Source organism: Balaenoptera musculus, chromosome 3 (genome assembly GCF_009873245.2).
Source record: "Balaenoptera musculus isolate JJ_BM4_2016_0621 chromosome 3, mBalMus1.pri.v3, whole genome shotgun sequence".
Classification (NCBI taxonomy): Eukaryota; Metazoa; Chordata; class Mammalia; order Artiodactyla; family Balaenopteridae; genus Balaenoptera; species Balaenoptera musculus.
This window is the reverse complement of record NC_045787.1, coordinates 34,693,494-34,981,851: the sequence shown is the minus strand read 5'-3', so window position 1 is coordinate 34,981,851 and position 288,358 is coordinate 34,693,494. Positions and strand designations below refer to the sequence as shown.

The following is a 288,358-nucleotide window of genomic DNA, read 5'->3' as shown; positions in this document are numbered from 1 at the left end:
GCCAGCTTTGGAACAACCAGGTCAGACCAGTTCCTTGGGGGGTACCGGAAGTAAAAGCCGGAGAGGGGCGGACCAGCTTCCGGACTGGGAGCCCCGCCTCCCCTACTTCCGGTCCCGCCCCCCCCCCCGATGCGAGCGGGGGGCGCGGTCAGGTCGGGACTTCCGGTCTTCATTTGTAAAGTGGGGCGGCTTTCCTAGGGTGCGGGAAGGTTTGAATCGCAGCTGTTTGCCTTCGCTTCTTCTCCGGGGTCAGAGCTGTCGTTGCTGCTGCCGCTGCCCCTCCGCCACTCGGACTCGACGAAAGACCGCCAAACACTCTCCCTGTGGCCTTACTCCTCTCGGTTATGATTGTTTTCTTTCATCGAGAAACATAACTTGCTGGTAATTTGTTAAACTCAAGACAAATTCCTCGAGAAGCAGTCGTGGGCAGGCGCAGACGTTTCTTACTCCGACCATTTTGGCAAATTAAAAGCACAAGGGCCGTTGATTGTCCTCATTTCCACGACTTTTCAGCTCAGAACTGCTTGCTGTGTGAGTTTAAGACGTTGGTTGTTGTTTTGATGAGGCTTTTTCTGTAACTAGATAGCGCATTTTAAAAAATGAGGTTCCCGTTTATGTCAAGAACAAACTTGAGGCTTTTTGATCGTTAAATATACTCGGACGTAATGTGCTGGGTGGTGAAAACACAAACAGGAATAAGACAGTAGAGATGAGGCTGGAAATTTAGGTTGGAGCTGGATTATTTTTTTATGATGCCAGGAACTTTAGACATTCTACTGTTTCCTGTGTATGCTTGATTATTTAAATAATCTAAACAACAATTATACCCCAATAAGCTGATAAAAAAAAAAAAAGAAAACTTGGCTAAAGATAAAGACCTTTTTCCAATTGTTATCAGAAAATATGTTTTCCAACTGTGTATCTGCACCTTTTTTTTCAGAAATAGCAGGTTGATATCATACATATATATGATACGTATAGCTGCAATATAAATATATTTATTGCTATGAATATTTATTGCCGTTTAACAAGTATGTAAACAAGTGATGTAAAGTGGTTGGTATGGTCGGGTTGTGGAAAGTTACTTGTGAGGGCATTACTGGAAATGGATTAGAGAGGGGAAAAATTGGAAAAAGTTCCCAGACAGTTTACAGGAATGGAGGGGCAAGTTGTCGGCCTGAAACAGAAAAGGAGGAGCCAAATTTATGGGAGAGACTGACAAAATCAACAGGACTTGTTACAAGGATGTAAAGGGAAACACTGAGAAATCAAATATTGCCAACATTGAGATGCCATTAACTCAAATTGCAAATTCAGGAGGAGCAAGAATTTTAAAATTCACATATATATTCTTATATATTACTTATATATTTATCATTAAAAAAAAAAATTTATTGCACCCTTATTATTGGCCAAGTATTGTTTTAGATGCCAGGGATAGAACTGTGAATAAGACAGATGAGGGCCCTGCTCTGAATGAGTTTATGTGCTAGTGGGAAAAGACTAAAAGCAAGTAAATAAATAGAACAGTTTTGATAGCAATAGATATTTTGAAGAAAAACGATGAAATGGATAAAAAGTGATTGGGAGATGGTTGGGAACAACTTTAACTGGTCAAGTTAGGCCTTTGAGGAAGTTAGATATTTGTACTGAGATATTAATGGTGCCAAAGAACCAGCCATGTGATGAGCCAGGGAAAGGACATGCTAGGCGGAAGGAACAGTGCAAAGGTTCTGACATGCGATACAGCTTCCTTAAAAAAACATTAAAAAGGCCAACGTAGCTAAGTTGTCCTGAACAAGAAGGAGAGAGTTAGGAGATGACATTGGAGAGGTAGATGGGGGCAGGTTGTATGGCTTTTATAAGCTGTGGTTAAGAATTTGAGTTTTGGGCTTCCCTGGTGGTGCAGTGGTTAAGAATCCACCTGCCAATGCAGGGGACACGGGTTCGAGCCCTGGTCTGGGAAGATCCCACATGCCTAGGAACAACTAAGCCCATGCACCGCAACTACTGAGCCTGCGCTCTAGAGCCCGCGAGCCTCAATTACTGAGCCGGCGTGCCACAACTACTGAAGCCCGTGCGCCTAGAGCCTGTGCTCCGCAACAAGAGAAGCCACCGCAATGAGAAGCCTGTGCACCACAACGAAGAGTAACCCCCGCTCGCTGCAACTAGAGAAAGCCCCTGCACAACAATGAAGACCCAATAAAGCCAAAAATAAATAAATAAAATAAATTAATTTTAAAAAAAAAGAATTTGGGTTTTATCTAAGTGCAAATGTTGGGTTGTAAGTCAAGAAGGGTTAGATCTCATTTTTATTTTAAAAGGTCCCTCTAGCTACTGTTTGTAGACTGGCCTCCAGGGAGTTAAGAGTGAAAGTGAATTAGGGGGTATTACAGAAGTCTGCTTTTGGTGGGAGTGATTAAGTTCCATTTTAGTCATGTGGAGTTTTATGTATCTGTGGAACAGGGACATGAAGAGAGGTCCTGCAGGCAACTGGAAGCTCTGGAGAGAGGTCAGGTAGATTTGGAAGTTCTCTAAAGAAAGAAAATGATTAAAGTGTGAATTTCCTCAGGAGAGATCATTTAATATTGGTTTAATATTTACTTATATCCTGACATATTCTGCAAAAGATTATAGGCTATATCATACGTAGCTAATTACATACATTGAAGAGGGGTAAGATTTTTTTTTTAATAAATTTATTTATTTTATTTATTTTTGGCTGCGTTGGGTCTTCGTTGCTGCATGTGGGCTTTCTCTAGTTGCGGAGAGCAGGGGCTTCTCTTCGTTGCGGTGCGCAGGCTTCTCATTGTGGTGGCTTCTCTTGTTGCGGAGCATGGACTCTAGGCACGCAGGCTTCAGTAGTTGTGGCTCGCAGGCTCTAGAGCGCAGGCTCAGTATTTGTGGCGCACGGGCTTAGTTGCTCCACAGCATGTGGGATCTTCCTGGACCAGGGCTTGAACCCGTGTCCCCTGCATTGGCAGGCGGATTCTCAACCACTGCACCACCAGGGAAGCCCGGTAAGATTTTTTTTTAAAAAGCAAGGGTGGGCATAAAAGCAACATGAGTGTATCTAGTAAGAAGAGATGAAATGGGGACTAACTAAGGTCAGGTGTTGATGAATCCTTGATTTGAGAGAATGGTGAAGAAAAGGAATGATTAAAAAGAGCAGTAGATATAGAGGGGGTGGTGGAGGAGGGACCATGGTGCACCCACCCCCCCCTTTTTTTAAAATAAAAGGCAGAGGAAGAGGAAGTTTGGTGCAAGGGAAGATAGACAACATTGTCACACGTTGACCAGTTTAGCAGGGTGAAGACTGAAGTCATTGGGTATAGGAAGATACTGGTGACCGTTGTGAAACAATTTCAGTAGAGAGGTGGAGGAGAAAGCTGGATTGCAATTCATCGAAGATTGTTGGGAGAGAAAGCTGACACTGAGTGGATACTATACCTGAGAAGTTTATTGGTAGGCAGTAGAGGTAAACTGGGGAAGGTGGTATCTATGGAAAGTTTTTTTTTTCTGACAGGTGAAACTTTTTATCACCTGAGTAACAGAAGGAGATGATGTCCTAGAAGGGGATGGAGTTAGTTTTAGAAAGAATCATAAAATTTACTGAGCTCCTACAAGGCAACATTCACACTACTGGCGCTGTCATACGTGTTGTCTCATTTAATCCTCACAATGATCCTGTTACCCCCATTTTACAAATAAGGAAACAACCAACCCAACCAACCTGTGGTTTATAGCTATGAGCTGGTGGAGTTGGAACCCAGCCCTCCATTCCCCTTCCGTCATACCTATATGGAAAGCGTAAGTGAAAATACAGAGACATTTAGAGGTGAAGAAGAGGAAATTGAATTCAATGAAATAAGGATGAATCTAAGACACTAGGTGGTTACTTAGCTTTCTGAGTCGTGACATGGATCTACTTCCTTAATGCCAGGCTAGGGGCAGGAATCCAGGTGTTCTTTTCCCTTAGGCCTAATAGTTACTTTTGGCCTGCCTTTTACATGTCCTACAAATGATTTGCTGTATTCTTTTTGCAAAGATGGAATTTGCTTGTTATTTGAAATGAGACACTGAGCATACAATTTTCAGAAGTTAAACTTCAGAAGTAAAGCTACTAAAATGATAAGGGCATTTATAACTTGGTGGGCCATCTCCCTCTCAGTTATCTTCCCACACTGAAGTAGAGCCCTTGGGGTTAATGAAGGCATTCAGATCACATAAGCGTGTATAGCAAGATAATCACTTTTCATTCAACAAAAGTAAATGCAATGGCAATTTTGTGTTTTGCTTATGTTCATCCACTTATTTTGATAGAACTTTTGTACATGAAGAGAACTATTTGGAGCTACTGTATTTCTTATTTCCTCAGCCTTTGCCTTGGAAGGACATTTTATCCATAGTCACAATAATGGCGGCTGAAGTGCAAATAGTACTTTATGAAGATGACTCAGTGCAAGTACAATATGTTGATGGTTCCAGATTGCAGCTTTCTCCCTGTGGCTCTGAATTTTTATTTGAAAAAGCACCTCCTATTTCAGCACATCCTTTACAACAACCAGAAAGAATTCGCCAAAGGACACACTTTGTTATTAGCACGTACCGAGTAAGTAAAGATGACACAAAAACTACTCTTTTTAATACTAAAATATTGTTGAGGTGGCCAGAATATGGAAAGTAGTTAGTGTTCCAGATTACTGTCATTCTAAATTGATTTTCAAATCATTTTTTTAAATTACTTTGTATTTCTTTTTGTAGGAGCAGCTACAGCGAGCCCTAGATTTCCGTAACTCTTTTGCTACTTGCCCTTTTTTATCTGAAAGCATCATACCTTCTGAAAGGAAAAAGGTAATATTTTTTAAACTTCATTTTAAAAACAAATATTTGAGGACAAGTAATTACAAACAGGTAGTTTAATATTTAGTCTTTTTCTTCATGACACTTTGAGCATAGGCATGTTGCTATAGAACACATAGACCTATATATTTCCACAGACTAGGGTGTTTTGATATTTTGTACATTGAGACACAGAAGTTATATAGTTTATCTCTCTGCCTTTTTTTTCCTTTAACATCTTTATTGGATTATAATTGCTTTACAATGTTGTGTAAGTTTCTGCTGTATAACAAAGTGAATAAGCTATATGCATACATATATCCGCATATCCCCTCCCTCTTGCCGTCTCCCTCCCACCCTCCCTATCCCACCCCTCTAGGTGGTCGCAAAGCACCGAGCTGATCTCCCTGTGCTATGCGGCTGCTTCCCACTAGCTATCTATTTTACATTTGGTAGTGTATATATGTCAATGTTACTCTCTCACTTCGTCCCAGCTTACCCTTCCCCCTCCCTGAGTCCTCAAGTCCATTCTCTATGTCTGCGTCTTTATTCCTGTCCTGCCCCTAGGTTCTTCAGAACCATTTATATGTGTTAGCATATATATGTATTAGATTCCATATATATTCCATATATATGTGTTAGCATACGGTATTTGTTTCTCTCTTTCTGACTTACTTCACTCTGTATGACCGACTCTAGGTCCACCCACCCCACTACAAATAACTCAATTTCGTTTCTTTTTATGGCTGACTAATATTCCATTGTATATATGTGCCACATCTTCTTTATCCAGTCATCTGTCAATGGACACCTAGGTTGCTTCCATGTCCTGGCTATTGTAGATAGTGCTGCAATGAACATTGTGGTACATGACTCTTTTTGAATTATGGTTTTCTCAGGGTATCTGCCCAGTAGTGGGATTGCTGGGTCATATGGTAGTTGTATTTTTAGTTTTTTGTGGAACCTCCATACTGTTCTCCATAGTGGCTGTATCAATTTACATTCCCACCAACAGTGCAAGAGGGTTCCCTTTTCTCCACACCCTCTCCAGCATTTATTGTTTGTAGATTTTTTGATGATTCTCTGCCTTTTTTTTTGTAGCAGAGGATTATACTCAGAGCTTTACAGGTTGGTGACTTTTTGATTCTCAGAGGTGTCCATATTAACAAACTTTGCGGCCATTTTAAGTAGCTTATGTGTAGTTATTTGTTAATGTGTAGTAGAGATGTGTAATTACTTATGGGTATACACATTTTATTCTTTTATTCTATTTTGAACTTTTAGGAGTAATAATAACCATCATTTCTTGAGGGTTTACTATGTGCCAAGAACTAGGAATAGTATTAAAAATATTTAATAACACCAGTATGGCATGGGTACCTGCTGATCAAAATGGATGTCCAAACAATCAAAATCAGGTGTATTGGTTACCTACCAAACCCCTTTTTACAGGTGAGGGAGCTAAATCTCAGAGAGTTTACCTAATTTGTCCATGAAAATTTTCTAAGTGGCAAAGTCAGGATCTGAACCCAGTCTATCTGACTCTGAAGACTGTGTCTCTTAATCACTTTCTGCTACAGTCCTGATGCTTGCCTGCTTACTGAGTAATTTTCTGTTGTGTTGTCTCATGGCAAAGGAGTCAAGAAAAATTGTAAGCTAATGACTTAGTTTACAAGGCCATTTTTCCATTGTATCTTTTTTTTTTTTTTCTGTCTGCATTGGGTCTTTGTTGCTGCACGCAGGCTTTCTCTAGTTGCGGTGAGCGGGGGCTACTGTTCGTTGCGGTGCGCAGGCTTCTCATTGCGGTGGCTTCTCTTGTTGGGGAGCACGGGCTCTAGGTGCGTGGGCTTCAGTAGTTGCAGCGTGTGGCCTCAGTATTTGCAGTGCATGGTCTCTAAGGCATGTGGGCTTCAGTAGTGGTGGTGCACAGTAGTTGTGGTGCATGGGCTTAGTTGCTCCATGGCATGTGGGATCTTCCCAGACCAGGGATCAAACCTGTGTCCCCTGCATTGGCAGGTGGATTCTTAACCACTGCGCCACCAAGGAAGTCCATCCACTGTATCTTTTGAGTAACTATTCATTGAAACTATGTAACTTGCTGCTGATGCTGCAGTAGGATCATTAGGTAGTCTAAGTCTAGAAAAAAGAATTGTCTGAACTGACCATCCTTATAAAGCAGGTTTGCCATCAATGAATACTGCCCTTTGTTTATAATTTTTTTTTAAAATTTTTTTTATTTATTATTTATTTATTATTTTTATTTTTGGCTGTGTTGGGTCTTCGTTTCTGTGTGAGGGCTTTCTCCAGTTGCGGCGAGTGGGGGCCGCTCTTCATCGCGGTGCGCGGGCCTCTCACTATCGCGGCCTCTCTTGTTGCGGAGCAGAGGCTCCAGACGCTCAGGCTCAGTAGTTGTGGCTCACGGGCCCAGTTGCTCCGCGGCGTGTGGGATCTTCCCAGACCAGGGCTCGAACCCGTGTCCCCTGCATTGGCAGGCAGATTCTCAACCACTGCGCCACCAGGGAAGCCCTATAATTTTTTTAATTGAAGTATAGTTGATTTACAATGTCGTGCCAATCTGCTCTACAGCAAAGTGACTCAGTTATACACATATAGACATTCTTTTTTTTAATATTCTTTTCCATTATGGTTTATCCCAAAAGACTAGATATAGTTCCCTGTGCTATACAGTAGACCTTGTTGTTTATCCATTTTAAATGTAATAGTTTGCATCTACCAACCCCAAATTCCCAGTCCATCCCTCTCCCTTCCCCGCCCCACCCCCTTGGCAAACAAAAGTCTGATCTCTATGTCTGTGAGTCTGTTTCTGTTTTGTAGATAGGTTCATTTGTGCCACATTTTATTTATTTATGTTTATTTATTTATTTGTTTTATTTTTGGCTGCGTTGGGTCTTCGTTGCTGCGTGTGGGCTTTCTCTAGTTACGGTGAGCAGGGGCTACTCTTCGTTGTGGTGCACGGGCTTCTCATTGCGGTGGCTTCTCTTGTTGCGGAGCACGGGCCCTAGGCGCACAGGCTACAGTAGTTGTGGCGCATGGGCTTGGTTGCTCCGTGGCATGTGGGATCTTTCCAGATCAGGGCTCGAACCTGTGTCCCCTGCATTGGCAGGCAGATTCTCAACCACTGCACCACCAGGGAAGCCCTGTGCCACATTTTAGATTCCACATATATGTGATAGCATATGGTATTTGTCTTTCCCTTTCTGACTTACTTCATTTAGTGCAGTAATCTCTAGTTGTATCCATGTTGCTGCAAATGGCATGAATACTGCCCTTAATTTTAGCACACTAGTATCTGTACACATAGATAGCACTGTAAATTTACAAGGCTTTCTTGACAGTAGTTTTTGTAAATCTATGGTTTTATATAAATGGAAGGTGAAATGTGTAATTTGGCAAGCTTAACTGATTAAAAGACTGTTATGTGACACTTACCGTTTTTATCTTATATGAAAAGATGCAACAGGCACTTTTACCTGTTATGAATCTGTTTGCTGTTGGTCCAGATCAGTTTACCTTTGAGTAATTCGATTTTTTTAAATGTTACCCTTTAAGGCACCCGGAATTTATTTTAGTGTGTGCTGTACCTGGTGCTATGTAGGACGAGTACCTTATACATGTTATCCTATTTAGTCCATGTGATAATCCTTTGAGATAGCATTTCCCAAATGCTGTTCAATAATTTCAGTACCATTTACTAAATATGTAATCTCCCTTCCCCCCCTTGTTTTGAAAAACTTATGTTATCATATGTAACATTTTGAGATATGGTTGAGTCTGTTTCTGTGTTCTCTAAATTGTTCTGTCAGTGATTTTTATGCTGGTTCCACACCATTTAAGTTATGATTGCTTTTCATACAGCAGTGCTGGTCTTCCCTCATTTATGTTCTTTTTCAGAATAGACTTTTTGGGAGGGGCTGCAAATCTATTTATCTCTGATTCATTGTACACTTTAAATCAAAATACGTTTAACATTAAATATAACCAAGATGATTTTTCTTTTTCTTCTTTTCTGTCCTTTTTGTCAGAGTGTGTGTGTGTGTGTGTGTGTTTTATGTCTACTTTTCTAAGAAATAATCTTAACAATATCAAATGTTCTCTGGAAAACCATATATAGGCTGACATTTTTCATTCTTTCTAGGTAGTAGAACACAAAACTTTAAGAGCTTTCTTACATAATATGTAAGTATCAAATGTATGGAAAAATTGGACTGTTAACAGAAAATACCATCCCTTTTTCTCTCCTCAACTCAGCGTATCTTCACTGACATCTCAGAAGTGAGATGGCCCAGTCTTGATACTGATGATGGCATGGTACGTATGCAGAGTGGCACCGTGAAGATATCATCTTTAGATGGTCATGCATACCTTTGCCTGCCCAAATCTCAGAATGAATTTACAGTACATTTTTTGTGTAAAGTAAGCCAGAAGCCAGACTCATCTATAGTACTGTCAGAAAAAAATAATAAAGCCAAAAAGGACAAACTAGTTGAAAAAGCTGGCAAAATCTGTACATATGGAAGTTTATCAGGACAGAGACTGAAGAATAAAGAAAATGAACTTTATTATCAGATCACGAAATCCAAAGAACGTTTAGAGAAGAGTTGTGTAAATGGAACTGAAGGGAGGGAGGCGCTGTCTTCACCTGGGACAAAAGACACGTGTGTATACACGTGGGTAAAGCAGTGCTGGTCTGTGGCCTCCTGTCCGGAGGAATGGAAATATCCTTTGTCTTTAGCACTTCGTTTTCATAATAAAATCAGCAATATGTCTGGAACTGATGCAGATATCACCCAGAAGAGAATTTTAACTTCTGACGTTTCTGAGGAAAGAGGAAAAGAAGTTTCTGTTCTTCCCAGGGCCCTGTTACTAAGCTGTCCTGTCCCACACCTGCACAGGTAATGGAAGAATGACTTATTTGTCCTAATGCTTTTGTCAGAACCAGACCTTACCTAAGGATCATTTTTCTTTCTGAATCATCTGATACCATTCATAAGGAAAGTTCAGTTGATCTAAAACTTTGCTTGTAACGGATAGTAAATAATGTCCCTGGCTAATGTGTTGCTTATATTTCTTACTTTACATCCATGCATTGGATGTTGGTGGAAGGCTGACTACACTAGGTACTTTGTTAAGCATGGAGACTGTAGAGATGATTAAGAGTCCCTGCTTTCTAGGAGCTTAGAGTCTAGTAAGGGTCACTATCACTGAAAAGATTATTGAAGTGTGGTAAGTGATGGCACAGAGCTCGGTGGGAGCGAGCCCTGGGAAGCATCCGCTGCTGCTCAGTGGAACCTGCTAGTTCTGTTGCTGGATCATGGACCTGACAAGTGTGTGATCATGGGTTCTTTCTTTCATACATAGCCTCAGAGGACACCCTTGTCTTTGGTTAACTGACTGTAAATATGTCCATCTTCAAAAGGGCTAAACATGGAGAGGCTTCTGGATGGCTAGGTACAAACCTTTTACCTTCACTAAGAAATGAATAGCCTAATGGTTATAGATTTGTAACATGAACTCTGTATAAGTAGTGTAGTAATAATGATAATAGCTAACACAGAGCACTTTGTGCCAGTCATGGTTATACTTACCTATTTTGTCCTCATAGTAACCCCATGAGGTAAGTACTATTATCAACCCCATTTGGTAGAGGAACTTGAGACACAGAAATGTTAAATAACCCAAGCACAGTCTCACACCTAGTGCTTGTAGAATTGGGATATGATCCCAGGTAGTCTTCTGAGTACATATTTGTTATTGGAAACAAAAAATGGGAATGATTTTTAGCCTTGTCATGATTATGTAGTTAGAATTGGGAATTCCAGTATTATAAGTACACATCAAAAGAGATTTATGCTTCTAAATTAACAGTTTTTCAATAACTTGCCACTGGCCTTGATTGAAATCCATTATCCTCAGGCATGGCTTAACAGGCCTTCTGTATCTGGTCTCTTCGTGGGTCTGTAATCCTCACCACTCTTGCCCTTGCTTTCTCTACTCTTGCTAAACTGGACTTCTTGCGGTCCCTAGAATTCTTGCCCAAGCTTTCTTTTACCACGGCACCTACTCTTTCCATGCCAGGAACACTCCCTTTATCTCTCTCAGCTCGCTAACTTATGCTCATTTCCAGGTCTTAGCATAAATAAGCCTTTCTTCCTTAGGGTCATTATTCTGAAGTCCCTAGATTGGACTAGGCTCTATACAATCCCATCACATACAGTAATTCTCTTTTCTTTATGTTCAGTATCTACTACTTTATGTCCCTGCTAGATAGAATCTCCATTGAGGGCAGGGACCATGTCTGCTTTCTTGGGTGTCATATCCATAGTGTGTATTGCACAGTGCCTGGCTCACCATAGATATTTCAGTAAATATTTATTGTTTGAATCCTAAATTTTAAAGGTTAGTGAAACTTAATTTATATATTTATGCTGAGGTTCAATAATGAGATTATTAAAAATACATGGAAAAATAAGATTACAGTTGACTCTTGGACAACACGAATTTGAACTGTGTGGGTCCACTTATACACAGGTTTTTTTCAATAAATATAGTGCCTGTATTTTTACTTTTCAGATCTTTAAATGAACTAAGTGTGGGGGGAAAGTTTGTGTTCGATTAGAGATCACAATTTGGGGCATCAACAGAACTAGGGTTTGAGTCCTGATTTTATCCAAACTGTTTCAGCTTCCTGCCCTTGGGTGAGTCATTTATAAACTCCTTTGTTTTTGAGGCAGAGATAACAGTACTCGGTTTTCTACTGCACTGGGGTTAGTGCCCCTAACCCCCATGTTGTTCAAGGGTCAAATGTAGTTTTAAATTTCATTAATGCACTTTCATATTAATTTCTACTTTTCTTTGATCTAATACTTAAGCAAGAAATAAATCTTACTACAGTAGCACTGTTATGTTAGGCAACCAGAATTAATAGCTTGTATTTTGTCCTTCACAGGTGGAATTATTGTGATTCACTTTCACAGTTCGGTGAAGAAGAATATTCCTATCCTGAACTAGTGAAAGTGGTTTGGTACAAGGGTATTACCTATAGGTAAGGCACTTGTGTTGCATTTGGAGCTATTTAGCAATGTCACGGAGGGTATAGGACTAGCCTTGTGGATAGACTCCCCCGTGAGGACAGTTTTGCCGCGGCCACCATTCTCCTATGTTTGGCCTTGAGTTTTACAGATCTTTATGTGTACTAATAAAATTTAATTTAAATTAAATTTAAATTTAATTAAAACTAAATAAAATTTAATTAATAATTTTATTAGTGCACATAGATGTCTTGTGACTAATTCACATTAACCATATTCACAAGATTTTTGTGACAACTCCAAAGCCAATGAGGGATTAGTTTTGCTTGTGAATGAAATATTTTGCCAGTTATTTAGGATACCGCTTCCAAGCAATAGGGGATCTAGTCATCTGAATCAGTCACATCAGAAGGATGCCTGTTGAGCATGGAATTAGAGGAGAAGTTAGCTAGCCTAGGAGAGATTTCAGCCACCATTCATGCCACAGATATTCACTGAATGTCTCCTCTGTGTCTGAACTATTCTATTGAATTATCCCTCTTCTACCACGAAGTACACCTCTCTAGTGACTGGAATACTAGTGTTGGCTAGATTCAGAGTTTCACTTCTGTAAATAATGCTAGAAGAAATTTGTGAAATTTTTGTTCTTTGGGGTCTCCTTTTCCTGCATGAAAACCACCCCTTTCTCTTTTTTGTTGTTTGTTTTTATTTTTTACTTTTATTAAAAAAATTTTTTTATTGAAGTATAGTTGATTTACAATGTTGCGTTAGTTTCAGGTGTACAGCAAAGTGATTCAGTTATACATATGTATGTGTGTGTGTATATATATGTATGTGTGTGTGTGTATATATACATATATTCGTTTTCAGATTCTTTTCCCTTAGAGATTATTATAAAATATTGAGTATAGTTCTCTGTGCTATACAGTAGGTCCCTATTGGTTATCTATTTTATATATAGTAGTGTGTATATGTTAATCCCAAACTCCCAATTTATCCCTCCTGCCCTTTCCCCTTTGGTAACCACAAGTTTGTTTTCTATGTCTGTGGGTCTATTTCTGTTTTACAAATAAGTTCATTTGTATCTTTTTTTTTTTTTTAAGATTCCACATGTAAGTGATATCATATGATACTTGTCTTTCTCTGTCTGGCTTACTTCACTTAGTATGATAATCTCTGGGTCCATCCATGTTGCTGCAAATGGCATTATTTCATTCTTTTTTAAGGCCAAGTGGTATTCCATTGTATATTATACCACATCTTCTTTATCCATTCATCTGTCAATGGACATTTAGGTTGCTTCTGTGTCTTGGCTATTGTAAATAGTGCTGCTATGAACATTGGGGTGCATGTATCTTTTCAAATTAGAGTTTTCGTCTTTTCTGGATATGTACCCAGTAGTGGGATTGCTGGATCACATGGTAACTCTATTTTTAGTTTTTTAAGGAACCTCCATACTCTTCTCCATAGTGGCTACACCAATTTACATTCCCACCAACAGTGTAGGAGGGTTCCCTTTTCTCCGCATCCTCACCAACATTTGTTATTTGTGATCTTTTTGATGATGGCCATTCTGACTGGTGTGAGGTGATACCTCATTGTAGTTTTGATTTGCATTTCTCTAATAATTAGCAATGTTGAGCATTTTTTCATGTGCCTGTTGGCCATCTGTGTGCCTTCTTTGGAGAAATGTCTATTTAGATCTTCTGCCCATTTTTTAATTGGGTTGTTTGTTTTTTTGATATTGAGCTGTGTGAGCTGTTTATATATTTTGGAAATTAATCCCTGGTCGGTAGCATCGTTTGCAGATATATTCTCCCAGTCCATAGGTTGCCTTTTCGTTTTGTTTATGGTTTCCTTTGCTGTGCAAAAGCTTTTAAGTTTAATTAGGTTTAGAGAAATTAAAGAAACAATTCCATTTGCCATCACATCAAAAAGAATAAAATACCTAGGAATAAACCTACCTAAGGAGACAAAAGACCTGTACTCCGAAAACTGTAAGACACTGATGAAAGAAATTGAAGACGACACAAACAGATGGAAAGATATACTGTGTTCTTGGACTGGAAACATCAACATTGTTAAAATGACTATACTACCCAAGGCAATCTACAGATTCAGTGCAATCCCTATCAAATTACCAATGGCATTTTTCACAGAACTTGAACAAAAAAATCTTAAAATTTGTATGGAGACACAAAAGACCCAAAATAGCCAAAGTAATCTTGAGAAAGAAAAATGGAGCTGGAAGAATCAGGCTTCCTGACTTCAGACTATACTACAAAGCTACAGTAATCAAAGCAGTATGGTACTGGCACAAAAACAGACATATAGATCATTGGAACAGGATAGAAAGCCCAGAAATAAATCCACGCACCTCTGGTCAATTAATCTATGACAAAGGAGGCAAGACTATACAATGGAGAAAAGACAGTCTCTTCAATAAGTGGTGCTGGGAAAACTGGACAGCTACATGTAAAAGAATGAAATTAGAACATTCTCTAACACCATATACAAAAATAAACTCAAAATGGATTAAAGACTTAAATGTAAGACTGGAAACCACAAAACTCCTAGAGGAAAATATAGGCAGAACACTCCAAAGAGTGTTCAAAAGATAAGTTGCAGCAATATCTTTTTGGATCCTAGAGTAATGGAAATAAAAACAAAAATAAACAAATGAGACCTAAACCCACCCCCTTCTGACAATATGTTCTTCATATATGTTTCAATAAAATTGACTTGGCTTAAGTTTTTATAAATTATATACCCAATACCTTGATTGTACCTGGCTGCTCCAGGTACAGTCACCTTCTCTTAGGGGTGGCTCCTTTTACACATGGCTAACCTCATCCATCAGGTATTGATTCTACTAGTTTCATTTTTACAGAATAATATTATTTTTAGGTTCTGGAGTTGTCATATTTAACTCCTATGCAGTGGGCATTGCTTTGATGACTATAATGTACCAGCCACTGTGTGTGGCAGTGGGATACCAGGATGATAAGACAAGATGCCTGACTTCTAGAAGTTGAGCTTAGTTGAAATAGATACATTAACCAATTCTGGGTGTTCTGTTTATTTTTTGCAAAAAAATTAATTTAGCTGGCTGATGTGCAGAGTATGAAATTATCCATTTTTTTTAGATAGGCAAGAAAACCCCTCATACTACCTTTTTTTAAAATATGATTGCCGTCATCTATATGTTAATCTCAATGAGAAAAATATTTTTTTAATGATTATTTCTTTTCCTTAGACTTACCCACAAAAATATGAACTCAATAGAGGTTTATCCTGGAGATGGATCTGTTTTCAAATCAGAAGGAGCTTATTTGGGAAACTATTTTATATATTATTCCATTCAAGAAGGATCAGAAAAGGTAAGTTGACAATGAGGTCTCAGCTCAAGAAGATTTTTGGTACATAGCTGTTTCTAAATAATTCTGATTTTATATATATATATATATATATATATATATGGGAAATTTGATCTTTTATAAAATTTCTTGCTACTACTTCTTAGTCTAGAGAATTAATATAATCTTACTGCCAGCATTGGCACAGTAATTACTAACCGCCTTATTTTTGCTGTATTCTCATCCAGTATTCTGTCATCCATTTGCCTAAGCAGTTTGTGTTTAAATCAGAAATTAAATTTCTTCTGTCATAGAATTTATCAATAGGAAACACTGAAACCAGTAATATAATTTTGAATCAGTATACTTCTTCGAATTAATATTTGCATATTAAAAAGCACATTCTGTTCTCCCCACATACAATTGCTTGCATATTTAAAATACCTTTTAACTTAACTCCTAAATCTTCATATACAATTAGAACATTGAACAGGATCGTTCTGTTGTTGAAAACAGTGAAACATAACATGATCTATTTAATATATCAGACCAAAATGTAATCATGTGGAAATTTTGTTAATAGTCCAAATTCGCTTGTTCCCAGTCTGACACTTGAAATCCACCCTTTTATAGGGATTACTATAGTATCACACAGCTTTGCTTCGCAGGATGGAACATAATATGTTTTCTTTCTCTATTACAGAGTATTTGAGTGATAAGATTATCAGGGTGGCTAGGGAGAAGACTTAAAACTAGAGCAGATTTTTTTTCACTAGGGAAAATTTCAAACATATGCAAAAGCAGAAAGACAAGCGTAACAGACCTTCATGTACCCATTACCCAGCTTGTTCCATCTATACTTCCCACTGCCCCCTCCACTCCCTATTTATTTTTAAGTAAATCCCAAGTATCATTTTATTCATAAATATTTTAGTATATATTAGAGCAGATTCCCTGCTGAAGTCTATTTGTAGGAAAGTATTTATTCAATAAATATTAATTGAACATTCGTAGGCAGGCACTCTATTAAGCACTGGGTAAAGATGAAGTGTTCTTGCAGTCAAGAGTTCACAGTCTAGTAGTCAGTCAGTCAGGCAAACAGGCAAATGAGATGAAAGCATGACCAGTAGTGTGTGTGTGTATGTGTGTGTGTGTGTGTGTGTGTGTGTGTGTGTGTGCACGCACACGTGTAGTGCATGAGATGATTCAGTAAACAGGCAAATAGAGTGGGTATGCATATACATCCACACTACTGACTGCTATGTATCGAGAGTTCAAAAAACTACAAGGCAAATACAGAACATCTTCCTGGAGCTTCAGTTTTACTCAAAGGTGTCGTGGGGAGGGGGTGATAATTTTTATACTGAAGCAAACATATCACATGTGCTTTGGAGATAATACAAAACTTCCAGACAAGTTAGTTGTGCCTTTGTGGTGGACTGCCTTGGGCTTTACACACTCAGACCCCAGTGAGCAACACATTCATTCTCCTCTGTCTACTTGAGTGAAAAGATTTAGAAACATTTGGCTTTTTTGGGGAGTAAAATTGTTTGCTCCTTACTTTAACCCATATTCCAAAATAAATTCCAGGTGGATTAAAGAGCTAAATGTAAGAAACCAAACTTTATATTTATTAAAAGAAAATAGAAGGACAGTGTTTATAATCTTGTGATAGGGAAGGCCTTCTTAAGTACAATACAAAAAACCAGAAGGCATAAAGAAAAGTTTGATCAGCTTGAAATTTTTAAATGTATGTTAAATTTTAAATATTTAACTTTAGTTAAATTAGATAAAGTAAAAAAGACAAAGGCCTGGAAGAAAATATTGTACACTATAAATCATTAATAAAAAGACCAAAAAAATACCTAATAGAAAAATGAGCAAAGGATAAGAATGATTATGCCATGTAACCCATAGTATTTGAAAACATGTTCAACTTTACTACCTGCATCAAAGAAATGCAAATTAAAATAACAGTGATATAATATTTTTCACTCATCAAATTGTCAAAAGGTTGATAATATCTACTGCCAGCAAGGGTATGGGGAAAAGGGGTGCTTTCATAGTGTTGATTGGAGTGTAAATTGATTCAGCCTTCATGAAGGCCAACTTGACAATATCAAGTAAAATTGGCTAGAAATTCTGCTTCTAAGGTATCTATCCTAGAAAAATATGAGCACATATATACAAAGAAGCATGGCCAAGGATGTGGACTGTGGTCTTGTTTGTAGTAGCGAAAAACTGGAAGCAATCTAAACGTTCATCAGTAGAAAATGGTGAAATAAGCTATGGTGATCAGGTCGTGGGAATGCTGGAAGCAGTTTAAAAGAATGAGGAAGATGTAGACGCATAGAAAGACAGATATTGAAAGATCTCCAAAATGCTGTTGAGTGAAAAAAAAGTTGCATGAGAAGATGTACAGTGATATCTTCTGTGTAAAGAACAAAAAACAAACCCCAAACCCAATTATATTACTGTATATAATACATGTGTAAATGCACAGGGAAAGATCTGGGCAGATAAAAACTAAACTGAAGTGGTTACTTTTGGGGAGGAATCTGGGATTTTGTGAGGGAGGAAGAGTCGGGAGGGACTGAAATCTTATATTTTTGAACTCTTCCCCCCCCCTGCCAAAATGTAGTAATGTATCGTTGCTTGTATAGTTAAAAATAAGATTGACAGGGACCGACAGTGTAAGTGCTTCCATAGAGATAAACGCTTGGTGCTTTGGGTCCACATAAGGAAGGGTACCTGACCCTGTTTGGGAGGCTCCAGGAAAGCCTTCTGGAGGAAGACATGGCAGGAGGAGTTATGCAAAAGAGGGATGGATGTTAGAGGAGCATATAGCTAAGGGAACACTGTTCTTGCTCAACTCTTTGCATGGCTGGCCTCTTGTCATTAGAATTTCTATTTAAATGTCACCTCCTCAAGGAAGCTTTTCCTGACTGTCCGCATTAAAGAAGCTACCCATGACACTCCCTATCAAGGTACCCTCCTCTTTTTTTCTTCTTGGCATTTAGTACTTTGTGACATTTTCATATTGATCAATGTTTGTTTACTAACTAACCCACCTAGAGGTAAGCCTTGTCTTGTTCAACACACTATTTTGCTAGTGCATAGAACAGTAGATAAATGTCATCTAACTGGAGGCAAGAGTCTGGGGCCAGTATGGAATGTTGAAGGAAATGAAAATGCTGTGGTAGGCTGTAGTAGACTAAAACAGAGGTAGAATGGTGGGGGAAGTGTCCAGAGAAGAGATTAGACCACCAAGTTGAGCCAGTTCATTAATGGAGCATGAGAAACCCTATTGCTTTTGGAGAGCCACTGAAGGATTTAAGTAGGGAAGTGACATCATATTTTTGTTAAGTCTTTTCAGAGGAAGATGAACTGAGATGGGGAAGCAGTGGCACTTCAAGCTATAGAACCAGTTAGAAGACATGTATAGTAGTGCAGAGAAGGAAGTATGAGGGCCAGGCAGTGGTAATGAGAATGGAAAGATAAGAATGGACCCAAGAAATATTAAGGAGACAGAACTAATGACTGATGGGATATTGGGGATGAGGAAGGAGTTGAAAATGATGCCAAGTTATTGAATTAATCAATGAGTGGTGGTACCAGGCACTGGATTAAACCAAAAATTTTTTAAACCTGAAGTGTATTGATGATGGCGTTTTTTAATCTTACCAAGAGATTTCCATAAAAGATTTAAATTCTATTATAGTTCCGTCCTATCTGCCTGATAGTAATTGAAAGAAACTCTTAATTGTAAGATGCATCTTTATTTCAGAGAGGTTAAATTGTGAAAAATAAGCATTTTAGAATTGATGAAATTAGGGCAGTGGAAAAAGACAAGAACCTTCGAGGGACTCAGTATCCAATAGAGAAAGGCATAAATAATTAAGGTGCGATATTTTGAGTGCCTACCATGTGACTTAGCCCACTGTGCTAATAAATGCTGAGGATACAGAGGTCAGCAAAACAGATTCAGCCCCTACCTTCACGAAGCTCCATTCTAGTAGAGAAGACCAACATTAAGTATAAAACATTAAATTGAAATTGTAATGGAAACCGAGAAGCAGGAATAGAGGTTTTCTGTACTTGTAGACATAACTAGGGGATTTCACCTAGCGTATGGGACCTCCTTAATGGCTTCCCTGATGCTGAAGGAAAAGTAGGAGTTAGCCAGACAAAGGGAGGTGATGGAGGGAGGGAGCTGAGTTCTAGGAAGAGGGAATAACATGTAAGGATTGACATATCAGAGGTAAATATGAAGTAGGAGAGAGGGGAAAAAAAATGCAGACTTTGAAGGGAAGGTAATTTCATTTTGACATTGTTGAAGTTGAAATGTCTTTGTGATACCCGGTAGAGATTTAGATATTCAAGTCTACGGTCCAGGATAAAAGAGGAGAGACTATTTTTTGAGTACCATACTATAGACTAAGTTCTGTCCCAGTTGCTTTATATATGTATTATTTCATTAATCCTCGGGACAATCTGGATGGTAGGTAGTATCCCCATTTCATAGGTTGTAGGCACTGAGACTTAACACAAGTTTGTATAACCTGCCCATCATTATAGTAGTAAGAGGCACACCTGTGATTTGAATCCAGCTCCGACTTTGAAGCTTATCTTCTCTCACTGATGGTAGAGTATGGGCAACACTCTCCTGTGGTTCAATTCAGACCTCTACTACTACTTAGCCCTCAAGCCTCAGTTTCCTTATCTAAAAAATAGACATTAATAGTTCATATCTCTCAGGATTATTTTGAGGAGTAAATGAGATAATCCTTTGTAAACTACATAGCGTAGCACCTAGCACATAGTATCATCTGTTTAATAAATGTTAGTTGTTGCTGTTGTGATATTTATTATGAACACAGTTTTGGACCCTCCTGGGATTACCCAAGAAGAAACCGGGAAATCAGAAGAGAAGGCTGGAGACAGAGTCCTGGTAAACACTAGCATGAAAGAGTCTGAGAAGGAGGAAATTCAGAGGGAATAACAAAACAACATTTTTTTCTAATTCAAGAAGTTGAGCTTGTAAATAATAATATTGTCTTACACAAACTAGCAATTGTTCTTCCATTAATAAAATATAACAAAATGATATAGTCATTCAATTAAAATAGTAATTAAAACAGTTTTTTAAGCCTATTTAGCCGCCGCCGCCTTCTTCTTTTTTTTTTTCTGTCTAAAGGGAAAAAGGGGCTTATGGTAGGTTTCCTGTTAATGCACAGGGAAATTAGTTTGTTAATTTGAATACAGGCAAGATTTAAATTGAGCAGTAAGTTATAGGCTATTAGAATGTAATTTTTGAGTAGGATAACTTTTGATAGGAGGAATTCTAGACTTTAAAAAAAAAAGGGAAAATGGAAAAGCATCATAAGATACCTTTTAAAGTTACCTTTTATGGGCTGTTGATTAACTTAAAATAACTGCTTGCCTTTTCACTGTATAAATACATATTTTAAGGAAAAAAATAGCTAAGTAATAATGGCCAAAATTTATTATTGAATCTTTTTTAAAATTTTAAACTAATTTTCAGAGAGAAGACAAAACTTATTCAGTAAATAACCTTCCTCCAGATAGACCAGGAAGTCCATTTTCTGTTTGTTCTCTAATTAAACAGGCAACCAGGTAAGTGCTTCACGTTCAACTGAATCAAGTGTTATGTGTCTGAGAAACTTGATACATTTTCTAGTGGTTAGGATAAGATTAAGAATTGGTAGGTACAGTGGAAATGTCTTTAGTAAAATCTGTCAACTTTTCTGGTCTCATCATTTATAAAATAAAGTGATCACAATGTCATTATAAGAGTACTTCTTGGCACTTCCCTGGTGGTCCAGTGGCTACCATGCTCCCAATGCAGGGGGGCCCAGGTTCGATCCCTGGTCAGGGAACTAGATCCCACGTGTTGCAACTAAGAGTTCGCATGCCACAACTAAAAGATCCTGCATGCCGCAGCTAAAGATCCCACATACCACAACGAAAATCCCGTGTGCCACAACTAAGACCCGGCACAGCCAAATAAATAAATAAAGATTAAAACAACAACAACAGCAACAACAAAACACCCAATTATTATAAAAAAAAAAGTACTTCTGGCTTTGAAATTTGAAGTTAAATATGGAGAAACATCCGCATATGGCAAGCAACTGCTGGAAGGAAATAAGTGCCTTTTCTCTAGGTAAGTGTGGCATCATTATTGTTCCTTGGAATCAAGTTGAAGATGTGATGATACATTTGAATTTTCATACTTCTTTATTATCCTAGGAGTAATAACGATTTCTGAGAATGAACAGAAGGTGAACTGTAGTTTGGTTCTTTGGTTCCTATGTTTTTTAATTCATTAATCAGTCTGTGGCACTGAGAGGAATGAAAGTGGATTGTTGAATTAAATTATTTGTTTTATAAACTTATGTTTAAGCAACTTCTAAAGTAGATTTGAAGGAGCAGAACTGGTTATTTGATTTTCTAGGGACAGTTGATTCACATCCCCACCACTCTTAGACTATGCTAAACCTTTCAGGTGCTGTGAATCTGTCACTTCTTAAAAAGGAGCAAATTCTGAAAATCCTCTCCATTTCATTGCTAAAAATTAGAGGAATAACCTTAACTATGTAAGATTAGCACAAAGGGAAGCAACAGTAGTAGTTCCCTTCTAGGGGCTTAAGGAAGAAAGAGGTCCAAACATATTTTTGTGGAAATGAGTTACTTGCCTAAAATGTTGTATAGCGGTGAGAATGGGTTGCTAGAATTGGAAAATGACATTATTTGCAAATGTTTAAGTAGTATTTTTCTTGTTCACAGAATTCTTCAGCATTGTGCCAAGATGAAGCTTTCTTTAAGCCATAACTATCATATATGCTGCTGGAAAATGGTATCTTAAATTATTTTAAAAGCAAGATATTTTTAATTGCTTTATTATTTGTATACATACGCATAAGTTCAGATTACTTTCATCTAAGTCATGTGAGAAAGTCTTTGTAATATTAATACTGGTTTATTTAAAAAATCCATTTAATAGATAAACACTGCAAAATTGGGCTTTTATGTTATACTTTTACTGTATATAGTTTGTTGTTTCTTTTTTCTTAGAGGGGGAGGGCAGGGGAATTTATTGGATTTGAAGTATGTGAAAACATAGTTATTTTGAAACATATTACAGTATTCATTCTATTTCCATAACTGTAAAAGTAAATTTTTTTTAATGCTGACTTGGAGGAAGTGATTCTCAGACCTTGATTTCTTATCTATACTGCTTTGATTATAAACCTATATGTTGCTGTAGTTCCTAATCTTTGTCTATTTTCTATGTAAAGTTCAGCAGAATGGTGACTTTCCAAAGGTATTAGTACTTAATCTGCTTACAATAGACTCTTTTGGGTAGCCACTTCTGGAAAAGTCAAAACATCCATAAGGATTCTACAATATTCAGCTTCTGAATGAGAATCTGAAGTTGCCTCAGTGTTCATTAATCATTTCAATCTTATTAGTGGATAACTCTCTTTCCTGCTATTTTTGTTTTCTGGTTTTAGGTACCTGGGATAAATGATAGCAATATACTGCCTTTGCTTTTGAGGGAATCGTTCATACCCAACGTGGGAAGATTTCTTGCATACTCTGATGACAAAGTACATGCTGTCTTTTTAGATGGCATTACTCTAACCATGAATTGGAATTTCAGTTCTCTTATTGAAAAGAGACAGGTAATTATACTTCAGACTGAAATCTATTTTTTATTTATTTATTTTTAATCTGTGGAAATAGTACAAAGAAAATGAAGTACCACAGTATCTCTATTTTTTAAAGTATAAAATCTGTCAAGAGGCTTTACTGATCTCATTGGATTTCCTAGCAGAAATCAGAAAGGTGTGACAAATCGTCATTTTTATAAAGGTAACTCATTATAGAGAGAGGGACTAGTATTTTTGTTCTTTTGATAATTATCTATATAAGGGTGGTGGTTAAATAATACCCATATCCCATGTAAAATAAAACTTTTAAGTTAGTCAAAATAAAGTCTTAATGATTCATCTACTTCTTATTTTTTTTTTTTTTTACTGAAAATTAATTAAAAAGAAGGTTTTGTTTTCCAGTTCTAGAATACTAAAACTTACCTTTCCTCCTTGCTTCTTAAGGTAAATCGAGGTCTCAATTTAGGTTGGTGTAAGTTAACTTTTCCTGATGGACAAAATCAGTTAATTCAGATTCAACACGCTGGACCATATGAAAGGTACTGGAAAGCAGTTAAAAAAATAATTTCATGTTAGTAAACAACTTCCTTTTAGACAGAGAGGGAGCATAAAAACATTATTTAAATGTTGTATATATTTTTAGTTTTTCCATGTGGAAAATGTGCATAAAGTCATTTCAGCGGGTTTCAGTAGCTGCATTGTTTTTGTTTTTGTTTTTTTGGCCACACCACGTGGCTTGTGGGATCTTAGTTCCTGACTGGGGATCGAACTCGCGCCCCCTGTAGTGGAAGCGCGGAGTCTTAACCACTGGACCTCCAGGGAATTCCTCAGCAGGTTTCAGGGTTTACAGTTATATTGGTCTCTAGCATAACTAAATAGATCAGGTCAGCTTTAATCATTTCCATTTGTATTCTAGTGATTTTTCAAAATAAATGTGTTATAACTGGCTTGCTGTGGAGGTTGGACTGTGGTCAGCTGTGTTAACCAGTTAACTAATTAATCCCCTAACCAATTTAAACTAAGGCTTACAGCCACAAATAACTACTTATGTATATTTCTGTAAAGTGAAATAAAACAAACTAGCTAATGATTATTCTTAAAATGGAGAAGATTCTTGAAATCAGCTTTTTATGAATATGCTTTTTCTCTTTTGGCTTATGTAATTTGTTATAATAATCATTCTCCTTGTGATGTTCTTGACATGTTAGTGATTTTACTTGAGGATGGTCACAAAACAATTGCTTTTTTTACCTCTTGAATTTATTTTTCTGTTGGGATTTATTGCATTTTGGTTTAAATGCTCCAACATTCATTGCTAGTTTGAATAATTTGCCTCAAAAGATAGTGTCTATTTAGCAAACATTAACTATTTATTTCAGCCAGTCACTCCAAATCATTCATTTTATTGAACTTGATACTTGTTTTGTGTGTTTGATGAGTTATACGTAATTCTGGATGTGTGTGTGTGCATTAATAGGTGTGTTCTGGTTTAAATTTTAGAAAGCAAATGCTCACTTAGTCTTGTGTGTAAAGACATTTTCATGATAAAATTTAATGAAATTCATTTTACTTTGAAAAACTAAAAGGAGAATTTAGACATTTGAACTTTGAATGAAATCCAAGTGTTAACCTATGTTCTGATTCTTATATCTCATCTTTATTAATCATGAATGTGAGTAAATCATTTTATTCCTGATGAGTGAGAAAAACTTGCTTTTCTTTTTCCAATGAAAACGATTTAAAAAATTGCCCTACTTTAGAATTTTTTCTTTATTCTTTTTTCCCAAACCGTCTTAATGATTTTTCCAATTTTTAAATACTTTTATAAATATTCTACAAGTTCGTTTTTCAAATATCTGTCTTAATGTATTCAATCTAGATATGTGACAACAGTAATATCATGGTGCAAAAGACTGACCCAGGCTAGCCAGAAAGAAATGCCTACACATCCTTCATCTTCTGTTCCAGAAGAAAACTGGTATTTGTATTTATTTTAAACTTAATCTGTGTAGAAGAGCCAAGTAATCCTCAAAAATTAAAATGTTAAAAGGTAAACTGACTCTTTTTCCCAAAAAAACGTTCTCTTAGTTAAATATATTTAACTCCTATGATGTTTTGATAGCTTAAATCTTGAAAATAATTTATCTTTAATTGGATATTTCATTTATTACAATTCATCATAGTATATTTCATCTGAAGATTTGAAAACTTCATATCAAAATGGGTGACTCTTTTAGTGTAATAAATTCATCCTGAAAACTTTATGGAAAAATTTAGAGGATATATATTTTTTTATCTTAGTAATATTAAAGGATATAAAATGTTGACTAACATAACAAGCTTTCAGAAAAAGTTGATTTTTAAATAATTTCTATTATATTAATTACCTCCCCTAAATTAATTGATAAATCAACAAATAAAGCAAGATTTCAGTCCCTCCTGTGTGCCCTTCAGTGTGTCGGGGACTAGAACTGGGCTTCGAAGGAATATTTAGGGAAATTATGACATTTTAGGGAGGAAGCAAGGGCAGAGGTAAAAAAGGGTATTTTGGCTTGTGGAGATAGTAAGAAGTTAGTTTTTTTTTTTTTTTAAATAATTTTTTTTAAATTAATTAATTAATTTATTTATTTTTTGGCTGCGTTGGGTCTTCGTTGCTGTGCGTGGGCTTTCTATAGTTGCATTGAGCGGGGGCTACTCTTTGTTGCAGTGTGCTGGCTTCTCATTGCAGTGGCTTCTCTTGTGGAGCACAGGCTCTAGGCATGCGGGCTTCAGTAGTTGTGGCACGTGGGCTCAGTAGTTGTGGCTCGCAGGCTCTAGAGCGCAGGCTCAATAGTTGTGGCACACGGGCTTAGTTGCCCCGCGGCATGTGGGATCTTCCCGGACCAGGGGTCGAACCCGTGTCCCCTGCATTGGCAGGCGGATTCTCAACCACTGCGCCACCAGGGAAGTCCAAGAAGTTAGTTTTTATGGAGCAGACACTTATCTGCTTGGGTGTAGTGTGACTTTGATGGACAGGAATAGACCTTGTCATCAATAGAGGAATTCAGACTTCATGGAATTACAAGTTCCTATATGGAAAAATGACAGGAAGAAAGAGCCTTAGGAAGGTTAGTGTCACTGCAAGAGTATAATCTGATTATATTGGAAAAGAAGGACATCAGGAACAATTTAGGAAGCTTTAAATTAAAGTAAGTTGTAAGAGGACTTACCTGGTGGTCCAGCTGTTAAGACGCCGAACTCTCAATGCAGGGGGCCCAGATTGGATCCCTGGTCAGGGAACTAGATCCCACATGTTGTAACTAAGAGCCCACATGCTGCAGCTAAAGATCCTGCGTGCTGCAACTAAGACCTGGCACAGCCAAATAAATAAATAAACAGAATAAAGTAAGCTGTAAGGTGTCTTAGTGCATGGTGCATGGTGAAAAAAATATAGAAACAATAAGCTTGATTCTTATCCCCTTTTCCTAAGTTACTTAGAGAAAGAGGTACAATCAAATCAGTAGATGTTATTTGAATATCCAGATATCTTAAGGATTCAGCTTTCCAGGTCCCTCTCTTCAGCTAGTTTGGGAGCAGAAAAGTTGCCTTAATAGCTAGCAAAAAACATATTTGGGAAGAAAGGGAAATTGTACATGGCTATAAAACTGGTTACTTCATCATTGCTCAGCTGGCAAAGTTTGTAAAATGCCAGCCTTTTTATATGAGAGCTTAGAAGAGGATAACTGTCAAGACAAACTGAGAAGCAAGGGGGTAAGAGAAGTACAGATTGGTGAAAGCAGCTATGGGTGGAAGCAATGCAGAGCAGAGGGGAGGCAAAGGAATTGAGGAGTGGGGAGGGGAGATACAGCACTTGAACAGCTCCATTCCCCTCCCGAAGCCTAAGACATCTCCACTGTGATTCTTGTTTTCTTGTCAAAGTGGATAGGTTGAAGGGAGAGAAGAGATCACATAATAAACAGCTACCTAAATTGTATTTCAATATTTTATTTCCAACTCACCTTATATTATTAGCTTACTCGTTCAACTTTTTAATAGGGATGCTTGTCAAAAAATAGTACAGGAGATATTTCATAAGACGTTGGTTTATCATATGAGTGACAGCATTAAAGGTAGTTTGTATGATTCTGGGTGTACCCAGAAAATGTGTCTCATGTTTAAAAAAGGCAGGGGGAGTGTGTTTTGCAATGACGAAGAGTCAGCGGGTTTTGGAATAAGTCACATCCAGGTTTTTACTACAGATGCTTAAAATGATGAAAGATCTCTTTTATTCTCCGTTCATAGGCTGGAGTACAAGGAAAGAGTGCAGGCTGATGAGGTGCATGTGGTCCATTGCGTGTGGTCCATTGTCTGCCAGTAAAGCAGACAAGTTGTATACCCTATTGTGAGCTGTGAAAAGACTATTCTAGTGACTTGAATAAAGAGATGTTTGCATGAATGTCCTCATTAATTTTGCAGAGCTAGTCCAGTTACACTATTTTCTAGTTGTGTGCCACTGCTCATACTTCATCTAGTGATGAGGAAAAACACAAAGAACACACACATAAGAGGTTCTGCTGGATTTGTGTACATTTAGCCTTCTATCCCATACCAGTTGCCCCAATATCTGTTTCTATGGAACATGGTAAGGGCTAATGTTCATATATTAACCCTTCAAGTCAAGAAGAGAATGTTTAGTATACTGTGCTTAAGAAAACAATTAAATGATTAGGTAGTCTATTCCAGAAGAAATTTAATAGAAAATAGTTATTATGCTTTCACACCTAATTCAATCGTGTAAAAAGTTGGCCCTGGAGACCATCCATTCCCTAAGAGTTCCATATAAATGAGGTCTTACTATATATGTAAGATCCCTTCTCCTCCAAAGAAACTATCTAGGTATGAGGATCAGAAAATTAAATAGTTCAAGAGAAAGCATTACAAAGAAGTTTATGATTAATTAACATACTGCTGTAGGAATTCTAAGGAGAGAGTATTTCTTTCATAGAAGTGATGAGATTTTAGTAGGTTTTTAAAGTTTTGTAAACCTTGAGGAGGAAAGTAGAAGATATGCCACGTCAGTACTGAGTTGTAGCAGGAAGGCCCATTACCTTCAAACCTCAATACTTAATTCAAAAGTCCTGGAGGTGGAGGACTTTAATTCACTTGCCTTACTCATGAAAGGCACTCAGTAAGTATCAGTTGAGTCAAGGTGATTTGTTGCTAAATAAAGCCAATATAAAGAGAATTCTTAACTTCTAGGTTCTTATGTCAAAAATTCTAACCTTTATGAAAAAAAAAATTAAGTATGCTTATTTGAAATATTGTGGATATAAAAGAATGAGACAACTAGCATGAGTTTTTTTTTTGCACAGGTCTGTGGCTTCTGAACTTGAAAAGATACAGAAGTTTAACTGTATCCTTTAAACAGAATGTATTGTCCTGCATAATTTCTCCCTTTCCATTGTAGGCTTAATTCATGACTCTGTACTTTATATTAATCCATACTTATATATTACAGAGCTTTATTGAATAATATTTAAGATTGTAATTTAAGATGTATCTTGTCTGTAGGAGGTACATCATGTTAGCATTTGTACTCTTCATTGGGTTTAACTCAGCAAAGGACAGTGAACTAGGGTTAAGATATCCTATGGAGACTTTCACACTTACATAATTATATTCTAAATTATAACTGGGAACTATCTCTGACTTCTTTCTTTTTTAAAATTTGTAGGATTTTTATATACTATTATTTGTAAAAAATTTCAGCTTTATTGAGGTATAATTGAAAAAATTATAAGATACTTAAATAGTACATCATAGTGACCTGACACACATACACATTGTGAAAGGATCACCCTATCTTGTTAATTAACACATATATCACTTCACATATCTATCTTCCTCCTCTCCTCTATCTCACCACCCCTCCCGGGGGAGGGGGGTGGTGAGAACATCTGATTTCCACCCTCCCAACAAACCTCAGTCATACAACACAGTATTATCAACTACAGTCACCATGTTATACATTAGATCCTCAGACCTTATTCATCTTAAAGCTGAAAGTTCATATGCTTTTACCAACCTCTCCTTCTTTCCCCACCCCCAGCCCCTGGCAACCACCAGTCTACATTCTGTTTCCATGAGTTTGACTTTTTAAAAAATTCCACATATGAGTGACACCATGTAGTATTTGTCTTTCTCTGTCCAGCTTAGTTCACTAAGCAAAATGCCCTCAAGGTCCATCCGTGTTGTTGCAAATGGCAGGATTTCCTTCTTTCTCATGGCTGAGTAGTATTCCATTGTGTGTATGTATATGTACCACATCTTCTTATCTGTTCATCCAACAATGGACACTTAGGTTGTCTCCATATCTTGGCTATCGTGAATAATGCTGCAGTGAACATAAGAGTACAGCTATCGCTTCAATAGACTGTTTTCATTTCTTTTGAATATATACCCAGAAGTAAGATTGCTGGATCATATGGTAGTTCTATTTGTAATTTTTTGAGGAAACTTCCATACTGTTTTCCACAGTGGCTGTACTAATTTATATTTCTACCGAGGTACACAAGGGTTCTCTTTTCTCCACATCCTTACCAACACTTGTTATGTCTTATCTTTTTGATGATAGCCATTCTAACAGGTGTGAGGTGATATCTCATTGGTTTTGATTTGCATTTCCCATGATGATTAGTGATGTTGAGCACCTTTTCATGTACCTGTTGGCCATCTGTATGTCTTTGGAAAAATACCTATTCAGTTCCTTTGCTCATTTTTTAATCAAATTGTTTTTTGTTTTTTGTTTTTTTGCTATTGAGTTGTATGAGTTGTTTGATTATCTTGGATATTAACCTCTTATCAGATATATAATTTGCAAATATTTTCTTCCATTCCATAGGTTGCCTTTTCATTTTGTTGAAGGTGTTCTTTGCTGTGCAAAAGCTTTTTAGTTTGACAAGTACTGCTTGTTTATTTTTGCTTTTGTTTTCTTTGCTTTTGGTGTCAAAAAGTCATTGCCAAGACTGATGTCGAGGAGTTTATTACACCCTATGTTTTCTTCTAGGGGTTTTATGGTCTCAGGTCTTACATTCAAGTCTTTAATCCATTTTGAGTTGATTTTTGTGTATGGTGTAAGGTAGAGGTCCAGTTTTCCCAACATCATTTATTGAAGAGTCTATCCTTTCTCCATTGTATATTTTTGACTGTTTGTTGTAAATTAATTGACCATTACATACATACATGACTTTATTTCTGGACTCTTTATTCTGTTCCATTGATCTATATTTCTGGTTTTTGCTAATGTCATACTGCTTTGATTACTATAGTTTGAAATCAGAAAACTTCCAGCGTTGTTTTTCTTTCTCAAGTTTGCTTTGGCTATTTGAGGTCTTTTTTGGTTCCATACAAATTTCAGTACTGTTTGTTCTATTTCTGTGAAAAATGCCATTGGAATTTTGTATTGTTCAATACCTTGAATATTGTATTGAATCTGTAGATTGCTTTGCGTAGTATGGACATTTTAACAATATTAATTCTTCCAATTCATGAGTACAGAATACCTTTCCATTTATTTGTGTCTTCTTCTGTTTCATCTAATGTCTTATAGTTTTCAATGTACAGATCTTTCACCTTTTTGCTTAAATTTATTCCTAGGTATTTTATTCTTTTTGATGTAATTGTAAATGGAATTGTTTTCCTAATTTATTTTTCTGATAATTCATTATTTATTTGTTTTTATAAATTTATTTATTTTATTTATTTAGTTTTGGCTGTGTTGGGTCTTTGTTGCTGCGCACGGACTTTCTCTAGTTGCGTCAAGCGGGGGCTGCTCTCTGTTGCGGTGTGTGGGCTTCTTGCTGCAGTGGCTTCTCTTGTTGCAGAGCGTGGGCTCTAGGAGCGCAGGCTTCAGTAGTTGTGGCACGTGCGCTCAGTAGTTGTGGCTCTTGGGCTCTAGAGCGCAGGCTCAGTAGTTGTGGTACATGGGCTTAGTTGCTCCACGGCATGTGGGATCTTCCCAAACCAGGGCTCGAACCCGTGTACCCTGCATTGGCAGGCGGATTCTTAACCACTGCGCCACCAGGGAAGCCCAGATAATTCATTATTAATGTATAGAAATGCAGCTTATTTTTTTATATTGATTTTGTATCCTGCAACTTTACTAAATTTATTAGCTCTACCAGGTTTTTGGTGGAGACTTTAGCAGAGTCTATATATAATATCATATCATCTGCAAATAGAGACAGCTTTACTTCTTCCCTTCTGATTTGTATGCCTTTTATTTCTTCTTTTTTGTCTAATTGCTCTGGCTGGGACTTCCAGTACTATATTGAATAAAAGGGGTTGAGAGTGAGCATTACTGTCTTGTTTCTTATTTTAGAAGAAAAGCTTTCAGCTTTTCACTGTTGAATATGATATTAGCTGTGGGCTAATCATATATGGCCTTTATTATGTTGAGGTATGTTCCCTCTATACCCAGTTTGTTGAGTGTTTTTCTGCATCTATTGACATATGATTTCTATCCTTCATTTTGTTAATGTGGTGTACCACATTAATTTTCATATGTTTAACCATCCTTGTATCCCTGGAATAAATCCCGCTTGATCATGGTGTATGACCATTTTAATATATTGTTGAATTTGGTTTGCTAATGCTTTGTTGAGTACTTTTGCATCTATGTTCATCAGAGATATTGGCCTGTAATTTTCTTTCCTTGTAGTGTCCTTATCTGGTTCTGGTTGTCAGGGTAACCCTGGCCTCATAAAATTAGTTTTGAAGTATTCTCTCCTCTTCCATTTTTTGGAAGAGTTTGAGAAGGATCGGTATTAATTCTTGTTTAAATATTTAGTAGAATTCACCAATGAAACCATTTGTGTTGGGAGGTATTTGATTACTGATTCAATTTCCTTACTAGTAATCAGTCTGGATTCAGTATGTTTCCAGGAATCTATCCATTTCTTTTAGGTTGTCCAATATGTTGGCCTATAATTGTTCATAGTAGTCTCTTACGATCCTTTGTATTGTGTGGTATTGGTTGTGATTTCTCCTCTTTCATTTCTAATTTTATTTGTTTGAGTTCTCTTTTTTTCTTGATAAGTCTAGCTAAAGGTTTGTCTATTTTATCTTTGTAAAAAAAACCCAGCTCTTTGTTTCATTGATATTTTCTTTTGTGTATAAGCTCCTTCCAGGGAGATAGCAGCAACCTTGAGTAGGCCAGAGAAAGAATGTGGAGATATCATCTGCCAGCCTCCTGAGTCTCCAGGGAGGATCACATTCAGCCCCTAGGCATGTGCTAAATTGGAAGCTTTTAAAGTATGCAAATAGCCCTCTTTGAGGGAAAGACTGGGAGATGGGTGTTTCTGTGTGCTCAGAGCTAGGAGTTTTAGGGGCCTGTCCCACACTTGGAAGTCTTAAAAGTTGGAGCATTAGATCTTGGGTCAAACCCTTTACTCCTCAGGGAGAAGCTGGGAATTGTGAGTTCCCCCCTGTTGTGCTAAGGGTGGGGTTTATAGTGAAAGTGTGTCTCAACCTTTCTTACCCATTTAATTGTGGATGTTTTCTTATTCACTCAGTGTATAGGAGTCACTCGGGTAGTTCCTGGATTTCTGACAGGGAGAATTTCTCCGTGTGTAGCTGCAGATTCAGTGTCACATTTGTGGGAGGAGGTGAGTTCAGGAACCTCCTACATCTCCAGCTTGGACTGGACTCTTACTTCTTTTTCTTATTAAACCTTTTGTTCTGTACATTCCTATCCCACTCATCTAAATTTCTTTTATCCTGTTATTTTTCCATAATCCTATTCAAATAATAAAGTAGCTCTGTAACAGAGGACAGATTCTTTTCACTCTAGATGTTTTAAGTTAAAAATAGCCTACACAGATTGTTTATATTCCTCTCACCCCTACTTTGGTTCCCTTTTATTCCCATATCACTTCTTCATTTAAAGAAATGTTACTGAGGTTTTAATTCTTTTATTTCCTCCCTGTCACCAGACTTCCATCCAAATACAGACATACATACTCTCTTTTCCTTTCCCTCTTATAGTCTTAACTAGTTTCTTCATCTATAAGGGATAGACTTGATAAATTCTGAAGTCCCAACTCTATTATGAATCCAAGAGATCTTCCTCCCAATGGAGAAATAATATTTTAATATGAAGGCTAGGCTTTCTGAATTAAAAACAATTATAATGAAAAATATAGGGAAAAAGCTCCTTAACTAAGCAACTTAGTATTATTGGAGAACAGTGGTGTCCTAAGCCAGATTTCTAACAAGAAAAATGAACAGTCTTTGGATCATTGTAAACCAGAATCTTCAGAAACCTTGCTAAAAGAAGTTAATGAAAAGAGTGTATCAGTGGCATTGAAAAAAACCTCTGAAATCCTTCAGGATATTGACTGTCTTCTATCAAACTCTAAAAGGTGAAATATGGAAGTATTACAATATATTATTAAACCTTGAGGATGTTATTTCAAGTGACTGCTAAAAAATTACTAGAAAGCCAAGAAATTATATATATGACTTCTGTACAATGATTATATGAGAAATGACATTTAACTTTGGAGGTATTTTACCTAACTTGTAAATTTTAAAATATGTATTTTATTAATAAAGAACTATTTAAAAAATTTGAACAATTTCTTATCTCAGATTTGAGAAAAAATTTTATAAAACTGTAGTTGTTGCTGTTTTGTCTTGTGGAGCATTCACTATTAATCAAGTTTTTTCATTTTACTTAATGCAGAATTGTGTACATTGATCATTTGCTATGTAGTCTCTCTACTCCAAGTATTTTTCAGTAGAACCATGAAAAGAGAATTAGGTCTTAAAAAAACAAAACAAAAAACCTTAATGTGGGCAATATTGCTTCAAGCTAAGAATCGAGCACTTTAGCTAAGACTAAATTTTATCTGGACTATCTCATGTACCAGATATTTTCATTTGTTTTGAACATCTCCAAAGATTTATGCTACAACGTGTATGAAACCAAAAGAGGAATGAGCTCACCAAAAGTGCTATGTATTACACCTGTCTCTTGGGAAAGAACAAAGCCATACATCTAAAAAGACTTCAAGATTATACCAGATATAATCAGAAATGTTCAAATTAACTTATGATTTCTTGAAAAGACCAGTCTCTTCACATAAAAGAGAAGAAGCAACAGAGGAAACAACGAGAAAAATAGAGCAAAGCAAGCAGAGTGTAGTTAGGAGAGGTAATGTAAGCAATTTGAATGGGCACAATGCTCTCTTTAGCTCCTCTCACAATGGGCTCCCTGCCACCTTCAGGTCTCAGCACAAATATCCCTTCCTCAGAGGGGCCTCACCCAGTTACTATTACATCACCATGTTTACTTCCTTTACAGCACATATTTCAATCATCCAACTTCCTTGTGGTCTATATCCTCCACTAGAACTTGAGCTCCATAAAGTTATTTTATAGTCTTATTACCAAGCATAGTGCCTGGCATATTGAGAGCACTCAGTATGTATTGTGTAATGAACAGTCCCTTTGGGCAGTAGACTGTCCACAGAGAAAATAACCAAGTTCTGTTTTGGTTGCAGGAAACCACCTATGTTGTCCCTAAATAACTCTAGAAAGCCTAGACTATAAGAAATGCACCCATGCTGCCATAAGGGTAATGCCAAACTGTTACTGCATTCAGACAGAAAAAATTTGTTCTCAACATGACTAAAAGCACCCAATATTGTGGTTAATGTGCTCAGTAATATTTTTAATAAGCTTTTAAGCTGTGCAGGTAAAATATGTATAATTTCCTCCCTCAGTTGAGTCTTTCCCGTTGGCTAAGAACCAAGAGTGTGACAAGCAATGAAAAGTTCTGTAACAGAAACTAAGCCACACTTTAAGGTTCCGTGAAAGACCTAGAAGTTTGCTTGAGATTGAAGATTCGGATTTTCTGTGGTCTCCTTCAACTATGTACTTACTATAATCCCATTGCCGGCCCTGCATTACATCCAACACTTGTTTTGAGAAACCAGGTAGGAAGGAGAAAGAAATTTTCCTCTTTGAGCCCCCGCTTTTCGCCCAGTGCTTACTAGAGCCACATGCCAAGCTCGATGTCTCCTTGGTGCTCGCAGAGCAGCCAGCACTCCGAGGCAGGGAGTCGGGATGGGAACTGGCCACAGACCCACTAAACAAGCTGCACCTTGTCAGTCCAGTTAGAGTCAAGCTGCCCTTTATGTTGTCTCTTTTCTCGACTCTTGGCCATTCAGTAGTCATGATTAAGCGTTCTAGCCTTCTCACCGCTGTCCACAAGAAAAAGCTGCCCCCAATGCCCACCGCACAGCGGCAAAGAGTAATTATCAAGAGCTCCCCAAGGGGGCGGCGGAGCGCCACAGCGGAGCGTCAGGTCAGCCAAGCCGCCCGGTCTTGCGGAGTGAAAAACTCTCCTACGCCCACCCTAAAGGATCCCGCGCAGGAAGTCGGAAACATCTCTACATCTCCGGGACAGCCGGCGGCACCGCTGGGCAGAAGCCCGCGCGTCCCATATTCGGTGAGGTTAATTCGCGTCCCCGGCTTCCCGCCGCCGCGTGGGTGCGCTGTGGACGGCGCCGGCTAAGCCGAGAATGAATCCTCAGGGTCGAGAGAGGGGAACCAACAAGGCACTTTTCACTTCCCACCCGTCGTCCCAAATGTGTCCTTTTGGGGAGCACGACGGTAGGGGAACTCGAGGTACCCAACCCCTCGGCCTAAGAGCCCTCAACCCGCGTTCCTGGCCGCTCAGAGTAGGACCAGTATCCCGGCGTCCTCTCGGCCGGCGTCGCGGGCTGGAGCCGCTCAGGCCCGCGGCCGGCGTCTCTATGGTACCGACAGAAGAGGGTGTAGAGGGGCGGGGCCGCCGTTCGCGCGGCTGGCTTGCTTCAGCTGGGGGAGCAGACGGTGGGTGCGGCTGATCCTCAGCGAGGGACCGGGCGGGAGGGGGACTGTATGGACGCCGCGAAACTGCGTCCTGAGGTGGCAGGCCGGAGGCGGGGACCACCTGAACCTGAAGTCTAGAAGATCCAGGTTCCCGATGGGGAAGGCGTGGAGGGGCGGCAGTCGCGTGGGACCCGAGAGCAGGCGGGGTGTGCTCGACAGACACTGGCCGGTGTCTCCGGGATCTGCGCGATCCCTGCACGGCCCTCCTGCTTCGTCGCGCCTTATAGATCCCATGGGCGTCAAGCCCTCGCCTAGGCTTCGCGCCCCTGGCGTTTCCCTGGCTCTGGGCGGGGTGCCGGGGATCTTGCCAGAGTTGCCCGTTGCCACCTTACCAGCCACGAGGGCCCTTAAGGCGCCCAGGCTCCCGGGAGGCGTGATTGTGGAGATTGTAACTTGTTCCCTTCCCTGCAGACGCCAGGGCTTTCCACCTATTTTCTTAATCGACATTTTAAAAATCATTGAATCATGCCAACCTTAGGAAAGAATGACTTTGGGAATTTGCTAAGACTTGAAACATGTTGAAATTCAGAATCGTATGTATTTGTAATGGTCATAGGAAAGAAACGTTTTATATGCAGGTTACGAAAAGTATCCGTGAAAGTGAGCAAGATTTGTGTTTCCTTTCTTTGCAAATTAGCTGAATTAAGATTTGGCGTCTGCTTTGAGTACCATAGCATTAAAGAAAGTAAATATATATTAAGTTTCACAGCAACTACAGTTCATTGAAGAGGACTTATTTGTAAAGCATAATAAAGGCAGTTTTCGGATTTTAGACGGTGCTTTTTCCTCAGGTTTTTGTAAATATGTGTGATGGGGTTTGGCGGGGAGAAGGGGGTGAAGCAGAAAAGGACATTTCTGTTGGGAATTTGCTACCTCTTATTTTTTTGGTAGAAATAACGTCAGAGATTATTAACAAACAATGCACAACAGTGTGTAAAGTAACTGGCTAAGTATGTGTTTGTCGAGTTAAGGAAAGGGAGGATTACTACTAGGTATACTTTGAAGACCCCATAGTTGATGGCATAGTACTCTTATGGGAATGGCGCGTGGCAGAGTTTGGCCATTGCCGAAAATGGCTCCCGCAAGTCCTAGAGACACATTTATGATCTGGGTAACTGGCTGTTATGGCAGAAATCATTCCAAATAATATCTTCAGTTCACAGGCTGAGGATTGCTAACCTGCTTACCCCCTGTATTAGTATAATGGAATATTAAACACCTTGAGCACATTAACTTCATGCATGACAAGTTTAAGAAAATTATAATTACTGCTCTTAATGAACTTGCCCAACAAAAGTGAATATGTAAAATAAAGGTATTTTACAGTTTAAGAGGTTCTGGAGTCCATTCTATTTATGCGGGAGGAGCAGGAAGTGGAAAAAGGAAGCAGAGAGAAGAAAAATGGGACACTTAGGTGTTCTAGTCAGAGACAATAAATAAGAGGAAGTACACCTATTAAATTACTTTCTCATACTCAGAATCTACTCTAAATATCTACACCAGTAGTTGCAGTGGAATAGATGTCAGAACTGTGTGTTTCTGGGACCATAATTATACCTTTCTTGAAAAGAGAAACTACTGTTTTAGCTATCCATGCTGCATAACAAATTACTGTACCCCAAAACTTAGAGGCTTAAAACAGTAAACAGTTATTATCTCACTGTACCTTTGGGCCAGAACTTTTGGAAGAGGCTTAGCTGGATAGTTCTGCTCAGGGTCTCATGAAGCTGTAGTCCAGATGTTGGCAGTGCTGCAGACATCTGCAGGCTTGACTAGGGCTGAAAGGATCTGCTTCTGGGTTCGCTCAGGTGAGCTTTTTGTTCCTCTCTCATCAAGCAAGCTGTTTAAACTTTCCATTTAAAATGCATTTTGTGCTGCCCCATTATGTGTATCTGTTCCTATTCATAAACTACTACAGTATACAGACATTTGGAAAACAGTAAGTTTTTCTTTTTCACGTCGCTTTAAATTTGGATCATCATTTAAATACTTTAAGTGATCTTTTCATGTTTCACTTTGCTCATGACACTTCACTAGCTACTCGACTCTTTTTGTATCTGAACTCATCGAGTAAAACATAAGGTGAGTACATTTAAATATATTTAGTGATGACAAAAATTGTTTAGTGAGTAAAAGAAGATGGATGTAATGAAATGGCTTTATAGAGACATCATGCAATTTGCAATTAGGTGGATAATGACCTTTTGTCTGCTTTCTAGGATGAAGCTTGACAATAAATTTGCAATTAAATGCATATAGAAGCATAGTTTGAGCGGCAGAAGAGCTTTTCTGTTAGGCCTCTGTGTATACTGTGTCCAGCCTACGTTCTCCTCACACTCATCCACCTGACTGGCCTTCTTTCTTCTTAGGGCTAATTTACAGGCCACGGCTTACCGAAGGAGGGGGATATTGCTCTGCGGCTGTACCTCTCTGGCTTGGTCATTAATTCAAGCTTTCTGTGTCCCAGTTCCCATCCAGCTAAGTGGATAATGATATTATCTTTGGTTCAAGGGAATATTTTATAAACTTAAAATTATATGCCCTGAGCCTTTAAACACATTGACTTCTTTATCCATTCAGGTGTCAGATGTTTACTTTGCAGAGCAGAGACCTGATTCATGATGTGTGGAACTATAAATCCTAAGGTATATGGAGAGGATTCATGACCTTGGAGGTTTCTTTTGCATTTTGGTCATATCTCTTGGTTGAAAGTATCTTGAAATCATTATTTCCTAATCCTGGAAGAATCTGTAGACTATAACTCAATCTTAGTGCTTTAGAGAACAATTTTCATTTTTCCAAATGACTAAGAATTTGAGGATGGTTTTAGATTCCATTGTCATTAACAAAATAGTTGTTCTCTGCAAAGCAAGTATTCTTCACACTAATAAAAAAACTTAAAGGAACCTGCATAAGTTTATTTCATCTGGAGATACAGAAATATTTCATACAGGCTTTTCATGTACCAACTAATACATAAATGTAAATACATTATTTTTATATTATACTATAAATTTGACTTGTGAGATTTGCATACAATTTTATTAATGTTTATTAATGTTATATATTCTAATATTTTATTAATATTTATAATGTTATAAATATGTTTCTACATTTTAAAAAATTATACTTTTAAGAAGCTGAGTTTAGCATCATGGTCTGAGTTATTAATTACTTCTAACTTTTCAAAGGAGCTTTATTAGTTTTGTTTTCATGATAGTAAGACATTAAAAATTTTTATGAAATCAAAGAAAAGGAAAAAAAAGTAATGATCACATGTAAGCCCACCAGTGAGAGACAAGCGAAATGAACAGCCTTCCAGATTTTTTATGCATATGTACATATTTTTAACAAAAATGTAATATTTTACATATTATTTTTTAGGCTACCTTTTAAATTTTAATATCTATTGAGCATTTCCTATGTCAACAAATATGGGAATAAGTATTTTTTTAATGACTGCATAATTGTATGGAATTTATTTCACTAGTCCTGTATTTTGGACACATAGTTTCTAATTTTTCCTTATTATAAACAATGCTGTGCTGAACATCCATGTGTAACTCTTTGTATTTATCTAATTAGTTTCTTAGGATAATTTCCTAGAATTGGAAATGCTGAGTCAAAAGTATTTGCTCATTTATTAATCATTTTTGATACATATTGTCAAATTGTCTGCTAGAAGAGTTATACCAATTTATATAACTGCTAATACTCTGAGTGATCGTTTCCCCACCACAAACAAATCATTAGCAATCTTTTGTCGATCTTACATAGAAATCTCATTGTTTTAAATTAAATTCAATTGATTACCAATAAAGTTGAAATCTTTTAATAGTTTTCTTTGACCATTTGTATTTCTTCCTTTTCCAAATTGCCTTTTCATAGACGTTGCCATGTTATTATTGGGATACGTATTTTTTCTTCTTGTTAGTTTTAAAAGCCCTTAGTAAAGTAGGGCTTCTAATCTTTCTCCATCATAAATGTTCAAAATTTCCTCCATTTATTAGTCTTTAATTTTGACATGCAGAAGTCTACATTTTTATATAGTCATGTCTATCAGTATTTTTAAAATAATTTTGAGCTCCTCTCTAAAAGTCTAGCTAGCTGGACTATGTAGAAGTCTGTTTACAAATTCATATAAATATCCCAAATTTGATAACCAAACTGATTACAAAAACTATCTGACCATGGAAAATTTTCAGGCATCTAGTCAATGAAACTGATTCCCTTTCTTAATTTAACCAGAGAAATGGTCTGCATTACAAAACTAATCCATGGGATTGTGACATTTTGAAATCTAAAATTGTTTGATTTAACAACTCTACCATATAAAACTGAGCATTGCACAGATGATCCAATCTCAGGTTTCTTCTGATGATTAACTCTCCAGTAATACTTAGCAATTAAACCCTTTTGTAACAGACCGATTACCATTGTGGACTGGTCGTCCTGCTCAGTATAGTATATTTGCGAGATTCCTCATCTAATGCATCTAGAAGGAGAAAGGAGCCCACCTTCTACTATATAGGCTGAAAAGGCCAAATACTGTCTATCTTTTCCAACCTCCCTTGCAACTAGGGAACGGGCATGTGACCTAGGCCCAGCCAATGCCCAACTCCAAATTTTGAGAGCAAAGAAACAAATATGCCAAGAATCTTTTATGACAGCAGCAGATAGGGCAGTACTAGCAGCAATGGCAATGATAATGTCTGGTGATGGGTCAGGCAGTGTAAGCTGGGCTCGGGGGCAGAGAGGTCTTCACCACAGGTGTCTGGTGTCATTTTCACTGAGGTGCTTGAGGCAGAGTTTGAAGCCTGGTTCTTGAAACCTGGCAAGTCTGTGATTTCCCAATATCCTTTGAATGGTTTTTGCTTTTACTTAGAGTGCTTTCTGTTCCGTGCACTTAAGAACCCTAACTGACACAGGATCTGAGTGAAATCATTGTTCCTTACCAATTTGGAATTATACATGCATTTACCCCTTCCCCAAACACACACTTGACCTGTCTCAGACTTTGCATTTACCTTTCAGTATTCATATTACTCTGCTTCTGCAAGTTTATTGGCATTTACTCTTTCGAATGCCAATCTGAAAATGTTTTGTGAAGTTGCTAAAAGAAAATCCCTTTTATGATTTTGATGAGAGTTACATTAAATTTATAGATTAATTTGAGGAGGAGAACACCATCCATGTCGTCTTCTTCCTCAGTAAAATGGTCTGGCTCTTGTATCAGTAAAGTTCCATCAAAGGAGCAGAACTGCTTTGCGTGCTAAGGAATAAGAAGTTTAGACCTGCTGTAATCCTGGGGCTCGGAGGGCAGGCGCTGCAGGCCGTTGCCTATGAGTCTGTTTTTGAACCTGAAGCTGCAGCAAGTCGGGAGGGGAAGGTGGATGTGGATGAGAACAAGGACAGAATGGAACCTGCACTGGCCTCTCACCAACTCCAGTTTTGATGCCGCGGGTGACCTGCGGGAGAGGCTGGCACCCTTGACCCAGGGGCTGCACATGCAGGCCCAGGATTTGGAGAAGCTGAAGGAAGATATGGTGAAGGCTGAAGGAGCTGCAGGCCTAGCTGCTTGCCCATGCCAGCAAGGTGAGCTGACAGATCAGCAGCAAGACGTGCGAGCTCCACGGCGCGTCCGGCGCCAACCTTTAGAGTTAAAAAATGTGGCTGCTGCTTCACTTCTGCCTTCCGAGTCCCATGTACAGTGTCTCCTGTAGCCAGCACTACAAAGAACTATAAAAGGAAGGGGATTCTGGGAAATGTCCTTCCAACTTAGCTGCGTTAACATAGCACAAAGCCACCAGAGCTCTAAATAGCTGATTGATCAAGTACAGTTTTGTCATTTTCTTCACATGCATTACCTGTTTAGTTTATTCCTTGATATTTGAATTTTTATTGCTGTTGTGAACGTTCATTTTCCTGTATTTTCCCCTTATGATTATTGCTGGTACATTAATAATTTATCTTGAATTAGCCGCCTTTTGCAACTTAAATTCTAACAATTTTCAATTTATTCTCTTGGATAGGCAGTCATTTCACTTACAAACTAATGTAATTGTTTTCTTCCTGATAAAGTAATGATACATTTTCTCTCTCCCTCCCTCTATCCCTTCCTTGCCTCATTACATTGATTAAAACTGCCAGAACAATATTATAATAGCTGTACTGTTTTTGACTTTAAAGATAATGTTTCTTGGTTTTCATTCATTCTGGTTTCTTATAACCTAGCAGTTCTTAATGTTTAGTGAACGTAAGAATTACCTGGTATTCGCACTTGCTAAAAATGGAGATTTCCAGGAACACATGCTACATTTTACTAAATGCCGTTTAATCATTTAATAGACAATACCTGGTGGATAACAGATACAGTGTATGATGATTTTTATTTAATTCATTCAATAAATACTTGTTGAGCATCCACTGTGTGCTAAAAGATAGTGGTGAATAAATAGACCAAGTCTGCTCTCTGAGCTTTTGTTTTCTTTCCTGAAATGTTTACAGAGCATAAACACTTGAAAAGTAGGCAAGTCTTCTGGCTCTAACGGAATTACTTGCACCACCATTTAAGCTTAGTTTCTTTGAGCTAATTAGGTCACTTTATTTTTCTTTTAAGCAGTTTAAAAGTGATGAATTATATATTGCATTGTGGTCAGAGAATTTGGCCTGAACATTTCCACTTTTTAGATTTTGTTGAAGTTTTTCTTGTGGATGAGTAAATGTGTAATTAAATTTTATAAATGAGCCAGAGACATTTGGAAATAATGTGTATTCTATGTAATATACACAGTTTTAGACCTGTATATGAAATAAAATTTGTAATTAAAGTATTCAGACTATATCTTTTTTTTTTGCTACTTGACCTAATTCATGTAAGCACGATTTGACATGTAAGCATCTTCTTATATAACTTTACTATGACTTGAATATTTTATCCCTTTTGATCCCACTAAGTCTTTTGCCATAAATTGTGTTTGATGGTAGTATTACCACAGCTGCTTAATTTTGTTTGTGTTTTCTAGATATGTATTTTCTCATCTCTTTATTTTCTATATTGCTGAGACTTTTTGTTTGAGATGTTTTCTTATGAACAGTAACTTGGGAGATGTTTACTTCTGTTCCAATCTGTCTCTTTATAGAGAAATTTAATACATTCGCATATATTATAGTATTTGTGTTTGATGTGTTTGTTTCCTTTTTTATTTTTTTGGTGGGTGGGGGTGGGAGTAAAATTTCCTTCTTCATTTTTTTCCTTTTCTGTTTTGCTATATTGAGCAAGTTTTCTGTATTCCTCTCTTCTTCCCCTAGAAATTTAGAAGTGCTGCTCCTTATTTTTTCCCCAGAAATCATATGTAAATGTGTTATAATTTCTAAGGCAAGAATCTTAAAATTTGCAGTTGTCACATAGAGGCCATAATTTAGTTGTTTAGAACCCTATTGTCAGAATCCTGTTCTCCCAGAGCTCTGTAATTGCTGTCCCACAATATTTGGTGTTGGTGTTAATCACATTCTCTTTGTTTTGCAGATAATCATTGTTGTTGATGATGGTGTTGTTTTTGGACTTGGAAACTCTTAAGGATTTTCTCTTTATTTTTTGAATTTGTTTTTTCTTTCAATGCCCAACTCTTTGTCCTTTTTTTCTCCCTCAAGCTTTGGGAAAATTCTTTGAAAGTAATTTTACTCACTAATTGTGTTTTTTGAAGCATTCATTTTACTATGCATTGCTTCTATTGACTTTTTTTTGGGCCATCAGGTTTTTTATCCCCATAATCTCTTTCTTATTTTCAGATTGCTCCTTTTACATGAAAGGCTGCTACTGTTACTGACAATAAAATATTTTCCCTAACTTTTTAACATCTTTATTAGAGTATAATTGACATGTAATAAACTGTACATATTTAAAATGTGCGATTTGATTTTTTTTTAATTTTTATTTAATTAATTAATTTATTTTTGGCTGTGTTTGGTCTTTGTTGCTGCATGCGGGCTTTCTCTAGTTGCGGCGAGTGGGGGCTACTCTTTGTTGCGGTGCGTGGGCTTCTTATTGCAGTGGTTTCTCTTGTTGTGGAGCACGGGCTCTAGGCGCACAGGCTTCAGTAGCTGTGGCTCGCGGGCTCTAGAGCGCAGGCTCAGTAGTTGTGGCGCGTGGGCTTAGTTGCTCCGCGGCATGTGGGATCTTCCTGGACCAGGGCTCGAACCCGTGTTCCCTGCATTGGCAGGCGGATTCTTAACCACTGCGCCACCAGGGAAGCCCCCGATTTGATATGTTTTGATGTGGGTATGAGACTATGAACCGTGAAACTGTTACCACAATCAAGATAATGAACGTATCTGTCCCTCCAGTGTCCTTATGCTCCTTTTTAATCCTTCCTGCCCCTCCGGTCTCCATGCAACCACTGATCTGCTTTCTGTCACTTAGATTAGTTTGTATTTTCTAGAATTTTATATAAATGGACTCATACTATGTACTCTTTTAAAAAAAATATTTCTAAATGAAAATTTCAAACATAAAAGGAGTATAATGAACTAAAGTATATCCATTACCTAAATTTAACAATTATAACATTTTCACATACTTGCTTCAATTATTTACTTTTTAAAAATAGACTTTTTTTTTTTAATATAGCAGTTTTAGGTTTATGGAAAAATGAAGCAGAGTAGAGAGTGTTCCCATATATTCCTTCTACCTCTGCACACATTTCTCCCTATTAACTTTTTGCATGAGTGTGGCACATTTGTTACAATTAATGAACCAATATTGATACATTATTATTGACTAAAGTCCAGAGTTTACATTAGGGTTCATTCTTTGTGTTATACAGTTCTATGGGTTTTGACTATGTAATCTTTTTTTTTTCGGTCTGGTTTAGTGTTATTTTAAGGTTCATTCATGTTTTTGTATGATTCACGTTTTGGTTTCTTTTTATTTCTTTTTTCCACATTTTGTTTATCCAGTTGGGTTGTTTCCAGTTTGGAGCTAATGTAAAGAAAGCTGCTATGAGCATTGATGTGCAAGTCTTTGATGTGCAACTCTTTGTGCAGATGTTTGCTCTCATTTCTCATAGGTAAATACCTAGGAATGGAATGACTGAGTCATATGGTAGGAGTATGTTCAACTTTTTCAGAAACTGGAAAGTTGTTGTATCATTTTACATTTCCACCAGCAGTGTATGAGAGTTCTGGTTGCTCCACATCTTGTCAACATTTGGAATGGTCAGTCTTAAATTTTAGCAGGTCTAATAGTTATGTTTGGAATCTCATTGTGGTTTTAGTTTCCATTTCCCTAATAATGAATGATGTTGAATCTATTTCATGTGCTTCTTGACCACCTGTATATCATCTTTGTAAAGTACCTTTTCAGATCTTTCACCCATCTTTGTATCAGTCTGTTTTTCTGTTATCATGTTTTGAGAATTCTTTGTTCTGTGTACAAATCCTTTACCAAATATGAGATATGCAAAAACGTTCTCTCAGTCTGTGTCTTGTCTTTTCATTCTCTTAACGTCTTTCAAAGAGCAGAAGTTCTTAACTTTGATGAAGTTCAATATATCAACTTTTTAAAACAGGTGGAGCTTTTGATACTGACACTAAGAACTCTTTGTATAACCCAAGGACAAAAATATTCTCCTGTGTTTTCTTCCAGAAGTTTTACAGTTTTGTTTTACTTTTAGGTCTGTGATCCATTTTGAGTTAATTTTTGTATAGGGAGGAAGGTATGGATTGAGGTTCATTACTTTTGCATATGGCTATCCAATTGTTCCAGCACCATTTGTTGAAAGGAATATCTTTTCTCCATTGACTCTCCTCTGCATGTTTGTCAAATAATCAGTTGACCATTATGTGTGGATCTATTTGTGATCCCACTCTCTGTTCTGTTGCATTGGTATATTTGTCCATCTTCATAACGATACCACATTCTTCATTACTGTAGCTTTATAATAAGACTTGAAATCAGATGGTGTAAGTCCTTCAACTTAGTTCTTTTTTAAAGGTGTTTTCCTATTCTAGGTCTTTTGCATTTCCCTATAAATTTTAGAATATATACAATGAGCTATGTATAGTTTTTATAACAGAATGGAGGTTTAATCATTCTCAATAAATCATTTAGTTATTCTTTAAGTCTCAGAACTAAAACAAAACAATACAAAAACTTCAGGTATCACACAATGTTGATAACTTTAACTAGATAAGTGATTTCAATATTCTATGCCAGGTAAGCACTCAGAATTATGATTACCTTTTTATGTCAGTTAAGGTTCTTTGGTTAGAGGTAACAGAAAGGAAAAGGGGACTTATTGGGAAAATCCTGAGGTAGCTCATAGAAGGTGAAAGATGAGCTGCAGGAACCAGGGCAGCTCTGAGAACCTTAGAGATTGGACCTGAGGACTTGAGGTCCTTATGATTCTTTTTTCCTAGGCTGTTCCATGTAGTGGAGTCCATGGTCTGTAAGAAGAAAAAGAACTTTCCCGATCAGCTCCACTAGGAAAAATTCTGGAAAGGAGTCTGATTGGCCCAGCTGGGGTCACCTTCATAAGCAGAGTAATCACTACTAATCACTACTATAGAATTATTACTTATTAGTAATTGCTTGTTAATCACTACTATTAGAAAGGGAGACAGGGAATTCTAATTGGTCAGCTCCAGAGTTTGGGTATTTTTTTTTTTTTAATAAATTTATTTATTTATTTATTTTAGCTGTGTTGGGTCTTCATTTCTGTGCGAGGGCTTTCTCTAGTTGCGGCAAGCGGGGGTCACTCTTCATTGCGGTGCGCGGGCCTCTCACTATCGCAGCCTCTCCTGTTGCGGAGCACAGGCTCCAGACGCGCAGGCTCAGTAGTTGTGGCTCACGGGCCCAGTTGCTCCCCAGCATGTGGGATCTTCCCAGACCAGGGCTCGAACCCGTGTCCCCTGCATTGGCAGGCAGATTCTCAACCACTGCGCCACCAGGGAAGCCCGAGTTTGGGTATTTTGATGAGCAGTTTTCCCAAAGGAAGTGGATGCTGTTATCAGAAAAAGTATGGAAAGCAGTTTCTGGGTACACAGACACAATGGATCCCCACTACTGTGTAGTACACATTGCTGAAAGAAAGAACTATTTGATGACCTCAAAGTAGTAGATTAGTCAGTGGGCTTTCTTAAATTTCCCTTGATACATGCTACCATCTAAACTGTTGTTCCTACAAAGCTAATCTGTTCTCTTTGGGCCACATGGCATATTATATATAAATGTAAGAAATACCATTTCTTTTAATACTTGAAAGTTGCTAAGAGAGTATATCGTAAATGTTCTCATCACACTCACACAAAGGTAACCATGTAAAGTCATGACTGTGTTAACTAACCTTATTGTGGTGATCATTTCACAATACATACGTATATCAAATCATCATGTTGTGTAACATAAACTTACACAGTGCTATGTACCAGTTATATCTCCATAAAGCTGGAAAAAGTAAAATGAAATTACTGATAACAGTTAAAGAAAAAAAGAAATACCAGTTTTTACAACTTGGTTTTATACTTGTAAAATTATTCTCAATATTGTTTTGTTTATATATTATATGGCAGCCCATAATCTTCATTTTCTCTGCTTTCTATTTTAGGGTGACTGGGAATGTAAACAAGAATAAGCTGTTTGTTTCCTGATGGCTTTTAGCATATACTGACATACTGTTTGTGATGGCATCTGAGACTGAGAAGACCCATGCTTTACTCCAGTCTTGTAGCACCGAATCTCTTATTTCCAGCCTTGGTCTGGGCATTTTCTGCCTAGTAGCTGACAGACTTCTTCAGTTTTCCATAATTCAACAAAATGACTGGCTTCGTGCACTCTCAGATAATTCAGTACATTGCGTGATTGGCATGTGGTCATGGGCAATAGTCATTGGAATCAAGAAGAAGACTGACATTGGAGAAATCATTTTAGCTGGATTTTTAGCCTCTGTTATTGATATAGACCACTTTTTTCTAGCTGGATCCCTATCTTTAAAGGTAAGAAATGTATATGTGTAATTTTTCTGGTCTTTCATTTTTTTAACATCATTTTATTTATCTTCACAGCATCATTCTACTTAGAGCTAGAGAAGATTAGCCTTATTTTAAAACAGGAAAGCCCATTCTTCCAACTTTTTTGAGCACCGAGTACTTCCCTAGAGCACAGACATGTTGCTGACCACATCATATGGCATCACAAAGTGCCGTGGATGCACCCAGAGCAAGGGCTCACTAATTGTACCTAAGGAGTTCCATTCTGGCTTTACAGAGGATGTGTTTAGCCAAGTCTTTTTTTTTTTTTTAATTGAAGTATAGTTAATTTACAATGTTGTGTTAATTTCTGCTGTACAGCAAAGTGGTTCAGTTATATGTATATATACATTCTTTTTTTTAATATTTTTTTCCATTATGGTTTATCATAGGATATTGAATAGAGTTCCCTGTGCTATATAGTAGGATATTGTTGTTTATCCATTACCCAAGTCTTGAAGGAAAGATTAGCTAACTGCTTTAAAGTAATGGGGGTCATTCTCAAGGCCATCCTAGTCCTTTTTGTATCAGGGTTCTTTCTTTAGGACCACACTTAAAATTTTCCCCTATTCTTCATATTTTACAGTTAACATGAAGCTCCTAAGTGCTCCATAACAGCTGAATAGCTTTAAGATGATTCCTAGGCCTGGGGAATGACTGTAATGGATTCATTCATTCCTCAAGGCCCTCTTGAGGCCAAGCTGTGCATTTCAGCAGGCTGATGAGGACACAGTCCCTGGTGTAGAAATTGAGGAATTTCATTGAGGCTTTAGGGGTATAGCTTATACAGTGACCTATTAGTATTGAAAATGCACTAAGCCTAAAATGGCAGTTCAGATAATATTTTCTAAGTGTCAACAGATTTACCTACTGTTTGTGTAGTTATGATCTATAAACACTTCAGGAAAGAAATACAAACTTGTAGAGCAAGGACTTAGCTTTGTTCACCACTGGCTAGAACACTGTCTGGCTTACCTAGTAGGTGTTCAGTAAACATGTGTTGAATGAATAAGAAATGATCTTCTGTTCTTCCTAGTATGTGTCAAGTCCCGTACCAGGTACTTCTCAGAGGTTGTCTCACTTATTTAGAAATTTAATCAGTAAGGAATCAGTAATTCCTGATTAAAGACAAATTTTAACTATTTTTTTTCTTTTTTGCTCTAAGTGAAGGCAGCATAACATTGCTGTTTAAGATTGGAATCAGAAGACCAGAGTTTAAATCCTAGTATATGGTCTCATCAGAGCACTTTTCTTCCTTAAGTCTCAATTTTGTCATCTCTAAAATGTGGATCATAACGTTACTTCCCTCATAGAGTTGTTGTGAGGATTAAATGAGTATGTTAAGTGACACACCCTGGCAAATAGTTAACAATAAATGTTAGTAGAGATGGTAAAAAGTGTGATTTAGGAGAGCTGCCAAGATGGTGGAGTAGAAAGGCCCTGAGCTCACCTCCTCTCACGAGCACACCAAAATCACAACTATCTGCAGAACAACCATCAGTGAAAAAGACTGGAACTTACCAGAAAATATCTTCTACAGCTAAAGACATACAGAAGGAACCACAACGAGATAGGCAGGAGGGGCAGACTCGTGATACAATCAAATCCTATACCCCCTGGGTGGGTGACCCACAAACTGGAGACAGTTATACTGCAGAGGTTCTCCCACAGGAGTAAGAGTTCTGAACCCCACGGCAGGCTTCCCAGCCTGGAGGTCTGGCACCGGGAAGACAAGCCCCCAGAGCATTTGGCTTTGATGCCAGCAGGGTTTAATTGCAGGAGCCTCACAAGACTGGGGGAAAGAGACTTCACGCTTAAAGGGCGCACACAAAATCCCATGTGCACTGGGACCCAGAGCAAAAACGTTAATTTGATAGGAGCCTGGGCCAGACCTACTTGCTGGTCTTGGAGAGTCTCCTGGAGAGACAGGGCAGCTATGGCTCAACCTGGGGACATAGACATTGGTGGCAGAGATTTTGGGAAATATCCAAATGTGTAAATACTGCTGCTGGGGGCTGCCATCTTAGCTCATTAGTGCCAAAACCTGGCCCCACCCAACAGCCTGTAGGCGCCAATGATGCCTCAGGCCAAACAACTAACTGGGTGGGGAATAGCCCCACCCACTAGCAGAAAGTCTGCCTAAATACTTCTGAGCCCAGACACACCCCTAGACATGGCCCTTCCCACCAGAGGGCCAAGACCCACCTCTACCCACCAGTGGGCAGGCACCAGCCCTTCCCACCAGGAAGCCTATACTAGTCTCTAGACTAGCCTCACCCACCAGGGGGCAGATGCCAGTAGCAGAAAAATACAGTCCTGCAGCCTGCGGACCAAGCCTGCCAACAGCAAGCCAGACCTGACCCTGGGAAAAGCTGGGCCCTGGCCCTGCCCACTAGCACAACAATGCAATCTTTGGGACAATCCACACACTATACCCAACTGTGTCAGGAACTGCCCCCCACCCCCCCGCCAGTCAATGATATGAAACGAGCTTTGGGATCCCTGGGCCCTGCAGTCAGACCAGGAATGAGCTCTGCCTGCCAGTAGTCCAGCACTAACCCCAGGATCTAGCTTCACCTGCCAGTGGGTAGGCAATAGCCCCAGAGTCTTCGGGACCCTGACTCTGCTCACCAGTAAGCCAACACTAGCCGTGGGGCCCCATAGAGTTCTGCAACCAGCTGCCTCACGACCAGGCCCCGCTAAACAGGAACCAGCAGCATCCACACAAGGCAGGGCCTGGCAACCAACTGGACTAAGAGCCAACCAAGCCTACCAGGCCACCCACATAGTCAGCCCAACACAAAAGAAGCACCCACACAGCCCTCTTAGGGGGACCCCTAGACCATATAGCTTGGGTGATGAGAGGGGAGTGCACTGCTGGGATGCATAGGATGTCTCCTACAAAAGGCTACTTCTCCAAAGTTAAGAAATGTAACTAACCTACCACATATACAAAAATACAAATAGCAACCTATGACAGAATGAAGCAGCAGAGGAATATGTTTCAGACGAAGGAACAAGATAAAAACCCAGAAGAACTAAGTGAAGTGGAGTAGGCTATGTACCTGAGAAAGTTCAGAGTAATGATCGTAAAGATGATCAAAGAACTCAGGAGGAGAATGGATGCACAGAGTGAAAAGTACAGTTAGTTAGAAAATATAAAGAAAAACCAAACAGAAATGAAGAATGCAATAACTGAAATGAAAAATGCGCTAGAAGGGATCAATAGTAGACTAAACGATACAGAAGAATGGATCAGTGAGCTGAAAGACAGAGTAGTGGAAATCACTGCTGCTGAACAGAAAAAAAGAATGAAAAGAAATAAGGACAGTTTAAGAGACCTCTGGGACAACATCAAATGCACTAATATTCACATTGTAGTGGTCCCAGAAGGGGAAGAGAGAGACAAAGGGCCTGAGAAAATACTGAAGAGATAACAGCTGAAAACTTCCCTCATGTGGGAAAAGAAATAGTTACCCAAGTCCAGGAATTGCAGAGTCCCATGCAGGATTAACCCAAAGAGGAAGACACCAAGACACACTGTAATCAAAATGACAAAAGTTAAAGATAAAGAGAGAATATTAAAAGTAGCAAGGGAAAAGCAACAAATAACATACGCGGGAACTCCCATAAGGCTATCAGCTGATTTTTTCAGCAGAAACTCTGCAGGCCAGAAGGGAGTGGCAGGATATATTTAAAGTGATGAAAGGGGAAAACCTACAACCAAGAACACTCCACCCAGCAAGGTTCTTGTTCAGATTTCAGAGGGAAAGCAAAAGCTTATAGACAAGCAAAAGCTAAAAGAATTCAGCACCACCAACCCAGCTTTACAACAAATGTTAAAGGAAATTCTCTAGGCCAAAAAGAAAAGTTTGCAACTAGCAACAAGAAAATTATGAAAGGAAAAACTAATGGTAAAGGCAAACCTGCAGTAAAGGTAGGAAATCATCCAAACAGAAAGCTAGTAGGGACGTTAAAAGACAAAAGTAGTAAAAATCATCTGTATCCACAATAAGCGGTTAAGAGATACACAGAACAATTAGATGTAAAATATGACATCAAAAACAGTAATCGTGAGGGCAGGAGAGTACAAATTCAGGGTATCTAAAATGCATTTGAAATTAAGAGATCAACAACTTAAAACAATTATATATATACATATATATATATATAGAGAGAGAGAGACACTCTGTTACAAAAACCTCATGGTAATTGCAAACCAAAAATCTCTAATAGATATACACACAAAAAGAAAAAGGAATCCAAACATAACACCAAAGATAGTCATCAAATCACAAGAGAACAAAAGAGGAAAGGGGGGAAAACACATACAAAAAAAATCCAAAACAATTAACAAAATGAGAAAAAGAACATACATATGGATAATTACCTTAAATGTAAATGGACTAAATGCTCCAAACAAAAGACATAGAGTGAAGAAAAAAAAAAAAAAAAAAAGACATAGAGTGGCTGAATGGATACAAAAATAAGACCCGTATACATTCTGCCTACAAGTGACTCACTTCAGATCCAGAGACACATACAGACTGAAAGCAAGAGTATAGAAAAGGGTATTCCATGCAAATAGAAATCAAAAGAAAACCAGAATAGCAATACTTATATCAAACAAAATAGACGTTAAAATAAAGACTGTTACCAGAGACGAAGAAGGACACTACACAATGATCAAGGGATAAATCCAAGAAGAAGATATAACAATTGTAAATATATGCACCCAACTTAGAAGCACCTCAATATACAAGGCAAATATTAACAGCAACAAAAGGAGAAATCAACAATCACACAATAATAGTAGGGGACTTTAACACCCCACTTACATCAATGGACAAATCATCCAGACAGAAATCAATAAGGAAACACAAGCCTTAAATAACACGTTAGACCAAATGAACTTAATTGATATATAGAGAGCATTCCATCCGAAAGCAGCAGAATACACATTCTTTTCAAGTTGGAACATTCTCCAGGACAGATCACATGCTAGGCTACAAAACAAGCCTCGGTAAATTTAAGAAAACTGAAATCATATCAAGCATCTTTTCCAACCACAACACTGTGAGACTAGAAATCAACTACAAGGAAAAAAACTGCAAGAAACACAAACATGTGGAGGCTAAACAGTATGCTACTAAACAACCAATGAACCACTGAAGAAATCAGAGGAAATCAAAAAATACCTAGAAACAAATGATAACAAAAACATGATGAGCCAAAACTTATGGGATGCAGTAAAAGCAGTTCTAAGAGGGATGTTTATAGCGATATAAGCTTACCTTCGGGAACAAGAAAAATCTCAAATAATTAACCTAACTTTACACCTAAAGGAACTAGAGAAAGAAGAAAAAACAAAACCCAAAGTTAGTAGAAGGAAAGAAATAAAGATCAGAGCAGAAATCAGTGAAATAGACATGAAGAAAACAATAGAAATGATCAATGAAACCAAAAGCTGGTTCTTTGAAAACGTAAACAAAATTGATAAACCTTTAGCCAGACTCATCAAGAAAAAAAGAGAGAGGACCCAAATCAATAAAATTAGAAATGAAAAATGAGAAGTTACAACCGACACCACAGAAATACAAAGGATCATAAGAGACTACTATGAGGAACTATAAGCAAATAAAATGTACAACCTCTAAGAGATGGACAAATTCTTGGAAAGGTACAGTCTCCCAAAACTGAACCAGGAAGAAATAGAAAATACGAACAGACCAATTACCAGTACTGAAACTGAATCAGTAATTAAAAAACTCCCAACAAGGGACTTCCCTGGTGGTCCAGTGCGTAAGTCTCCACACTCCCAATGCAGGGGGCCCAGGTTCGATCCCTAGTTGGGGAACTAGATCCCACATGCATGCCACAACTAAAAGTTCACATGCTGCAACTAAGTCTGCATGCCGCAACTAAGAAGCCCAAGCCTGCATGCCACAACTAAAAGATCCCACATGCCGCAACTAAAGATCCCGCATGCTGCAGTGAAGATCCCGTGTGCCACAACTATGAGCTGGCGCAGCCAAAATAAATAAATTAATTAAATTAAAAAAAAACTCCCAACAAACAAAAGTCCAGGATTAGTTGGCTTCACAGGTTAATTCTACCAAACAATTAGAGAAAAGTTAACACCTATCCTTCTGAAACTGTTCCAAAAAATTGCAGAGGAAAGAATACTTTCAAACTCATTCTATGAGGCCACCATCACCCTGATACCAAAACCAGACAAAGATACCACAAAAAAAGAAAATTACAGGCCAGTATCACTGATGAACATAGATGCAAAAATCCTCAACAAAATACTAGCAAACTGACTCCAACAATACATTAGAAGAACCATACACCATGATCAAGTGGATGTATCCTAGGGATGCAATGATTTTTCAATATCCACAAATCAATCAGTGTGACACACCACATTAACAAGCCGAAAAATAAAAACCATATGATCATCTCAATAGATGCAGAATAAGATTTTGATAAAATTCTATATCTATATATTATAAAAAAATTCTCCAGAAAGTGGGCATAGAGGGAACATACCTCAACATAATAAAGACCATCTAGGACAAACCCACAGCTAACATCATAGTCAATGCTAAAAAGCTGAAAGCATTTCCTTTAAGATCAGGAACAAGACAAGGATGTCCACTCTTGCTACTTTTATTCAACATAGTTTTGGAAATCCTAACCACAGCAATCAGAGAAGAAAAGGAAATTAAAGGAATCCAAATTGGAAAGAAGTAAAACTGTCAGTGTTTGCAGATGACATGATACTATACATAGAAATTCCTAAACATGCCACCAGAAAACTACTAAAGCTCGTCAATGAATTCAGTAAAGTTGCAGGATACAAAATTAATATACAGAAATCTGTTGCATTTCTATACACTAACAATGAAATATAAAAAAGAGAAATAAAAGAAACAATTCCATTTACCATCACATCAAAAAGAATAAAATACCTAGGAATAAACCTATCTAAAGAGGCAAAAGACCTGTACTCAGAAAATTATAAGACCCTGATGAAATAAGTTGAAGATGACACAAACAGATGGAAAGATATGCCATGTTCTTGGATTACAAAATCAATATTGTTAAAATGACCATACTATCCAAGGCAATCTACAGATTCAATGCAATCCCTATAAAATACCAATGGCATTTTTCACATAACTAGAACAAATAATCTTAAAATTTGTCTGGAAACACAAAAGACCCCGATTAGCCAAGACAGTCTTGAGAAAGAAGAACAGAGCTGGAGGCATCAGGCTCCATGACTTTGGCCTATACTACAAAGCTACAGTAATCAAAACAGTATGGTACTGACACAAAAACAGACACATAGATCAATGGAACAGGATAGCAAGCCCAGAAATAAACCCATGCACTTATGGTCAATTAATCTACCACAAAGGAGGCAAGAATATACAATGGAGAAAAGGCAGTCTTTTCAGTAAGTGGTGCTGGGAAAACTTGACAGCTACATGTGAAAGAATGAAATTAGAACATTTTCTAACACCATATATAAAAATAAACCCAAAATGGATTAAAGACCTAAATATAAGACCAAATACTATAAAACTCCTAGAGGAAAACATAGGCAGAACACTCTTTGATATTAAATCACACCAATATTTTTTTGGATCTGTCTCCTAGAGTAGTGGAAATAAAAGCAAAAATAAAAAAATTGGACCTAATTAAACTTAAAAACTTTCACACAGCAAAGGAAATTGTAAACAAAATGAAAAAACAACCTATGGAATAAGAGAAAATATTTGCAAATGATGCAACTGACAAGGGATTAATTTCCAAAGTATACAAATAGCTCATATAGCTCAATATCAAAAAACCAAACAACCCAATCAAAAAATAAGCAGAAGAACTGAATAGACACTTTTCCAAAGAGGAAATGCAGATGGCCAACAGGCACACGAAAATATGCTCAACATTGCTAACCATCAGGGAAATGCAAATCAAAACCACAGTGAGATATCACCTCACACCTGTTAGAATAAATATCATGAAAAACATTACAAATAACAAATGTTGGCAATGATGTGGAGAAAAGGGAACCCTCATACACTGTTGGTGAGAATGTAAATTGTGTAGCCACTATGGAGAACAGTATGAAGATTCCCTTAAAAACTAAAAATAGAGTTACCACATGATCCTGCAATCCCACTCCTGGGCAGATATCCGGAAAAGATGAAAACTCTAATTTGAAAAGATATATGCACCTCAATGTTCATAGTAGCGGTATTTACAATAGCCAAGACATGGAAGCAACCTGAATGTCCATCGACAGAAGAATGGGTAAAGAAGATGTGGTGTATATATATATGTGTATATATATATATACAATGGAATATGTCATTTTCAGCAGCATGGATGGACCTAGAGATTATCATACTAAGTGAAGTCATACAGAGAAAGACATATATGATATCACTTATATGTGGAATCTTAAAAAAATGATATGATCTTATTTACAAAACAGAAATAGACTCACAGACATAGAAAACCAACTTATGGTTATCAAAGGGGAAAGGTGGGGGAGGAAGGGATAAATTAGGAGTTTGGGATTAACAGATACACACTACTATATAGAAAATATTGAATAGATAGACAACAAAGACCTACTGTATAGCACAGGGAACTATATTCAATATCTTGTAATAACCTATAATGGAAAATAATCTGAAAATGAATAAATATATGTGTATAACTGAATCACTTTCCTGTATACCTGAAGCTAACACAACATTGTAAATCAACTGTATTTCAATTAGAAACAAAAGCAAAAAAGAAAAAGTGTAATTTATAAATGCATTCATCTAGAATTTAAGTATTTCTATTGTAATTCTTAAAAACATTTAGGCTGTATACTGTATTTATTCCCTGATTCATTGATAAGCAGTAGTGTTAAGAATATGAGCCATAGAGTCAGGCAGATCCAGTATTAGATTCCAACTCTGCCCCTTGACAACTGCACACTGTGGGGAAGTTACTTAGTCTCTCTCTTATTCGTTTTGTTGCAGTGGTGAATGGGAGTGTTTCCTTAATTTCTCTTTCAGATTTTTCATCATTAGTGTATAGGAATGAAAGAGATTTCTGTGCATTAATTTTGTATCCTGCTACTTTACTAAATTCACTGATTAGCTCTAGTAGTTTTCTGGTGGCATTTTTAGGATTCTCTATGTATAGTATCATGTCATCTGCAGTGACAGTTTTACTTCTTCTTTTCCAATTTGTATTTCTTTTATTTCTTTTTCTTCTCTGATTGCCATGGCTAGGACTTCCAAAAGTATGTTGAATAATAGTGGCAAGAGTGGACATCCTTGTCTTGTTCCTGATATTAGAGGAAATGCTTTCAGTTTTTCACCATTGAGAATGATGTTTGCTGTGCGTTTGTCATATATGGCCTTTATTATGTTGAGGTAGGTTCCCTCTATGCCCACTTTCTGGAGGGTTTTTATCATAAATTGGTATTGAATTTTGTCAGAAGCTTTTTCTGCATCTATTGAGATGATCATATGGTTTTTATCCTTCAGTTTGTTAATATGGTGTATCACATTGATTGATTTGCTTATGTTAAAGAATCCTTGCATTCCTGGGATAAACCCTACTTGGTCATGGTGTATGATCCTTTTAATGTGTTGTTGGATTCTGCTTGCTAGTATTCTGTTGAGGATTTTTGCATCTATATTCATCAGTGATATTGGTCTGTAATTTTCTTTTCTTGTAGTATCTTTGTCTGGTTTTGGTATCAGGGTGATGGTGGCCTCATAGAATGAGTTTGGGAGTGTTCCTTCCTCTGCAATTTTTTGGAAGGTTTGAGAAGGACGGGTGTTAGCTCTTCTCTAACTCTAATAATAGTCCCCCACTATTATTGTGTTACTGTCGATTTCCTCTTTTATAGCTGTTAGTAGTTGCCTTATGTATTGAGGTGCTCCTATGTTGGGTGCATATATATTTATAATTGTTATATCTTCCTCTTGGATTGATCCCTTGATCATTATGTAGTGTACTTCCTTGTCTCTTGTAACATTCTTTATTTTAAAGTCTATTTTATCTGATATGAGTATCGCTACTCCAGCTTTCTTTTGATTTCCATTTGCATGGAATATCTTTTTCCATCCCCTCACTTTCAGTCTGAATGTGTCCCTAGGTCTGAAGTGGGTCTCTTGTAGACAGCATATATATGGGTCTTGTTTTTGTATCCATTCAGCAAACCTGTGTCTTTTGGTTGGAGCATTTAATCCATTTACGTTTAAGGTAATTATTGATATGTATGTTCCTATTACCATTTTCTTAATTGTCATGGGCTTGTTTTTGTAGGTCCTTTTCTTCTCTTGTGTTTCCCACTTAGAGAAGTTCCTTTAGCATTTGTTGTAGAGCTGGTTTGGTGGTGCTGAATTCTCTTAGCTTTTGCTTGTCTGTAAAGCTTTTGATTTCTTTGTCAAATCTGAATGAGATCCTTGCCGGTTAGAGTAATCTTGGTTGTAGGTTCTTCCCTTTCATCACTTTAAATATATTGTGCCACTCCCTTCTGGCTTGTAGAGTTTCTGCTGAGAAATCAGCTGTTAACCTTATGGGAGTTCCCTTGTACGTTATTTGTCGTTTTTCCCTTGTTGCTTTTAATAATTTTTCTTTAATTTTTGTCAATTTGATTACTATGTGTCTCGGCATGTTTCTCCTTGGGTTTATCCTGCCTGGAACTCTCTGCGCTTCCTGGACTTGGGTGGCTATTTCCTTTCCCATGTTAGGGAAGTTTTCGACAATAATCTCTTCAAATATTTTCTCAGTTCCTTTCTCTCTCTCTTCTCCTTCTGGGACCCCTATATTGTGAATGTTGTTGCGTTTAATGTTGTCCCAGAGGTCTCTTAGGCTGTCTTCATTTCTTTTCATTCTTATTTTCTTTATTCTGTTCCACGGCAGTGAATTCCACCATTCTGTCTTCCAGGTCACTTATCCATTCTTCTGCCTCAGTTATGCTTCTATTGATTCCTTCTAGTGTATCTTTCACTTCAGTTACTGTATTGTTCATCTCTGTTTGTTCTTTAACTCTTCTAGGTGTTTGTTCTTTAATTCTTCTAGGTCTTTGTTAAACATTTCTTGCATCCTGTCAATCTTTGCCTCCATTCTTTTTCTGAGGTCCTGGATCATCTTCAGTATCATTATTCTGAATTCTTTTTCTGGGAGGTTGCCTATCTCCACATCATTTAGTTGTTTTTCTGCAGTTTCATCTTGTTCCTTCATCTGGTACAAAGTTCTCTGCCTTTTCATTTTGTCTATCTTTCTGTGAATGTGGCTTTCTTTCCACAGTCTGCAGAATTGTAGTTCTTCTTGCTTCTGCTGTCTGCCCTCTGGTGGATGATGCTATCTAAGAGGCTTGTGCAAGCTTCCTGACAGGAGGGACTGGTGGTGTGTAGCTACTTCTATTTTTAAGATATCTGGTTTTACTTGTATAATTTTATGATATGTCTTTGTTTTATTATTTATCTATGAATGAAAAATTTGCATGAATATTTTAGAAATTAGGCAAGCAACAGAAACTTCTTGTTTCTTCCTTAGCAACTATTAATATAAATAGACTTCACAAATGAAAGTGTGAATAGTCAATATCCGTCCACACATCCAGAGCACAACTGCTAATCATCTCAACATGAGGCTATTGCTCTCCTCCAAGTACTGATTACTGTAGCCCATCCCGCCCCCCATCCCACGCTGCTATTGAGGAGCATGATATATTGTGGGTATATAACTTAAAAACAAAGGTGGAGGCTAAAATGGCATAATACAGAAATGTTATGTGTTCTGACAAAGTAAAAGTAAAACAACTAAAAATGTGGAGGAGTAGGGAGAGGGAATTAGGAATGTAGAATAAATAAACTCTTTGATGTTCAGCAGGTAGGTGGGAATTAAAGAATACTGGTTTAAGGAGTGGCTTTACAAGATACCCAGTTTAAGGTTGGTCTGATTTGACAGTGTTGCAAGGTACAGTCTCTTTAATGGGTGACTTTTTTTTTAATGTGGTGGGAAGGTTGTGTCCTCTATTTTTTTAAAAATAGGAACCTGACTTTTTGCCTTTACTACTTCTTTTTTCCCTTTACTATTTCTTTTTTCCCTTTACCACCCAGTCTCCAAAGGCTACCTCTCCCTTCCTTTGTACCATCTTCTCCTGGAAAACTAATGCCTTTCAGAGCCTTGAATCGTGCCCACTTTTAAGTCCTTTCTGTGTAGTTAGTGCTCTTATGTACCAGGACCCCTTTTCAGTATTTTCACACTTGGGTTGAACTTTCTCTTTCTAGTGGTAACTTTAGATCAATCTTAGATTTCCCCTCATCTTTCTTCAATGCAGTTTTTCCTGGCTTGAGGGGGGAGTGTGAGAGAGCGCTCACTGACTTGGTGTTTATTTTAGTACTTTAGAGTAATTGAAGTTTGGGCATTCTCTGACTTCTGGCTATGCTAAGTGGGGCTTGGTATAGTTTTATTTGTCATTGTTCTGTAGTGTTTTTGAAGATGTGTGGAGAGATTCCAAATCAGGCAACCTTCTCTATCTTCAGCTTTATTTTTATTAAAAATTATCTAGTTGGAAATTAGCCTTTAGAATGTGTGAGAATGAAACCTTACTCCTGGATCATTCAGGGGTTAAGCCTGAAATTTTCATTTGTTTAGATATTGATTACATTTTTACAGTGGTTTAGAAATACTATTGGTTTATTTAACTCAACTTTCAAATACTTGTTTAAAATAATATACTGCCTCTAAATGTTGTTATAAATAAATTCTGAAAGTATTCAAGGCTAATATAAATGGTTACAACAAAAATACTCAGCTTTTATGCATTTATTAATTGAAGAATGGGGTGGGGGGAGGGACAAGATAGGGGACAGAGATTAAGAGGTACAGACTATTAGGTATAAAATAATTAAGATACAAGGATGTAATGTACAGCACAGGGAATATCACCAGTATTTTATAATAACATTAAATGGAGTATAATCAATAAAAATATGTTGTACACCTGAAACTAATATAACATTATAAATCAACTATACTTCAATTTTAAAAAGTTTAATTGAAGAATATTTTATTCAGTTGTGAGACTTTTTCAGTGCTCTTAGAGGTCCCAGACAATTCTTTAAAACTCCAAGTTTACACTAACCATACATTTAGGATATAAATTGTTTGTATTGTGACTTTTCTACGTAAATAATAGGAAGCTTTTAAAAATTAATCACATGATCCTGAGATCGTGATTTCATTTTTAGTGCAAAGTGTTTTTGGAGGAGGTGGCCTAGAAAATGTTTCCTTTGCATTTCCAATAGCCTGCAGGAAAACAGATGGTTACAATATTAGGAAGCAGCTATAAAATTTTGTTTGCCAAGAAGGAAATGATACTAGCTACCGCTTTCCCTGTGCAGGCTGCTATTACTCTTCCACGAAGACCTTTCCTTCACTGTTCTACTGTGATACCCGCTGTGGTTCTGACCCTGAAGTTTACGATGCACCTTTTCAAGCTCAAAGATTCATGGTGCTTTCTTCCCTGGATGTTATTTATATCCTGGACCTCACACCATGTTCGAGATGGAATTCGCCATGGCTTGTGGATATGCCCATTTGGAGAAACTTCTCCTTTGCCATTTTGGCTTTATGTAATAATCACATCATCTTTACCTCACATCTGTTCATTTGTTATGTATTTCACAGGGACCAGCCAAGTGATGTCTTCAAAACATGGAATTCATATTGATGTCTGAGATAACCATATGGCAGTCTTAAAGAACCAATGGTTGAGACAATGACAGCCAACATTAAAGTGAATTTAAAAAACATGTTAGGTACTTATATTAATTATAAGATGTATAATGAATGCTAACATGTCTTTATTTCATATATTTTCATCCTGACTGAAGTTTAATTTGCCAAGTACTTTAGTGAGTTGTGATCACTGGCAGAAACTGCTTTCGTGCACTTATGTTATAATATTCTTAAAAGACAGTAACATTAGACCTAGGTTACTGTTTCAGAAATAACTTTAGGAAATAATTATTATAATATGTTGACTGTAGTAACATTCTACCAAAGTAGTATTTTTTCATTATCTTTGTCCTCAAATCTCATGTGTTGGAGTTTTAACTGTTTTGAAAAACATAACTAAATTTAACAAAATATTTGTTTAAAATTAACATTAACAAAATATTGATGCTTGACTCATAACCATAAAATTCACAAAAAAAGGACCTAACCAATAATGTCATTTCAAATGTAAACTCCTGAATGTGCCATTAAAATTGTTTTAGTTGCTGTCAATTTGTTTACATACTATTCTAAAATATTATACCAGTTAAATCATTTTTTAAAAATTTGCCTGATACTGAGACAAAACATTTTTTTTTCAAAAAAATAGTTTTAGGAAATTGGCTTTTTCCTTTGTTCTTTCAGGTTAATATTCTGTTAAAAATGATTAACCTTTATTAGAGAAGGAAAATTGAGTTGCTGTAAGTTTTACATTTGCACAGTTTAATATACTTTGATATAACAGTCAGTGCCTCAAAGGCACCTGTTTTTTTTGTAGCATTTGTACCAGTTGCTGTCTTCAGATTTTCTTGCACATTTGTGTTTGTAATGCTGGTGATTGTGTGCCTTAATCTCTGAGAAGTGATTAAACAGTGCCTTATCCAAAGCAGATTTTTCTTATTAAGTTAAACAGAGTTCTGTAAATTGTTATAAAGGGTCAGGCTCTTTACTTTTTGTTGTTTACCAGTTGGTCGCGATCTGTTATATTTTATAATGTATTAGCTCTTACAATGTGTTATTGTCTTTTGAGAGCAATTATTGTCAATTTAGTTGGTTTAATAGTAAACATTATATAGTGGGGGTAAATTTGATTAAGGTAGAGATTTTTTAAAAGCATATGATTTTAGAAATCCCTGGAAATAAAGCATATATGTTGTGTAACTCTTTCTGACTAAATCACAAAACTCTCCCTTTTTTTCTTTCTCCGTATTAAACAAATGAATATCATAAAAATATAAGGCCTTATTTAAGAATGTCACATTGACATTTTGGGGGTTGTCCTAACTTTATTAGAATGGGAACTCACTTTGACCATGAGTCCTTGCTTAAGCAATAACTGCAAATTTTAAGTGTGGGTTTATCTTTGTTTATCTTTGTTCCTACCTCATCAGAAATGTTCCTTGTCCTCTAAGTGGTCTCTGAAAGCTGTAGTTGTAACCTCTAGAGATATAGTAACCAACTTCCCATGCCGCCATTTTGTTCCTTTTCTTAGAGAAAGACTTTGCTTCAATACAACTTATGTTGAAAGTTGGATTGTATCTTCTTTGCACGTGTGTGTTTTCTCCATTCTCCAGACGTCCTCCTTTCACTTAGTGTTCTCTCTTGGCTGTTTCACTGATCTGACCTCCCAATCTACTGTTTTCTTGAGCCACGTTCATTATGCTGGCTACTCAGGAGAACTTCCACCACTGAACTATTTTCTACTCATCCCAAGCCTACTTTCTTTTAGTGGTGGGCTAAGAACCCCAGTTGTGTATGGGTTAAAACTCCCATTTATCCTCACCTCCTTTCTTTAACTTAGACCTCTCTTCTCCCAGGCAGCCACCCTCTTTCTCCCAATGAGACACATACTTCTTGGCTCCTTTCTCTTTTGGCTGGTGGAACAATTACTTGGTTTTTCCCACTTTTCCCAACTGAAGGAGAGAGGAATAGGGGCTATTCTGGTACTTGCTCACCACTGTCACAGCTAAACCATTTATCCATCACAATTCTGTCTTCTTCCTTTGATATCTCATTATTCGTTCCAAATCCTCCTCACCCTCATATACTACCCTCTAAGACTCAGTTTCACCTTCTTTGATGATATGAGCAACTGGATCACTTTTTTCCTTTTATTCTAACCCTTGATTTTATCCTCAGTCATCAGATGACTCACCTGAAATCTGGACTTCAGTATCCCCTCTTCTTCTGTACCACTAACTCTCATCACCACATCATATCAGCCATCCACCAGCACAGTAGGCCTCTGTACCTCCTTTTTAGGTGACACTGCTCATCTAGGAGAGCTCCAACTTTGTTTCCTTTTTCTAAACCAGTAGTTCTCAAACTGACATACATCAGAATCACCTCTAAGGCTTGTTAAAACAGGGATTGCTTGAGGCCCACCCCAGAATTTTGACTTGGTACGTCCTGAGAATTTGTATTTCCAACAAGTTCCCAATTGATATTGATGCTGCTCTTCAGGAACCATCCTTTAAGAGCCACTGCTCTAGACCCATCCTGTTTAACTTCATTTTTCTCCCCTCGCTTCTCTTCATTGAGCCAACTCTTTGCCTTACTGATATGTTTAATTTTTCTTAACCTTCCTTTGCCGGCAGGTCCACCAGCCCGCTGCTGGGTACATTTAATTCTGTCCTGGCTCCACATATGCAGTGCGTAAGTTACTATGTCAACACCCTAATACCCCAGACTTCCTTGTGTACTATCCAATTAGCCAACCCGGAATAATCCATAGCCTGCTTTCCCCAGTTCTCCTTTAGATCACATGTCTTTAAAGTGGTTGTGGATCCATGCTGACTTGGCCCACTACAGTTCATACTATCTAACTTCGACTGGGTACTTAATAATACTTTGCTCGCTGCCAAACAATTTTTTCCCAAATATTGTACTAGACAAGCCGAGCCTCAGAATATCTGCCCATGTTAGATCCAGCCACAAGCTGGGAAGCTCACAGCATTCCACTGATCTGAGAAACTCTTGTTAATAATCAATCTCCACAGTTACTTTGCACTTTGCATAAATCCAAAGCATTGCCACATGCGTCCCTTGGCATTTCTTTACTTCCCAGGGATCATGATAATAATCAAAGGGTTTCTGAAGCATATTACCCTTTTGACTGACCTTGCAAGGAGTTATTTGACTTATATACCCAGCAGCACTAATTACCGCTGCTTCAAGGTTTGGGCAGCCTTCCAATTCCATCGGCCCCATGATTGCCTGAACGGGAGGGGAATGTCAGATTAGGGCTCTAACACTCTGATATTCCTCAAATATCTGTGTGAGCTCGCAAAGAAAGCACCCATCTGAATTCACACATCCTTACTCATTCAATATTCATTTGACTTAATTTAAGCACTGTCCAGGTTCTCAGATTAGCAATATTGATACCACGCACATAAAGTGGAAGTCAGAGAAAATTTTCCATAAATATCTGGGTGATGTTAAATAAAGTGTAAAAATGTGGTATAGTGGTTACATAACAGACCGCATACAGGGGTGGCATATCTAAATGACAGTGGTCATACCTTGCTACCCTGAGCTACTTCACGCAATCGCAGGGAGTAATTGGAGCTTTTTAAAGCATTCATAAGAGATCCTATCAGAACCACAATGTATGCGGCAGAGGCCCAAAGCCATGTGTAAATACCATACTTCCCTCTTCCTGGAGCTCCGTGGCTGTTTGCCCAGAGTCAATAACAATAGTCTCTCAGTGTTAGGCCTGTTCCATGGCCAGCAAAGACTGTGTCGTTTCTCTAGATTCTAAACTGATTGGCACAAGGCTGCCTTTGGTCAATCTGGACTCACAAAGGGTTGCACGAGCCCCAGGCCAATCTTTCTGGAAAGGGCTCTGCCATTTCTAGGGTGTGAGACCCAGAGCAAATCACTCCGCAAGCCCTCTGCTCCCACCTCGACATATCAACCCAAGTGAGAAGGGATTAGATAACCCCAAGATCTCTAAAGGGTAAGAATACTACAGAAGAGTGAGAAGAAATTATGGACAAGAGATGGGAAGCCTGCCTATTTGGCCTGCTTATGATGTGTGTAGCCTACATTACTCTTCTCTTGATGCTGTAACAAATTACTGTAACTCAGTGGTTTGAAACAAAGGTATTATCTTACTGTTGTGTATGTCAGAAATCCCACACAGGTCTCACTGGGCTAAAATCAAGACATCAGCAGGAATGCCTTCCATCTGGAGGCTCTAGGGGAGGATCAGCTTCCTTGCCTCTTTCAGCTTCTAGTTGCCACCTGCGCTCCTTGGCTCGTGGTACCCTTATTCCACCTTCAAAGCTGGCAATGGCAGGTCAGCTTCCTTTTCACATTGCATCTCTCTGTTCCTCCATCCATAGTTACGTCTCCCTCTGACCACAGATGGGGAAGATTCTCCGCTCTAAGGGCCCATGTGATTAGATTGGGTCCATCTGAATAATATAGGATAAACTCCTCATCTCAAGGTTCTTAATCACATTTGCAAAGCCTCTTTTGCTGTGTAAGGTAACATTCACAGGTTCCGGGGATTAGGATGTAGAGATCTTTGGGGCCATTATTCTGCTTACCCTTTGATTCTAGCCCTGGTGTCGTTGAACAAGTCATTCGTCTTTTTTTAAGCCTATCAGGAATAAGCCAGGTGCTTTCCAAGACTCCCTTCCTGCTCTTTCTATAACCTTCGTCTCCTTGTCCTAGTAATGGGGATCCTCAGTTTCTGGGGAAATGACCTTCAACTTGTCAGAGTTAAGTTTAACCTTGGGATAATAAGGTCCTTTTCTCCCCTGCTAGTAACACCTTTGGTTGTTATTCCTCTTTATTTTTTCCATGTGGAACTACTGAATCTTCATACATACCCTTTCTCTATTCTCCGTGGGGGGAAAAAAAAGATTTAAATTCATAAAATTCTTAGCCCGTAAAACACTCAGCATTCCTTTGGGTGAAAATGAACACAATACCTACCCTCACATAACACCGGTTCAGTCAGCTCTGAAACAAATGTTTAATGTATTCCTGCTGTGTTGCAGGCTTTCAATTAAAAACTAATGTTCTAATGGTGAAAATGACAATCTCTATATTAAAAGAACAGCTAGAAAAAAAAAAAAAAGAACAGCTAGGCTAGTAGTGGGGACATACAAGAGACAGCACATTTCAGTACAGCGTGTAAGTGCTGCAATAAGCAAGTGCAGGGCCTCTGAGGTCCCACTAGGGAAGAAAGGGGGGTTCCCTGAAACTAAAAGAAAAGCAGGAGAGCTCCAGTGAAGGTGAGAGTGAGGTGATGGGAGGCGGGTGGGAAGATCCCCACAGGCAGAGGGAACAGTGTTTACAAAAGCCTGGAGAGACTCCAGATTGTAGGTAATTCAGCATTGCTGGAGCAGGGTGTTTGAAGTGGGAGAGTGGTGAGGGTTGATGGCAGTCAGCTGACCATGACTAGGGCCTGGAAAACCTTGTTTACTTGTTAAGGAGTTGGGAATTTATGCTGAGGGCAATGTGGAAGCATTGAAAGGTTTAAGCCTGAGGTTGGCATGATCAGGTTTGCCCTTTTTCCTGGAGACTCTAATTGGGAGCTCAGTCCAAGAGCTCCTGCATTTTAACTGCTGTCACGTAATCATGCGGCCTTCCCATGAAGAACTTTGGAGGTTAGAGGCATAAGAGCAATAAGAAGCCTATGTTCTCGGTGCCACTTGCCTCTGAATCTGGCTACTCATAATCTAAGAATAAAGCACTAGAAATACTATGTAAGCAAAATCACCCCTACCTTAAGCAAACCAGGGATGTGGTCCCTCTCCCGCTGATTGCAGCTGTTTGGTTCAGGTCTGGCCCCTTTACATGGAGCCCTGGACTCTCTGCGGTGCCTGGAACGAACCGTGCTCCGCAACACCTTTGTGCACATGCTGGAAGGAAGCCATTTCCTTCCCCACTAAGGCGTCAGGGTAGCTCTTACTCTCCCTTCGAGACTCACCACAAGTGTGTCCTGTCAGTAAATCATTTAAATCCTCTCAATTCAGCCTCCAAGGTTGAGCTAGGGCTCCACTTCAGTCAAGTGTTCTGCATCCCTCTGTTTTGTGGTTATCACAGTATGATGCAGGCTAAATGCTTTTCTTGTCCTACCCTTATTCAGCTACTCCCCCTCACCACCACCACGACAAAGTCCAGAGGAGAAGTCTTGTAATTAGAACAGATCTGGATGTGCACCCTTTGTTACCAATGCAGGATGCTTGGCAAGGGGAATGCTATCTTGGTATAGCAACCCCAGGGTATTAATTAACAAGAAACCAGTTCAGAGATATGTTAATGAAAGGGTTAGGACTTTCTCATCTCACCAGGGCTTCGCATGGGAATTAATCTTGGGGTGTTGAACCAAGCCTAACCCTGCACAACTTCTCCCCCACACTCACCTTTGCTGGGCAGTAACTGGGCAGAGGAAGAAAGGACAGGGCTGCAGAATCTGCGCGTCTCAAGGCACAGGTGAGGACAGAGACGTGATTATTTCCGCAGGGAGGTGCCAGCGCCTGTGCAGAGGGCCGTGAAACGGCAGAGCGCTGAGGGGAGAAGGCTGCTGGGAGGGAAACGGGGCCCTGAGGTGGGAAATGAGGATGCCCTCTGAAGGCCCAGGGAGAAGTCCCTGAAGGAGGCCCAGGTGATAAGCCTTGCCCCTGAGAAGGAACGGCTCAAACAACGTGTTCACTGTGGAGAAAAATATCAGGAAGTATCAGGAAAGTTGACAGATGAGGTACTCGAGGTTCCCAAACTTTCTTGGTTTACAGTTGATGTTCTTAGTGTCTCAGTAATTTTTTTCAGCATACCACTAGGCCAAAAGAAATACCAAATAGTGCCTGTTATTTGGTTGGATCCAAATGACTTAATAGTGGTAGCTGTGTGGCGTCCGACAGTTGTCCTTGTATGTCTCTCAATAATTTAGAATATCCCACAGCACCTCTAAGAGTTCGTTTCAGCACCTGGGTGGGCCTCAGCACACAGTTTGGGAACTACATTACCAATGCAATAGCAGCCTTCTTTTTGAGGACTTGGGTTCTAGGAAGCATCAATCCCAGACAAGACAAATATTCACCAAAGACCTGTAAGGGTGGTTGTTTTGATTTTCCCCACTTCAGAGTAACCTAGGGCTCACCCTGAGGAACAGAATAGGACAGAACCTATCACAGGAATTAACATTGAAAATTTTGATTTTCTTTCACTCTCCCTCCACCAGCAAGGATTCCTTGAGGGCAAAGACACTGTCTGCACCTCTTACTCTTTCCCTAGAGCTGTGCTCAACACAAGGTGGGGACTCAATACAGGCACACCTCCCTTTACTGCACTCTGCAGATGTGTACTGCATTTTTCACAGATTGAAGATTTGTGGCAACCCTGCGTTGAGCACGTCCATTGGTGCCATTTTCCCACCAGCATTTGCTCACTCTATGTGTCTCTATGTCGCACTTTGGTAATTCTCGCAATATTTCAAACTTTTTCATCATTATTATATGTTATGGTGGCCTGTGATCAGTGATCTTTGTTGTTACTATGACTCCTGAATGCTCCGATGATGGTTAGCATTTTTTAGCAATAAAGTATTTTAAAATTAAGGTATGTACATTGTTTTTTTTAGACATAATGCTATTGCACACTTAATAGACTACAGTATAGTTTAAACATAACTTTTATATGCACCGGGAAACCAAAGAATTCGCTTGACTCACCTTATTGTTGTATTTGCTCTATTGTGGAGTCTGGAACAGAACCCACAGTGTCTCCAAGGTATGCCTGTACATTTTTGTTGAATGAATGACTGAATGGTTATATCTATTTCACCCTTCCCTATTTTCTTAGAAGATAAGCGCTGACATGTCCTTGACAGTCTTAACTCAGGACTCTTTCCTGAAATGTCAGCCAAAAAAAGGAAAATATAATTATCCAGGTTCAAAGCCAGCAGCAAAGACCTGGTGGGAGGTTAAAATTTCATTTGTTCTCCACCCTAAGGGAAATGCAATGGGAAAGGTGACCTAGGAGTACAAACACAGGAAAAAGAAAGATAGACATTACTTTGATGTTTTATTATTTAAGATTGTGGGGCCTTTTTTTGATGCTTTTAAAGAATTGCTGAATTATTGGGGTGGTTTGGGTACAAGCTAGCTCTGAGATAGAGGAATACATTAATCACCCTTTTAGAGGCAGTTCACAGCAACATTTCAAGTTCTCATGCTTTTCCAGAACCTTGCCACTTTCCATCGAGAAATAAAGTCTATTTCTCCTTCCTTTCAACCTGTGTAGAATTTTGTGACTGCCCCAGCTAATCGAATGCAATAGAAATGAACCTGCATAAGTTTCCAAGACAAGTCACAGAAGGCCATATAACTTCCACCTGGCTCACTCTCTCGCTCATGGGATACTTGCCTTGGAAGCCAGCCACCAGGCTGTGAGGAAGACAAACTAGTCACATGGAGAGGCCCATGCAGAGACCAACCGAGGTCCCCAGCTGACAGCCAGCATGAACTGCCAGACATGGGAGTGAGCCCTCCAGCTGATTCAGGCTCCCAGCCTTCAAATTACTCCAGGTGATGCTGAGTGGAGCAGATGTGAGTCATCCACTGCCACAAGTGCAGATTCATGAGCAAAATAAACGCTGATTTTTTTTTCCACCCCACGTGGCATGCAGGAGATCTTAGTTTCCCGACCAGGGATCGAACCTGTGCCCCCTGCAGTGGAAGCATGGAGTCCTGACCACTGGTCCACCAGGGAATTCCCCAATGTTGTGGTTGTTTAAGCCACAGTGTTGGCATATTTGTTACGCAGCCTCAGTCAAAACAATTTTTTTACCACTGTGTTTGAAAAATGTATACATAGTGTAGTAAGGAACACAGAACTCTGAACATAGAATGCCTGGGTTCAAATGCTAGCTCCAATACTTACTAGCTTTCAACCTTGGGTAAATCACTTAACCTCATGCCTGTTTCCTTATCTATAAAATGAAGGTAATAATAGTTCCTACTTCATAGGATGGCGCTCATCATTAGGTGACTTAATATGTGCAAAGTGTTTGGAACTGTGCCCACTACGAAATAAGCTCTACATAAGGATTGGATATTGTTGTGGTGGTGATGGTGCTTTTATAGTTGGTAATCTTGGTGTGTTTTATAGTTGGTAATCTTGGCAGAATTCTAAAACCCCAGTGACTCCTGCTTCATGGAATCCTGTCACTTGCTTCTAGTCAACAGATGTAATTAAAGTCCCTAAAACTGACTTTAAGTGAATCAAAAAGGGAGATTATCCTGGGTGGACCTCACCTAATCAGGTAAGCTCTTTAAAAAGAGCTCTTTAAAAGAGGATCTAGAGGTCAGACTCTCTTGCTGGCCTGGAAGAAGCCAGCCACCAGGAGTTCAACAACTGTGAGGAAATGAAAGCTAACTACCACAGGAACTTGGAAAGGACCCCCAGCCTCAGGAGAAACTGCAACCCTGGCTGACACTTTGACTGCAGCTTGTGAGACGCTGAGCAGAGGATCCAGGTAAGAAATCATACTTGACTCCTGACCCGTGGAAACTGTGAGCCAATAAATAAAAAGATGTTGTTTTAAGTCACTAAGTTTGTGCTAATGTTATTCAGCAATAAAAACAAATATAATTAGTAAAAATTCAAACCATAAAAAAGTATATACAATGAAAAGTAGATTTTTCTACCACCCTAGACATTCACCCTCCTCAGAGGCAACCACTAGAAAAAACCTGTGCCTCATCATTCCAGAAATTTTCTATGCGTATGAAAACATTTACATGCATCTGTATTTCCTTCATACACACAAACACAGGGATATATATATAGTGCATATATATATATAAAATATGGATATATATCTTGAAACATGGGCCAAGGGCAGTGAGTGAGTGTGTTATCTCAGAAATCTGTATTCTTTAGAAACAATATAGAACATCTTCCAGCTGAAATGGCTTTTAGGGGAGACAGAATAGGTCCTCTTAAGTGATTAGGTGGTTTCATGATTTACACTCTGTAAATAAATGTGTGATGGGGTTGGGCATTAGTTTGCCAAAGTAGAGAAGAAAGACTATTTTTCCACTGCTTTCCACTTTCTTTTTTCCTTTCACTTACAGACCAGAGATCTTTTCTCACAACACCTTATCTTTCCTGCTACAGTAAAGTCCATCGTGTTGTGTGCCATGATTTATTTTTCTAGCACCCTACTGATAGGTATGCAGGTTGTCTTTAATAGTTTGCTATTAAAAAATGCTACAATAAGATTCTTATGCTTACATCTTTGCATACATGTGTCTGTAGTATAAACTCCAATAGTCAAACTCTTACGTCTTCGTTTTAAATTGATAGGTATTGCCAAACTAATGTCCTAAGACTGCACCAAATCACACTCCTTCTAACCACTTGTGATAAATAGATACTTGCTAACACACTTTGACCTTTGCCACTCTCATAGGTGAAAAATGTATCTCACTTTGTTTTCTTTTTATTTGTTTACATAGTTTTGAATGTTGAATAATGTTTATAAGCCTTATTTTTGTGAACTACATGTTCATATCCATAGCCAAATTTTCCATTAAGTCACTGGCCTCTTCCTTATTGATATACAAGATCTCTTTATACAATAGCCCTTTGTCTGTTGTCTTACCAATGTCACCCCCCTCTACATGCAACTTTATGCCATTTGTCTTTTATAGAGTTTTATTTTTCCATGACAGAATTTCACTTTTCTGTTCAGTCAAATTTTTCATTCTTTTCCTTATGACTTCTGAGTCTTGTTTTATGCTTAAAAAGTTGTTTCCTGCTCTATTTTTTTAAGTTCATATTTCCTTTGGATACCTTTATGTTTTATTTACATTAAATATGTAATACATCTGGAATTCAAAGCTTCAACTTTTTTTCCCCATGGTTAACCAGTTGTTTCAAACAATTCATTGAATAATCCAGTTTTTCCTGATGTAAAATGCTAACTTTACTATGTAGTAAATTCACACATTATATTTTCTGGATTTATGCACTGGTGTCTTGTGTCTACCGTAAGTCTTTTAATGATAGTAGATTTACAATATATTTTAACATCCAGAAAGACTAGTCATCACTCACAGCTCTTCTTTTTCAGATTTTCCTGAGGAGATTCTTTTTGTTTTTATTAGCTTGAGGTACTATTCTGCTTTGATTCCCAATTTATTGACTAATCTTAGGCAAGTCACTATATTTCTGTACCTCACCATCATAAAAAACTGATGATACTGGACTGAATCTGGATGATTTATATATATGGAAAGCATGAATGCTAAAAAAGAAAAGTTATAAATTTAAGTCTGGAACAGAAACTACAGTGTTAACCAGGAATAAGAAATCCAGTGAGAGGGAAATTCCCTACTGAGGCTCTCAGGTTATACTGTTTCCACTTAGTCCTGCATTCTTTGCTCTGTTTACTTTGGCCTACCTGATACCCAGCCCCATCAAACATTTAGTTAAGAGTATATATCAGAAACTGTGGCACTGAAAGAGACCTAGCATGGCTCTCCTAAAAGCCATCTCAGCTGAAAGATGTTCTAACCCGTTTCTAAAGAATACAAATTTCTGAAATATCACATACTCACTCTCTCACTCACTCAATCACTCACCCTTGACCCTTGTTTCAAGCCTACAAATTCCCTGGTGATATATATTTTTATAACTAACCGTCCTCCATGCTTTAAGGAAAACTCAATGCATAATTTTTTTGTTTTCTGTGTGGTATAGAAAACAACTCCTTCTGAGAAATGAACATTTGAAATATTATTACCAATTAGACTATAGACATTCAGAAGAGGCCACAAGTACCAACCGTGGACATCTGTGACCACATTGGCAAGATTTTGCCCATATAGTGAAGGCTTGTTCGAATAATCCAATTTCTTGTTCATTCAACACTAAGCCTCTAGTATTTGCTGAGCACTGAGTGAGGCACTGGGGGTATAATGATGAGTAAGATACAGGCCCTGTCCTCACTGAGCCCCACTCTATTGGAGGGCAGAGGCACACACATATATACAACAGTGTGAGATAAGTTGGCAATATACATTAAAAAGTGACTTAAATAGGCATACCCTTTGAGAAGTTCCATTCCTAAGAATTTATTTAAGAAAATTTTGAGATGACTGAACAAAGTATATAGAACTGATTATCATAGCATTTCCGTAATAGTAATAAATACCAGAAAAGGAAAAAACCAAACTACCTAAATATCCAGCAACTGAGTAGAATCTAGTAAATAAACTATGGCAAAACCATGTGATTGAATACTATTAAACCCTTGCAAGATAAAAAAAACAATACAGATGCATAGGTTTGGCTATGGGGAGCTATTCCTGATTAATATAAAGTCACAAAACAGAGGGGGGAGGGGCAAAATCGGGGTGTGGGATTAATAGATACAAACTACTATGTATAAAATAGATAAGCAACAAGGGTATATTGCATAGCACAGGGAATTATAGCCATTATCTAGTACTAACTTTTAATGGAGAGTAATCTGTAAAATGCTGAATCAATATACTGTATACCTGAAACTACTATAATATTCTAAATCAACTACACTTCAATTTTTTTAAAAAGTCACAAAACAGGAAGTGTTATATGACTCTATTTTTGTAAGAATAAACTATACTTACAGATAAAAAATCAAAAAGATAAACATCCAAATGTTAAAAGAGTTCACATTTGACTGGCTATTTGGCTATAAATTATTTTTAATTTTCATATAATATACAGTATTCTGATATATATTATTATATTTTATATTCATATAAATATTTTACAAAGAGCATGCGCTTTTTTTTTTCATTCAGAACAAAAGTTTATGAAAACATAAGAGGAGGCATTCTTTCACAAATGTGAGTGAAGCACCTTCTGTGTGTCTGGCCTGGGCTCCACTTGGGGCAGGTAAAGCTAACTAGAGGAGTTTGCTGCTCTCAAGGAGCAGCCTGGAAGGCTGTGGGTGAGGAAGCAAAGGAGGGCAGGGAGATGCAGAGTGACACTGGAGCTAGGCCTTAAAGAGGGAGTAGGAATTTTCTAGATGGCATGGGAACGGTTTGGAAGATGGTCCAGACAAGGGCAACAAGATCAGAGAAGACACAGGAAGACCAGGGCTGCTGTGGACAGTTGCACGGTTTGTGCACTGCAGAAGGCTACTTGTTGAGGAAGGAGTGGGGGCAAAAATGTAGGCTGGGCTTCACTTGCCGAGTCTTACGTACTGGTTGCATCTTCCCAGAGGAAGGGGCACCTCCTCATCCCACTTTTTTAATAGAGAAAAGGGGCCTTTTGTTTCTGTCAGCACCTTCTGCTTGTCAAGCTGTGGGTCCTGAGGCTGTGTCCACCCAGCGAGGGACAGTGTTTTCTATTCACACAAGGTACACTGAGGGCCCCGCACAAGCAAGTCTTTAAACCTGACTTGGCAAATAGATCTTCAGAGGCTGGAAGGGCCCTGCCATGTGCTCTCCAGAGCCATTTTAAAGCGTGGGATTTGCTTTATATAATTAGAGTCATCATTGTAGGACGCTAGAGAACTGCAGAGTGTTAAAGATAAAAAATGTGGGTAAATATTTCAGCTGACCAGCCTGAATATATATCAAAAGCCTTTCAAGTAACTATGCCCTTTAACTTTGCAGTTCTGCTTTTCAAGATTTATTGCAAAGAATGAGCATAAAGGTTTGCATTATATGTGATTCACTGCAGAATTATTTATAATAATGAAAAGAAATCCACAATTTAAAAGTTCAGTATTAAGAGGTGGGTTCAATAAAGTACAATACTCCTGTGTTACGAGATACTAAACCAGGCATCAGTTTAAAAGACTGGGTGAAATGCCCCTGCTACGAGTGTCCTAAGCACTGCTCTTCCCTGTCTTGGCACTTAGCGGACTGTACTATTACAGCTTGCTGAATTGTCTGTCCTCCCTGCAGTAGGGGCTATGGCCTCTTTGCTCACTGTTGGTTAACACAACATCTGGCATAGATAAGAGTAGATCCCTAATAAAGCTTTATTCAATGAATGAATATGCACAGAAATAAGACTGGAGGAATATGCACCAAAGGTTAAGAAACTTTATTTCTGGATATTTAAACATTTTCCTTCTTTATATTTTTTTACATATTCCAATTTTTTTACAGTGGACCCAATATAATTTTATAATCAGAAGAGAACAATATACTATATTCAAAAATGGTAACTCAGAGCCTACCATAAAGTATTTGAAGCTCAGTTTTGAAACAGAGACCCCTGTTTGGCCCTTCATATCACAGAGGTTAAAAGGTGATTATTCTCATCAGCAAAAGATTAATGGAGGAGACCATTAAATTGTAAATTCTTCTAGGACATTTAAAAGTTGACATGGGGACTTCTCTGCCAGTCCAGTGGTTAGAACTCCACGCTTCCACTGCAGGGGACAGGGGTTCGATCCCTGGTCGGGGAACTAAGATCCCGCATGCCGTGTGACGTGGCCAAAAAATAACAATAAAAAATAAAATAAAAATAAAAGTTGACATGATTTTCAAAATATCAATCTATATACTTATTTCAAGACAAATCTTCAAGGGAAATTAATTTTATTTTGTGAAATCTACTGTTTAGAAATCTTCTTCATCCCCCTAACCCAAACTGGCCATTTTACCTAGGGCCTGGATGGCATCAAGTATTTTTATGACAGTCAGAGGTTCACACTTTACTTCTCTTTAAAGTGAAAACGATTTGGTTTTTCCGGGTAAAGTAAAATATATGTACGTGTGTATGTGTGTGTGTGTGAGTGTGTATATATAAATTTTTTCTTTTAGGTTTGCAGTCTGGTATTCTTTGCCAAGGACAATGGAAAACAGAAAACCACACAGTTTTAGACTGTACTCAAACTGTTTCATTCTATTGCTCTCCCCTCCAACTATCTTTCCCCTAGGTCCTAAAGGCATACGTTTCCCAGGCTCTTCCTCATTTGGTTTTGTAGAAGCCCTGAGCCCAGATAACAATATTTAAATAATCAGAGTTGTTCTGATACCACTCTTGAAGCTCCTTCCCAGTTAATTCTGGTCCACATCTGCCTAGTGAACACCCTGTCACACACAAACATACACACCCCATAATTACAGCTTGTACCATGTTCTCTCCAGGCAAAGTCCCATCCCAATTTTACCCTCACCCCAGTCAAACTGATCTGCTGGTGGATGTCAGGTTTGCTTTTTAACACCAGGCTGACTTAATGCCTTGCCCCAAGGCTGCCATTCTAAAGGTGGTAATTTCACAAGTGCAAGCTTTAATGCTTTTGGTTCCATGAACCACACCAACTGCCTTCAGGTTACCACTACCCAAGCCACCATCTCAGCAGTGACCCCCAGGAAGGAGAGGGAAAGTACTAATAACCGGTGACGACCCAAGGAGGGGCGCCTGTGCTCTCCAAGTCCGGATTCTGTCCCTAGGTCTTTTTCCTGGAAGGCCCATGGTGACATTTCCTAGCAGAGGAGACAGGCACACAGTGAAAGGGAAGCTTTCCTGTTAAATAGAGAAGCAAATAAGAGTTCTCGAAAAAGTACACAGGGTCTGTCTAATCCCAGGTTCATCAGAACTGAGCCCAGCCTTCCTGTTGGATTAAAACCACTCCTATTACCCAATAGTCATCCTTCATTTCATCTGAACAGAGGCTTTTTTCTACTGCACAGAAGCCACCCTCAGGAAGGCCTCTTAGGGCAGGAACTTCAGGCACAGTGGCAGGCTGGTGACTGAATGTTTATGCACCTGTGTTGTTTCTGTAAATCAAAATAATTTCTTAACTGTGGCTGTTTCAGAACATAACTTTTGTGCAGCTTCCCTGACTCACCTTCAGAGCACTTGGTCCTCTGCTAGGTCCAGAGGCTGCGCTGTTGTGGTGGGCGCATATAGCTTCATGGGCCTTGACAGTCACCTCTGCAGGCTCTATGTGCTCTATTTCCGAGATCTTCGGCAAGAGTCTTAAGACCTTTGGTTAGTGGCAGAGTCTGGAATGGCTGCTCTGCATGACTAGGTCTTCCCATTCTTGGCCTAGCCCGGTGCCCACAAAGCTCCCATTTCCTATTTTATTATAACTCCAGTTCTTGACAGTGAAATTAGAGCTTGCTTAAGTACCACAACTTGACAGCTGGGGGACAATTCTGACCTCGAGCTCTTGACCTTATAAAGTAGCGCTGCCCAATGCAACTGTAGTGTAAGCTACATAAGTAATTTTCTGAGTAGTCACATTAAAAAAAGTAAAAACGCAGGTGAATAATTTTAATAATATAGCTTATGAAACTCAATATATCCACATATTATCATTTCAGCACATAATCAATACAAAAATTATTAACGAGATATTTCATATTTCTTTGTACCAAGTCTGGGGCTTTTTTACCAGGCACAGCCCCTCTACCTGTCTTATTACCTTTCTCCTAAATAAACTAACAGCCTCACTGGAAACACTTTGGCTGCAGACCAAGACCAGAATGGGGTTGAATTTTCCCATCTTTCCACCAGATAATGTTTTTTATGACTTGCCACCTTTGTCCCTAGAAACTCAGTTTCAATAAGCTACTAAAAAACTGATTCCTTTATGCAATGGTTCTCAATAGAGGTATCCATCAGAATCACCTACGGAGCTTTTTAAACTTCAAATTACTGGTCCTCTACTCCAAAATTCTGATTTGTAACTGTGGAGGAATTCATGTAGGTAGCTATTTTTAATGGTCCCCAAATTCTGATGCACACCTCCAAACTCACAACAATCTCACCAGAGGTCAGATCACCACAGACATCACCTGATCCCTCAGGTGGCTGAATATAGGTCTGGTCTTAAGAAAGAGCCTGGTTTCAAGGAAAGAAACATGAGAAAGAGGTACCCTAGCACCTACCAGGGTGGAGCTTTCTGGCTTGCTTTCCTCCACGCTCTTTCTCTGTACCCAAGGGCACTTTTAGCCTCATTTCCTGATCTTAACAGCCTCACCTGCGGTGCTGTCGAGCTGCTGGGGCAGGCAGGAATGCCGCGGACAGGACTCGCTCTCGTGGCCTTGGCTGCCTGGGTGGCTCTTCGCCCCTCGGAAGGTGAGCGGCGGGCTGGCTATCTAAGCCTCCAGGGGAAGGAGGGGGGCTACCTTCCAAGATGGAGCTGGAAGGAGTGAGGTACTCCAGCAATTAGGGGCCGGAATTTCCAATTATCTACATGAGAGTGGCATAGGTTTAAATTCCTCATCTCCAAGAGGCAATTTCAGGAAGGAACATCATTTGAACTGAAATATCAGTAATTTGCCACCAGTGCAACTTTGAGCAGTGCTTTCTTTTCTGATGATAGTATCTTAAGAGAATCCCTGGGTAGAGGCTGGAGGAAAGCCCCTATTATTCAACTGTCTTCCCCCTTACCCTGACCTGCTAAACTGTCTGAATACAAGTGTGCATATTCCTGGAAGAAAGATAGACTTGACCTCTGGTTTATGTTTTGGTAAGTTGCAAGCTTTCTGATCAAAGTCAGCCCTGTGGTTACTGAAAACCAAAACTTCAGTCTGATCTTTAAAAAGGGACACAGGATAAAGGAGATGATTGAACCATACAATTTATATCAAAGAGAACTTCTATTGTGATTTGCTAGCATATATGTGGAGATTATAACTGCATCTGGACTGGAGGCAATCTTTTCTACTGTATTTAGGAAACCCTAAATATAGGTATTTAATACTTGACAGATTTGACTCTTTTCCACTGTCTTCTTTTCTGAAACTTTACCCTGAATAGAGTCTCTAAATTCAGAACAGAGGTGAAATGTAAGTTTTGTTTGGTCTGCTTTTTGAAAAATTAAGCCAACACTTTTATTTTTTTTTTTTAATTTAAAAAAATTTTATTTATTTATTTTGGCCGCACCGGGCGGCCTGTGGGATCTTAGTTCCCCAACCAGGGATCGAGCGGGTGCCCCCTGCAGTGGAAGCGCGGAGTCTTAACCCCTGGACCACCAGGGAAGTCCCGAGCCAACGTTTTTAAACTGACAGATTTCAAATACACATACTCATATATACACACATACGAATTCGATTTTAGAGCTTCTCTTGAAAAATCAGATCTGGCAACAATGGTTCCACATTCCCCGGCAAGGACGAGCTAGAGCAGACCAGCCTCTGTCCTACTGTAGAGTTGGCTATCGTCCTATTAGCTGCCTGGTTCCTGGAGGCATTTGCTTAGGGACTCCCGATATAGTGCCCCAATCTACTGAGCTTTATTACTGAGCACAGTTCTTCATCTCTATCCACTTATCTTAGCAAAACAAAAAGGTTTTCAGTTTATATGTTTCTGTAAATTTTTCAGAAAATTTCGCCATTGAAATTTTAGGACTCACCCCCATTGTTAAACAGAAGTCTACCAGCTAAGGCTTTAGTCCTAGTTTTAGCAATGCAATTTTTTTTTTTTTTCTCACATAAAGATTTGAAATAAAAGTGTATACAACTCCCGCTTCAGCTTCCGGGCCTGTTTCTAGCTTCCCCCCAGCCGCAGCAGCAGAAGCAGCCCTCCTCCAGGAGAGGAGGGAGGGAGAGGCTGGCAGAGGGGGCAGGGTAATGAGGGAAGCCCTGCCAGACCCAAGGCCAAGGTCTGCATGGGACTGAGCTCTGGCAGAGAGGGCGGGACCACAAAACACAGAGGTGTTTGAAAAGGAACAGTTGGTGATGATAAGAAAGAGCTGAGGAGACCCAACAGTAACTTTCTGGGTTAGTCTTGGGGCTTTTTCCTAAGGCAGTTTGGGTCACAGGAAAATCACATTGTCTGAGAAGCTCCAGCTTTCTGCAATTTAAAAATAAGTGATGTCGGGGTTAAAATACATGAGAGTAGGCCTGAGAACAGTTGTGGAACTGAGGGGCAAGCCCACTGCTTTCTGTGCCAAACGTCCATTCACGTGTCTGTGTGTCTCAGGTGCCCTGTGGGAGGCTGTAATGAATTCAGGCTGGGAGGAAGGTCAGATAGGGAGGGAGAGAGGGAGGGAGGGAGGGAAGGAGGAAAGTGAATACTGAGCAGCGCAGGGAAGGAGGTATACGTGGCCCTGGCAATTGTCTCAGGCTGAGGGAGGGGATAGGGAAGTGGCCCGCGCCAGTGTGGGACTTTGGGAAATACATTTTGTTTTTTGAGGCATTAAATGTTCCATTATCTTAATGGTGCCTGAAGTGTCCATCTTGATGTGATGGCTCAGTAACTGGCATCCCCAAAATATTCTGCATAAATCAGGGAGCAGTTGACTTACCCATAATTAGAAGCCCTGGACCCTCCTCAAAGATAGGGCATACTCCACACCTGCTGACATGGCTGCCGGCTCCCAGAACTCAACTCCGACTCCATAAAAATGTCTATCATCCAGTGGCCAAGAGCCGGATTATTTAAAGCCACAATCTAGGGCTTTGTGGGCCTTGCTGTTTTTATTGTGTGCTAAAGACTAAGGGTCCACTTTGTCCAGCAGATGCAAGTTGGGGGATTTTGCTTGAGTCCCAAACTGGCTTTCTTCAAATTTCCTGTGACAAGCTACTTTCTCAGCGCAGGATGGCTCCTGATTAGAGACACTTGCTAGGGACTTGCTGCTTGCATCCTGAAAGAAAACTTTATCTTTTGTTTGTTTTAATCATAGAAGGCTCACTAAGGAGGGTTGGAAGAATATACATTTGTGCTTGAAAGTTGTTCTGAACAGTTGGGACTCTGTTTCACCACGAGTGGTTCCTGAGAAGCCAGACAGGACGTGCCCAGTAAATCTGCCCTTCAGTTTCTCTCCAAGTGTGCCCTTTAGTTAAAACAATAGGTCCTGATTTCCCTGAGTTCAATAACATTATTGGATTTAGCATCTAGATTTGGTTAAAAAAAACCCCATCATCATCTTTATAATGTAGTTCAGGTTTGTTTGTTTGTTTTTAATGTCCTTTTCTATATCTAGAGAAGCAGAGTGGCTTCTTATAATAGCAATCTTCTCAAATTTCAGTCATCTATGGGCCCCTTTAAAGAAAAACATTCTCTTTATTCTCAATGATGACCTTTAAATTATTTTACTACATCACTTGATGTATAAATATATAACTAGGTATAAACCCCATATATATGTGTATATATATGTATCTTCTGCAATTGTAAAACCAAAATAAATTTAAAATTTAAATAAAAACACAACTACAAAGCCAAGAATATTTAAATGTAACAATATTAATTTAATGTAATAGTTAATGTTTGGCCAAAACGAAAATCGCTATTCCAAACATGAATATAGCACTGATACTCGAGGTGCAGGTTTTGAGTTTCATGTGCATAAACTACCCTGTTCAGAATAAGAAGTGTTTTTTCCCCCACCATCTTTTTCTGTTTGAACCCTGATGGTATAATTTGCCCCTCCCTTAGCATGAACCCATTTTGAAATTCCACTCTGTTCTCTTCTTATTGGCCTGGGACAATTAAGATAGTATCTGACTTGGTAACAACACTAGCATAAACTTAAAGCAAAATTCAAATGTCCTGCAAGTGCTCCTTTAAGATGGTCTTCCAGAAGGTCCGAAACATGTCTATTTAAAGATTATCATTGAGATGAAATATTAAATTTAGGCATTGTCTGGAGAGCTCACGGACCCTGAGAACACATCCCCAGAGGTCTATGAAACCCAGTTTAAGAAATGCTGGCATACTGGGAAGAGGGTGAGCTTTGGACTCCAAAACGCCAGGTCAGAATTCTAACTACATGAACTTGGGGAATTGCTTAACCAAAGCCACACAGATTTTTAAAAACATTAAATAGGACCATGAAAACGTTCCTGTACCCAATTCCAACATGTGTGTAAGTTTCCCCACACCAACAAACAACACCGAATTCCTCTCAATTCTGACACTATTTACCCAAAGATAGAATCAGATTCCACAGGCAAAGGGGTCAGCCCCACAAGGCTGTCCTCCACTTCGGATGCCAATCGCAAGCCCACATTGTTACCTGTGCTTCTGACCAACTGGCTACAAATGGGTGGTTCCAATGATCTCCCTCCTTGGGTTTGATTAATTTGTTAGAGGGCTCATAGAACTTAGGAAAATCTGGTTACTCACGAGATTACTGATTTATTACAAAGGATATCAAAGGATACGAATCAACAGCTGGATGAAGAGATACATAGGGTGAGGTCGTGAACAAAGGAGCTTCTGTCCTTGTGGAGCTTCGGGCCCAGCATGGCGGCACATGGAAGCATTTTGGTTCCCCAACATAGAAGCTCTCCAAACCCCCTCCTTTTTTTGCTTTTATGGAGGCTTTATTACATAGGCATGATTGGTTAACCTATTGGCCATTGGTGATTTTTATTTATTTATTTATTTTTGGCCATGCTGTGCAGCTTGTGGTATCTTAGTTCCTGGACCAGGGATCGAACCGGAGCCCTCAGCAGTGAAAGCGAGGAGTCCTAACCACTGGACCGCCAGGGAATTCCCAGCCATTGGTGATTGATTCAACCTCCAGCCCCTCTCTCCTCCCTGTAAATCTGGGTGGAAGTAAAAGTTCCAACCCTAACCAGCCTGCATGCTTAGGTGCTTTGCCAAAGTTACCTTCATTAACATGAACCCAGTTGTGGTGCAAAGGGCTTATTATCAGTAATGACCAGACACTCATTTCACCTTTATGGTTTGAAGCGTTTTCAGGAACTGAGGACAAGAAAACCAAATATTTTAACAACAGATGCTCCCATTGCTCTTATTACAAGGCAATTCCAAGCGTTTTGGGAGCTGTGAGCCAGGAACTTACGTATATTTGAAGATCAAATATATCTGAGAAATATATTTACGTCATGTGAATGACCTATATTTTGGTTGTCTGAATGTCCAAATGTAAATATTTCTTATAAATCACAAAATCACAGAACACAATCTACATACTGCTCTATATTTTTTTCCCACTTAATCAAAGGTAACAGCATATCTGTACAACACTCATAGTCATTTCTTAAAAGTATGCATCATTCATTTTAACAGACAACAAATAAACTTCTTGGAACATTAAACTTTCATTCATTCATTATCAATCAAGAGTCCTATCAAGAGACAGAAACCAGACAATAATTTGTACAGCAAAAGTTTAATACAACAAATTATCAACTATAACAAGAGACAGGCTAGGAGGAGGACACTAAAGCATACAGGAATAGCAGACTTTCCCAGGACAAAATAGAGTGCTCAAGAAAGAGATCCTGCACCCCTTCCGTGCCCGGCTGAGACCAAGACCTTGTCGGAGAGCGCACAGCCATGCTCACTGAATGGCAAAAAAAAAATCACCAGGTCTGCTCCCCAGATTGCAGGGGAAAGTTCTTCACAGGGAGGTGTCTCACTGGAGGGAGAGGGGGCCAAGGATGAGGCAGTCTGGCTCCTTAGTTGTGCAGCTGACAATGTTTATTCTGTGGATACCTTTGAAATGGATGCCTTGGCAATCAAAAGCTTAATGTCAGGCACTTACATTACAATCAAAGCAGGTGACTTTCAGGCACTTACACTACAAGGGCCCATCTTAATTTCATAGAATAGGCAATTAAGGGTGACTCTGAAGCTAAGGGGCAATACATTGACAATGGACACATTCCACAAACACTCAGACACCTGGATACCTACAATAGGGCTGGCACTGTGTTGTATATTGACCTCCAGATGATGTCTTTTTTGTTTCCATTTATTGTTTACTATTTGTCACTTCTGTTCTAAGCACTTAAATGTATAAACTCATACAATCCTCACAACCCTATGAGGTAGGTGTATTACCATCTCCATATTGCAGATGAAGAAACTGAGACACAGAGTATTAAGTAACTCACCCAACATCAGCTAGTAAGTGGCAGAGCCAGGACTTGAACCTGGTAGTCTGTCTCCACACACCTAATGACTGTGCAGTAATGCCTGTCAGCATGTCTCTACGGCAAAAAATTACCTAACCCCCTTCAAGACTACCCCCTGAGCACTCCAGTGTCCATGATGTAAGACGTACTGGTGACCAAAGCTGTTCAGATTAACTAAAGAAAAACCCTCATTCACTCTCCATTACACAAACATTATCTCAGGGCTCCAAGAAGTCTCTGGGAGAACTTTATTTGGGCACAGCAGTTTCATGCATCCTATCTTCATGACTCCTTCTTGCCTATATGGTGACAGCAGTGGACACCTTTGTCTGTAGGCATCCACAGTGTGGTATGACTCCATTAAGGTGTGAAGTTCACTGGAAGGGGAAATGTGTCCCCAACCATATTTGGAACATTTATTTAACTACTATCATTCTTTTTTTAATTAAAAAAAATTTTTTTATACTGCAGTGGTAACAGGGACGAAAAGGGGGAGACAAATCTGAGAAATGTCCAGGGAGTAAAATTTACAGGTGTTTGTGACTGGCTGTGGAGTGCAGGAGGATGGAATGACACACGGGTTTCTGGCTTGGGTAACTGTAAACAATGGTTAAATGAGATGAGAAAATGAAAAGGAGTAAGTTTAAAGTGGCAGGAGATAATGTCCTCAGTTGGATACAGAGGAATGACTGCATTAGGGGAATGAGGAATTTAGTGTCTTGAAAATCAGGGATATGGAAAATTTCTAGGAAGGAAAGGGTAAAAATGTCACATGCAGCAAGGTCTTCTAAGATGTAAGGAAATTGTCTGCTGGGGTAGGGGCTCTGAGTTCAGGTACAGTGACTCACTAATTTTTGTATACTTAGTGCCTGGAACAATGACTGACACAAGGTAGGCGCTCAATAAACGCTGCTGAATTGTACTGATGTGGCAATTACCTTCATTAGTAAAATAATACTTAAACGATTCAAACTCAAAAAGATTTGTATGAGATATTGTTGCTCTTCTCCCAGGGAAGGTTTTTCTTGACCTAACGAAGCCTAAGTTTTCATTAAAAAAATTTTTTTTTTTTTAAATATTTTATTTATTTATTTATGGCTGTGTTGGGTCTTCGTTTCTGTGTGAGGGCTTTCTCCAGTTGCAGCAAGTGGGGGCCATTCTTCATCGCAGTGCACGGGCCTCTCACTATCGCGGCCTCTCTTGTTGTGGAGCACAGGCTCCAGACGCGCAGGCTCAGTAATTGTGGTTCACGGGCCCAGTCGCTCCGCGGCATGTGGGATCTTCCCAGACCAGGGCTCGAACCCGTGTCCCCTGCATTGGCAGGCAGATTCTCAACCACTGCGCCACCAGGGAAGCCCAAAAAAATTTTTTAAGGAAATGTAGAAAACTTATCAATCCAACCGAAGGGGAAAAAAGCAAAGAAAAAAGATGACTGAAAATACAAAATAAGATGGATAAATAAATTTAACCAAACGTTTAGTGTCACGCTATTAATATCAGAAAAACAGAATTTAAGCAAAAGTCTGTAATAGCACTAGAGGAATCTTAGGGAAGGATAAATACAATCAATCCACCAAGAAGGTTCACCCAAGGCTGAGAATAGGGTGAGGAAGTGATGTGACCGAGGTGCGTCGTGCAAGCGCAGGGTCGAATTTTGTTTTTATTTAAAATTGCAGTATTTCATTCATCATATACGTCTTTGTATTAATTCTTATCTTTAAAAATGCTGCATTAAAATGTGACTTGTCTTCGTTACTGAGTTTTTTGGCGCCCCTTTAAATTTGGCACCCGAGGCTAGTGCTTCTACTCGAATCCCGGCTGCATACCGGAAGGGTACTTGTACGCGTTTGAAAATATAGCCCCAAGCGATGTATTGTAAAAGCAGACAGACTGGCAAGAAAAAAAAAAAAAAAAAACTGACATAATCTCAAGAACAGTGTAAGATTTCTTACCTACGTGCATCAGAAACGGATAGATCAAGCACCCAAAGCACTAACGGAGGTAGGAAAGACGTGCCCAGAGCAACTGACTTTGCCCCACAGGTCCAGGAAGGACAGCCCGCCGTACGCCAGGCTGGCCCTGCGCGCCCCGGCCGGGCTCTCCCGCGCCGCCAGAGCGCGTCCTCAGGAGCCGCCGGGCAGAGGCTGGACTCGCGCTTCCGCTCGGGGAGGTCCGGGCGGCGGGCGCAGGTGCCTGCGGTTCCAGGGTCGCGGCAGGGGAGGCTCGCGCTGGCGGACGTCCGTGGGTGCGTGAGCAACCCGGCCACCACGCCGGTCGCGTGATGTTACCCTCCCGGAGGCGCACTCCTTATACTTGCCCGCTTCTCCGCTCCCGCGCCCTCCCTGCGCCGCACGCACCAAACACCCGTTAAGCGAAAAGCAGGCCCACCTTGCCTGTGGCGCCCAGAAGGTTGCACAGGCGCGGAGACCGGAAAAGCGGCGGGACGTGGCCCAGACAAGCGACGACAAACACCACCCGCTGCCCGCGGCTGTCGCCCCGCACTCCTCCTCCTCCTCCTCCTCCCCGTCTTTGGGCGGGGGCTTCGGCTTCAGCACCTAGTTTCCCGATCCAAGGCCGCCTTGCCTACAGATAGGTGTAGCGCGACAGCCGTAAAGCGCCGCAGCGTCGTGCTGGTGTCTTTTTCCCATCTTCGTTTTAGTTTCCTCTGATTTTCCTTTTCTAGGGTCGCGAGTTGAACCCTTTATTTTATCGTGTTTGTGTTTTAAATAAATGCACTTAGGCTAAATTTAGCTGTATCCTACCTGTTATAATAAATAGCACCTCCGCTGTTTTCCAGAATAAATGTTTCGTGATTTCACTTTTAACCAATGAGTTCAATGCATTTTTTAGTTTCTAAGCAAATGGTTTTTGTAAATTTATAAATATATTTTCTTTATTATTTAGACCCAGATTTTTAAACGGTTACTTTGCACAGGAACTGCCTCTTCAAACACTATATACTAAAAAAGAACTCAACTATAGATACGGTAAGATAGTGCTGTGATGTAGGGAAGGAAAAAAAAAATTTTTCCTTCTACCCTTCTAGGTTCTGTACTAGGACCCCTGTAACAAAAGACAGATTAACAAGAGAAAAGCATACAAATTTATTTAATGGGTGCCTTTGAGGCAGGAGATAGATGGGCCCCAAGCTAGGCATTTACAACTGGCCTCCCGTTTACATTTCTTGGGGCAGGAAAAAAGTGGGCTTCAGGCGGGACACTTACAACTAGCCTCCTGTTTGCATTTCCTGAGACAGGAGTTAGATGGGTTCCAGGTTAGATATTTAAAATCAGCCTCCAGTTTACTGTCCAAAATGGAAGCTATAACTGGGACAGGGTAAATAGCCAAGCTTTGTCTCTTGTGGATGCCTTAAGATAACAGTTATGGCAAGAACAAAGAGGGGCAAAACGTTGTTTGAGTAAAGGATTAAGGGATCTCCGTTCCCCCCCCTCCTTGGGGCAAGGGAGACACTAAACATGCACAGAAAGCCTCCTTGGGGGTCAAAAGTCAGGGAACACCGCCAGGCCATGATGAGTCTTGCGTCCCCCCCCCAATCCTTTGTGTTGAGATCCATCTTAGCTGATAAGTGCGTGCTGACCTACGGGGAGGGTCCTGAGACAAATTAGCCTAGGGGGACAAAGCAAGATGATTGGCCAGAAGGGAGACAAGGACCCAGAAAACTGCCCCCTCATAAAGGATTTAAACTTCCCGAAGGTGCGACTCTCTCGGAGTTTGCCTGTGCGTCTTTCCGCATGTACTCTGCTCTTCCAAAACACTTTTTACTTTTCTCTTTACCTTCTGCCTCCTCTCCTGAATTCTTTCCTGACAAGGCAGGCAAGAACTGGGGGTTTAGGCCCTAGCCGCTGGCCTCTGTGGTCTAGCAGTTAGGACTCCCGGTCAGGGAACTAAGATCTTGCTTTCAGCTACTGCTCGCTACTGCTTGCTACAAGCTGCCGCTTACTGCTGCGTGCGTCCGAAATCACCTTCACGAGGAAATGAAGACCTAAAGAAGCTGTCTGAGTTACTGAAATGGAGCAGGACCCTATGGTCCTTCCCCCCACCCTCCATGTCGTCAGCCTGCCTTTTATCTGTGGAAAAAATTGAGTCAAAGAATACGTTTCATCAGAGAAGTGAGAAAATGCAGAAACAGGAAAACAGTCAAAGGAGACCAAATTATAATAGTTTAGTCATTAAGCAAAGTCAAGGACTTTTAGTTTCTCCTTAAGGGCTATAGATAATATTCGGAGCCATACCCTGTGAGCTGTACATAAGCTGCCACAGTTCCAAGAATTGGCCTCGAAAGAAATGGGAACAAACCAACCCCGGAACTGAAGATTAACTGTACCTAAAACAATCGATATGACGCTGGTCAGACCACCGATGACTGTCAGAGCTGACTATTGTTTCTGCACGTAGCCCCCTCCCTCTGTCTATAAAAGCTCTTGCCCCCTGATTGTCAGAGGGGGAGTCGGCCTTTGGACAGGAGTCTGCCCTCCATACCCTGCCCCCACCCCGGTTGCCGGCATCCAAAATAAAGCAAACTTTCCTTTCCACCAACCTGGCCTCTTTGTTGGCTTTTGAGCGGCGAGCAGCTGGACCTGGGTTCAGTAACATTACGACTTATAAGTTGGACAAAGAGTGGTAATTGTGAAAACGTGAGAAGACAAAGGAACTTGGGCTAAAGCAGTTAAGCATGGAAAAGTGACTAGGAACATAAGGCTTAGTTTAACAAGGTTCGTTTGTGCAGATTTTCCTTGTCTTCAGCTTCCTGTGGGGTGGAGATACCATCTCACTTCACCCAGAAGGTGGAGTGGTACCACCCTCTGCTGCTAAAAATTTCTTTCTTCCCCAGGTGTTGGGAGAGTACCTTTAACTTGGAAGTTTTCTCTCTTGTTTTTAGGAAGGTCAGAGTACTATTTCGGCATCTGTTGGTTTTTTAAGTGGCTTTAACTTAAAATAATCAACATGCCAGAGTGGCATATTTTGGGGTGGCGTGTTCTGAGCTCTTTCGGTGACAAAACATTAGAAATTGTAGATGAAATGTACAATTTCTTAGAAGGCTAAGATATCAAAATTGACTGGAGAAGTTACAGAAAATCTAAATAAACATGTAACTATTAAGGAAGTTAAGTCAGAACTGAACATCTTTTCTTCAGACAGACAGCAGGCCTAGATGGTTTTAGAGGTTTTACCAAACATTGGAGGGACAGATAATCCTCGTCTTACACAAACTTTTTCAAATAATAGAAAAACAGAGAAAGCTACCCAATGCATTGTTGAGATTAATACAACGTTAACACTAAGAACATTCAAGGATGATATCAGGGTATAAAAGTATGGACTAATCTTTTTTATGAACATAGATGCAAAAATATAAAAATGCAAAAATAAAAACATGTTTTTATATTTATATTTATCATCGAAATCAGAGGAAGTTCCTGGTGGTTCTTTAAAAGTGGAAATATTCTGATAGGAAACTGCTCTAGAAAACCTCTAGGGGGCGATGTTATCTAAAAGAATCTTACCTTTCCCGTAGTCCAAACCACGCTGTTAAGATTCTTCATTGCTTAACTCCTTGTGCACGCTTCAGAGGATTCCATCTTTCTCGGCCTTTTACATTTCCAGCTGCCTCACTAGGGCACCAGTCACAACTGTGAACATATGATAAATGCTGGCCTGCCTCTTGCCTTTCGATAGTTAATCTGTCTTAGGTTAAGTGATCTCCAGGTGAGCCCAGCCTACCTTTATATCTGAGAAATATAATTCAGTTTATTAAGTACATATAGGTCCTGAGTGCTTTTCTGGCTTAAAACTGTGCTTTGAATTGATGTCAGCACTCCGATAACTCAAATTCTTAAGCACATAGGTTTGCCTATGATTCTTAATTCCCACAATGCTTCTGAAAGTCCATTTCATATTTTATAGTTGCCTGGGTTACAACTAATAACAGAAGTATGTGTAGTAGTAACTCTTCATCTTTCTACCCCCAGGGTCCAGCATAGTGATTCACTGTAAAAGAACTCGTAGACATAGCTATAGATAGTATTTCATTTATAAGAATTCACATAGTAATTCTTATATAGTAAGGTGGGTGAATGAATGAATGGTTACATGAATAAACCCAAAACCTTGTTTGGGATATTAAAACAGTTTGACTTGGAGAATAGGAAGCACAGCGTAGCTAAAGAAAGAAACAATTAGTTTAAGGAAATCAATGCATTAATAAATGTGAGGACAACCAGTGTCCTTCTCCCATCGTACTTTTTAAAAAATTGAAATAAGGAATTCCCTGGTTGTCCAGTGGTTAGGACTTGGCGCTTTGCTGCTGTGGGCCTGGGTTCGAAGCTCAGCACGCACCCCCCCCCCCAAAAAAAAGCATATAATTCAGGGAGTTCCCTGGTGGCCTAGTGGTTAGGATTCTGGGCTTTCACTGCCGTAGACCGGGTTCAATCCCTGGTCAGGGAACTGAGATCCTGCAAGCTGCGGAATGTGGCTAAAAAAACCCAAAAAACCAAAAACAAACAAAAAAAGGGGCACAATTCAGTGATTTTTAGTATATTCACAGAATTGTACAACCACTACCACTATCTAATTTCAGCCTGTTTCATCAACCGAAAAAGAGACCCTGTACCGATTAGCAGTCATTTCCCATTCCCTCCTACTCCTACTCCCACCCCTGGCAACCACTAATCTGCTTTCTGTCTTGATGGATTTGCCTATTCTGAACATTTCATATAAATGGGATCATACAATATGTGGCTTTTTGAATCTGGCTTCTTTCACTTATAATCTCTCCTTGTCCCAAGAGCAGGGACCTCTATGGCTTAGAGCTGACACCACTGAGGGGTTTTACTCATTTCTTTTAACCTCTAATTCAGGGGCTAACTTCTGTCTGTTATTATGAGACTGCCACCTGCAGCCACTGTTGACTATAATTTCTAATTTTTTTTTTAAAAAGTGTATTACCCACTTGGAAGAATGAGGAGCATAGAATACTGTGTGCATGTGGCATGTAGGAATTTGCAGATACACATTTTAGTAGGAGATTAGGTTTCCTTGCATATTTGTGTTGCCCTTTTCTCCTTATATCTGGGTAACATAAGCTCCTCCTAACCTGAATTCCTGCCCCGGTCACTCCTCACTTTTATCCCCACTTGCTCATCACTGCAAGACAATTTTTCCTAAAACCCTTCTCCTTTCTCAAATCTTTAATGGACTCCATTTCATAAAAGATAACCCTCCTTAGACTCCCATTGACATTCAATGGGGTGTGACCTCAGTCTATGCTTTGAACATACCTCCCATTACTCAGTTTCCCAGCCACTCAGTTCAGACCAAGTGGTCTATTTTTCTCTATTCTCTAAATGTGCCCTGGGCTTTCCTATCTCAGAACTCTTGACCATGCACTTCCTTTGGCCTGGACAAGTTTTCTCCATTTTTCTCCACCCATCCAAGTCCTTAAAGATTCAGTTAAGAACTTTCCTGGTGGGTCAATTTCAAACCTGCTCCAGGGACCCATGTGGTTGCTGCCTTCTGAGCTCACGGGACACTTTGTCAACCTCACCTCTTTAAGCAAGTACGGTTGCAACCCCAGTAACATCATCTGAAGCTATTTCTCAACTCTTGCCTTGTTTTGTGTCTTTGCTTGTGCTTAGTTTTATCTCCCCCCCCCCCCAATACAGTGTAAGTTCTGGAAGGTAGAGACGTGTCCTGCCCTGGAGTCTGCATGCACAAAACCCCCAGTAAGTGTTTGCCTCTTGCTCCAATGGGTTAACATTCTGTTTCTCTAGAGTCTTCAAGATAAGAGCCAGGCCAGTGTTGGGTAAACTGTAAGAGTTCACATTTCTTTCTTCTCCTCTTTTAGCCATACTTCCCATTGCCTCCAGCTGCTGCACTGAGGTTTCACATCATATTTCCAGAAGGCTTCTGGAAAGAGTGACTACATGTAGCATTCAGAGAGCTGACGGGGATTGTGACTTGGCTGCTGTCATGTGAGTGTTCTCGGGCAGGGAGGTCTAGACCTGCAGAGTGATCATTTCTCGTCTAGTGAACAATAGGTTGGGGAGACTTTGCCTGATACACAGCATACAAATAATTATTTGAACAAGGGAGGGGAGGGTGGCGTGAATGTGCACTCTCTCTGTGCCAGGATGTCCAGAGGCCCATGCTAACCCTCTGTTCCCTGCACTGCACTGCTGTGCTGAGAGGGAAATGCCTTTAGTCACCAGACAGTGTGCACGACTTTCCTCAGCCAAACAAGGGACATTCTGAGTGAAAACAAAACAAAAATAAAAACAGAAGGTGACTCTATTCAATTTCATGGCTCTAACTATAATTGTTCCCTGCAAGTAATGGGCTGCTATCATTTTTCCTCTCTGAATTCATCAGAAGTGTATGTAAGATTCAAACAGAAGCGTGGAGGTGTCCATACCTGTCACAAGTGCTACATGCAATCAAGTTCAAATGCCCTTCTTTGCTTTTGATTCCGGGCTATTGGCTCTTGGTGAACCCTCTCACCCCTCCTACCTCCACCCATGGCTCAGCTATTCAAAACTCTGGACTTATATATGTACTCAACGTCCCCACAGAGACTTCAGAATCGGAAATGCATTGGTACTTAGCAAATCTGGGTTCTGACAGTAATGCTGTGAGGAAGGCATAAATCATATCCATGTCACACAGGAGAACGCTGTCACTGAGCAGATGACAGAGCTCACCTGGTGACAGATAGCTAGTGAACGGCAGAAATGGGATGAGAACCCAGGTCTCTTCGTTCAGAACACTATATTCCAAGGTCTCTCAAAACAATGGTGGGACTACCCATAAAATGTTCTCCCAAACTCCAAAGCATTTGGCACCTTCAAATCATAACAAGGGCACATTAGGCATCTCCCAGGAGTGCTGGTTTTAATACCACTTGTGGCTCCAGGTGACACAAATAAGCCCTTTGGGCTACAAATAAGCCCAATGCCTGAGTTCCTGAGTCACTGGGGAACCTCTTTATTAATTGAATGAATTCAACAAATATATATTGATTAGCGATTATGTACCAAGTACCCTTCTATGTGCAAAGATACAGCAGCAACAAAACAGACTCTGCCCTCCTGCAGTCCCCAGGAGACTCTATCCAACTGGGTCCTGCAGACCATTCTCTGAGATTTAAGATACATTTTCCCCCCTTTCAAAGGAATCCATCCACTACTCATCCTTGAGAAACACTTCTCCAAGAAAAGATTCTCAGAATTTCAGAGGAAGAGTTTGTAAGCTGTCCATGGAGAGACTTTCTTCAGGTCAGGGGGCTGTGAATTCCCTGAAACTTGTGGGTATGAATGTGTGAGCATTTTCTTAGGGAGAAGGTCCATAGAACTTATAAGCTCCTCAAAAGGATCTCATATCCAACAAAGTTTAAATATCACACTTGGGGTTAGATGTACGGAGGAAGACAATTCCTGACCCAAACTTTTAATAAGCATGAGTGTCTGTGGGGGAGAAGCGAGAGGACTGGACATTCTCTCCGTGTCTCCTCAGATCACGCCCCCTCATTGGCGCCCTCAGCTCAGGAGGATTAGTCGGTGGGAACCAGTGACTCCCATAGCAATCCGGGGAGTACTAACTGACGAGCTCCCTTCTGAGGGGTTGCTTCACGTTCCCAAAGGGCTTGAAAAGCTCCCATAGTATATGCCTGGCCAAGATCCCATCAGTTTTTATTTAATCTGAATAAATGGTGCTGGTAATAGTTGGAGAGTGAAAATTCATAGGCAGTTCAGGGACAGGCAATGCTCTGGAAAATTGGAAACACCTGGGTATTTGTATCAGCCCTACCTAGCTGAAGTAAATCTGCCTGAGGCTGCTCTCAGAAATGCTAGATTCTCAGCTTTCAATTTCCTCCACCTCACTGGCATATGTCACCTCAGACTAAAAAAGCCTTCAGAACTTGTAAGGGCTCCCGTGGGACTCCCAGAAAGCCACAGAGAAAGAACCAGAGGAGGTGACTGTGCGTATATGAGTAAGAGATAGTTGCTGGGGACTCTCAGGGGACACTATTCTCAGAATTTTCAGAGAAGTTTCTTTGGGTTAAGCAGGTGTGAGATAGAGATCTAAAAGGTATAGGTACAGGGACTTCCCTGGTGGTCCAGTGGGTAAGACTCCACGCTCCCAATGCAGAGGCCCTGGGTTCGATCCCTGATTGGGGAACTACATTCCCCACGCAGGAGCTAAGAAGCCCGCATGCCGCACTAAAAAGTCCGCATGCCGCAACTAAAGATCCCACATGCTGCAACTAAGACCCAGTGCAGCCAAAATAAATAAATAAATAAATAAAATAATAAATAAATACCAAAAAATAAAAGGTATAGGTACAGAAATATTGCAAGTCCTCACTTCGATAAGGGAAAATATGATCAAAAACATGAGTCTTCATTTTAAAAAGGACTCAATTTTAATTAAAGGGAAACTCTGAAGACAATCACTTGGATCTAAAAATACTTCATCCAAGTACAAGTTTTTAAATTGGCCCCTCTGTGCTAATAAGACAGCTGAAAAATATAGAGTAGTTATGACTTGGTCTCAAATAAGATGAAATTGGACTATGTAGTATTTTGTAATCATAAATTACAGGTCATCTCTGTTGTGTTTTCTGATTCGACATAAATAAATAAATGTTCTCTTGTTTTCAAATTGTTTTACTACAGACCATGTTTTTACTTATCCAAAATGTAGTCCCTTAACCTTGACTGTGTATAAAGACGTTAAGGTTTGAGACAAGTGTTTTAGATGTAGAAACTATTGCAAGCATTGAAAATACAATTCCCAAAAAGCATGTATCAATATTATTAATCACAATTAACTAATATAAATTAACTTACATTGAACTCACTAGATTTATTTCCTTGTCCTTTCTGCCTAGAAATAGGTCCTTTGTTTCACACCCTTTAAACAATCGCTGGAATATTTGATGTCTGAGACAGCAGTTTGTTTAAAATTTCTCTACAGTGACTTCATTAAAGAGCTTCTAACTCTTTCTAAACATAAACACAAGGCAAAGTTGTATATCTTGAGCAGAGCACTGCGTTTTTTTGTTTCTGTTTTTGTTTTCATCCTTTGGCCATGCCGTGCAGCATGTGGGATCTTATTTCCCAGACCAGGGATCAAACCCTTGACCCCTGCAGTGGAAGCGCAGAGTCTTAACCACTGGACCGCCAGGGAAGTCCCTGAGTTGTCTTGAATCATATAGACATTATCCGCTGGGAAGAAAATTTAGAGTTATTGAATGATGATATTTGGGAATCTTTAGTACTTTTTCAAAAGCGGTGTTGAAGGGCTGTTGTGCTTGGAGGAATAGGTAAAGAAATAAAGTTTAGGGATCAATTATAGGTATAATCTATGGCAGGGCCACCCCTTTAAATCCTCTGGACTGTCGCTAGCTACTCTCTTATGGGTAAAAAAAAAAAAAATCAAGGGATCAGCCTAATGGTTTCTTAGAGTCAAACCTCTTCACCTAGAAGTTCACAACCGGGTGGGTCAGTGCCACCAGAATATTGTGGAGTTGGGGGGAGGGGAGGGAGTCTGAAATAGGCTACCTCCTTGCCTGACATTACCTCGTCTCTTTTCATCCTGATGGAGACACATGGGATACAAGTGGAAGTTTAAGCAGTCTTTAAATTTTAGGATTTTAAAACATCAGAGCATCTTGGATTTGGGAGCTGTGTTCTGGCAGCTGATTTTTCCCTTTGTATTACACTAAGAGGTCGAGGCCCCAATGGGTAGGCCTTTGAAAAGTGTCCCACATGGCAGGTGTTGCCTGTTTTCCTGTGGCTTTCTTCCTCCCTGGATCCTCTGTCTGTATTCCCCCATCCAGGTCTCTCCTGCAGCCCCAGAGCCAGTGCCCCTCCCTGAGGCTCCTCACTCCCCCAGGAACAGTGGTGTTGAGTCCTAGTTCTCTCCTGTGTAACCAATGGGCTTATCTGGGTGTCGGTGGAGTGGTTCTTGCTGACACCACCGGGAGAGGAGAGAATTTCGTCCTTTGGAAAGGGTAGGAGCTTTAGCTCTTTCTTTTTTTTTTTTTTTTTGCTCTTTCTTGTTTGTTGTTTTTTCCTCCACATTAATGCTATAGCCACGTTTTCTCCTATAATAGCTTAAGGCAAACCAACTGGCCATAGTGAGAAGTAGCTTCTCTTTTGAAGACCTTTCAATCTACTACACTTAGAGAATGTGTTTTCCTCCTATTAAGATGCCTCACTTCTTTCAAATTAACAATCCCACATGCTGGCTTTATTATGCCCAAGTGCATTCAAGCCTTTCCCAACTTTTCCTCCCATTTTAGGAGTCCCCACATTAGCTGATGATTCCTCTTGGGTCATCTGGAGAGATGGCAGCCTACTCTCTATCACAGTTTTTTCCCCCAGAGAAAAGGGTAGGGGGTTTCAATTTATCCAGATACAGAAATATCGTATATGTAGAGCCAGCAGGATCTGCAACATTTAATAAAAAGCTGGATGGCATCTGATGGGGTATTAAAAGTCACAATACTTTTGTAACAAGAAATTGTGAATGGTGCTCTAGGATTCTCCCACCCCAATATCAACATTTCATATAAAAAAATGAAAACGAAAACAAATTCTGAGACATGGTATAGATCTATATTATATTAAAATGTTAATAAATGTCTAGAACATTTTAGTTGATTGTTTTGTTGAAACAAAACCAGATTGTCCTTATTTTGAACAATTTTCACTTCATATCTACAACTAATTACTGGATTCCTGCTCTGAACAAGGCCTTTTCAAGACACTTCCAGACTATTCCTCCTTCGAGGCTCCACAGAAAAAGGAGAGAGTCTGAGACAAGTACTCAGATAAAAGGTGGAGTAAACTAAGTGCCAGAAGAAAGGTAACAAGCGCCACGGAGATTCAAATGAAAAAAGAGGGCATTTAGCTGAGAGGATCTAGAGAAACCTTAAGGAGGAGGATGTGTTTAAGATGGGCAGTGAGGAAGGAATTGGTTTTGTTGGGTGCTTGGGGTCAGGAAAGAGAATTGTTTTCACATGGTTTCTCTCCTTCCCTCCCCCTCCTCCTCCCCCTCCCCTCCTCCTCCCCTCCCCTTCCCCTCCCCCTCCAATTCCTTCTCCTTCTCCTTTTAGTATTTTCTGCAGGTGTCTGAGGAACCACAGGCAGCACCATAGTAAAGATTTATCCTTGTGGTCCTCAGCTTTAGGATTCAGTCTATGTCCAAAGATACACTGTCCCAAAGTGGGAACTGCCTATAAGTTCACTAAGTTTTTACTGACTTGTACTTTCTATCAGTGATTTTTTTTCTTCCCTTCTTGGCAGCCTTCACGTCAAGCGCAGAAGAATCTGTGTCAGCCCGCACAATCACGTTATTAAGCAGTGGATGAAAGAACAAGCAGCCAAGAAAGATGCTAAAGGCAACATTTGCCATAAGAAGAAACACCACGGCAGGAGGAACAGTAAAGGGGCACATCAGCGGAGGCATGAAACACATGGCCATAAAACTCCTTATTAGAGAGAGTACAGATGAAGGTACACAGATGAGTCCTGAGTGAACTTGGCCATGGCTGGCTATAAATATATCATGTGAATGTTCCAACAGGGAACAGGGCAAAGCAAAATATATTTTTTTAAAGGAACAATTATACAGATGCAAATGTAGCCAATAATATAATCAACTGAAAAATGAAATGAAGAGAGAATACTTATCTTCACATAATATTTTAAGCTCAGCATACAAATCGAATTTCTCCAGCTTTTTTATTATGATGTTTTCCAAACCTACAGAGAAGTGGAAAGAATGGTACTGCGAACATCTGTATGCCTTTACCTAGATTAATCCTTGGTAATATTCTGCCACATTTGTTTTGTTCTCTATCTTCTCTCCCTTCTCTCCTTGTACATGTATATATAAAACATTATATACATAAAGATATATTTTTTTTTGCTGAACCATTAACCATTTGAAAATAAGTTAGAAACATCATGACACTTCATTCCTAAACTTTTTTTAGTGTTAAAACTTGGCATCCCTCAAGAATAAAGACATTCTCTATATAATCGCATAATCAGCTTTATACCTAGCAACAATTTCATCATATATATGATATAATATATATGTTCATATTCCACATTCAAATTTCCCCAACTATCTCCAGAGCATAGATTTTTTTCAACCAATTAATCAAGGTTCACATACTGCAATTGTTATATTTCTTTTTTTTGGAATTTTGGAATTTTATTTTTTTATACAGCAGGTTCTTATTAGTTATCCATTTTATACATATTAGTGTATATATGTCAATCCCAATCTCCCAATTCATCACAGCACCACCACCCCAGCCGCTTTCCCCTCTTGGTGTCCATATGTTTGTTCTCTACATCTGTGTCTCAATTTCTGCCCTGCAAACCGGTTCATCTGTACCATTTTTCTAGGTTCCACATATATGCGTTAATATATGATATTTGTTTTTCTCTTTCTGACTTCACTCTGTATGACAGTCTCTAGATCCACCCACGTCTCTATATATTTCTTTAGTATCTTTTCATCTAAGAAAGTTCCCTCTGCTTTTTTTCTTTCTTTCTTCCCATGGCATGAACTTTAAAAAAAAAAGGATTGTAGGCCAGAACCTGTTCTACATTCTGGGTTTGCCTGTTTCCTCAGGATCATGTTCAGATTTAACATTTTTTGGTAAGAATGCTTCCTATGTGAATTAGTATATTTCTTATTGCACCATTTAGAGTTCGTGAACAGTGGAGTTCATTTTCTACATAGGAAACTTTTAGCTGAATATCACCTTAAAACATGTACTAGTTTGTGTATCTGCTGTTGTTTGGACTGACAGATTTGGATGCTGAAAAAAAACGCCTGCTTTGCTCTGGGGGCCATCTGCCTCCCAGGGTCAGTTCTTGGCGCTTGTAAGCGGTCCAGAGTTGGGTCCTGTGTGGGATGATTTTAGGGTTTCCTAAACAAGGAGCCTACATTCTTTCATTCCTAACCCACCTTTCCCACGCCCTGTGGGTTGATCCCCAAGGCTCTGCTGCTCTTTTGGCCTCCTTGCTCAGAGGCTTCGGGATGTAGAGTAAGAGGTAGTTTTCATAAACAGCCACCAGATGGCAGGAGCACATGGTCCACTCAGCCAGGTGTCAGGCGTCTGAGTCGCTGCCGGCCGCTCTCTGGCACCGGTGTTGCCAGCATGACTTCCAGGTGTTCATGAAGCACACGGAGGTGCTGAACCTAATGTAGGTTAAAATATCACCAAATGACCGTTTGTCTAATACTCCTCATTGACACTAATTTAGCATGTGATTTCTTTATTCTTACCATCAATCCTGCGAGTTTTGTATTGCTGTTTCTACTTTATGGATGAGGAAACCAGAAGCTCATGGGGTAAAATGACTTGCCCAAGGGCACACAGTAAGTGGCAGAGACAGCCTTGTACCCAGGTCTCCAGACGCCTCCTGTTCTCCCATCAGCCCCAGCAGTCGAGCCTAGAAGGTGTGGACATGGAAGTGGGGCAGAAGAGGAGGAATTCAGGTAACGATCTGGGCATCAGGTGCTCCACAAAGGGCCAGGGATGCCTGCTGACAGTTTTGCTTGGGTCTAGAATTAAGACATGTTGCTACTGGCATTGGTGCTAATACTGGCAAAAAACGTCTTCATAGATTAGAACAGGCCCCAACATGATTTTATTGAGTTTTGCACTCTTAGGCAGTGAAGGAAATTGCACACTATTTATGGCCTTTGTTCTGCAAAATCTCCCTCACCAGCTGCTTCTTTTCAACTTAAAGACAGATTTTGTCAGAAAATGAGGCATGCTTCCACTCAACTCCATCATGCTTTTTAATATGATAATATGATAAAGCACGTAATCCTGAGGAAAACAATTCCTAAATGTCTTAGTCCGTTCCAGCTGCAATAACAAAATCTAATACCGCAGATTGGGTGACTTATAAACAAACCTTTATTTCTCACAGTTCTGGAGGCTGGGAAGTCCAGGATCACAGTGTTAGCAGATTCGGTGTCTGGTGAGGGCTCTCTTCTGGGTTGGAGACTGCTGACTTCTCTCTGTGTCCTCACAAGGTGGAAAGGATTAGGGAGCTCTCTGGAACCTCTGTCACAGGGCACTAGTCCCATTCATGAGGGTTCTATGCTCATGACAAAAGCACCTCCCAAAGACCCCGTCTACTGATACCATCAGCTTTGGGGGTTAAGATATCAACATATGAGTTTTAGGGGGACACAAACATTCAGACCATAGCGCTAAATATTCCCTTTTGATCTTGTAGTCCTATCATCCAGTGTCATCAAATTGCAGGTTCTAAAAGCTGAAGAAAGTGACATTAAATTAAAAATAATTAATAAAATAAGGTAATAGTATGGGAGTAACTTAAAGTCAATCACAAGTTTTAAAATTAATTAATCATAACAGACAACATTAATGAAAAATTAAAATAAAAACATTGGTCTCTAATCCTCTCAACCAACAGCTTGAATTATTTTCAATTTTGTCTCCCTTCCAGTCCAGATCCAGAATTCTGCACAATTTTTTGTAGCTATAAGGACAGTAAGTTTTATGTGATATTTTAAAATATTGATTTTACTGCAATGCAAATAAATGAAGCTTTGTATAAGGACCACATGGCCTGGGAGAACAGCTTCTTAAAGAAATTCCATTTTACAGGCCATCACATGTGCTTATTAAAACATTACTGTGTCACCAATACTGCACTATGAATATATCACCCAGGTTAACCCTCTAAGTTTTTTTTTTAGATTACATTTTTTTTTAAATAATGCAAGTGTGTAGTAAAAAATAAAAGAAAAAGTGCAGCAGAATTTAGCATGAAAAACAACATCCTCTCACTCTGTCCTCCCTCTTCCCAGACCTGCTTCTTTGAGGCACCCTCTTAAGTTTTTTAAAAGTTTTCGTTCTTCTGGAGGTGTAGGGGAGGAAAAAGTTTTTCTCCACCTTCTTATTGTTGCTGGCTGGGTCTGCAAACTAAACTGACAAAGACAGATTAACAAGAGAAAACATACACATTTATTTAATATACATTTTATGTGACATGGGAGACTTCAAAGGGAAATGAAGACCCAAAGAAACAGACCTGAGTATTTTTATGCCGAGTTTGATGGTGAGTGGATAGTCATAGAGGAATGTGATAGGTCAAAGAATATGAAGGCAGTGTAGTCAACTGGGAGAAACTTAGCAAGACCTGTTTGTTGGGATTCCTTTCTATGTCCCTTTGTCCTCAGAAATAAGACTGCTCCTCTCCTCCATGTATAGGGAGAACACCTGTCACCTGAGGGTTTTATGACCTGTTTCAGGGAGGAAGGGTGGGGGAAGGTCAGAGTGACCTTCCTGCTTCTGCTGTTTTCTCAAACTCCTTCAGCTTAAAATATTCAATATTCAAGGTGCCGTATTTTGGGGTAGTGTGTGCAGAACCCCATCAGTGGTTACCTCCATAATTTCAAGTGAAATGCTGAAAATATTATTTATTTTTTAATCAATTTTAGGCAATCTCTGTTGTCTCATTACTTCCTATTTCCCTTCCCTTCTCCCTCCTCATCTTGATAGTTTTATCACTACTGTTTTTCCTTATCTTTATAACTTATAATATACCCACCTTCCATTCATTAGTCTGTTAATCCTAGAATTTCAATCTCCTCTTTATGTAAGATGTAGATAATACCCCATTCTCATTTTCTTTTCCTCCTATCCTTCCATCTTGCATCTTGTGTCATATCAGCTATATTTTTACATTTATGTAACTATAATTCTGTACTATAATAATAATCATCTTTCATGCTTTAAGCCAGGGCCTCTCAACTCTAGCACTACTGACGTCTTGGGCTGGGTAATTCTTTACTGTGGGGACTCTCCTGTACGTTATAGGTGGATTAGCAGTATCTCTGCCCCCTACCTACTACGTGACATTCAAAAATGTCTCCAGATATTGCCAAATATCTCCTAGGAGAGAGGAGTAAAATTACTCCCAACCCTAGTTGGGAATCACTAGTCTAGAATCTAAGGTAGGTTCTAAAATTGAAAACTATATTGCAGGAAATTTTCTAAAATGATCCCCAAACTTCCCTGCCCTGACACAAACCTTCTCCCAAATACTAATCTAGGTATTGCAGCAAAAGTTTTTAAGGTCACAAATCAGTTGACCTTAAGATAGGGAGGGACTTCCCTGGGGGTCCAGTGGTTAAGACTCCATGCTCCCAGTGCAGAGAGCCCGGGTTCAATCCCTGGTCAGGGAACTAGATCCCATGTGCTGTAACTAAGACCCAGCGCAGCCAAATAAATAAATATTAAAAACAAAAAAAAGATAGGGAGATTATCTGGGTGGGAATGACTTAATCACAGGAGCCCTGTATGTCTGGGTCTAGAGGTCAAAAGGGTAGTCAGAGAGTTTCAAAACATGAGAAGAATTCAACATGCCATACCTGGCTTTGAAAACAGAAGGGCCAAGTCCCAAGGAATGTAGATGGCCTATAGTTGCTGAGAGAGGCCCCAGGCTGACAGATAGCAAAGAAACAGGCACCTCAGTCCCACAACTACAAGGAACCTCATTCAGCCAGGAACAAGAATCAGCCTGCAGCAGATTCTCCTGCGGAGCCTCCAGAGGGAATGTAGTCCAGCCAATATCTTGATTTCAGCCTTCTGAAACCCTAAGCAGAGAACCCAGTCACACCACATCTGGACTTCTGGTGTACAGACAGTGAGCTAATAAATGGGTGTGGGTTTAAGTGGTTAAATTCATGGTACTTTGTTATGCAGCAATAGGAAATTAACACAACCAATAAATGGTGCTTTTATTTACCATCCTGACTATGTAAGTATTGTTCGCTGCCGGGCCAAGTAGTGTGCTAGAGTTTAATATCCTTCTCTAACAATGAACTGTGTATAATTTACTATTCAGGCAACTTGAGCCTAATGAAACATGACTACTTTCTACATTATTTGCGTGTTTTAGATATTTTACTTCTTTCTCAGGAGTAGCCAGGTCTCCCTGTGAGCTCTGGATTTTTGTATTATCCATGAACAAATGGAAATCTGACGTGTTTCACAATTTATATAACCAATTTGATGCTCTTTTGACAATTGTAGCAATTTTCATCTTATTATTTTATTTTTATAAAATCATGCTTTCCCTGTGGTAAATATAAGAGAACTCCAAGTTCATCCCATCCTACCCCCAATGCTGTGATTATGCTCTTCCTTATAATTCACTGACAGATAATTTGATCAATTGGTATATTGTAGTGTCTCCATCTTGTTGCCATTCTACCACTGCAGAAACTACTGAAAAAGTAAACATCTCCTTCTTTCATTCAGGGTTTAGCACATAGTAGGCACTCAAATATTCACTGAGAAAACATTTGTAGGCAACTGACCTCTTGCTTGGCCAATTCCAATGAAAATAAGACACCACAGAAGAGTCCTGCATTCCTGTAATGAACAGCCTCTACTGAAGAGTGAGAGGGATACTAAGGGTTAAATTCTGCAAGGTCCTGGCCTGGGAGAGTACACCAACTAAACCCAGTATGACTGGGTTCCATTGTTTTCAAGCTTTTCTTAATCTCAGAAGTTTTACGTTTTTTACCTCTTCCCTACATCTCTGACTCCAGCCTGTTCATAATACGGACTTTATCTTCATTACTGATTATCTTTCTCCCAGGGCACAATCATCTGTATCAGGGAATTACAGAACTTTCTTTGCAGAGGAGGTAGGGCAGAAGAAACAGCTTCTGGCAGATTGACTTTGCTAAACCCAGATCACAGTGAAGGCAAATTGTACAATCTGCGAGAAAACCTAGGTTTAGGAAGAAGTGGGGTGATAGGGGTCTTGGGGATTATAAAAGGGTGAAGAAAAGAGGTGACTCCCTATTTGATTCTCAACTTTCAGAGTTACCCTGGACCCACCAAAATGGCTAAAATTAAAAAGATGGAGAGGGCTTCCCTGGTAGCACAGTGATTAAGAATCCGCCTGCCAATGCAGGAGACACGGGTTCGAGCCCTGCTCCAGGAAGATCCCACATGCCGTGGAGCAACTAAGCCCGTGCGCAATGACTACTGAGCCTGTGCTCTAGAGCCCGCGAGCCACAACTACTGAGCCTGTGTGCCACAACTACTGAGGCCCACACACCTAGAGCCTGTGCTCTGCAACAAGAGAAGCTACCACAATGAGAAGACTGCGCACCGCAACCAAGAGTAACCCCCGCTCTCTGCAACTAGGGAAAGCCCGCACGCAGCAACAAAGACCCAATGCAGCCGAAAAAAAAAAGAAAAGGAGAAGATACCAAATGTTGGTGAGGATATGGGGTAATTGGGACCCTTATGTGTGCCGGTGGGGATGTAAACTAATAAAAATCACTTTGGAAAACTGTTCAGTAGTATCTACTAAAGCCAGATACCTACCTTATGACCCAGAAATTCCACACTTAAGCAATATCTGGTTAAGTAAATATGTTCACCAAAACACATGCATAAGAATGTTCATAGCACCCCCAAAAATACAACTACCTAAGTGCCCATCAGCAGTAGAATGGATAGATTTTAAATGTTACACTCATTACTGGAGAGAGTATGGAGAAAATGGAACCCTCCTACACTGTTTGTGAGAATGTAAATTGGTGCAGCCACTATGGAAAACAGTATGGACTTTTCTTTAAAAAGCTGAAAATAGAGTTACCATATGATCTAGCAATCCCACTCCTGGGCATATACCCAGACAAAACTCTAACTCGAAAAGATACATGCACCTCAATGTTCATAGCAGCACTATTTACAATAGTCAAGACACGGAAGCAACCTAAATGTCCATCGACAGAGGAATGGATAAAGAAGATGTGAGTGGAATGGAATACTACTCAGCCATAAAAAAGCATGAAATAATGCCATTTGCAGCAATATGGATGGACCTAGAAATTATCATACTAAGTGAAGTAAGTCAGAAAGAGAAAGACAAATACCATATGATATCACTTATATGTGGGAACTAAAAAATGATACAAATGAACTTATTTACAAAAGAGAAACAGACTCATAGACACAGAAAACAAACTTATTATGACCAAAGGGGAAGTGCTGGGGAGGGATAAATTAGGAGTTTGGGATTAGCAGATATGAACTACTGTATATAAAACAGATAAACAACAAGGTCCTACTGTATATAGCACAGGGAACTATATTCAATATCTTGTAATAAACTATAATGGAAAATTATCTGAAAAAGGTCTGAGTCACTTTGTTGTACACCAGAAACTAACACAACATTGTAAATCAACTATACTTCAGTAAAAAAAAAAAAGTTACATTCGTAAAATGAAACAGCATCCATCAATGAGAGATGACAATCTATAACTCATGCATCAACATGGATGTATCTCACACGTATATTGATCAGACACAAAGGAGCCAGTATTATTTATCTGTTGATATGTAACAAATTAATCCAAAACTTAATGCTTAAAGTGGCTTAGCTGGATGATTCTGGCTCAGGGTCTCTCATGAGGTTGCAGTCAAAAAGTTGGCAGGGGTTGCAGGCATCTGACGGCTTGACTGGGGCAGGAGGACCCTCTTCTAAGGTGACCTGCTCACTTGGCTGTTGGTTCCTTGCTTATCTGAGTGTTGGTAGAATGCTTTGTGATCCTCCTCTTGCTGGCACTCTCTCTTGTGTTCTTGGCTTACTTGCTCTATTATTTTCCTAGAGCTGCCTTAACAAAGTACCACAAACTGGGTGGCTTAAACAATAGAAATTTATTGTTTCACAGCTCTGGAGTCTAGAAATCAAGGTGTAGGGAGGGTTGGTTCCTTCGGAAGGCTGTGAGGAAGAATCTGTTCCATGCCTTTCCCCCAGTGGTTTGCTGGCAATTGGCATTCCTTGGCTTGTCTAAACAGGAGACTGATCCCTTCATCTTTGCAGGGTGTTCCTTCTGTGTGCATATATCTATATTCAGATTTCCCCCTTTTATAGAGACATCAGTCCATATTAGATCGGGGCCTACCTTAACGACTTCATGTTAACTGATTACATCTGTGATGATCCTATTTAGAAATAAGGTCACATTCTGACACACAGGGGGTTGGGACTTCAACATATGAATTTGTGGCACACAATTAAACCCTTAACACTTGTCTTAATGAAGCAAGTTGCCATGTGAGAAAGGCCCACTTGGCAAGGACCTGAGGGTGACCTCTAGCCAATAGCCATTGAGTATCAGAGTCCAGTGGCCTGTGAAGAACTGAATACAGCCAACAACCATGTGCGTGAGCTTGGAAGTGGATCCTTCCCCAGTTGAGGCTTGAGATGACTACAGCCCTGACCAACACCTTGATGACAGCTTGTGAGAGGCCCTGGGCTGACATCTTGATTGAGCCTTTTTTTTGGGGAGGGGGGGTGAAGTAGAAAAGAATAGCTTTATTGCTTTGCCAGGCAAAGGGGGCCACAGCGGGCTAATGCCCTCAAAACTGTGTGTCCCAACCTGGAGGGAGTAGTGAGAAGTTTTAGAGTAGTGGTTCAAAGAGGGTGTGATCAACTCGTGGACACTCTTCTGATTGGTTGGTGGTGAGATAAGTGGGAGTCAGCATCATCCACCTTCTAATTCCAACTGGTCTGGGGTCTACGTGCTGGTGGGCAGTGTACCGTTAACTTCTCCCAGCTGGTGGGGTTTTCAGTGTACTGTGTTTCCGAGCCTCTAGTACATCTCATTTTAGGGTGGTCCAGGAAACACATCTGTATGGGTGTGGATATGCACATTTGGAGGCTCTGGGCCAAAAATTAAATTGCCCTGGTCTCAGGACTTAATGAAGCTCAGGTTCTTGATGTCTCATTGCAGAAAGAATTCAGTGACAGACGAAGTGATGAAGTGGATTTATTTAGAGAGATACGCATTCCATAGACAGAATGCAGTCCGTCTCAAGAGGCTAGAGCAGCCCCAGCGCATGGGGTTGTCTCGGAAAGTGAGAGCGGCCAAGGGGGAAACTAACTCCTCAGAGTATGGGTCATCTCAGGAGGCAAGAGGCCCTGGATTGAGCCTTTTGAGAGAGTCTGAAGCAAAGCACCAAGCTAAGCTGTACCTGGATTACTGACGCACAAATATTGTAAGATGATAAAGGTGTGTTGTTTTAAGCCATAAATTTTGAGGCAATTGGTTATGCAGCAATAGATAATGAATATAAAGAGATAGTGTAGTCAAAGAAAAGCAAAAATGGCGACAAATTCTACAATTAAAGAACACACACAGACACACTGGAGATTGAGAATCAGATGAGGTAGCTTCTTTTTTCTTATTGTACTTTTAAAAATATTTATTTATTTACTTACTTATTTATTTTGGCTGCACTGGGTCTCAGTTGCGGCATGAGGACTCAGTTGCGGCAGGCATGTGGGATCTAGTTCTCTTACCAGAGATCGAACCTGGGCCCCCTGCATTGGGAGCATGGAGTCTTAACCACTGGACCACCAGGGAAGTTCTGAGTTAGCTTCTTTTAAATATATTAATAGAAAATATGGCTGACAGTGAGAGCTATAGATATAAAAGGCAAAGAGAAGCTGAGGAAAAAGGAAGAGCTTAACTTCAAACACAGATATTCGAAGGCTGGCAGTAACCTGAGTGACAGGATATCTGAAGCCAAACGGAGTGAGAATGAGAGGAATGTTTGGGTTTGAAAGACTGATATTATCATGATATGTCAGAAAAGACACTGAGGAATAAGAGGAATTGTTTCTTATTTAATAATTTGAGAAGATCCCATTTCTGACTATATAAAAGCCAAATACTAGAATCAAATATCTTTCATTGTCATTGACACGGTGCCATACATCTGAATTTTTTAAAAATTAATTAATTAATTTATTTTTGGCTTCATTTGGTCTTTGCTGCTGTGTGCGGGCTTTCTCTAGTTGCGGCGAGCGGGGGCTACTCTTTGTTGTGGTGCGTGGGCTTCTCGTTGCAGTGGCTTCTCTTGTTGCGGAGCACGGGCTCTAGGGCACATGGGCTTCAGTAGTTGTGGCACACAGACGTCAGTATATGTGGCTCACAGGCTCTAGAGTGCAGGCTCGGTAGTTGTGGCACACGGGCTTATTTGCTCCGTGGCATGTGAGATCTTCCCGGACCAGGGCTCGAACTCATGTCCCCTGCATTGGCAGGCGGATTCTTAACCACTGTGCCACCATGGAAGTCCCATACATCTGAATTTCTAAAAATCCTGATAATTATCTGATTTTGTTTTCAGTCAGACTCAGCCTAAAATCCGCTGATCAAAGAAGCCTTGTTCATTGCAGTTCCCCAGGAAGTTCAAAGCCCAAACCAGAGGGCAAAATGTTAAAAAACAATACACTTACAAGGAAGTAAATGCTCTAATGGGGAGGAGGATAATCATTAGTAGATGCAATAATAATAGTAATTAGTATAGGAACTAATTTGAGTAGCAAGAGAACCAGTTATCTGAAGAAAACTAGACAAGATCATTTTTTTCAACCACATAATGCCCTGAGAACAGTTCACTGAATTTTGACCTTGTGCCTTTGAATGGTTGTATTTCATTCACAGGAGTGAGTGTGCCCATTTTCTCCCTTCCTCCAACCCCAAATTATAAATATCTTCCACCCAAAATAGAACATTCCACTTAGCTAAGAATTACACTGAATGCTGCCTCAGACAGCCTCCTCTGGTAAACAGGCTGTTTATTAATCATCTTTGTTTTAGTTAGGACTCTGGTCCAGATTCTGAAACAAAAAGTAGTCCAAACCAGACACAAGTTTATTTCTCTCTCCTCACACAGCACTCCAAGCGTAAACAGTCCAGGGCTGAAATGGTGGCTCCGTGCTGCCTTTTGCCTTGTTTCTCTGCTGTCCTCTCGTCCACATGATCAAACACGGCTCACCACCATGTGTGCTGGGGCCACCCCAGGCTGCAGTAAGAGCGCCTTAGTCTGCTAGGGCTGTCATAACAAAGTACTATAAACGGGATGACGTAAACAACAGGAATTTATTTTCGCAATGTTCTGAAGGCTAGAAGTCTGAAATCAAGGTGTTGGTGGTCTTGGGTCTTTCTGAGTCTGTGAGGGAAGGAGCAGCTCCCGGGAGTCTCCTTGGCTTGTCCATGGTCGTCTTCTCCCTGTGTCTCTCCCCATCATCTTTTCTCTACACGTGCCTATTTCTGTGCCCAAATTTCCCCCTTGTATAAGGACACCAGTTATACTGCATTAGGGCCCACCCTAATGACCTCATTTTAACTAATTACATCTACAACAACCTTATTTCTAAACAAGTCACATCCTGGGGTACTGGGGGACTAGGACTTCAATGTAAGAATTTGGGGGCGGGGAGCACAATTCAACCCAGAAGAGGGAGGATGAGTGAGGTGGGAATGAGGGAGGAAATGCTCTTTTCTTTTAAGTGCATGACCCAGAGGTTGTATATATCACTCCCTCGAATCCTTCGGCCAGGAATTAGCCACATGAACACCCAACTGCAAAAGAAAAAGGAAATATAGTTTCTTGCTGGTGGTCACATGCTCAGCTAAAACTATTATTAGAGGAAGAATGTGAGGATGGATATCAGGGCAACAAGTAGCTTTAGACACATTACAGTTTGCAAAAATCTTAGGAAGCAGAGAGCTAACATCTTCCTCCAAAGTGCACTGATAATTACTCTTTGAGTACTACCTACCATACCAGAAATGTTATATTTAGTTCTCACAATAACTCTGAAAAGTTGATATTTTTTCCCCACGTATTTCAAAAAAGGAAACCCAGGCTCAGAGAGATTAAGCAACTTGCCCAAAGCTGAACCTATTAAAAGCTGGAGGCTGGAATCCAGCTGAGGATTTTGTCTGGTGCTGAAGCCTGATGAATGTCACCACACCCACCGCATCCTGAACACTGGCCAGCAGCTCTCAGCATGCCTGCCTCTGGTAACTGCTCAATTTCAGCTCACTTCAGCCCCAGTTCTGGTTGGTGACTTGAAGATTTGTATGGGAGACATCAGAAATGCCCATTTCTAGACTTAATGGGTTAGCAAAGTGATAGGCAACCAAAATTTCATATACAGACACACAATGGCATAAATATATAAAAGATTATATACATATAACACCCTACACAATACACATGCACGCATAGGTGCACACACATGTACCACACACACACACACATTTTGCTTTTGTGGAAAACTACTATTGAGACAGGAAGGGGGCAGGGCACAACCTTTAAAAGAATGACAGCCGTTGAGGACATGACATAAACTGGTTAGAACCAACTAGGTCCAAAATGGCGGACAACTCAACTTCCACTAGACTTTGAGCCTCAGTAAACGCTCGTTGTAACACATCAGCACGCTAAATGACACATCCACAGGTGCCATGACAGTTCCAAGTTCAACCATAAAGGTCAAAAAGTGGGCGGTGGCCCAATTCCTGGAAATTCCCACCCCTTCCCCAAAACAGCTGGAATACTCCTCCCACTCATTAGCTTGTGAAATTACCCAGCCCTATAAAAACTGACAACCCCATACCCTGGTGTCTCTCGCCTTCGAGATGGCCCACACTCTGTCTATGGAGTGTGTATCTATCTCCCTGAATAAACCTTCTTTCACTTTACTATGGCTCGCTCTTGAATTCTTTCCTGCGCAAAGCCAAGATCCCACACTTGGCCGTCCCAGGGACTCGCCTGAGATCTGGGACGTGAGCATCTTCTCATGTCCCACTTTCTTTCCTGCAACACTATCCTTTCTTTCTTGCCTCCCCACCTCCACCCCCCAAGGCATCACTTTGCTCTGTGTTGCTCTAGTTAAAAAATAATCAAATATGATCTCTCGTATGTGAAAACTAAAAAAAACCCCAAATTCGTAGAAACGGAGAACAAATTGGTGGTTGCCAGAGGCGGGGTTGAGGCAGTGGGCAAAATGTGTGAAGGTGATCAAAAGGTACAAGCTTCCAATAATAAGATAAATAAGTCCTGAGGAAGTAATATAGAGCACGGTGACTACAGTGAACAATACTTCATCGTATATTTGAAATTTGCTGAGAAAGTATATCCTGAAAGTTCTCGTCACAAGAAAAAAACTGTAACTGTGTGTGATGATGCATGTTAACTGTGTTGTGGTGATCGTTTTGCAATATATATGTAGGTCAAATCATCATCTTTGTACACCTAAAACTAATATAATATTTTATGTCGATTATATCTCAGTTAAAAAAAAAACCCACACTGTTTATTAGAAAATGAAGTCTATAAATAAGAATTCTCTGGAGTTAAGCAGAGAAACTTTCATCCCTCTCCCTCTCCCCAAAGACGGAGACAGGTAAAGCAGTACTGTTATCGTTTCAATGGTCTTAGTCTCTTTCTTTCTAGGCAGACAGAAAGTCACCTTGGGATGGTGATTTGCTAGTCTCAGTTTTTCTGTGGTGGGTTTCCTGAGGGGCTTCCTTTTGCTGCATAAATGTAAGGTCAGTGGACGTAGGCAAATGTCACAGTAAGAGCTACCTCTCCCCTTTATGGTTTAGGAGCAGTGTCTTCTAAAATTCTGGGGAATGAGTGTACGATTTGAACAAGGAGACCAGAGCATCTGGGAAAAGGGACCAACAGTCTAACTTTAACTGCTGAGATGGGAGTTAATGTCATGGTAATTTCCCAAGGTCTGCTGGCAGGCAAAGCACCAGTTGCCACTAAGGCAACCTCACCTGAATGGAAGTATTCTTCTCAGCTGATGACTCAGGCTTCACACCAGGGGCTCGGTGTTTGCGCACAAACGTATATTCTTTTTACCTCGGTGTGTGGTTGACAGTCAAAGCTCTCAGAACCTGGCCACTTGGTATATTGTCTGAGCCTGTGTGTGACCCAGGAGAGCTGCAACTGTGGAACTAAGCATGGAGCATCTCCCTAAGCTGGTCCATGTGTCTGGTCCAGTTAGGGCATCATCCTCTGGACCATGGTGTTGGGAAAGTCTTATGAGGATGGAAGCCATGTCTAGTGTGTTCTCAGCTACATCCTTGGTGTCCAGTGCAGCGACTGGTACATAGCAGATGCTCAGTGAATATCTGAGCATAAAATATCCTAATAAAGGATCCAGGATCCAAAATTCAGTAACAACACCCTATGGTAGCAACCACACCAACTGTAGACTCCAATCTCTCTACCTGGTGTTTGGAAAGCAGGCGTGCCTTGCTTTGGACTGAATTCTTAGACTATTCAGGTAGAGGAGATAGAGTGTCCTTGAGAAGGCAATACTCTAGTTCTTGTGAATAAAGGTAAATTGATTTGCAATCAATTGATTGGAAGAATAAAAGAAATGTGACTCTATTTATACATCCCAAGCCAGTGGAGCAAGTCTTATGGGTTGCATAAGATATTATTTCAGATATCTAAATCTTGTAGAACACAGGTGCCAATTGCAAGGTTCTGATTCCCCGAAAGGACAGGCCTGAACAAGGTTTATTTCAACTGGGTGTAACCCTTAATATAAATGAGACAGGAAGGGGGCAGGGCACAACATTTAAAAGAATGACAGCCGTTGAGGACACGACATAAACTGGTTAGAACCAACTAGGTCCAAGATGGTGCACAAGTCAACTTCCACTAGACCTTGAGCCTCAGTATAGCTTATTATAATTCCTCAGCATGCTAAATGACACACCCACAAGTGCCATGACAGTTCCAAGGCTGACCATAAAAGGCCAAAAAGTGGGGGGGGGGGGCCCAATTCCTGGAAATCCCCACCCCTTCCCCAAAATAGTTGGAATAATCCTCCCACTCACTAGCCTATGAAATTACCCAGCCCTATAAAGACTGACAACCCCATATCATGGGGCCTCTTGTCTCTCTCACCTTCCAAGATGGCCCACACTCTGTCTATGGAGTGTGTATCTCCCTGAATAAACCTTCTTTCTCTTTACTATGGCTCGCTCTTGAATTCTTTCCTGCGCGAAGCCAAGAACCCACACTTGGCGGCCGTCCCAGATATGCCTGAGACCTGGGATGTGACCATCCTCTACGGCCCCACTCTCTTTCCTGCAACATGAACACATCAATTTTTTTGTTAGAAATAGCTCCTTGATCCAAAATGGGCTCAAGTTACTTTCCAGCGGTAAAAGGAGAAACTTGACATTTCTAGCTTCCCCAACCAAACCTCATAATCAGGCCAATTTCCCTATATTTCAGACAGAGAAATCAGAGGCAGTGAAGATGGAGCAGATATTTTATATTATTTGGAGCTAATATACTCATAATGATAGCTATGTAAATAATTCAAATAAAATATTAGTTTTAATAATCCTACTTGAGTCTTGTGGTGTTAGCAATTGCTATTTTAAAAACACACACACAAAACTTAGAAACTATATGTGAATTTTTTTTTATAAATCAAAAATTCTCCAAAACTATGTCATTATTCAATTCATTTTTATAAATTGAACTGTATTTTAAGTGAAGTAGAACAGTTTTTTACCTAAAGAAATTTCTCCAAAAATACTTGGATAAAATGAATATAATTTTTTAAAAGCTAATGTTGACATTTGATTTTTTTTGTTTGTTTGTGTAGCATTATGTGGTAGAAAAAGCACTGGGTTGTTTTGGTCAGACAGGCCTTGATTGGAATCCTTACATAGAATGTTGGTTTGTTTATTTACAAATGGAGATAATAAAACCAGCCTCTAAAGATTGTTGGGTAGTCAGAGAAGGCGATGTGATAACAGAAGAATAATCTGTCTCTAAGAAGAATTGTATGTTGTGAGAAATTCTAAGCCACCATGGCTGCCTTAGAAGATGGAGGGAGAGGACCACAGTCCATGAATGTGAGCAGCCTCTAGAAGCTGGAAAGGCAAGGAAGGAAATGAATGTTCCCCTAGAGCCTCCAGAAAGAATGCGGCCCTGCAGACACCTTGAATTTTGCCCAGTGAGACTGACTTCAGACTTCGGACCTCCAGAACTTTAAGACAATAAATTTCTGTTGATTTAAGGCATTTAAAAAAATTGGTGTGGGGATTTAATGTAAAGCATAGTGCTGGCTACATAAGAGGTACTTAGGAACTATTTGTTCTTTTTTGAGGAAGACTGCATTCTGGTTTGTTTAAGTGAGAAAAACCTTTGAAAGTGAAGGTATTCTCTCCAACCTGACTTTCATTTTCTGATTCCTAGTACTTGAGCACCTGTTAGACATTATAACCTGGCCTCAGTCATGCCATGGAGAATTGGGGAAAGATCTGCTTTGTGCTTCAGAAAGAATAACTAAGGGGAAAGCAGTGTCCTCACAAGCCCAGAGTGGTGACACGGGAGCTGTTACTAACAGAACAGATGACGTCTGTGCCCCTAAGAGCAGCAACCTCACGTGGGTCATTGGTAGCTGAGGCAGCAACAGGGCAGCAGAAGCAAGGCCGGAGCAAAAGCACACAAATCACCTGTCGCTGAGCACAGGAGGGACAATAGCCTTTGGGCCCTGGGGGTCACACGGAAGAAAGGCAAAATCTGACCATTTCGTTGGAGGGATTACAAAATATCCTAATTGGGCATCAAAATAACATGTCCTGATCTTTTAGTCATATGTGTTATTTGTTTCACAACATGGAAATAGCTTCTGTTTCATTGATTTGGATTGGATTGGGGAGAAATCTGAGAAAATATCATAGCCTACCCTCCCTTGGCCCTTTCTTTATCTGGAACCTCTGAGACCTGGATGGGAGGGAGTTGGAGAACACAAGAGAAAAGGATAAAGTACAGCTGTCTCCTGGTATCCTCGGCGGGGGGTGGGATTGGGTCCAGGACTCCCATGATACCAAAATTCATGGATGCTCAAGTCCTTTATATAAAATGGCGCAGTATTTGCAATATGACCTACACACATCCTCCCATATACTTAAAATAATCCCTAGATCACTTATAATACAATGTAAATGCTATGTAAATAGTTGCCAGTGTGTGGCGAATTCAAGTTTTGCTCCTTAAACTTTCTGGAATTTTCTTTTTCCGAATGTTTTTGAACATCAAAATACTGGTTGAATCTTCAGATGCGGAAACTGTGGATACAGAGGGCCAACTATAGCTATAGCTCTTTGAGATAAGGGCAAGATGTGGGGAGCTTCATAGTGTTCTTGTTTTTGTTTTTGTTTTTCCTCTGTTTCTACCTGCCACCAAGACTACTTCCCCAATGCCATAGCTGAAGATCAATGACAGTAACTCTTAACCCCTTTCCTGTGTCCATATCAGGAGTGGTGTCAAAGAAGTGGTTCTTTCCTGTGCTGAAACTGGTGTGTACTATGATCATCCATGGTATATTGAATTACTGGCCCCAATTCTTATCCTTCCCTGTGGCCACACCCTTTGCAGCTCTTCCAACAAAAGCAGAGTATATTCCCCTCCCCTTGACCTTGGACTTGACCTCACGATCTACCTTGGCAGGTTAGTAAGTGTGATACAACAGGAGCTTAAAAAGTGCTTTTGGGGTAGGGCTGGCCCTCTTGCATTCTATCATTGAAGAAGAATCCTCCACTTTGGGTAGTTGTTCCCTCCATTCTGGGTCCCAGGATAAAAACACACAGAGGAGAGATATGAGCTGGCCAGACCCAGAGCTTGAACAGAGCTCTTTCTGCTGAACCCAGCCTGAATCAGCTGATCCTTGGCTAACACTCAGACATGTGAGCAAATAAATGATTGCTGTTTTAAATCACTGAGTTTTGGGGTGATTTGTTATCAGTACTAGTTGACTAATGCACCATATTTCTGTGGAAAGGAGGTAGAGAGAAAGGAATATTCTTTTCGTGGGGATTCATAGGGATCTGTCACGGGGAAATTCTGCTACATCAAGGAATGGAGGAGAAGAAAAGAGGTGATGGGGCCAGAGTGACAATGAGACTATGAGAAAAACAAGATAAATCTGATGGATAAGAGAAAATAAAATCAGAAGAGCTTTATTATAGAACCTAACTTGGATCTGCTAACCTGCAGAACAGCAAAGCCAATTTACTGACACCAAGTTGTGGTGAAGGACAGCGTTTATTGCAGGTGCCCTGCAATGAGAAAGGGCAGCTCATTCTCAAAAGACCCAAACTCCCTGATGGTTTTCAGGGAAGAGTTTTTAAAGGTAACGTTTGGGTGGTGTTTCAGGAATCTTCATAACCAACTTTCTGGATCCAACCAGTCTGGGGTCTTTGTTCTTGTGGTTAACATGTAGTCACCATCCTCCAACTGGGTAGGGGTCTTAGTTCCTGCAGAACAACTCAAGGATATGTGTCAGATTGTTATGTATATCCCTTGAGGAGGAACTAGGACTCTGTTTTATCGCTGCACTATTCTTTCTTGACTGCTTTTCCTTTGTTTCTGCATTCCCTCACTTCCCTAGTTAGTAACTACCAAATTTGCAGCTTTTCTATAGATGTAAAATTAATCTAAAATAAAAGTGTATTTTAAAAATTAGAAGAGTCGATTTTCTTAACTAAATCCTCAGTTTTCCCAAAAGGCTCTTTAGCTTGGTTTCACTCATTCATATCTCTTCCCTCTCATTCCTCAAGCCCTAGTTCACCCACCTGTCTTTGAGATAGTGCCCTCAATTTCTCTGATTACCCTTCATTTGTTCCCATGTTGCCTGCTGTCATGCTAGTACATCTGACCAGGTTTCCAGCTCCCGGATTGGTGGGTGAGGATAGGATGATGTCCCAGGCTGGATAAGACAGGGCAGGTCAGGACTGCTGACTTACTGTCATGTCAACAACTCAAACTTTGTCACCTTAAATAGCATATTTTTCTTCTCAGAGCAAAGGCTGTTTCTTTGAGGAACTGTGAAAACAAGCCAGCATTCTCCTTTTAGGCATTTAAAAAATCTTAGAATTTAAGAACACAGCAGGGACTCTGAAAATCATCTGGCCGAAACCTCTCATTTTAAAGATGAAGAGAATGAGGGCCAGAAAAGATAAGGTTGACAAGGGTAAGCACAAAGCTGGGTTCCCAGATTCAGAGATCATATGTGCAGTTCACCACACGAAACTTTTAGGGAAATAATGACCCAGATCAACTGTATTCATATCAGAAAATAGTTATTAAGGATCTACTTTTGGCAAAGCATTGTGCTTGATGTTAGAGGCAATAGAAACGTGAGCTAGAACAGTATTTGTCCTCAAGGAGCTTCCAATCTAGGGATGGATGGGAAATAACAGCAGCATGCGGAATAACTGTAATGTAAGCAAGAGTATATGTGCGCCGTAAGAGGGATAAGGTAGTAAGGAGGCCTGACATCCAGTTAAGGATATCAAGAAAGGATTCATGGAGGGGGTATCATTCCTGGTGGACTTTGGAGGATGGGTGAGATTTTGATGGGTAGACATGGTGGTGGGGGAGAAATTCTAGGCAGACGAAGAGCACCAGCCGAGTCAGAAATGTGGGAAAGTACAGACTGCACTGGAGGAAGAGCCAATTACCTGGTTTGGGGAGAAAGTTCTGCAATAGGCCGGTATAATATTACAGAGGGCTTTGAATGATTGTGGCTTGGTGTTTAATTCTGTATGTAATGAAGAGTGCCTGATTTGTGCCGCTGGTAGGGAAGATGGGGCATCTTACCTGGCTTGGCTTGGTGTTTTCACTGCAGAGTGGTAAGAAGGCCAGAGGCATGCTTATCCCCAGTGTGGAAGCAGAACATAAGATGGACCGGGAAAAGGCATCCCTCTTGAATGAGGCGGGAACAGCCCGGGGAACCAGAGTGTCCTATGAGGATATGGGGCTTAAGTAGGGCAACGCAAGCATAGCCAGGAAAATGTGTGAGCCAGGGGGAATGGGACATGCATTAGAGTGAGGACAGATAAAACTTGCGGCCAGTTTAAGAACCAGGGAGACCAAGAGATGTCCTGAGTAGTGAGCTTTGGAATAAGATGAAGGTGAGGCTAGGAGGTTCAGGAAACTACAAATAAGAGGCTCATCAGTCTGGACTGTTCTCTTATGCTGGGCATCAAGGGGGTATATAAGGAAATTAAATTGATGTAATAGAAAATTCCAAAGTGAGTGCTAGAATAAGATGCAGCTTTTCAAAGGAAATACTAAAGCACTAGTTTAACAATTATAAAGACATTCGACCATAATAAGGGTGTGATGGCCAGTTTTATGTGTCAACTTAGCTAGGCCACAGCCCCTAGTTATTCAATCAAACACTAACTAGGTGTTCCTGAGCAGGTACTTGGTAGATGCAATTAAAATCCAAAGTCAGTTGACTTTAAGGGAGATTATTTTAATAATCTGGATGGGCCTAATTCAATTAGCTGAAAGGCTTTAAGAGCACAGCTGAGGCTTCACTGAAGAAAAACAATCCACCTGTAGATGCAGCTTCAACTCTTGCCGGGGAGTTCCAGCCTGCCCTCTGGGAAGCCCTGCCCTATGGATTTGCTTCCACAATCACATAAGTTAATTCCTTGCAATAAATCTCTTAATATACGTCTCCTATTAGTTCTGTATCTCTGGTTGAACGCTGACTGATACAAAGGGTATTGATGAGCTGACAGAGGACAGCTTAAGAGACAATACAGTGAGGAGGGTTTCTTTGGAGGGAGGTGTGCTTTTATTTCCTCCTCAAGTTAGGTGGGGCTTCGATGGGACCACTGAGAGTTTGACATGTGTTCCCTGAAGCGTGGGACAGCACAGGCTGGTAACAACTGCCGAGGATGAGAGTTGGTGGGCTCAGTCCTTCAGCCAAGGAGCTACTAAAACCAGGACGGAGACTTCCAAGTGAAGACATGAATTAAACACACATTGACGTTAGCTTCCAGTGAAAACTGACTAAAGTGATCATACACGGATTTACTATAAAGCCGTAAATCTATAAAGGTAGTAAGCTTAGAAAAAGAAGCAACAGGAACAAACTTTAGTTGGGAAGGAAGTAAAGCAGGGGTTACAACAAACAAACAAAAAACAGCAAAAGCTATCAGTATCATCTGAACACATAACCAGCTATTTGAAGAGAAGAAAAATTCTCAGTATTCCTTTACAGGGAACAACAGAGAATGCAAATGCTTAACTCCAAATTCTCAGATGCATTTGGATAAACACAGATATTTACTACTTTGGTATTGGGTTACCCCGAGTTTTAAAAAGCAGTTAAGAGTGTCAGAAAATACAATTGACTTGATGTCACTAAGAAATACAATCAAATCCATATCCAGGTGTACTGGTTAGGGATTTGCTGCTTCTTAGCTCCAAATTCACCATTTTTGCCTGCTCTGTGAAAACATTTCTGGTACCTTTAAATATCTTTCCTTTGCCGGCTGGCATGGTGTTGAGCTTTGTTGGTAGAGGGGCTGCTACAAAGACACTGTAGGAGGAAAAATGCTCCTGCAGGACACGCTGCCTGCGGGGGTAGGGGTGGGTGGCACCCAGAGGCCAGCAGCTGTCCCCCTCCCCTATACTTGCTCCCTGATCCTCCGCAGGTTTGCAGCCCGGTGCCTCTGGTGAGCCCCAGCTACTTCCCCAGCGCCCCAGAGGGCAAATTTCCAGCAAATTATAAAGTGACTTCTCTGCCATTCCACGAGCCACAGCTAAGCTCTCGCCAACAAAGTGTGGATCTCAGCCTGGTAGAGCGGGGCTTCCCTTCCGGGCTCTCTCTCAGCCCTGCGGATGGTGGCGGCTCCTCCTCTCTGCTATTGCTGTACGCTTTAGAGTTCCCTTTACTTCTGGACTAGCCGATCCCTCTTAGACCAATCATAGCATTCAGTAATAATTCTTCCTATTAAAATTTTCCTGTTTAAACTATTGTGCATTTTCTCTTTCCTGACTGGATCCAGACTGATGTCAGAGGGAAAAATAGCGAAATATTAAACTTTTAGAAGTTTACTCAGGGACTTCCCTGGCTGTCCAGTGGTTAAGACTCTGTGCTTCCAATGCAGGGGGCACACGTTCGATCCCCGGTCAGGAAACTAGGATCCCCCATGCTGAGTGGTAAGGCCAAAAAAAAAATAAAAATGTTTACTCTGAAAGTACACATGGAACAATTTGTATAGACCTCTTAGAATCTCAGGGGGCTTAAATAAAAGCAGTCCTCTTCTGGACTCTCAGAACTGTCAAGTTCTGAAACAACTGTGGTTGAGATTTAAGTATTGCCTTTATTCCTGATGAAAGCCAAGGTAAGGGACGTGGTCTAGGTGTGTGGTGTCTATGGGTTTCCCAATACTGTGCCCCAGAATCATAGACTCACCCCCCAGGCATAGGCAGTGGTGGATGAGGGCAGGCCTCCTTCAGAAGGGCCAGGCTGATACAGCAAGGTAGACAGCAACTGAGAGCATCCCCTCTCTGCAGGCCAACCAACCACTCCCAACACCTGGTGTGTTCTTCCAAAGCCTCTAATTAGGTAAATTGCTCCTTCTTCCCAGGGGAGGGGGGAGTCAGTGGTATGGAGAGGCCAGTAGGATTATACAGTCATACCCTCCACATGCCTCCCCCTCACCACCCCAACAAGGTCTATGCCATTTTTATGTTACTTTTCTGGGTTTCACAAGGACCAATTTAAGAAAGACACAGGCACGGTTGGATTATAACACATATCAGTTAAAATCCCATGTTCATAATCTCCCAATACCAATATGGAGAATGAAGTAAATTCAGGGTTTTTTTTTTAAATCATAAAATTCAGTATAATAACTTCAGCACGGTGCAAACATAGAAAGTTAGCCATTGTATCAGACAACAATTCTGGCTGATTTAAACAGAAAAGGGATTTACTGAAATGGTATTGGGCATCTTGGGGAATTTCAGAGAAATTCCTTAAAATTAGGATTGGAAGATGGGCAAAAACGAAGGGAGGCCAGCCAGTCAGCACAGCAGCCGGAGTCATGCCAGTTAGGACGTGATTGTGAACGCACTTTTGGACTTTGCCCTTGGAAAATGGATGGTGCAGCCACTATCAAAGTGAATTCTCCACTTCCTTGCTTCTTTGCCACACTAGCTTCAAAGTCCCAGGTGGATGCATCCGACAGATTGCTTTCTCCTTAGCTCTTAGGTGTTCTGGGAAAGTGATTATCTGCTGTTCTCATCTTTAGGAAGACATAAAGAGACATTCATGGGGAATTTCCCAAATATAGGAAAAAGGTCCACATGCTAAGAAGTCAAGAGAAAAGAATGACAAATGGGCATTGTCATTTTTGGCATTAGTGCAAATAACCAAACGTTTGCGTGAATTAAAATAGGACATGCTTAAACCCACAATTTTGTATTCTGTAGTACCTTTATGATCACCAGAGAGATGAAATACGAAGTGTGACTTTAAAAAAAAAATACGCAGTGAATTTTATTTTATTTTATGTATTTATTTATTTATTTATTTTATTTTATTTATGTTTGGCCTGAGGCTTGCGGGATCTTAGTTCCCCAACCAAGGACTGAACCCAGGGCCACAGCAGTGAACGCGCCGAGTCCTAACCACTGGACTGCCAGGGAACTCCCACAAAGTGTGACTTTTAAAGAATTAAAGTCCATAAGACAAAAAATTAATACAGCAATAAATGTTTATCTTCATTCCAACTGGGAATCAAGAAAATATGTAAACCAAGAAATAGTAATAGTTCTATGTTTATTATATTATACGTTTTTATTAGTTTTTAAACTGGAAGTATTCAGTATGTGGGGACAGTGCTTTAACATCCTTTTCTCATTTCAGAAAGTGAGCCTCAAGCCAGTATTCAACAATGGCAACCAAACTCTCATTTTTTTTTCCTTCCTGTCTTTTTCTTAAGTATTCAGATTTGGTAATTATGTTGATAACTGTTCTGGGCATATTGTTCCTTAATTATCCCAATTATCCTAATAGTTGCTACAATTTGGGACTCTCATTTTCAGAGTAAGGTTATAAGGGAGTATAAACAGTATTTGAAAATAACTTTTGCAGAGTAACATTTCGTTTGCTAGGTTGGAAGCCATGAGAGTTTAGAGCTCCCTGCACTTTTCCCACAGAAAGGAAACACATCCATCCTGGACAGGACATACCTGCATGCATCAAAGATACTCTCAAAAAAGTGTTTTTTTAAACATTTGTTAACTGACATTTCATATTCTTGATTACATATTTTGTCTGTGCTTTTCCAGGCAACCATCTCTGAAACTGGCATTCTAATTATAATACACACCATAAATTTGGTTGATATGAGTTTACTTCTGTGCCTTTTACTAAAAGCTGGCTTCTGAGCCCACAGGGCCAAGTGCCAAATCCTTGAGCATGTTCAGTCCCTCAAAGAAATGAGAACTGGTCTGTGTGGCCTATCTGGAGAAGTGACCCACCTTCCTTCTTTCCAGTGTCTACCACCTCTCTCTGTCCTTGGACACAACTGTGATTTTGAGGGGTACACAGAATAGTGGAAAGAACATGAGTTTTGGCACAGAAGACCTGGATTTGAATCCCAACTTTGTCATTTACTGTGGGCAAACTACTTAAACGGTCTGCAGCTCAATTCTTCATTTGTAAATTGGGAATAATATCTACTTATAGCTTGGTGGGTAGGATAACGTACCTAAGCTGACTATTACAATACCTAGAAAATAGTAGATGCTCAATAAATGGTAGCTAGTGTTAAAACATTTTCAAGTGATTAGCAGGTAACTCCTAGAATCACAGTGAGGAAGGAGTATGCCACTGAACTCACTCTTTTTGCCCAGACTGGAACAGAGGAAAAACCCAGCACACGCGAGGATTTTTATGCTACTGACTATAACTTCCACATTTCCCCCTATTCTCATGGTCCATTGTTACTTTTTTTTTAAAATTAATTAATTAATTTATTTTTAAAATTTATTTTTATGGCTGTGTTGGGTCTTCGCTTCTGTGCGAGGGCTTTCTCTAGTTGTGGCAAGCGGGGGCCACTCTTCATCGCGGTGCGCGGGCCTCTCACTATCACGGCCTCTCTTGTTGCCGGAGCACAGGCTCCAGACGCGCAGGCTCAGTAGTTGTGGCTCACGGGCCTAGTTGCTCCGCGGCATGTGGGATCTTCCCAGACCAGGGCTCGAACCTGTGTCCCTTGCATTAGCAGGCAGATTCTCAACCACTGCACCACCAGGGAAGCCCATAATGCTTGATTCTTATCAACAACCGCAAACCTGGATTTAACCTGGGGGAGGGGAATAGAGGAAGAACTACCCTCCCTTCCTCCACAGGGCAGGAAGAAATTACCTTCTCCCCAAAATACTGGACTCCTCCCAGGGCTGATGACTCTTGACCTCCCTCTCTTCCTACCCTCACCATCCCACCTTCTTTTAGGTTGTGAAGGTAGAGCAAGTGGTGGTTGATTTTAGAAAGATTTTTCTTTCACCAATTCAAAAGCCCTTAATAGGACTACTGAAGCCCACATGCCTGGAGCCTGTGCTCCACAACAAGAGAAGCCACCGCAGTGAGAAGCCCACGCACGGCAATGAAGACTAGCTCCCGCTCGCCGCAACTAGAGAAAACCCGCGAGCAGCAATGAAGACCCAATGCAGCCAAAAATAAATAAATAAATAAATTTATTAAAAAACAAAAGCCCTTTGTAGGAATGTATCTGGCCCCAGCACTGCTCTTTTCAGAGTGTAAGGTATTTAATACCTCATATCTTGTATCTCGGCTTTGGGCCTCTATGTTCATGCTTGCCTGTGTGCTCCAATCTAGGGTGACTCACTTGTAATCACATTGCATGATTCAGGCTGTTTGTGGGCTGGATGCTGTCTTAATACATTCCTTCCGTACACTACTGTGAGGGAGAGTGAGGGCAGTATGGGCTCTCAGCAGGTGGAGTCTACTGTGCAGTGCCCCCTAAGGAAATGGAAACAAGATCATCTGCTGAGGAGTAAGCCTTAAGAACTTGACGCATACCGGAGCAGAGATAGAAAAAGTTACCTGAAAGAAACCAAATGTCACGCAGGCAATCAAGACTAGACATTAACCTGACTGATTATACTGACTTGTTTAGAGAATTGAGCCCTGGAAGTGGAGATGGTGAGCCATGGACTCATGAAAAGGGGATTCATAGATACAAATGCAAACAGTGTCCAATTAAGCACGGTCCACAGAAGAAGAGAGCTTAGGAGCAAATTTCAAGTATCCTAGTCTCATTAGCAAAGCCGGTGTTAAAGGGGCCTGGGTGAAGGCAATCGAAGGCTTATGGCCTTTGGCATATCTCCACTCCTATTGGGAAGACCATCCTATTGAGAAATGGATACATCATGGTATCTTAATGCAATAGCATGAAAGAGCTGTCTTTCCAATGTCTTCCCAATTCCATGTTTACCAATCAATGTTCTGAGGATGACTTGATTTCCTGTGTAGTTAATCTAGAGGTTGAGTCATGTAGACTTTGAGGGTTGTGGTCCCTTTTGTATTATAAATAGTAGGCTGGCATTCTGATTTTATGCATCATGAACTTGATTAATGTATTGCACCCCTCAGAGATGGACTTGCTACTAGCAAGCTGATAAAAGAGGTCTGCTGAGCCCATGAGCCAAGCACCAAACCTGTTCTACAGTAAGATTCCCCAAGGGTAATAAGTGCTATCCTCTGAGGCTTCTTGGGAGAAGCTACCTACCTTCCCTTATTTGACATCTACCACCTCACCCCAGTCCACCCTATCTTTGAGCACAATTATGTTTCTCTATATAGAATAGTGGAAGGAATATGAGTTTTGACATCGGTAGACCTGAGTTTTAATCCCAGCTTTGCTACTTTGTAATTAACTTGGAACAAGTTACCTAACCTCTCAGTGCCTCAGTTTCCAAATTTTTAAATTGGGGTTTATCCAGTGGGGTTAACTGGAGGGATAATGTGTATAAGACACTTATTAGAATTCCTGAAAATATTGATAGTAGATGCTCAGTAAACTCTCTTTACAAATGTTGACAAGTGAGACATAGATTGCTCTCTGGATCACATTTTGGGAAGGACATTCCATTGAACCCATTCCTTTCCCCCTCAATAATACAGAGAAAATCCTGCACCCTGCTCCATTAACATTCCTTTTACCTGAAAAACCTAGCACAAAGGAGATTTCACTGTTACCGTAATCTCAACTTATTTTATCATTCTTGATTAAAGCTGCAGTTCTCACATATACAGTTGATGGATCCCTTTTCCTGAAATGACTCCCCGTCCCCCTCCTCTTCTTCCTGCCCTCTGGTCCACAACCCAGATAACTTCTTAGTCCTTCAAAACTCAGCTTGGACATATGGGCCTTTTGTTTCCTGTTTTGAGGTCTGTTCCTCTCCCTGCATCACTCTGCCCCCAGAGCTTCATAGACTGGATCCTTCTCATCCTTCAAGTGTCACTGTTTCAGAGACATCTTTCCTAACCACCTCGAGTGCTTACCCATCCCACAGTAAGTGTCTGTCTCATTACTCTGCATTATCTTCTTTGTAGTATTATCACTGCCTGAAGATACCTCAACTTATTTTCTTACATAATGTTTAGTCTTCACCAACTAAGCTTGACTGGATCAGAAATTGTGTCTGTCTTGCTTACCACACAGAACCCCCTGAGCCTAGAACAGTGCCTGGCACACAGTAGTGCTCAGTAAAGACTCCTGAATGTGATAAATGAATGAATATCACCTGCTCTGGAAAGCCTGCCTTAACCACCGGGATGGACTAGATACTCCTCCTTTGAACTTCCATTGTCTTTTGGGCATGCTTCATTATGTAGCCCTTGAACTGTATTGTAATCGTTAATTGTGCTATTTTAAAAAATATCTTTCATGTATCCTCGAATGGTAGTAACCCTTTCAGGGGTGAGAAGGGTAAGAGGTAAAACCCTAGAGGGAAGTAGTGTTGGAAACAATGGTGGCTTGTTGGGGTGGGAGTACTAAATCAGTAGGGTTTTCAATCAAGTACTCATTAGGGGTGGTAAAGTGGTTCTGGAGAGAGGAGAATCTCTCCCTGGGAACCACAGACCTACTTTAGAGTGTAGCAGTAGAGTTGTACTAGCATCAGTCTGCAGTCAGGTAGGGACTGGGCCCTGAGCCTCCCTCAAGTTCCTTTTTTGTTTTTTTAGATTCTATGTAGAGAATTTATGTATTTATTTATTTATTTATATTTTTATTTTTTGGCTGTGTTGGGTCTTCGTTGCTGTGCGTGGGCTTTCTCTAGTTGTGGCGAGCGGGGGCTACAGTGCACGGGCTTCTCAGTGCAGTGGTTTCTCTTGTTGCAAAGCACAGGCTCTAAGCGCACGGGCTTCAGTAGTTGCAGCACATGGGCTCAGTAGTTGTGGCGCACGGGCTTAGTTGCTCCGCGGACGTGGGATCTTCCCGGACCAGGGATCGAACACGTGTCGCCTGCACTGGCAGGCGGATTCTTAACCACTGCACCACCAGGGAAGTCCTACAGGAGTTCCTTATGTCATGCAGAGGAAGGAAGACAGCTGAAACTCTGGCTGGCAGCATGGAAGGGTTTTGCTGCAAAAGGGGCTGAGTGAGCCTAATAGTGGGCTGCTGTTGGGCTGCTGAGTGCGGACTACTGGGTAGGACATCAAATGAAAGTGAGCTTTGGGATTCTGCAGCACAAGAGAGCACCAAGGCCAAGGCCAAATCCTAGTCAGCAAAGGGAGGCCAGTACAAGATCCCACAACTAGGGCTGAGGCCCCTCTTTGGATGTAACAACCACCCAGTATGCTCTGCCCATTGCCATCTTGCCAAGAAAAAGGGCTTCGGGAGAAATAGCTCTGATACGGAACTACACTTTGAACGGACAGAATATTTAAGCAAAATAAAGCTGTTTAAACCTGAAGAGATAGAAATACCTTTAACTGACAAATTTGAAGGTTCCTCCTACCTCACCCTCTCCTACCCTTTATCTAGTGAGATAGTGGCTGGAAAGCCAGCCCTTTGCTATATTCGTTTTTCTCTCCTCCACTCTTTAGACTATGAACTCTTTAAGGACAGAGTCTGTCTTTCAACTGTGTCTTCCTACTGTCTAGCTCAAATGAGAGCCACAAATGGGAGCTGCAGATGTAGTTTTACATTTTCTAGCAGCCACACTAAGAACTAAAAAGAAACAGGTGAAGTTAATTTAATAATATATTTTATTTAACCCAATATAACTAAAATATTATTGTTACAACAAGTAATCAATATAAAAATTATTAAGGAGATAGTTCCTTTTTTGTACTGTCTTTAAAATTTGGTGTGTATTTTACACTTATGGTATAGCTCACTTTGGACTAGCCACGCTTCAAGTGCTCAAGAGCCATTTACAGCTAGCACTTGCCTTATTGGACAGCATAGGTCTAGCACAATCCCTGTCACAGAGTAAAAAGAAGACAGTTGTTCAATGGATGAATTTATAATACTAAATGTTATCATTACGTCTTCCTGCTTCTTAGGAAACTTTTGCTCCTTTCCAAGTAGGGCACAACAATAAATTATACTTTCCCTTTGATGTACAGCATCTACAGTGCTTTACTAATACTGCTTGGAATTGAATTTAGAAACAATGTAATAAAACATATATATTAACATGTCTTAAAAATGCACATTCAAGTATGACATGCTTATGTCAGATTGTAGCTCAAAAATGCTTGCAGCCCCTACTAAAATAAATATATGTATTTTGTCCTCAATTGCATGGAGAGCTAATATATGTGTAGCCTGGTATAATCTACCATTATATTTCACAGAATCACAGAGGCTTGTTTTTTAAAATTCTGTTGAGATGTTCTATATTTAATTACTAACCCACTTCATTGTCTGTTGCTTGACTTTCCAATAACCATGCTCACTTTGCTTAACTGGAGATTAATTTGATCAAAAAGACAGTCTGCATCTTGTGGGAATTTCCTGTTGTGCAAAATGATCTTCCTCAAGACTATCTAGCTAATTATTTCCTATTGTGTACTCCTGGAGTTGGAACTATTTGCTATCTTTTTCTAAGGACAAAGCTACATCTTCTTTCTTGTGTTTATCTTTACTGCCTTTCAATGCAATCTAATATGCCAAGAATGTTTAAATCTCCCCTCAAAATTGCTGTTGGTCACAATCAAGCAGTGTCTTTCTCTTTGTCACCTACTTTATGAAGGTATAAATGACATTGATTCTGGAACAGAATGAATGTCATCAGCTACATTGTGGAGTATAACCATTATTGAGTAGTCCTCTCTCCCAAGTAACTTATGCCACCGCTTCACAGTGGTTCCATTGCCAATATGTTTGACAACTTCCCAGCTGAGAATGTCTCTAACTAGGTTAGTATCTATAGTGGATAATGAATTTCACATAAAAGTAGTTCTGTGATGCATAGAATCATCAGTGACCCCTTATCAACAGCATTCCTGGGTCATAATGAAACTGAGGGGGAGAGAGATACAAACAACTCTCAATCTCTCATGATCTCCCACCAAAGCTAAGTGCTACAGTTTCTCTGTTTGAGAAGATGAGGCAGAGTCTAATTTAAAGCCATAATTATCCTCCTTTGGATTCTCCCAAACAGTGTTTCAGTGATTTCCTCCAGCTAGAATTGCTCCTATCTTCTGGGGGAACTAGCCAGTGCTTATTCTGTGGATTTGCTATACTGAGAATTATGGGACCCCTTCCTTCTTTCAACAACCTTTTATTAGGCAACTACCGCGTATTAAGCTCAGAAAATACAGTGGGGAATGCGCCACATGGAGCCCCTTCCTTCAGAACATATGGGCTAGCAAAAATCCTAGAATCAGGACCAACTCCCTGCTTAGGCAAGGCCCCTTACCCTCCTCACTGGTGTCTAATCCCAAACCATCCTGTTTTAGGTTTAGTTAGTTTGTATAGAGGTGACAACATTGAGTATCTGCAAATCTGGTATTTAGAATATTTACAAAATTACAAATTCTTGGTGACGTATTCTGCTCCAATTTGTCACGCAGGCACACTTGAATGCTCTGGGAAACTAGAAAAGGTTAAGATTGAATTCAAATCAAGTATTTCACAAATCTTACAGGTGAAGCCTAGCTCTGGTTGCTAGGCAACCTGACAGACTCTCCAGCAGGGACCAACTTGCCTTCCACACTTGACCATCTCTCCCCAGTGGTGGGACGTGGAGACCTCATTGGCTCACATCTCTTCTCACTGGGTTCCAATTGACCGGAGAACCTCTCACTCCGCTCCCGTTGGCTCTCGCCGTCTCTCGCTGCTCTGTCATTGGTAGGCCGGCTCTCGGGCCACCACACGTCACTCTCTCACCCCACTTCCTCGGCCCTCCGGCTTTGACCCCGCCCCTTCCCCCGCCCTTCCAGCCACGAGGGAAAACCCCAGCGAGTGCCCGCCTCCACTTTCCTTCGGATTGGTTGAAAGCGGACTGGGAGGCGGGCGCTACCGGCCTACTCTGCCGGCCACGATTGGCTGCTGGGGCCACGGTCCCGCCTCCCACCGACTCCGGGCCGTGCCGGAGTCTGGTGGGTCCGCGGCTATAAAGCTGGTGGCGGAGGGGAGGCGCCGCGGATTGCATCTTCGTTGGTCGTTGCTTTTCCACGGCCACCGCCCGCTCACGTTTCGGTGAGTGTCCCGAGTAGAGGAAGAAACCTGGGCTGCTGAGGCCCTGCCAGCAGGGTGAGGGCCCAGCGGATCCGTGTCCTTGACTAGGCCCGAAGGAGCTCCGGGTCCGTCAGGGTCTGGGCTGAGGCGTGGACCTAGCCCGGGAGGATGGGGCACCGTGATCGGGGGCCGTGCAGGGCCTCCCCTGTCAGGGACCTGGGGCCGACCGCGGTGGGTCCTAGGAGGGGCCAGGACCACTGATGTGGGCAGGCGAGTCGCAGAGGGGAGAAGGAGAGAGGGCATTGAGGGCTAGGCTTCTGATGACATAGGAGCTGGAGGTGCTAGGGGAGTGGCTGTGACCGCCTTGAGGGGATGGGGGTGCCCACATGAGGGGGACGAGAAAGGAGTTGGACTGTCAGGGTGTTCCCGGAGCCTTGGCTTAGGGGTGGACGCCGAAGGATGGGGAAGATCACGCTTAGATGGAGGCTTGTAGGTTGGCAGGGGGGTGTGTCCTCCTGCCAGAGATAGAGAGTTGCTGGGAGGAAGGGAGGTGGGCAGCATTACTCTTCGTCCCTAGCTCAGGTGCGAGAAAGCATCACAACTGTGGTTTAACCTGGCTGAGTACTTTGAACTCTTGACTGCCTCGGTCTGTGCTTGCTTCAGATAATCACAGATTCCTGCTTCCCACCTTCCCGCCTCCATAATTTTAATGCCCATTAAGATATATATATATAGGTTTCCTCGGTGTTTTGAAATTCCGTATCTCCCTCCTGCTAGTAGCCTCAGGACCAGCCGGACTTGCTATGATGATGTAATGGGCAGGCAAGCACAGGGTCTTCACCCAAAATAGGTTTGGGTTGAACCAAGGACATTTCAAAGCTTGGTATATGGAGTCTTTGAAAAACGTGTGTCCTGCCGTGACCAGTGGTAGAGAAAGAATTACTCTGACCCACCCTGGAGGAGAGATTTGGACAACAGGTAAAGTGAGGCTGGCCCTGCCGGTCATGCTTGCCCTGCGGCCTTGGTTTAGCGCATCACAGGCTTCTTTGCTCACCTCTACTGCAACTCTCCCTCCTGCGGATGCTCTTGCCAAACTGCTGCAGTGGATGATGTGTTCTGGCTGCTGCTGAGTAACATTTGCTCTATTTCAGGGATGAGTCATGAAGAACAATGGCAAGGTAAATGACAAGATTGAGACAAATGGAAGTGCCCGTATAGTTAGCAGATTTTTCCTTCTGAGGTGGAGTTTGGACTTTTATTGCACAGATTTGTTAGAAGGCTAATTGAAAGTCCTTAACCTGTATCTGTGCCAAATGGTTCTTTGCAGCTTGAGACATCTAAGCAGTTTGTGTCCTTTATTTTTAAAATTTCAGTTATTTTTCTGTGGATACGGAGGGCAAGGATAGCATATCTTATGGGAAAGGAGACTTTCCTTTCTGTGTGTCTAAACTTTGTAGGTCTCTCTCCTAAGTTTGTAAGTTTGTCCGTAAATCAGTTCCAGTTTAGTTCAGTTCAATTCTAGTTTAGTCAGTAACCCTAGTTCTCAGAAGGTGTTTCCGATGGGGAGAGTTAAATGGTATTATGTTTGGGGCCATAGACCACGTCATCTGTTAGACTAATCCTGGGCCTTGTTTTTCATTTTGTTTTTTTCCTTAAATATTCCTCCAGGGTGCTTTTACATCTTGTTTCTCTTAACTGTGGGATTGATTTTGAGATTTTTTTTGATTGAGATTTTAGATAGCTTTTCTCACAGGAAATGCAAAACCCTGATATTGGTGTAATGTGTGTTTCCTGGGTACCCTAGCATTATTTAAAACAGTAGTAAGTCAGTGGAACTGAATGCGGGGAGATGCATCGGGGTTGTGGATGGAGGAGCTTGATGGGCTATATATCAGAATCTCTATTTAGTTTCATTTGGAAAGGAATATAAAGTCATAATTTTATGCTGGGTTATTAAAAAAACCAAATATCAGAGAAGGGTGCGATATTTTTGTTTCTCAAGACATACAGATAAAACAATGTTAGATTAAAAACATGTTACCCAATCTAATGGGAGGGTGGTAGGACTCAATTCTGAATAATTTAGTCACCCTAATGCTTAGCTTGTGGTGATGTCCACTTGCTGTTAACTGAGTGTAGTAAGAGCAGTAGAGGAGAAGCTAATCTTCCAAAGCTCACAGGCTTCATCTTTGCAGGGTTCGTGGTTGGGGGTGTGTGCATTTGGGAATGATTGTAAGACCGACAAATGTTCTCTTCTGATTCCATTTGAACTCCTTACATTTTTCAAGGAATAATTGAAACCTACCATTTGCTTTGAACAGCAGCAGTAGAAAGCCAATTTTCTTAAACTTCTGGACAGTTTGGTGCTGCAGCTCATCTTAAAAGTGACAGTGAAAAGAACTCACTAATGAGGGCTGCTGCTATTGAGTACTTGAATCTAAAAGATTTTTCATCTAATTATAACTCCAAATTCAGCCCCTCAAAAAATAGCAATTCTGTGTGCCCTTTACTCTAAGGTCTCAAAGGGATTTCAAAAGAATCAAAATACAGCCCTTCTCCCAATAGGAGTCTAAGTATCCAGTATTCTTAAGAAGACTGCCAGTAACTAGTTTTCCATTGAGAGTAGAATATGAAGGCTTCAGTGTGGGTGTGAATGACATACCTGCTGTAGGAGTGCAGGGTCCTGATTAGAAAGCTCTAGGAAACCTTCCTGGAAGAGGGGCTTAGAACAAGACCTTGAAATATGAGTAGAATCTCTGATAAGCGGACCAGTCCCTCTGGGGGGAGGCAGGGTGTCTGTGATTTTTACTTAGGGAACTAGACCAGAGATGTACAGGCGTGGGCAAGGCTTTCCTAACAGTAGTTTTGCTTGTTTGCTCCTAAGGAGGAAAGGCTCATTCTCAGTTAAAAAGGATTCCTGGATTTCTCTCCTGTGATAGTGAAAAAGATCAGCAGGTAACTGCTTGTGGTTTCTCGTGTACCAAAATGTGTACTGGGTGAACTTCTCCGACCATTTGTTTGAATCAAGGCTAACGAGGGAGCCAGAAGGAGGAATTCAGAGCACTGAATAAACCCCATGAGAAAGTTGGTTGGCCCTAGGCAGTCTTATCATTCTTCAGTTTTAATCTTTGCCAAACTCGAAACGCCTATATTTCAGCTCAGGAGTCTCCTCCAAACATGCTTTGTGATAACCTGCCCAGCCGCTTGTGATTCATAAACTGCTTTCTGAGCCACGCTGCTTCCCTCTATCACTTGCTCTGAAAAGACCTTCTGTTAGAAATAAGCTGATGACCTGCTTGAGACTTCGGCACTGCTGTTTTAGTCAGGATAGAGATCACTCCTAGCAATTGCAGAAGAGAATGGAAAGCCTAATCCCTTTCTGATTGACTGTTCCCCAAAGTGGCATTTATTGCTCCATTTCCTTTCCTGGACTCCAGGCCTCTCTTTCTCCTGAGAGCTTAAGTAGCATGGCAGTCCTCTGAATCTTCTTTTTTCTTCTTTCTTTGCTTTCTTTTGTGCGCTGGAGTTCTCCTTCTCCCTTCTCCCTCCTGCTCTCTCTGCCTTCCCACCTAACCTCCCTCCCCAATTTAAATAATAAAAATTGAAAGAGGGAATATTGGCAGTTCAGGAGAAATGTCCTTGATGAAAATAGTGTCAAATGCATATGCAAATGTGGTTTCAAGAAGAAATATTATTAAGTTATTTAAATAGTCTCAACACTTAAGAAGGAGTCATGTCCCCGCCCCCCTCCACCAGTGAGAACTAGTCCCCATGGAATGCTTAATTTGCAGATTACAAAAGAATAATTTGAGAGAATAAGGAACAAAAAAGTTATTTTCTCAAAATGTATATATCATCCTGGAATCAGGTTTTTCGGAATATAGAAGTCTTATCTTTTCCCACAAACCTCAGGATCGATTTATGGGATGGGGGGGTAAACTTAATGAAGGGAAAGGAGCTAAGTCTCTAAGCTCTTAAATGATCTAATCGTGTAAAAGAAGTAAAGCTTTACTAAACAGCAGCTGAGGGTAGTCTCCAGTTAATCAGGCAAGGGCGGATGCTATATTCACCAACAATTAAATGGAGAGCAAAGGTAATTAATTGTTTGTGTTAAACAGGAACTGTTGTCTCAAGTAACAACCCTTCAGAACAGGTGGACTGAGGAAAATGCTCCAAAGCATTTTGTTTCCATGTAATTTTGTTTCCACATAATTTAAATGATGATAAAGCTTAATGCTCCTTGGTCTTGATATCAAATACCTACCTTTTTAACCCAAGCACTGAGGGGAAAATCACTTTCTAAAAGGTTGGGGCAGGTGAAAGTGACCATGTTGAAAACTAGGAGCGTCAGATTAAATAATGAAGATAATTAGGTCTTGCTAGAAAGATACATATTTTGTTTGAAAAATACTAAGAACTAGGATAATAGTAAATGCTTTATATTATTCACATATTTTATCTTCTCAACCATCCTTCACAATGAACTGGGAGGGCAGGTATTAGCTCCATTTTATGGATGAGGAAATTGAAGCTCAAAGAGGCACAAATTGTTCAAGTCACAAACTCCCAAGTGCACAGCAAGCTCTTCAATGTATAAGCCTCTTTACTCCAGAAATTTATTAGCCTAGTGCAACTCATTTATATTCCTTTCCCCCAATTCTTGAAAACCCTAATTTAGTAAAGAAGACTACAACTCTCCCAGCATCATATTTGGTTTAAAGCCTGAATCAGTGATATGAACTACTTATGTCAGTTCATTACCAGGACTGAACCTACCACTGTAAGACCTAATAAGATAAGGAGGAAAAAGTTTTATAAGCTTTAAGTACCATTTTTTCTAAGCAAAGTCAAACTCTGTTCTACATAATGTAATTGGACAAGGAAATGTTTATTTTAACTCACTTTGAATTGGAGTCATTATTTGAATTTGTGTGGTGATTTATGACTTTAAAAGAGGTTCTTATTTGAAATTCCTAGTGCCTGAAGGAGGAAACAGAGTGACAGACCTGGAGACTGCCGTTCTTTATCCCTCACACAGGTATGGCATCCTGTCATGCTGCTAAAGGAAAGTGTTCCTTTCTAATGGAAGGGGGAAATTTAATTTTTATCCTAAGGCAAATAACCATTTGTGTGCACCACACATTCTTAAACCCCATTATAGGATTATACCTTGTCTTTAAATATTAGTTAATGCCATAATGCTTCAGGAGACTGTCTGATTTTGTGTTTATTAGACTAATGTTTAAAATCTAGAAACTAATTTTAAAAATTAGCATTCACTCATAAGAGAAAAAAATCTAGATAATAAAATGTAACCGTATAAACTGCTTAGTCAGAAACAATCACAGGTAAGCATGTGTGCCAGTAGTGCTTTCTGAATTACAGCCTCGAAAGATATCCATCAGGGCTGTAGATTGAATGTTTATGTAAGATTGGACAGTGGTTACAAATGTGTTTGAACCAATAATCTAATTATTTGCAGCTATTGCTTTCTTGTATTACCATGGAGTCTGCTTTTTTCCTGCTTCAGTTTTATGATTTCCTATGGTTGTTAGTAATTTTAGATTAGAAGGCTAGTAGGGTCTCATTTATTCAACATCCAGCTTCCATCATATGCCAAGCATTGGGCTGGGTACTAGGGGCACAAAGACGAACAGGTACATTTCTTGCTTTCTAGAAGCTCCTTTCTAGTGCGAGGAGGCTGACTTTAAATAATAGAGGATAAACTTGGAATAGTTTTAAATAGCATCTTATCAAAGCTCGGATGTGCATTTTAGAAAGGTTAGCGTAGGACAGGGGAGAGATGGAGGCAGAGAGCTCAGTTAGGAGGCTCTGGGGACTGATGCCGAAGTCCCTCCCTGACGAGCCCTGAGGAGCTAGGTAAGGGCTGCCCTTGCATCAGCATCCTCAGCTGATTTCTCTGCTTTTTTGCCTTTTTTTTTCTCTTTATCCTTTTCCTTCTCCAGTTGTCTTTCATTCACAGATTTAAAAGATTCTCAGGGGATCATATTGGCCCCTTTTGTGTCCTCCTATGCAGGAAGCATTCAGAAATTGTTAACAAGGCAAGGCTTCTATATTATCTTGCTTTGCCGACTCTGGAAGTAGGACCTGGAGCTCCTTTTGTCCACCAGTGGGGGTGAGCCTTCACTTTAGGAGAACAGACTTGGGAGTCTTCTGTTGGTACTTGTCAGAAGATAGCTTTGGAAGGTTTACAGAGTTCTGTGGTAAAAGTGTACCTTTCTCCTCCTTTTTTTTTTTTTTTTTAAATTAATTAATTAATTTATTTATTTTTGGCTGTGTTGGGTCTTCGTTTCTGTGCGAGGGCTTTCTCTAGTTGCGGCAAGCGGGGGCCACTCTTCATCGCGGTGCGCGGGCCTCTCACTATCGCGGCCTCTTTTGTTGCGGAGCACAGGCTCCAGACGCGCAGGCTCAGCAGTTGTGGCACACGGGCCTAGTTGCTCCGCGGCATGTGGGATCTTCCCAGACCAGGGCTCGAACCCGTGTCCCCTGCATTAGCAGGCAGACTCTCAACCACTGCGCCACCAGGGAAGCCCTCTCCTCCTTTTTAAAGATGAAATTTAAAAAGAATATTTACATCTTTTTATTGGAAATACAGAATCCCCATTATCCTGCTTAGATTTTTTTTTTTTAATTGTGAACACAATGCTCTGAAAAATCATGAAGTACCTTTTTTATCAGCAAAAGATTAAGAATACATGCAGGTAATTTTTTAAACTGTCAGATGTTTAAACTGTATTCTATTTAGAAAATTTTTGTGATATTTAGAATAGTGAATTAACCAGAATATCCCATTCTTTGACTACAGTTAATGCTATAATGTGAACATACCAGATCTTTAGCTGGCCTTTTTTTCTTTTTTTTCTCTCTTTTTCTAATTTTTCTGGCCTACTTCAGAGAGCATTTGAGAGCACAACATAAGAGCACACAACAGGATAGTTAAAAGTAAAGATTATAGACCCTAAACTATATCAATCATTTTGTTGTTCAAAATGCCATGAACCAATTACTCCCTGTATTAATTTCCCTCTTTTTTTTCTACTTTTCTCACTCTCCCTCAATTTCAACCAAAAGGTAAATATTTCAAATTAGGTGGTGTTTTACCAAGAATGTAATGAAAACACCTTGGCTGTCAGAAATCCTCAGAGAACGAGCAATATTGACTGAGTTAGACAATGTAAAAATTTTTTCCACATCAAGATCAGAGTCATGATTCACTTTCATGAGTCGCTTTTGATGGGTATGGGTTATTTTAGTTTAGCTACCTTTTTTTTCCCCCAAATGAAACAAGTCACTTATTTCACTCTAGGAGGCTTAAAAATAGAGTTACACCTTATTTAGTAAGTACCATATAGCAGTGACTGATCAGAGCTATTTAGATTATGGTAAATATAGAGTAATTCTGGAATTAAAGCCTTCTTTCTGGCTTTTCATAAACTGGTTTATATCTTCAGAAGATTATATATATATTTGTCCATTTTATTTCCAACAGCACTGCAAGCTGTTGGGCCAGGCAGGGAAAATTATACTGTCCTCAGCATGTTGAGAGCGGTTTGAAGAGTTGAAAAGAATCTAAAGGTTAACCCAGTGGGAAAGGCTGGGAAGGTAGTTAATCCTACTGCCTCTGCTTTGGTGACTTAAAGGGTAGCATATAGGAGGGGTTCTTCTTATAAGTATATGGACTGTGTTTTTGTTTTTAACACTAGTTGAGTTTTTTTCTGTGGACTGTGCAGAGGACTTTAACTTATTTTACTATAAACTTAGAATCTGCCTCATGACATATTAGATAGTCCCTTTATGTCTTCATTTCAACTTCAGTGTAGCAAAGTTTAGATTATCATAAAATTGATGGGTTTGCATGGAATAGGGGAAAGATAGGACAAAGTGGAGAGGTGCTTCTCTGTTCACTTGTGTATCTGACAGTGAGTGATTCTGTCAAGAAATAAAACAGTGGAGGCTAGAAATCTGAAGTCATCCTCAATACTTCATCCTTTTCCTGCTATCTAGTCAGTCACAATTTCTGCCAATTTTCTGCTTCCATATTTTTTTGAAGCTTTTCCTTTACTCTTCATGTAGTAATTGATCTAGTTCATGACCTACATCTCACTGGACTTCTGTATCAGCTTCCTAACTCAGATCCATTCTCCACAGAGCACCAGTGACTGTGTAAAACGGTGACTCTCAAACTTTTCTGACTATGACCCTCAGTAAGGAATCCACAATTGCAACCCAGGATATGTGTGAATAATTGAAACAAAATTTTCATGAAAAATTCTTGTATTTAGAAGGAAGATGTTCTTAAGACCTTTGACTTAGATCTTGTGATTATATTTCCAGGTGCTTATTTTTCAGGTTTTAATATACTCATACCTTGATAACCTATGGGCTAAGGGTAGATCTCATGATTTAAGGACAGCTTCTCTGCTTTAGATATTTTCTCAAGATTTCAGTGATTAGCAACGCACTATGGCAATAGTCTGTAATTTCATTATCCCTAATGCTACACCTGAGTTGGCAGAGTGGCAGAGGACAAATGACATAGATACAGGATTTGCCTTTTGTCAGTGGCAGCAGCAGCAAGAGTGTGGGGCTTTGGCTCTAACTCAGCAGCAGAGGTGCTGGGACCAGGAGCTCTGGCAGCCTCAGTAGGAATGTGAGCTCATGGGGTCTGAATAGTAACCACCTTCCTCCCCTTTGCTCCTCTAGCCCAGCCAACAAGTTGGTAACCATTTCCCTGTATTAAATCCTCCTCTGTTAGAAATACCTAGAATAATTTCTCTTTTTCTGATTGATACAACCTCTAAAGAAATTGAAACTCTGATAGGTTATATGACTTACCCATAGGCCATAGCAACACTCTTGAGAGGCTAGCACATTTTTTTTTTTACTGTTGGTAAATAAATCTAGACACTAGTTTACAGTGTGGCAACAGTCCAACTTTTTAAGGCCCTTTTTAAAACAGAAGGGGTTGTTTTAAGAGATGTTATCTAAGATGCCACACAAATAATATGTGGATTATCAGTTTTCAAATTTGAATCTGTTTTGGGTTTTTTTTGCCTGATTTAGAAGCTAAGTGATACCTTGTGATTTTATGATCATTTATTGCCTATACACCAGCTGTAGAAAGTATAGAATATTGACTTTTGACCTGTTACGGGTCCAGGAACTTGTCTTTGCTTTAAATTTTAATCATTTGGGTTCTGGGTAGAGGCTTCTTTGGAAAGCTGGATTATAATAGTAGCGGCCTTGAGTAGATTGCTATGGTAGACTTTACAGTGTGGCTTTTCTACTTACTGGTATTGTTTAGATCAATAAAAACTGCAATATTGTTTGATCTAACAGTTTTAAAGTCCCATAAAGTCAATAGCTATGAATAATCAATATAACTATGATAAATGAATGAATGACTTTTTTTAAACTTTTTGAGCGGCCAGGAATAGATCAGATACTTGACTTCTGATTTGTGGGCCATATTACTAAATTGTCATTGTATTTTATCTTATAGTTCTTTACAACATAGAAGAATCTTATTTGAGTTTTCTTTACCTCTAATAATCATATTTTAAATCTAAATATATCCAGCTCTGAATAAAGTACAAGCCTTTCTAAAAGATGATAATTTTTTTGTTTTGTTTGGCCTTGCCCTGCGGCATGCAGGATCTTAGTTCCCCGACCAGGGATTGAACCTGTACCCCCTGCGGTGGAAGCATGGAGTCTTAACCACTGGACCACCAGGGAAGTCCCTAAAAGATGATAATTTTAAATAATAATGGAGTTAATAATAACTCCATTCATACTATAATTACTACTTCCACATATTAAAATTGACTCCCTAAGTAAACTAAACTTAGAAATTAATATTTTAGATGATAATGAAAGTCTCAATGTTGATTTCTCAAGTTTGAACTTGACAATCTGCAACCTATAATCTACAACAATGTTTTTTCTGTTTTTCTTTCTAAAGTTCTTTCACCATGCCTGGGTCACTTCCTTTGAACGCAGAAGCCTGCTGGCCAAAAGATGTGGGGATTGTTGCCCTTGAGATCTATTTTCCTTCTCAATATGTTGATCAAGCAGAGTTGGAAAAATATGATGGTGTAGATGCTGGAAAGTATACTATTGGCCTGGGCCAGGCCAAGATGGGCTTCTGCACAGATAGAGAAGATATCAACTCTCTTTGCATGACTGTGGTCCAGAATCTTATGGAGAGAAATAGCCTTTCTTATGATTGCATTGGGCGGCTAGAAGTTGGAACAGAGACAATCATCGACAAATCAAAGTCAGTGAAGACGAATTTGATGCAGCTCTTTGAAGAGTCTGGGAATACAGATATAGAAGGAATAGACACAACTAATGCGTGCTATGGAGGCACAGCTGCTGTCTTCAATGCTGTTAACTGGATTGAGTCCAGCTCTTGGGATGGTATGTTACATATTATTCCAAAGAAACTCCTTGAGGATGAAAACATCCAAATGACCTTTAATTAATGCCATATGCAAACTTACCAGTTATGCTTGTTTGACCATGTTCAGAAAGATAGCTATGACTTTCAGCTTATCTGAATTATGAATTGGTTATCTTTATCATGTAGGACAAAATTATCTATCAAAATTTAGTCAGAATATTTTTTGTCTTTACCAAAGATGGGGAAAGGATATTCTGGGAAAATATAACAGATTCAGTTTATATGTATGATATTTAGAGTGTTGATCACATTCTTGTATACTAATACAAAATATTTTTCAGGACGGTATGCCATGGTAGTTGCAGGGGATATTGCTGTATATGCCACAGGAAATGCTAGACCTACAGGTGGAGTTGGAGCTGTTGCTATGCTAATTGGGCCTAATGCTCCTTTAATTTTTGAACGAGGTGAGTGTCTGGGAAAGCATTTTTTTTATTTGTACAATATGCTGAGAAATTTGAAAATAAAAATAGAAGCTAGTACTTGGTGTTCATTAAATGCAGTCACTACCTGCTAAGTGCTTTATGTGTGTTATCATATTTAGTCTTCATAGCAATTGTACGAGGTAAGTGATGTCATCCCCACTTTACAGAGGAGTAAAATGGGTTTAAGTAGGGTTCAAGTAATAACTGGGAGATGTAACTTACCCGTAGTCATACGATAATTTGTTTTCAGTTCAGTAGAGCAGTTATGATCTCCTGGTTAGGTATATGAAACTTGCATAAAATGTTGTATATCAAAAGAGTCTTAGGCCTGTCCGTGGATATTGTTATGTTTCATTTGAATTACATATTGGTTTCACCTTGTGACTTCTATTCTGTGAGTAGTGAGTTGACTAGATTAAAGGGAAGTTCCCAGATGATGCAATATGGTTACTAACATATATCAAAAAGCAGAGATACATGGACCTCTTTCTTTTTTGTTCTAATAGGACTTCGTGGGACACATATGCAACATGCCTATGACTTTTACAAGCCTGATATGCTTTCTGAATATCCTATAGTAGATGGAAAACTATCCATTCAGTGCTACCTCAGTGCGTTAGACCGCTGCTATTCTGTCTACCGCAAGAAGATCTATGCCCAGTGGCAGAAAGGTGGGCTTTATCTGTTTTCCTTGGTTTTGGTATCTGTTGAGGACAGTATAATGTGCTGACTGTCTTTAGTGAGAAACTACTTCTTGGGCATCCTTCATTAGTGTCTCCTTAAACCATTTCTTTCTCACCCACCCAATAGCATAGTTTTCCCATAGTTTCTGGGAATGTGTAATTTAAGAGAACAGGTAAACTTTCCAAATGGAGTGTATTTCTGTAAAAATACTTAGGATGACTTACCCCCAGTAAGAAAATCAAAAGTAGGGTAAAAGAAAGTAACTTGAATTTTGTACATATTCTGAGAGAGGTATTCTCACAAGGTTTTAGTTTGCAACTGTGATCCCAAGAAAACTCTAATGAAAATAAATTATACCGAAGTGATCCCCCTGCCCACATAGTCTTTTTGCACTTGACCTGTGAATTCATACTTGCTTTTTTAGTGTCATCATCAGTCTCCATCTTTAACCCTGAGAAAGTTCTTGAGATACTGAGAAGGACAGTATTCAAATTAATGCTATTAAAACACACAATATCATATAAAGTATGCTTTTTCCATAGTCCAACTTTGCTTTATAGGGTTTGTGAGTGAGGGGTAAAAATAATAATCAATAACAGGTATGAGGTAACACATAGTGGCTCTGGATAAGAAGTGTTTTTTTTTTTTTTTTTTAAGATTTAACTTTTTTTTTTTTAAAGATTTTATTGATTGATTGATTGATTGATTGACTGATTGCTATGTTGGGTCTTCGTGTCTGTGCGAGGGCTTTCTCTAGCTGCGGCAAGCGGGGGCCACTCTTCATCGCGGTGCGCGGGCCTCTCACTATCGCGGCCTCTCTTGTTGCGGAGCACAGGCTCCAGACGCGCAGGCTCAGTAGTTGTGGCTCACGGGCTTAGTTGCTCCGCGGCATGTGGGATCCTCCCAGACCAGGGCACGAACCCGTGTCCCCTGCATTGGCAGGCAGACTCCCAACCACTGCGCCACCAGGGAAGCCCAAGAAGTATTCTTGAAGTATGTAAAATATCATACTGTTTGCCAGTATTTAACAGTACAGTGATTTTCTAACTTTTTATTAGGACCCACAGTAAAAAGTATACTTTACATTGTATGTGCAGTTAAATGGAAACTAAAGTGTCATGAAATTTCCTGCCCATGCTGCGGGTTATACAGTTTGCTATTTTCTACTCTAGACTGTTTCATTGAAAACAAAAACAAACAAACAAACAAAAACCTCTTAATTATTAAGGTTAAAAAAATAATACTGGCCCTGACCCACTAAATTGATTACACAGCCCACTAATGCGTTGTGTAGTTCAGTTTGAAAACCAGTAATATAGTAGTGTATGTTGTTCTATTTCTAGATGTCTTTTTGATAAACATTTTAAACTATAGAGATATTTCATTATACAGTGTATTTTTGGTTGCTGCTTAAAGATTTAAAAACATCCCAGCCCTGTTCTAAAATCAAACTTCAAAAGTTAGTGGCTTAAATGAATTTCATAATTTCTTTGGATTTCTCTTTCAGAGGGAAATGATAGAGATTTCACCTTGAATGATTTTGGTTTCATGATCTTCCACTCACCCTATTGTAAACTGGTTCAGAAATCTGTAGCTCGGATGTTGCTGAATGACTTCCTTAATGACCAGAACAGAGATAAAAATAGTATCTATAGTGGCCTGGAAGCCTTTGGGTAAGAGGAATTATGATTTTTTCCCTTCTATGTGAGAGTATTTTTTATATCTGTTAAAGCAATATTCGTACAGACATGAAAATTTTAGTCAAAAGAAGTCATCTTGTCTAACCTATTTATGTAATCAATGAAGAAGCTGAGTCCCAGAGAGGTGGCCGCTTACCTACATGAATTCTTTAGTCATTTCTACTCAGATTTTCTGATTTCCTCCTTTTAGATCTGTTGCCATTGTCACCATGATAATATAGCCCCACAAGTGCCTGTATTTATACAGCAGCCTCTTAACTCTTCTCCCTGCCTCTCCCGAGCCCCTGTGCCCATATCCATCCTGCACATAGCCACTACTGACGTCTGCTTTCATACTCCTTCCACGTTTTCCCAACTTCTAGGGCCTCCTAGTATGCTATACCTGTTAAACTCATTCTGTTTCTCCTTTCCTGTGTCTCTTCTCCCTCTGATAAAATTCTATTCAACTTTTTAAGACTTGGCTCCTATAATGTGACTTTTCTAACTAAATGAACATTATTATGGACTTGAAATAGTAGTATATTCTGTTTGGTGATGACAGCTTTAATGGGTTATTAACCCATTAGAATTATGTTGTTTTAATTTTAACCAAAAAAAAAAAAAACCTTTCAGAAAAAGGACCATATATGTACAACTGTTATATCTTACCTAGCAATTAGCATACTGCTACTTGGTTTTTAATAAATGGGAAATCAGAATCATACACACTTATAGTTAGGTCCACTAAGTAATATAATAAAAATACAGTCTTTGAATACTGTAAGATTTTCTTTTTTCTAAATCTTTCAGGGATGTTAAGTTAGAAGATACCTACTTCGATAGAGATGTGGAAAAGGCATTTATGAAGGCTAGTTCAGAACTCTTCAATCAGAAAACAAAGGCATCTTTGCTAGTGTCAAATCAAAATGGAAATATGTACACATCTTCAGTGTATGGCTCCCTCGCTTCTGTTCTTGCACAGTAAGTATAAATTTCCGCTGATTCACTCCCCTCGTTTGGAGATGTTAGATTTCTAAGACCAGATCTGGTATCAGGCATGTTGGTGGCAGGTCGCAGAATGGTATTTTATTTCCAGGCTCTCTAGCCTATTGTCTATTGACTTGAAGGAGATATGGGATGAGGCTACAATTATTCCAGAGTATTTAATTTCATACTTGCTTTCCTGGCTATTGTTCTCATGGCCTTATTATTCTTTTTTTTTTTTTAATAAATTTATTTATTTATTCTTTTTTTTTTGGCTGCGTTGGGTCTTTGTTGCTGCATGCGGGCTTTCTCTAGTTGCGGCGAGCGGAGGCTACTCTTTGTTGCAGTGCGCAGGCTTCTCATTGCAGTGGCTTCTCTTGTTGCTGAGCACGGGCTCTAGTAGTTGTGGCACGTGGGCTCAGTAGTTGTGGCTCGCGGGCTCTAGAGCACAGTCTCAGTAGTTGTGGCGCATGAGCTTAGTTGCTCTGCAGCATGTGGGATCTTCCCAGACCAGGGCTTGAACCCATGTCCCTTGCATTGGCAGGTGAATTCTTAACCACTGCGCCACCAGGGAAGTCCCGGTTTTATTATTCTTGACCTACAGTTGAACCCCAGTTGGCAAATAACTTATATTAGGACATGATAACTTTCAAAAACCCCATCATTCCCAGAGAGATGAGAATTCTTGTTTTCAGTCTGCTTACTGTAATAGTAAAGCTTTAGGTTAGATCCCTAGGCTTAGGATGAATTTTATTCCAACGCGTGGTTTTCCACCCGTTGTAGTTGGATCAGTTAAACTTTTTAATGGTTTTTTCCCTCCTACACAGGTACTCCCCTCAGCAGCTGGCAGGAAAGAGGATTGGTGTGTTCTCTTATGGTTCTGGTTTAGCTGCCACTCTGTACTCCCTCAAAGTTACACAAGATGCCACACCAGGTAAATGCTGCGTCTTTCAACAAGAATGTCTTGAGAACCTACTGTGGTAAGGTTGACTTAGCAGCCTTCTTAAGTGAGTGCTTGAATCTGTCCCGTAGATCATTATGACATTTTAATCTTCATTACTTCTTTCAACATACCCTCCAAAAATCTGCCTTAACTGGGTAAAGGGCAAGATTATGTCTGAGTCAGAATATCTTTCCTTCCTTCCGAGTCAGAAAAAAATGTATAATCAGCTGAAACTTTTTTTTTTTTAATGGCATAGTGTGACTTTTTCTTCTTTGGCAAGTAACTTTATTTTCTCTTTTATCTCATTTTTAAAGCATATGTAGCCAGGGGACGTAGGCAGAGAAAGGGAAGCATACCTATTTAAGGCAGGTGGCTTTTGAGTCTTCACACCAATGACTGAGTCTGATCATATGAGTGAATAATACCAGGTCATTTCTTGTTGGTTGGTTTACTGAGTTGTCTAATGTTTATAAGGGTATGGTCTTAGCTGTATTTAAGGACACTTTTGTGCCTTCCCTGAGCAGGGAGGAGCAAAAATATGGAGAAAAACTGATGGAAGACTTGGCATTACTCTAAAACTGTACTGTAGGTTGACTGTAGACAAGTTATTTATAGTTTCAAATCCCACCTATTTCCTAGCTTGTCTACTGGCTGATACAGAACAAACGTTTAGTCAGAGGTCAACGGAAGCTGTGCCAAATAAATAACAGCTTATCTTTTAACTAAACAATAGCCAGTAGTTCTGAAAGAAATGCAAAGTTGTTTTTTTCGTTTGGCAACATTTTGTTCAGGCTTTGGGGCATGCTATTTTTAGTCTTCTAATGTTGGAATTATTTGCTATTTTAGGGTCTGCTCTTGATAAAATAATAGCAAGCTTATGTGATCTTAAATCAAGGCTTGACTCAAGAACTTGTGTGGCACCAGATGTCTTTGCTGAAAACATGAAGCTCCGAGAGGACACTCATCACTTGGGTAAAAATATTAAATTGTTAATACATACCCAGAAACCTATTGGAGGGCTCTAATAACATTAAACATGTTACGTATCAGATTAGGATGTCCAGATATCTAGGCGGTATTCAGTACATGCCTGATGTTGGTGAAAATTATGGGGAAATAGCGTCTTTTTTTTTTTTTAGTTTATTTATTTTATTTACTTATTTATAGCTGCGTTGGGTCTTCATTGCTGCGCACGGGTTTTCTCTAGTTGCGGCGAGTGGGGGCTACTCTTCATTGCGGTGCGCGGGCTTCTCATTGCGGTGGCTTCTCTTGTTGCGGAGCATGGGCTCTAGGCACGTGGACTCAGTAGTTGTGGCTCACGGGCTTAGTTGCTCCGTGGCACGTGGGATCTTCCTGGACCAGGGCTTGAACTCGCGTCCCCTGCATTGGCAGGCCAATTCTTAATCACTGCACCACCAGGGAAGTTCCGAAATAGCAACTTTTATCTTTAGTTTTATTACCAGATGAGCTGTATGTCATAACTAATTTTTCACATTCTCCGCCTTTCCTTTAGTCAGCTATATTCCCCAGAGTTCAATAGACTCACTCTTTGAAGGAACATGGTACCTAGTTCGAGTAGATGAGAAGCACAGAAGAACTTATGCTCGGCGCCCCTCTCCAAATGATGACACTTTGGATGAAGGCGTAGGGCTTGTGCATTCAAGCACAGCAACTGAGGTAAAGAAAGCTCATTGTGTTTGGTCTTGGGCTTTGACAGGGTAAGAAATTTCCATCCCCAGATCTCAGGGCTTAGGGGATCTAACTGAGATTTAGCAACTTAAAGGAATGTCAATAAAGCAGAGTGATTCAGAGCCAGGGCTCTGGTATTGGATTCTAGCTATGCCATTTTCCAGTTGTATAAAGTGCTTTGCAGTTAAATTATTAGCATTTTTAAGTGCACAGTAAATACGAGGTTTTGTTAACAAGACCAGAATTTAAAGGAAAACTGATCTGGAGAGAAGGCCCACTTGTGGTACGTGTCTTGGTGAGAGAGGAAGTAGGGGCAGCGTGTTGAGCTCCTCACATCCCTTCTCTCAGCCCATTGTCTAATCTGTCTCCAGTTGTCAAGAAGGAACAGGAATAGCTATGATTTGAATTCCTATTACATGCTAGCCACTTTTTTCATTTTCTAATTAATTTAATTTAATTTTTAAATTTAATCCTTATAAGAACCCCCTTGACTTAAATGATACTGTGCCCATTTTAGAGATGAGGCTGAAAAAAGTTAAATGACTTAACCAGGATCAGAGCCAGGCTTCAAACTGAGGACTTTAAAAACTTTGAAGTTATTAATCTTATCCACTCATCACAAATTTGCTAAAGGCATAGTCTTGCTCCTTGAGGTTGCAAGTCAAGCCACAAGTGTTTGAGTTGCAAAGGCAAGATGTGACAAGTGAAATACTGGGTATGGTGGATCTCCGTGGCCTTCCTGTCTCTTGCTACACGGATAATTGTATAATAAATTCACTATAAGGTAAAGAATGGATATTTAGCTCCCTCCATGAAAAGTTATATAGAATATATATTGAGCATAAGCCTCTCCAAAGTTGCCCTCTATCAGTTTTCCTATTAGAACTTTAATTAGCAACTTGACTCTTCCTTAAAAAAAACGCTAAGAGGCAACAACTTTTTTCTTTTGATTTTTAGCATATTCCAAGCCCTGCTAAGAAAGTGCCAAGACTCCCTGCAACAGCAGCAGAACCTGAAGCAGCTGTCATCAGTAATGGGGAGCATTAAGATACTTCTGTGAGGTGGAGGACTTCAGGGTGGGGTGGGGGGTATGTATGGGAACGGTTGGGGGAATGGGTTGTCTGGGGACAATTTTAAAGGATTACATGTTGCTTAAATTTTTATGTGACTGACATGGAGCCTGGAAAATTATCGTGTTCTTGGGAAAGTCTCTTTGCTCAGTTTCCTAACATGCTTCCTGTTGTGGTCGAGCCAATGCTTAATGTACTCGAATGATGTTAAGGGCTCTGTAAAACTTCATACCCCTCTGGCCATTTGTATGCATGAAGCTTAGTTTTTAAATGTAGTGTTATGAATCGTGCACTTCTGGCGAAGAAAGCAGCGGTACTAGTCTCCAATTTTAATTTTTTTAAACATGTAAGAATTTTATACTTTGAACAAACAAGATGACTGAAAGTTCCTGTGGTTTTTGAAAAAAGTTTCTGGTTTAGGGAATGTGGTCTTAATGAGATATGCACAAACCCTGTTTGAAAATGGCAAGACAGACATACTCTTTTTCTAGAATTTATGAATCCTAAAGAAGGAGAGGAGTTGGGACAGTTACACTAGTTCTAAAAACCGTTGCTTTAAATCCAGGCCAGCAGTGATGCGTTACTGTAATGACCTCTGTGAACAGAGAGATGCTGGCATTGAGGAGACGTCTGGTATAGAAAACATGGGTGTAACTCTAGGTCTGCTCCTGACTCAGTTCAAGGTGTATTTTGCGGAACAACATGGAGATGTTATTGGAGTTGTGTATGAGGAAGTTGGTGGTTGCAATCCTTCTTTGCACCTTATTTTGAAGAATAAATAAAACATTTTTATGGCTGCCTTTTAAAAATTTAAAACAAAAAGGAAGGATGGGGCAGGGCATTATTATTAGGTTATTTCTGATGCTTCAGTGTTATAAATTCAACTTAAAGACTGACAACCTAAACTCATGTTGTAAGTATCCTTTTTGGTTTTTGTATCTGTTCAATGAAAATTAAAAGGTACAACCGAATTTTTACATAGTATGACCAGCCAAAAAGTATCCCACTTCTCAAGGTCTGGAAGTAGGATATATAAACCATTTTCTCAGACTTTCACCTTAAAAAAAAAAACAAAAACAACAAAAACCATCATATGGAATAAATAAGAAGACTGGTTAGACAGTTTTGTAGATCTTTTTGGTGCTGAACTATGACATGAGCCTTATAGATTGTAAAATAGGATAGTTGGAACTAATGTACAGAACTAAATTTTTTAAACTTTGCCATTGACTTCTGTGATGTTTCAGTTATCTAAAATAAACTTACACAAATATGAAATGTAAGTTTCAGATTGCAAGGTAATATGTAATGTAGTGTTTGTAAAATACTCTTTGTCTAATATTAACTAGCAGTGTTTTGATTTGTACAGTCATAATTTGTTAAAATGACTTCATTTTAACATCCACGGATGTAGATTAATAACGTAAGTTCAGATTTAAAGGTTGATGGGAAAATGGTGCATGTAATACTTCTGCAAGTATTGGGAGTTCGGTATGTTTTGAAAAGAGTAATTTAATTTTGGGGTGTCAGGAAATGGGTTTTCTCAAAGTCCATTGCCGGCAATGGGCAGGTCTACTAATACTGGCACAGAGCATAAACTGTACACCTTATTAACAGTGAGGTGAGTAACTTTGAATAAAGTTTTAGAGAAATATTTCAGATATTTGAGTATTCTTTTTTCCCTCCTGAACTAACAGTTTAGACAAGAAATCAGCTAATATGCTATTTTAAAATACAGTCATTCATTTCATTTCAATCCATTAATTCACTAACTCATTCATTCATTATTCAAAAAATGTGCAGACCTGATATAAGCAAGGTACTCTGCTTCCATCAGAAACAAAGATTTACAAGATATGTGGTCTTGCCTTCAAGGAGCTATCTGTCTAGTATGGGGGAATTTATACTGATGGTTTATCATTCTTATACTTCAAACAAAGAAATTAACTCCCAAATTGGGTGCTAAGCATGTGTAAATTTCACTATAAATATTCATGAAGAGACTTATTGTGTTTTCCTAAAAACAACGTAAGATTAAGGGTTGGCAATTAAATACTAAAAGCACATTTTACAGCCAATATAGAACTGCCATCTAGAGCCTCCAGCCTGAGGGTCTTAGGTTGCTGGTGCTGCCAGAGGTTTTACAGAGAGAATTTCTGCACTGGCAGTAATATTGGACCAGATAACCTCAATCCCTGTGAACTCTTAGGACTGTATGAATTGGGAATTAAACCAGATTATTTTCTAGTACTGATCAGCTGTTTTATAATGCTGTCATGTCTAGATTCAGTACTTAGTAATAATTTCTTTTATTTTCTGGGCCAGTCTCCAATATCTCTGGGTCATTTAGAAGGTGAGGCCAATGCTCTCTAATTCTACAAATTCTAGGATCCTGATTCATATGGCTTTAAGGATTCTCTCCTTCCCCTCTTCATTTTGGGAATTTGTGCACTTTTTTTTTTTTTCCACCTTCTGGGTTTTGTTTATTTCATAAACAGTGATGAGTTTGTTTAAGATTAATGCTAGACAACTCAAACAGATGCAACAGCTCCTTTTGATCTCACTCCTGTGACTTACTTGAAACACTTTATCTCTTGTCTGCTGTTTGAAATGTCCTGGCACACTAAAGTGGAAGTGAAGAGAGCAAGGAATGTAACAGGATCTTTAAACAATTTACAGCTGTGTAATCTTTTTTTTTTTTTCAAATTTTATTTATTTATTTATTTATTTATTTACTTATGGCTGCGTTGGGTCTTCGTTTCTGTGCGAGGGCTTTCTCTAGTTGCAGCAAGTAGGGGCCATTCTTCATCGCGGTGTGCGGGCCTCTCACTATCGCGGCCTCTCTTGTTGCAGAGCACAGGCTCCAGACGCGCAGGCTCAGTAGCTGTGGCTCACGGGCCCAGTTGCTCCGCGGCATGTGGGATCTTCCCAGACCAGGACTCAAACCCGTGTCCCCTGCATTGGCAGGCAGATTCTCAACCACTGCGCCACCAGGGAAGCCCCAGCTGTGTAATCTTGACATAAAAGTGAACACTTTCTTTAAAATTTCTAGCAACTTCTCTTCCTATTTTTTTCCTAATTGGTGGTGGAAGGAAATAGTTGACCTGTGATTTTTTTTTTTTTTTTTCTCTCCTCAAACTGTTACAAGCGTGGTACTGTGGAGATGAAGATTATGAATACCAATCCTCAGGAAGTTTATATATCGGGGTTCTAGCTTATAATTATAAAAAATGCATTTTCATTTTAAATGTTTAGAAGTGAAAAACAAGGAATTCACCTTTTACTTTTTTTGTCTTATTTCATCATTGTGCAGGCATCTACAGTAAAAATAATGAAAGTTTTGATCTAATTTTGCAAAAGCTTCCCTTTGCCTCCAGGTTTTTTTACATTACTATTAAACTAGCACCTCCAACCCATCTTAGCAAAACCTTGTTGATCTTTGGGGTCTCAGCTCAAGATCTGCTTCCTCCCTGAAGGCTGCCTGGACTACCTTAGTAGTAAGCACTTCTCACCCTATGTATCAAATTCCTTATTCAAGCTTGCAAAGTCCTGAGGGATCTGGCCCCTGCCTACTTCAGCTCGGTACCACACCCACCAAGGCCTACTATGTTTTCATCCACCCTGCCTTCTCCGTTCCTCAAACATGCCAAGTTTATTCCAGCCTTAGAGCCTTTGATCTATGCATCAGAAACCTTGGGCCCACTTGAGGCCTTCTTTGCCCTGCCTTCTACTCCAGCCACATTTGTGGCAATTGCTTCCATGCAGTCTTTGACCAGGATCTCAGAGAATATGATAGTACCTCCCTCCGGATTCCTGCTACACACCCCTCATTTCGGTCTCTGTGTTGCGGGTGCCCATAGAAGTCATTCGGAACTCATAATATCATGGCCCAGAAGGGCAGAGAAGTTAAGTTCCCATGGGGCCACCCTTAACAATAGTGGACACTTACTTGCTGGTAGATAAATGCTTCCTCCTTTCATTCCCCTGGGCAGACAGTTCTGAGAAGCATTCCAGAAGGTGCCTCAGAAGATCCTGCTGAAGCAACTACCAGTTGCCTACAGCCAATTTGGCAACACATCCTTATATTGGCTTGCCTCTTATTTTTCACTCCTGCATCGTGGGATCATTTCCTAAATAGATGACTTACATGCAAACTCTTGTCTCAGGCTCTGTTCTTTTGGAGAATCCAGGCTAATACAATTGGTACCCAGAACAGCCCTATAAAGCAGACCCTCAGGCTAGGTGGTTGGAGCAGGTTTACTGACCAGTCATGGCAAAAACCCCATTGCTGTTTGTAGTAGGCAGAATGATTCCCACCTCTGATCTCCACCTCTGGGACCTGTGAATATGTTGTGTTACATGGCAAAAACAGATGTGATTAAGCTTGAGGACCTTGAGATGGGGAGATTGGATAGGCCCAACCTAACCACAGGAGCCCTTAAAAGAAGAGAGCCTTTCTGGGCTGTGATCAGTGGGAGATGTCACTATACAAGGTTGAGCGAAGAGATGGCCCATTGCTGGCTTTGAAGATGGAGGAAGGGGACCACAAGCCAAGGAATACGGGCCACCTCTAGAAGCAGGTACAGGCAAGGAAATGGGTTCTCCCCTAGTCTCAGAAAGGAACCCAGCCCTGAGGCCACCTTGCTCTTGGCCCAATGAGACCCACGATGGACTTCTGTCTCACAGAACTGTCAGATAATAAATTTGTGTTGTTTTAAGGCACTACATTTGAGGTAATTTGTTAAGACATCAATAGAACACTAATGTGCTGTTGGTAAGAGGGTGCGGACAAGCCCTGGCTTGCAGGAGCAGCACAGTTACTACTGAGGCTGTCGTCTAGAGGTAGAGGGGGGAGATGGAATACTGGACCATGCGGCACCTGAACGGGATGGGGCGATGATAAAGCCTCTGGATTTGGCTAGCTTTTGTTAACTGTTTTGGAAGCCTGAGGGGAAAAAATGACAGGTTTAAGTCAGCCAACTATCAGCTCAAGGCACACTGAAAGCCCAAGGGCCTTCAGGCAAGCTGGTGAGCAGAAGTCTGGTGTAGCCTGTCACAGTGAGAAAATTATGGTTCCAGATCTGAGTTACTTTACAGATCCAGTGCACAGTGAGGGGGAGGCCAGGACTTCTTGAAGGAAGGCCCTACTGCCACAAGTATATATGATATGCATACCCAGAAAGTTTAAGGACTTTTGGATAAAAAGTGTAAAGTGAAATGGACACCAGAGAACCCTGAGTACCATTATGGCCCTATGTGTAGATGGGAGGGGTGGCCTATGGAAACCAGCTGATGGATGGAGTTCTGGCCAAAGTCTGTCTCACAATGGGGATGTCACCTTGGGGTCCTTTCCCTCGTCTCCAAGTACCTATTTGGGATAAATACATTTAGACCCCTAATGTGTGGAGTAAGAGCCGCTTTGGGAGGAGGAGGCACATGGAAACCTCTGAAAGTGTACCCTCTCCCCAGCCATGTTAATAAATCATAAGCAGTCACATGAGGAAATGCAGCTATCAGTGGGACACAGAGGTAATGGGCTCCATCATAACCTCATTGAACTTACTTAATTTACCCATCAGCCTCCTTAAAAGAGCAGATGGTGAACGGAGGATGTTGGTGGACCAGTGTTTGTCTCAGTCAGTTTTAGCTGCCATGCTGGATGTGGATCTTTACGCAGAGACTCTGGCATTGATATGCAGCTATTTTGGGGGGAAAATTCATTCTCATTTTCCACCAGAAAGGAGGATTAAAAGCAGTTTGTGGTTTTTTTGGGATAGACAGAGATTCTCATTTACTCTATTGCCCCTAGGCGATGTTAAGCCTCCTGCTCTATGTCACAAGATAGTCTAAAAGGACCTTCCTCATCTTGACATTCTGCAGAACATATGCTGGTCCATGTGACAGCATGCTAGGTGGATGTGGCATCAGGAAGTGGCGAGTCCTCCAGATGCCCTACTAAGACTTATGTGTGCCAGAGTGTGGGTGATAAGCTCCATGAAGATTCAGGGGTCTGGCCACACTGATGAAGTGTTTAGAGGACCAATGACCTGAGGCACGCCTACATATGTTGCACCTTGTACCCCTTAGTGCTGAGATAGAGGCACAGGGTTTAGTAGGCCTATCTGGGTTTTGGAAGCACATGTATTATACTTGACATATTCCTCTAACCCGTTTGTCGGGACTGCTGGTTTCAAGTGGATGCTACAGAAAAAAAATCTACAGCAGTTTCAGGCTTCAGTGCAAACTGCATTGCTACTCTGACTGTCTACATGGTGCTTAAGAATACGGTGTGGAGTCTTTCTTTGGCAACCGCTGTAGAAGGTTACAGCACAGCCCTGCAGGGTCCTGGAGTGAGGCCATGCTTTCTGCAGCAGAGAACTACTCAGGCTCTTGGTGTGTTTCTAGGCTCTAGGAGAGACTGAGCACCTGATTATGGGTCACTGAGGGACCAAGCAAATGGAGCTGTCTCCTCATGAGCTGGGCATTATCGGATCCACAGAGTCATAAATTCAGACGAACACAGCAGTGATTCATCCTTATGGAATTGACATCTACTCACGATATAGGTTCACCTTTCCTGCCTTCAGTGAATCCTCCAATACAATCATGCTAGGTCCTAGAGAATACCTGGTCCATTATCACATATATTACATAACATTGCCTCAAGGACCACAGTTTTGGTAAAAGCCGTGTGGGCAACGGGCACATGACCATGGGATGTACCCCTCTTACTATATACCTCAACACCAGAAGCAGCCAGCATAGATGGATGGAGTGGCTCAGCTAAGGCACCGGTTATAGGGCAGCACCCTGCAGGGCTGGGGTGCTATCCCCCAGGATTCAGTATACATGATTTAACAATGGCTCATAGATACGTGTCCCCTGCTGTTAAAATACACAGGTCTGGGAACCACTGGGTAGAAGCATGATTGACTTTTCTTACCATCACAATCAGGGACCCACTTGAAGAATTTGTACTTCTCTTTGCTACAGTCTCGGCTTGGCTAGATTAGAGGTTTTCAATCCTGGGGGGCAGGGGGATGCTTCTACCGGGAGACCCAGTAGGGGTCCAGTGAATTGAGATCTATGGCTACCACATGGTCACTTTGGGATCCCCATGCCAGGTGACAAGCAGGCAAAGAAAGGAGCTATTACAGTGGTGGGAATTACTGACCCTGATTTTCGTAAGGAGCTAAAGAGGAGTTATGTCTGAACCCAAGAGCGTTACTTTAGAGCCTCATAATGATGGTGAAGAGGCAATTGCAGCAACCCTGAGCCAACAAGAGCAAGGCACCTAAGGGTTCAGATCCTTTGATGCTAAAGGTCTGGGTCATACCACCCAATCTAGACCAGCCGAAATGCTGGCCAAAGCCGAGGGAAATTTACAATGGTTGATGGAGGAAGGAAGGTATGAGTCCAGTTACAGCCTCAGGACAAATTGCAGTAGTGACTAGACTATCCTGCACAGGAGAGGAAGGACCTGGCCTATTTTTTATTTTGCAGTACCTTAAACAGTGCCTGGCACATGGTAGGCACTGCATAAGCATTTCTCGATTAACTGAGTGAATGTTAGAGTTTGAAAACAAGATGAGATGACAAACCAAGCCAGAATCTGAGCTAATAGACTTTTTTTGGGGGGGGCGGGGCGGCAGAGGGGAAATGCATATCTTAAATTTAAATTTATTTAAAAATTACAAAAATGTCTCCACTCAAGTTGGTGAAAAAATTTAAAAGCAGCAACAATGATCTTGGTTAATTACCAGCAGTCTAATGCAATTTATAAAATTGAACAAAATTTGGATGTGTGTCTTATGCCTCTGTAGACACGGGACCCTTTCTTTAGGTCCCTCTCTTTAGGGTCTGGTAGTATCATTATTGGGACACTTTCCGAAGCCTTTTTCTTTTGGACTCTATGCAAAATGATTCTATAGACGCCTGTGATGGAGCTTCGGGCATCTCTCCCTTGGTTATTCCGAATATGCTCTTCCGTAATGCCCAAGTGTTCTAAAGTGCTTTTAACCTCATTTTCTTCTTCTTTGAGGGTGCTGGTTTCTGACAAATGTTTCGGATCCAGCTGGAAAGGCTCCAAAGGGGTGGGGTACGGCACTCCTTGCATCCACTCATTGTTCATGATGGAGTCGATTCCGTACCTCTCGGCGGGTACCTGCTGGAGGACGCCCCGGATGAGCCGGAGGCAGGGCTCTGACACGTGCGGAGGCTCACTGTACGTGCCCTCCAGGATGCTCTTCTTCAGTTTGGCCACGGTCTCTGCCCGAAATGGCATGGTGCCCGTCACCATGAAGTACAGAAGCACCCCCAAGGCCCAGATATCCACATAAACGCCGACGTAATGCTCGTCTCGAAAAAGTTCGGGCGCCGCGTAGGGAGGAGACCCACAGAAAGTGTTCAGCATATCACCTTTTTTACTTACTGTGCTGAATCCAAAGTCACCCACCTTCACACAAGTATTACTGGTATAGAACACATTTTCTGCTTTCAGATCTCTGTGAATAATTTGGTTTTCATGCTGTGGAAAGAAGACAAACGGGGAAAAAGTCATCGTTTTCAAAGTAAAATACCAACATTAAAGATGCATCAGTTGCTCTGAAACAATGAGGTGATAACGGCGTAACAACAGAAATTCAATGGAGATCAACTTAAGTCATGTCAAACCTCAGATCTTGAGAGCTGCCCTGTCATAACTTTTAGTCCAGTGTAAAGCCCACACCCTCCAAGCAGACCAAAGGTTCTGTTCTGTGGGGTGAGGGTTGGAGTCTGTCCCACACACGTGGACTCAGGAATTAGGGCCAGAAGTAAGACCCAGATCTTGTGAAACACAGTGAAACTGTAATCCTTCGTTTCTGAGACCATGTATGGGTTTTTCTGGCTGAGCAATCTCTTGAGTAGGGCCAACCCCAAGAAGGTGAGGAGCCCTCCCCCAACTCCACACCCCTGCTCCTTTGGGTGGGCTCCTTTATCGCTATAGAATTCAATAGAAGGGAGGATACTATGTTGGGCAAGGTTCTGGCAGCAGATCCAATCCCTACCCTTGAATTCTGGATCCAGACAACCTTGAAGACCCTTGACCAGTTTAGTGCCAAGGGCTCTTGGGAAATGGTTTAATGTCACTTTTCCGGCTGGATCTCCTGTGGCAAGAATCCAGGCTTTGGAGCCTGACATCTTGGTTAATTCTAGATTCAACTATACCAGCTGTGTATGTGAGTGTCGCCTTCCTTCTTTGTAAAATGGGACACTGAGAACCGCCTCATAAGGCTGTTGTGAGAACTGTATGTGATGCTGTATCTATAGCATTCAGCATGGTCCTGGCACAGAGCAAACAAACCCGATAAAATTTGGATCTATGTCTATCGTTCACCCTTCCTCTTTTTGGAGACCAGAGAGCTAGGAGAAAGGTCAGGGTGTAGAGCCTCAGAAGACTCAGTCTGCATCCTCTCCTGCTGGATCCTCTTCTGCTCTCCCACCAGATCTCTTTTCCAAGTAGAATGTGCAAGACTCTGCCCATCTGCCCCATTGCTTGGTATGGGTCTGGCTTATTCCCTGGCCCAGGGAAAGTTCACCCCAGCACAGGGCCACTTAGATGACAACCACAGGTCGGAAACAGCCACTACCATCACACTCAGGTTCTCCCTGCTCACTTCTTTTTCCTCCCCCCTCCCTCCCAGCTGCTATCTTGGGCCCCTTAGGTCACTAGTAACCTGCTAATAATTTGGCCAGGAGCTCATTGATCCCAGTTCTTGTCTCACGACATCTGAACAGAGGAGCAAACTAGAAACAGCCTCTCAACTAATACAGACACCAGACAAGTGTCTCTTCCTGCCAATTGGACTGAGAGCTGGGCAAAGAGGGCAGCCAAAACCTTTGCACTAACAGAGTGGTACAAGTGGTCATCAGGTCTGCAAGTCAGATTCCTCCTGTGTGCCCAGCAGTACAACCAACAATAGGGAGGGCACAGGAGAACCAGTTCATGGAGGAACTGGGGAGTATGCTTACAGAGTCCAGATTTATCTAAAGACATAATCAGAGAACTAAAATAAGAATGACACAAGCAAGTGTTAATGTGTTGAGCACAGAGGCGGCAAGAGCTAGTGGGGTTCACCAAAGGCATGAAGATCAGCGCGGGCTGACCGAAGATTGAAGAAAGTTTCACAGAGAGAGACAGAATTGAGCTGGGTCACGACGTGTGGATGGGATTGGGGATGTGAGATGTGAAAAGAGGGGAGAGGGCATCCTAAACACAGAATTAGGGAGGCAAGGCCAAGAAGCAGTGAGAAGCCAGCTCTCCGAGTAGTGGATGACGGGGTTGGAGGAATGCGTGTGGCCAAGGAGGGGGTGATGGTCATCCGGCTGCTCAGAGTGACTCCTGCCAACTTCCGCAGAGGCCAGGAGGCTGCCGTGTAACTGGAGATCCCTGGGCATTGCTTCGGAGGCAGGGAGCACAATCCCAGCCAGACATCTGACTCTCACAGAAGGGACTGCTGTCTGCCCTTGTAGGACTAAAGCCTTCAGGGGTGCTTAGATGATGGTAAACTAAAGCCCCACGCTCCCATTGTGGGTAGAATGGGAGCAAGACGCTCCCTCCTCGCCCCGCTCACCATGTGCTTCACGGCAGACACAATCTGGGAGAAGATGAGCTTGCTTTCTGGTTCTGAGAACTTCCCTTCGGTGCTGATTTTCCCAAAGAGCTCCCCACCCCCTGCATACTCCATCACCAAGTGCAGCTTGGATAGAGTCTCCACGACTTCATAAAGGCGAATGATGTTGGGATGGTGCAGTTTTTCCATGCTGGAGATTTCGCGGGATAGGAGCCTTTGGGTTTTCTGGTCTAACTTGGTCTTGTCCAGGATCTTAATGGCCACCTTTTCTGGAAAAAAAAAAAAAAAAAAAAGTCAAAGAATGTGCCTGAGTTCATAGCTATTTAGAACTGGAAGGAAGCTAGTCCCTCTATTTCACTAGACACAGAGGTTAAGTGGCTATTTCCAGCTCAGAAAGCTCCTCAGGAGTAGTGACAAACAGCAATTTTTGAGTTCAACATCCATGCTGGTCCCTTAGATCAGTGTGACTCTACCATGTACAGGTTTTAATGCCAACTCCTGCCTCCCAAGGAGGTTTCAGTTTGGTGAGCTTTATCCAGTTTTCTGGATAAAGTTAAATCACCTTTATTTAGCCGACAGAGCCCCTCTTGATCAGGCCCAAGCTACCTCTTCAGCCTCATGGCCCACCGCTCCTAACCACCTCCCCATGCACCCTGTGGTCTAACCGTTACAGAACATTTTGCTGTTCACTGAAAAGGTACAGGACATTCATGCCTGGGATCTTTCCTCTACCTGGATCTACCTGGATTATTTCCTCTCTCTGGCTCATCACTCCTTCCTGTTCTTTACTCAGTTAATGTCAGATGAGTCTTCAAGGCCAGCCTCAGAACCAACCTCTTCCAGGAAGCCTTCTATGACACCTGTCCCAGGAAGATGATGACATCCAGTTTCTGTGTATTCTCTGTACTATAATCTCAGCACATTTACCTATAAATATTGACTCCTCATCTGTTTCTTCCTCCTACCCCCTTCCTTGCGTGGGCTGTTTGATCTGATTTGACTTTGTCTGTGCCTGGCACACCATGTACCAGTAGAGGAAACACCAGTGCTCGGTGGGTCTGGATTGTTGGAAAGCCATGGAGAGTCGGGCACTGCAAGGTGCTGCTGGTGGGAGGGCTAGCTGGTAATATGGTTCTGGACTGTAGTTTGGTATTACGTCTTGAGAGTCTTTAAAATGATCACACCCTTTGACCCACCCTTTTCACTTTTGGCAATTAATCTTAAAGAAATAATCTGACACATGTACAAGATTGCTTGTGTAAGAAGACTTCTGTAACACTGGGAACAGCTTAAGCGTCCAGCAAGAGAGATGGTTAAAGTGTGGTTCATCTATCTCTCTAATGGTACACCATGCAGCTATCAAAATAACCACGTTGATCTTTATTTACGAACATGGAAAGTTGCTCAATATAGAACAAGCGAGGAAAAACACAAATATGCATTTGCATGGGAAAAAATCTGGCAAGATATACACCAAAATGTTTAGAATAGTTATTTTATTAATAGGGGGATCATGGATGGTTTTCTTTTTTTAAAAACTTTTATTGGAGTAGTATAGTTGATTTACAATGTTGTGTTAGTTTTCAGGTGTACAGCAAAGTGAATCAGTTATACATATATATATCCACTTTTTTTTTTTTTAAGATTCTTTCCCCATGTAGACCATTACAGAGTACTGAGTAGAGTTCCCTGTGCTATACAGCAGGTTATTATTAATCTATTTTATAGCAATGTATATATGTCAGTCCCAATCTCCCAATTTATCCCCCGCTAATGGATGGTTTTCTTTTAATTTTTCTTTTTTTTTTACTTATCTGTGCTTTCTAATTTTCCTACAATTAATTATACAATTAACATAGATTGTGTAATAAAAATGGTTAATGTTTGAAAATGAATGAATCTCTACTCCAAAGTAACACTTCATTTATTTTTTGGTTCAAACTGGACCAGACTTTCTATTAGATAAGAAAGAATTTTCCAGGCAAATAAACGGGGAGAACGGGATGGCAGGGCGCCTGTTTGACCTACTTGCAAAACAACTGGTTTGAGGAACTTTGGCACAGTGGTTATGGGCATGAAAATAGAAGCTGCTAGTTTAAAATAGGAGTGTTATCGGTTTATTAAAGTAGGTCCATTAGGACTCCTGGAAGACGAAGAGGCAGGGTTCGCTGGTGCCTGAGGTGGCCGCGCTTGCTCGCGTGGGGAAGGAGGAGGGAAGCTAGACGGAGTAGGACCCTCAGGGCTCCCGCGACCTCCGCAGGCAATCCTCCCAGCAGACGGATGGACCGCCACGGCCGGTCCCCGGGGCATTCTCCCCGCGCTGGTCGCGTCCTTTCTACTGTTGAGGCCTTTAGGATTAAGATTCCCCGCCGCTGTTTACCTGAAACAGAAACTCTGGTTTTGTGCAGCCTGGTAGGCGAGCTGTTATTCCAAGGGCTAGAATAATGAATTCCATCCTTCAGCCGGCAGCCTGCCTGCAGAAGAGGCCGCTGCTCCGGCCGGTCGTCCCCAGCGCGGGCCAGGCTTCTGTTAGCTGCGGGTCCCTCTCTGCCGCCCCCTCGGCCGCCGCAGCTGCACGCGCGCTGCTCACCCTGCGACCGCCCAAGAATCCGGTTGGGGTGCGTCCAGGCCGCTGTCTCAAACCTCCCTTTAGGACAATCCTAGTTTTAGATTTTCAGTTTTATATTTGAGCGGTTCTTAGGAAAGGCTGCCCTCCCACGGCCGGGACCAGAGTGAGGCAGGAGAAGGTCTGTGAGAGGAAATGCGCTCTGAAATTCTACACCCCAGGCGTCCGATGGCTCACTCTAACCCCAGCCTGTTCCCTCCACTTTGTGTTAAATCAGATTATAGTCATGCCGCATAACGTAAATGTAAAATCATAGGAAACGTTTGAAAAAGCCCTGGTGTTCTGAACTGTCACTAAGTGGTAGAAATTGCCGGTTCGTGAAGAACTAGGTCTCTTAAGTCCACCCTTTCAACAAATGTTCAGGCGGTACCTACTCTGCACCAGACTGTGAAAAAGACAGACATGTTCCTACAGTCCAGTGAGACAGAGGGACTTTGAAAAAACCCTTATTACAAGCGTGGCACGTGTTAGGAAGGGGCGCAGATAGGAGAACAAAGAGACCCCCTGAGAAATGACACTTGCCTTGTGAATAGGAGGTGAGGAGGGAGTCCCACTACTTGGCCGTGGGAAGGGGACAGTGTGCCAGGTCCGGGCAAGGTGTCACGTTTGTGTTTGAGGATCTAAGGGGAGCCCACTACGCTGGGCATGGAGAATTGGGAGGCTGGGGGGAAGGGGGTCCCAAACCAGCCTGCAGCAGTAGGCAGGCGTCACATTACCCAGAGACCTGAAAATTATTTCAAGAAATGTAGTCTTAGGGGTGGGAAGATGAAGAAATACACTCTCAGAGAAAAAAAAACTTTGCCGGACATATCAGTAAACAAAGGATGTTGCAGCCATTAAGCCTTCACATTACAGCCGCTGAAGGTGAGCCCTGAGGGAACTCAGGATGGAAATGGGATGCCAGCCACCAAGCGGTCAGCCCTGCAGCCACTCGACCCCCCCTGCATCCTGAGGAGACTCAGAATGAGAAAGCGCAGGATACTGGCCCCAGGGAGCTGAGGTGCACATCAAAGGAGTGATTTCAATGAGCCCAGACTTTTGCATCTTCCCATACACAGAAAAATGCTGAATTCCTTAACTTGCAATATCTGGTTTTCTTTAATTAACAGTAATCTTTGGAGGTTCTGACTACCTGGTCTTTGTTGTAAAAGCTCCTATATACCCTGGCTCCCCCCTCACCGCTTCAGAGCCATCTGAGAGACTGTGTCCCCAGCTTAAGTCCTCAGTTTTGTCTGCTGAATAAAAGATAATTCTCAACTTTTAGGTTGTGCAATTTTTTTTTTCGGTTGACATGGTGATGGAGATTGAGGTACAAACTTCCAGTTATAAAATAAGTCACAGGGATGTAATGTATAGTGCACGGAATATAGTCAGTAATATTGTAATAACTCTGTATGGTGACAGATGGCTTACCATGGCGATCATTTTGTAATGTATAAAAAGATTGGATCACTATGTTGTACACCTGAAAGTAATACAGTATTGTAAGTTAATCATACTTCAATTGTTTTTTTTTAAAGTAGCCTTTATTTTTAGGGCAGTAGGAAGACACTACAAGGTTTTAAGGGATTGTCATAATATCCACTTTAGGATGGGTACTCTGGCTGCAATGTGGGAAAGGGATAGGAGCAGAGCACACCTGAGGGCAGGGTGGTGGTTTTGGAGGTGATGATAGCAACGGCAGGGAGAGGACTCTCTTGGTAGTGACGGAGAGGAGAGAGAGAGCAGTAGAGAAATTCGAGAGGTAAACCTCCCCTTTCTCCAAATTTGGTGAAGAGACTGACACATTTCCTTAAACCAAGACTTGCAAACTCAAATGTCTCTAGAGGCCAGGGTGGAAATAGTGTGGCAAGCTTATTGTAAGGCAATAGGGAGTAGTGGGGACTGTGGAGTCCTGAGGAGTACATGCCCCAGAGTAAAGGGGCAGCTGCTACTCAACCCCAGACAATTGTTACTGTTTGAGATGTAGACTCAGTGTTATCAAATCTAATTTTTTTCAAGAGACATCTGAATTGTAATGCAATCATTCTAATCATTAAGTGTCAGCAACTAATTCAAAATTTCAAACCTAGAGTGGACCAAGCAGAATCTGTCTTTGGGACCAAAGGGACAGGGGGAGGGAGCAGATATTAGAACCTAGAGAGTGTTGTGTAGAGAAAGCTACCTTGAGGGGAGCTGAGACATCCTTCCAGATGTACAGCTGGCCTGAATCAACCTCACAGTCAGGCTGGGGGAACAGATCTCAGGCTCTCGCTCTCCTTCCTTTGATCCAATGCAAGGGCTCCCTACAAGCCAAAGCCAACTGGAACCCATTGGACTAAAGAGACGTGATGTAGTCTGGGACAGAGAGCAAAATGAAGGGTGGGAAATGGATCTGGGGAAGCAGATGGAAGATGTCCAGCACAGTGGGCTAGGAGGGTAAGAGAGCGGGATGCAGCGGAGCAAAAAACAAGGGGATGTTCCCCGAGTCAGAGGGTCAGGGAAGATTTTTAACACTTTCCCTGGAGTCTAAGTGTTAACTAGAGGAAAGTAGGGGAGAAGAAATACGGAGAGATTCTAATAGTAGGGTTGTATAGGAGAGAAGATCTTGAGGCAGGAAAGACCCTAATACCTTAGGGTAATGGTCTATACACTTTTTTCATTAGCTTCCTTTACTAATAAAACATTTTTGAGCATTGCTGTCTATGTATATTTATTTATAAATTATATGCATGCACTACTAATATACACATTTTAAATGTATGTAATCATGGAAATTAAAAACATGTAATTACAAATAAATATAGAAAAGAAGTTCTAATATTTTCTTCCCTCATCCCAGTGGGCACCTCCATGGGTGGTATGTGCACCCTACTTTGGAGACCACTGCCTCTGAGGAATTGAAAGAAGACAGTGGAGCTGGCACATGGGGAATGAAGGGAAAGATAAGCCAAGACGAGGCTGGAGAGTCAGCCAGGGCCAAAGTCCGTGAGTCATATTCTGGACCTCAGATTAAGGGCATTGAGAAACCACTGGAGAGTTTCTTTTTTTTTTCTTTATTTTATTTTATATTGGGGTATAGTTGATTAACAATGTTGTGTTAGTTTCAGGTGAACAGCAAAGTGATTCAGTTATACATATACATGTATCCATTCTTTTTCAAATTCTTTTCCCATTTAGGTTGCTACATAATACTGAGCGGAGTTCCCTGTGCTATACAGTAGGTCCTTGTTGCTTATCCGTTTTAAATATAGCAGTGTGTATGTATCAATCCCAAACTCCCTAACTATCTCTTGCCTGCACCCTTCCTCTCTGGTAACCAAGAGAAACCACTAGAAAGTTTCAAGCAGAGAGCGAGCTACATGACCAGGCTTGCATTTTCTAAAAGACCGCTTCTGGCTGCAGTGCAGAGGATGAGATAAATATGGATGAGGGAGACAGATTACAGCAATTTAATCCAACTAGGAAAGGGTGAGATATTTAGAAGGGAGCATCAATAGCACTTGGGGTTCAGCCAAGGGTTAGGGTTGAAGAAGAGGTAAAGGTTTCTGGGTTGAGGAATGGGGAGGATTGGTGGCGTGCACTGGAGGGGCATCTTTTTTCTTTTTTTAAAAAAATTAATTAATTAATTAATTTATTTATTTTTGGCTGTGTTTGGTCTTCATTGCTGTGCACAGGCTTTCTCTAGTTGCGGTGAGCAGGGGGCTACTCTTCGTTGCAGTGTGTGGGCTTTTCATTGCAGTGGCTTCTCTTGTTGCAGAGCATGGGCTCTAGGTGCGATGGCTTCAGTAGTTGTGGCACGCGGGCTCAATAGTTGTGGCTCGCGGGCTTTAGAGCGCAGGCTCAGTAGTTGTGGCGCATGGGCTTAGTTGCTCCGCGGCATGTGGGATCTTCCCGGACCAGGGCTCGAACCCTTGCCCCCTGCATTGGCAGGCGGATTCTTAACCACTGCACCACCAGGGAAGTCCTGGAGGAGCATCTTTATTGTTGTTGTCATGGCTCTGTGTACTCCCTCAACATCTCTGGTCTCTCTCATTGTGTTTACTCAGCTGAACCACACCCTGCTTAAATCCAGCCTCCCACCTACTCTCTACCTACACCCATGCAGTGACCATGATGGCTTGTCTCACTTTGAATTCATGATCTATAACCTCAGGTGCATCTTTATTGCTCCTGGCAGACACACTACATTTCCCTGGTCCAATAGCGTCCCTACACTTTTAGATGACGCTTTCATGGCTTCTCTTCTCCCATCAAATCTCTAATACCTTCTCTCTCTCCTCACTCATAGCTGATGACTTTGATTTCTATTTTATTGAGTAAAGAAAGCCATAGAAGAGAATTTCTTCAAGTTCCTTCTGCCACTTCTTCCAGCCTACCTGAATCTGTGCCCATAAACTCTGTCTTCCTTCCTGTTTCTCTGGATAAATGGTCCCTGCTCCTATCTAAGGCCTAGCTACCCCTCTACATGTTGAATAGATTCCATCTACTCTCCTCTACTCAAGAACAGGCATCCAAAATTTCTTCCTTCTCTCCTGCATCATAAGTTTTAACCTTTCTACTGAATCTTTTCCATCTGCATACATTCATGCTATTTACCCATCTAAAAAAAAAAAGTCTTCCCCACAAAAATGCATACATGTTACCAAAAGACTTGTACTGGAATGTTCATAGTAACATTATTCATAATAGCCCCAAATTGGAAACTATCCTCGTGTTCATCAACAGTAGAATGGATAAGTAAATTGTGGTATATTTGTACAATGGGCTGCTATATAGCAATAAGAATGAAGCATCTAAACTACATAAAATAATACGGATGGTTTTCCCCCATTTTTTTTTTTTTTTTTTTTGGCCGTGCTTTGCAGCTTGCACCAGGGACTGAACTCGGGGCTCCGGCAGTGAGAGAGCCAAGTCCTAACCACTGGACCACCAGGGAAGTCCCCAGCTTTCACAAGTTTAATATTGAGCAAATGAAATAAGGCAAAAGAACACATATTGTATGATGTCATTTATATAAAGCTTTACAGGCAAACACAATCTGTGATGTTAGAAGTCAGGGTAGTGGTTATACTTGGGGATGTAGTAAATAGAAGGGGGGATAGGGGAGCCTCTGAAGTACTGGGAATGTTCTCTTTTTTGAACTTGGTGGTGGTTATATGGGTCTTTTTAGTTTGGAAAATTCATTTAACTGCATATTTGTGATTTTCATACTTCTTTTTGTATTTATGTATGTTAAACATTAAAAAAAGTTTTTGAGAAACCACGAAAAACCTCTCTCAACTCCACTTCCCCCTCTAGCATCAGACTTTTTCTCATTCTCTTTGTAGGAAAACTCTCTTAAAGAGCTGGTTCTACGTCACTGTCTCCAGTCCTCCCCTCATTATGTCTTGAACCTAAGAGATATTGCTGCTAAAAAAGCTCCTCTCAGGGTCACCGATGACCTCCAAGTTGCTAAAACCAATGGCCAGCTTTCAGGCTTCATCCTTCCTCCTAGAAACACCTTCGTCACTTGGTTTCTAGGAAAACACACGCTCCTGGTTTTTCTCCTACCTCTTGCCACTTCTTCTAAGGCTCCTTTGCTGTGTTCTTTTCATCTGCCCAGCCTCTAAATGTTGGGACACCTGAAGGCTTAGTCCTTGGACATCTCTACAATTTCCTCAGCAATTCCAGATGCATAAATACACCTGCCTACAAGACCTCTCCACTTGGTTGTCTCAGTTCGGCTTCTTACAGAAGGAGATCATGAGGCAGTGATTCAGGTGCAAGTGGTTGATGAAGGAGGTGGTACCCAGGAAACAACGGTAGAAGAATGAGGAAAGGCAGCCAATTAAGGATGTGTTACTAAGCAAGTTACCAGTTAATCCTGTACGGCTGTTAGCATAACTGACATCATCTCGGGCTCATACAATTCCTCCTGTCCTTCCACTGACCCTACCCAGGACTGCACTATGCGGCAAATCACTTCTCTGTCAAGGGCTTTGTAGTTAACAGATATTGTTTAATGATCGGTAGGTCCAGGTGGCCTCTATGATCCGTTAGTCCCCAAATAATGATGAAGACCTTCGCTGACATTTTCCTGGTACCCACGAGGCTAGTTACCCATTCAATCATCTTGACTTAGGAATGTACTTCCTGTTTTCAAGGGTACGCCCATACCCTAGGTTAGCTACAAAATTGCCCCAGTGGCCCTTCGGGCGGTGCAGAGTACAGCTGCGAATGCTTCCAGATCTTTGTCGGCCCGATCCTCACCCCACCTTGTCAGGCACCTACAATAAACTGGTCCGTTGAGTATATGGAGCTGCCTGCCTCATTTTTCAGTCTCAAGATGACTTCTCAGTTCGATGGGCATCATTTGTTCCCTCCATCTTCCAAAGATCCTGCTGCGAGTTATCGTTTGAGTTTTATCATGAGAAGAGAGAGAGAGCTGGGGTATTTGTACATCAACTCCTGCCAGTAACTAGTTGTTGGCTGTTCCTGGCAGACGTTAATTCCCCTCTATTTCCCACGCATGCAGGAAGAGCAGCTCCGGCAGCTAGAGAAAGCCCAGAGGCAAAGAGATGGAGAGACTGGCATTTGAAGGTCTGGCCTGCATGCACTGAAATGGAAAGGCCCAAGGAGACACAGGTGAGGCATCAACAGCCTCTGCTATGCATGTGTAACAGGCACACCCAGCATAACACGTCCAATACTGATCTCCCCCACCCCAAACCTGTTCCTTCTACAGTCTTCCCAGTTTCAGTAAATGGAAACTCTATTCTTGCAGTCATCCAGAACAAAAACCTTGACTATTTGACTCTTCTCTTTTACACTCCACTTTCAATCTGTCAGCAAATCCTGTTATCTCTACTTCTAAATACAGCCAGAATCCAGCCACTTCTCAGCCTTTCACTGCTCCCTTCCTGGTCCAAGCCACCATTCTCTCTTGCCTGGATTATTCCGATAGGCTCCTAGCTGATCTCTCCTTTTCTGCCTTTGACCCCTCGCAGCCTATTTTCAACAGAGCAGCCAAGGTGATCCTATTAAGCTAAGCCAGGTCTCGCCTCACTTCTCTGCTCCCTCAAAGGGCTCGGGTTTCCCTCACAGGAAAAGCCAAAGTCCTGACTATGCCATATTGCATATTAACCCTACGTGGTCTGGTCCCTGCCACTCTCTGCTGTCACCCGCCTCAGCCGTCCCTAGAGTTTTACAGGCACTCTCCCGCCTTGGCGCTCTTTTGCTTGATATCCCCTCTGCCTGACCACGTTCCCCCATGGACTCCATGGCCAGTTTCCTTATTCCCTTCAGCTCAATGATCACCTCCTCAGGGAGGCTGTCCCTGGCCATTTTGTCTAAAACTGCAGCCCCCAATGCTCCCTCCCCTCCCCTCCGCTCTATCTTCCCTCCTGTCACTTATCACTACGTAGCACAATGAATATTTTACTGGCTTACTTTTGTCTGTCTCTCCCGGCTAGAACATAAGCTCCACAGGACAGATTGTTGTCTATTTTGTTCACTTCTGTATCTCCAGTCCCTAGAACAGTGCCTGTTACAGGGGAGGTGATCAACAAATATTTGTTGAATAAATGATCTCACTGAACGCTCACAAGAGCCCAGGATAAGTATCCCCATTGCAGTGTAACTCAATTTTGCGCCTTGCTTTTTCATTTATTATCGTGTCCCACGCATCCTCCTTGTTACCACAGACTCTCCACAATTGTGATTTTTAATGGCTGTGTGACTTCCATCCAAGTGCATATGCTTTAATATCCGTGAGCATTCCTGTATCATTGGAGCATATAAATTATTTTGAGTCCTTTGCGTTATAAATAGGGAACTTTTTTTGTTATAGTAATACTGAATTTATTTTTAGGATGGATTCACCAAAGCCACTAACTAACCATTCTTAAAGTAAGAAAACATAATTTTATTTATTTTTAATTTACTTTTTTATTGAAGTATAGTTGATTTATAATATTGCATTAATTTCTGCTGTATAGCAAAGTCTTTTTTATGTTCTTTTCCATTATGGTTTATCCCAGGATATTGAATATAGTCTCCTGTGCTATACAGTAGGACCGTGTTTATCCATTCTATACACAATAGTTTGCATTTACTAACACCAAACTCCCAGTCCATTCCTCCCCCATACCCCCTCCCCCTTGGCAACTGCAAGTCTGTTCTCTACGTCTGTGAGTCTGTTTCTATTTCATAGATATGTTCATTTGTGACATATTTTAGATTCCACATCTAAGTGATATCATATGGTATTTGTCTTTCTTCTTCTGCCTTACTTCACTTAGTATGATAATCTCTAGTTGCATCCAGAAAACATAATTTTAAATTGCTGTTTTAATGAATGTACTCAAGAGGAGGGACCCCTTTTTCAAAACCACTGGGCCTTCTCGGTTAAGCTTTACTAGAGCCCCCAGCCCTGTCCTTCTAGGAGACTATAGCATGAAGAACCCACCAGAGAGTACTGCCATGCATTGCTCCCTCCCATATCTCTTCCCACCACTACTGGATTTTCCGGGGAAGTTATTATAATAACTTAATTCACCAAGTATTTGTTGAATATTTATTAGTTATAATGAATGTGGGGGATGTCTGAGGATCAATGTGACACAATGTCATGTCTGACACCAAGGAGCCTACGACCAGGACATACAAGACTTTCACTATACCCCAGATTTGTTAGGCCCCAAATCTTTATTTCTCATGCATACTTTCTCTTGGGTTCCAAGATGGTCATTGGGCTCCTTTACTTGACCTCCATGTACCTCCAAGTCAGTGCTTCCAGATCTGCACTCTCAAATCCACTTCTTCTCCTGTATTCACTATTCACTGCTAAGTCATTAAGGCTGGAAACCTGGGAGTCATCTTTAATTCTTCCCCTCCCTGTCCTCTCCTGCTTTCCCCCATGCAGTTGACCACAGGTTTTCCAATACTCTAAAATAGTTTTCAAATGCATCCCCTTCTCTCCATCCTCACTGTCACTTCCTTAGTTGAGGTGGACATCATCATTCATCTGGACCATTAGACTAATATTTTATTCTGACATGCCTGACTCTTGTCATGCCCCAACTTCAATTCACTTTCCTCACTGAAATTATTAATAGTTAATCATTTTATTAATTGCTTGCTTAAAGCTCTTCAATGGCTTCCTGATACATGAATGACAAAATCCAAATGTGCAAGAAGATTCTCCATGATCTAGTCCCTGCCTACATCACCCACCATATCTCCCACTACTCTGTGGGTGCATCCCGTGCACTAGACTCATTGAATTACTCTTAAAACTCCAAACACTCCGCACCCTGGCTCATATCTCCAGTCACTTTACATCCTCTCTCTCTGACTGGAATTCCCTTTCCTCTGTGTCCTGCATTATTTCTCCACAAACCTCAAGACCTAATGCAAGCCTTTCCTGATCAATTGACCCTTTCCTGATTTCAGCCACAGTCGAACACACCCTTTGTAACCTCACCCTGTGACAGCATTTATCAATTGTTTCCTGTCTGTCTCCATTACCTACTGCGAGTTCCTATCAGGCAAGAGCTGTATCTTATTCATCTCTGTAAGGCACAAGAGAGTTTATTATATTTTTTAAAAGAGAATGAATGAACCGATGCATAAATAAATTGAGAGAGAAGAAGAAAGGCTTCTAGAAACATGAGACTAGAGTAACAGAGAAGAAGACCAGGGATGAAGGGGTCAGAAAGGACAGCAACAGAGAAGGGGACAGGCACCCATGGCCTCTTTTACTTTTGTTTGAGGCAACAGATGGGACATAAAATATTCAGAAGCCGAGTGTGTCATTTCTTTTGAGAAATTTCTAATCAGCCTAAAAGGGGACTCATGATGGCTTCAGCCTGCCCTATCAGCTTGCAAGGCCCAAGAGAATCTGAGCCATTAGCTATAAAAATAAACTCCAGCCAGCAGGGGCTGATACTGGAGACTTCTCTTTAGGGATCCAGAGCAGCTGGTGTCTTTTTTTAAACTACTGTCTTGGGAGCTGCCCCTGGCACAGAAACCCTCCGCTTCCCTGGGAATCTCCTCCATTATCTTATCCAGGTTGTCCATATTTCCTAGAAAACCTAATGACAATTCTGGGCAAGCTGGCTTTGTATGGGAACCCTATTTACACAAATCGCTATTCAGACTATGTCACCTGACATGGCCTGGTAATGGGACAGGGTATTTGTAATTCCCAGCAAGGCTAAACCACTCCCTGATAAATCTCCTTCCATTGTAGAGGTAAAGATTTTAGAGGAACGTCCCCCTGTCTTTCCATCCCAGTCTGCTCCCGGTAGCCTAACATCCGCCCTCTTTTCATAAGTCACAATCTTCCAGTCTTGCCTCTGTCATCCTCCCAGAGTTCTCACTTCCTAGTACCTACACCGCCCGCCTCTTTCTTCATCCCCACATCAATCCGCATCTGGGTCTCCCCTCCTTTACACTCTCAGCTCCTTTCGTCCTCACCTTTCTACTCTTTCCTGGGCTCACTTCTGATAGAACCCAGAAGAGAGATGAGCACGGTACCAGGACGAGGCCATCACGGGATGAGTCTGCAAGTTGGGAGGCGAAGTCTGGGATTCATTTTCCTGTTGCATCAGTACAATGTGCACAATGACCTGCTGTTAACATTTTCTGGCTTGTTTAAACGTGCTTGTTGAACTGATTTTTCCTCTGCCCGTGCTTTTGGCCTTCCTCTCCTTTTGTGCACCCATCCCATCCCATAAGCAGAGGCTGACATCGAGCCTTTGACAATAGGGCTACCCTGTGGCGGGTTAGGAGTGAGGAGAGCATGGTAGTGAGGCCACTGAGGCCCCCATCCACACAGCAGGAAAACGCCGCATTCTCTGAAACTCAAGGGACTAGAATTAAGTTAATTCTGTAATACGACAGGCAAGAAGCCTTTGGCATTCGAGAAGAAAGTCACTATGTAAACACCAGTTGTGGTCCTTCCTCTTTCTTCTGTCCTCCTCACGTAACAGCCTGTCTACGGAATTAGACGCTCTCCTGCTCCTGGCTTGTGGCGGTTTCCCTGTTTAGCTGGTTATTGTCGCGGTGATGATGTGTCCGTCAGTTTACTGTGTTCTCCACTCTCCCGTCTCAGAGACGCTTCTCTGGACCTCGGGCCCTGCTGACAGTGCAGTGGGTCGTGTGACCCGAAAGGCTGCAGCGGACTTGACATAGGCAGGCCCTTGACTCAGCGGTGGCCCATCGCTGGCTGGTCAGTGAGCGATTATATTCTCTTTTCAAAATCTGAGCTGAAATAGAATGCAACTAGTGGGATGGAGATGGGATAAAGCTGAGAGGTTATGTAGATATGGGACTGGAAACAATTATTCTTGGCCATATGCCTTTGGATAATTAAGCAGAGAAGGCCACTCCGCAGAGAGAAGTACGAAGTAGAAATGAGAAGCCGCGCAACCCCAGAGAAAGGGGAGATGGAGAGGGTAACCTCCATCCTTGAAACGTGGCTCTACCTCCCTGCTGAGGGGCCACAAAATTCCCCTGCACACAAGTCACCCTGTCAGCGTGAGCTCCTCTGAGTCGGCTTCTGTCCCATGAAACGAATGACGTGTGACTCACACAGGCCTAAAGGACCTGGACTTTTTTGAAAGCAGACTAATACTGGCACTTAATGAATACTTGCTACATGCTCTGTCTAGGTACATGGTATTCAGTATATTATATCTTTTTAAAATTCGCTTCTCCTAGCAATCCTAGGCAGCTGATATATTTTCTTCACGTATACATACGGAAATTGTGGCATAGAATGGTAAAAATAACTTGTTCGGGGGTCACACAGCTAGAGGAAAAAAGAATTGGAATTCCTCGCAGGTCTGGCTGACTCCGAAGCTGATATCTTTCCACAGTATTGCACTACCTTCTGCCACCTTCAGGACAAGGTGCCGCTCTCTCTTACACACTGTCTGAACAGGGAGGGCGGGCAGAAGGTAGGTGCTGCTTCTGGGTCTTGGTTATACCCTCCATGACTTGCACGTTGTCCCCTGCTTCCCTGCTGCAGGCACTGGAGGGCAGGATCACTCCTCGGCAGTCCGGCCGCCAGGAAGGAGAATGGCTGGTGAGCAGGCTGGGGTCTGGCGGGGGTCTGGGGCTGAAGAAGGCAGTGGTAGCCCACTTGGTCGGCTTGTCCAGGGCACTGTGTGAGAGAGCTGCCCCCTCCACCCTGTTCGAGGTAGCCGGCAGCGAAAAGGAAGCCGAGCTCTAACCCTGTCTCTGCCGTGACCTCGGGACAGCCACTTCTGAGCCTCCGTCTCCCCATTTGTAAAATTCAGGAGGGCTAGACGAGGTCAGTGTTTCCCGAAGTGGAACCTTGAACACTCATGGGGCATGCAGTGATTTCAGTGCCTGAAAACAGCCTTAAATAGCACCGAATCACAGCATAAAAATGTTATTTCCGTATCGGTTCTCCCTTCACTCTCCTAAGTAAGGTGAAGGGAAACTCACAGATGGGTTTTTGGCATGTTTTAAATTACTTTCAGTCACTTCGTAAGTTTCATTAAAAAATTTTTTTTTTTTTTTGGCCATGCTGTGCGGCGTGCGGGATCTTAATTCCCCCACCAGGGATCAAACCCATGCTCCCTGCTGTGGAAGTGTGGAGTCCTAACCACTGGACTGCCAAGGAAGTCCCCCTTTAAAATTTTTTGCAAGTTGCTAAGAGAATAGATGTTAAAAGTTCTCACCACACACATACGAAATTGTAGCTATATGACGTGTTGAGTGCGTTAGGTAACCTTACTGCGGTAACCATTTCATAATATATACATACATAAAATCAGAACATTATACTCCCTAAACGTACTCGATATTATATGTCAATTACGTCTCAATAAAGCTGGAAAGATAAATAAACAGAACTTTGAAATTTGTTTGCATTGTATTTATTTTTACCACTACCTTCTATTCATGGGTTTTCATGACTTTAATATCAAATTTCCTTCTGAAATAAGTGTAAGTAAAAAATAGACTTGCACAATGATAGCTACCATTTATTGAGCGGCTACTCTGTGCCATGTACTTCATATATATTATTCCTAATTTCCCCAACAATTCTAAGATAAGAATCATTACCTCTATTTTACAGCTGAGGCAACTGAGGACCAAAAAGGCTAAGTAATATGCATGCAGTCAGATACCTAGTAAGTGACTGAACGAGGATTTGAACAGATTTGTCTGATTCTGAAGCACATGTTCTTTCCACTATCCTATCCTCTCCACTAGAATCTAATATCTGAACCTACACTCGGGAAGCAGTTCCAACAGGCTCTGCTCAGGCTTTAGCCCCTCTGCCACCATGGACACTCTCCCCTTTCTGAATTCCTCTCCTGGTTTGCCTTTATGCAACTTCTCCTCTCCTCTTCCTGATCATGTCTTCCTCTCAATTTCTGGCCCCTCATCTCCTTATGTGTTTTATGTTGTCTTTCACTCTTGCTCTAGACCATTGAAAAGCAACATCTTTCCCAATTAGGTGTGAATCCCAGCCCTAGAGCTGCTTTTATGAGTAATGTAATCAATGCTAGTGGCTGCATTTTGTCAGCGAGGAACCTGAGGGCTCACAGGAGCGCTGTAATGTCCCCAGGTAGGTAAGGTGAGTAGGCATGAACCCAGACACTCGGGCTCAGAGCAAGATAGAAGGGGACTTGGAGCTCCAGTGACTTGGGCGTGTGTGCACGCACGTGTGTGCGTGTGTGTGTGTTGGGGGGGTAGAGGAGGTTGTGGTACTTTCTCCACAGGGCCAAACAGGGATGAGCGGGAAATGGGATTGGGGGTTGGAGAAGAAAAGAAAACAAAACTCTGACACAAGAAACAGCAGCCCTGGAGACGTGGTGCCAGCCTGAGCGCAAGGAGAATAAATGTCAGTATAGGACTCTCAGGGAGAGGGCAGAGCCCATGGGCTTTAGGAAGTCTGTAGATTATACCAAGTTGCAGGCATTCTTTCTCTGCCCTGTGACTCCGTTATGACTATCTCCAGGCTTAGTCAGCTAAATTAGAGGTAACTTGGAGAAGTGCCCACTTGGGTTGGGCAGCAAAGGGCTACTGGTCTCTCCACACAGCTCCTCTCTGAGGCCAGAGCAGTGGGCACTGCTGGTCTAGAATCCAGAGTGGCCAGCAACCAAGCCAGCGTGGATATTTGGTAGCAAGCAAGGAGCTAACAACGATGAGGACTAGTACAGAGCAGACTGAAGCAGAGAAGTTCTTGAGATCAAGTCCTTTGTCCCCAAACCTAACAGAGGCAGCAGCCTCTGGTAAGCAGGAGAGGCTGGACCCCGCTATCCACTGACCATCCAGGAGGTCCCCTGTGCCACTGGTATTGACAACCAAACACAAACAGAAGTTGCAAATAAGGATCCGGAATACAAGTGGGTCCACACTCCACTCTGCTTCTCCAAGGTGTAATTGGAGAGGACGGATTGCCCTCAATGTTTGAGTGAGTTCACCTGCATGCTATAGTGGGAGAGTTTTTGGAGTCAAAATCATCTAAGATTAAACTGCTAAAGCCACATTTGACGTCTTTGGATCTTAGTTTCCTTATCTATAAAGTGAAATAAAAATACTGAGCTCACACCATGGCTGTGAAAATGAACTGAGGCAACAATGGACAGCGGCTGGCATAGGACTTGCACTTAGCAGGGGCTCAGTGATGGCGCCTCACCTGCCTCCTTGGCCCTGGACGCCTAACCCGACCCCCAACCAGGTCCCGACACCCTGGGCATCACCTGTGGAGGCTGGATCCTACCTTTGGTTAGGGAGTGAATCCCGAGCTTGACCTGGGAAAAGTTCCCACTTCCGATTTCCCCTCGGATGCGGTAAAAGCCGATCCGTTTCCCCAGAGTGATCTCCCTCACCACCTTCTGGTCTTGGGACATGTCCTGGGTCAGCTTCTCGAAGGGTGTCAGCTGGCGAGGCTGTCCCTCTCCGTCCTCCTTGGTGCACTCCGTCTGACCGCCACTCTCCACGCTCTCTCGCCGGTCCCACCTGGCATAGTGGGTGTTCTCCAGGCCGCCTCCATTCACATACACGGCCGTCATCGTCCTCCGCAGGCCCACGTTTCCATCTCAGCAGAGGCACCAATCGGGGGCAGGCTGGGGAGGAGCCGAAGGGGCCCGGCGGGTGGGAGACGGGAGTTGACTGCCAGAGCCCTGTGTCCTCGAGAGCTGGGCAAAGACTCTTGAATGTGCAAACCCCCTTCTCAGCTTCAGTCGGGGGAGGGCAGAGGCCAAGGCCAGAACCGCCTACCAGCCAAGCGCGAAGCCGCCCTCACTCGAGACCTTCCTTCACGTTGAACTTCCCAGCTCTAACTGGACCATCAGGCACACGTCCAGGTACCAGAGCCGCTTCCCTGATCAGGCTCCAAGAACTTTCTGGCTGGCCGTGCTGGTGCTCTGTGGTAGGTGGCTGTGTCCCAAAACAAAGGCTCCAGTTTGCTATTTCCTTTGATGGCCAGAGAATCTTTTGCTCTGGTGTGTAAAAGCCCCGCAGAGGCCCTCAGGTCCCTGCTGCTGGCGCGTATCTCTGATCTTCTTCATTTTGCGCTTTTGCTGTCAAGTTGCAGGGCCCCGGAGACCTGATAATCTGGACCCCAGGAAAGAAGAAACTTGCAAATCAGCCTTCTGGTCACACGGGCAGCCAGAGGAGGATTAAATCCCTGCAATGCCACTTTAGCCGGCCTTTATTTAGATGAGCCTTCCTCTAAGCCGTGAGCTGTCTCAAAAATTTGGTGGGTGCTACTTCATCCTAAGAACGGAGAATAAGGAAATGTATTAGCCCATGCTAATGTACAGTACGGGATTTATAATGAATGTGAAACTGCTCGGTGAGCACCAGTCTAAAAGCACTCTACAAATTTCAGTTATGACTCATATCTGTAGTAAATGCTTGATCACATACGATTTAGTAAGAAGAAAATGTACTCACACACACTCCTCGATCTACATCTCAGAAAAGCCCTCACAGCCTGTAAATATTTCTAGCAAAATAATTTTTCTACTTCTGTTTCTGGCTTGTTTTGAAGCCAGACTTTTAAAATAATAATGCAATAGGGAATTCCCTGGCGGTCCAGTGGTTAGGACTCCACACTTCCACTGCCGGGGGCCAGGGTTTGATCCCACGAGCCACATGGCACGGCCCCCCCAAAAAAAGGAATTGGTAGGTACAGTGGAAGTGTCTTTAGTAAAATCTGTCAGCTTTTCTGGTCACATCATTTATAAAATAAAGTGACCACGATGTCAAATTTTGAAATAAAATAATATGATCATCATAATGACAAAGATTTCCTATCAGTTTTCAAAAGTTCTTACACTGATTCAAATAACAATGTGTTATATTTCCTTTTACACTGTATGTTCTCATACACCGGCTAATTTTTCTCCTAGGCTTATTTTCTAGGTATTTCTAATCAGGTGTCAGCCTCCAGGCCCAGCAGCTCATTTTGAAGGTTCAGAAACAGGGTAATGTTACTGGAGGGCAAAAGTCTATGGCCTCCTCAGTGATGAGAAATACTGCCCAGCTGGAATATCTTCATGACTTTCTTCCATGCAGCCTCCAGTAAGAAATAATCACTTCCTCCCTGGGTCCCCACAGCACTCTGTACAATTTCCAACGGGTCTCCTCTCCCTGAAGGTGGGAACTGGGTTTAATTCATCTCTATATCCTGCTCTCCTCCTCTCTCCCTCAGCATGGAGCATGATGATAATCTGGACCCCAGGTACAGATTAAAAAAAACTAAAGTGTTTGCTAAATGTGCGTCGAACTCGATTTTTGGACTTGAGCGTTCCAAACCAAAAAACCTGAGCGAAAACATGAGAGACTGCCTTGGAAATGGGAATTCCCAATTCTTTTTGATGGTATCACGTTATTACAGTTAGGTACAGAATTGCTTACACTGTAATTGTGTTTAAATATGGGGTTGCTGAATAAAGAGAAACAAGGACAGGGAAGAGGAGTGGTGGGAGGCTGCCCATCGCTGTGCCTATTTCTGCATGGGGGAGGGGAAGCTGGATGAAGGATAAAGGACAGAGGTTTAAAAGGGGCCAGGTATTAGTAACCACACACATCTCTAGGCTAGAGTCTGAGTAGGGTGTTTTAAAAGACATTTTAAGGTAAAAGAGCCTGAATTAGCTTGAGGAAAAATCTAAGCCACTGGTTCTTAAACCTCCTGGAGTTGCACACTCCTTCGAGATTCTGATGAAGCCTGTGACCCTATCCCCAGGAAAAAGCATGCACACCTAATGTGCATCCAGTTTTAAGGGGTTCACAGACCCTCTGAGACCCATCCCTGTATTTCAGATTAAGAAGCTCTACAAAGATCTCCTCAAATCCCTGGCAGAAAGAGACCACACAGACAAGAAGTGGTGTAACAATTTTAATTCTGAAAGAAACTTTAGCTTCACCTACTCAACGAGAGTGAGGCCTTTCGACAGGATGCAGTGCTCGATCGCCTCGTGTTCCTGCAGGTTCCAGAACTTCTTGGCTCTGTGTGCTTCCTGGGCCTTGCTCAGGACTCCAGGCTTGCCTCTCTCCCAGTGCCTCACCACGGTGCTGTCATTACCAACCCCAACTAGATAAGCACCTGGAGGGCAGGAACCTGCACCTTATTCTTCGAACTCCCAGGGCTCAGCCCAGTGCCTGGCAGTTGTATGATAAGCATTTGTTGAAGAAGGAATGAATTAACTTACCAACTGATTGATCGTTACATTCAGGTATGATCTATTGAGTAGAGGTAAATATTTTATTTATAGACACATAACACTATCCCAGCATTTACTTGAATTATCTCAGAAAGCTTATTTCAGTCCACATTTCCAAGGCCTGGGCTACCTGCTACTGGCCAATAGTATTCCTGGCCCCGCCTTCTTGTGTAGGTGAAAGCTTAGTCTGAATTCCACCATCCAACTGAGAATTGCTACAGTACTGCTTAGAAATCCAAAGTCTTCAAATTATAATGCACTGGTTAGAGAGGGAAACAGGAGCTCTCATTCATTGTTAGAGGGTATAAATTGGTACAATTGCTTGGAGAACAATTGGCTATAGGTATTAAAGTACAAGCATACGTATCCTTTGCCTCAGCTATTCCACTTGAATTTATCCTGCACGTACATTCACAAAGGTATACGTATTTCTCATATAAAGATGGCTAGATAGATATTCACTGCTGCATTGTTTTGTAGGAAAAAACTAGACATTAATTAATTAAATGCCCGTCAGTAGGGACAAGTTAAATAAGTTACAATACATACATATACAAAAATAGTGGATTATTTGTGAAATAATTCATTGTACTTGTGAAAAAGAATGAGTTATGATATCCAAGATACATTGTTAAGAGGTCAGTAGAGTATTTTTCACTATTTACTCTTTTTATATGATTTACCTTTTTTTCATGTGCTTGTATTTACCTTTAAAGAGAAAATTAAAAATATGTAATATGTTGCCATCTTACACAATTGGTGTACAGAAAGTTTGCTTTACTTTTGGTTATACAGGGAGATTGCCACACCTGATTGTCTAATACTAATGGACTGTTTTTAAAATCAAAAGATAATTAGGGACTTCTAGTTAAATACAGAATTTTATGCTTTCATTTATCTCTATTTCCTGCCAAAACCCCACAGTAGGAATAAGAGGGGAAAAAGGCATAAACCCATAAGGACAAACAGAGTACGAGAGGTAATAGCAGATGTAAGATACCAACACATCTGGGGGAGATGGAAAGCAAATTGAGGAGTAGTTAATGACTCTGCAAAGACGGTGAAGAAAACTGCAAAACTGGATACGCCAATGAGATATACCTTTCTGAACGCTCAAGAGACTTCAAACTATAAGAGACCAACTACCTCAAAGTTTGGAGGATTGAAGCAGACCAAAAATAGGGATTGTTTGAATGTAGAGCAGTGAGAGCCCCAGCCCCTTTCCTCCTCAGAGCCAGTGTGCTAGTCTCCCTGCCCACTCCCAGGCCAGCTCAGGAGCACAAGGCACAGGACAGTCCATTAGCTCAGATCCAGTTATGGGATCACTGTTTCCCTCTTCTCTCTGCACCCCTAAACCCTTGAGTTTCCAGGATAAAGGGAAACATGTATATAATCTGCCAGGCAGGGGATTCCTCTTTTGGTTAAAGAGAAAAGACCTCCTGAAACCCACATTCAGAGGTTCTCCAACCCAAAACCCGCCTGACCACCTACTGTGCAGTCCTCCAGGTGCCAGTTTCACTTGCAGGCAAGGAGCTTCTGATCAGATTTAAGTGCCTTCTGCTTAGAATGAATGTCCAGCCAAGAGGCGCCAGACACCTGAGGAAAGGCTCCACAATGAAAGGAAGAAAGCATACCTACCCCCCTTGGCTGCTCGCCCACTAGGTGAGGCAGGGATTCCGTGTGGCTGACAGGGTCCTGGTGCTCTGGTCGCATGTCAGGCCTGAGCCTCTGAGGTGGGAGAGTCGAGTTCAGGACATTGGTCCACCAAAGACCTCCCGGCCCCATGTAATATCAAATGGCAAAAGCTCTCCCAGAGATCTCCTTCTCAACGCTAAGACCCAGCCCCACTCAATGACCAGCAAGCTACAGTGCTGGACACCTTATGCCAAACAACTAGCAAGAGAGGAACACAACCCCACCCATTAGCAGAGAGGCTGCCTAAAATCATAAGTTCACAGACCCCAAAACACACCACTGGATGTGGTCCTGCCCACCAGAAAGACAAGATCAGGCCTCATCCACCAGAACACAGGCACCAATCCCCTCCACCAGGAAGCTTACACAAGCCACTGAACCAAACTTACCCACTGGGAGCAGACACCAAAAACAACAGGAACTACGAACCTGTGGCCTGCAAAAAAGGAGAACCCAAACACAGTAAGTTAAGCAAAATGAGAACACAGAGAAATACACAGCAGATGAAGGAGCAAGGTAAAAACCCACCAGACCAAACAAATGAAGAGGAAATAGGCAGTCTACCTGAAAAAGAATTCAGAGTAATGATAGTAAAGATGATCCAAAATCTTGGAAATAGAATGGAGAAAATACAAGAAACGTTTAACAAGGACCTAGAAGAACTAAAGAGCAAACAAACAATGATGAACAACACAATAAATGAAATTAAAAATTCTCTAGAAGGAATCAATAGAAGAATAACTGAGGCAGAAGAACGGATAAGTGGCCTGGAAGATAAAGTAGTGGAAATAACTACCACAGACCAGAATAAAGACAAAAGAATGAAAAGAATTGAGGACAGTCTCAGAGACCTCTGGGACAACATTAAACGCACCAACTTTCGAATTATAGGGGTCCCAGAAGAAGAAGAGAAAAAGAAAGGGAATGAGAAAATATTTGAAGAGATTATAGTTGAAAACTTCCTTAATATGGGTAAGGAAATAGTCAGTCAAGTCCAGGAAGCACAGAGAGTCCCATACAGCATAAATTCAAGGAGAAACATGCCAAGACACATATTAATCAAACTATCAAGAATTAAGTACAAAGAAAAAATATTAAAAACAGCAAGGGAGAAGCAACAATTAACATACAAGGGAATCCCCATAAGGTTAACAGCTGATCTTTCAGCAGAAACTCTGCAAGCCAGAAGGGAGTGGCAAGACATATTTCAAGTGATGAAGGAGAAAAACCTACAACCAAGATTACTCTACCCGGCAAGGATCTCATTCAGATTCGACAGAGAAATTAAAACCTTTACAGACAAGCAACAGCTAAGAGAATTGAGCACCACCAAACCAGCTCTACAACAAATGCTAAAGGAACTTCTCTAAGTGGGAAACACAAGAGAAGGAAAAGACTTACAATAACAAACCCAAAACAATTAAGAAAATGGTAATAGGAACATACATATCGATAACTACCTTAAATGTAAATGGATTAAATGCTCCAACTAAAAGACATAGACTGGCTGAATGGATACAAAAACAAGACCCATATATATGCTGTCTACAAGAGACCCACTTCAGAGCTAGGGACACATATAGACTGAAAGTGAGGGGATGGAAAAAGATATTCCATGCAAATGGGAATCAAAAGAAAGCTGGAGTAGCAATTCTCATATCAGACAAAATAGACTTTAAAATAAAGACTATTACAAGAGACAAAGAAGGACACTACATAATGATCAAGGGATCAATCCAAGAAGAAGATATAACAATTGTAAATATTTATGCATCCAAGCTAGGGGCACCTCAGTACATAAGGCAAATGCTAACAGCCATAAAAGGGGAAATCGACAGTAACACAATCATAGTAGGGCAGTTTAACACCCCACTTTCACCAATGGACAGATCATCCAGAATGAAAATAAATAAGGAAACACAATCTTTAAATGATACATTAAAGAAGATGGACTTAATTGATATTTATAGGACATACCATCCAACAACAGCAGATTACACTTTCTTCTCAAGTGCTCAGAGAACATTCTCCAGGATAGATCATATCTTGGGTCACAAATCAAGCCTTGGTAAATTTAAGAAAATTGAAATCGTATCAAGTATCTTTTCTGACCACTACGCCATGAGACTAGATATCAATTACAGGAAAAAATCTAAAAAATACAAACACATGGAGGCTAAACAATACACTACTAAATACAAAGAGATCACTGAAGAAATCAAAAAGGAAATCAAAAAATACCTAGAAACAAATGACAATGAAAACACGATAACCCAAAACCTATGGGATGCAGCAAAAGGAGTTCTAAGAGGGAAGTTTATAGTAATACAACCTTACCTCAAGAAACAAGAAACAGCTCAAATAAACAACCTAAGCTTATACCTAAAGCAATTAGAGAAAGAACAAAAAAACCCCAAAGTTAGCAGAAGGAAAGAAATCATAAAGATCAGATCAGAAATAAATGAAAATGAAATGAAGGAAACAATAGCAAAGATCAATAAAAGTAAAAGCTGGTTCTTTGAGAAGATAAACAAAATTGATAAACCATTAGCCAGAGTCATCAAGATAAAAGGGAGGAGACTCAAATCAATAGAATTAGAAATGAAAAAGGAAAAGTAACAACTGACACTGCAGAAATACAAAGGATCATGAGAGATTACTACAAGCAACTATATGCCAATAAAATGGACAACCTAGAAGAAATGGACAAATTCTTAGAAAAGTACAACCTTCCGAGACTGAGCCAGGAAGAAATAGAAAATATAAACAGACCAATAACAAACACTGAAATTGAAACTCTGATTAAAAATCTTCCAACAAACAAAAGTCCAGGACCAGAGGGCTTCACAGGTGAATTCTATCAAACATTTAGAGAAGAACTAACACCTACCCTTCTCAAACTCTTCCAAAATATAGCAGAGGGAGGAACACTCCCAAACTCATTCTACAAGGCCACCATCACCCTGATAACCAAAACCAGACAAAGATGCCACAAAAAAAGAAGACTACAGGCCAATATCACTGATGAACATAGATGCAAAAATCCTCAACAAAATACTAGCAAACAGAATCCAACAGCACATTAAAAGGATCACAGGGGCTTCCCTGGTGGCGCAGTGGTTGAGAGTCTGCCTGCCAATGCAGGGGACACGGGTTCGAGCCCTGATCTGGGAGGATCCCACATGCCGCGGAGCAGCTGGGCCCGTGAGCCACAATGACTGGGCCTGCGCGTCTGGGGCCTGTGCTCCGCAACAGGAGAGGCCGCAATAGTGAAGAGGCCCGCGCACCGCGATGAAGAGTGGCCCCCCGCTTGCCGCAACTGGAGAAAGCCCTCGCACAGAAACTAAGACCTAACACAGCCAAAAATAAATATTAAATAAATAAATAAAAAATAAAAAATAAAAAGAAGACAATTTAAAAAAAAAAAAAAAAAAAAAAAAAGGATCACACACCATGATCAAGCAGGGTTTACCCCAGGAATGCAAGGATTCTTCAATATATGCAAATCAATCAATGTGATAAACGATATTAACAAATTGAAGGAGAAAAACCATATGATCATCTCAATAGATGCAGAAAAAGCTTTTGACAATATTCAACACCCATTTATGATAAAAACTCTCCAGAAAGTAGGCGCAGAGGGAACTTACCTCAACATAATAAAGGTCATATATGACAAATCCACAGCCAACATCATTCTCAATGGTGAAAAACTGAAACCATTTCCACTAAGATCAGGAATAAGACAAGGTTGCCCACTCTCACCACTATTATTCAACATAGTTTTGGAAGTTTTAGCCACAGCAATCAGAGAAGAAAAAGAAATAAAAGGAATCCAAATTGGAAAAGAAGAAGTAAAGCTGTCACTGTTTGCAGATGACATGATACTATACATAGAGAATCATAAAGGTGCTACCAGAAAACTACTAGAGCTAATCAATGAATCTGGTAAAGAAGCAGGATACAAAATTAATGCATATAACTCTCTAGCATTCCTATACACTAATGGTGAAAAATCTGAAAGTGAAATTAAGAAAACACTCCCATTTAGCATTGCAACAAAAAGAATAAAATACCTAGGAATAAACCTACCTAAGGAGACAAAAGACCTGTATGCAGAAAAGTATAAGACACTGATTAAAGAAATTAAATATGATACAAACAGATGGAGAGATATATCATGTTCTTGGATTGGAAGAATCAACATTGTGAAAATGACTATACTACCCAAAGCAATCTACAGATTCAATGCAATCCCTATCAAACTACCAATGGCATTTTTCACAGAACTAGAACAAAAAATTTCATAATTTGTATGGAAACACAAAAGACCACGAATAGCCAAAGCAATCTTGAGAAACAAAAACAGAGCTGGAGGTATCAGGCTCCCCGACTTCAGACTATACTACAAAGCTACAGTAATCAAGACAATATGGTACTGGCACAAAAACAGAAATATAGATCAATGGAACAGGATAGAAAGCCCAAAGATAAACCCACACACATGGTCACCTTATCTTTGATACAGGAGGCAAGAATATACAATGGAGAAAAGACAGCCCCTTCAATAAGTGGTGCTGGGAAAACTGGACAGCGACATGTAAAAGAATGAAATTAGAACCCTCCTTAACACCACACACAAAAATAAACTCAAAATGGATTAAAGACCTAAATGTAAGGTCAGATACTATAAAACTCTTAGAGGAAAACATAGGCAGAACACTCCATGACATAAATCACAGCAAGATCCTTTTTGACCCAGCTCCTAGAGAAATGGAAATAAAAACAAAAATAAACAAATGGGACCTAATGAAACTTAAAAGCTTTTGCACAGCAAAGGAAACCATAAACAAAACGAAAAGACAACCCTCAGAATGGGAGAAAATATTTGCAAACAAAGTAACTGACAAAGGATTAATGTCCAATATATACAAGCAGCTCATGCAGCTCAATATCAAAAAATGAAACAACCCAATCCAGAAATGGGCAGAAGACCTAAATAGACATTTCTCCAAAGAAGATATACAGATTGCCAACACACACATGAAAGGATGCTCAACATCACTAATCATTAGAGAAATGTAAATCAAAACTACAATGAGGTATCACCTCGCACCAGTCAGAATGGCCATCATCAAAAAATCTACAAACAATAAATGCTGGAGAGGGTGTGGAGAGAAGGGAACCCTCTTGCACTGTTGGTGGGAATGTAAATTGATACAGCCACTATGGAGAACAGTATGGAGGGTCCTCAAAAAACTACAAATAGAACTACCATATGACCCAGCAATCCCACTACTGGGCATATACCCTGAGAAAACCATAATTCAAAAAGAGTCATGTACCACAGTGTTCATTGCAGCTCTATTTACAATAGCCAGGACATGGAAGCAACCTAAGTGTCCATCGACAGATGAATGGATAAAGAAGATGTGGCACATATATACAATGGAATATTACTCAGCCATAAAAAGAAACGAAATTGAGTTATTTGAAGTGAGGTGGATGGACCTAGAGTGTGTCATACAGAGTGAAGTAAGTCAGAAAGAGAAAAACAAATACGGTATGTTAACACATATATATGGAATCTAAAAAAAAAAAAAAAGGTTCTGAAGAACATAGGGGCAGGACAGGAATAAAGACGCAGATGTAGAGAATGGACTTGAGGACACGGGTAAGCTGGGACGAAGTGAGAGAGTGGCATGGACATATATACACTACCAAATGTAAAATAGATAGCTAGTGGGAAGCAGCCACATAGCACAGGGAGATCAGCTCAGTGCTTTGTGACCACCTACAGGGAGGGTGGGAGTGAGCCGCAGGAGGGAGGAGATATGGGGATATATGTATATGTATAGCTGATTCACTTTGTTATACACCAGAAACTAACACACCATTGTAAAGCAATTATACTCCAATAAAGATGTTAAAAAAAAAAGAAAGAAAGAAAGCATACCCAACCAAAACAGTAGTGAATGAAAGGAACTTGAAGGAAATAGAAAGCATTGCAGGAAGCAGAAGACAAAAGACAAAATACTGCATCCATAAAATAAGAACAAAATTCTAAAACCAAACCAAAACAAAATAAAAACCCTCAGAGAACAAGAAAGAGCTCTATTAGAAATTTAAATTAAGGAATTCAATTGAAGAGTTGTTTAAAAAAATCTAGAAGAGATGAACAATAGAGAAAAAAAGACAAGAAAAGCGGGTAATCAATTCATGAAGTCCAACATCTAATTATTAGAATTCCCAGACTCACACTATTGTGCTCCCAATAAACAAAGACATACGGTTTCTACTGTACTTGAATTGCCAACAAATCTCAGAAATTTCAAAATTAGTAATGAGTGAGGAAAAACTCCAGATTCTCACATATTCCAATAGAATAAAAAAGTAAAAAAATCAAACTAGAAAGATAAATCTTGTTTGGCTGTGAATATTCATTTTTATTTTGCAGGATTTTTTTTCCTAAAGACTTTTCTTAGATGTCTGGAAACAGAAATCCTGATTACAGGTTGTGGAATTGCTATAAATAGTTTATATTTGGATTGCTTTCTAGCAGTGTCCTAAAATATCAAGCTATATCATGTTGAAAATAAGCAAATAATGGAAATTATGACATACCTAATTGCAGACGAAATCTTCCCTTTTCTTAGATGCAAGCATGGTTTGCTGTCATTTTATTCTCTGCCCTTTTGATTTTGACCAATTTTTATGGACATTAATGAGAGCTTAGAAACCCAACCAGCCAAAAATATAGAGTCGTGTCATTATAGATCAAAGCCTCTGAGGAGGCAGAATGGTCCTTAATTATTAGCTTACTGTGGCTGCATAGCAATGCATTAAATAAGATTAAAGAAAACGGAGCTTACTTGGTAATTTATTTTCTTGACTTGCAACCCACTGTGAAAATAATATCAAAGAAAACCATTTCGTCTTTGTTCTCTTTGTCTGAGTTTAAATTACAAAACTTCTGGGCAAGGCTCTCAGACAACCTCTTCCTTGGTTGGCAAGGCCAGGCACTGGTTTGCTTAGAAAATAGCTGGGTTTTCTCTATGTGTGACAACAGAATGCGAGGACAGCCTAAGCCCACGTAATCCTCCTCAGACATGGTGGGCCCTCGGGGGAGATCATTAGCAAACATGCTTCATTTGAAAATCTATTTTAACATTTAAAAGTTATTTGCACCATATTAGCTTTTGGCCCTAGCTTTTTATTCCTCAGCATATTTGTCAAGATCCCCATGGGAGGGGAGTTGGGGGCGGTGGCAGTTGGGAAACTTTGAAGCAAATGGCAAATGAATGTGAACTGGTTCTGCCCTAGTGATGAACAGCAGTGTGGCTCCTGACACGCTCTCTTGCCCCACTTGATCTCACAAGCTACTTTCCTAGCCAAGAGGCTGGGGTCTCCCCATTCTGCTTACACTCACATCCATGGCCAGTCCACCCAGGCTGATGGGCTTACATCAGCTCTTCCCACACTGAGCTCTACCTCACTTGAGGTTTTCTTGACCGTCAAGGTCACAGACGCAAATGCCCAGGAGGGCCATGCAGGTGTTCAATGGGGCTTAGGGGAGCCCCCATGCCCAGCATGACGAGGCAGCCCAGGCTCACGAACAGCCTGGGTAGCCATGCTGGAAGGCAGGCTTACTTTTTCCAAGCCTTTTAATTCTTTAAAGGCAACTGGAAATCAATAAATTTTTGGTCGACACTCTCAATTTTTAAATGGTGGCTTAAATATTTTAAAAACACTGTGTGGCCTAGTGAAACTGAACCTTCAGGCCAGATTTGGCCGTCAGGTTGCTAATTTGCCAATTCTGCTCTAGGTTTTACAGGAACATCATCAGAAAAATAGGGGATGGCAGTCCATAGGTCCATGGTCAACTACATCTGGGAATGGTGCATATTACACCCTTCTTAGATATTTGTATTAGTACCTCATGATCTTCTGGTGTTTAAAACACACACACAAATAAAATCTGTTTTTGTTTGTTTGTTTGTTTGTTTAATTCAGTGTTCTCCAAGTTTATTTGACCATCGAATTCATTCTTCTTTTTTTTCTAATAAATTTCTTTCTTTCTTCATTTTTTGGCTGCATTGGTTTTTTCGTTGCTGCACGTGGGCTTTCTCTAGTTGCGGTGAGCAGGGGGCTACTCTTCTTTGCGGTGCACGGGCTTCTCATTGAGGTGGCTTCTCTTGTTGCGGAGCACAGGCTCCAGATGCACAGGCTCAGCAATTGTGGCTCATGGGCCTAGTTGCTCTGTGGCATGTGGGATCCTCCCAGACCAGGGCTCGAACCCGTGTCCCCTGCATTGGCAGGCGGATTCTCACCACTGTACCACCAGGGAAGCCCTAATTAGGTTTTTAATAGGATAAACATTAATCTTTAAAAATGATTGTTAGATAAAATAATATGTCTGGAATTTGTTCCAAAATAATGAGTGGAGAAAATGATGGGAATTTAAATGAAACAAGACTGACCCATGAATTGATCATTTTTGAAGCTGGGTGACGAGCACATGGAGGTTTATAACGTTCTTCACACCATTTTTGTATCTGTATTAAATTTTTCTATAATGCAATTTTAAAATTTGTTAAAATCTACTAGTTCAAAAAATATAATACTTGTAATTTTATAATGCTAGGTATTTTACGACAACGGTGAAATGGATGAATAAGTGAATGAATGGATGAATGACATGACAACCCTGTGAGGTAAGGTACCGTCACTTGCTTTTCACAGATTAAAACGAAAAACAAAACTAAGGCCAACTGAAATTAAGAAAGTTGCCCTTAATGTCTTGACTGTTAGCTCCAAGAGCATGGAGATTGTATATTTAAGTTAACCTTACAACATGTGAAACCAGGAATTTCAAACACGTGAGGAAGAGAATGGGGTCAAGTTCCAGAAGCAACATGGCAGAAACTCAGGCCCTTCCCCATAAAGATATGAATCTCAGTTATAATTCATTTCCAAAACACAGATCTTCCCAGCTCTTCTGAGGGAGCGTGGTTGCGTCCATACAGATAAGGAATGGCATTAAGGTACAGAATGAACCCATGGGTTGAATCACAAGCAGGTGGCCCTGAGCAGAAAAACAAAATGTATTCTACATCTCCTCAGGAATAACTAATTTAGGAAACACAGTACAGGAACACTCATGCCTATTTGCAGCTCGTGGTTTATTTTTAAGGGATTAAAAATATTTGCAAGTCAAAGCAGACACTGCTCTTTTGCTGCCTTATAACTTTCTTCAACTCTAATGTAGTATGTTCACTAAGAAGCAGGAACAAAGTTTGAATGATGGCCATAGGGGGTGTTAGAAAAAACATTTTTTTCTGTTTGAGCAGAACTCAAGAAAGTCTATCATGGCAGGAGGGCTGGAGTGCTACGGTCATGGAGGAGAACAGCATTTCAGAATAAAAGCTCTTACTTTCACCGTCATAAAAAATTCATCATAAAAAATTCAAATTTCAAGTAAAATTTGAAACCTTTACTAAGATCCTCCCATCCATCATAAGTGATCCCTTTACACGCTACAAGAAACACATCTGAGGATTCTTAAATAGTTATCCAGCAGTGGAGGTAAGTGAGGGGTGCTGGTGGCAGGGGACAAGGGGATGAATTCCAAAGCATTTGTAGGAAAAAAAAAGCCCGCCTGAAGTCCAAGAGTCACATTGCCCCCTTCTGGACCTTTGTAGTCTTCACACAAGTGAGATGATTAAAAACCCATAAGCCTGCATGGACCTGCTGAAATAGGATAGTCGAATTCCCTTTTCCCCTCACAAACAATTTAGAAAGCCAGATTTGAAGGTTTCTAATAGAGGTATAAGAAGACAACCTAGGAAAGGAGAAAGGGCAAAGGGCATCAAAGGAGTAGGTGTTGACATGGGGGTGGGGTTGAACTCAGGACAGTTTGACTCACAATTTTATCTCCATTATTCCCCCCATATAACACCTACTACTAGCTATCCTTTCTCAAGTGCTTACTATGTGCCAGGAACCAAATTTTTAAAATCCTTCTGACAACCCTTCCAGCCAGGCCTAGAATATCTGTGTCTCTAGTGGTTCCTGCTTAGTACCACAGTTTTGCCTTTTCCTCTCTAAGTTTTCCCCAACCTGTGAAGATGGCTCCTTTCCCATTTCCTTCTAGAAGCATACTTTAAGTACTCCTGACCACACCGCTACTGTCCTGTGGCACCTGAGATCTGTATCCACAATCTGGTCCTTGACTTCACATTTCTTCCATTTCATTGGTGTGAATCAAGCCTCCTCGCAACTCTCCTCAGGAGCAGGGTCCACGTGCAGGGGTCACGTCCATTCCCCTAGATTCCCCATCACCTAGGACAGTGCTGCACACATGGCTTGACGACTCACATGATGACTTTATCTCCACCTGCTTTCTCTGTAGGGGAAATTGCTTGTACTTTGGGTAGTAATCTCTCATATTTACTCTAAAGTAGGAAAACCAAGCTTCTGATTTTCTTCTCCAGACTTGCTCTCACATATTGGTGACTGGCAACACATCCTTCTAGCTGAAGCCGAAAACCTGGACTCCTCTTTTTATCTTATATCTCATGTTCAATCTGTCAGCAGATCTCATTGGCTCTATTTTCAAAATATATCCAGAACACAATCCCTTTATCCCATTATTACCCAAACCACAGTCATCCCAGTATTACCATTGAGTCCAAGCCACCATCAGTTTTTGATTGGATTTTAGTTACAGTCTCTGCAGCTGGTCTCAGAGCTTCTGTTTTATCTGGCACCCACCAGCCAGGTAAGATAGAAGCTCTGAGACCAGCTCAGACATCATCTGTTTCAGACAGAGCATCCAGGAAGATCCTTCTAAAAGACGTCAGATCGTGTCACTTCTCTACTCAAAACCCTTGGATGGCTTCTCTTCTCACTCAGAGTAAAAGCTAAGACCCTTAAAATGGCCTTCAAGGCTCTGCCCAGTGTGGTCCCCTTCTTCTTTGATGTCACCTCTTCCAATCTCCACCTCACTCACTCCACCCAGCCACACTGGTCTCCTCACTCTTACTGGAGGGCACCAGGCCTACTCCTCTGCAAATTCCTACTGATCCCTTAAGGATCATTTTAGGTGTTACCTCTTTCAGGTAGCTTGTGTACCTACACACCTAAACCAGGTGGAGTTCTCTTTTGTACTTCCAACATCTGTGTCTAGCACAGTGATTTTCTCCACCTCTTTGTACTATTATGACTTCTATGTTGACTGTCTCTCTCATAAATCAGGTTGTAAGCTCCTTCAGGGTAGTGATCATATTTGACTTATATGGACTATATTCATAAGAGCTACAGTAATTGAGACAGTGTGTAAGGATAGACCAAAAAATCAAAAGAGAGTCCAGGAATTGACCCATATATACGGTCAACTGATTTTCCACCAAGGCGCCAAGCCAATTCAGTGGGGAAAGGCAAGTCTTTTTTAACACATGGTGCTGGATCTACTGGATGTCTGTGTAAATAAAAGTTGAACCTTGACCTTTATCCCACACCATGCACAGAAATTAATCTGAGATATGTCATTGACTTAAACATAAAACCTAACACCATAAAGCTTCTAGAAGTATATCTCCAGGACTTTGAAGTAGGGCAAGTTTTTTGGACTGGATACAAAAAGCACAAACAGTAAGAGGAAAAAAAATTTGGTAAGTTTGACTTCATCAGCATTTAAAATTTACGGGTATCAAAAGATACCATTAAGAAAACCAACAGACAGATCACAGACTAGATTATATATCCAGGACTCTAAACAGTATTTGGCACAAATAAGAGCTCAATTAAATATTTGTTGAGCAAATGTATAAAAGACCTGGCTCTTTTCCACTAGAATACATGGATATTCTAGCGGGTACAGCCAGCTGAGGTGTCAATATCCTACGACTATTGAGTGGGCAGTGCTAGTTAGAGGGGAAATCTATCTTATAGGAGGAAGAAAAGTTATCAAGATTCACTAGTAGAACTGAAACGTGTCATCAGCAAATTTAGGAGAATGTGTACAGGGCACCAGGACCTGTAGACAATCAGACAAAATAAGGTGTGAGTAACAGTAGAACACTCACATAAGGAAATTAGCTAAAAACACAGGAAGAATTTCACCAAACGGAGCAGAAGGCATATGCCTCATTCTTAGTTGCCTAGTTAATGCTAATGATTTTATAATGAATGAGAAACACAGATGCTATAACTAGCAAATAAAGGTGAAGCTACAAGTGATCTACCGTAGATCTTAAGAGGATTGAGAGTTCTATCACAGGCAAACGGTGAGGTCAGGAAGGGAAAATTTTTAGTTAGGTAAAAAAGGGCAAAACTGATCCTGCACACTTGAGACTGCTTCTGGACATGGCACAGACCCAGGTTGACTGTACATTCTGGTTTGCCTAATACTGTCCATGTGTTTCCCAATGTGATTAATATTACCTCCTTTTTTTATTCTCAAAAGTGTCATTGTTTGGGTGATATATAATGTGATCATTTTACTTAAATGTGTTATTTCTTCCTCTTACTTTGGATAGTTAATGAAGATAAATAATTGTGTAGCTGCATATCCACTGTGTTATTTGTTTTACCTAATAGCATCCCTCCCTGGAAGGCACCTCAGGCCAAATAAGAGCGAGTGCTCACTTTCCTGATGACCAGTGTAAGACTGTGTTGACAAATGTATAACCTGATGTTTAGATTGCTTCCCTGCTCCTTGCTGTAACCAGGTGAGTTCGGCAGTAGAAGTCTTCAGTGTAATTATTTTGAATTAACAAAGCTCTAGTCTACTCCTAAAACCACTAATTATATCAATACTTTCTTTTAAAGACATGGAAACCAAGGCATGAAATGATCCGGTTAAATGGCTTGTCTGGGATCATTCAGGGTGAAAAATCTAGATAAGACTCCTATTTATGATAAAGGTATTTTCAGCTCACCATCACCACCATCATTCATTCATTTAACAAACATTTATTAAACACCTATTATGTGCCAAAAACCCCCTCTCCACATGATGAGTTTACTAAGGCTCCAACGACCTGGACAATCACTGTGCGTGCATGACTTAAAATAAGCGATCCGCTGCTGAGATAAGCACATTGGGTACCAATGTTCGGTGTTTGAAGCGCGTTCTATGCTTCAACTGAGAAAATTGACTGGAAGGGACCCTGCAGTTCTACAGTAAGACAAATCTTAATTGTACAAGTGAACTTTAAGGGTCCAAGCAATGCAAGCGGGTTATGGAACACTTATGGGGAATAGGGGAGTAGGGGGAAGGGGCGGTTCTTGCATTCAGTGATGGAAATAAACATCCAACCATTCTACTGTATCTAATCTAAAGATTTTTTTTTAAACCTTAAAAAAGAATCTTTCATGACGCTGCTCTTTTACATGATACAATCAGCTAGGAACAGTCATTAATTAGTGTTTTGAATGGCTCATACATTTACATTAGAAACATCACCTTTGATGTCTTTGATTCCTGAGTCCATTGATCTGCCATAGCTTTGAAATCTCAGGCAGGAATTCATTCAGATCAACCTAATTTGAAAGAAAAGCAACCGCTTTCCTGCCCTCTGAATTATCCATCCATGGGGCTCCTCTCTGTTCTGGTAACCTCTGGAGTAAAGCTGGTTTTTCAAAGGTAGAAAACAGCTCTTTACCACAGTAACCACATAACAAAATGAAATAAATATATGTAAGAAGAGAGTTGTTGCTTCTCATTTGCTCAAGCTGTAAAATAAATAAATACATATATACATAATTGGCTGCTACTAAGGAGAAGCCTAGATAGATATGTAGTATGGAAAATGGGAAGTCTAAAATTTTATTGAAATTTACTGATAATCTCAACTATTCTAGTCTTTGTTTAATAGCAATTATTACACCAATAATAATAGCTAGCTCTTACATATTATAATACATACGATGGGGTGGGCACTATTCTAGGTGCTTTATGTGTATTAACCATTTAATCCTTACATGAATTCTCGATTTTACAAAAAGGGAGGTCAGGCGACTCCACCCATCCAGGATTCAAGCCCAGGCAGGGAGGCTCCAGTCTCAGGGCTCATCTTCACCACCACAGCGGGCTATATAGTTATTTCCAGAATGTTTTTACAATACAGTAATTTTTTATGTCTAGGATTTAATATTTGGCATAAGGAAAGCTGAACACTTTATTTTATGCAAGCTTTCAATAACTGTTGTGGGTGAATGAATGAGCATATAAATGTAGAAGATCACAGGTTTTCTCTCAGTTGCCTCTGCCAATCACTAATAATTTTCTTCTTCCCCTTCAAACCACCCTACCAGCTTGGTTAATGATAAATTTATTCTGTCTTCCCTCTGCTCAGTCTTAACCAATAGGCTTGCACTTCTCATCCTTCAGTAATTGGACATCCTGCTTAGGACCCACAAAGGGAGCAGGTGGTCCAGGCAATCCAGTGGGGACGTGGGACACAAGGTGAGACCCCAGGAAAAGCACCACTTTAGAGCCAGAGGCACTGAGAAGAGACAGAGATTGTATTCACTTGGGGAACACAGGGACTTCTTTTTTTAAAAAAAATATTTTATTTATTTATTTATTTGGCTGTGCCAGGTCTTAGGTGCGGCAGGTGAGATCTTAGTTGCGGCAAACAGGATCTAGTTCCTTGACCAGGGATCGAACCCGGGCCCCCTGCATTGGGAACACAGAGTCTTAACCACTGGACCACCAGGGAAGTCCCAACACAGGGACTTCTAAGACTGAAACTCTCTTGCCTCATCCTCCAAGATCTGCACCAGCCATAGGATGCATCATTCATTCATTCAACATTTATTGAGCAACTGCTATATGCCAACACCATGTTAGCCTCAGATACATATGGCACTGAATGAGAAAGACACTCTCACTTCTTCTTACTATGATTATTACCTCTCCCCCAATACACACAACTCACGCAACCTTATTCTCTTAATCTTAATCTCTTCGTTACTCATCTCTACATCTTATTGGGACTCTCTCTCTCTGGGATTTCATTAATTGTCTGTATGGAGATCATTATTCATTCATTTATATATTAAATGAGCATCTACTACGTGACAAACACTGTTCTAGGTGCAGGGGATATGATAATGAAGCAAAGTAGAGAGGATTTCTTCACTCAAGGGGTTTGTAATAATCCTCAAGTCTATCTACACTTGCTATCCTTTCTTCTCTCAGCTTCTTTAAAAGACATTAAATCGGGCTTCCCTGGTGGCGCAGTGGTTGAGAATCTGCCTGCCAATGCAGGGGACACGGGTTTGAGCCCTGGTCTGGGAAGATCCCACATGCCACGGAGCAACTGGGCCCATGAGCCACAATTACTGAGCCTGCGCGTCTGGAGCCTGTGCTCCGCAACAAGAGAGGCCGCGATGGTGAGAGGCCCGCGCACCGCGATGAAGAGTGGTCCCCACTTGCCGCAACTAGAGAAAGCCCTCGCACAGAAACGAAGACTCAACACAGTCATAAATAAATAAATAAATAAATAAATAAAAGAACGTGAATTTCTTTTAAAAAAAAAGACATTAAATCATATAAATGAATAATTATAACAATATGTTGTTTTATTTTTAACATATAAAGATACAATAGTTAGGGCTTCCCTCGTGGCGCAGTGGTTGAGAATCTGCCTGCCAATGCAGGGGACACGGGTTCGAGCCCTGGTCTGGGAGGATCCCACCTGCCACGGAGCGGCTAGGCCCGTGAGCCACAATTGCTGAGCCTGTGCGTCTGGAGCCTGTGCTCCACAACAAGAGAGGCCGCGACAGTGAGAGGCCCGTGCACCGCGATGAAGAGTGGCCCCCACTTGCCGCAACTGTAGAGGGCCCTTGCACAGAGACGAAGACCCAACACAGCCATAAATAAATAAATAAATAAATAATTTTAAAAAAAAGATACAATAGTTATAACAATAATAGTACAACAAAGAGGAGGGGGGAATGCAGCTATAAAGGAGTAAAGTTTCTTGATTTCACTAAAATTGAGTTAGTATAAATTTAAACTAGGTTCTGGGAGTTCCCTGGTGGTCTAGTGTTAGGATTTGTATCGAGAATCTATAAATAAAATAACTCAATTAAAAATAAAAAGATAACATAAAAAATAACTCAAATAAAAAGACAACCCAATTAAAAATGGGCAAAGGATCTAAATAGACATTTCTCCAAAGAAGATATACAGACGGCCAGTAAAAACGTATAAAGATGCTCAACGTCATGAGCCATCAGGGAACGCAAAACCACAATGAGATACCACTTCACACCCACTAGGATGGCTAGAATAAAAAAGACAGGTAATAACAAGTGTTAGAGAGGATGTGGAGGAACTGGAAACTTCATACACTGCTGGTGGGAATGTGAAATGGTGCACCCTCTTGAAAAACAATCTGTCAGTTTTTAAAACAATTGAATATAGTTATCTCATAAACTAGCAATTCCTCTCCTAGGTATATACCTTAGAGAAATGAAAACATGTCCACACAAAAACTTATATACAAATGTTAATAGCAGCATAATTCATAATAGCTAAAAAGTAGAAACAACCCAAATATCCATCAACTGATGAATGGATAAATAAAATGCGGTATATCTATACAGTAGATATTATTCATCAGTAAAAAGAAATGAAGTACTGACATATGTACAGCAAGGACAAACCTTGAAAACATTCTGCCAGGTGAAAGAAGCAGTCATAAAGGACTGTATATTGTATGATCGCATTTACATGAAGTGTTCAGAATAGGCAAATCTATAGCAACAGAAAGTAGATTAGTGGTTGGTTAGGGTTTAGAGGGAGGAGTTGGGAATACTGGCTAAGCAGAGCAACATTTCTTTTTAGGGTAATGAAAATATTCTAAAATTGATTGTGGTGATGTAAATATGCACAGCTCTGTGAATATACTAAAAGTCATTGAACTGTGTACTTTAAATGAGTCAATTGTATGGTATTTGAGTTACATCTTAATAAAGCTGTTAAAATACATTTGAAACAATTAAGGGAATTAAAATGTTACACTAGAAAATATTCACTTAATGCAAACTACCCAGCCAGCTGCCTTCAAATCATTTTCCTACTACCTTGACCATATTTTGGATTAAATACAACCTTCTGATTCCAGACCATTCCTGCTCCCTTTCTGCCATTCACATTTCTGCACACATCTTCCATCCCAGCTCACTTTTTTTTTTTGGCTGTGCCACACGGCATGTGGGACCTTAGTTCCCGGACCTGGGATTGAACCTGCGCCCCCTGCAGTGGAAGAGTGCAGAGTCTTAACTACTGGACCACCAGGGAAGTCCCTCCGGCTTGCATTCTTAACAGCTATCTCCCCTTTCAGACTTTTATTTAGATCTTGCCTGCTGTTCTTTGCCTACACTGTCCAAAATGGCTAGAACAAAGAATTACAGAATGTTAGAAACTGAGGACACTTCAGTGCTCCTCCCCTCCCACCCCTTCACTTTAGGGCTTAGGAGACAAGGGCCAGAGAGATTACATGACTTGTCCCTAGTTCCCAAAATACTTTGTCTTTGGCCCACCTCTTCCAAAAAGCCTTCATTCATTAAGTGAACACTTCCTTATCTTTCTACCCAATCTCTGACACCATTCTTTATTGTACTACTGAACTGTACCAAATGCATTGATCTCAAGATGTCATTCACATTTAAACACAAATTTTGCATCCCAGAGGGAAAAAAGCAGCGCTTTTATCTCCATGGCTACTATATCTGACGTCTCAGCTGCTGTAGCTTTTTCTTCTTCTGTTGTCATGAACAATTTAAAATTCATAAGAGTATGGACACCAAGGGGGGGAAGCGGGGGGGGGTGGTGATGGGATGAACTGGGAGATTGGGATTGACATGTATACACTAATATGTATAAAATAGATAACTAATAAGAACCTGCTGTATAAAAAAAATAAAATAAACTTCAATAAAATAAAATAAAATTCATAGGAGGCTGTCCTCAAACCAGCCAGAAGCAAACACAGGGAAAAACCCCCCACCCGGTTTCCATAAAGGACATTCCCTCAACTCACTTCACAGAAAACCATTCCTGAGGTCTTCAGTAAACAGCAATTTAGCCCATAGAAAATACAGCATCTCCACATTTTTAAATGCTCTCGGGAAAGAAAATGGTAATAAAGGGTATTTACATGTCTTTATAGGTCGATACCCGTAGGTATACGAGGATCAAAGATTAGTTGTTTTTTTTAATCAAATAAATATTCATCTTGATGAGAAATAGAATATCCTCTAGGGAGGCAGGAAATTCATAAATCATGTAGGTGTAAGCAGTCATTCTGGATTTTACATGAAGAGAAAATACATTAATACCAAACTGGCCTTCCATGTGAAGGGAGTAACATAGTAAATAATAATGTAAATCCGTTAAAGAACATGAGTCATGAAGTCAAAGATCACGCAGGCCTACCTGGCTTGGAAAAGCAAAATTCACTGCTCTCTAAAAGGAGAGGAAGGGCCCTCCTGTCTGGCTGCGCCTTTGCTGCTCCAGGAACTGCTGAGCACAGGCGTCTGCACAGAGGACCTTGGCGACTGAGGAAGAGAAAGGCAAATGTAATTAGAGACGCTTTCTTCCCCAGAGCGGGAACACTTTGAGGCTGGTTGAAGAAGAAGTGATTACACAGTGTTGGCGAGGCAGTTTAAGGGGCACCCACCAGGGAGCCAGGAGGCTTCTGGAGCCAGTTCTGAGAATTACATACTGTTCCATGGTGCTTGCTAATTGACCCGGTATTTCAGGCTGAAAATATTTCCCCAAGGAGGTGAGTGAAAGTAGATAACAAGGATCTCATCTCATGGGGCAGCCCACGAACAGAGCATGAGCTCTAGAAACCAGGTATTATTCGAATGTATAAAACTGCAAAAAGATCACACATTGAACACGGAAAGATTCTGAATTATGCATCAAGAAGATTTCTGCTGTGATTCTCAGCCCACACTCCCCCTCCTCCCTGCCGTGTACTACTTTAGTCTGAATTTTATGAATTATTTATCATTGTAAAGATAAGGGGTATGTACGGATCTATGAAATGGGCACATCTCTGAGAGCTTCATGATAACAGTCACTTCATTTAAGTGGCGATCTATGCACACATAAGGAAAGATATCTACAAAGTGCAGGAAAAGTTCTGGATGCGCAGTACCCAACTGTTGCCAAGGAGGAGGGAAATGAAGTAGGGGCGGAGGTGGAGAATTCAAGAAGCTCTTTCACATTTCACCCTGTATACTTCAGTGTGCCCTTTTGTTGTTGTTGCTATTTGGACTATTTATGATTATGACAGCGATTTTCTTGGCTTAAGGACTAAAAATATACGTTTACCTCCACCGATTTCTGGGGAACGTGGCCCCTCTCTGGTGACTGTGTATGTAAAAGTAACTCATCTCTGATACAATAAACTGGCCTACCCACCTGGCATGGTCTAGTCCAGCATTCCAAAGCTGAGATTTTCCAGAGTTGTGAGTTCGGAAGTAGGATGACTTGGAAAGAAATGAAATCTGGCACTTTGTGTCAAGTGGTTGAAATGGTGACATAATTACCAACTGACTGTAGAATACACCCCCAGGCAGAAGGGGGTGCTCCAATATTGGTGATGAAAACAATACATGGCACTATGGTGCCAGTATCTGACACCAGGCCTGGAGGAACACGAAGAGGGACTTAAAGCCCTCATGGAGAATACTAGCTGGTGTGCCCTCTGCATTTGTTTTTGTTTCTCTCAAAGTTAGGGCTTTGGGAATCCCGAAGAAAACAGTATAATGAACTCTAGTCTCAGGATCATGGGGGGAATTCTCTTCCCAATTGAGTTATGGATATTTCAGAATATTCAGAAACAACCCCAGAGATGTATTTAGCTGCTGCCTGGGGCCTTTTGTTCCCAGACAGATTTGGGGGCTGACAGTGGGTGATGACATGATGCATGTCATCGGGATAAAGCTGTGTCTCTACAGGCTGAATCTTCTCCTTTTGTCACTGAGCCACAGTTCCAGAGTAAGTAAGGGGACCAGGTTACCTTTGCACAGAGGAGCCACCTACAAGGGGAGGATGAGAGATGGGTGAAAGGAATGGGGGCCCCTGCTGACCCCTCCGATCTGAGCCAAGGTTGTGTCAGGAGTCTCATGACAGAGCTGTGCTGAAACGGTGGTTATGTCAGAGGCTGGATCTGGTCCTGAGGATTTTAAAGTCTGTGAGGGATTTATTGGGGGCCCTCGGATGAGGGCACTTTAAAATACCCGTTGGAGCCTGGACTAAGTGCAAAGGATGGAGGCACTCTGCAGAGGGAACAGATGCTGGAAGGGTGCCTGCCTGGGAGGGGCCACGGCCAAATGTCAGCAATGACAAGCAGTAGAAATCCAAAGGCAGGGCATGACCCTGCCATCCAAGTCAGAAGTCTCGGCGCCGTCCCTGGCTTCTCTCTTCCCCTCACCCATCACTCAGTCCTGTTGACTCTCCCACTTCAAACCACCCCAGTCTTTTTACCCATCATCCTGACCACTGCCTGTACTGGGCAGGCTGGATCCCACAAGACACAGTGATGCACATGCTTTAGGGCACCAGCAGACCAGGGCACCAAAGAGAAGAGGCAATAGAAGTCTTAAAATATTTTGATATTTGATATAATTTTTTCAATGCATCTAAACAATCATCATAAGAAAAATCAGAACTTGGGTTCTATTATTCTTATTTTATGGTTAGCTTTGCTTAAATTTTGAATTGCATGTGGGGGATGATGATGGTGATGGCCTTTAAAGGTCTCAATCCCACCCGGTACCTAGTTGGCTGAAACAGCCTTTTAGCAGGCTTTTCTACTTCCTGTCTTGCCCAGTTCAACTTTATTCTCCAGGAAACCACCTGCAGGATCTTTCTAAAATGTAGATATTACTTTCCCACTTAGAATCCTTCATTAAAATGACTGCAGGAGGCCGCTCTCACCTTCTGAGATGGCCCACACTCCATCTGTGGAGTGTGTTTCTCTCTAAATAAATCCACTTCTTACCTATCACTTTGTCTCTCACTGAATTCTTTCTGCGACGAGACATCAAGAACCTGAGCTTCATTAAGTCCTGAGACCAGAAATGGGAGCAGTTTGAGGGCAATTCCAAACTGCAGCACGTGGGCAGCAGGGGAGCCGCCCGAGTCCTCCCGCACCGTCGGGCCCCACGACGAGCACGTTATTGATTCCGTTTCTTAAACTTTCCGAGAAACTATATACCTCAGTACTCCATCACGGTCTGAAGGTCGGAGGACCTCAGCTCCGGGCGGGCGCCCCGGAGCGGCGAGGACAGAGAGCTTCTACCCCGCTTCCTCCCCCCGCTGCCCCTGCCAGCCCAGCGCCACCGCGAATGGATTGTGGGAGCCCCACGCCTGCGGGCGGCAGGACCGGGAGGGAAGGGGCAGCTGCCGTAGCACAGCGAGGGGAGCTCTCCAACCTCCACTTGGATCCACTGACATCACGGGTTCCACGCCGGTCACGGTCAAGGTCCCGGTCTCGGCGTTTTCCCTGCCCCGCCCTCCCGACTGTCTTCCTAGCGCAGACCCCCTTCCACGTGGCGTACCTGCTCTCTCTGGATACGAACTTTCTATGGTGGGACACTGAACACAGATAGATATAAGGAAGGATGTACGGTCAGTTCCTTTGGTTTCTGTAGGTCATCCTCATCTTGTAAATTCTCCACAAAGCAGATCACAGCCGTGAGGAGGAGGGGCTGAGCCCTTGGGGCCAGAGGGAGGAGGTGGCCTCCTTTGCCCCCGGAGCTTTATAGGGGGGTAGGTGCTGCTGTGGCCGCCACCCTGGGGGACTAGCGCTGCCCTGAGGCCTAGACGCCGGCCTCTCGGTTTGGCTTCAGCTGGGAGTCACCTCATGCTCTGTGCTGGAATCCACTTTTCATGCCTTTGGTGTCTGTAAACCCTGGATGGGTTACTTATTTTGACAAATTGTTGCTTCGGGTCTTTGTAAGTTAAATTTCTTTTCTCTAAGGATAAAATGAATAAAAAAGAATCTCCCAGCAAAAAAAAATTAAAAAAAAGACTACAGGATAAAATTCAATTTCCATTGCATGGTCTAGAAAGCTCTTCAAGATCTGGCTCTTGATTTTATTTCTAGCTTCATTTCTCATCTCCCCCACTCCCTCTCATTTGCCCCCTCCATATACCTTGATGGGGTTCAGGACATGCTACCCCAAAATATGGCCCCATAGTATTTTAAGCAGGAGAGTCACTCCGACTTTCTTCTCCCCTTACCCTTCTTCCCTGAAACATGTTATACAACCCTCAGGTGAGATGGGCTCTCCCTATACCTGGAGGAAAGGAGCAGCCTTATCTCTGAAGACAAAGGGTCATAGAGAAGAATTCTAACAAAGAGGCTTTGCTAAGTTTCTACCAGTTGACTACACTCAACTCGTACTCCTTAGCCTATCATATTCCTCCATGACTGTCCACTCTTCATCAAACCCAGTGTAAAACACTCAGGCCTGTTTCTTTGGGTCTTCATTTCCTTATGAAGGCTCCCATGTCACATAAGATGTATATGAAATAAATTTGTATCCTTTTCTCTTGTTAATCTGTTCTTGTCAGTTTAATTTCCAGACCCAGCCAAACTTTCCATCCTTTATAACCCTATATTTGAGACATATCAAAACACCTGAGGTCTCATAAACATCCCAGGCTGCTTTATGCTTCTCTGCCTTTGTACATGACATGCCCTCTACATGGACTGTTTCCATGACCCATTCACCATCAAACCTCTAAAACTCTGTCCGTGAAGTCTTCCTTTACTCTCTTACACCCACGGGGCTCTCAGAGTATTTCATGCATCCCTCTAGGTATATCTGCCTCTCTGTGGTGTCACTGTTTGTGTGCACATCTCTGTCTACCTGTTTAGACAATGAAGGAACTGAGAGCAGAGATGTTCTATTCCTTTTCTATCTCTAAACAGTGCCTGGCACATCATAGGTACTCAATGCATGTTTATGGAGTAGAAGAATTAATCAATGAATTAAAACAGGTTTATTTTGTTGGTAAGCAGAAAAATTATTTTAAATTCTTGTTTTACAAGAGATTAATTTCATTCCTTTTCTTAATTTCAGTCACCTAATGTTGAAATTCTACGTATTCAAATTAAGACTACATTCCATTCTCTTTCCTTTCCTTTCCTTCTTTTCCATTCCCTTCCTTTCCCTTCCCTTCTGTTCCCCTTCTGATACTCCTCGCAAGAATTTAGCTCCTCCTCTGGTTTTCTCCCATGAACTCCAACATTTTCCTTCAACATCTTCAAATCCTGTCTGGTGTTTGAGTTACTTGGGTACATATTTGTCCTCCTGACCGGAACGTGGGTTTCTATGGGGAAGGTCCTCAATCTTATTAATTTCAGGATTCTGGGCACCCAGTACCCAGGAGGAGTACATAAATGCTGGCTGACTTGACTTGAATTGTACAGATACTCTAAAAGGTAGTGTGGGGCTTCCCTGGTGGCGCAGTGGTTGAGACTCTGTCTGCTAATGCAGGGGACACGGGTTCGAGCCCTGGTCTGGGAAGATCCCATATGCCGCGGAGCGGCTGGGCCCGTGAGCCACAATTACTGAGCCTGCATGTCTGGAGCCTGTGCTCCGCAACAAGAGAGGCCACGATAGTGAGAGGCCCACGCACCGCGATGAAGAGTGGCCCCCGCTTGCCACAACTAGAGAAAGCCCTCACACAGAAACGAAGACCCAACACAGCCAAAAATAAATAAATAAATAAGTAAGTAAATTAAAAAAAAAAAAGTAGTGTGGATCTTGGAAGATACAGATATTTCTCTCACAGACATCCTTCTCTGGCTGAAAAAACAAAAAACCCACCACAAACAACTGTTGTATGATGAAGAAGAAAAGGCAAAAATCTAAAAAAGACAACCAAACAAAAACCAAAACTCTTTCAAGCGCTGTCTCCTAAAACAAGGGCAGGTTTGTTACAAGTGCCCCTCACCCGAGCACCTCTGGCTGGAAAATTTCTGAAACCTTGTGAGTTTGAGGAGATGCCCTACTGCTTTTGTACAGCATTCTAAGGTTCCCAGTGAAGCACACCTCAAATGTGGGTAGACATTCCTAAGAAGGCTATTTGAGTTGGAAGCATCCAATGTTTACAGACCAACGCTTGCTCCAGCCCACAGACAATAAAAACAACCCGATTATGGTTTCCCTTTGGAAGGCTACTGAGGTTAAAATGATCACAGTACAAGTAAAGAAAGCTCCGTTTCCCTCTGTTTTTATTTTAAGGGTGTGACATGTTAGTAGCCTCCAGCAGATTTTGCTGTGTTTTAAAGCATGAGAAATAATCCCTGCTCTATTTTCAAGACCTTCTCTGCACTCCTCAGTTCCTCCAAAATGGTTCTGCAAATATACACACCCATGCACTTGCCTTTGCCCTTCTCCCTACTCCTTGCCTTCTTTGTGTTTACACTTCCCCATGGGAGCCAAAACCAACACTAATTAGTGGTGAATTAAATCCTACCACTAGGACACTAGAGGATCAGTGTTTACCCAGGATTCCAAGGCATCCCTCTCCCTTGTCCCAAGCTCAAAGACTCACAGTTAAATATGCAGCCCTGAAAGGAATTCTGAGATCTGAATCTATTATGCAATTTATTCCTAAAGTTTTACCATCCCTATCGTAAAATATCCTTTCATGCCCAGGTAGCCTGACATACCCAACTTGCCCTGACTGGAGCACACTTGCTCCTTGTCTCACTCAGCCTTCAAGACCCTGCTGAAGTATCACCTTCTTGGTGTTAGACCAGACAGAGTTAGCTGTTCCACCCTAATCACTCCCACTGAAATTCATTTCTTGATATTCTCAGATCTTATCCTGATATTCTGTCTTGCTATCTCATATCTGATAACCTATCAGCTCATATTCTAATTATGTTTGGCCTTTCTAGACTGACCTCAGCTCCTTGTTTACCTTGTATCCTTAATATTCCCCAGCATCTAGTCCTAGGATATGGTAGGTGCCAAAAAAATATTTGTTTTAAAATAATTAAAACAATATACGAAAGATGAAGTAACATAAACCTATAAACCACAAACTAATAGCACCTTTGGAAGGACGACTGCAAGCAGTCGTGCTTTTAGTTGGTGTTAACATAGTCCTACTAGCATTTTATTCAATATGACAGAGAAGGTATACTAAAAGCTACTTTTATAAGCAATTACTATATACCAGACACTGTGCTTTTGTATTATTGATCACTCATTATGACAAACCCTGTAAGACAGATATTAAAATTCCCATTGCACTGATGAAATAACTAAAGTTTATAGAGGCTGAGGAATTGGTCCAAACTCAGAGAGCAAGTGAGTGTCAGGGCAGCATGGGCTCCAGGCCCTCCTGACCCCACTGGCTGCCTCCATGTGGTCTACACTATAGTAGAACATAACGCTCAAAGGAACAGGCCGTTGCCCTGAGGTCCAAGCTTGGGCATGAGTTACAGATAGCAGCAAGGGCAGGCAGAAGAATCAGAAAGGAAGAGTCTTTAAAGTGTTTTGTTTTCTAATAAACCACTGGGCCTGATGAATATCAGTGACAGTAAATATACAAATGGAAGTATCTTTTATTCGAAACTACATAATAGACTTGCCTTCCCCATTGCAAGTACCCGACCTGACTAGATGAAACTCTAGATAACCCTATGCTATTGGATGACAACCTACACAGAGAAAGATCAAAATGGTTCACTATGATTATTATTATTGCTAAACAAGTTCAAATGACTCAATGGAAGTTATAAATAAATAAGAATACACAGCAGGGGCTTCCCTGGTGGCGCAGTGGTTGAGAATCTGCCTGCTAATGCAGGGGACATGGGTTCGCGCCCTGGTCTGGGAAGATCCCACATGCCACGGAGCAACTAGGCCCGTGAGCCACAACTTCTGAGCCTGCACGTCTGGAGCTTGTGCTCCGCAACAAGAGAGACCATGACAGTGAGAGGTCCGTGCACCGCGATGAAGAGTGGCCCCCACTTGCCGCAACTAGAGAAAGCCCTCACACAGAAACGAAGACCCAACACAGCCAAAAATAGATAAATAAATAAATAAATAAATAAAGAAGCTTTCATTAAAAAAAAAAAATTGTGGTAAAATACATTAAAAAAAAAGTTTAAAAAAATAATTAAAAAAAAAAAAAAAGAATACACAGCAATACTTGCTGTATATGTATACACCAGAGAAGAAACAAGCTAGATCACAACTCAGGCCATCTTGGAATAGAATACCTGTTGAAATTTAGCAGACTGCACAAAAAAGTGAAATTATAAGCCAATTTTGCTCCCTAACATATATATAAAAAATGTAAAATACATAGTAGTAAATGAAATCTGGCAGTATATTTATAAAAGTATGACCAGCTAAAACTTCTCCCAAGAATGTAAGCATGGCTTAACAATAGAAGATGTGTATATTTAATTTAACACATGAATCAATTAAAGGAGAAAAATAAAAGAACAGCTCAGCAGGTGCAGAAAAAGCATTCGATAAAACTGTACACTCGAGCTATTTGTGAGGATTTGGTTCAAGATGGCAGAGTAGAAGGACGTGCACTCACTCCCTCTTGCAAGAGCACCAAAATCACAACTAACTGCCGAACAATCATCGACAGGAAGACACTGGAACTCACAAAAAAAGATAACCCACATCCAAAGACAAAGGAGAAGCCGCAATGAAACGTTAAGAGGGGTGCAATCACAATAAAATCAAATCCTATAACTGCTGGGTAGGTGACTCACAAACTGGAGAACAATTATACCACAAAAGTCCACTCACTGGAGTGAAGGTTCTGAGCCCCACGTCAGGCTTCCCAACCTGGAGGTCCGGCAACAGGAGGAGGAATTCCCAGAGAATCAGACTTTGAAGGCTAGCGAGATTTGATTGCAGGACTTCAACAAGATTGGGAGAAACAGAGACTCCACTCTTGCAGGGCACACACAAAGTAGTGTGCACATCAGGACCCAGGGGGAAGGAGAAGTGACCCCATAGGAGACTAACCCAGACCTACCTGCTAGTGTTGGAGGGTCTCCTGCAGAGGCAGGGGGTGGCTGTGGCTCAATGCGGGGAAAAGGACACTGGCAGCAGAAGTTCTGGGAAGTACTCCTTGGCGTGAGCCCTCCCATTGCCCACCATCAGCCCCACCAAAGAGCCACTAGGCTCCAGTGCTGGGTCACCTCAGGCCAAAAAACCAACAGGCAGGGAACTCGGCCCCATCCATCAACAGACAAGCAGATTAAAGATTTACTGAGCTCTGCCCGCCAGAGCAACACCCAGCTCTACCCACGACCAGTCCCTCCCATCAGGAAGCTTGCACAAAACTCTTAGATAGCCTCATCCACCAGAGGACAGACAGCAGAAGCAAGAAGAACTACAATCCTGCAGCCTGTGGAAAGAAAACCACATTCACAGAAAGATAGACAAAATGAAAAGGCAGAGGACTATGTACCAGATGAAGGAACAAGATAAAACACCAGAAAAACAGCTAAATGGAGTGGAGATAGGCAACCTTCAAGAAAAAGAATTTAGAATAATGATGGTGAAGATGATCCAGGACCTCAGAAAAAGAATGGAGGCAAAGATCAAGAAGATGCAAGAAATGTGTAACAAAGACCTGGAAAAATTAAAGAACAAACAGAGATGAACAAGACAATAAGTGAAATGAAAAATACACTAGAAGGAATCAATAGCAGAATAACTGAGGCAGAAGAACGGAGAAGTGACCTGGAAGACAGAATGGTGGAATTCACTGCTGCAGAACAGAATAAAGAAAAAAGAACAAAAAGAAATGAAGACAGCCTATGAGAACTCTGGGACAACATTAAATGCACCAACATTCACATTATAGGCATCCCAGAAGGAGAAGAGAGAGAGAAAGGACCCAAAAAAATATTTGAAGACGTTATAGTCGAAAACTTCCCTAACATGGAAAAGGAAATAGCCACCCAAGTCCAGGAAGCGCAGAGAGTCCCAGGCAGGATGAACCCAAGGAGGAACACACTGAGACACATAGTAATCAAATTGACAAAAATTAAAGACAAAGAAAAATTATTAAAAGTAACAAGGGAAAAATGACAAATAACATACATGGGAACTCCCATAAGGTTAACAGCTGATTTCTCAGCAGAAACTCTACAAGCCAGAAGGGAGTGGCACAATATATTTAAAGTGATGAAAGGGAAGAACTTACAACCAAGATTACTCTCCCTGGCAAGGATCTCATTCAGATTTGACAGAGAAATCAAAAGCTTTACAGACAAGCAAAAGCTAAGAGAATCCAGGACCACCAAACCAGCTCTACAACAAATGCTAAAGGAACTTCTCAGACAGGAAACACAAGAGGAGAAAAGGACCTAAAATAACAAACACAAAACAATTAAGAAAATCGTAATAGGAGCATAATATTGATAATTACCTTAAATGTGAACGGATTTAATGCTACAACCAAAAGATACAAACTTGCTGAATGGAAACAGAAACAAGACCCATATATATGCTGTCTACAAGAGACCCATTTCAGACCTAGGGACACATACAAACTGAAAGTGAGGGGATGGAAAAAGATATTCCATGCAAATGGAAATCAAAAGAAAGCTGGAGTAGCAATTCTCATATCAGACAAAATAGACTTTAAAATAAAGACTATTACAAGAGACAAAGAAGGACACTACATAATGATCAAGGGATCAATCCAAGAAGAAGATATAACAATTATACATATATATGCACCCAACATAGGAGCACCTCAAAACGTAAGTCAAATGCTAACAGCTATAGAAGAGGAAACTGTCAGTAACACAATAATAGTGGGGGAGATTAACACCTCACTTACACCAATGGACAGATCATCCAGACAGAAAATTAATAAGGAAACACAAGCTTTAAATGACACAATAGACCAGATACATTTAATTGATATTTATAGGACATTCCATCCGAAAACAGCAGATTACACTTTCTTCTCAAGTGCACACAGAACATTCTCCAGGATAGATCACATCTCAGGTCACAAATCAAGCCTCGGTAAATTTAAGAAAATTGAAATCATATCAAGCATCTTTTCTGACCACAACACTATGAGATTAGATATAAATTACAGGGAAAACAACGTAAAAAACACAAACACATGGAGGCTAAACAATACGTTACTAAATAACCAAGAGATCACTGAAGAAATAAAAAAATACCTATAGACAAATGACACGACGTGAAAACACGATCCAAAACCTATGGGATGCAGCAAAAGCAGTTCGAAGAGGGAAGTTTACAGCAATACAATCTTACCTCAAGAAACAAGAAACATCTCAAATAAACAATCTAACCTTGCACCTAAAGGAACTAGAGAAAGAAGAACAAACAAAACCCAAAGTTAACAGAAGGAAAGAAATCATAAAGATCAGAGCAGAAATAAATGAAATAGAAACAAAGAAAACAATAGCAAAGATCAATAAAACTAAAAGCTGGTTCTTTGAGAAGATAAACAAAATTGATAAACCTTTAGTCAGACTCATCAAGAAAAAGAGGGAGAGGACTCAATAAAATTAGAAATGAAAAAGGAGAACTTACAACAGACACTGCAGAAATACAAAGCACCATAAGCGACTACTACAAGCAACTCTATGCCAATAAAATGGACAACCTGGAAGAAATGGACAAACTCTTAGAAGGGTATAACCTTCCAAGACTGAACCAGGAAGAAATAGAAAATATGAACAGACCAATCACAAGTAATAAAATTGAAACTGTGATTAAAAATCTTCCAACAAACAAAAGTCCAGGACCAGACGGCTTCACAGGTGAATTCTATCAAACATTTAGAGAAGAGTTAACACCTATCCTTCTCAAATTCTTCCAAAAAATTGCAGAGGAAGGAACACTCCCAAACTCATTCTATGAGGCCACCATCACCCTGATAGCAAAACCAGACAGAGATACTACAAAAAAAGAAAATTACAGACCAATATCACTGATGAATATAGATGCAAAAATCCTCAACAAAATACTAGCAAACAGAATTCAACAACACATTAAAAGGATCATACACCACGATCAAGTGGGATTTACCCCAGGGATGCAAGGATTCTTTAATATACGCAAATCAATCAATGTGATACACCATATTAGCAAACTGAAGAATAAAAACCATATGATCATCTCAATAGATGCAGAAAAAGCTTTTGACAAAATTCAACACCCATTTATGACAAAAACTCTCCAGGGAGTGGGCACAGAGGGAAACTACCACAATAAAATAAAGACCATATATGACAAACCCACAGCAAACATCATTCTCAATGGTGAAAAACTGAAACCATTTCCTCTAAGATCAGGAAAAGACAGGGATGTCCACTCTCGCCACTCTTATTCAACATAGTTTTGGAAGACCTAGCCACAGCAATCAGAGAAGAAAAAGAAATAAAAGGAATACAAATTGGAAAAGAAGAAGTAAAGCTGTCACTGTTTGCAGATGACATGATACTATACATAGAAAATCCTAAAGATGCCACCAGAAAACTACTAGAGGTAATCAATGAATTTGGTAAAGTTGCAGGATACAAAATTAATGCACAGAAATCTCTTGCATTCCTATACACTAACAATGAAAGATCAGAAAGAGAAATTAAGGAAACAATCCCATTCACCATTGCAACAAAAAGAATAAAATACCTAGGAATAAACCTACCTAAGGAGGTAAAAGACCTGTACTCAGAAAACTGTAAGACATTGATGAAAGAAATCAAAGATGACACAAACAGATGGAGAGATCACCATGTTCGTGGATCGGAAGAATCAATATTGTGAAAATGACTATACTACCCAAAGCAATCTATAGATTCAGTGCAATCCCTATCAAATTACCAATGGCATTTTTTACAGAACTAGAACAAAAAATCTTAAAATCTGTATGGAGACACAAAAGACTCTGAATAGCCAAAGCAATCTTGAGGGAAATAAACAGAGCTGGAGGAATCAGACTCCCTGATTTCAGACTATACTACAAAGCTACAGTAATCAAGACAATATGGTACTGGCACAAAAACAGAAATACAGATCAGTGGAACAGGATAGAAAGCCCAGAGATAAACCCATGCACCTATGGTCAACTAATCTATGACAAAGGAGGCAAGGATATACAATGGAGAAAAGACAGTCTCTTCAATAAGTGGTGCTAGGAAAACTGGACAGCTACATGTAAAAGAATGAAATTAGAACATTCTCTAACACCATATACAAAAATAAACTCAAAATGGATTAAAGACCTAAATGTAAGACCAGACACTCTAAAACTCTTAGAGGAAAATATAGGGAGAACACTCTTTGACATAAATCATAGCAAGATCTTTTTTGATCCACCTCCTAAAGTAATGGAAATAAAGGCAAAAATAAACAAATGGGACCTAATGAAACTTAAAAGCTTTTGCAAAGCAAAGGAAACTATAAACAAGATGAAAAGACAACCCTCAGAATGGGAGAAAATATTTGCAAACAAATCAACAGACAAAGGATTAATCTCCAAAATATATAAACAGCTCATGCAGCTCAATATTAAAAAAACAAACAACCCAATCAAAAATGGGCAGAAGACCTAAATAGACATTTCTCTTAAAAAGACATACAGATGGCCAAGAGGCACATGAAAAGCTGCTCAACATCACTAATTATTAGAGAAATGCAAATCAAAACTACAGTGAGGTATCACTTCACACCAGTTAGAATGGGCATCATCAGAAAATCTACAAACAAGTGCTGGAGAGGGTATGGAGAAAAGGGAACCCTCTTGCACTGTTGGTGGGAATGTAAATTGATACAGCCATTATGAGAACAGTACGGAGGTTCCTTAAAAAACTAAAAATAGAATTACCATATGACCCAGCAATCCCACTACTGGGCATATACCCAGCGAAAACTGTAACTCAAAAAGACACATGCGGGGGCTTCCCTGGTGGCGCAGTGGTTGAGAATCTGCCTGCCAATGCAGGGGACACGGGTTAGAGCCCTGGTCTGGGAAGATCCCACATGCCACGGAGCAACTAGGCCCGTGAGCCACAACTACTGAGCCTGCGTGTCTGGAGCCTGTGCTCCGCAACAAGAGAGGCCGTGATAATGAGAGGCCCGCGCACCGCGATGAAGAGTGGCCCCCGCTTGCCGCAACTAGAGAAAGCCCTCGCACAGAAACAAAGACCCAACACAGCCAAAAATAAATATAAAAATTAATTAATTAATTAAAAAAAATACACATGTGGACTTCCCTGGTGGTGCAGTGGTTAAAAATCCTCCTGCCAATGCAGGGGACACGGGTTCGAGCCATGGTCTTGGAAGATCCCACATGCCATGGAGCAACTAAGCTGTGTGCCACAACTACTGAGCCTACGCTCTAGAGCCCGTAAGCCACAACTATTGAGCCCACGTGCCACAACTACTGAAGCCCTCACGCCTAGAGCCCATGCTCTGCAACAAGAGAAGCCACCGCAATGAGAAGCCCACACACTGCAACGAAGAGTAGCCCCCCCGCTCACCGCAACTAGAGAAAGCCCGTGCACAGCAACGAAGACCTAACACAGCCAAAAAAAAAAAAAAGAAAGACACATGCACCCCAATGTTCATTGCAGCACTATTTACAATAGCCAGGTCATGGAAGCAACCTAAATGCCCATCGACAGAGAAATGGATAAAGAAGATGTATTACATATATAAAATGGAATATTACTCAGCCATAAAAAGGAACGAAATCGGGTCATTTGTAGAGACATGGATGGACCTAGAGACTGTCATACAGAGTGAAGTAAGTCAGAAAGAGAAAAACAAATATCGTATATTAACACATATATGTGGAATCTAGATAAATGGTACCGATGAACCGATTTGCAGGGCAGAAATAGAGACACAGATGTAGAGAACAAATATATGGATACCAAGGGGGAATGTGGGGGGAGGGGTGGTGGTAGTGGGATAAACTGGGAGATTGAGATAGACATATATACACATATGTATAAAATAGATAACTAATAAGAACTGCTGTATAAAAAATAAATAAATAAAATGAAATTAAAAAAACAAACAAAAACACTATACACTCATTATTAATAAAAATGTTAGCAAACTAGGTATAGAGGGGAACTTGCTCAACCAAGTTACGTCTACCTGCCACAAACCTAGAGCAGACATCTTTTTAAATGGTGAAATATTAGAAGCATTCTCTACAAAATCAGGAAGAAGACAAGGTTGCCTGCTAACACTGCTTCTAGTTAATATTTATTGGAGCCTCTGGCCAGTGAAAGAAGACAAGAACTAAATACTGAAAAGAAACAAAACTGTTCTGATTTGCTGACAAAGAATTTTAAACATTGAAAATCCTAGAGACTTTACTCACAAATGATTAAAACTAATAAGTAAGTTTAACAATGTTGCTGAAGACAAAATTAGTGCAAATTCAATAACATTTGTATTCACCAATAATAATCTGGCAATAATAAGAAAATATAACAATAATAAAACATATTCCATTCATATGAGTAGCAATAAAAATTCATGAGATACCTAAGAATAAATCCAACAAAGGAGATGAGAGAGACATAAATCATGAAAATTATGAAAGCTTATTGGAGAACATAAAAGAAGAACTAATACATGGAAAAAACATACTATGTTTAATAAGAGAATACTCAATATCATAAAGATGTAAACTCTTCTCCAAATGAATCTACAAACTTAGTGAATTTCAATTGAAATCTCAATTGTTTTTTGTTTTTGTGTATGAGTATGCTTAAAACGGCATATTTAGTCTTGTATTCCATAACACATGGCACAGGCTTGTTCCAATTTCATGTTTTAGATTGGTACACCTGCTCTCAACTCCAAATTTCAGGACGGCAAACATCTTCATGCCTTCTGAAAGAGGTATGAGCAAAACTGTTAACATGAGTCATTTAGAACAGCCACAGAAGTGTAGGGTTTTAAGCAACTTTCCAAAAAGGCAATGAGTGGTCCTGGGCATAAAACGGGGGAGGTACATTTTTCAACATTTCCATCAGTTAGCTCAATCAGGAAGTGCTCAGCAGATGATTCTATCTTCTGACAAGTGAAAAGTTGAGGAAATGAAAATCTTACCTGAGGAAGATTTCATAAAAATAAATGCATTTTTAAGAATGGGGAAGAGCTGAGGGGCAAGATGGCGGAAGAGTAAGACGCGGAGATCACCTTCCTTCCCACAGATACAGTAGAAATACATCTACACGTGGAACTTCTCCTACAGAACACCCACTGAACGCTGGCAGAAGACGTCAGACCTCCCAAAAGGCAAGAAAATCCCCACGTACTTGGGTAGGGTAAAAGAAAAAAGAAATAACAGAGACAAAAGAATAGGGACGGGACCTGCGCCAGTGGGAGGGAGCCGTGAAGGAGGAAAGGTTTCCAGGCACTAGGAAGCCCCTTTGCGGGCAGAGACTGCGGGTGGCAGAGGGGGGAAGCTTCGGAGCCGCGGAGGAGAGCGCAGCCACAGGGGTGCGGAGGGCAAAGCGGAGAGACTCCCGCACAGAGGCTCGGCGCCAACCAGCACTCACCAGCCCGAGAGGCTTGTCTGCTCACCCGCCGGGGCGGGCGGGGGCTGGGAGCTGAGGCTCGGGCTTTGGTGCTAGCCGGGAGGGAGTCCGGGAAAAAGTCTGCAGCTGCCGAAGAGGCAAGAGACTTTTTCTTACCTCTTTGTTTCGCGGCGCGCAAGGAGAGGGGATTCAGAGCGCTGCCTAAATGAAATCCAGAGACGGGTGCGAGCCGCGGCTATCAGCGTGGATCCCACAGCAACAGGGGCGCAGAGGGAAAAACGGAGAGATTCCCGCACAGAGGCTCAGCACCGAGCAGCGCTCACCAGCCCCGAGAGGCTTGTCTGCTCACCCGCTGGGGCAGGCGGGGCTGGGAGCTGAGGCGCGGGCTTCGGTCGGATCGCAGGGAGAGGACTGGGGTTGGCGGCGTGAACACAGCCTGAAGGGGTTGGCGTGCCGCCGGCGAGCCGGGAGGGAGCCGGAGAGGAGGTCTGCAGCCGCCGAAGAGGCAAGAGACTTTTTCTTGCCTCTTTGTTTCACGGCGCGCAAGGAGAGGGGATTCAGAGCGCCGCCTAGACGAACTCCAGAGGCGGGCGCGAGCCGCGGCCATCAGCGCGGGCCCCAGAGACTGGTAGGAAACGCTAAGGCAGCTGCTGCCGCCACCAAGAAGCCTGTGTGCGAGCACAAGTCACTCTCCACACTGCCCCTCCCGGGAGCCGGTGCAGCTCGCCACTGCCAGGCTCCCGTGATCCGGGGACAACTTCCCCGGGATAACACACGGCGCGCCTCAGGCTGCTGCAACGTCACGACGCCTCTGACGCCGCAGGCTCGCCCCGCCTCCTCCGTACCGCTCCCTCCCCCCGCCTGAGTGACCCAGAGCCCCCGAAGCAGCTGCTCCTTTAACCCCGTTCTGTCTGGGCGGGGAACGGACGCCCTCAGGCGACGTACATGCAGAGGCGGGTCCAAATCCAAAGCTGAACGCTGGGAGCTGTACGAACAAAGAAGAGAAAGGGAAATCTCCCCCAGCAGCCTCAGAAGCAGCGGATTAAAGCTCCACAAACAACTTGATGTGCCTGAATCTGTTGAATACCTGAATAGACAACGAATCATCCCAAATTCAAAAGGTGGACTTTAGGAGCAGGATATATTAATTTCCCCTTTTCCTTTTTTTGTGAGTGTATATGTGTATGCTTCTGGGTGAGATTTTGTCTGTATAGCTTTGCTTTCACCATCAGTCCTAGGGTTAGGTCCGTCTATTTTATTTTGTTTGTTTTTTTACTTAAAAAAAATTTTTTTTTTCCTAATATATGTTTTCTTAATAATTTTTTCCGTATTTTCTATTTTTAAAAATTAAAAAATTTTTTAATAAGTTTTTTCATATTTTTTATTTTAAAAAATTAAAATTTATTTTTCTTAAAAAATTTTTTTCTTAAAAATTTTTTTCTTATTTTTTACTATAAAAAATTAATAAATCTATTTTTAAAAATTAAAAAAAATTTTTTTCTGAATACATTTACTCTTAATAATTTTTTTTCTTATTTTTTATTATAATAGCTTTATTTTATTTTATTTTATCCTCTTTTTTTCTTTCTATTTTTTTCTCCCTTTTATTCTGAGCTGTGTGGATGAAAGGCTCTTGGTGCTCCAGCCAGGAATCAGGGCTGTGCCTCTGAGGTGGGAGAGCCAACTTCAGGACACTGGTCCACAAGAGACCTACCAGCTCCACGTAATACCAAACGGCAAAAATCTCTCAGAGATCTCCATCTCAACATCAAGACCCAGCTTCACTCAACGACCAGCAAGCTACAGGGCTGGACACCCTATGCCAAACAACTAGCAAGACAGGAACACAGCCCCATCCATTAGCAGGGAGGCTGCCTAAAATCATAAGGCCACAGACACCCCAAAACACACCACCAGACGTGGACGTTCCCACCAGAAAGACAAGATTCAACCTCATCCACCAGAACACAGGCAATAGTCCCCTCCACCAGGAAGCCTACACAACCCACTGAACCAACCTTACCCACTGGGGACAGATACCAAAAACAACGGGAACTACGAACCTGCAGCCTGTGAAAAGGAGACCCCAAACACAGTAAGATAAGCAAAATGAGACGACAGAAAAACACACAGCAGATGAAGGAGCAGGGTCAAAACACACCAGACCTAACAAATGAAGAGGAAATAGGTAGTCTACCTGAAAAAGAATTCAGAATAATGATAGTAAGGATGATCCAAAATCTTGGAAATAGAATAGACAAAATGCAAGAAACATTTAACAAGGACGTAGAAGAACTAAAGAGGAACCAAGCAACGATGAAAAACACAATAAATGAAATTAAAAATACTCTAGATGGGATCAATAGCAGAATAACTGAGGCAGAAGAAAGGATAAGTGACCTGGAAGATAAAATGGTGGAAATAACTACTGCAGAGCAGGATAAAGAAAAAAGAATGAAAAGAACTGAGGACAGTCTCAGAGACCTCTGGGACAACATTAAACGCACCAACATTCGAATTATAGGGGTCCCAGAAGAAGAAGAGAAAAAGAAAGGGACTGAGAAAATATTTGAAGAGATTATAGTTGAAAACTTCCCTAATATGGCGAAGGAAATAGTTAATCAAGTCCAGGAAGCACAGAGAGTCCCATACAGAATAAACCCAAGGAGAAACACGCCAAGACACATATTAATCAAACTGTCAAAAATTAAATATAAAGAAAACATATTAAAAGCAGCAAGGGAAAAACAACAAATAACACACAAGGGAATCCCCATAAGGTTAACATCTGATCTTTCAGCAGAAACTCTGCAAGCCAGAAGGGAGTGGCAGGATATACTTAAAGTGATGAAGGAGAAAAACCTACAACCAAGATTACTCTACCCAGCAAGGATCTCATTCAGATGTGATGGAGAAATTAAAACCTTTACAGACAAGCAAAAGCTGAGAGAGTTCAGCACCACCAAACCAGCTTTACAACAAATGCTAAAGGAACTTCTCTAGGCAAGAAACACAAGAGAAGGAAAACACCTACAATAACAAACCCAAAACATTTAAGAAAATGGGAATAGGAACATACATATCGATAATTACCTTGAATGTAAATGGATTAAATGCTCCCACCAAAAGACACAGACTGGCTGAATGGATACAAAAACAAGACCCGTATATATGCTGTCTACAAGAGACCCACTTCAGACCTAGAGACACATACAGACTGAAAGTGAGGGGATGGAAAAAGATATTCCATGCAAATGGAAATCAAAAGAAAGCTGGAGTAGCAATTCTCATATCAGACAAAATAGACTTTAAAATAAAGAATATTATAAGAGACAAAGAAGGACACTATATAATGATCAAGGGATTGATCCAAGAGGAAGCTATAACAATTGTAAATATTTATGCACCCAACATAGGAGCACCTCAATACATAAGGCAAATACTAACAGCCATAAAAGGGGAAATTGACAGCAACACAATCATAGTAGGGGACTTTAACACCCCACTTTCACCAATGGACAGATCATCCAAAATGAAAATAAATAAGGAAACACAAGCTTTAAATGATACATTAAACAAGATGGACTTAATTGATATTTATAGGACATTCCACCCAAACACAACAGAATACACATTTTTCTCAAGTGCGCATGGAACATTCTCCAGGATAGATCAGATCTTGGGTCACAAATCAAGCCTTGGTAAATTTAAGAAAATTGAAATCGTATCAAGTATCTTTTCCGACCACAACGCTATGAGACTAGATATCAATTACAGGAAAAGATGTGTAAAAAATACAAACACATGGAGGCTACACAATACACTACTTAATAACGAAGTGATCACTGAAGAAATCAAAGGGGAAATCAAAAAATACCTAGAAACAAATGACAATGGAGATACGACGACCCAAAACCTATGGGACGCAGCAAAAGCAGTGCTAAGAGGGAAGTTTATAGCAATACAAGCCTACCTCAAGAAACAGGAAACATCTCGAATAAACAACCTAACCTTGCACCTAAAGCAATTAGAGAAAGAAGAACAAAAAACCCCCAAAGCTAGCAGAAGGAAAGAAATCATAAAGATCAGGTCAGAAATAAATGAAAAAGAAATGAAGGAAACAATAGCAAAAATCAATAAAACTAAAAGCTGGTTCTTTGAGAAGATAAACAAAATTGATAAACCATTAGCCAGACTCATCAAGAGAAAAAGGGAGAAGACTCAAATCAATAGAATTAGAAATGAAAAAGGAGAAGTTACCACTGACACTGCAGAAATACAAAAGATCATGAGAGATTACTACAAGCAACTCTACGCCAATAAAATGGACAACCTGGAAGAAATGGACAGATTCTTAGAAATGCACAAACTGCCGAGACTGAACCAGGAAGAAATAGAAAATATGAACAGACCAATCACAAGCACTGAAATTGAAACTGTGAATAAAAACCTTCCAACAAACAAAAGCCCAGGACCAGATGGCTTCACAGGTGAATTCTATCAAACATTTAGAGAAGAGCTAACACCTATCCTTCTCAAACTCTTCCAAAATATTGCAGAGGGAGGAACACTCCCAAACTCATTCTACGAGGCCACCATCACCCTGATACCAAAACCAGACAAAGATGTCACAAAGAAAGAAAACTACAGGCCAATATCACTGATGAACATAGATGCAAAAATCCTCAACAAAATACTCGCAAACAGAATCCAACAGCACATTAAAAGGATCATACACCATGATCAAGTGGGGTTTATCCCAGGAATGCAAGGATTCTTCAACATACGCAAATCAATCAATGTGATACACCATATTAACAAATTGAAGGAGAAAAACCATATGATCATCTCAATAGATGCAGAGAAAGCTTTCGACAAAATTCAACACCCATTTATGATAAAAGCCCTGCAGAAAGTAGGCATAGAAGGAACTTTCCTCAACATAATAAAGGCCATATATGACAAACCCACAGCCAACATTGTCCTCAATGGTGAAAAACTGAAACCATTTCCACTAAGATCAGGAACAAGACAAGGTTGCCCACTCTCACCACTATTATTCAACATAGTTTTGGAAGTGTTAGCCACAGCAATCAGAGAAGACAAAGAAATAAAAGGAATCCAAATCGGAAAAGAAGTAAAGCTGTCACTGTTTGCAGATGACATGATACTATACATAGAGAATCCTAAAGATGCTACCAGAAAACTCCTAGAGCTAATCAATGAATTTGGTAAAGTAGCAGGATACAAAATTAATGCACAGAAATCTCTTGCATTTCTATACACTAATGACGAAAAATCTGAAAGTGAAATTAAGAAAACACTCCCGTTTACCATTGCAACAAAAAGAATAAAATATCTAGGAATAAACCTACCTAAGGAGACAAAAGACCTGTATGCAGAAAATTATAAGACACTGATGAAAGAAATTAAAGATGATACAAATAGATGGAAAGATATACCATGTTCCTGGATTGGAAGAATCAACATTGTGAAAATGACTCTACTACCCAAAGCAATCTACAGATTCAATGCAATCCCTATCAAACTACCACTGGCATTTTTCACAGAACTAGAACAAAAAATTTCACAATTTGTATGGAAACACAAAAGACCCCGAATAGCCAAAGCAATCTTGAGAACGAAACATGGAGCTGGGGGAATCAGGCTCCCTGACTTCAGACTATATTACAAAGCTACAGTAATCAAGACAGTTTGGTACTGGCACAAAAACAGAAATATTGATCAATGGAACAGGATAGAAAGCCCAGAGATAAACCCACGCACATATGGTCACCTTATCTTTGATAAAGGAGGCAAGCATATACAGTGGAGAAAAGACAGTCTCTTCAATAAATGGTGCTGGGAAAATTGGACAGATACATGTAAAAGTATGAAATTAGAACACTCCCTGACACCATGCACAAAAATAAACTCAAAATGGATTAAAGACCTAAGTGTAAGACCAGACACTATCAAACTCTTAGAGGAAAACATAGGCAGAACACTCTATGACATACATCACAGCAAGATTCTTTTTGACCCAGCTCCCAGAGAAATGGAAATAAGAACACAAATAAACAAATGGGACCTAATGAAACTTAAAAGCTTTTGCACAGCAAAGGAAACCATAAACAAGACCAAAAGACAACCATCAGAATGGGAGAAAATATTTGCAAATGAAGCAACTGACAAAGGATTCATCTCCAAGATTTACAAGCAGCTCATGCAGCTCAATAACAAAAAAACCAACAACCCAATTCAAAAATGGGCAGAAGACCTAAATAGACATTTCTCCAAAGAAGATATACAGATGGCCTACAGACACATGAAAGAATGCTCAACATCATTAATCATTAGAGAAATGCAAATCAAAACTACAATGAGATATCATCTCACACCGGTCAGAATGGCCATCATCAAAAAATCTAGAAACAATAAATGCTGGAGAGGGTGTGGAGGAAAGGGAACCCTCTTGCACTGTTGGTGGGAATGTAAATTGATACAGCCACTATGGAGAACAGTATGGAGGTTCCTTAAAAAACTACAAATAGAACTACCATACGATCCAGCAATCCCACTACTGGGCATATACCCTGAGAAAACCATCGTTCAAAAAGAGTCATGTACCAAAATGTTCATTGCAGCTCTATTTACAATAGCCAGGACATGGAAGCAACCTAAATGTCCATCGACAGATGAATGGATAAAGAAGATGTGGCACATATATACAATGGAATATTACTCAGCCATAAAAAGAAATGAAATGGAGGTATTTGTAATGAGGTGGATGGAGTTAGAGTCTGTCATACAGAGTGAAGTAAGTCAGAAAGAGAAAAACAAATACAGTATGCTAACACATATATACGGAATCTAAGGAAAAAAAAAAGCCATGAAGAACCTAGTGGCAAGACGGGAATAAAGACACAGACCTACTAGAGAATGGACTTGAGGATATGGGGAGGGGGTGGGGTGAGATGTGACAGGGTGAGAGAGTGTCATGGACATATATACACTACCAAATGTAAAATAGATAGCTAGTGGGAAGCAGCCGCATAGCACAGGAAGATCAGCTCGGTGCTTTGTGACCACCTAGAGGGGTGGGATGGGGAGGGTGGGAGGGAGGGAGATGCAAGAGGGAAGAGATATGGGAACATATTGTATATGTATAACTGATTAACTTTGTTATAAAGCAGAAGCTAACACACCATTGTAAGGCAATTATACTTCAATAAAGATGTTTAAAAAAAAAAAAAAAAAAAAAAAAAAGAATGGGGAAGAGAGGTTAGTAGAGAAGGTAGAGGTGAGAACTTCCAAGGAAGAAAAATTCCAAAATAATTATAAACCACATTAAGGGTGGTCAGAGGTGGGAGCCTGGAATGGGTCAGGAATAGGAACTCTCGGTACCTTTAAGACATTAGTCCAGCATCACCATTTCAATAGGCAACTTAAATGTCAAAATCTATAACATGGTTACTCCTTGAAGTGGCAGTGTGACATTGGAATACTAATATATTCAGCTATTTGATAACATGATTTCCCAAGGGAAAATCTAAACAAAAACTAGTTGGGATGATTGAACATGCAAATTTTCTAGATTCTAAGTCTTTCGTTTCAAAAATACAAGTGATAGGAAAATAATGTTGTAAAACCTAAGAGAGGTCCTTTAGAAAGGAGGTCATAGTGAAACCGTGCAACTCAGATTGGAAAATAATGTTGCAAAACCTAAGAGAGGTCCTTTAGAAAGGAGGTCATAGTGAAACCGTGCAACTCAGATTGGGACTTGAACCCATGGTCTTTTTTTTTTCTTTTTTGGGTGCATTGGGTCTTCGTTGCCGTGCGCGGGCTTTCTCTAGTTGTGGCGAGCAGGGTCTACTCTTCATTGCGGTGCACAGGCTTCTCACTGCCGTGGCTTCTCTTGTTGCAGAGCACAGGCTCTAGGAGTGTGGGCTTCAGTAGTTGTGGCACACGGCTTAGTTGCTCCATGGCATGTGGGATCTTCCCAAACCAGGGATCGAACCCGTGTCCCCTGAATTGGCAGGCGGATTCTTAACCACTGTGCCACCAGGGAAGTCCCTGAACCTATGGTCTTTTAATTGAGATTACACACCTGGTCTCAGGATTTAATAAAGCTCAGGTTTTTCTTGATGTCGCAGAAAGAATTCAGTGAGAGACAAAGTGATAGGTAAGAAGTGGATTTATTTAGAGAGAAACATACTCCACAGATGGAGTGTAGGCCATCTCAGAAGGTGAGAGGTGCCGAAATATGGGGTGGTTAGTTTTTATGGGCTAGGTAATTTCATAGGCTAATAAGTGGAAGGATTATTCCAACTATTTCAGGGAAGGGGTGGGGATTTCCAGGAATTGGGCCACCGCCCAGTTTTTGGCCTTTTATGGTTAGCCTCAGAACTGTCATGGCACTGGTGGGTGTGTCATTTAGATGCTAATGTATTACAATGAGTGTATAATGAGGCTCAAGGTCCACTGGAAGTCGAATCTTCCACCATCTTGGACCTAGTTGGTTCTAACCAGTTTTTATCATGTCTTATGGCTATGTCATTCTTTTAAAGGTTGTGCCCTGTCCCCTTCCCTCCTGTTTCAGTAGGAAACATGGGAGTGGGAGGGGTGGAGCTGAAGATCAACCAGCCACAGACTGTGTCAAAACGGTTAGACCTATGAAGTGCTGTTAGACCACCACATGTAATCTTGGCTTGTTATTTATCTTATGGTTGTGGTCTATCTCCCTTATTAATAGCTACTGTTTAATGAGAGCCTACAATAAATAGCAAGTGCTCAGTATGTAGGGTGAACACAGAATTTGTCACTCAAACCAAGATACTTTTGAGAGTAGAAGGAGGTGCTATTAATAATCACACTGGGACAACAGATGTAATCCAGAGCCTTCCCTGATGAACTGGGACACATGGTCACCCTATCAATCAGTGATGGTGTGGCAGTCACCGTAGGCTGGCTCACTCAACATCTTTATTAACTCTCCCTTCCTTGCCTTCTTCTGCTGTAGGGGCTGGAAAGCCCAGTTTCTCTTCCTCCCTCACAGCTAGGGCTGAGGAATACTCTTCCAATAACAAGATGAAATATCCAGTTCAGCAGACTATTTTTAAGTGCCTGCCTACTTTAAGCCAGTGGGTACGAGGTCCTCCCCAAGAGCCGCATAGGTATGATTAAATCATCAGCTAGTGGGGTAAGGTAGACACCTAAACAGATAATTTAAATATAACGTTCAAAGCACTGGGCCAGACATATGTAAAGGTAGGGTGGGCACCCAGAGAACACGTGGGGTATGGTCAATGTTCAGGGCAAACTTCCTGAATGAGATGAAACCTGAAAGAATTTGCCCCTGTGATTAAGCAAGTGCTAAGATAAGGAAATGTAGGTCAGGGAAACAGAAAGTGAAATGTGGGTTTTTTTTTTTTTTAATGGCCATTGAATGTGAGGCAATGTAAAGGGTGGGAAAATCTGTACCTCATTGTCTGCTACAAGAACTAGTGTTGTTGATTATGTCCAAAGGGTATTTGTCTAAACTAGAAGTTCAGAAAAGTTTAAAAGGCTTTTTAAAAAACCTTCATAACTAAATATGATCAGAGTGTATTTTATTAGCCAAGAATGGGAGTAATAGTCTGTATTTGCATCTTAGTCTCTGTTCTGATGGGCAACTTTCACCAATTAACCTAGCATTGAACAAAAAAGGTTTAAGTCACCAAATTTCAACTATCACTGAACATTCCATCAATGAGACAAACAGCTTTAAACCCAGAGTCTACTTACTTAGCACTGCTATATGCTAACCTTTAAAAAAATGTTGCATCCTGTTTCCTATAGCTATTAACCATGTCACCTGTTTTATTGTTTTAAATCTGTTTTACTTTTCTCGGTAGATAGTAGTCACCAAACCACACAGACTAGTTCTCACATGGATGTGATGTGCTATACAGAGAGGGTGACTCTTAAGGAAGCCTGAGTTCAGGCAAGACAGAAGCGTTCCTCCTCACCATCTACATCACCTTCTATATATCTCCATCCAAAACCCACCACCCAGACCACAAGCCTCTGAAGAACTTCTCTGCTTCCCGAGAAGACAGTAATTCTCTAGCACGTGCAACATGACAGAACACAAATCCACTAACATAAATTTGTCTCAGTGTTACATGGAGTGCTCTCAAGAGGCATGAATCTTCACTGGGGCTGCTCAAGGCTTAATTCCAGAACTCTGGAAACACTGCGAAGTCGACTGCTTCTGGCTACATAGGTCCTGTGTGAGTGAAGCAGACTGGTGACTGTCATGCACTGGGGAAGGGCTAAATCATGTCGGATCTCCCAGGAGATCAAAGCAGCCTCAGCTTTCAGGATGTGTCTGCATGCAGAAGCCTTTTCACTGGCTTCCCAGCCTCACTTAATTGCTGAGGTTCCAAGGAAAAAATCAAAATATCAGATCCACATTCCATGTGGTGTCTGCCGTGTGGGTGGAGAGACCCACACCTCCATGCTTAATGGTCCCACTGAGTCCCACCCCACCACTTCCATTCTGGTTCTCACCCAGCCCTCCCTCTCCTCCTCCATCATCTTTTCATGTGAGTATCCCCTCATTTTGTTCTAATCCACACTTTTCAGATGCCATCTCCAGATTCTTCAGATGCCAGACTGCTTTCATTGTCTAGAGAAATATAAGACCTGTCTTAACTGTAACTGAGTCTTCTCGAATTCATGACAGGAAGACCTCTTTACACCTGTTCCAAACCCAAAAGGTCCAGAAGGAAGAGTTGGCTTCCCAGTCGGTTAGTACTTAGGAAGAACCTAATTTGCAAGGCTCTGTGTTAGGGCCGATACAGGAAGCAAATATACCACACAGAAGAATATTGAACAGTCAAGCTTAAACTATAAAGACAAGTGGAAAAAGCAACATTAAAACTGTATGTAGGGCTTCCCTGGTGGCACAGTGGTTGAGAGTCTGCCTGCCAATGCAGGGGACGCGGGTTCGAGCCCTGGTCTGGGAAGATCCCACACGCCGCGGAGCAGCTGGGCCTGTGGGCCACAGCTACTGAGCCTGCGCGTCTGGAGCCTGTGCTCTGCAACAAGAGAGGCCGCGACAGTGAGAGGCCTGTGCACTGTGATGAAGAGTGGCCCCCGCTCGCCGCAACTAGAGAAAGCCCTCGCACAGAAACGAAGACCCAACATAGCCAAATAAATAAATAAATAATTAATTAAATTTTAAAAAAAAATTACGTACAATATGCTTTTTTTTTTTTTTTGCTTTATTTTTAGCTACCAAGAAACAACCCTCGGAAATGTTAACCATGGTCATCTCTCTAGTTGGGATTATAGATGGTAGTAGAGACAGAATTAAAGATAATTATTTCAAAAAAAAAGATAATTATTTCTTTCATTTTAACATTTGTTTCTGTACTTCTGACAAGAATACTAGCGACATTGATATTTATTGTATACCAGGCACCGTTCTAAGAGCTTTACATGAATCAACTCATTTAATTCTCGCAACTATCCTAGAAGGTAGGTACCATTATTATAGGCCCCCAAAACTGAGGTACAAAGAGGTCAAATAATGTGCCCAAGGTCACACTGTAGGTGAGTCACAGAGCCAGGATTCAAACTCAGCAAGCTGTTCCGGAATTAGACTTAACCCCTACTTCTTGTTGCCTCTGGAATACGTACTATTTTAGAATACATACTTTATGTATAAATATAATATGTCTTACAGTAAAGAACTATAATATTTCTTTACACTAAAGAAAAGAAGATTAAGAAATGAAAAGAAAAAGAAATATAAGACAAGGTAGCCAAGCAGAGAGAGGAGACAAGGTAAAAGAATAATGGTTTAGAAAGGAGTCAGGAGAAATGACTCCACACTTAACATCTCAGGATTGGTTTCCTCCACTGTAAAATGTGAAGGTGAACAAGTCTATATTCTAGAGAGATATTTTACTCTGCAGGTTACCAATAGTTGACATGAAAGGTCATGAAACCTGCACCATCATTTTAGGCTTGGCCTGCACATCATTGATTAGTCTGTAGCAAATTTGCTGTCTTTGTGCTTAGATTAACATCTTCAAACCGATATGTACCGTAACGCAAATGCCCAAAGAGTACCAAAACTATTAGTAGAGCTAAGGATATGGTCCTATATGAATGAGAGTAGAGATCAGTTTTTAAAAGACCAAAAGTGGTGAGAAAAGAGAAACTGGTCTGGCAGCATGCATGATTCCAAAGGGCAGCAACCAATTTATTCAAAGCTAAAAATCCTGAGTTGATACAATTAACAATAATCAATACATGACAAGGAAAAGAAACCAATAAAATGGAATAATTTCCCAAGTGTGCCTACATTATTAATTCCCTGTAACTGCAGGACATGAGTTTCCTGGCTCTACCAGGTATATGAACATAATCCATAGAAAGTGAATCCATACTTACTGAAATTTCATAAAACAATGAGAGAATCCTACAAGGTTCCAAAGAGAAAAAACAGATTTCACGCCAAGAATCAAGCAACAGAATGGCAATGAACTTTCAGAAACATTGGAAGCTGGAAAACAATAAACCAATCTTTGGAAATTTGCAGGAATGAATTGCCAGTCTAGAATCCTGTACCTAGGCAAACCATCAATTAAGTGTGAGAGTGAAACAGACTTTTCCAGACATGCAAGGTCCCCCAAATTTACTTCCTGTACCCTTTCTTAAGAAGCTAGCAAAATGGATGCTCCATAAAATGAAAGCATAAACCAAGAAAGAAGAAAACAAGAGAACAGGGGGAACAGGGCATCAGCACAGAAGGAAGGTAAAGAGAAATCCTGGAATGCCAGTGTGTGTCAGGGCCATCAGAAAACTGGTTCAGACTGGAGAACTGAGGGGTCCATTCTGGAGGGCTGGTGTGGGTCCCAGAAGGAAGACGATTGGCCGATGCATTTCATTGTGTGGAAAATACCCAGGAGAGGCATTTTCAAGAGCCACTAGAAGAAATGGCGATAGGTTCTAAAAAGTAAACAAATGAAAAACTATTTTCCTCAAAAAAGTTGTAGAGAAAAAGAAATACAGCCATAGTTCACGACTTGGCCCTGCAGTGAACAATAATCACACAGTCATAGCAATGCAAACACAATGTTGATTTAATTAACATTGCGATGTCACTTGTGAGAAGCACTATAGGGCAGGATTTTCCACGGAGAGGTGTGCAAGTCCTTGTCTCCTGCACTCTTCCTCCTCACCGTCCTAGCACAAGACATTAGCCCCTGAATCTTCCTCCCCATTCCCCTGTATAAAATCCAAATTACTCAAACAATGGCTACTAATCCAAAAGAGCAATTTCTCCCTTTTCTATCCTTGACCAACTATTTCTGAAATTAGCAGAACTTCGGCTGCTCTGGCTAAAATCCTAGGAAACATTTAGTCCTCCTTCCCTAAGCCTGATGCTCTGTGGAGCTCTCCCCTGCCTGGTATTTGCAAATAAGGGGTTATACTAATGGTGCTGTGGCTGATTTTCTTCCACCAACTATGCTGCAAAAATGGAGGAAGGGGAAGTTGGACGGGTGGAGTAAGAGAGCTATATCTTCCCCTATAATAAGAGAAAGTACATAGATTCTGTCTAAAACTGGTAACTCAAGGACCAGCCACATAAGTGAATTATTTGGAAATGGGGAGGTATGTGATCAAACAGCTAAGAGCAGAGTCTCCCAAGGAGGGGGACTGTTGTTTTGTTAGAATCTTTTCACATGCTCTAATTCACAAAATTAGATGAATGCCTTACTTTGATAACAGTTTAAGCAATTTTTAAAAGTGAAACTTGCAATTTAAAGTTTAAATATTGCAATTATGTAATCAAGTGTGTCTACAAATTATCCCAACAAGTGTAAATGTAGAAAGCTTTCTTAGTGGCTTAAGGATTGGGAAGAAGGAGGTCTAGCGAGCAGATGGGAAGGCTGCCCCAGCCCATACTACTGAGAGGAAGCAGTGACCCAGAGAGATTTCTGGTCCACCACTCAGGCCTCCCAGAGATCCTCTAAGTTGGAGGATTTTGCTAAATAGGATAGTGCGGGCTTTCTGGAAAAGCATCAGATTCTCTGTTCTCCATGGAAGATGAAGAGTAGAGTTCTTTTTGGCTTCCTGTTCTCCAACTTGTTTTTCTTTTGCTTTTGTTTTCGTTTTTCTGTGCAACTCTCTTTACACTCAATTTTTTCTTTTTACTCCCTTTCCTTTAATCTGTGAGTTTTCTTCTCACTTAAGACTTTTTCCCTGTTTTATTTTTCTCATAATCTTAAATTCGTCCTGCCACTCTACCTTGTCTCTCTTCTCACCTAGATTTTCTCTAAGTCCTACCTGATACTCATGTTCATAGACATGCCAGGTGATTTTAGTTTTCATCTCTTAATTTTCCAAGTAGTTAGCTGAGATGACTTGAGTCTTTAGAACACGACTTGCCCATCCATAAAACTGGTTAATATTCTTCAGTATACTGTATGATAATGGTTGAGCTATCTTTGAAGTTCTTGAGAAAAAAGTAATTTAAGAACTGTGATCTGATTAATTCAAATTGTAGACTATTGTCTTAATAAGAAATTTGAATATTTTCTTCTTTTCTTGAAATTTATAACTTCAATTCTAGAGAACTTTTTCTAGAATGACCATAGGAGGTGACAACCATAGACTGAGACTAATTTTATAAACAGTTTGTCTTTTCAACAACTGAAAGAAAATCAGCCAATGAATTAAGGCTCTTTAGTCCCTAGAGAAATACTGTAATGAGATTCAAAGAATGCAGTTGGATTTTACATTATATTTTAATTTTTAAGTTTCTTAAAATGGAACTAGATACTTGGCTGAAAACATTAAGCTACTAAGACAAATTCTTTTTTTTTTTTTAACTGTAAGTCTAGGGGCTTTCAAATTTCCCAGTCATATGCTATCAATATGTAAATTTAATTTATAGGATTCAATGCTCAGGAATTGTGAATGTGTAAAAAATTAAGGTCCTTTAAAGACATCAACACTTACTAATAGAAGTATTTGAATGGGACCATTGCTCCGCCCAAATTAAGCCTTTTTAACTGAAAACTTAAGGCCAAACCTAGAGCATAAAGGGCTCTATGGCCTATCTGTAGTTATTACTGGGAAATTGAGATTTCACACAAAACTGTCTTTATTTTAAATGCAGTTGTTATTAGAAAAAAGCACACACCTCAAACTAAATATCAATCCACATTTTTTTCCTAGCACAGAATGAGGCCTCTCTGAAGGTTTTTACAGGCTTACCACTTAACAGTGGTCAAGCCAAAAATAAACCTATGAGGACTTTACTAGGCAATTCAACAGCACACAAAACACCAGTCCATGGAGAGCTGGACTTAGCTTTTTCCCTATTAGCCTCTTTCTGGGCCTCCCACTCACATTTCCCCATCTCCTAATTAGAAAGCTAATTAGGATTCCAAATTTAATGCTTAATGGGGAGAGAGATCTGGTCACAGGCCAGGATTCCTTTAACATCAAACACTCCTCCGCCTCCGTCCTTAGTGCAGAGAGCTGTGGGAAGAGAGCTGGGCCAGCGGGCCTGATTGGCTGGAGGGCAGTGTTTACTCTCAGTTGTCTGAGAGGGAAGATCTGTTTCACAAATTGCACACTGAAAAGGTAAAATTAAGGAACAACGACATGCCTTGGGCTTTTAGTACTTTAAAGAAACAAGTATCTTACAGGCTCGATTATTATTACCATGGTAACATGAGGCGACGTGGGGAGATCTCCTCAAGAACAGTTCCTGGATCCAGCCAGGCAGCCTCTCAACAGTGCCGGGCGACTTCTTCAGTTACCATGGCAACCAAAATTAGAAGTGCTTTTGCAACACTAACAGAAACCATCTTTTGAAGCTCTTCTGTGAATCAAATTGAATACTGATGATGCAAACTTGAGTGATACATATTTTTCAAACATTAAAAAAAATCATATCGCCATAAACAAACACTCGTTTTAGATTCCCCTTTGCAATCTTGACTTAACTTGGAATCGATTTTTCGGTCTGGTTTTGTTTGTTTCCCTTTTGGATTCCCGCGGCCTCGAGTGCAAAGGCGATTTGTTTAACTTCCAAACTTGTCTGAAATTGCACGGGTGAGAGCTTAGAATGTGGTTCCTTCGCTCTCGGTTTGAAACGGGGTGAGGAATGGGGTGGGGGAGGGTGGGTCTAACAGAGAGCCCTCTTGTCTAATAAAGTCGGGAGGACGAAAACGGGGAGGGGGTGGGGAGACAGGCCGGGAGGGACGGCGGAGGAGGGAGAGAGAGAAGGGAAGAAAAAAAGTGCAGAGGGCTGAACCTCCGCTACCCTTATTAGGGCTAGGAGCTCCTTTATCTGTTGCCTGGACCTCTCCATCCGCTCCGATCTTGTGTCAGGCACACAAAGCTGATCGGAGACGGCATTTTAAAGACCCTGTTGCGATCCTCTCCGGGTCGCATCGCCCAATCCTCGAGCTCCTAATATTGCTGAAGGGACCTCAGGGAAGAGGAGACAGGTTCTTCCTTACTTGTACAGTCTTTCAAAAGGAGCGTTTTTCTTTCGGGCGCGTCGTGGCGTGGGGTGTGGTGGAGGGTTCCTTCCTCTGGGCCACAGCCGTTCACTGTCAGTTCCCTCCACTGCCCACTGCCAGCCGGGGTCACGCAGGTCCCCGGCCCTCGATACAAACTCTCGAGCTCTGGGCTTGCGCCCGGGAGCGCTGGTGGCGCGCAGCTGGTGTGCGCGGGGCGAGGCTCAGGGCGCGCCCCCAGACACGGGTGCCTGCACCAAGCCGGGACTCCGGGACACAGGCGCACACGCCCCCGGGCGCACGACCCCGGGCACGGGCCCCACGCGCCGGCACACCCCGGTCTCCGCCTCCAACGCGCTCTCCTCCCAGGCGCGCTGGGCCTGGGAGGGGGCGCCCCTAAAAAGCACCTAACCTTCTCCTAACCCCAAGTCGCCCACCCCCGCCAGGAGTTGTGTCTCTCTTTCCCCTCGGGTCACGGGGAGGAGAGGCGTCCCTCCTCAGCACCCAGGTCGGTAGCCTGGCGGAGGAAGGGGCTGCCGGGTGGGGTGCTGGCTGCGAGCCCCGCGGGCCTCGCTTACCTTGGTGGCGAGCTCCTCTCGCGGGGTCCGCTGCGCGGCGCCCGGCCAGGCGCTCCCGGTGGTTGGCGCGCGCGCGGACGGTGCGTGGGTGCCGGGGCGCCGCGGCCGCGCTGTAGGCTCCCGGAGCTGTCAGGGGTGGCCGACCTGACGGACGGCGGCCGCGGCAAACCCCGCCCACCGGCCCGGCCCGGGCTCCTCCAAGGGGACCCAGTCGCCCCGCAGCGTTTCCCGAAGGACCAATCCGGAGCGGGGGGCTGGCCCGGCGCAGGGGGGAAGGGGAGGCCCGCGGGGTACCGGGACACGGGCCTGGACCTCTTAGGTCGGTTTCTATGGTAGCCAGGAGGGAGGGGCTAGAGGGAGTGGGGCGCGCGGCGCGGGGACACCCGTCGCAGACACTCGAGGAGGGCGTTTGGCCCTGCCGCAGAGAGGACGCCGCCTAGAGCACGGATGCGAAGTGGCCGCACAACCGAAAGAGGGTTGACACAGCTCCCATCAACTCACGCTTCGACCTGAGCCGCTCCAGCCTCTGGATAAAAAAGGTTTCCGTGTCCTTGGGAGACAGCGGCCCAGTAATCTTCCTAACAGAACGGGGTTTTCTAGCACACCACAGTGACGGCTCCTTCAGATGAGTATGGCAGGGTTTAGGCTCTGCAGAAATAAGCGCTAATGCCACCCTCAGAGCGGAGTCCTTGCATATATTAGGCCCTGTTCCTTTGGTGCCACTTAGGCAGTGGACCCCTAATTTCCTGTGTACTCCGCAGCTATGACTCTCTGGCTAATGGTAGGTGCCAAATATTTTTCCAGTTTACAAACAAGGAGGGAATGCGATTCACCGAATACTAAAGCATAGAGATGATTTATTGAAGTTCAAGTCCTTCATTCTACAGAGGAGGAAATCGAAGTCGGAGAGGTCAATTAACTTAACAAGGGCCACACAGCTAGTTAATGGCAGAGCCATGATTAGGGGCCCTAAGTCACAGCTCAGTGAACACTCTTTCCTCCTCCTCCTGTTGTGGCATCCTCAATTCATGATTACCAGGGTGTATTTACAAAATCGAAAGAACTGAGGAGAAAAATAACCTAAGTTTAAAACCCTTTTATGGTAGAAATTAGGGTATCCAAAGATTCCTTTTTTCACTACTTGCCAGGAACTGTGACACTTCACAAAGAGTAACCGATTAAATCCTCACAATAACCTTTTTAGTTAGGTGCTCTTATTACCATCCCTGTTTTGATAGATGAGGAAACTGAGGCCCAGAAACGTTATTTGACTTGCTCAAGGTCACACAGCTGTCCGGTGCTGGTGCTGGGATTCAAACCTGGTAGTCTGACTCGAGTCTGCAGCTCTTCCTTACTACCCTCTGCTGCCTCTTTGTATGATGATTAAAGGGGCCAGAACAGGAAAGGCAAGAAATAAAACCTTGGACAGCTCCACAGACTGACCATTGAGATTGGCAGGAAAACCAAGAGAACCTAGAATTGCTTCCTTGTTTTGTAAGAGTGGTCATCTACCTGTGTAGGATAAAGGTTCTCTGTGAGAAAAGTGTGACTTTAAAGGGAGGACTTCTCAAAAGACAAAAGGACGTTTTTTAAAAGGAGTAATTTTGGGACTTCCCTGGTGGCGCAGTGGTAGAGAATCCGCCTGCCAATGCATGGGACATGGGTTCGAGCCCTGGTCAGGGAAGAGCCCACATGCCACAGAGCAACTAAGCCCGTGTGCCACAACTACTGAGCCTGTGCTCTAGAGCCTGCGAGGCACAACTACTGAAGCCCACGTGCCTAGAGCCTGTGCTCCACAGCAGGAGAAGCCACTGCAATGAGAAGCCCACGCACCACAACAAAGAGTAGTCCCCACTCGCCGCAACTAGACAAAGCCTGTGTGCAGCAACGAAGACCCAACACAGCCAAAAATAAATAAATAAAAATTTTAAAAAAATAGAGTAATCTTAATACATGCCGTCAGTCTCTCTAAAACAATAAAATACAGGATAAATCACTGCATATTTTAAAAATATAAAATACTCCTTGAATCCTACATGACAATACACAGAACAGGATTTCATAAAGAAACTGCCTAGATACCAAGAGCCTCAAACTCCCAACCTGACATGTACTCTGTCATAGGCCCTCCCACCGTGTACCCGTAGAGCACCAGAGGGCAAAGCCGATGCTCGATTCTAGAGAATTAAGAGGTTACTGAAAACTTTAGGCTATCATAGAAAAGGAAAACTTAAAACTCAGCATCAGAAACCACTTCTCTTAAAGTCCATTGGCCAGACTCCATTCCAGGAGCCCCCTATACCCCAATTTCTCTTGCAGACATGCTGCTAGGGCCTGCTCCCTTTCAAATCATAAACCCTTCCCTCATGCCTTCCCTTCCCTTGGGAGTCCCGGGATACCCAGCCATACAGGGCTGACCTCATGGTTCAATTCCCTTCACTTGAAAAAAGTGTTGTTTTTCTCCTAGAAAGGGCCATTCAACAATAGGTTGATTACAATGTAACAGTAATATATAGAGGTTAAAATTTCTTGTTTTGAATAGTATGGGGAAATATTTTCAACATGTTAAGTGAAAGCAAAAGTTACAAAACAGAATGACACAAATTTGTGATATATATAACTAGAAGGAACTACACCAGACATTGGAAATGTTTTTGGTTATGTGGCAGAATCTCAGGTGATTTAAATGATCTTAATACTTTCCAGTGTTGTTTGCATTTTCTACAATGGGTGTATATGTCAGAAAAAAATTTTAATGTCAGAAAAATATTATTTTCCAAAAGAATTGATGAAACTGTAAGACCTATAAAGACAGTATAGACAGTTTCATGTTATTGCGGAGCTCATTAAAATTCAGTTTGCTAAACCCTGCTCCCTTGTGTTAGCGGAAAAGAAGTCAAATACATTCTCAGGAACAACAGACTCTAATGCAGGAGGTCCTTGTTCTATACTTTGAGTAACATTGACAGTGGCTAAAAGTTTAGATTTTTGAGTCATAAAGCTACACCTTGACTCCTAGCTCTGTTACTTACTACTTATATGACACTCTGGTTTCAAGCACCTTCTAGCCTGTTTCCTCACCTGTAATCTGGGAGTTGTGAGAATTGAGACAAAGTTTCTGGAAAACAGTAAACTAGGTTTTGTTAATCTGGAGTCCATGCGCTCAGGTGGTAGGCAGGAGGATCCCCCATTGACAATGTATCTGTCTACTCCTTTCATCACAGTCTCTAAGTAGTTGGGGCCCAAACGTCAGAACCTCCTCTAATAAATGCCTAATAAATGGTAGCTATTATTTTTATTTCAGGTTTTGAGGGATCTTTCCACCTTTAGTGCTGTTCTAGGGCATATAGGGACATTCTACTCTAATTTTCTGGTCATTAAGTTACCTGATACATAGCATCCCTATTGAATGTGAACCTGGGCTATTCATGGGGTTTTCCTACCTCCACTCTCCTTTCTCTCTCCTGGTAGGGATATTTGACATATCTTGGGAGCGGACACAGAGCAAAAGTTTTCTAAGACTGCATATTGCTGTAGAGTTGAACCTGTAACTCAAAAGGTATATATCCTGTTCCAGGAAAATTTGTTTTATTTATGCTGTTAAGGTTCTGTGTGCTACCTGAGTCTGAGACTTCATGTCTTACAGACAATTCAGAAACGTTCTCAGACAATAGCTCTTTGAATATGATCCCTGTCCCATGTTTATCTTTCTTTCAGGTTTTCCAATTGAACATTATGTGTGTCAGACCCCCTCATTCTATCTCATGCCTTTTTTCATATTTTCCAGATTTTTACCTTCTGTTTACCTTCTTTCACATTCTGGGTAATGTCTTCAGCTCTACTATTTCACAAATTCTCTCTGTGCTGTAATTAATCAGCTGTTTAATCTGCACACTGACTTTATAAGCCTTGACAATGCAAATATAATGAGCAAATCAAATTGAGTCACTGACAATTAGTATTTATTAAAATCCCTTTTCCCTTAATTTTATAGGAACCTTTAAAGGACTAGTAGTAAAGAAACATTTATCTGAGGTTTATCCATGTATTCTGCTTCCCTTCTTATTTCTGTTAAATTCAAGCAAAATTAAACCAAAAGAATTAAGACTAGCATGGCAATTCTGTTTTTAAAAGTTCTCTCTCTCTTGTGCATATGTATATGGACAGATATTCATGTAATGTTAACAATAGTTATTTCTGATGAATGTGTCTTGGAGTAGTTTTTAACTTTCTTATTTTTCTAAAATAGGTGAATCTTCTACTTGAGCAAGTATAATTGAACAACAACAACAAAGTAGAAAAAAAGGTTGTAGATTTCAGCAGCTGAGTGAGGTGCCACTACTCCTTCTGCCAGTCAGCTTAAATTCTATTGATATACTGGGTACTTTAATTCACTTTAGACTTTCCTGCCTTATCATTTAGTCATTAATGTTCAATATTGAGCTTTCTTCCTAAAGGTAAAGTACAACAGAGAAAAGAGAGAGAGGGAGGAGGGGGGGAGGGGGGAGAGAAAAAAACCCAAATTGTGATCTTGAGACATTTTCATATAAAAAGTTTTCATTATAAAAGTAATTTTCAGGGGCTTCCCTGGTGGCACAGTGGTTGAGAATCTGCCTGCTAATGCAGGGGACACAGGTTCGAGCCCTGGTCTGGGAAGATCCCACATGCCGCGGAGCAACTAGGCCCGTGAGCCACAACTACTGAGCCTGCGTGTCTGGAGCCTGTGCTCCGCAACGAGAGAGGCCGCAATAGTGAGAGGCCCGCGCACCGCGATGAAGAGTGGCCCCCGCTTGCCACAACTAGAGAAAGCCCTCGCACAGAAACGAAGACCCAACACAGCCAAAACTAACTAAATAAATAAATTTATTTAAAAAAAAATTTTTCATTAAAAAATTTGAGTTGCTGAGATTCCCACTATAGTAGCAACTATACCCCAAACTTTTCTTGCCTATGTAGCCAAGTATAGCAATAAGTGTGATAGTTTCTTATAATCAGCACTTGGGTGTTATTTACAGTTGGACAGTGGACAGATGAGGCCCATTGATCCTGTAGGGAAATTATCTCATGAAAAGTTGTCAGAATCAAATAGTTACTTTTGTTTGATTTTTGTCTTTAGTTTTTCATAAGCACCATTTCAGCTGGACTAGGGTTCTGAACCCCTATTATTCCCTCCATAGTGTTTCCTAGCTGTATCTAATTGATAACTATTATTTCAGAGGACACAGTTACTGCTCTAATATGGGTGGTCTACCAAACCCACAACCAGTTAATGATCTAGCTCTTCTCTTAGGTGAATTCATACATTGACATTTGCTCCTCAGCAGATAATTAGCTATCGTTTTGTCTCTAAAATATATTTGAGTTACCCAGTGGAAGCAAAATTATTCAATTATTGTGATTTTCCAGTTTCTAATTTATTATTATTCTCTAACATTTCATGTCTTTGTGGCACTTTCATTTCAGAAACATTATGAAGGCAATTCATTACTGAGAATACGTAGAATGCTCTTGAAACAAAAAAATCCAAGACTGTTGTCTTAGTCCAGTCCATTACATGAATAGTAAACATGAACAACAGGTAACAAGATATTTTGAGTAGCACCTGACTACGCTACAAAAAAATAAGAGACCCTCAAAACAAGTTAATGCCACCGGCTAGTCATTTGCGCTTCCTTTAAGTACTCTGTGTCAGCCATTCTCCAGGTGTGGTTCCAAGACTAAACCCAGTGTATTACCTGGGAAGGTTAGGAATGAATTCTTGGGTCCTAACCCAGACCAATTGAATTGTGCGTTTTAACAAAATGCTGATGCACGCTGTTGTTGCAGAACCATTGCCTAGATGGTGTGGTCTCAAGGCAAGGAGACTGGCAAGGAGCTACCAAAAGGCAATTTGCTCCTTGTGTTTTGCCACCTTTTCTGATCTCCTGTTCCCCCACCCTAACCCCATCAAGGGCTGATGTAAATTACAAAAGGAAAATGGGTGTTTTACTTATGCTCTGTGCAATCCAATATTGTCAGCCACAAAGAGATCTCATACAGAGGTAACTGTATTTTAGTGATCAAGGGTGTAGTCTGTGGAGTCTGACTCCCTGGTTTCAGATATTGGCCCCACTTTCTACCAGCTATTTCTTATCTCCTCCTCTTAGTTTCCTCTATTTGTAAAATGATAGCTAATAATGTTAATTACCTCATGAGGTCATTGAGACGATTAAATGTAAAGTGCTTGGCATATAATAAGTGATTCATAAATGACGCTATTCTGTTACAAGATTTTTCTCTCCTAGGCTGTATTTTGGTACAAATATCAAGGTGGGCATCACTTCAGTTGTATAATTATGTGTCATATTTAGTGCCGTATTAGGTTGTGAGAAAGTTGAAAAGAAAAAAATTACGAATTCACATGCTGCCTTCCTATGTACCATGTCAACAGAATTAATGAAGTAACATTTATAGAACATGGAGTAGTTTAAAGATATTCTGTAAATTCAGCATACATTTATGATAATGACAGCCTCTACATTTATGGTTTTAAAGCAATACACTTCTAGGCCTCCAAATATAATGGATCTCATTAATTGGTGGTGATAGTTTTAATTCCTTCTGCTTCTCACTTGAATCCTTTATGACAAATTCTTTAAGAGCCATGGCACAGCTCAGCACATTACACATGAAAAACATTCAGCTTAGGTTTCTCTCTCCTGATATAACACAGTGGTCAGTGTTAATAAATTCAAAGCTATTATGTTACCTCCAACAAAATCAGGCTAAACTTTTAAGAGGTCATTTACTTGTAATTTTACATGACAGTTATAAAAAAAACCGTTTCCATGTGAACACTTTAAAGACCATTTGTTTGGTCTTTAATTGTTCATTTGTTCGTTTAGAACAATCAAGCCATGTTGAAGATGTGCATTAAAATCCACTTGATTTACTGGTTGACACTCTATCTACATCTAGGCCTCAGTCAATACTGTTTGCTTATTCTAAGTATAAAGTGGATAATTAGTCTAGAAGACTCTCATGGACTTTTTAAATCTTGAAACATTACTTCAAAACTGAATGTAGTTGGAGCAGAAGCACTTACCTTTCCATGAAAATATTTCTACTTTCAATAGTAGGATGAGGATGGCAGCCTTTTTAAATGGTAAGACTGTAAGATCCTTCTGTTTTTGTACATATCCAAAAGATTTCTAGATTTTAAATGTATTGCTATTAGGGTTCAGTTAGTTTTCCTTTGAATCTCAGATGATACATACGGTATAATAAAAAAATATGTATCCAGTCTTTGTCCCTGGTTCCTGGCACTAAGCTCCTAGAACCCTCGCAATTTCCTGAGTTAGGTCTTCTGTTTAACAAGCCCATACCTGAGTTTATGTAATGAGGTGACTCTAGGCTCTGGTCACCAGAGGAATCAACCATATGAATTAGAGGGCTAGAACTATCAGCCCCACCCCCAAGATCTCCAGGGAAGTAGGAGGGGCTGGAGAGAGTTCAATAATCAATGGCCAATGACTTAATCATGTCCAGGTAATGAAACTTAAGTAAACAGTGTTAAAAGGAGCATCTGGGTAAACACATCCACGTGCTGGGAGGGTGGAGCACCAGGACAGGACAGGGAAGTGCTGCACACTTCTCCCCCCACTTGGCCCTATGCAGGTCCTTCCTCCCATCTGTTCCTGGTTTGTAGCCTTTATAATAAAACTACACTCCTAAGTACAGTGCTTTCCTGAATTCTGGGTCATCCTAGCACATTATTGAACCTGGGAGGGGGTGAGAACACCTAATTTGTAGCTGGCCAGGCAGAAGTGTGGGTACCCTGGGGACTCTATATTGTTGGCTGGTGTCTGAAGTGGGGGCAATCTTGTGGTACTTCTAACTTCTGGAATCTACGTTCACTCTTGGTACTGTCAGAATTGAAGGAAACCCAGGTGGTGTCAGATAATCAAAGAACTGCTGTTGAACAGCGGAGTAGGGGAGACAGAAGAGGCTCTCCTATCATTCATTCTCCAGTGCTCTTGGGATTCCTATGATGACCAATGTCTGGCACTACTGCCCAGGTGTCACACTGTAGACCTAGCTAAAAACTCCAGTAGGAGTAAAGTGAGAGGAACAAAATATCCAGTTCAGTACTTCAATATACATCATGGGTTTTAATAGCTGTTACATGTAAAATGCTTTATGAACTGCAAAGTCCTAGTCAACCTAAGGTTTACCACCAGCGGGTAGCTTTCTCTCTTCTGCAATCAAATTTACTGGCATTTGGAGCACACTGATACAGCCTTCACACCTTTTGGGAAAAGTAAAATGCACTATACCTGTCCCTCAAACCTGTTCTGAAAGGCCTTGCCAAACCTAAAAACTCAAATGATAATTTTAATGCTTTGCTGTGCCTTTGTCCCTGATCTCTACCTTGTGGTCAGGGCTCTTGAAAGATGATGTTTAAAAATAAACCTTGTTTCATACCTTGGCTTAAGGGCACAGCATGAGCTATTTTCAGCATTCAAAATTCACTAGATACTAACTAGTAATTTATATACTTGAGACCACTGTATCTGTCAGGAATTTAAACATTTCTTTAAACTACAACTAACTCAGGAACGTGGACATCTTAAGGCAAACTGAAAAATTCAATATGATATAATTCTATCATTAGTATTTTCTGACTTCAAAAAAAGAAAAAAAAAATATATATATATAAATAAAAATATAAGCTTTGTAGCAGATACCCAACTGCCAAAGAGAAGAGACTTGGAAATATTCATACACTTTGATCCTAAAATAAAAACAACCTTCTAATTCCTATTATCTTTAAATCCATGACTTCTCCAGTTGTGGGAAGCCATCCTCTTCAGTATATTTCATAAATGTGATACCATTTAACATCAGCATTACTAAAAGTCATGTTGATCTTTTAAATTTAACACACTAGTAAGTGGAGAAAGTATTTTTAAAATAGGCTGTACTAAAATTCCATTGGCTATTGTGTTCCACCATATAGAAAAGCAAATATCAACCTCTTCCTCCTTCCTTTCTTTCGAACTGATTTTTGGGGACTGGAGATGTGTACTGAGAATTTTATATCTCAATTCGTGTATCAGTCATGTTAATACAGATGAGAAGACATCTCTGACCACAAACCAACTTCCACACTGGTAAGGTGAAAAAAGAGTCATGAACACATAATTTTAAAGTTTACTTTAAAAATGTAAATATCTCCCAATATTTAACAGGTAAAGAAAATAGCATATTGGTGTATGTGGTTGTTATATTTTATTTTCCAAGTAATACTGATTAAAAATATTTACACACCTACTTTTAAGTCCACAGTTTAGCACTCTTATTTGTATGGCTTTAAAAGTTATAGCACAAGATCTTTACATTAAGGATTGGGGAAAAAGATTCATTCAAAACAAGGCCTGATATATTATATACATGTTTTTCTCTGTACTTTATTTTAAATACATTAATTTTTAAGTGATGCTCATCTTTTTTTCATCTGGTGGTAAAATACTAGTGCAACTTTTCTTCAAAATAAAGTTTACCACAGATATAAGTGAATTTTCCCAATTGAATATGGCCCTTCAGCTGCCATTAAATGAAATTTCTCAATCTAACTGAAGTGAAAAAGAACTGGTAGCTGTCATTGTAAGGAAAATATAGAGTGCTATAGCATGACCTACATTGCTCCTTGCAACACAAACTCTGAAAGAACCAGAGGCGCTTTACAGTTGAGTTGAGTTTGAAAAGGCACATGGGTGTGGTTGGTTTTTAAACATTCTAGAAATTTGCCGCCACCACCACCGTTTCTGTTGCAGAGATGACATCTGTGACTGTCAGGGTAGACAAGAGTGTTGTTCAAGCTAAAGAAAGCCAGAAGCCAAAATTTAACTGCACAGTAACAATGCACTTTTCTTCATGCAGCCTTGTGTTTCCTATATATTCAAATGTTCTAACATGCATTAGAATACATAAACTTGTATTCTAATGATTTTACGTTTGATTTTACAATATGGGGAAAAAAAAACTTGAGGAAGGACATGACTGGGCAAAGAGAGAAGGGAGAACCCTTACCACAATGAAAATAGATACATTCGTACCCAACTATATAATAAGAATATAATCCGTTTCAGTTTTCCAGAAATATACTTCTCAAAGCTTCCCATTCACTTATGGGAAAGATCTCTCCTCTGTGGCATCAAGTGGGGGAAAATCAGTTTGTTTCAATAGAAACAGTCCAACACAACAGGAAAGAGCTTAACTTTGGTCCACGTGTCTGTTAGCTTAAGGACAGTCACACTGCCCATCATCAGTTCAAAAACTCAACACATAAATTTAAAAATATATTCATTTGTTATTTCATTCTAAAACTGGCATAGGTGTTCTGTTCTCATTTCCTGACTTTTCAGCTTGGGAATCCACTGTTGATTTGGTCTCTAAACCCTCAGCATCTTCGTCATCTTCTCTGGCCGCCTCAGCAGCATCTGCTTGCGTAGGCTCTCTCTCCTCTTGGTTCATGATTTCAGGGGTCACTTGATCCAAGTCTGCTTCTAGAAGCTCAGTTTGTACTTCCATTGGCATCTGATTTACCCGTTCAACATGCAGCTCCTCTACATGTACTTCTGTACCTTCTTCAGTCTGAATTCGACCCACTTCTAGATAACTTACCTGGACCTGTTCTGGAAGCTCATTCATATGTGAATCGTGCACTTGGCTGTCCTGGAGCAGATCTGGGTGGACCTGTTCCACAGTCACTTGTGCTGAATCCACTTGAACCTGAAGCAATGGTAACACGTGCACCTTCCCAACTTGTTCTATAATAGTCATTGATGTCACAGGTTCAGTTTGCACACGTGTTTCTACTGAAAGAACTTCTTCAGTTACTAGACGCTCTGAAATATTATGAGCATCACTGAGATGCCTCCTTAATTCATTTCCTTGCATAAACCACAAGTCACACAAAGTACAATGGTTGGGTTTATCTCCAGTGTGTATTACCAAATGATCTTTGAACTGGTCCCAGCTGTTAAACACACTATTACAGACCTGAAATAACCAAACATTTGGTGTTAACACTTATATTCAAACTGAAGGAAATATGGATGCATTTATTCTCTATAAGAAAAAAGTTGAAGATTTTTCTGAAAATGTTATAAATATGACATCTGTAACATAGTCTAAGGGAATTTCATAATTCTTTTGTTTATCTGATCTTTTACCTGATTAGCTAACAACTTAAATCCTTTTGGGGAAACATTTTAATATTGTCTATATTAAAGGACTATAAAGTAACACTATTATAATTTCTTCCATGATATCAACATTAAGAACAATTTCACCATGTGGGATAAATATACACTAATCACGGAAGAAGAGCCAATTATAGCTGGTCTGCCTCCTCCACCCCACTCCTGAATTCTAATGACTGTTCTATGGTTAAGAATAACCATAGTTTCAGACTATGTTACTTAGGACATAATTTTATTGACATTGGTATCATCTAGGGTTGGGTAAAAACAACAACTACTACTACTACTATTCCCCCTTACGAAAGCAAGACAATGATGTTCTTTACTCATTTCTTTCTAAACTTGTCAGCTCTATACCTTTGCTCTAGGTCTGTCACCCTTCACTTCTAATGATTTCAAACGCAGACTCCTTTGCTAAGGACGGAGTACACCCACACATACCTGACATTCATAAAGCTTCTTTCTTCCCTTTTTTGCCCCCACTCCAGTTTGGCATGCAGTCAGGTGACATTTGAGGGTGCTATTTCTAGCAAATCGTTCATGACAATTTGGACATTCAAAAGGTTTTTCACCTGTTAGAATAGAAAAAAAATCATATTGACAATTAAGAAAAACAGAAAATGCAAAAAGTTTTTTCTTTTTGGTTAATTCTAATAGCACCTTCTTGAAAGAAGGATCAGAATTTATAACTCAAATGTTTCCACCACATCCAAAAGACTATTCTAAGAGGTAGAAATAGTAAGTTTTTAATGATTCTTATAATTGTATCTGTGCTCTGGCAAAGAAATAAAATTTGGATCTGAGTGTTGTTCCATGTTTTTGCATTTCTTAAAAAATTGTATATTTTCCCTTAGATGAAAATCAAGGTCAATTTCCTTTCTGGGGACATGCACCCCTCTCCATTCCACAAGCATTTTTTGAGCAATTATTGTGGTGCCAGGCCATGTGCTAGGTAATGAAGATAAACTGTCCTTGTTTTTAAAAACTTCATATCATAGGCCAGGGTATTTCAGGAAGGTGAAATACATGAACATAAACAAATGCAATGCACCACAGAAGGCCTGTTACAGAGAAGAGGGCAATGGGAAATGGGACTGCAGCAGTACACAGGAGGAGAGTGATGAATTCTGCCTGGAATGGAATGAGAGAAGGACAGGAAGAAGTAGGTTATTCTAGGCAGAGGCACAGAGGTGTAAAACAGCATGGCAGGTGAGGAGTAAGGAGGGAGGTGTCATACTGACTCCCAGATCTCTGGCTTAGAATACCAACCAGAATAAAGAACAGAGAAGTCCAAGTAGGTTTGGAGTGGGATGTGCTAGGGAAGATTATAAATTCATTTTTGAGTCGGTGAGTCTGAGGTACTCAAAGCAAAGTGGAAAATCTGGTAAACAGTTACATAGACAAATCTGGAGCTAAACAGAGGGTGGACTGACATACAGACACAGAATCCAATAAAACATCCAGTTAAAACAGCAGGTAGATGAAGCAAGCAAAGAAAACAAAAAGAACAGCCAGAAGTAGAAGGAAAGAACACTGAGGAAAATTAAGAAAGAAATTTCAGGAAGATGAGGTAATAAACAGCGCCAAACTGAACAGAAAGATCAGGTAGGGTAACAACAGGGGACTGGAATAACTCTAGCAAGAACACTGTGAGTGGTATGGTGGAATCAGAAGCCACACTACAGTGGGATAAGGGAGCATGAGTGAGGCAAGTTAATGGAAACTGTCAGTACAGAAATTCTTTCAAGAAGGCTTGGAAGTAAAGAGGAGACGTGGCTAGAGGGGGGACATGTCAATAAAAGGTTCTCTAAGCCAGAAGAGAGTCATTACTTATTTGCTGAAGGAGAAGGAACCAGTGGAGGAGAGAGTAGTAGGATTGACAGATGAAACATGGTCTTGGAGGAGACATCAAGGTGTGGGATTCAGGATTGGCCTTGAAGAAAAGGGAAGTATCTTTCTCTGTAATAAAAGAGGAGACAACGAAGGAACCATATAGTTTACCCCACAGCTAAGTTGGGGGTAGGAAGTCAGATAGACATGTCACCTGCTGGGGTGGGGTGTGGGGAGAGGTCTTGAGTGCTGCACTGAAGGTCTAGAATGCCAATTAGGAAAGGAAAGATATAAATCAGACACCAAAAGGCCTAACTTAAGGTCTGATAAGAATTTTTTCCAGCAGTGCTCAGCAGGGAGCAGAAGTAAATGACTGCAATAATTAATTCCAGGATGTAGGGTTCAAAAGCCAAAGGGAAGCTGGGCCTCCCTCGGTCGTCCGCCCGCACCCGCCGGAGCCTGTTCGCGTCGACTGACCAGAGTCCGCAAGTTCAACGCTCCGAGCCCGTTCGGACGGCCCCAACCCCCAGCTTTCTTTAGTGTCCTTTGAAGACACTAAGAATAATGTCCCTGCATCAGTTTTTACTAGAGCCAGTCACCTATCATGCCTGGAACAGGGATCGTACCCAGATTGCCCTTAGCCCCAATAACCACGAAGTCCACATCTATGAGAAGAACGGGAGCCAGTGGGTGAAAGCTCATGAGCTCAAGGAGCACAACGGACACATCACAGGTATCGACTGGGCTCCCAAGAGTGACCGCATCGTCACTTGTGGGGCTGACCGCAATGCCTACGTGTGGAGTCAGAAAGATGGTGTCTGGAAGCCGACCCTGGTGATCTGAGAATTAACCATGCAGCCACTTTTGTCAAGTGGTCCCCGCTAGAGAACAAATTTGCTGTGGGCAGCGGAGCACGACTCATTTCTGTTTGTTACTTCGAGTCCGAAAATGACTGGTGGGTAAGCAAGCACATTAAAAAACCCATTCGCTCCACGGTCCTCAGCTTGGATTGGCATCCCAACAACGTCTTGCTGGCAGCAGGATCCTGTGATTTCAAATGCAGAGTGTTTTCTGCCTACATTAAAGAAGTGGATGAGAAGCCAGCCAGTACACCCTGGGGCAGCAAGATGCCTTTTGGTCAGCTGATGTCAGAGTTTGGTGGCAGTGGCACTGGCGGCTGGGTGCACGGGGTCAGCTTCTCTGCCAGCGGGAGCCGCCTGGCCTGGGTCAGCCACGACAGCACCGTGTCCGTTGCCGATGCCTCAAAAAGTGTGCAGGTCTCAACTCTGAAGACAGAGTTCCTGCCCCTCCTGAGTGCGCGCTTCGTCTTGGAGAACAGCGTCGTGGCCGCTGGCCGTGACTGCTGCCCCATGCCCTTTAGCTGCGACGACCGCGGCTGCTTGACCTTCGTCTCCAAGCTAGACATCCCAAAACAGAGCATCCAGCGCAACATGTCGGCCACGGGGTGCTTCCGCAACATGGACAAGCGGGCCACGACCGGGGACCGCAACACGGCCCTGGAGACGCTGCACCAGAACAGCATCACTCAAGTGTCTATTTACGAGGTGGACAAGCAAGATTGTCGCCAATTTTGCACTGCTGGCATCGATGGAGCCATGACCATTTGGGATTTCAAGACCTTAGAGTCTTCTGTCCAGGGCCTTCGGATAATGTGAAGCTGAGCGAGCCTCCCAGATCCAGCATGAGGACGGACAGGCTGCGCCGGGCAGCTGCGCCATTCGCATGATGGGCAGGAGAGCCGGCCACCAGCAAACACTGAAGACACGTATGGCGCAAACCTTGTGTGTTTTGTTTGAGGATAATTGGTGGAAGTGTTGGTTTTTTAAAAGCAGCAGTGATTTGGGGTTTGTTTTTTTTGTTGTTTTGCTATTTCATTCCATTCTTGACCAAAGCTTCTCTTTAAGTAGTTTACTATGGAAAATTATCACACTAACTTAAAGGAAGGGGTGGGGGGGGGGGTATGTAAATTGTCTGCTAAAAAATTAAATAAAAATACTGAATGTGGAAAAAAAAAAAAAGCCAAAGGGAATATGCTTAGAGTACAAGAAAAAGTGACTCAAGATATATACAATGAGGACAAGGTAACATCAGAAACGGGGCAATAAACTAGGTGGAAAGGGGTATGGAAAGACAGGAAGGCTAAATGAGGTAGACTCCCACAGTCAAAGGAAGGAAAGCAGTGAGAATTCAAGAGACAGGATGACGCTTGTAGAGAACAGGACTAAGATATCAGAGGTGGAGCCTCAGTGACGATCAGGTCCTAGACATGACCCTCATACTCACGTGGAACAGACACAGTCAAGTAACTCTGAGCTGTGTTTTATCCCTGACAAAACAATTATAGCTTATTTTTTATATAATTTTCATGAGATGAAAAAATTAATTTGAGAGAGAAGACCTAATCACCTAGAATTATTGTTGGTATAGAAACTCCTTTACAACTCCCCAAATGTTGGGCGATACTGCTAACTAGAATAGTTTTGTTTTAATAGTGTATAATTTTTCACTATAAATGAAGCCTACAGATAAAAATTGTCATAACCTCTTTAAAGGGCAATTTGATAATATTTGCCAAGATTTAAAATGCACATATTCTGTGACTTGGCAATTCTGCTGTCAAAAATTAAGTTACTTGAACATGTACACAAAGATTATGTACAGGTGTGTTTATTGCAGCACAGTGTGTAAAAGACTAGCAATAACCTAAAAGTGTATCAACAGGAGTGGTTAAGTAAATTATGGCATACCCATACACTAAAATACCATGCAGCCACAGTGAAAAAAATTAAGTAGATTCATGAATGTTTCACACATTAAAAAGAGTTCAAGATAAATTAAATGGCGTAACGTTGTATTGCATGCTCCTGTTTGTTTGTTTCAAAAGTTCTGTGTGTGTCTGTTTATGGTTACTTGAAAATGCAAAGAATATATCTGGAAGGATAAATAAGAAAACGATGTCAGTAACTGCTTCTGGGGAGATCTATTTAAGTAGGAAAGAGATTCACTTTTCAGTGCACATCATTTGAGCTTCTGCTATTTAAATCATTAGTTTAATAAGCCCAATAAAATCTAGGAATTGTAAGAGATTAATTATACTTTAGATGTGTAGAAAGCACAGTCTTCCAAGTGCTTTTATCATCTTCTCTTATTTGCCACAACCCTGTAAAGTAGGAGTCATTATTCTTATTTACACAGACAAGGAAAGAGGCCCAAAGATAAAGTTCATCAAGCTGACAAAATGTCAGAACTGGAGCCTGGGAATTCCCTGGCGGTCCAGTGGTTAGGACTCGGCAATTTCACTGCCAGGGCCAGGGTTCAATTCCTGGTCAGGGAACTAAGATCCCGCGAGCTGCGCAGTGTGGCCAAAAAAAAAAAAAAAAAACCAAAAAAAAACTGGAGCCTGAATCTAATCATGGTTTCCGGACCCGGATTTTTTTTCTACAATTCCACACTACCTCTCTGGGCAACTAGGGAACAATTATTTGAAAACATGGTTACAGGTCAACTTTGGATTCTTTCACATGTGGTGTCCCACAGGCATATCTGTCAATATATCTGCTCTCTCCCCCCACCCACAAATCTTACCCTTCTATATTTTTCTTTCTAAATTAATAAACTTCCAATCATGTAGCCACCCAAATCAGAAAGCTGGGAGTCGCCTTCTCTTTTACCCCTACATCTCACCAATCACCAAACCCTGTTGATTCTGCCTACTTACTGTTATATCCCCAACCCTTTTTCACTATTATTGCCTTTATTCAATCCCCCATCCTTGTTTAGATTACTCCAACAGCCTTCGAATTAGACCCAGTAGGCTTCACCCACTCCAATCTATCCTGCCAGTTCTCTCTCTCTCAAGCATAAATTTAATCAGAAAACTCCCTGGCTTAAATTTCTTTAAAGTGACCCAGAGTCTTTCAAGATAAAAATCCAAACTCATTTAGAGCACTTAAATGAAAATAACTACATGATCTTAGCCTCATCTCCCATCACTTTCTCTCTCTTGTCCTTGAACCACTGGGAGATCGTCCATGATGCCTAAGTGCACGCCACATGGTCAGCCCTCCAAACTCTTTAGCTGCATCTCCTGGCATTCGGACCCAATCCTCCAGTCATAACAACCTGCTAGCAAGTACTCCAAATGAGTGACTTAACTCTCCTGTATGTCTGTGTACACTTAATTTCTTTTGTCTGGAATGCTCATCTCCTGGCTAGCTCCTTTTCCTTTGGGAGTCATAGGGTAAACCCTCTAGGAAGCCATCCTTGTCTCTTTCATCATAAACAGCACAAGCAGGCATTCCCATAAGACTCTGTGCTTACCTCTTATCAGCACTTCGCTGATTGTGCCTGTTTGTCTCCCCTAACGTAACTGTGAACTCCTTGAAGGCAGGGACTCTAAAATTTATCTCCATGACCTAGCAGGCTGGCATTATCATCACTATTTTCCAAATGGAAACAAGGTAATTCAGGACAAGTAACAGCCAAAATTTTGCAAATCAAGCGTGGATTACTGTGCATGCTTTAAGAACATACAAGAAACCAAAGCACTAAACTAATGAAAGTATGCAAAATATGAAATTGAGAGGGCTGTATTATGTATATGTTGAGAGTAGGAAACAGGACCATTTATCTTTACACTTAGTTTGTTATAAGTGAAAAATGATCCACCCTTTATTAACACAAACACAATTAAAAACTGTTTACTTATGTTCCTCTTGAATTTACTAAATCACTGATCACATATGCTACTGTCTTGTCACTAATTACTAGTACAATAATTGATCGAGGTTAAAAAAGACAATAAAAGTTCAGTTTGCTTTACATACTAAACTGTTCCTTCAAAGGGCATCTGGTTCTGTAATTTGTAACAACTATTTAACTAAGGTACTTAAGTTATCTCACATCATTTTGAAGGGAAACACAGACATAAAACATAATGTGGGGCTTCCCTGGTGGCGCAGTGGTTAAGAATCCGCCTGCCAATGCAGGGGACACGGGTTCAAGCCCTGGTCCAGGAAGATGCCACATGCCGCGGAGCAACTAAGCCCGTGCGTCACAACTACTGAGCCTGCACTCTAGAGCCTGTAAGCCACAACTACTGAGCCCACGTGCCACAACCACTGAAGCCCGTGCACCTAGAGCCCCTGCTCTGCAACAAGAGAAGCCACTGCAATGAGAAGCCCGCGCACCGCAACGAAGAGTAGCCCCTGCTCGCTGCAACTAGAGAAAGCCCGTGTGCAGCAACGAAGACCCAACGCAGCCAAAAATAAGATAAAATAAATAAATTTTAAAAAAAACATAATGTGATTTAGCTCTATACTTTTCTGTTCAATCCAAAATACAACGTGCAGGACTTGGAAAGCATATTTAAAAACTTCCAAAATGGTCTGTGTTGTCCTATTTTCAAACAGGTAAGTCACTAGGTAATGTTTTGGGTAAAATAGACACCTGTTTCTACTTTCACACTGATAGGAAATAATATAAAAGTGATTATCTGTTGGGGTACTGGAAACTCCTATCAAAGTGTGCTAGTTACCAAGTAACATTTATTTACTAAGTTGTGCTGCACATACACCAATGCTTTTGCAAAACTAATCCACAGTTACCACAAACATGTTCATCAGAAGACCATTAACATAGGTGCTTATTTGTTTTTTAAGGACCAAAAACTATACCTTTAGGCAGTTTCCAAATATACAACAGGTCTTTACATATAATGTTTGTAAAACCAGAAAGCATTTCCCCCAAAGATTTCATGAATGCCTATTAGTTACCCCAAATTAGTTACCTTAAAGCCTTCTAAATTCATAGTGAGCCTTTAAGTAAATTAGGAGATTCCCTTGCTGCTCACTTATTTATCCAGTTCCTGAGTATTACTACCAAGGGTCTGAATAGTGAGGGATACCACACTATTTGAATCTATCTGTTTTCTCAGTTTCAAGTAGTATGTAGCACGCAACTCTGGACAGCAAGGGATCTTCGAAAAAATTTCATCCAAAGTTCTCCAAACTCTAGCATCAAAGAGAAAGATTCTGTATAGTGTGGGATAACTATATTGTATTCACTGTATTAATAGTCTCAACAGCCTTAACCATCTCACATAGTAAGAACTTGGGAACAAGTGTCCAGAAGTCTGACACGTAGCACTCTGCAGCAACTGCTTTCCCCACCCCTTTGTCACAGTGGGTTTAGGGACTCCCCAAGATTCCAAGTCACTCGTGGTGGTAACTCCTGTGTATGGCAAGAAGACCTAGCAGAGAAAGTTTAGGGTGTGGGACCAAGGACAGGGAATCTGACAGGAAGAAAAATAGGCTCAGGGATGGATGCAGAACTATAAGGGCCAGAGGTTCTAAGGTAGACTCCCTGGACATCTCCCTCATGTCTGGGATGGCTCTTAGGAGAGTACAGAGACCTTACCCTTTTCATCTCCCTGGCTGTGCACCAGTCCTGACATGTTTGCCCTTGGAGAGATGAAGGAGATGGACAAATACTGCCTTCCTATCTGCCAGGTCAAAACAGATAACCAAATGTATGCAAAGGTATAAACATATTTGGGATTGTTTGCAAATGTACCCATCTATGTAATGTGTTAACAATAAGGCAGGGAAAGCAAAAACAGTAACAGTGAAGTTTCACTGTAATTAAAATCTCATAATCTATAACCCTTAATAAAGAATCACAAACTGGGCTTCCCTGGTGGCGCAGTGGTTGAGAATCTGCCTGCCAATGCAGGGGACACGGGTTCGAGCCCTGGTCTGGGAAGATCCCACATGCCGCGGAGCGATTAGGCCCGTGACCCACAATTGCTGAGCCTGCGCGTCTGGAGCCTGTGCTCCGCAACAAGAGAGGCCACGATAGTGAGAGGCCCGCGCACCGCGATGAAGAGTGGCCCCTGCTTGCCGCAACTAGAGAAAGCCCTCGCACAGAAACGAAGACCCAACACAGCCATAAATAAAATAAATAAATAATTTTAAAAAAAAATTAAAAAAAAAAGAATCACAAACCATTTTATGTATTTTTTTAAAAAATATAAAAATTGGCAAGATGTAAGAATGAAAATTACTTTCAAAGTTAGTACTGATTTTGCTTTGAAAGCATAAATATTTCAGCTAATATTATAAAAACACTGTGTGTTCAGCCGGCACATTAGGGAACACAGGAAGTGGTTCCTGTGGTGCTAATTAAAAAAAAAAAAAAAAAAAGGATTTAGACACTTAGCTTCAAGTGAATGTGGAAAATCTATACTTTTAACATGAAGTATTTGCTAATTACCTGTATGCTTTCGAAGATGCTCTTTAAAATGTCCAAAGTGGTCAAACTGTTTCTCACAGTACTGACATATGTGAATTTTTTTCCCAGTTCTTTGCTTCTTACTGACTCCACCTTCTTCAAGGTGGTAACAATTGAGGTGCTGTTTCCATGCGCTCTCCCGAAGATACCTTTTATTGCATATTTCACACTTGAAACTCTCAGTGGAGTGTGATTTCATGTGTTCCTTAAAATGGTAAAACAATTTAAATGAACGGTTACATTTCTCACAATGGAACAAGTCCTTCACATGTGACAGCTGAAGTTCCACAATTTCAATACCTTCTACCTGTTTGCTTGTGGGGTCAGAGGCACAGCCATCTTCATCTTTAATCTGCCCTTTTCTATCACCTTGACGGTACTTGCTGGTGATATCTGCCAATAATGCCAGAGCGGAATCATCAGAGGAACCTGTGCTCTGAATATATTTTATGGACTGCCTGGCAGCAGCCACATCCTCTAATGTTTCAATGCCTTCATCTTCCACTTCGATTGTGCCTTCAGCAATCTCCACCTCGATTTCAACAGGTTCAGAGTCTGCAGATGGCAATGACTCAGTGATAACATTTGAAGTTTCTGCAATCTTTCTTTTTTTTGCTTCACTTTTTCCTGTGGTAGTTTCCTCTAGTGGAGCTGAGTTTTCTTTGTTCCTGAAATACACAATGTATGGATTAAAAAAATCTATAAGATCAATCAAAATCCTACCAGGCTTTCTGGAAGAATTGATAAGCTGATAATAAAATTTGTATGGAAAGGCAGAAAACAAGACTGTAAGACTTATACTACCTGATTTCAAGACTTACTATAAAGCTACAAAATTAAGACAATGTGATATTGGTGAAAGGATACACATGGAGATTAATGGAAGAGAATAAAGTCCAGAAATAGATCTACACATATATAGTCAACTGACTTGTGAAAAAAGGTTCCAAAGTAATTTAATGGAGAAAATATAAAACAGTGGTGTTGGAACAACTGGTATCTATATGGGAAAAATAAACCTTGACCCTTTCTCTCATACTATACACAAAAAAATTAAAAATGGATCATAGACTTAAATGTAAGAACTAAAACTATTACACTTCTAGAAGAAAACAGGATAAAAATCTTTGCAACACTGAAAGATTTCTTAAATAGCACACAGAAAGCAGAGACTTTCAGCAAACATTGATAAAATGGATTTCATCAAAATTAAAAACTTGGTCCTTTGAAATACACAGTTAACAGAAAGGCAAGCCATAGACCAGGAGAAAATATTTGCAAACATATATCTGTCAAAGGTCTTTATATATAGAGAATACAAAAAGAATTCGTACAATTCAATAAACTCAACGGCTTAAGACCACTGTTGGGAGGCAATTCCCCATGAGTCCCTTGTGTTTCTGCATATCTTGTGAATTGACAGCTTTGGTTCTGGACTAGTTTTCAAGGATGTTTGCTGAAGAGCCAACAGCTTGGGAAGATAGAGTGGCTCCCTCTGGAGAAGAAGACACCTTTACTTACTGTCCAATATAATAAAATGTCCCCCACTGTGGGAGAAAGGTCAGGCAGGTTTGTTTGCAGCCCATTCTAAAAGATTTTGGTTTCCTAAGCTGGAGATCCTTCAGCTGTGATGAAAAACGACCACATGCAGAGCATTCACCTGGGCCACTCTATGTTACCCCTGTGGGACTTGAGGAAGGGAAAAGTGGCACAAATAGAAAACTCATGCGGCCTGCTGTGCAGAGAATAATAAAGTCCTTCTTTCTGACCTACGAGTCCCGTTATCTTCTATCAGCATCCATGAAACCATGGCAGGATAATTTCTTGGCTTGCAAGTAGGATAAAAACTCAGATCCCTCACAGATCTTGCCAAAGTTTGGCAACCAAGAACAGGATGCTGAAAAAGACAAGGCTTTCTGGAACAGGAAGGATGAGACCTCACAGAGCAAATGGAATCTGAGGAAGTCTACTAGAGCTGGCAGTAAACCTGTTTACCAAATTGTATGGTCAACTGGGCAATAAATGGTCCTCTACTTATTTGCCTATTGCTCTGAGTTCAACTGTGTGCCCCCTGAAAGATATGATGAAGTCCTGACCCCTGATACCTGTGAATGTGGCCTTATTTAGAATTGTCTTCGCAGATGCAATTAAGTTAAGATGAGGTCATTAGAGCAGGCCCTACTCGAACTAAGTCTTTATAAGAAGAGGGACATGTGGACCCAAAGAAGAGAAGGCCATATGAAAACACTGAAGGAAGACGGCAATGTGAAGATACAGGTAGAGATTGGAGGTATGCTGCCACAAGCCAAGGAACACCTGGGGCTACCAGAAACTAGAAAGGGCAAGGAAGGATTCTCCCCTAGAGGCTTTTGAGGGAACACGGCCCTACCAACACTTTGATTTAGGACTTCTAGCCTCGAAAACTGTGAGAGAATACATTCGTGCTGTTTTAAGACATGCAATTCATGGTACTTTGTTATGGTAGCCCCAGGAAACGAAAACACCCATTAATGAGGAAAAACTGAGAAGGTGGTTACAGGATGAGTACTGGTCAGTAAGTTTACGGACAGCTGCTGGAATGGTGTCCCAGTTGCTGCAAACTTGCTAGGGGTGGGGGAGGCAGGGGAGGACTTCCCTGCCAATTGGGTGGTCAGCCTGAAGTCTGCCCACAGTAACAATTAACACTAAGGTTCAAAGGGAGTAGGAGGGTGGAGACAGAAGGTTCTGCCCCTTTATAGACAACTTACTGTCACATGTACCTAAACCAAGTGTGCCAGGAGGGAAATTCACAACAGCTACAAGCAGAAACCAGTTGAGTCATTAGAACTTTGGCTCGTCTACATGGGAGATGAGGGGGCGACACAATGCTTGTAGAGCAAGGAAGAATTGCAACACCTGGGCCATCTCAGGGCTCAGCTCCTCCTGCAGTTAGTCATGTCCACCTCAGATCTATTTGGAGATGACTGTAAAAGGTTTGAGTTTTTTTGCAGTGGGTCCTGGCTGCCATAAGGGTGCTTTGGATGCTCTTGAAAAGACTTCTCTGAAGCAAATTCCTACGATGAGGCATTGACTAGTAAGAGTCTTCCTGCCCAACTGGGTTTATAATGCTGATGAAGATGAGTCACTGGGGAATGAAAAAAGGATCCAAAGCAATATAACATTCTTTGGTCAGGCCTGCTGAAAAGCCCCCTTTTATGTTAGACCAGGAAAAAGTGTAAGAGACGTTATCATGAGAGTGGGGCAGCAAATGTCCAAGATTAAGCTACACTCTTTAAAAAAAAGCCACCACTGCAGAAGTCAAGTCTGAGTCAGCTAAAAGGCATAAAGCACATGGCCCCAACTAGAAATCAATGTGGATGGGGCTACTGAATCAAGGAGTCCCCCAAACTGACACTGAGCGTGTCAGCAGTGATGACTCTGCTGCCTGACAGAGGGCTTTGAGTGGGCTGAAAACACTGGAGGTTTGTTTGGCTGAGCCACATGCAGCTCCAGTGCTGCTTGAAACCAAAATGTGCCTTGCTCACTGGCAGAGAATCACTTTCTCCCTCCACACCACTTCCCCCCCTTCTACCTTCCCTTTGCCTCTAACTTGACCACACCAGCTTGGAGAAAGATAATTAGGATTGGAGCCAAGGTCTCCTTGTTCCCAAGGGTAAACAGTGAAGACACCATATATGCATCCAAGTATGCTGAGGAAAACTCAAGAATGGGAGAGACTCAAACTTCCATGGCTCTGTTTTATCCAGCAGGTGTCCAACTCACCATCCCACCTGGTTCCACAGAGACGAGGCGCTTACATTCAACTGATGGGGCTTAGGCAAGGTTCACAGCAGGAAAGGGAGGCTGTCCTGACCCTGTGGGTGGGCCTGATTCTACATACCGTTGTTGCTTTGACATCTGAATGCACAGCAGGGATTGATACGGCATGTGCATTTACCACTTCTCATCCCATTAAGTACCAGAGATGGAACATCCCAATTGAGAAGAGCCACACGTAGAGAAGAGCTACTGGAACAAACTCCCCTAACGTTAGCCACCAGTAGCTGGGTCAGGATTTAGCACAAGTGTCTTATCTTCTGATATCTAAAATTTGTACTATACTGTTGATATCCTACTGACTGGCAAGCCAGAAGTCTCAGTCTCAAAGGCCCTGACCGTAGTGTTATGACACCTCTACCAGCAGAGGTTGCTGACAAATCCCAACAAAATTCAGAGGACTGCTCACCAGGTAAAGTTTCTTGGGACTAGACAGGCAGATTCACAACACTCAATCCCCTGCAGCAGTAAAAGAAAAACTGTTTTTTCACCTCCTCCCTCTTCCCACCAAAAATGAAGCCCAGGGGCTTCCCTGGTGGCGCAGTGGTTGAGAGTCTGCCTGCTAAGGCAGGGGACACGGGGTCGAGCCCTGGTCTGGGAGGATCTCACATGCCACGGAGCAACTGGGCCCGTGAGCCACAACTACTGAGCCTGCGCATCTGGAGCCTGTGCTCCGCAACAAGAGAGGCCACAATAGTGAGAGGCCCGCGCACCGCGATGAAGAGTGGCCCCCGCTTGCCGCAACTAGAGAAAGCCCTCACATAGAAACGAAGACCCAACACAGCCAAAAAAAAAAGAAGCCCAGCATCTTATTGGACTTTTTAGGTACCAGAGACAGTATGTGCCTCACCTGCACATTCTACTTTCTTCGTTATATCAGTCAATCTGCAAAACAGCGTCTTTTAAGTGGGGCTCCAACCAACAGGCTGCATTGGAAGTTTCCATCAAGCTGTGGCACAATCTCTACCTTAGGGCCCCAAAACCCTAACGACCTCTTTGAGCTGTAAGTCTCTGAGACTGACGCTTTTTGCAGATCAGAGCTTCTGGCAAAGGGAGATCGTCTGCACCCCAAGGTATTACCTGGATTTTAGACTTGCCAATTCCCTGACATGGCTACAAGGTACACTCCCTTTGACAAGAAAGGATTAGCTTGCTACTGGACTCTTGTTAAGTGATGCCTGATCCATGGAAACTTTGAGGCTCTCTAGCCTGATACCGCCGTTTGGGAGTGTGTTAACTAAGACTTCATGACTAGCAAGGTAAGATGTGCCCAACAAGTCTCACTGGTCATAAAGAAATAGTGACAGTCAAGAAAGCAGTTGGTCTCTAGGCTTTACATGAGAAAGCGGTAGCTCCCCCACGCTGCTGCCCAGAGAAAGCCACTAGATCGATGGGGTCTTTGATTCACTCATCGTTTGGCTAAGCGGAAGGCTGGTATTCACTGGGCTGCTGCAGATGCTCAGCCTCAGCACCAACTCTGTGAAACCAAAAGTGGACATGGCTGCTCTGCTCAGAAGGCAGAACTCAAGGCTGTCTTCGTCGCTCTGGACGACACTCTCCACTATGAGCCTTGTTGTATTCTTACTGACTCTTGGGCTGTTGCAAATGGCCAAGCTGTCTGGGAGACCTGGAAGTCTTGGCAGATTAGACACCCATCTTTCCACAACTGTGGAAACAAAGAGCAGCTATTGATTCAACTCTCTGGATAACTGATTAGACGCTCATGGTAAAAGCCTGTTCTCTGATACCAACTGGAATCAAGTTGCTTATCAACCTACACTGCCCAGACTTCCATCACTGCCACCTAGGCCCAACATTATTCTGAACATGGTGACACATCCACCATCAGAGACTGAGCAGAAAGTCAAAGACCCTATGCTTCTGATGGAGAAGTTGCTACCGCATGTCAGACTTGTGACACCTGCCAAAGGTGGCCTGTTTGTCTCACGGTGAATGAGGCCAAATCATACAGGGCACTGTGTCCAACTGTTCCTGGCAGACTGACTACACTAGACCTTTCACCCCATCTCAGGGCTATCCCTGATGCCTCACAACTACTGACACTTTTTCAGGTTACACTGTTGCTGTTCCAGTCTGAGCAGTTGGTTCTGGCCACACCATATGGCTCTTGAAACTAAGCTGTGTGATATGTTTAGCTTTCTGGACCATCTGCAGTCTGATAATGATGCACCAAAAGCTATTCAATTGGCTGTTAGTCAAGGTATTGTTAAAACTTCCAAGCTCCCTGCCATCCACAGATATTGATATTGTAGAGAATTGCAATAGTTTCCTCAATTACTGACTCAAAAAGATTTCAGACTCTACTTCCCTCACTTCCTCCTTGTCCAAAAGTCCTATTAAGGCAGTTTGGTCATCAAACTCAGCTCTTCCCAGAAAAGGATCATCTGTTTTTAGCTGCCTCCTGGGTAATAAGCAAGCCTAATGGGGTGGGAAGTTACATAAACCTAAATGGAAGTTTAGGATCTGTCCCGACCATTCACAGACACGATCTTTTTCCTTCTGCCTAATGGCAACCCTGGGACAGCCTGGTTGGTACCACTTCCAGGTGACAGCCTGGTCAAAAGTGGGCCTAGCAGATTCAAACCTAGTTCAAGTTCAGCCATCTGGACTCTCTTATTGAATGGACATCATCTTAGATCCTAAGAATAATGACTTGGTTGAATATACTGCTTGCCAAGTACAATCAGATTGGCCCTTGTGAGCCAAAGTGGGAGACATAACGGGTCTCTTAAGTTTTATAAAATATTCTTGTCCCTGACCATTCCAGATGAAAGGTCTGGGTAAGGGGAGGAGATGACTGGAAAAGGGATTAAGTTACAGCTACTAGAATGGGATACACTGATTTTGTGGAGGTGGAGGGAGAACCACCACTCTGGAACCTGGAGAGAGAACCTCTTAGACTCCAGGAGGTATGGGGGAAGAAGGGACATTAAAAATCTTTGTTCTTCAGAACTGCTCTTAGAGACTTCCTCAGGTAGGAAGAGGCTCTCATGCAGCTCTCCCCAACTGTTGCAACTTGCTGGATCTGTCATCCCACGCCAGAGGGCTCTGACAACTGGATCACCATCTCCCTTAACTTTACCGAGAAGTATTCTGCAAACAGCAGGGGATGGCCAAGCGTCCTGCATGCCCCATGCAAAACACGAGACGTTTGCCCACTACCATTCCCAAAGCTGAGGCTCAGTTCGTGAGGTGGCTGACTGCCATTCAGCTGGCATCCAGGTGCTCAGGATAAACAGAACAGACTGAACTGGCTGCCCTCAGACATTCAGTCCAAAAACAAGGCCGAGACCCAATCATTCTGAGCTGGGAAAGAGGGAGACCACATTGGTGACAATGTCAACCTGTGCCCCTGACTGATGAAGGTCCCCCTTTGGGGGCACAGACAACTATACTTCCTGTGTGGAAGCCAGGTACTAACTTCCTTCCCTCCCAAAAATATGCCTTGCAACTCTGAGGTGGGAAGAAGGGACCATCCAGTGTTTAGGGAAACACCACTGGTAGATCACTTTCTCAGATGACCATGGAGGTCTCTCCAGAATGAGGCTACCCTTGGGACTTCCCCGGCAGTCCAGTGGTTAAGACTCCACACTTCCAATGCAGGGGGCACGGGTTCAATCCCTGGTCGGGGAGCTAAGATCCCACATGCCGCCTGGGCAGCCAAAAGAAGAAAAGTGAGGCTACCCTTGGTTACTTGGGGGAGCGTCCTGGAGGAATAACTGACTTATTTATGCAAGCCCTACGGGCAGTTTTCCCTACAATGGGAGTCATCCAAATAAAAAGGTGGTACCTTTGTGCCTGACTCAAGACAATGTGATCAATGACACCACTTGGGCTCTGGAAGGTATTCAAGTCAGCCTCAAATCACTGGCGAGGGTTATTACGGAGGCTAGACTTGCCCTAGACTTCCTCCCTGTGGGCCAATGCTCAGGCTGTGCAATTGCTAAAACATCTTGCGATACTTAGATTAATGCTTAGGGCTAAGTGGAAAAGTCAGTACACAAACTAAAGGAGAAAGCCACCTGGCTTTCCAGGGATTTGTTCAGTTGGTTGAGTGTAGGACCTTAGCGGGGGTAGGTGCACGGTTAAGCTTAGCACTGCAGGGTGGCCACATCCTGCTACTTGGAGTGCTGTTGATAGTTGTCTTAATTAAATCCAGTGTAAGAAAAACTGAATGGACTAGGTCTCAGTCCCCTATTTGTCAGATTAATCAGAGTGGTCATGGAGTAGTGTGCTCATGGGAAAATTCACCAGAAGCTGAAACAGTGTAGAAGAAAACTCTCCATGGATCCCTCATGCTTCTGCATATCTTATACACAAACACACTGGCAGTCTTTTGTTCTGTCTTTTCAAGGTTGTCTGTACAGCGAATTGCCTTAGAAGATAGAGCCTGTCTTCCACCAGAGTGGAGGGCAGGTTCGTTTATTACCCAGAATAATAAAGATAACAGCCCCTCTGGGGCAAAAGCTGGGCAGGTTTGCTTACAGCTCATTATAAAAGATTTGGGTTTCCTAAAGCCCAGAGTTCCTCAACTGTGATGTAAATCACTGTGAGCACGGTACACACGGAGGCCACTGCATCATTCCCCATTGGACTCAGGGCGGGGCGGGGGTGGGGGGGGCAGCATGAGCTTCATGTTGATACGAACATGAAACTCATGCTGCTCCATATGCTGTGAGAGAAATAAAGTCCTTTCTGACTCATGAGTTTCATGTTTTCTGCCAGCATCCATAAAAATGTGGCAGGCCAACTTATTAGCTTGCAAATAGGATAAAGTCTTCCACCTGTCACAGTTCTTGATAATATCCCAATTTTAAAAATGGGCAAAAGATACTTCACCAAAAAAGATAAACAGATGGCAACAAAGCACATGAAAAAATGTTCAACATCATTAGTCATTAGGGAAATGCAAATTAAAACCACTATATACCTACCAACTTGGCTAAAATGAAAAAGTATGATCATACCAAGTATTAGCAAGGCTGTGGAGCAGTTGCAACTCTCATACACTGCAAGTTGGAATGTATCACTTTGGAAAACAGTTTGGCAGTTTCTTAAAAAAAAATTAAATACATCTACCATACAACCCAACTATTCCAATACTAGGTATTTACTGAGAGAAATAAAACCATATGTCCAAAGACCTACACACAAACATTCGTAGCCACTTTATTTGTAATAGTCAAAAACTGGAAACAACCTAAATGTCCATAACAGATGGTATATCCATACAATGGAATAACAATCGGCAATAAAAAGGAACCCACAACAACATGGACAAACCTCTAAAACATGATGCTAAGTGAAGAAAGTCAAAGACGAAAGACTACACGCCTTAGGAATCCATTTATATGACATTCTAAATAAGATAAAGCCACAGTGATAAAAATCAGATCACTGGTTGCCTGGGGCTGGGGATCAGGGTCGACTGCAGTGTCATAAGAAAACTTACGGTGATAGGAATGTTTTTATGTCTTGAATGTGGTGGTAGTTACACCACTGTGTACAATTAACAAAATTCAAACTCTACATTAAAATAGGTGAATTGTATTATATGTAAATTACATCTTAAAAGGCTGGGGAGGAAAAAATCTGTAAGGCAAATGCTTCTTCCTAACAAATAACAGGAACCTTCTCCTACAGTTTTAAATAAACAATGATGCAACTTCAGCAAAATAAGGTCCTAGTATTTTTTTTCAGTGCCATTCAAAAAGTGTACACTATATTCCAAAAATACTTGCATATTGCAAATGTGAGAAGAGCCTTATTCACCTTCCGTACCTGCAAAAGTTATACAATAGTCTACTCAATAGAGAGTTGCCTTCACCGGTTGATTTAAACACAACTACATTATGTAATTTTTATTCCTAAATTGTATAACATTATACACAGCCAATTATAAACAGCCAATATGTAATACTGCTATCTTTCTGAAGAATTCTTCAGAGTATACTGCATGCCTAACTGGTTCATGAAACAATTCAACATGCTACTATATTTACATTGTAAAGCGCTGATGGTTAATAATTATTATAAGGATCCCAGTCTTATAATAATAAACCTTCTAAAAGGTTCTAAATAGGCCTAGTGAAACAGCTGTACCCAGCTGTTCTTACCCAATGACTAGACACATGAACTCAATTAAATGCCTACCAAATCCAACCTGGGCCGTTGTCACAGAATATATTCCAATGTTCTGTTACTCAGGACTTTCCCTGTAGTAAGATGCTACTCGCTACCATGAGCAGCAAAGGGACCACACAGAACATGTTTTCAAAAAGTTTTCATACAGGATTTAACCACAAATATGATGTTGCCTCATGCATATATATTCCCCTAGTCTACCTCCATATTGAGAAGGTATGACCTAATCAGGTATATGTCCTCAACACACCTCTATTTTGTTATCCATGTCTTAGCTCTCTCTGCAGGAGAATACTGGCTTGGTTTTAATGGGCATGCACCCATCCATCCATTCATAAATGTTTACTGCACACCTACTATGTGCCAGGCACTAGTCATCAGAGAAAATATACACACCATGCTCTTGTCAGAAAAGTCTAATCTTGAACTGTCACCAAACTAATTAAAAGCTCATTAGGAGAAACAGTATTTTTGGATGACTACAGTTCAATTATTTCTTAGTTATTCTAAGTTATATCTTTTGACTGAACCACATCAGTGAGTCAGACTAGATCATTCTGTCCCATGTGAAACTGATTTTACCAAATTGCACATTAGTGTTATACCAATGACCTATATTGAGGGTCACAAGAAACAAAGCCAGGAGATAATAACAACCCCCATGCCAGACTCCATGCTAACCACTTTACATTCATTCATTCATTTAACCCTCACAAATAATCCTATGTAGAAAGCACCATTTTTATCCCCATTTGACAGATAAGGAAACTGAGCAGCTGATAGCAGACCGAGGCAGTCTGACTCCAGAGCTCTTGTTCTTAGACACTACCATGCCACTATTCATTATGTAAGATGTTAAGGTCTTTATTCATTATATCACTTAATGTTTTCCTAATAACTTCCTATGAGAAACTGTGCATTTTAATACCAAGAATGGCTCCTAAGCAATTGATTTGTTCTCATCTTATTATAAATAATGTAACTGAGGTGTTTTTTTCCCCTTTTTCTTTGCGCTAGGTACTTCAGAACTCAAAGCTAGACTCAGCCCATATAGCAACTGTACAGACTTAAACAGCATGCATTTTGGCCATCACATTTCTAACTTCACTGATTATCACTTCCACCTGGCCTATTTCTTATATCTTCACCGATTTCCTCACTTATTTTTAAACAGTACCATATTAATCTTTGTAAGCCAAACTGTTTTTAGAGTAAGTCTTGGTACAATTAACAACTTGAATCCACAGAATAGTTTATAGGAGCCCAGAGAACTCTTAAAAAGATGCCTAGTCCTCCTTATTTTATTAGAAACAAAAGATGCTACTTGAGTTAATACTAGCACAGTTTTTACATAAGGACAAGAAATCAAGCGTGAGGGAAAGAACAATCATAACCAGTAGAACTTTATAGATCCTTAAATACATATTCTTAATTTCAAAACATCAGTTCTTTACGGCATGATACATACAATACATTCTTGACTGACAGGGTGAACATGACTGAATATAACTACCTCTGCCTCACCAAGGAAATCAGTTCCTTATGGGCATGACATAATAAATTCTTGACTAACAGTCAGGGTGAACATGACTGAATATAACTATTTGTTCCTCATTAAGGAAATAAGTAATTACCTGACTTCCAGGGCTTTGATAGCTTCTAGCATTTGTAGAAACTCTGCTGCTTTCCATACATCGTTGGCTTCTTCTTCTCCTTGTATCATTAATTTTGCTGTATATGTGAACTCAATCAAATGACGAAAGGCCATTTTACTAACACCTGTAAAAAAAAAAAAAAAAAGACATGCATTAACATGTATTCACATTGATTCAAATCTTATAACATTTAGTAAAGAAAAAATAGAAGCCCAGTGTTTGGAAAATGATCAGTATTTGTCATTTTGGAAGATAATTTCCTGGCAGAATTCTCATTTACAGTATAATAATTTTGTAGCCAAGTTCAGCACTAACTAGCAAACTACTTTAAGATCTTTCCCAAAGACTTCCTAAGGCTCTTACAGAACAGTAAAATCTATCACTCAAATACACGAATGGGCTATTAACATCAGACATGCTATGTTTCCTGCCAGGGAGCTCTGTGTCAACTCAGCTCCAAAATCATCAATAGCTTTCAAAAGCTTAGCAAATAAAGTTCAGTACCATTCTGCCTTTATTTCAAGGTCCTTCACATTATTTTTCTACTTACCACTATTTTTCCTTCCAAATTTTAAACTATATCAAACCCACACCATATACTGATCCTCAAACAAACCCTTCACTTTCTAAGAATTTCCTTGCCTTCCTTAACACCCTCCATCCTGAATGCTTAATCACCTTACCTCGACAAATCCTACCACCCTTGAAGGACCAATTTTAATGCCACACCTTTAATGAACCTCTTTAATAGTTCCCTCAGGCTGAACTCTGTACCTGGTCTTATAGTTGAAATTCATGGACAACTCTTGACTGTAAGCTGCTTTACGGAAATTTGCCTCTACACCCACCTCACAGTATCTAACACAAGGCTTCCTAAAATGCAGGCACACAACGTAGGTATAAATGGATAAAGGCTAAAGTCACTTTCAGAATTAAGCTTCCACAATTCCAAGCTTGCTTTGCAAGTTTCTGTTTAAATTTTGGCCCAAAATGATACTCTATACTTCTTTGTGCTCTTCAATGCTATATAATATTGTTTCAGCCTGCTAATGCAAGGCTATGAAAAGCTACTGACAGGAACAAAGAGAAAACTTGTTTTTATAGATTTTTTTAATGCTAAGAAATGCCCAAGACCAAGCTGCACACAATATGCACAATTACAAATACAAAACAGGAATTTCCTGGCAGTCCAGTGGTTAGGACTCCACACTTTCACTGCCAAGGGCGCTGGTTCAATCCCTGGTTGGGGAACTAAGATCCCACAAGCCGCTCCGGGTGGCCAAAAAAGAAAAAACAAAAATAGGAAAAGAAAAAATATTTTTATGTTTTTCCCATGCACTTTATACACCTGAATGTGGCCTTCAGGACAACAGTAAGAATACTGGTGGAATATCCACCATCTTCTATTTGTGTTAGGAAAAAACATCATTCAGGAAGCCAACTTTCAAGTTTCAGTTCAGTCTCTCCATGACCTGTGCAATCTGGGGCAAGTCAGAACCTCTGAGCCTCAGAAAACTCATCTTCAAAATGCCTGAAAACAATCTGAATATTGAGAAGCACCATAAAATATAACGTAATATGACCAAGTTACATGCTACCAAATAAGCAAACAAAAAATAACTGGATTCATTAATGGCTAATTTATTGGGTCCCCTAATCTTTTTTCTCCTGGTTGTCTTTTAACCATGTTCTTTATTATATGAGAGTAGCCTGAGGAACAGACAACTTAGATTTTGCTGGGTTTTTTTTAAGGTGTTTTGACCAAACATTTAAAAGTGCAACAGAAATCTTTCCTAAAAACAATGTGTAAATTTTTCCTGAAGCAGAATGAGATTTTGATTTTTAATCAAACACACATATGTATGCCTACTATACATATCAGGCAGGGCTCTAAACACTTTACAAATAATCAACTGACTTAATCCTCCTGACAACCCTATGAAGTACTATTATAATCCCCATTTTACGGATGAGGAAATTGAGGCACAGAGAAGTTAAGTAACTTGCGAAAGTCACATAGTTATTAAGTGATAATACTAGAATCAAACCCAGATGGCCTGACTCCAAAGTCCATGATAAAGATTTTTAAATAGGATGATGGTAGGAAACATTCCTGCTTGGAAGAGTTTGAATACCCATGTCTCATTCACTACAGGACTGCAATCTTTTACTCATATTTCCAAAGTCCCCCAAATCTCTTAAAACCAGAAGTTTTCCCATAAATTTGGCAGCAAAATTTGATCTGAACTGACATGAGGCTATTTATGATCTTTATCCCACTTAAACATTAATAAGCTATGCTGCTTATTAATAATACATTGCATTATTATTTGGTTATAGGATATTGCCCCAGACCCCAATGGGAGTATTATGTAATACACACAGTGGATTACCTTAGAAAATTCTAAAAATTAGTAATTTCAAGAAGCAACTGGCCTCCAAGAATTTGTGGATTTAGCTCCCAATCTTGGTTAATCAGAATCACCTGTAGACTTAAGCATAGGTCCCTGATCTCCAGAATCAAAACTGGGATAGGGAACTGTTTTTTATAAGCACCCTAAGTGCTTCTTTTTTAAAATAAATTTATTTATTTATTTGTTTTATTTTTGGCTGCGCTGGGTCTTCATAGCTGCGCACAGGCTTTCTCTAATTGCGGCGGGCGGGGGCTACTCTCCGTGGCAGTGCATGGGCTTCTCACTGCGGTGGCTTCTCTTGTTGCAGAGCACAGGCTCTAGGCGCGCGGGCTCAGCAGTTGTGGCTCGTGGGCTCTAGAGCGCAGGCTCCGCAGTTGTAGCGCACAGGCTTAGTTGCTCCGCGGCATCGGGGATCTTCCCAGATCAGGGATCGATCCCTTGTCCCCTGCATTGGCAGGCGGATTCTTAACCGCTGAGCCACCAGGGAAGCCCACCCTAAGTGCTTCTTATGTGGCCAGTCCAACACTGGTCCTAGGAATAAGCCACTGACCTAATTAGCTAACAGGAACCAAACTTATAACACCTGCCGAGGTAAGTGAAGCGTTGATAGATGATGTACAGCTGCAAAAATATTTTATACTCTATCAGGACTAGTTTGGTAACTTTCAAATTTCAGCCCATTTTCTCAATTCCTTACTCCTTTCATAATATACAATTTTTCTAAGTATCTAAGAAAAATGTTAATATAAACACCTTAACCTGAGTCATTTTTCCCCTTAGGAAGAGGCAAAAGGGGGGGTGGGCATTCTGGAATTTCTCTAGTCTTACAGAATTCCTCAACTGGTGGAAAACTCCTACTCAAATAGGATGTATGAATATGTGCTTGGATGTTTTGTCCTTGATATTAGGGGCTAATATTTTGGACACGATGGTAGAGTTGCTGTTTGAGAGAAACTAGGTGCTTATGGAACTGTGGTTTCAGGATAAGTAAAGAATGGATTTGGAAAATTGGAGGCTCGGGTTAGGAGAAGGCTGTTGTGTTCTGAACAAGGGAGTGAATGTCTGCTGAAGATTTTATATGGTGTGAATCCAAGTCACAAAGCTGAGCTGGGATGCAGCTGGCTTCGAGGACAACAATTTTGACTTAAGTCAAAGGTGAACCTGCAGTCCTAATCAAAGGTAACTTACTTCACCAGGGACCCAGAAAACAGGGAGAGAGCTGGCTCAGCTTGCATCTAATGACAGTTTATACTCATAGAGCATATTACAATTTAAATTCTCTTCACATACATTTGCTTTTACAAAACCCTATAAGGCAGTGGTTCTCAACACTGGCTGCATACTGGACTTGTCCTAGGGCAGTGCTGCCCTAACTTTGCTGTACAAAGGAATCTTCTGAGGATTCTGTTCTGATTCAGTAGGTCTACGGTGCAGCCTGAGAGTCTACAGTTCTAACAAGCTCACAGGTGATGCCCATGCATTACTGATCCTCAGACCACACCCTGAATAACAAGGACCTAGAGAACTTTTAAATACAGATGCTTGGATCTCACCCCTCAAAGACCGATTTAACTGATCTGGAGAAAAAGCCTGGGTATTAGTACTTGCAAAAGCTCCCCTGGTGTTTCTAATGAGCGGCTAAAGACGAGAACCGTCCCTATCTTACAGATGGGAGTTCTAGTTCTAGCTAGGATGAAGAACGCATACTCCACCCTATCTTGTCCATTGATTACAACTAAAAATCCTGAAAAGAATACATAAAGCAAATATACAAGGACTCTGAAGAAAACACAGAAGCAAAAAGACTGGGGAGAGAAATCAAAACTCAAAGAACAGCAGTAAGTTTCCTGGTTTTATATTTTTCCTCCCACATAACCCAGCTTGAGGACAGCCCAACTCCCATAACTGGGTAGCAGGTGCACACAGAAAAAGCTCCGAGAGAAACTCTTTCCGGCTAGAGAACCAGCAAAGGGGATGGAGAGTGTGTGGGGGTGGGAAAAATAGCTGGTTTTTATTCCTCTCTCAGCCCTCCCTCAAGACAAGCCCCAGTTCTGGCGCTGCACATCTACGGCTAGTTGCCACCAAGCAGGCACCTCAACTCTAAGAGAAAGTTCTCTCTGGCTGAGAACTAGTAAAGAGATTATCATCTGAAGAGCATGGAGAGAATTCTTGTTATTTTCTTCTCTCACCATGTTATTATCCAGGAAATGGATTCCACTGCAGAAAATGTACGACAGCACAGGGAGGCTAAACTCCTAGTTTTCCAGCCAGAGGACCAGGAAAGGGAGCTCAGGGGAGCTGAAGTACAGAGAAAATCAGGAGGGGGAGCTGGAGAAAGGTCCTTTAAATCTGTGTATGCAGTCTTGAGCTCACCACCCAGCTGCACGTGTGCAAAAATGACGTGAGGCAGCACAGCAAAGGCTTTGAGAATTACACTGTGGACTACCACCCAGGTCGGCACACCTGGGACCTGAATAGAACCACAAAGGTTCTGAAAACGAAATTGGAATTGGATCCACAGTCCACACAAGGCAGTCTGAACCTAATCAGGTTGATTGTCTGCTAAAACAAAACAAAATCAAAACAACAACAAAAACCAAAAGCATTCTCCAGAGGATTCTAACAGCACGCAGAGTGTCAAAACATAATATTCAAAATGCACATGACAGGGACTTCCCTGGTGGTCCAGTGGTAAAGAATCCGCCTTCCAATGCAGGGGATGCGGGTTCGATCCCTGGTTGGGGAACTAAGATCCCACATGCTGCGGGGCAACTAAGCCCACGTGCCGCAAGCTACAGAGCGCATGCACAACTAGAGAGAAGCCCAAACACGCAACAAAGAGACCTTGCACCGTAACGAAAGATCCCACATGCCTCAACGACCTGACACAGACCAAAAAAAAAAAAAAAAAAAAAGAGGAAAAAAATAATGCCCATGTCATAATCCAAAATTACTTGACATATTCTGCAGATTAAAAGAGAAAATAGGAAGCTAAGACGCCCAATGTTACACAGCTGACAAACAGTAAAGCTGGGACTACAAGTCAGGTTTTCTAAGTGCATGCCCAGGGCTTTCTCTACAGCCAGGTGACCTAGCCAGATAGTACAGCAATTCCAAAGTTAAGAGCTTAAGAAGACATTGAGCCAAATTGATTTTTTAAACCTGAATCTGGCAAATAACAAAAACAGAAAGAATGTTTTTACATTTTTTTTTCTTACTTTCTATAGTTTAAATACTGAAAGTTGTGTGTCCTGTACTATAATGGACACATCAGAAGTATAAGAGATAATCCCAAGGTGATTAGTCTTCAGAAGAAAAGACCCTACTTCTCCAGGTAGGTCAGTACTCCACACTCCACCAGCAATGCATATTCTAGCCTGGGCCACTTATTTTTCGACTTAAGATTCTGCCCAGAAGTTGACTCATCTTTGAAATCCTTCTCTCTAAAGTAAACTAAACCACTCATCCTCCCTCCTTAGTGACACCATTCTGCAACAAAATTCTCTGCAACATTTTTTGCACTCCTTAACTGTTGCTTATCAATGATTAAATCTGCAAATTCTCTGTCTTATTAATTTGCTGTCTTATTAATCAATTTCTCATTTCCTGGGTCTGGCACGGTATATTATAATAGGTATTAAATCTGATAAATAGCCCCAATCTATTAAGCTTTGACAATGCACCAAACACTACGCCAGGCACTCTGCAGATGCTATTTCAATTAATCATTAGTACAGGCCTATTAACCCACTTTTCAGATGAAGAGGCAAATATGCAATTGAGCTAAAGTAACCTGCCTGGGGTCTCAGTACCTCAGGTGAATAAATGGACAAAACTTTGCCTTGTAACAGAAACAAATACCATCTAGGCTGATGGATTCTCACTTTAGTAAGCCTTGAGGATTTCCATCATGCCTGTGCTCTGTCCATCACAGATAATCAAAGATAATCTATCTATGGATACCAGCCAGAATGCTAGATAAGCTGGAACTATCAAAATAAGAGAATACTCTTAACTCTACGTTTTCTTTACTCCCCTAGACACCAAATTTTTCCAAGGGAATACTGTTTCTAGGCAACCCATTCATAACAGAGAATATATACACACTGAGAGAGATACAAAACCCAAACTCAAGAACCCTGTATTTATGTAGGTAAGCTGATTTATTTCCTACAGTTTTGGATTGAGGGATAGAGGGCTAGGTATTGTAGTAGCAGAATTAATAGCACAAACTGAATCCCTTGCTAGCTGGGCAACCTCAGTCAAGTAACCTTTTAGAGCCTGCTCCCTGATACGTAAATTGGACATAAAACCACTTACTTCAAAGCACTGCTGTGAACCTCAGAAAATGCACACAAACTACATAGCATAATACCTGGCACTTGGTGGGCTATTATTACAAAAAGTCAAACAAGTATAAAAATTTCTATTTTAAGACAGTATCTAGTAGATGACCCCCTTCCATCCTAGACTTTCTATAGCCACTAGAACTTCTTCTGAATGCTACTTCAGTTAATCTTTCCTAGCCTTTTCCATATTATGACAGCCCACTTCACACTGTGCATGTCATGCTGCTAATACAGAGGCCTGCAGCATCTGGACCAGTCTGAAACATAAGCCCACTAAATAAGATGGAAATTCACTTTTAATACATGTTTTCAAAAGACAGTGATCATTGGTATTAGCAATGAAAAAGACTCCTTTAAGAGACCAACCGTTTAACGTAAGAGTTTTTCCTGGAAGATCATTTTAGGAAGCACGTTACTAAAAGTAAGAATTCTCAGGTGTCAAAAGAACAATTTATCCAGTCACCGAATAGAAACCATTGATGCCTGTTTCCCATGGTATCTTGCTAAATTAACTGCCTAAAACTTCTTCATCAAATTATAATGCTTGCTAGATATTGTATTTAAAACAAGCATTTACCTTCTATCTCCACCAAAGGTTCCTGAGTAAACTCCTGAAAGAATTTGTAAAAGAACTTGCTGCAAGCAGCCAAAACAGCCTTGTGGGCCTTAAAATGGTGTCCTAGAGAAAAAACAAAATAAAATCATCATATTCACAAAAATCAAATATAAAACTATAAGACAAGTTAAGAAATTAAAGTAAAATAGGTCTTTCTTAATATAATTATAAAACTATATTCTGGGCAGCTTTCTTGACAAATTTAAATCTCAATTAGACATGAAGTAGGATCTTTATCTCAAGGGCCTTATTAAGTCAGCTTTATAAAGGCCACCTTACAACATTTCAGGAGGTACCACTTAAGTCAAAGGCATATCCTATTCAGTTGAAACTGCTAAATATAAACACAACCCAAAAGGTTATACGTCATTTGAAAAGAGAAGAAAAAGCCACAGAATAAGCACCGAGCTGGATGTGTTTGCTATGCAAAACATTTTAGTATGCCTAATATTTGGACACTCAACCTACAGCAGACCTGCTGTAGGCTATAATAAAGAATAGCTTGCCTCAAGAAGTCTATTTTCACTAAACAGAAAAGATACCCAAGCTGGGTTTGCATCCATTATAATAACAACTCCTAAGACTGGTAAAGACCACATTTTATTTTGGGGGTTACCAAAGGGGGTACCAGTGCTGCAAAGGCATCTCTCACATTTTCCCTCCAAGACCATTTGGGAAACTAGAAAGAACACTTCCCAAATGACTCCTGTGAAAGACTGCTCAAAGCAGCTTAGCAGCAGAAATCTACTAACCAAACATTTACAGACATCCTCCCTATCCCCGCCACCTTGCACTCAAGTGTACAATGCGAACACTTCAAAAGGCTGCAAGAAGTTAAAATGCCATGATTATGTTGAAAGCGTGACTATCCTTCTGCAGCATGGTCTACGTGAAGAGACACAGATAAGTGTCCTCGGGGTCCAGAGCACACCGTCCGCAGACTTTCGATAGGGAGTCCATAGAAGGTGGATAAAAAAGGCGGATGGGGGAAGGGGAGGGAAGATCTGAAGCCACAAATTCACTCCTCGGCCCACCACGCTACCCACCGTCGACAATCAGGGTGATGTCAGTAAACCGGTCCTGCTCTCGCTGTTCATTCAATCGGTCCAGGATCATTTTATGATGTTCAGGGAACTCCTGAAGGCATTCCATCGTCTCTTCGGCCTCCATGGCCGTCGGGTTGTTCTACAAAAGAGGAGCATGATAATGTACACCCATGAGCTCGGGCTGAGGAACAAAACCCCTAAAGCATAAAACAACAAAAAACAAAACCCCAGCAACGTGAAAAGAAGGGGGGAGGGTGAGGCAAGAGGAGAGGAAGGCGAGGGAAGAAAGAAAGGCGAGCCGGGCGGCCGCCGCGCGTTGGGGGCCGGAGCCGCGGCCGCGGGACTCCGAGCCTGACCTAATTGGAGTCGGGAGACGCGAGCTGGAGCGGGGTGGGCACAGCGCCGGAGGCTCCGGGCTCCGGGGCGCGCAATTCCGGCAGGGGAGGAGACCCGACAGCCGCCGCGGCCCTCTAACGGCCCGCCAAGCCCTTCGGCCCGGCCCTGGCTCCCGCCGCCCCGGGACCCGGTCCGGCCCGCGGCCCACTACGACTCCCCGGTCGCCTCTCCCTCCCCCGCCCTCCCTCTTCTCCCCCGCCCAGACCGGGCCGGCACTCACTCAAGGAAGGAGGAGCGGCCCGGGCCTGCGCGTCACTTACGTCGACGTGCCGCGTCACCGCGTCGGGCTCCGGCTGACGCGGACGCCGACTGAGCGCAGACGAGGGAGTGGGCGGCCCACGCCCCCACCCGCCCTCCTCTAGTGGCGGGGCGGAGCTAACCGAGGGGATTTGGCGCTTGAGAAGGCCAGGCCGCCCGCGCTGGGAGGAGGAAGTCGGGCTGTGGTGGGGTTGGGCCGGTTGAGGGCCTGGCTTTGTCGGGGTGGAGCTCCACCTTCCACCCACCCGCACCAGACTCCAGGTGTGAGCACTTCCGACCCGGACCTTAGAATAAACTCGCAGCCAGTTTCAGGTGTACCTTTATACCACTGCCCCCACCCCGCCCCCTCTCCTCCCAAGGCCTAGGTCGGGCCGCCTTACCTAGCTCACGATCCTCCCTCTCTCCTTTCCGTCCCGAAAGCCTTACCTTCTCTACTCTCCCCTCTCGGGGCGTAACTCGCCCCACACTTTTCCCTAACCCTGAACAGCGCCTCGCCCGCCATTTCCTCGCGAGTGCCCGGGCGCTCCCTCTGCTTGGGTCCGGCCGGCGCACGTGCGCTCGCTCCGAGACCCGGACGGCCGCGGCGCGGGCGGCGGCGGCCACGGGCGCGAGCACGTTCCGGCCGCCTAGGATCTTCCTCCTGGGTGCCCGCCCTCTTCGTGCTCGGCGGGCAGCACGTGTTTGCTAGGCTCAGGACCTGTAGCTGCTCGATTATTTACGCATGGTGCTGTTACTGCAGCTCTCCATTCCCCAACCCCCGCGCTTAAAGTGGCCAGTGACCCATAATCAGCCTCACGTGACTGGGTCATTCATTCATGCCTCTGAAATTGGCTTTTTGAGAATGAGATAGTCAAGACTTACTTATTCATTTCTCTCAAAAGAAAGATTAGGATTAGGGATTAGGGAAGGATTTAAATAGCTGTCTGCAAGAGTAAATGTAATCATTATTTCAACCGACATTTATTGAGAGCCAGCGTTGTGCTAGGCGCTGTTTAAGGGACTGGGAATTCCGATGGGGAACAAGGCATATGTGGTTTCTGCCTTCCCAATCTTAGTATGATGGAGTAAATAGACATTCTGAACAGTGAATTGGCTGGGTGCTGACTGCTGAGTGTTATGAGATGTGAAGAACAAGATAATCTGGAGGTCAAGGAAAACTAGTGACCTATAAGAAGCAATATGAAGTCTGAGTGTTCTTAGCCAAGAACATGCAGAGGCACCAAGATTATAGCATTCCGGGAACTGAAGGAATGTTGCTGGGCAGACCCACAGGGGCCTTGGAAACAGTGTTAAAGATGTTAGATTTTCTTATAATCCCAAAGGGAAGTCTTGGAGGTTGAACAGGATAGTGACATCGTAAATTTTACTTTTTAAAGAGAATTCTACGGAGAATAGATTAAATGGGACAAAATAGAAGTAGAGACCAGTTGGGAGGCTGTTAGTAATCTAGATGAAACCATGGTGGCGAATGGGATTAGAAAATTGATAGAGGGAATTGCCTGGTGGTCCAGTGGTTAGGACTCTGCGCTTCCGTTGCAGGGGTTCAGTCCCTGGTCGGGGGAACTAAGATCCTGCAAGCCGTGTGGTGCAGCCAAAAAAAAATAAAGGCAACTATATATGGATCCGTATAGAACATGGAGCAGAGAGCTAACCTTAGAGATTGGAAAAATTTAGCATAAAGTGGATATTGAAGCCATGGAAATAGATGAGATCTGCAGGGATAGGGAGAATCTGCAGGGATGAGAGACGAGCAGCTTGTAGGTTAAATTGGACTGCTGTGGTTTAATATTATCATTATCATTATTATTCACAGCATGTTTTTAAGACGAAGAAATTGCACCTAGAAATAAGCATTTTGGAAATTCCAGTCTATACGGCTACTTTCCTATAAAATAACAATTGGCTTAAGCCAAATAGAGATTGCCGTCTCTAAATGGGATCTGAACTATCTAGTTCACCATAGCCCCCATCACTTTTTAGTGTCTTAGTCCCAGTGCATATCATTCATTTTTACTTGCCTTTTTCTTAAAGCATTTGAATTTGGACTCTCTTGGCCTTACAGGGTCAGAATGGAAGAAGGTGTAGGACTTTATCCCTGAGAAGTATCAACGTTTATGGGTTTAGTAGGAAAAAAAGAACCTGAAAGGACAGTATGGCAGCTGGAGAAAGGAGGAAAACCAGAGGAGTATGACTTCATGGAGGTCAGTGTTTCAAAAGACAGGGTATGATCAGCAGTGCCAAATGCTGCAAAGTGCTCAAGTTAAATAAAGATTAGGAATGTTCCATGGGGGGTGGGGGAGTCTAGGAATAAATAAGTAGGTTAAGGAATAATTAGGAAAATAAGTTGAGTTGACAATGACAGAACTCTCATTAAAAAATAAGGGAGGAAAGAAAGGAGTACCTGTAGAGGGTGATAGGTCAAGCCAGTTTTAGTTTTTGTGTTTTGGTATGGGAGAGACTTAAACAACTTAAATGCTGATAGAGAAGAATCCAGCAGTGGAAGACGATAAAAATACAGGAGGAAAAGGGGCTAATTGTGCAAGAAAGGAAGAGACTGAAGAAGATGAAGTTGAGAGGATAGGTGAATGAATCAGCTTTAGATAAGAAGAACATCTGTTAGCACTGGAAGGATTAATAGATTTGGTGCTCTCAGGAGTGTAGATTTGCTTCCAGGAGGTTGAGAAAATTCCCGTCTAACTGAAAACCTCTATTTTCTCTATGAAATAGGTGGCCAGGTCATCTGTTAAAAGCCAAGATTAGGAAAAGAAAGGTATGTGTGTGTGTGTGTGTGTGTGTGTGTGTGTGTGTGTGTGTGTGTTGGGGAGGAAAAGTTTGAGATTGGGAGATGTATTAGTTATTTAAGGCTGTGTAACAAATTGCCCCAAAATGTAGTGGCTTAAAACAATATTGTTATTTCACAATTTCTGTGGGTCTGAGGATATCACTTAGCTGGATTTTCAGGGTCTCTCACAAGTTTCTAATCAAGATGTTTGCTGGGGCTGCTCTCATCTCAACGCTTGGCTAGGGCAGGATCTGCTTCCAAGTTCTCTTAAGTGGTTGTTGATAGAGGTCAGTTTCCCCTGGGCTATTAGACTGAGGACTTCGATTTTCTTTATACCACCTCCCTCCATCTGGGGCTCACAATAGGGACTGACAGCTAGATTCCATCAGAGCAAGAGAGAACAAGCAAGACAGAAGCCAAAGTCTTTTTTTTTTTAATAGATTAAAAAAATTTTATTTATTTATTTATTTATTTATTTTTGGCTGCATTAGGTCTTCATTGCTGCAGGCGGGCTTTCTCTAGTAGTGCGAGCAGAGGGCTACTCTTCATGGTGGTGCGTGGGCTTCTCATTGCAGTGGCTTTTCTTGTTGCAGAGCATGGGCTGTAGGCACATGGGCTTCAGTGGTTGTGGCACGTGGGCTCAGTAGTTGCATCTTGCAGGCTCTAGAGTGCAGACTCAGTAGTTGTGGTGCACAGGCTTAGTTGCTCCGCGGCATGTGGGATCTTCCCGGACCAAGGCTCAAACCCACGTCCCCTGCATTGGCAGGTGGATTCTTAACCACTGCACCACCAGGGAAGCCCGAAGCCAAAGTCTTTTTGTAACCTAATCTCAGAAGTGACATTCCATCACTTTTCTGTATCCTATTTGTTAGAAGCAAGTCACCAGGTGCAGCCCACAGTCAAAGGAAAGTAATCATACAGTGGTGGAACTACAGGCACACCTCGGAGATATTGCAGATTCAGTTCTAGACTACTGCAATTAAGTGAATGTCACAATAAAGTGAGTCACGTGAATTTTTTGCTTTCCCAGTGCAAACAAAAGTTATGTTTACACTATACTGTAGTCTACTAAGTGTGCAATAGCATTATGTCTAAGAAAACAATGTACATACCTTCATTAAAAAATAACTTTAGGGCTTCCCTGTGGGAAGGGAAGGGCCACGATAGTGAGAGGGCCGCGCACCACGATGAAGAGTGGCCCCCGCTTGCCGCAACTAGAGAAAGCCCTAGCACGGAAACAAAGACCCAACATAGTAATCAATCAATCAATCAATAAATCTTAAAAAAAAAAAAAAACTTTATTGTTTTAAAAATACTAACCATCATCTGACAACACAGGGTTGCCACAAACCTTCAATTTATTTAAAAAACACAATATCCGTGAAGTGCAATAAAACAAAGTGCAGCGCTTCCCTGGTGGCACAGTGGTTAAGAATCTGCCTGCCAGTGCAGGGGACATGGGTTCAAGCCCTGGTCTGGGAAGATCCCACATGCCACGGAGCAACTAAGCCCGTGCATCACAACTACTGAGCCTGCGCTCTAGAGCCCGTGAGCCACAACTACTGAGCCCACATGCCACAGCTACTGAAGCCCGCACGCCTAGAGCCTGTGCTCTGCAACAAGAGAAGCCACCACAGTGTGAAGCCTGCGCACCGCAACAAAGACCCAACGCAGCCAAAAATAAATAAATTTTTAAAAAGTGCAGTATGCTTGTCCTAGGAGGCAAAATCTTTGGGAGCAATCTTAGAAGCTGCCTACCGCAGAATGGAAAGAGTTCAAATGGATCTTGGACATAATAATATCACAGTAGCATCAACAGGATCTGGTAGAAGTTGGTGACCTCGAATTTCTGTGATAGCAGTCTGTCAGACATCGTGATTTCCTCCAGAAGCATTTAGTAATCAGGTACCTAGAAGGATAATAAGGATGAGGACATAAGAATGAAGTTAGTGTTAAAACACAGTTCTCTGTGGTGCAGATTTTGTGTCAGTTAATAATAACCAGGTTTATAGATGTTCTCTGGAGTTAAAATGGATTCTTCAAACTTAAGGAGAGTTGACAAACTAAGGGTAGTTCTGGCTACCATATTCCTGTATATGTTTTAAGGCAACATTGGGAAGGAGATAGCCTTGTGGTTAAGAGTTTGGTTTGAAAGATAGCCTGGGCTGAAGTCTTAGTTCAACTTAATAGTGGGGTGACTTTGGGCAAATTGTTTAACTTCATTTACCTTCCATTTCCTCATCTTTAAAATAGTGTTGTTAGGGGAAGCAAATGAGATAATACATGGGAAGCACCTACATTAGTACCTCGTACATAGTAAGCTTTCATTACATGGTCTTCATTGTTATGCCCCAGTATAAGGTTTATATTCTGTTTGCTACCTGCTAAAATTTTTAAAAAGCTATTTATGGGTCAAAAAACGAAATCTTTGGGAATTCCCTGGTGGTCCAGTGGTTAGGACTTGGTGCTTTCACTGCTGGGGCCTGGGTTCAATCCCTGATCAGGGAACTAAGATCCCACAAGCTGTGTGGCATGGCAAGAAAAGAAAAAAGGAAAGAAAAAGAAAAAGAAAAAAAGAAATCTTCTTGTGGTTGCCCAAAGGAACTAAAAATCCAGGATGTCCCCAGTGAGCCCACAGATACAGCAAGCTGATAAAGGGATCATAACAAGTCCAGATTTTTCAGAGCAGCACATAATATTTTACATATGCCACAAATAAGAAACTGACCAAATTATTAGGGTTATTCCCTCCTTTTCTTCCTTCAGGCAACATGCTGGAACCAGGATGTCAGTATGTGCTTGAGGACAGTTACTTAGTTGCTTCCCAACTTGTAGATGGTGACCTTTATTCTTATACTAGTCAAACTTTAACGTTGGGTTGGAAACTCCAAATTAGGAGAGTACTCAATCATTCCTGTGGAGCTGAGGAGGAAGGCAGGACAGCAGCTGGATAGCAAAAATCACAGAAGACAGCAAGTTAAGCAGGGGATGACACACCAGACCTAGAAGTTTCTTTTCAGCATTGTTGCCCCCAAGTGGCTGCTAAATCTTGAGTGTTCAAGTTCAGCTCTGGTCCCATCTTGGCATAACAACAATATGAAATGTAATAACACCCAGGTGTGGAAGTGGTTACTATTCTCCCGGAAGTTGGAGAAACTCACGAATGCTGATATTGTCAAAGGGTCCTTTAGGATCCATGCACTCTGCTTTTATTGTTAAATTTTTATTGCAAACATGAAACTCACTGAACTCTTCCTGGTCTCTCTGGATATTCCTGTTTTCCTTAACTTCTCAATGTTCATGTGCCCCCCCATTACTTTTATTGTAATTCTAATATATTTGGGATTAAATCTATTTTGTTAACATTTGTTTTCTATTTGTCTTACTGTTCTGTGTTATTTCTCTCTCATTTCCTGCCTTATTTTGGATCTTTTTTTTTTTTTTGGGCTTCTAAGATGACTTCTAAATAGGACTGAAACTAGGGTAAGGTGAGGGAAGCACTTGTCTGAGTTGCCAAATTTAAGAGGGGGTCAAAACTCATAAATCAAGATAAATAATATTCTAATACAATGTTTTTGGAAACAAAATGAATGCAAGACTTCTACTGCCCGGAAGATAGAGTAGATGTGCTTTTCACTATTTCACTCACTAAGCACAACTAAAAACCTGACACTTTATGTAAAAAACAAACATAAGAAGACTCTGAAAGAAAGAAGAAAGGAGACTGACTAGGGACCTCAGAACCCGAGGAACAACACAGTGGTAACTTCCTTGAGTTTTCTTTTGGCTTATGTATCCCAGATTTGTAGGCAAAAAAGCCAGCAAGTCAGAGGTGCCAATGAACACACGAAAAAAAACACAGAAAACCCTACAATAGCATGCTCTCTCTAGTCAAAGGACCAAGAAAGGGGCAGCCTCACAAGACATAAAGCTTTTAGACAGAAACTGCTCTACTGAGGCCAAACACCACAGAGAAGAATGTGGTCCCACCTCTATCCATGGCAGCAAAGCTGAGTGAGGAGCCTAAACGTTTGCCCTCTCCAGGTTGTAATGAGGCATCCCAATTGCTCTCCTCTCCTGGGGTGGTGTCAGAGAAGGCCAAGTAGGAACCCAGGTTTTAATCCAGACCCAGCAGTAACAAAGTTCCCCTCTCTCTCCCCCTGGGGTGATGTTACAGGAGGCCTAGTGAAGCATCAGGACTCTCACCATTATTCAGCAGTAAGAGGCCAATTCCACTGCAGTGTCAGTGAAGACCATGTGGGAAGCCAGAACGTCCGCTCCTGCCCAATGATGACAAGGATCAACCTCTTCCTTGTGTGTCAATGGAGGCCAAGTGGGGAACCTGGAGTTCTACCTCCATTGGGCAGTAATAAGATGCTTCTTTCCTCTGCAGGAGCAGTGTCATAAAAAAACCAGTCAAAACAGCGGGTTTAAATAAAATCCAGAGTCTCATAACATGTGAAATATCCAAAAGTCATTCATCCTAAGGGGGAAAAAAAATCACTTATCCTACCAAGCAAGAACCAAAAGATCTCAAACTATTTTCAATCAATAGATGCCAACAAAAAGATGACAGAGACGTGAGAATGAGTAGACAATTATTATCCATCATAAAAATGCTTCAAGGAGCAATTATGAACATGCTTGAAACAAATGAAAAAGAATACAAAACCTCAGCAAAGTGATAGAAGATATAAAGAAGAACTGAATGGAAATTTGAGAGCTAAATATTCAATAACTGAAATAAAAAGCTCTGTGGATGGGTCCAGCAGAAGAATGAAGGGTACGGAGGGAAGAATCAGAGAATTGGAAGATGGAAGAATCAAAAAATAACTCAATTTGAAAAACAGAGAGAAAAATAGACTTAAAAAAAAAAAAGAGAGAGAAAAAGAACAGAGCCTCAGGAATCCATGAGACTATAACAAAAGATTTAACATTCATGTCATCAGAGACCCAAAAGGAAAGAAGAGTGAGGCTGAAAAAGTACTTGAAGTAATAATGGCTGAAAACTTCCTAAATTTGATAAGAGATTAAACCTATGGATTCAAGATGATGAGCAAACTCCAAACAGGATAAGTCACAAGAAATCAAAATCAAGATACATCATAATTAAACTTATGAAGCCTAAAGACAAATTCTTGAAAGCAGCCAGAAAAAAAAAAAATTAAAACTTACCTATAGGGGAAATACAATTCAAATGACTGTAGGTTTCTCAACAGAAGCCAGAATGTCAGAGGGATGTGGCATAATATTTTTCATATTCCTTCTGTTCCATTTGCTATCTGCTTTTGAGATTCCAAATACCTGTGTATTAGACTTTCTACTTGCATTCTCTATGTCTTTTCCATCTCTTGCCTTTTCTCCCTGCTTTCACATGGACATTTTCTTCTGATCTTGCAGCTCACTGATTCTCTCCTCAGGTGTGTCTAATCTGTTAATTTATTGAGTTCTTAATTTGACTGCTATATATTTTAGTTATTTTTACCTTTTTGTTATCATTTCAAATTCTCTAAGTTTCTCAATCTTGTCTTTAATTTTCTTGTGCACATTAACAGTGGTTATTTTACAGTCTATGTCTCATTATCTGGAGACTCTGTGTTTCTTTGTTGCGTCTCGATTTTTTTATCATGTTGTTTTGTCTCCTTATTTCTTAATTTTTTTTATTGAATGCTGAACATTATGTGTGAAAATTTTTATAAATAATTTGAGGCCTAGGATGACTTTATCTTCCTCCATAAAGGATTTTTAAAAAAATCTATTTATTTATTTGGCTGTCAGGTCTTAGTTACAGCACAAGGGATATTTTGTTGCGACGCATGGGCTCTTGGGCGGCACGCGGGCTCTCTAGTTGTGGCATGTGAGCTCCAGAGTGCGCAGACTCAATAGTTGTGCTGCACAGGCTGTCTAGTTGTGATTCATGGGCTCCAGAGCGTGCCTCCACAGAGGTTTTATTTTTGCTTTTGGCAGGCAGCTAGGGACATTGGTAATTGGGATAACCTTATCCAATGTCAGAAATAGAGGTGATTCAAAGATTAACTTCTTGCCCCTTGAGGAACAATCTACTTCTTGTTCTCCTTTAATCCTAGGGTATAGGTTCTTAACCCACATCAAAGCTTCTTCTTTGTTAATATTGTTTGGATTTGTTCTCATTGTCTGTTTCTGGAATGTTATAATATTCCATAATTGTCTATGCTGGTAATCAATATTTTGTACTTACTTGGGCCAGACAGAGTTAAAGGGGAAGTAGTGCCCATGCCCTGGCTAGCCTGATGGTGATGGTGATAAATAAGAGTTTTTCAGGTCTAAGGAAAACCACTGAGATAGGGTGAGGGCACATGGGTTTAGTGTGAGGATCCCTGTCTCACCACCAGGAGGTACTCCCTTTTGTGTAAGCTTTAGAGCCCAGAACGTTATTTTTATTGACGAAGGTAGCAATTTCTTGTATGTTCACTGGTTTCTTCTGAATCTTTTAAACTCCTGTTTTGTTTTGTTTTTTCCTCTGAGGATCAGGCAAACAGAGTCCTGCAGTTGATGTCAGTCAAAAAAGAAAAATAACATTATAGTGGGTATAAAGAAAGACATTGAGGATTGTGCTGTATGAACTGTCTGTTTATAACCTGTAGTGGGGAGGAGACCTGGGATGGTCTTAGTGCAGACTCTTAATTTGGATAGACTTCCAACCAAATAATTTGTTTTCCCCTGAAATAGAGATAGCTCATAATCTCACTTCATAAGATGACATTAACTAGATGAAAGAGGCAAAGTAACTTGTTCAATACATTTTGAACCTTTACTGAAATGAAATGATAGGAATAGCAGAATGGGACATGGAATTAATTGAAAATTGAAGAATAAATGGAGTGAAAAAATTTAGCGTTTTCCCCCTCACCACTAAGTACTGCAATTTAGTATCTGTTTCTGGCCAAACCGTTGTTGTTGTTGTTGATACTGATTTGTCTTGAAAGATTCTCGCATAGGGCTTAAGAAAGCTTCAGTTTCACACAAAACTGAAATGGCCTGTTAATGTGTGTCTCTCTCCCCTTAGATTGCAAATTTCTTGAGGATTGAGACTATGTCTTGTTTGTGGTCTCTCAGGGGTCTCCCTCATTTTTGGAAGTTCCTCACATATTAAAACACCGAGAAATCCTGAAACAATTTTCCAAAAATTGTAGCCTGTTTAAAAATTCTGATTTAACAAATTTCTGCTTTTTCACAAATTAAAGTGTAATATAATATAGTTATGCTTTTCCAAAAAAAATGACAGGATTTTTAAAAAGAAGATACTTAATAGTGCCAAACAGGGACAAAAAGTTAAAGTTGTAGAATTACCACATTTCATTCCTGTCACTGTAGCTCTGTTTCTGAGGCCTTTCAAGTATATGACGTCTTAATTCAAATGGGCCTTCTGCCTCCTCTGGCTCCAACTCTTGCATTGGCCCTGGTCTTATTCATCTTTGTACCAGGAGCCTAACACAGTGGCTGGTTCATAGCAGACATTCAACAAATGTTTGTTGAAATTTGTTTTTATTTATTCTTAATTTATTTTATTTTATTTTTTCTGGTTCTTATAATGGTTTTTATTTAAATTTTTACTGGTGTATACTTGATTTACAATGTTGTGTTAGTTTCAGGTGTATAACAAAGTGAATCAGTTATACATATACATATATCCACTCTTCTTTAGATTCTTTTCCCATATAGGCCATTACAGAGTATTGAGCAGAGTTCTCTGTGCTATACAGTAGGTCCTTATTAGTTATCTATTTTATATATAATAGTGTATATATGTCAATCCCAATCTCCCAATTTGTCCCTCCACCCACCCCCTGGTAGCCATAAGTTTGTTTTCTACGTCTGTAACTCTATTTCTGTTTTGTAGATAAGTTCATTTGTTCCCCTTTTTTAGATTCCACATATAAGCAATATCATATGATATTTGTCTTTCTCTGTCTGACTTACTTCCCTCAGTATGACAATCTTTAGGCCCATCCATGTTGCTGCAAATGGTATTATTTCATTCTTTTTTATGGCTGAGTAATTTGTATGGAAACACAAAAGACCACAAATAGCCAAAGCAATCTTGAGAAAGAAAAACGGAGCTGGAGGCATCAGGCTCCCTGACTTCAGACTATACTACAAAGCTATAGTAATCAAAATAATATGGTACTGGCACAAAAACAGAAATATAGATCAATGGAACATGATAAAAAGTCCAGATATAAACCCACACACCTATGGTCATATAATCTATGACAAAGAAGGCAAGAATATACAATGGAGAAAATACAGTATCTTTAATAAGTGGTGCTGGGAAAACTGGACAGCTACATGTAAACAAATGAAATTAGAATACTCCCTAACACTATACACAAAAATAAACTCAAAATGGATTAAAGACCTAAATGTAAGGCCAGATACTATAAAACTCTTAGAGGAAAACATAGACAGAACAGTCTTTGACATAAATCACATCAAGATCTTTTTTGATCCACCTCCTAAAGAAAATAAAAACAAAAATAAACAAATGGGACCTAATTAAACTTAAAAGCCTTTGAACAGCAAAGGAAACCATAAAACGAAAAGACAACCCTCAGAATGGGAGAAAATATTTGCAAATGAAGCAACCAACAAGGGATTAATCCCCAAAATATACAAACAGTTCATACAGCTCAATATCAAAAAAACAAACAGCCCCATCAAAAAATGGGCAGAAGACCTTGGGACCTCCCTGGTGGCGCAGTTGTTAAGAATCTGCCTGGGGCTTCCCTGGTGGCGCAGTGGTTGAGAGTCTGCCTGCCAGTGCAGGGGACACGGGTTCGAGCCCTGGTCTGGGAGGATCCCACATGCCGCGGAGCGGCTAGGCCCGTGAGCCACAACTACTGAGCCTGCGCGTCTGGAGCCTGTGCTCCGCAACGGGAGAGGCCGCGACAGTGAGAGGCCCGCGCACCGCGATGAGGAGTGGCCCCCGCTCGCCACAAGTAGAGAAAGCCATCGCACAGAAACGAAGACCCAACGCAGCCATAAATAAATTAATTAATTAATTAATTTAAAAAAAAAAGAATTTGGTCAACAACCTTTAAAAAAAAAAAAAAAAAAGAACCTGCCTGCCACTGCAGGGGACATGGGTTCGATCCCTGGTCTGGGAAAATCCCACATGGCGAGGAACAACTAAGCCTGTATGCCACAACTACTGAGCTTGCAGTCTAGAGCCTGTGAGCCACAACTAGTGAGCCCTTGTGCCACAACTACTGAAGCCCGCGTGCCTAGAGCCTGTGCTCTGCAACAAGAGAAGCCACCACAATGAGAAGCACGCACACCGTGACAAAGAGTAGCCCCCACTCACCACAACTAGAGAAAGCCTGTGCGCAGCAACGAAGACCCAATGCAGCCAAAAGTAAATAAATAAATTTATTTAAAAAAATATGGGCAGAAGATCTAAATAAACATTTCTCCAAAGAAGACATACAGATTGCCAACAAACACATGAAAAGATGCTCAACATCACTCACCTCACACTGGTCAGAATGGCCATCATCAAAAAATCTACAAACAATAAATGCTGGAGAGGGTGTGGAGAAAAAGGAACCCTCCTACACTGTTGGTGGGAATGTAAATTGGCATAGCCCCTATGGAGAACAGTATGGAGGTTCCTTAAAGAACAAAAATAGAGCTACCATATGATCCAGCAATTCCACTACTGGGCATACACCCTGAGAAAACCATAATTCGAAAAGATACATGCACCCCAGTGTTCATTGCAGCACTATTTACAATAGCCGGGACATGGAAGCAACCTAAATGTCCATCAACATAGGAATGGATAAAGAAGATGTTGTACATATATACAATGGACTATCAATACTAAAATATGAGTTTTATATTCCATTGCTAGGACCCCCAAAGTTCTGTTTTACACATAATTTCGAGACTTTGCAGTGATGTTACTAGAACTTCCAGTGTATAATTTTCCCGCGTGATTTCCTAGAATGATTACAAATTCTTATATGGAGAAATATAACCTAAACTCAAGGAATGTGTGAGTGTGTAGAGGGAGAAGGAAGTAAACAGGGAATCTATACCTCAACTTCTGACCCCATAAGCCAATTTGATTAGGGATAAACCTGAGGGATAACTCAATCAGGGAACTCTAGAGCCATGTTAAGTGAATGCCAGAGTAGATGAAAATTCTAGGCTTTCCTAGAAACATCCCAACCATCCCAGGCTCCCCCAGACTGGGAAGGCCAAGGCTAAGTCTCTGGGACAGTGTAAGTTCCCTGAAACTCAACTTCTATCTTCTTGTTATTCTGTACACTCTAACTAGGTGATCTCACCCTTGGCCTTGCTTAATATACAATACAGACCCATATCTCCAGCTCAGACATTAAAGTTCAGCTCCAGGCTGGTGGCTCTGTTCGGATGCTGCCCCTGGGGTACCTCAAAACAACATCTTCTGCATATCAACTTTACTCCTTTTAATGAATTTTACTCTTGTTTATTGATACTTACATCTGTCCATTAGTAGAACAGGTCATAAATCTGAGAAGTATCCCTTTTCTTTTTCTCTCCCACTTTTCTGTCTCTCTGACACACATACATCTAATCAATGTATTACCAAGTTCTGTTGATTTTAAGCCCCTAATAACTCTCAGACTGTTGACTAACAAAATTTCTGGAAGCCATTTGGCAACTTTTATGAAGGAGGCTTGACAGTTTCATATCCTTTTACAAATTGTATAGTGTTAATGTAAATCAAGGGTACAATAAAATCCCAAATTTTAAAACTATATAGATGTGTGAGTATAGGCATAGCAAAAAGTGAACTAAAAAATGCATCAAAATGTTAAAACTCACTATCTTTTTTTTAAATAAAAATAAATGAATTTTTAAAAATGTCCTTTCAGTTTTCATTTTTCCACACTCTTATCCCATTCCCAGACTGAAACATTTAAATTTAAAATTTTTTAAATTTTAATTATTTTGCTGATTATGTCCATATCACTAAATAAACCAGAAACTTATCAACTCATCTTCTGTGGAGGATAATTGTGCTAGATAATTCCATTTTCTAGTCTCCTAACTATCTGGAATTTTTTTTTAACATATTTATTGGAGTATATTTGCTTTACAATGGTGTGTTAGTTTCTGCTTTACAACAAAGTGAATCAGCTATACGTATACATATATCCCCATATCTCTTCCCTCTTGCATTTCCCTCCCTCCCACCCTCCCTATCCCACCCCTCTAGGTGGTCACAAAGCACCGAGCTGATCTCCCTGTGCTATGCGGCTGCTTCCCACTAGCTATCTATTTTACGTTTGGTAGTGTGTATATGTCCATGCCACTCTCTGACTTTGTCCCAGCTTACCCTTCCCCCTCCCTGTGTCCTCAAGTCCATTCTCTAAAAACTCACTATCTTTTGTTGGTGGAGTAATAGTCTGTTTTTCTTTTCTTCCTTACAAGGTTCAGTATTTTCTAAATGTTTTACACCAAGCATGTGCTATTATTAAATGTAAGCTCCATGGAGACAGATACATTTTTTTTGTTCCCTTATGTATCTGAAGTGCCCAGAACAGTGTCTTACATATAGCAGATGCTGAATAAATAATTTTAAATGAATCTTTATAATGTAAAAAATAAAATGAAAAGGGGTAAATGTATTAGAATTCCGTTTCTTGCTCTTCCTGGATTGTGTCTTATTTTAATATAATCTTCATCCCTCCCTTTAGACCACCTTTGGCTAAAGGGTCAGCAGTGGCCATACCTGCACAAGTCATCCCTGGCTCTTGATGTTTCTTCCGCTGAACTTTACAAAGATTTGCCTTCTATTCTTTCCTTTCACCTCTCCCAGCAGATATTTTTAGGAAGACTGGTACAAAAGGAGTTTTCAGAAAAGTGGCGTCAACATCATGGTGGAATACGATGTCCCTGGTTTCTGTCTTCCCCGTCAACAACATTAATTTCCCATCTGTTTACGGACAGAGGTGCCTTTGTGGGAGCTGTGGGATCTAGTACCATATGCCAAGGGACCCAGGAGAAGTCTTGCCCACCTGTGCACCAGGTAATATGCATTTAGACCTTGATCCTGCCTATGGACACTACGGTGGTCTGTGATCCATCTCCAGCTTCCCTTGGTTGTGGCCCAGGAGCCCCTGGAAAGCACTGTTTTAGAAAATCACCAATGGATGACAAGACTCTTTTGTGGAAGTCCAGGTTTCCAGAGAAGTTCTAGCACATCACTGGAGGGAAAAAT

The 288,358-nt window shown here is 41.0% G+C and overlaps 7 protein-coding genes across 23 annotated transcripts; 5 read left to right on the top strand and 2 right to left on the bottom strand.

Moving 5' to 3' along the window:
* The first annotated feature begins 214 nt into the window (after positions 1 to 214).
* C3H5orf34 (chromosome 3 C5orf34 homolog) lies at positions 215 to 33,557 on the top strand. Of its 3 annotated transcripts, none has more exons than XM_036847688.1 (13): positions 215 to 381; positions 4,379 to 4,612; positions 4,765 to 4,854; positions 9,112 to 9,755; positions 11,810 to 11,905; positions 15,148 to 15,271; positions 20,793 to 20,884; positions 22,058 to 22,127; positions 22,786 to 22,956; positions 23,389 to 23,483; positions 24,824 to 24,922; positions 28,296 to 28,336; positions 33,155 to 33,557. In XM_036847688.1, the coding sequence occupies exons 2-13, from the start codon at positions 4,418 to 4,420 to the stop codon at positions 33,346 to 33,348; spliced, it is 1,911 nt and encodes a 636-aa protein (XP_036703583.1). In that variant the 5' UTR covers positions 215 to 381; positions 4,379 to 4,417; the 3' UTR covers positions 33,349 to 33,557. The 3 variants fall into 3 exon arrangements, with proteins under 3 accessions (XP_036703583.1, XP_036703582.1, XP_036703584.1); XM_036847687.1 differs by having other exon boundaries at positions 215 to 531; XM_036847689.1 differs by lacking the exons at positions 28,296 to 28,336; positions 33,155 to 33,557 and adding an exon at positions 27,226 to 27,808 and having other exon boundaries at positions 215 to 531.
* Positions 33,558 to 35,305: 1,748 nt separating this feature from the next.
* TMEM267 (transmembrane protein 267) lies at positions 35,306 to 62,281 on the top strand. 3 transcript variants are annotated; one of them, XM_036845516.1, is made up of 3 exons: positions 35,306 to 35,437; positions 47,469 to 47,856; positions 61,329 to 62,281. In XM_036845516.1, the coding sequence occupies exons 2-3, from the start codon at positions 47,545 to 47,547 to the stop codon at positions 61,662 to 61,664; spliced, it is 648 nt and encodes a 215-aa protein (XP_036701411.1). In that variant the 5' UTR covers positions 35,306 to 35,437; positions 47,469 to 47,544; the 3' UTR covers positions 61,665 to 62,281. The 3 variants fall into 3 exon arrangements, with proteins under 3 accessions (XP_036701411.1, XP_036701413.1, XP_036701412.1); XM_036845518.1 differs by lacking the exon at positions 35,306 to 35,437 and adding an exon at positions 35,533 to 35,601; XM_036845517.1 differs by lacking the exon at positions 35,306 to 35,437 and adding an exon at positions 44,853 to 44,930.
* Positions 62,282 to 78,244: 15,963 nt separating this feature from the next.
* On the top strand, positions 78,245 to 104,501 carry CCL28 (C-C motif chemokine ligand 28). Of its 2 annotated transcripts, XM_036845483.1 has the most exons (4): positions 78,693 to 78,762; positions 92,386 to 92,512; positions 97,850 to 98,059; positions 104,444 to 104,501. In XM_036845483.1, exons 1-3 carry the CDS (start codon positions 78,699 to 78,701, stop codon positions 98,040 to 98,042), a joined length of 384 nt encoding a protein of 127 aa, XP_036701378.1. In that variant the 5' UTR covers positions 78,693 to 78,698; the 3' UTR covers positions 98,043 to 98,059; positions 104,444 to 104,501. The 2 variants fall into 2 exon arrangements, with proteins under 2 accessions (XP_036701377.1, XP_036701378.1); XM_036845482.1 differs by lacking the exon at positions 104,444 to 104,501 and having other exon boundaries at positions 78,245 to 78,762; positions 97,850 to 98,377.
* Positions 104,502 to 129,759: 25,258 nt separating this feature from the next.
* HMGCS1 (3-hydroxy-3-methylglutaryl-CoA synthase 1) lies at positions 129,760 to 149,561 on the top strand. Of its 4 annotated transcripts, none has more exons than XM_036848196.1 (12): positions 129,842 to 129,971; positions 132,835 to 132,905; positions 134,928 to 134,988; positions 139,933 to 140,390; positions 140,715 to 140,840; positions 141,365 to 141,529; positions 143,050 to 143,215; positions 144,032 to 144,202; positions 145,033 to 145,139; positions 145,995 to 146,120; positions 146,662 to 146,825; positions 147,795 to 149,561. In XM_036848196.1, the coding sequence occupies exons 4-12, from the start codon at positions 139,943 to 139,945 to the stop codon at positions 147,882 to 147,884; spliced, it is 1,563 nt and encodes a 520-aa protein (XP_036704091.1). In that variant the 5' UTR covers positions 129,842 to 129,971; positions 132,835 to 132,905; positions 134,928 to 134,988; positions 139,933 to 139,942; the 3' UTR covers positions 147,885 to 149,561. The 4 variants fall into 4 exon arrangements, with proteins under 4 accessions (XP_036704090.1, XP_036704091.1, XP_036704092.1 ...); XM_036848194.1 differs by lacking the exon at positions 132,835 to 132,905 and adding an exon at positions 130,728 to 130,928 and having other exon boundaries at positions 129,843 to 129,971; XM_036848195.1 differs by lacking the exon at positions 132,835 to 132,905 and having other exon boundaries at positions 129,760 to 129,971.
* A 6,010-nt stretch (positions 149,562 to 155,571) lies between these two features.
* NIM1K (NIM1 serine/threonine protein kinase) lies at positions 155,572 to 232,357 on the bottom strand. Of its 2 annotated transcripts, XM_036846881.1 has the most exons (5): positions 232,225 to 232,357; positions 198,974 to 199,095; positions 175,875 to 176,872; positions 158,521 to 158,789; positions 155,572 to 156,434 (listed from the first exon to the last, which is right to left on the bottom strand). In XM_036846881.1, the coding sequence occupies exons 3-5, from the start codon at positions 176,164 to 176,166 to the stop codon at positions 155,685 to 155,687; spliced, it is 1,311 nt and encodes a 436-aa protein (XP_036702776.1). In that variant the 5' UTR covers positions 176,167 to 176,872; positions 198,974 to 199,095; positions 232,225 to 232,357; the 3' UTR covers positions 155,572 to 155,684. The 2 variants fall into 2 exon arrangements, with proteins under 2 accessions (XP_036702776.1, XP_036702777.1); XM_036846882.1 differs by lacking the exon at positions 198,974 to 199,095.
* On the top strand, positions 217,026 to 247,080 carry LOC118892336 (actin-related protein 2/3 complex subunit 1A-like). The gene is given in 5 exon segments (XM_036846884.1): positions 217,026 to 217,036; positions 222,717 to 222,722; positions 228,114 to 228,123; positions 245,853 to 246,135; positions 246,138 to 247,080. Coding segments are annotated over 2 exon segments (1,110 nt in total). The 5' UTR covers positions 217,026 to 217,036; positions 222,717 to 222,722; positions 228,114 to 228,123; positions 245,853 to 245,864; the 3' UTR covers positions 246,977 to 247,080.
* On the bottom strand, positions 241,476 to 273,932 carry ZNF131 (zinc finger protein 131). 8 transcript variants are annotated; one of them, XM_036846877.1, is made up of 8 exons: positions 273,029 to 273,240; positions 272,673 to 272,811; positions 271,588 to 271,689; positions 264,227 to 264,371; positions 252,919 to 253,279; positions 252,594 to 252,816; positions 243,912 to 244,042; positions 241,476 to 243,267 (listed from the first exon to the last, which is right to left on the bottom strand). In XM_036846877.1, exons 2-8 carry the CDS (start codon positions 272,794 to 272,796, stop codon positions 242,581 to 242,583), a joined length of 1,773 nt encoding a protein of 590 aa, XP_036702772.1. In that variant the 5' UTR covers positions 272,797 to 272,811; positions 273,029 to 273,240; the 3' UTR covers positions 241,476 to 242,580. The 8 variants fall into 8 exon arrangements, with proteins under 8 accessions (XP_036702772.1, XP_036702769.1, XP_036702770.1 ...); XM_036846874.1 differs by lacking the exon at positions 273,029 to 273,240 and adding an exon at positions 273,707 to 273,932 and having other exon boundaries at positions 252,594 to 253,279; XM_036846875.1 differs by lacking the exon at positions 273,029 to 273,240 and adding an exon at positions 273,753 to 273,932 and having other exon boundaries at positions 252,594 to 253,279.
* Between the last annotated feature and the right edge of the window lie 14,426 nt (positions 273,933 to 288,358).

Coding starts and splice junctions, on each gene's coding strand:
- NIM1K (XM_036846881.1), bottom strand. CDS start 176,166: ATGACGGCCGTGTATGTGAATGGAGGCGGCCTGGAGAACACCCACTAT. Junction 158,790..175,874: donor GATTCACTCCCTAACCAAAG/GTAGGATCCAGC, acceptor TTTTTTTTCCAG/AAAAGGTGGCCATTAAGATC. Junction 156,435..158,520: donor TGTCTGCCGTGAAGCACATG/GTGAGCGGGGCG, acceptor TTCTTTCCACAG/CATGAAAACCAAATTATTCA.
- CCL28 (XM_036845482.1), top strand. CDS start 78,546: ATGAGAAAGAGGTACCCTAGCACCTACCAGGGTGGAGCTTTCTGGCTT. Junction 78,763..92,385: donor GGCTCTTCGCCCCTCGGAAG/GTGAGCGGCGGG, acceptor CTCCTCTTTTAG/CCATACTTCCCATTGCCTCC. Junction 92,513..97,849: donor TGTGACTTGGCTGCTGTCAT/GTGAGTGTTCTC, acceptor CCTTCTTGGCAG/CCTTCACGTCAAGCGCAGAA.
- ZNF131 (XM_036846874.1), bottom strand. CDS start 272,796: ATGGAGGCCGAAGAGACGATGGAATGCCTTCAGGAGTTCCCTGAACAT. Junction 264,372..271,587: donor ACCTTTGGTGGAGATAGAAG/GTAAATGCTTGT, acceptor TTTTTTTTACAG/GTGTTAGTAAAATGGCCTTT. Junction 243,268..243,911: donor AGAAGCTTTATGAATGTCAG/GTATGTGTGGGT, acceptor TGGTTATTTCAG/GTCTGTAATAGTGTGTTTAA.
- HMGCS1 (XM_036848194.1), top strand. CDS start 130,838: ATGGAGTCTTTGAAAAACGTGTGTCCTGCCGTGACCAGTGGTAGAGAA. Junction 145,140..145,994: donor TACACAAGATGCCACACCAG/GTAAATGCTGCG, acceptor TTGCTATTTTAG/GGTCTGCTCTTGATAAAATA. Junction 146,826..147,794: donor ATTCAAGCACAGCAACTGAG/GTAAAGAAAGCT, acceptor TTTGATTTTTAG/CATATTCCAAGCCCTGCTAA.
- C3H5orf34 (XM_036847688.1), top strand. CDS start 4,418: ATGGCGGCTGAAGTGCAAATAGTACTTTATGAAGATGACTCAGTGCAA. Junction 4,613..4,764: donor TTGTTATTAGCACGTACCGA/GTAAGTAAAGAT, acceptor TTCTTTTTGTAG/GAGCAGCTACAGCGAGCCCT. Junction 9,756..11,809: donor CCTGTCCCACACCTGCACAG/GTAATGGAAGAA, acceptor TGTCCTTCACAG/GTGGAATTATTGTGATTCAC.
- TMEM267 (XM_036845516.1), top strand. CDS start 47,545: ATGGCATCTGAGACTGAGAAGACCCATGCTTTACTCCAGTCTTGTAGC. Junction 47,857..61,328: donor CTGGATCCCTATCTTTAAAG/GTAAGAAATGTA, acceptor TTCCCTGTGCAG/GCTGCTATTACTCTTCCACG.